Source organism: Equus asinus, chromosome 22, assembly GCF_041296235.1.
Source record: "Equus asinus isolate D_3611 breed Donkey chromosome 22, EquAss-T2T_v2, whole genome shotgun sequence".
Lineage (NCBI taxonomy): Eukaryota > Metazoa > Chordata > Mammalia > Perissodactyla > Equidae > Equus > Equus asinus.
Window position 1 is genome coordinate 16,669,920 of NC_091811.1, and position 253,059 is coordinate 16,922,978.

The window sequence follows — 253,059 nt, forward strand, 5'->3', positions numbered from 1 at the left end:
GTCTGTAGTTAAAAAAAGAGAGAAGTTACCATCAGTGGAGCAGGAGTTTTGCATTATTTAGCCCCAGCTATTTCATTTCATCAGCAAAGCAGAAGAACTAGAACATTAAAATCACACTCTTTGATCCTCAGAAAGGGAAGCAGCATCTTGAAGGCCCAAATACATACGACTTAGATTCACTCAGCAAAGGAGAGCCGCCGTCTCCCCGGGGTGCTGGGGGCAGATCGATGCTTTGATGGGGCCAGGCCAGTCCGCAGCCCAGCCTCACCTTACTGTGCCCATCTACTTGCATCAAAGGGTGAAAGGGGAGTGAGTGATCCTGGTGGAGTCACCTCTTTCTGCTAGGACCCTCCCTAACTTACCCCTCCTCCTCTCCTGAAGCAACCCTCCATTCCCCAAGGCTGGAAGAGGAATTGGAGCCCAGAAGAGAAAACAGACTACAAATGGACACTACACATGCCCGGTCCAGTCTCTGCCTCCCAACTGGCACCCTGCCTTACAGGGAACGACTCTGAGACCCTGTCTTCCCACTCTATTCTGGGGACCTCTCCTTCCCAACAGAGATCTTCTCTAATTTCTCTTTTACAGCTATAGGTTTCCCCAAATTCTTGACCGTGAGGGAAAGCGGAAAATCATTTTACTTTTGTTTTGTCGCAAAGCAATTTAACTTCCTTTGCCTTAAACTCTCCATCCCAAACCATATCCTGGGCTTTGTCATTCTTAACCGTAAAGCTCTTTAATTTGTTTTCAGAGCTAAAAGGACTTTCTGTCCCATTGACTCTACCTTTAGCAAAATCAACAATAGACGTAAACTTTAAAACTGCAGTTTCTTTAACTCTACCAAAGGTTCCAGATCAATCTATTTGTGGTCATATTTGAAGAACTTGTCCTTCACTCCAGTGTTGGAAGAGGCAGGAGCGTATTCTCTCCGTCTTTCCAGAACATACTCTGAAAGTCACGGCTCTTCGTGTTCTTCTGTTACTGGGCTGGCTTTGGTACCCTCACCCTCATGCCCATCATTTGGGGCAATGTCTACAGTTAGATACGGCTTTCTGTGTCTTGCCCGGCTCTCCTTCCTTCTACCACCCATGGCCTCCCTCCTGCACACACATACACACACGCTGGTGTTCACATATGCAGCCATCAGAATTTGCTTTTACTCCATTAGTGCCTTGAGAAGGACGGTGTTATTGTAGGTGAAGGGAGAGCCTTCTGGACCCGTGGCATTCCTCCAGTTACCCGCTTAGTAACCAGTTCTCTCTGCAAAGGCCACGTGCTCTCTTCATCTATTCTTCCCGGTTACTTTATCCTCCTTCTGTTCCTCACTGTTGAGCAACTAACAAGATGAGCAATTGTTATGTGAAGGATATTGCGCCAGTCAGGTGAAAAAGATATAAGAGACAGCGTCCTTGTCCTCATAATGCTTGGGATCTATGGGAGCTTGTGCTTCTCTCTGATCTGCCACATCGTCCTAGAAGAGTTTGCTATCTATAATCCATGGGGTAGAGAAATCCTACTTAACAGGGAATTAAGTGATCTGGATTCTAATCATTGCAGCCATAAGACCATGGAAAAACCATTTACTCACTCTACAGCCCTGTTCTGGCCTCAGCAAAATAATGCAGTTGAGTGGGGTGATGTTCACTGTCTTTCCTAATTCTTGGTTTCCATGCTTTAATTTTTTCAAATTATGTTTGACAGTATGCAAATCTCTCAAGATGTAATGTTTGGTGAAAAATAGGTTTCCATGGTTAAATCCATTTGGGAAACGTTGGGTTAAATAATGTTCAAGAATGTATCAGAACCTTTAATATTCTAATGTCTATAGTGAACTTTTCTGAGATAGTTAAAGTATCAGATTCCCAAACTCTTTAAATTGGGGAGTGTGTGTGTGTAAACATCTATTAACATGATGCAAAACTAGAATTGTGTAGAATACAGTTAGGGGATGACGAGCAGAGTACCCCTCACAAGAGCTCTGGAATCAGGACTGCTTGCGTTTGGTCCCACTAGTTCCACAACCTGTGAAATTGTTTAACTTTTTTGTGCTTCAGTTTTCTCATTTTTGAAGGAGGTAGAGAAAGCTCCTACCTCACAGCTCTTAGCAAATTGCTTTGAATACAGTAAGCATTCACTAAATGCTTATAATTAACTTTCATTATGTTTAGTAAATATTCATTAAAAAGTTAACGAACAAAAGGTACATATAACCTTTTATCATAAGACTTAGCTTTAATCTGTGATCCCACTGGAGATGTCAGCTAGGACACGAGAATTAGACAACAGGTTGTTGCTACCTCAGTAGTCTAGAGTTAGGTCAGAAAATGGACAAGGAAGAGGGAAAATTCAGACTAATTCAATATGAACGCATGTGGAGATCTCTACAGAACAATATAGTAGGGGGAGAAGTAAGCAACAACAAGAGGAAACAAGTTGGCCAAAGTTAAGCTTTCTAAGTGAATTTCACTATTCATGCTCAATTTTTTTTCTTGTAGTCATAGAAAATAGAACATTAATTACCTCTGTTGGATGTATCTGCCAAGCAGATAGGCAAGTAGGTATGTAGGTCAGAAGAGGCGAGGTCATGCTGTAGTGACAAACATCCCATAAATCTCAGCGGGATATGCTAAAGGATTGTTTATTGCTCGGACTGCATATCCCTCACTGGTGTTCTTGGTCCTCTGCTCTGTGTCCTTCAGTCTGCGTCACAGGCTGACGGAGCAGCTACCTTCTCAAGTGCTTTGGACCGTTATGGCAGAGAACAAAAGCTCTGGTAATTAAGTGCTACAGATTCCTAGGACACACGTCAGAACTCATGAGCTGGAACTAGTCACATGACCCCACCCCACCATACATGGACCAGGAAGGACACGATTGTACCGTGTGCCCAGAAGGTGGAGAGCTGGAAATATTTGGTAAATGGCAGTAATGACTATATCAACTGCCCTTCTGATCACGAAATGTTTGGCTCCCATGGGCAAAATATACCTACTCACTCCTGAAGGGCACAACCCAAAAGCCCTATCCAGCCCTGGCACCCAACTGAAGTTCTAGGATCTCTAATGGTGTGTCTTTACATTAGGGAGTGACATGTTCTGGTCTCTACATCAGTTATGAATGTGGCTTCTCCTAATTCAGGGACTTAGGGAACCAAACAGACAAGTTATCTTCCCCTCTCCCACAACACAACAGACAATGGTTGATTCGGGCTAGGAAAACTTTAACAAATATTCCCATTCAGAAAGGGGACAACTGGAAGAAGCAGAGCATCACTGGTCCACAGGGATTCTTAAAGCTCGCTAAGCAGAACGAGGCCCTCATTTAACTGCTTGAGAGGGTCTCCCAGCCCACTGTTCTCTGCCTCTTAGCTTCCCCCTCTGGAACATTCCTTTTTCTCTATCTTCCTTGGTCACACCTGAGATAAGCATTGCAGCCGACAACCTCTGTGGGGACTAAGCAGCTTCTCCACCTGCTTCTTGACCATAAAAATTCAGGGGCCCAAAGGTTGTTTCAAGTCTTGAACACTAATGAATGGTTTCGCCCAGTCCATGATTCCTTGAGTGTGACTGTCTTAAAATCTTCTTAGGCTTTTTTCTACCTATCGGTTCCAGGTGGCTCTATGTGCCAATAGCCAATGGCCACACCCATGGTTCTTCTTGAGATGAACCTAGAAGTGGACGATTTGAGTCTATCAGCTTTCTGTGGGAGGTTGCACTCTAGCCTCTTTTTTTTTTTCCTAAGCCACTTTGTCCAATTCAAATGATTTTTCCTTGAGGAGGGGGGAGCCACAACTTTGATTAGATTTTTACTCTAAAACCCCTTATTGCATTCAGAAGTATTAACAATGGGCACGACTGCCCTTGCTTGATGGAGTGCGTGATGCAAGCCTGAGTCGTAATCAGCCCTGTCACAGAGAGGTCTTTTAAGTTTTGCTCACTTTTTATTGGGGATGAGAAGCAGTTGCCTCTGTGAACCCTGGAAATTCCCACATTTCTGGACTCTCTCTTGTTCTTTTCATCTCCACTTGCTAAGTGACCAATTCTTTCCTGAGCTCATCAATGTCCTGTACCACACTGTCAGATGCAGCCAATAGTAGCCACCATACAATACTAATGATCTGTTTTCAAATCTTGCTAAACATGCAAGTTTTTAGGTACATTATCCGCCTTCTAAGCTATCACGGGGAGTAATTTTCACAAATTTGTGATACAAACAAGCTCTCTTGGGATCCTCCCTGAAAGATAAGCAGTTCTTTATAGATTTATTTCTTGCTGTGGTTAGTCATTTCCTAAGGCTGTTGATTTGCATGGCACAGATGTCTAATGCATTCCTTTTCCAATATACAGCTTCACTCTAGCAAAAGCCGTTAGATTTTTCTCTAGTGAATTGTGGAGCCTCATCACCATTACCACTTTGTAGTTGATATCATCATTATCATCATTAAAAACTTTGACGAAGCAGCTAATTATAAATGATGCTTATCTACGGAATATGTGTTTGCATTTGTCCTTCTCCTTGTCTACTTTAGTCCCAGGGAAAGCCCAGGAGGGAAATAGTCATGTGCTTCTGAAGACTAAATTAAAAGAAGGGGACTTTTGGTCTAAGAGTTATGCTACCAAGTGTGGGCAGGGGACATCAATTAGTTTGTAGAGCCAGCAGGTGTCACTGGCAGGAAATTAACCCTCGAAGTTCAAGACATTGATTTCTTTTTAATGTAACTCTTAGATGACCAAACTGTGTGTATGTGTGTGTGTAGGCGGGGAGAACAGAAGGAATATAACAAAAGTTGTCTGCAAAGTGGAGTATAGACTCACCCAATCATCCATTACTCTCCTCATTGACCCCAAGATTTAAAACTTCCCTCCCTCACCTCCCCAGCAGAGAAAATGGGGGAGGGTTAAGAGAAGGAGTAAAAATGACGCAGGAATAAGGGGGCTGGGTCACGTGGGACGCTGTCTTCTGTAGGAGGAACTTACGAGTTGGCCGTCCTGAAGAACGGAAGGACCAGGCCAGTGAGCCTTGCCCAGAGGTGAGACAGTCAGACGAGGGACACAGGGTCTGACTCACCACACCTACCCACAACCGCCTCTGTGTAGTTTGCCTTCTACAGCGAAAGCTAAAGAGAGGGCTGACTCTTCTCAGGGAGGGGGTGTGCACGCGTGTGCACAGGTGTTTACTCGGTGGGAACTGAGGGAGTTGACCACTCACCACTCTTTTCTGTCACAGGGGCCTGTGGGTGAGAGGGCCGTGAAAAGAACCATTCCCAGAGATTATTCAGAGAAACAAGGCTAAGTTTATGACCACCACTCTCTCTCCCCAGAGGAAAACTACAAGGATCCTGTGCGGGGTAATGACAAGTGCACAGCGTACACGTGTGCGCATGTGCATACACACACACACGGAGCGAAATAAAAAATGTTATAAAAGAAACGTGGGAAATAGAATAGAATGATCATGTACATACCTGGGATAAGTACATTTGAGGTCCAGGGCAGAGATAAGAATATAAAATGGTTATCAACTCGTGTCCCCTTTTACGTGCTCATCTCAGTTGGTATGTATGTCCACTTGTAGGTGGTTCCTCCCTACTGGCCCCTTTTTTCCCACCATGCACTCCTGATCTGACGGAGATATTGTGTTCAGGTGGCAGGTCAGCACGGGCCTGAGGGGTGGGAACCCTGGGGTCTGCTCCCAGTTGTTGGTTTCCAGGACAACGCCTCCTGTTGGTTTCCTTCTAGCTCACTGACAGCCCCTTGGTCTCGTTTGCTGGTTCCTCTTTCTCCTGAACTTGAATGTAAATTGCAGAGTACTGTGAAGGACGTGATCTTGGTCATGCTTCCCTTCATAGTCCACATTCTGTCTCTCTAGGAGACTTTAGTGCCACGGGTTTAAATATGTCTAAATATTTTTAATTCATAAATCATAAATTTCCCTACCACGCTCCAGACCTGAATAAACAATCGCCTCCTTGACTTCTTCATCTGCATGTCTAAGTTTGCTTCTCCAGTTTAATATGTCTAAAAACAGGGCTTCATTGATCCCAACTAGTGAACCCCTCATCTCCCTTGTCTCAATAAATGGCGTTGCCAACCCACCTAGTTGCTCAAACCCCAAACCTGGTATCCATTGTTTATTTTGTGTGTCCTTTTCACCACCAATTCTGGCTGACTCCATCTCGCAAACACCCCTCCTCAATCTCCTACCTCCCCCCCGACTCTCTCTAGTCACCCCCCAATCCCTACCTCCCCCCACTCTCTCTAGTCACCCCCCCATCCCCTGCCTCCCCCACTCTCTCTAGTCACCCCCCCATCCCCTACCTCCCCCCACTCTCTCTAGTCACCCCCCCAATCCCCTGCCTCCCCCCACTCTCTCTAGTCACCCCCCCATCCCCTACCTCCCCCCACTCTCTCTAGCCACCCCCCAATCCCCTGCCTCCTCCCCACTCTCTCTAGTCACTCCACTTTTCCTCTAGTCCAAGTCACCATCATCCTTTCCCCAGACTACTGCAATTTCCTTGTCTTTCTACTTTTTCTTTTGCCCCTTTGTAATTCATTTTCCTCACAGCCTCTATGGAAATCAGCAAGTCCCTCCTTTTCTGGAGAACCATCATTGGCTTCACATCCATCGCCCTGAAGATAAAACCTGAACACCTCACCTTGCAAGATCTTACCCCTTTTCCTTCTTCAACCTCATCTTGTACATCTCTCCCGATTGCCCATTCTCCTCCCAGCTCATAGCCTTCTTTTCCTCCTTGAACACTTAGGACCTGTCTAGCTCAGGGCTTTTGCCCCTGTCTGCCCAGAATTCTCTTCTCTTGCTTTTAGCATGACTGGTCATTCTCATCTTTGAATTCTCAGTTGACATAATACTTCTTTATAGGGAACTTTCTCAACCAGCCTCTTCAAAGTCGAATCTCAGGGTTCATTTCTGACATAGCATCCTACTTATTTTTTGCGAAGCATTTACTACAATATGTAAATATCTTCTTTATTGTTTACCGTTAAAATTTTCTATCCAGAATGTAATGTATTTTTTTTTAAGATTTTATTTTTCCTTTTTCTCCCCAAAGCCTCCCGGTACATAGTTGTGTATTTTTAGTTGTGGGTCCTTCTAGTTGTGGCATATGGGGCACTGCCTCAGCATGGCCTGATGAGTGGTGCCATGTCCGCGCCCACGCTCCAAACTGGCGAAACCCTGGGCAGCTGAAGAGGAGTGCACGAACTTAACCACTCGGCCACGGGGCCGGCCCCTAGAATGTAATGCATTTATTGCATGAAAATGTGAGCTCCTAGGAGCAGATACTTTGTCTAGGTCACTTTTAAATCCTCAGCACCTGGCACCATGATCGGCACCAAATAAATAATTGTTTCTCAATAAATGTTTGTTAAATAAATGAATGACCCCTATCATCACTGCAAATATCTGAATTTAGATGCAACAAGAAAAATCTATGCTGGCATGAAATTGGTGCTCAGCGAGTGTTGGGGAAGTGTTCACCTGTCACTGGAAGCAGGGTTCCAGTCTATGGATGGCATTGTTCCTCTTGTCGTCCTTCACCTGGGAGCTGGCACTTCTAAAGGTGTGATTCAGTCACCCTTAATATATACTTGAGAAGAATGATCCAGGCGTAGGGCTTTTCTAAAGTTAAGAAATGTCTCTTTCACAAAAGAACTAAAAACAGAACTCTGATTCATGAATTTGCTAACGGCTTTTTCCCCCAGGGGAACCTCCCCATGCACAATGAAAGCTCTCTTGGGTCACAGCCTTATGTCTGATGTGAGGGTAGCCATGGAACATCAGCTCTGCCAGTAGCTTGGCAGGCTGAACCCAGGGGTACTCAAATGGTGGTTCCCCCCACCATATGAGACTGCACCTTTCCAGCAGAATATAGCTTCCTTCCCATCCTTCTCCAAGGCTTGTTTTGAGGAGTTACTGACCTCGTTGACAACCTCATGGATAAAAATGGCAACGATGAAAACAAACATGCAAATGAATAATTCATTATAAATTCTGAAAACAAAGACAAAAAAAAAAATCACCAGTAAATCAATTTACAGCCCAGAAAATAATTGCAGATAATTGAACAAGGGTAAAGAGTGTCATCTATATTGTATTTGTTGTTGCTTTCCTTTAAAAATTTTTTTGAATGGAGCAATTTGCTAGCAGGAAGTCTAAATCACTTAATTACATAGCCTGTAAATAGGAAAACTATCAACTGGGTGACTTGGTACACTTACTCTCTCGCCTTTCACTGAAACATGCAAGGCGAGAAGAGGGAGTGGAAACTAACAGTACAAGCATGGAAAGGAAGCAGAAACCATTGCCTGGCAGGCCTGGTGAGGGGCAAGTCTAGAGAATGAAGATGCAGTGAGATGCGAGCCTCTCCAACCCACTCACCACCTGACCTCTTCTCTACAGGTCCAGGAGCCTTAGCTCCCTACTTGCCTCATCCCTCTGGGAGCCAACCAGTGTGGTTTTAAAACACTGTGCAATACAAAGAACTCTAACATGTGTCTTGTGGTTTGAGAGTAGTTTTATGTATCATTCCCATCACTATCATCAATGAACTCTTACTAATGATCTAGCATGCACAAGAAGCTACACAAAAACACCTTGTAGTTGTCAGCCAATTAATTTTGGCTATAGCCACCCAAAAAGGGGGAAACTGAGGCACAAAGAAGCAAATGCCAATTCTACCTGGAAGTGGCAGTCCGAAAAGATGAGACCAATCTCCCTCACCAGACCCCAGCCTGTCTGATCTAGAGACAAAAGATGACATGGTCTCTGGCAGAAATGGATGGAAAACCAGTCTTCCCTTCTCCCTCCTGGAGAGGCCCTAACAACAAAGTGTGGTCTCCACCCAAATACTGCGGGGCGGGTCTTCATTGTAAGGTCACCTAGTTGCAGAGGCCATCTCATTCCCAGGTTTGTGAGGCCTGAATGAGATAGCACAGGTGGGACACACCTGATGCTCACTAAATGCAGCTGTTACTTTTGTCAACACTCTTACATACCTTTTCCGCTAGCTCCCTCCTCCCTTTTCTTGGCTGTGCAATAAACATTGTAGATTTGTTGCCAGGGAGTTTGGGAGCAAATAGGTTTGGGGGTGTACTTTCCTGGACTATGATACCTCTGAGATGCCACGATCTTCTGGTTCTTTCTTCACTGGGGCTGCTGCGTCTGTTCCTAGCACTCCCCTGGAAAACTTCTGATGGGAAGGGCTAGGAGAGACTTCCCACCCTTTCTCTACCGTCACTTTGCAATCCTAGGAGAGTTGCAGCCCCGCCCTCCCAGGTTTGCAAAGGGAGGTAGGGGATTCTCCGGGGACTTACGTTGGAGTACGATTTAAACTGGAAGCTCTCAAGACATCTCAAAAACGCTGCTTCTGTATTTTTTTTTCTTTAAGTAGAGATTGGAGAAGCTGGCAGTGGGTCAAAATATGGAACCAAATATGATTTGATTTTCTCACTAAATTTCTGGATGGGTGGAGGCACAGCGCTCCGTGTTGTGCGGTGGGGCGGGCTGTGTTTTCTTATTGATGAAATGCACTGCGCAGGTCAACTCCCTAAACCGAAAAGAGAAAAGCTGATTGCTAGCGTGGAGGGGGTGTGGTATTAGGGTACTGGTGCTTGTTTAGGGGGGCCGTGAGTGAACGTGCGAAAGGGAGAAGCGTGCCAGAAGAGCGCGGGAAAGATTCCTGGGGAGGCAAGCGTGTGTCTATTTCCACAGCGCCCTGGCTCGCTGCAGCCCCCGGCTGGGCGAGGGGTGTGATGAGGGAGTGGGTGGGAGGGGGCAGCAGGCGGGGCCTGCCACGTCACTTGGAGAGTGTGTGTTGGGAAGGAAGGGCAGCGCCGAGAGCCCAGCCGCTGCAGCTGCGGCGGCTGCAGCCCAGGCTCCAGCGGTGGGGAGGTGGGTGCCTGCGCCCCGGCGCCCGGGCAGCCCCAGGGCCCTCTCCGAGGCCTGCGGCGCGACTCCCTGGGAGGCGGTGGCGGCGGTGGCGGCGGGAACGGCGACCTTGGCCAGACCGAGCCCGCGGTGGACGTAGGGCGGAGGCCGAGCCCCGCCAGGAGTCTTTGCCGAGCCAGAGGGAGGCGCATCTGGCGCTTTGGCACCAGCGGCAGCCGGGGGTCTTGAGCTGTTGGAGGAGCGCAGTGGGAGCCGGGAAGATCTAACCCGTCTGGAGGGCGGACCCCTGCGTCCCGGAGCCCAGGCTCAGGCACGGCGAGGGGCGAAGCCACACGTCTTTTCGGGGATCCAGTTCACACGCGCCAGTTTGCGGTTCCAGGTATCCCAGTGATCTCTAGCACCCAGACGCGGATAAGTGGAGGCGCGGAGCTAAATCCTCCGCGTCCGGGTCACCTCCCCAGACCTAGAGTTGCAGGTACCAGGGCTTCAGGGCTCACGGACCCAGTCTCCAGGTCAGACCGCGAGTTCAGAGGAGCGTGAGCCCCACCCTAAAAAGAGGGCGCAGCCGGCAGCTGAGAAGCGGTGCGGACTCCAGTGGTTGTGTGGTGGGCGCCGTCCCGGTGGCGGGGAGCGCACAGCGGAGGGGGCATGAGATCGGAGAAATCTCTGACGCTGGCGGCGCCGGGGGAGGTCCGCGGGCCGGAGGGGGAGCAACAGGATGCGGGAGACTTCCCGGAGGCCGGCGGGGGCGGGGGCTTGTGTAGTAGCGAGCGGCTGGTGATCAATATCTCCGGGCTGCGCTTTGAGACCCAACTGCGCACCCTGTCGCTCTTTCCCGACACGCTGCTGGGAGACCCGGGCCGCCGCGTCCGCTTCTTCGACCCCCTGAGGAACGAGTATTTCTTCGACCGCAACCGGCCCAGCTTCGACGCCATCCTCTACTACTACCAGTCGGGGGGCCGCCTGCGGAGGCCGGTCAACGTGCCCCTGGACATCTTCCTGGAGGAGATCCGCTTCTACCAACTGGGAGATGAGGCCCTGGCGGCCTTCCGGGAGGACGAGGGCTGCCTGCCCGAGGGTGGTGAGGACGAGAAGCCGCTGCCCCCCCAGCCCTTCCAGCGTCAGGTCTGGCTTCTCTTCGAGTACCCAGAGAGCTCGGGGCCCGCCAGGGGCATCGCCATCGTCTCCGTGTTGGTCATTCTCATCTCCATCGTCATCTTTTGCCTGGAGACCCTGCCCCAGTTCCGTGCAGATGGTCGAGGTGGAAGCAATGGTGGTGGTGTGAGCAGAGTCTCCCCGGTCTCCAGGGGGAGTCAGGAGGAAGAGGAGGAAGAAGACGATTCCTACGCCTTTCATCCTGGCATCACCCCTGGGGGAATGGTGCCAGGGGGCTCATCCTCACTAAGTACTTTTGGGGGCTCCTTCTTTACTGACCCCTTCTTTCTCGTGGAGACCCTGTGCATCGTTTGGTTCACTTTTGAGCTCCTGGTGCGCTTCTCTGCCTGCCCCAGCAAGCCAGCCTTCTTCCGCAACATCATGAACATCATTGACTTGGTGGCCATCTTCCCCTACTTCATCACGCTGGGCACTGAGCTGGTGCAGCAGCAGGAACAGCAGTCAGCCAGTGGAGGGGGTGGCCAGAATGGGCAGCAGGCCATGTCCCTGGCCATCCTCAGAGTGATCCGCCTGGTTCGGGTGTTCCGCATCTTCAAGCTCTCCCGCCACTCCAAGGGGCTGCAGATCCTGGGCAAGACCTTGCAGGCTTCCATGCGGGAGCTGGGCCTGCTCATCTTCTTCCTCTTCATCGGCGTCATCCTCTTCTCCAGTGCCGTCTACTTCGCAGAGGCTGATGATGATGATTCGCTCTTTCCCAGCATCCCGGATGCCTTCTGGTGGGCAGTAGTAACAATGACCACGGTGGGTTATGGGGACATGTACCCCATGACAGTGGGGGGCAAGATTGTGGGCTCGCTGTGTGCCATCGCTGGGGTCCTCACCATCGCCCTGCCTGTGCCCGTCATCGTCTCCAACTTCAACTACTTCTACCACCGGGAGACGGAGCAGGAGGAGCAGGGCCAGTATACCCATGTCACTTGTGGGCAGCCCACACCAGACCTGAAGGCAGCTGACAATGGACTTGGCAAGCCTGAATTCTCTGAGGGCCCCCGGGAACGGAGACCCAGCTACCTTCCCACTCCACATCGGGTATATGCAGAGAAAAGGATGCTCACTGAGGTTTGACCAATGCATAGGCAGGGCCTGCACGAGAAGGATGGCACTGAGCAAACGATCTCTTAGGCTTCCTTCTCATTCTCCACTACTCTCACCCTAGCTCCAGCTGACTTCCTACTCCCTCTCCAACACCCAGTGGATGGCAGCCTGGACTGTCAACCTTGTTGCTTGTTCCCTGCAGCATTCAAGGTTTATCCATCTAAGTGACATTTTTGAAATTCTAACGGTGCCGCCCATCCATGCCCATCTTCTATTACATGGATGAGAGTTCCATCTGACCTTCCCTCAAGACTCTGATTTTTCATGTCTGGGACTTGTAGTATCTCTAGGAACAGAGATGTCAACAGGATAGAAACCAAGTTTACCTGGGTTCTGTTTCCCTCCTTAGCTTTGGGGCATGCACCTGTCTTACCTTCCAGCCGTGTGGTAACTAGCAGAAGCCAGAGGACAGAAATAATACTCGTCCTGCCATTTTCCTCCAGTGCCCTGTAACACCTGCTGGTCATTTGGCAGAGGACCCTTTGTAGAGCCTTTAGCTGTGCAGCCTCAAAACACATTATTCATCTCTAATCTTGGATGGAATTAGAGAAACTACTAGTAAACTTGGCCATTTGGCGGACATTAGAGTCAGCCCTGGACCAGAGGGGCCAGTGGGTTTTTCCAGGTGTGTTCTGGCACAGTAGACATCACTTTTTGGTCTGTGTTTAGTCCTCCCCACTATGATCCCCTGATCTCTAGCTTCCAGGAAGGTTCCTCCTCAGAACCAAATACTCTCTTTGTGCAGGTGCCTTCTTGTGCAGAGGAACTGGAAAAGGGGAACCACAGAGCCCATAGAAATGGCTGAATAGAGTCAAACAGTTGGCTTGGCTGCATTTGTGAAGAGAGGTACCACTTAGACATTGTCATCTCGAAGGGGCAGAGGAATTTTGTTGCAGAAGGCAAATCTCTCTCCCTCGCTCCCCTCACCCTCTCCAGCCCTCCATGCTGCTTCCTGGGAGTTTGACTTAGGCCTGCAGTTGAAGGCTTTCCAAAGCAAACTCCAGCTGAAGCCCGCAGACAAGCAAGAGCACACACTGGATGCAGTGTGGGTCTCTGCCCACTTTATGGTCAATGAGGTAGGTGGTTAGAGTGGGGAAGAAGCATTACTCCTGTGCTCCCAGCCTCGCTATGAGAGGTGTTTGTGCTGAGTCAAACAAACATTGGCCTGCTCTGTCCCTTGGAGCTGCAGCCAACCTGCTCTCTCTGGTAAAATAATGTGGTGGTACCAGCGGGACGAAGCCATCCTCTTCCCTTGTGAAGCCGCTGCCTTCCATCCACCTGCCCGCTTCCCCTCATTTCTCTCCTAGTACCGTTGTCGTTAGTTTGTTGCCTTGATAAACCGTGCTGTACTGTTCTGAGCTCTTCCGGGTGCAGTTCAGAAACCGAAAGGACTGTTAACATGTTTTTCATTTTATATCTATGCTTCAAGACTCTTTGATGAGAATTCTTTTTAAAAAATTATTTTCTCGAGCAACTTATGAGGGATGGCCTTTTGAGAGTTTTCTTGAGAGACTCTGTGGCTCCTGTGAGTGCCGGATCTAAATCTGGATTTTGCCACAGTTTTACAGGGTAACTTTGGTGCCACGGTTCCTCCTTGTGCCTCAGTTTTCTCGCCCATTAAATGGGAACATTATTGTCTTCCCCTCCCTACTTCATGGGGAATGTCAAATTCACCTGGGAAGCTGGGAATGATACTATGCAAATGTGTGAATTTTAGTAACGGACTTGACTTTGAGTTCATTATCCTTTTTCCCCTTCTCCCATAGGCAAGGCCTCTCCCAGAGTTCCTTCTCTGGCTCCAAAGTCCAAGAATAGGCCATTAGCTCCTTAAATCCCTCCTTAGCCTCTTGAACTGGGCCTCACTCTTTCTTCTTACCCTTCAGCAAGGAGGATACACTTTAGACCGGTTTAGTGGGTCCTTCCAGGGCCAGAGGCCACCTTGATTAGGAGCTTGGCTTCTCCGTGCCCAACCTGAAATACAGTAGGAGATAGAAGAGTTCATAATTCCCAACCTGCTCTGAGGCCATAAAGTGCTGGTTTTCCAAATCTCTTCGATTACTTCTGGCTATTTGGGGAAAGGATGGGCCCGCTCCAGAGGCAAGGGGATGCTCCCCGCTGAGGTAACTGTTGGAACATGTATCTCTGCGTATGTGTGTGCGCTCATCCTCCTCAGCATCCCGAATCAAACATTGCCTTTTCAAGTCAGAGCACGCCTGAGAGGAAAGGGTTTGTGGAAAGCGGAGCTCTCCAGGGACTCTGGTTGCCGTAGCAACCTTCCAGACTGTTCTCTCTTTCTTCTGATTTGGGCAGCAAGGGAGAACAGGAGACTACATAGCCCCAGCTTCTGAAATGGGAACACCTCCCGCATATTGGTTTAGGGACTGGTAGTGACAGGACAGGGATGTGTGACCTTTGGAAAATGACAGGGTAGCAGGTCCCCAAAACTTCCTCCCTGCACTTTTCTTCCTGGTTTCCCCACCCACTCATTGAAGCTGCCTCATCTCACCCCTGATTCTTCAGAAACTTGAATGCTAAGCAACTGCCAGTTAAACCAATGTCAATATTACCCTTTTCAAAATGACAAGGGGAGCCTTGGAGGGGACACGCTCCTGGAGAGGCAGCCGGCTGGGCCTCGCCGAGAATCATAATAGTTTCAGTCCATAGTGTCATGTTGTTCTCAACTCTTCAGAGACAGTCTCCACCCAGCTCTAAGAGAGACGGAGACAAATGATGCTCCTTTCTCCAGAGAGTCCAGCTCTGTTCCTAGGAATCTCATAGGTGGCTCTTCTTAAGATGTTGAAGAAAAACTGAGAGGCTGTGACCTGACCTAGTTTCTGGCAAGGATTTTTCCAAGTGATCCTCCTCCGACTCTGAGCCTCTTCATGTGGATTTTGTGTCCTGAGCACCAAAAGCATGTTCAGCCTCTGTGCCGTGACAGCTGAAGCGGTGATTTCACAGCTGCCAGCGCAGGCGGGCCGCAGGCCATCGCTGCACCTGACTCCAGCCGGCAGGAGCTCCCAAAGGTCTTCCTAGATCTGTCAGCTTGGCTGAGATGGGGGATAGTCCTCCTGCCTGATCGTCCCCAAAGAGAGAGAGGGACAGCTGGCCATCTTTGCATCTGAGGTAGGTCCTGCTGTTGGGGAATTTCTCTCCAAACTCAGTCCTTGGAGCCAAATTAGCACTCGGGGTGGGGAGGGGTGGAGAGACGGTGGGCGAGCGTGCGCCCCGGGAAAGCAAGGTTTTGATTTCTCTCCGCAGCAGCCACCTCGCTCTCTTCCTGTGAAGTTTTTTGACTCCATCTACTTTTGTCTCCTCCTTCTCCAGGTCTGTGCGCTCACTGCTGCCTCCTCCCACCCTTTCTAATCGGCTCCTTTTCTCTGCATTTTCCTCGTTCTTTCTATTCATTCTCACTTTCTCTGCATTTTTTCTTCTTCTCACATTCCTGTTTTTTGCCCTTCTGTTGTTTTAACTTCTTCTTCCTTCTACGTGTCTCTTTCTATCCTTCGCCCTCTCTCCTCCTTCTAGCAGCTGGGAGCACCTGCAGCGTTTCCATTGCGATTACACTCTGAGCTCTAGGATGGCTGGGATCTGGGGAGTTTGCTAGGAAGGCTGTTCCCTGGCTAGAGATCTCCCTTTGCCCCCCTGCCAGCTCAGCAGAGCATCCTTTCCTACCATGCTCACCTCGGGGGATGTCCTGAACTCATGAGGCAAGATGAGATTGCTGTGTGTTTAGAAAAATGTCTTCTGGAAATCTCCTGAACCTGCAAGGATAGGAGGGAGAGAGAGAGAGGACCCCATAATCAGATCAATACTCTGCTGTACAGCACTGGAATGTGTCCACCTCGGGGTCCGCCAACCTCAGGAAGCTTGCAGAGAGGTTCAAGACAAAGGATCAGTAGAAATAGTAGGATAAACACAGAAAAGAGGACTTAGGAGGAAGGCATAAGAGTGGAATTAGTCTGGAAAATGCCTTAACTCAGAAGTGGCCTTCTGGTGGCCCTTAATTCACTGGAAGGTTCTCGTAGCATCCAGCTGTTGTGCCCTGATGGCAGGACAAAAGCAAAGGACATCAATCCCAGTGGTACAAGGTGCAGGGGACACTGCTTGACAAGTAAGATTCACCATCTGGTCCATAAGAAGAGCTCTGCACTCTCCTTGCTGGAGGTCGCAGAGCATAGGGTGGGTCCCCCTGCATTAGGACATCGGGATGGCCCAGGGAGCCCTGGTGGGGGGAGGTGGAAGGGGAGTGGGGGCTGGGGGGGGTGGGGAGAAGATTGTGCTATTAGAACAGGCACTAGGGGCTTTTGGAGGGTGTGGAGGTTTTCTAGAATGGGATTGTGGTGATAATTGTACAATTCTATAAATTAACCAAAAAAAGTCATTGAATTGTGAAAGAAAGGTGACACGAGGCTAATAACCAGGGAGTTTCACATCTTGGCCAGGAGAATGGTTTGGTTTTATAAATCTAAAAGTTTAGCATCTCTAAAGATGGCTTGCCTGAACATCAGGATGGAATGACAGTGTTCTTCTTCTGCCACATGGGGACACTTTTGAGCTTCCATTTAGCTCCTCCTTGCTACTCATGTACAGTGCCAAGAGCTGTTTTTCTTTTTTGTTTTAATTTTGACAATCAGACCATTGTGGGATGTACATGCTTGTTTCTTGTTGCTCTAAAGATAGGTCACGCCGTTTTTGGTAAGCACAGAGCGTGACTGGCGCGTGCTGAACTAGGACGAGTGTGTTAGACGTTAGTCATTACATAGGACTAGGGCAGTGAACTTGCCCGAGAAACAAAAACAAAAACCCCACAAACAAACCAAAACCACCCTCTAATCTCCACACCTCTAAACTCACAATTCCGTCAGAAATTGCCCAGGAGTCCCTGTTTTGTTCTCCTGAGCTTCCCCCCACCCGCTCCCTGCAGTGGTCATTAACCCTCTACGGCCGCTGATGGTGCCCAGCGGTCTTCGGCGCTTTGGTCAACAGAGGGGGTGACATCACATCACCGTCGCTCCAAAGGAGACTGTGTTCTCTTCCTGCTCTTGCTCACCTTTCTCTCACTGATCCCTTCCTTCTTTCCCTCTGGTGCATTTCCTCACATGACATCTTCTGGTCCTGCTACTCGTTGTTCCTGCTCTGCACTGGCTGAGCCCTTGCCTTTGGCAGTATTTCTGTCCCCGGCGTCTCTCTGCAAATGCCACGATAGATTCCTAGAGAATATTACCCTCCTGGGACAAGCTGGCTGGAACTGGCGTCCCGGCTCTGAGTGGTTTTGACTGTGCATTATTGCCCTGGGAAGCAAAGTGGGGTCTAATTCCAGCTCGTTAAGGTGACTTAGGGAAGGAAAAGAAATCCGTTCTTTAAACTGTAGGATTTCCTCTCTCCATCCCACTTTCTACCGGCTGCCTTGGGTTGTGCAGATAGCCCATGGCGGAATAAGGCCTGGAGCTTGGGGCTTTAGATGGAGAGGGAGCTTCCTAGATGCAGGCCACTGGGAATGATGACAGATGGTCCCTTAGTTCTCACGTTACTGTGTCTCCTGTGAACCACTTTCCTGTTCTGGCTTGAGGTCCCTGTGGGGTTGGAGATTGCCGTGTCTTTCATGTCCCTTTGCTCTGAACTCCTGGAGAAAGGAGTTGACCCTGCCTCTTTGTCCCTTCTTGGTCCCCATCCCCTTGGTACCCTAAAAAGGGAGTGGAAACCTATTGGTGACCCCTTCTGAAGGGTTATCCAAGCATGAGAGTGACTCCCTCCTTCCCAGAACAAAAAAGAAAAGGGGCTGACACTACAGTAAGTGTCGTTAATACTGGTCTCACCTTGGCTATCACTTAACCTTTTTGGGGCTTAGCCCTGGTTGAATTTATGACAATTTTTTTTAAACACAACTCTGACCTCATCACTGTTACTGTGAAGAGGATTTTTCCTTCGTCTGTCATGGGCCCAGCAGATACTCTTTGCCTGCCCCTAGCAAACATCTTGGAACCTTAAGCAACCTTCGCAGCAGGCTGCAGGGAGCACAGACAGACCCCGGCTCTTTGGCGAGAGCAAAGCCGACATTTCAAAAGGAAATTGCAGCCACGCAGTCTGCTGGCGCTGCTATTTTTGACATGCTTGCTATTCTCTCAGGGCTTGACAACCGCTGTCTCCAGGAGACAGACAAACCCGCTCTTGGCAGCAGAGACACTGTGCTTTTGCAAAGGAGCATAGGAAGACAGCCCTGCGGCTGGGAAGGGCCGGGAGGACGTGCCATTGCCTCCCTCTCCTCCACAAAGCCCTGCACCTGGCCAGTGGGGACCGTAGACCCAAGGCTGGAGGCGCCGTCCTTGCTGGGTGAATCCTTCTGTGCTTTCGTCCTCCCAGTGGGCGTAGTCCCAACAGGAATGAGAATGGCACCATTCATTTAAAATGCATTCAAAACGCATTCGGTGCTTTCAGACATCATGTCATAAAATAAAGAGGTCAGGAGCATGGACTCTGGTGCCAGATTTTCTGGATTCAAATCCCACCTCTGCCACTTACCTGTTGGGTGACATTGAACAAGTTCTGAAACCACCCTTTGCCTCAGTTTCCTTCCCTGTCAAGTGAGAGAGTAATAATAGTACCAATCTCATAGAGCTTTTTTGAGGATTAAATGAGTTAATACATGTATGATGTGGATGGAGCGTGTAACACTATGTATTAAATGTGAGCACTATACAAAGATCAGCTGTCATCATCAGTATCATCCTACAGCACCCAGATAAGGCAGGCGGGCTCGGCATTGCTTTCCTCTTTGGCAGATAAGACAGTTGAGGCTCAGAGGGGATGTGATATGTTCAAGGACACACAGCTAATGTGTGTCCTGTCGTCCTCAGGGGAGATGGAACAGAACAGAACACAGTGAGGGTCTGATTGGTACTAAGCAAGGAGAGAGAAGGAATTTATGGCTCCTAAATGTGTATATAGGCTTTTATTTACATGCCAGTTTCTCTCTTTGATGGAAAACCAGCACGCGCCCTGCACTTTTTTCTCTCTGGGGCTCTGAATGCACTCAGCTCTGTGTATATATCTTTCTACACAGCTCTTCCTTACTCCATCACTATTCTCCTCCCTTCACATTCTAAGGGTCTCGGGCTTGGCATCCACTAGAGCCTTCCTCACACACTCCCTTGTATCTTTCTCCTTGGGACAAATGCAGGGTCTCACAGTTAGCCCTGGGGACAGAACCCATAAGCTGGACCCCGGCTCAGACTTTTTGCACACTGTTACAGCGGCTTCAAAATCTCACCTCCCCTGGTCCTCGTCTTCAGCATCCACTTCTTTCCCTGGCGCCTTCAGGTCCGCCGCACCCACCCCTCACTTTCCAGGTGGGCGTACCCTGTAACACTCCTTGGGTGTGTCCCAGCTTCCCTTTCCTCCTTTCAGGTGAAGACGGAGACCTGGAGTCGGAAGAAGCCGGCTCCCACTACTGTTGGTATCCTTTTGCTTCCATGTGACTAGGGAGCAGCTACCCCAGCTCTCACTGGGTCCCCACTCAGGCCTGGATGCTCTGTGCACCCTCAGCTCATTCGCATAGCTGCTGTGGCTTCCCAGAGACCTCGCCCGATCCTCGCCCTCGCGATGGCACTGCCCTCCCCGTCTGAACGCAGAGCTGTCGCTCACCTTAGGAGTTAGAGAGCTTGGGCCCGAATGGCTGTGTACCAGCCGCACCTCATTTAACCTCTCCAAGCTTCAGCTTTCTCATCTGCGGAATAAGGAAGCTGAGTCCACTGGCCTCATGTGGGTGTCCTGAGGCTCAGCCGAGGCTGCAAGTTAGTGTTTAGCAGGAAATAAACTCTTTGCAGGTAGCCAGCTGGGGGCCTCAGTGACAGTGAACAGCCAGTTGGGGGGGCGGGGGCGGTGGACCACCTGCACTCTCAAACAGAGGCAGGGTCCCTGCAGACTTCAGTTTTCTTCTCTGAAAAAAACATTTAAATGAATACAACATAAAAAATAGACTCAGAGTAGCTGCTGTTTTACCAGAAGCCCCTTTGCCTAAAGGATTCTCAGCAGAATCTCCTTAAATAATTACACTTGAGATGTGATTTAATATATGGAAATGTAATCTGAATATATCTTGTAAGCATAGGATGGAGATACCGGTGATATGTTTTTCAATAATTGGTTTCCAACCAAAGCAGAGTGAGGATTCTCACTCTGCTCTTCCCACGAGCACCAGAGCACTGCGAAGGGGAGTTTTAAGGTCACCGGCAGACAGAACGTGAGCACTGGAAGGGGCCTTAAATGCCTCCCCTGCTGAAGGAGGAGACTGATGCAGAGGTGGAGTAGCTAACCACCCCCCCACCCCCCCCTCCCCCGTCACACAGGCCAGCAGGGGCAGAGCTGAGTCTAGACTCCAACACCAGTATTGTTTTCCATGGAAAATGGAAACCTAAGGATTATTTAAACAGTTTTTTAAACCAACTGTATTCGTTTCCTACTCAACCAAACTCCTCAGCAGAGCGGCCCGTAGGGAATGGGTTTAAGTGCTTTTACGGTTCATCTCTCTCCCCCTGACCTTGCAGGGGATGGAGGCAGCAGGCCCAGCCAGAGGCATCCTAATCAGGTAACCAGCGCCTGGATTCTTCGGGAGGGACTAATCACTAATCATTGTTACTCCAGTGAGTGCCAAAGACATTTTCGCACCGGGCACAGACAGGCTCATGTACCGGCTCCGGCAGCCAAGACCTGGGGTTCTAATGTCGCTGAGGAAGAGGTTCTTTAACCTTTTCAGGCTTTACTTTTTCTGTTAAACTTAGTGGCTGGACAGCAGGAGATTGTCATAGATTGGAAATCCCGAAAGCAGGAGGTTCCTTGAGACATGTATTTTATGGAGGAAGGAAGGAATGGAGAAGGTTATCATCTTATGCGTGAGCTCCGACTCCGATGCCCTGGGAAATAGAAACCAGCTTCTAGATTCTTCCCTGCACTTCGTTGCCCTGGTAGAGCAAGAGAAATTGCTGTTTGTTACAGATCTCTTCTATAAATCACAGGACTAGAGTCAGGAAGAACAAAGTTTCCAGAAGCCATGGTAGCTGAGGCGTAAATCACACAGGCGCTCCCCAGCTGCTCCGAGGCAGTGTGGCACGGCTGGAAGGAGAGAAGGGCCTGGCACACTGGAAGAAGAGCCTGTGCCCCTGCAGGATTGCTCTCGGTGCTTCAAGGGCGGGGGCACACTTGCCCGGGGGCAGCACACGTGTGTGCACACTGGGAGCCCAGGTCCTCACTCACACCCAGCCAGACTCCACTTCTGGTAGTTGCTCTTGACTCTGCTGGAAGTGTGTTTGGTTTTTGTTATATTTATTTATGTATTTTGTGCATCTGCAGCCCTCTGGTACCTGGTTTTACACGCCCGCAGAATTCCAGAGAGCAGTCACAGAGCCCCTAACCTAAAACTGCAGGATGCTCCTGATGACAGGTCCTCATTCGGCGACTCATGGGTCAAATATGACACTGCGTTAAGAAATACCAGATATGACAATCGTATCTCAATAAAACTGGAAAAAAATAAAAATACAAGAAGTATAAAAAGATTTCACATGCAGACCTGGACTTTTGGTTTCTTTTGGAAAACAAGAGGCCTGGTCTCATCGAACCTGCATTTCTGCTTTCTACATCAGTCAGCAGAGCGGAGCCCAGCTGCTCCCTTCAGAAGGGGAGCCGGGCCTTTTTTGCCCGGTGCCCACGGAGGCTGGGGCCTCCTGTTGTTTTCCTTGTGCCCACGGCACTGTCGTTGTTGTAGGTGGGACACATTTCCCTATGTGTGCATTTCTACCAAAGGCTAGAAAACCGAACACTGAAGGTGAACATGTAGGAAAACTCCACCAAGCCTACTTCATCTGGTGGCTCTGGGGACACTGGTGCATGTGGCTGCTCTCGAAAGCCTTCCTGGATGATCGCATTTGTGATGAGTCATGGTGGACTGTAAGGTGGGGATGGGAGTAGGTGTGGTTGTTAGAAACTGAGAGGGAGAGCAGAAGCCCAGGCTGGCAGCCTGTGGAGGAGACAGTCACAACTCCAGACAAGAGACCAAATTGTGCGGCTGCAAGGAGAGAAGGGACCTTGCAGCAATCAGGGACTTGCTAAGTTATGTTCTCTGTCCAATTAAGCAGGCAGGGGAATGTGTGATGCAATTAAGGGTTTCCATCTAAAATGATTAAAATGAAAAAAAGGCAAACTTCAGTGTTTGGATAGTTCCGGATTTGAGGACAACCTCCTGCTTCTGTGACGTCAGATAATGAGACATCACGCCGTTCCTGCTGGCTGGGACTGAGAGGGAGTGAAGAGCGGGATTCATACGTGGGGTCGTGGGGCTTTGCTGGGTCAGGATGGCCCCCAGGCACGGGCTCTGCATCTGTCTTGTCGTCTGTGCAATATCATGAGCCCCGTGGTCATCTCCAGGTCCTTTCTTGCCGCCTTTCTGGATTCTTCCCAGTCCCTTTCAGCTCTCAGTGGACTCGCCTGTCTGTGAAATTTACTGGCCCAAGGTTAAATGACTGAAGAGATGGAACCATGCCAAACATTATTGCCTTGGGAGAGAGATAAGAAAGGCTCTCCTCTTCTTGCTTTATCTGTAATTGTATTAAAATACTCCAGGGCCAGAATTCACGAGGAGAGTCTCCACAGCAGTGTGGGCTAGAGTCAGCACAGAATCCTTAGGATTCCAGGAGAGGAGGAGATTTCACACTGCTCATCCCTCACTGGGGACAGATTTCGCTTCTGAAAACCCAAATTTAAAAGGATTCTAAAACCCACCCTCCCCCCAGATTGCCCTTTCCAGGAGTGCAGAAAAAATTCAGTCAGGTTGGGCGTAAAGAAAATCCACCATGGGCCTTATATCTTAATGGCCGTCTGCCTCCCTTTTCCCAGTAGATGCACTGCTGAAAAGTTGCTGTCGTGTTTGACATGAGTGTGTGTGTATACATGCATGTGCATATAAAAATAATAGAATCATTTTCCTATCAGAGGTGCTTTTTAATAGAAGGGGCTCTTTCATGTTTAAAACTCATACATAGCTAACCTTAAAAGAGAGTATGTAGTCTACAGAAAAATGAATGTAAACTAATTGATAGCATACTTTACATAATCATAATTCCTTCCTCCAAGGGAAGGAAAAAGAATGCTACGGTATTAGAAATGGGCAGTGGGGGCTGGCCCAGTGGCCTAGTGGTTAAGTTCGCATGCTCTGCTTTGGCAGCCCAGGGTTTGTGGGTTCGGATCCTGGGTGTGGACCTACACACTGTTTATCAAGCCATGCTGTGGGATGTGCTGTGGTGGCATCCCACGTACAAAAAATGGAGGAGGATTGGCACAGATGTTAGCTCAGGGCCAATCTTTCTCCAGCAAAAAGAGAGAAGGATTGCCAACAGATGTTAGCTCAGGGCCAATCTTCCTCACAAAAAAAAAAAAGAAAAGAAAAGAAATGGGGGGGATTGCTGACCAGATTTGAGAAAGCAAGACCCTTTTTATTCATTGAGGAATTAGGGGATATTTTTCAAAATATATGTTCAAAAGTGGCTACTCCGGGAAACTCTATCACCATGCTCTCTTTTTCTTACTGCATTTTGCTTCTCTAGATACTGAATTTGCACGTATGCAGCATTGCACATGCCACACCTGTAGCCGCGTCAGCTGAGGCAGGATGGGAGAACTGAAGACACAATTCTGAGCCCCTGGTCTCTCTGTTAACCGTGTAGGAAGGGGTGATGTCAGCCAACCGGGGAGTCAGTGCCCGGTGCTGCCGCCCCTGCCGTGTAACTGTGTGGCCTCAGGAATCTTGCAGCGTCCCTGAGCCTTGGTTTTCTCCTCTGTACCATCAGGTGGTTATAGTGTCCCTCATGGTGGCTGGTGATTAAATGAGATAATGCCAACCCGGTGCATCACAGGGCCTGGCTTGTAGTAAGCATGCAATAAAAGTGGGTTATTATTTCCATGTCTCTTTCTTCGTTGCCCGCTTCAGTGGGGCACCAAGGCACAGGCAAGCCTCTGAAAACTGCCCAGCCATTAGGGACCAGTGAACCCACTCAAAGCTCTCATAAATCGTCTTCAGGGAAACATGCATGTAATAGTTTCTCTCACTTAGTCGATTTAGATTTCCTGACTGGACACTGACCGTGCTTCAGCCCTTCAGTCATCAGAGACGTGGCCACAACGGAGGTGACTCATGTAAAGGGGCTTCATAAACGCTGTGAGACTTTAGCTTCTAGCCTAAAAAGCCAGCAGATGAGAATACCAGAGATCCTGATAAACTCCTTTAAAAAGAACACAGGCAATGCGGCAGCTTATCCATTCACAATTCCCGGGAGCAGCGAGAACGTCCAGCACACTTAGGAGTTAACTGAGAGTAACCAGTGCGGACAGGTCACACGGCCCATGTTCACTCGCCTGGTTTCAGGGCTGGCCTTGGGTGGGAGAACGAGCTGGGAGGAGATGCGCAAGGATCCGGGAGGAGCCTTCCTCGAGTGCCGAGCAGGCTCGTGAACGTGCCTTTCGTGATGTTTGGGGTTGGCGTTCTTTGGAATTATAACACAAGCCAGTGGAAAATATGACTCGATTTACAGATGCTGTGTTTCTTTCCGTACATTTCAGGAATGTATTTAATTTGCAAGGAAGTCAGCTGAACCTGACATCACTTAATGATGTGTAAGTAGAGAATGAGACAAAATGACGTGGAATTATGGAGCAGGAGGAGACTTCCAAAAGTCACGGAATCCATTACTCTACCCCGAGTTAGAACAAGGTCCCGGTGACCCCAGACCTGTTCTGGAACATCCCCAGAGAAAGAGCACCCGTAACCTCGACTCCTTCAAGCTAGTTGCGTTTGAGCCTCCCGACCTTTGCTGTCCGGATGTTTTCCTGCTGTCTCAGTCCCACACTCCTGCTGCGCTTTAGACTTCCCTCCCTCTGTTTTGTCCTTTACTGAAATGGATACTCCACTGACCATATTCCCTGAAATAACTCCTCATGCCGGACTGCCGCAAAGGTGGTCTGCAGAGCACTGGTCTCACACGACATTCTCATGGAAAAAAATCCCCAGGGCCCACATTTCAGAAACACTGCCTCTTGGAGATGCACAGCATATGCACACAAGATTAAAGACTCTGAGAAGTCCTGCAGCAAATAAACCTATTCACTTCTTTAACTCCGTGTTGTTCAAGTTATTTTTACCACAGAGTCTCCACCCCCTTTTGGGGGGTAACTTCCATTCCCATCTCACAGACACTGTAATCCGAGGAGTACACTTGAGAGACTCAAAGAGAGCTGAGCTGCCTGTAATGGGTTTGAGTCCGTGGAACCTCAGCCCTTAAAGGTTCCTCAGGTGGACGGTTTTGTGGCTTCTTATCAACCCTCTTAAGTTCTCTGCACTCCTCTTGAGTGGTGTGGAGACATCTAGAATCAGTAGTTTAAGGTCCTGAATAACGTGAAAGAAGATGTCCTCTCTCCATTGACCTTCACAGCCTTCTGAAATAGAAGTCTTTGAGAAAAATCACTGCAGGAGCTGGTCTAATTTGTTAGATTTAGACGAGATTCTACTTTGCCAGCAAACGTCCACACTTCGGATATGGTTCTCCAGAGAGATGACTGACTTAGGGTGTTGTCTGTGGTGTAACAGTGCAATTCCTATGGGTGTTGTTAACCAAATCAATGATTATCATGTGAGTTTCTATTCACAAGTACTTTTCTAACTCAATTGGACCTTTTTTTTTGGTGAGGAAGATTGGCCCTGAGCTAACATCCATTGCCAATTCTTTCTCTTTTTGCTTGAGGAAGATTGTCGCTGAGCTAATATCTGTGCCAGTCTTTCTCTGTTTAAGTGTGGCTCAGTGAGCTGTGTGAGGTCCACACCCGGGATCTGAACCTGTGAACCAGGGGCCACCGAAGCAGAGTGCACGAACTTAACCACTGTGCCACTGGCCAGCCCCTGAACTGGACCTTTTAATGAAAACATTCAAGTATACCTTTACTAATTATCATACTTATAAAATTCACAATCTGAGCAAGACACCAAGAAATACTAGCAGTGGTCTCTAAGTAACCAGGGTTCAGTCTGCTTTCCCATTTTTCTAAACCCTGTTTCCAAGTGCAACGCACCCTTTCTCTCTCCCGAGGAACTTCAGGCGCTGGTCCCTCCGGGAGCTCTTCTGCTGGCTGTGCTTTGTGCCGTGAAGGCTTGTGCCTTTGACTCTTCTCTGCTCATCCCAGGAGAGGCTGGACGCTCTTGCCCGCTCCTCCACAGCTGTCCCAGGACTGAATTCTGCCATGGTTTCCCTTCTGGGCTCAGATGGAAAAGGCGAAGGCTGTGGGTGGCCCCTGACCTCTCGTGCCTTTGTACCTGCTTCTTTTCCGGACGTCGCGGGCTGCGGGGAGTGTCTGATATCCGGTTGTTTCTTTCATCTCTAGACCCACCAAGAGTCAGAACAAGTTGACTGAGGGGCAGGTGGGAATCGCATCTGATTCTGGCTCTGTCGTTGACCTGCTGTGTGACCCTGAGCAAGTCACCTGCCCAGCACCCAGCAGATGTTAGCTGTTAGCGTTATTCTCGGGGCCAGTGTCTTCATCTGTAGAGTGAGGTGTCTGGATCAGACAATTTCTGAGGTTTTTCTTAGCAATTCTACGGATGCTCAGGCTTGTTCGTTAAATGTACAGCTGGTCCCTTGATAACTTGGCAAACTTTATTGCTTGGCTTTTGCACCGGAACAATCTTTTAAAAAGAGAGTTGGATTTACTAAAACTTCAACTTTATATAGAATCATTGAATTTTAAACATCATCTACTCCACCTTCTTAGTTTACAGGCAAAGATTAGCACTTAACACTTAAAAATATAATGAGCATGTTATAGCAAAGTTTTAAGAGAGACGTAATCATTTTTATATAATTCCAAGTGTGATAAATCGCTTCCCTCTGCTTTTCTCCTCCCCCCCTCCCTCCTTCCATTCCTTCCTATTTTTCTTAGATGAGCTCTATCTTGGTTATTAAGTGATTCTAGTTCTTTTTTATTTCAAAGTTGCAAAATAAACATCCCTGGGTCTTGGCTGTGTTAAGCACCTTGGCATTATGATTGGAAAAATGTTGGGCATGGAAAGCGCTTCTATATTAAGGAGAAGCAGGGGAATGCAGCCCGGAGCGGGTGCTAGGCAGGATTCTCTGGGTCTCAGGTTCCCCACTTGCAGACGGAGCCTGTAAAAGGAACAAAGGAAAGCAAAGTTGGTACAAGTCTTTGATATCCGTGGAGAAAGCCGAGGTTGGCTCTTTCCATTTCTGGGAGAGGGCAGTGACCCCAAGGGCAGGTTGTGGACTGTGTGCTGGAGTGGCCCCATGGTGCCACACAGTGGCTCTGGACAGAAGCTCTTGGCTGGCTAGAAAGCGTGTAGCTCTGTCCTTCCAGCTCAGCCCTGGGAGCTGGAGCTGCACGTCCAGACAGACCAGGGTCCTCACTGAGCCAGGCCCAGCCTGCAGGCTCCACCAGGCCTCAGTGCTTTTTGCTGTTTGTTCCTTTGCCTCCTGCTCCATGTCGCTTCCCTGCCCCCTGCTAGTGCAGTCTGGGGAAGTGGCAGGACCACTGTGTGGGCCCCCAATGTGCTCTTTGACCTTGAGCAAATTGCTTAAAAGAAGCATTATATTTTCTGACTTTAAAAGTAATCTCTGCTCATTGTGGAAAATTAGTATAGTTCGGAAAAGTTTAAGGAAGAAAATAAAAGCCCCTATCATCCCATAACTAGAGACATTCATGAATTGTTGGCATTTTGTCGTGTTTTCCTTCCAGACCACTCTGTCTCTGCTTGTCTCTGTATCTCTGCAGAGATCACCCTGTATTTCATGTTAAAAACGTCATCCTGTATCTCTGTTTGTCTCATGCAGTTATTACATAACCACCATATAATGCACTATTATTTTGGTGATCTATCCCCTATCGTTGGGCATATAGGTTGTTCTAGCTTTTCGTTCTTCTAAATGATACTGCGGTGAACGTTTTCAGTACAGATATCTGTTCATGTTTATGACTATTTTCTTAGTTGGATTCCTATAAGAATCAAGAAGTATGAATGAATAATTTTCTAGACGTCAGCTTCCTCATCTAAAATAAAATGACCCAAGCAACAGCAACCACTTTTCTAGCGTACTGTGTGCCAGGCACGTTTCTAAGAGCTTTGCATGTGCTAACGCGTTTACTCTTCCTAGCAGCCCTGTCAGTATTTCCGTTCCACACGAGGGGCTTGCCCATGGTGGCACAGCCGGGAGGAGGTGGGTGGGATTTCAGCCCAGGCCATCTGGCTCCGGAGCCCTTGCTCTTCCCTGCTGTGTGGACACTCTCCCTGCGAGATGAAGAACGAAATCCAGCAATCCCGAGGGTGCCTTTCGGTCCCAACATTGTCTGCATCGTTCAATTCTGCCCTGGCCGTCCATGTTCCCAAGTAACGCAGTTGCCTGATGGAGTTCACCGGCTCCTTTAATCTCTTCATCCCTCTATTTGCGTGATGAGCTTGGGTCTCTGTGTGAGTATGTGTATGCGTGTGTGTGTTTAGATAATCTTACAAGTGGAACAGTCAGCAGAGAGAGTGTGAAACAAGATGGCCTGGGCAATCCACTGACGAATCAATAACACCCTGGTCACCTGTGCTGTTAGTTTAGATAACGCATCATGGTTTCCTTTTTATCTTAAGGTTCTCAGGCTCTTTGGCTGGGAGGTTTGTCATTTTATGATTGGACTGTCACCCCAGTGGAGTGGGAATGGGATTGGCTGTGGCTGTCTAGCACAGCCCGTCCCCGAAGCACCTGTCTGCGCGCATTCTCCGAGGAGGACGCCTCCCCCGAATCTGCTTTTTTTAAGACAAGCGCTACAGGTGATTATCTTCAGCAAGTTTGGGGAGTCTTAGGTCCTGGGTCTCCACCTCCAGGGCATCAGAATCACCTGAGACACTTTTGAAAAAGTACCACTTCCTGCCTCCTCCGCCGTCTCAGCCCCTCCCGTCTCCCCGCTCCATTGGAAGACTTGATCTAGGGTTGAGGCCAGGTGCAGCATTTTTTAAAAAGCTTCTCAAGAGATTTTAGTGTGCAGCCAGATTCTAAGAAATCCTGGTGGTAATAATTTTATACCTTTTCGTTGAAGTGTGCTTCACATTTTACAAATCTCTTTCACAACTGAACATCATAACAATCCACTAAGGTGAGTAGAGCAGGCATTATGATGAGCGCCCTTGGCCCAGAGAGGCTGACCGAGTTCCCCAAGGTTGCACAGCTTTTCCATCCGTCAGTGGCAGCAGCCATTCTCTGCCCAGCCCAGGCCAGTCCTGCCAGGCCCTTTGGGGAAGGGCAGCCTCCTCTCCCTTCCCCTCCCCTGGAAGTCCTCCAGGATGGACCTGTCTTAGCCTAGTGTAGACGCTTGAGATGCTCCTTCTCTTCATTCTCACCTCATCTCTTCCCCTGCAGTCACTCTCCCTCCTCAGGGAGCCTCCCTGTGAAATGTGCAGTCAAGGTTTTCTCCCAGGCTCCATCCCCTTTCCCAGTTAAGTAACGCACTGAGGGACAGAGGCCCGGGGCCTGGACAGCGCACGTCACCCACAGCCTTCTGACCCTCAGCCCCAGATCTCGCCTTCACTGCTGACTCCCCAGAAAACACAGTGCATGGCAGGAGCAAGGAGAGCCCCATCCCACAGCAGCTGCCCCAGCGCTGCATCCCGTCCCCCCAGCTGTTACCTCCCGTCCTGAATTCTCACACTCACCACCAAAGCCTCCGTCCCTTCCCTGCCCCCCCCCCCAGCACCCCAAGAGCCTTAAAGCCCACCTGAGTCCTCCTGTGAGGCTGCCCTGAGAGCTGGAGCCCTTGCAGTGGTCAGGCCCCACTCTGGACATCTGGCATGGATTTGAGCTTAACGAGGTGGAGCAGGGACAGAAGAACACAACCAGGTGCCCGTGTGCACCCTCCACCATCCTCCCCTAGCAGCCAAGCTTTGGCTCTGACTCCCTCCCCATTCAGACCTTTTCCCTTGCACAGGCCGTTTCCTGGAGAGGCTCCCGGGGACTGCAGCTCTCTATGTCAGGATCCCGCAGCTCTGTCCAGCGATGTGGGGAGGAGGCGCGGGGGGAGGCGGGGTTTGCCTCCTGGGCAGTGCAGGCTGCAGAGCTGCCCGTGGAGGGAAGAGGACAAATGCTGATTCCCCGAATTCCCCTTACCAGACCTGGTCACTAGCCTTGTGGCCGAGACGAAGCCAGCACCTAGCAGATTCCTGCGGCAGTATCATTCTTTCTCCCTCCCAGGACCTGCTCATCGTGTGTTGTTCACTGATTTGGTGGCTTGTTGTGGAGGGTCAATCAATGTCCTCCATGACTTTTGATCCGCCAGGACTGACTCTCAGGAAAGGCGCCTTCTCGGCTAGCAAGGTCGGCCCCACTCTGCCCTACTCCTGTTATACAACAATCCTGTGTGGCTTTTCAGCCCGGTGAGAGGGTGTTTGGGGGGGGGGGGCTGGGTTTAAAGAGCTCTCCTCTCCGCAAGCAAAGGAAGCAGGGTGCCAGGGCCCAGGGCCCAGATGGCCAGCTTGGTGAGTCTTCAGTTCTCTGTTCTCTGGCTGGATGTCATCAGATAGAGTGGTGGTCAGAGGGTCCAAGGGTCCTTCCCAGCTGCCCCCTTAACTGCGCCATCACCCACCAGGCTGTGCCTCCAGTTGCCAAGCTGGTGCCATCCGACTTGTTCCTGATGCCGTGGATCGGAGGAGGGCAGAGCCTGAGCCAGCCAGAGCCTCCTGCCTAGAAACTGTTCACTGGGACAGGAGGTTCTGGTTCAGTCTGGGCCAGTCTCTATGGAGGAGAGGGAAAGCCTCCCAGCCACGGGACCTGGAAGAGGTCTGGCCCATCATCCAGCTTCACTCTCTCCGCTTATAAATGAAAAACCACTGAGGTCGGTCCTGAGAGACCACTTCATTGGCTCAAGGCTGCATGGCTGCTTTATGACAGAGCTGGGGCTGGGTCCGGGGTATTAACTCACTCAGTGTCTTGGCTAAGATGCGATGCCTCTTCAAATGAGCTCCTGTGAAAGCTTGCCTTCAGCTCAGACTCGGAAGAAATTGCAGTAGCCAGGTACCACACGGGCTGCGTGGAGAGATCACGGGCTGCAGCCCCAGCCCATCCAGGCTGGCTACTGGGACTCCTCAGCACGTTTCCCTCTCTCGGGGCCTGTGCTCCCCACCTATATGCGGGGATTGTTATCCTCATCTCACAGGAATGTGATGAGGGTTTTCTATTGAGGATAAGACATGCTTAGCACACAGTCCTTGCTCAATAAAGAAAGAAGTCTTCTTGGCCCCCTTTGCTGTGCTCTGATTCTGAAGCTGGTTTGGTTTGGGAATTATTTAGTGCCTTCATGTTTGCAGTTGGAACCAGAGAACAGAGCACTTTCTTTTGCCTCCTCTCCAGGCTCCCAAGGGGACGCCCCTACACTGAGCTGGCTGTCTTCCTGCTGGCCCATGACCATCCTCTCAGGCTTAGGCAACTCGGGTATGGAGAGAGACGTGGCCGACCCTGGCAAATTTGAAAGAATGAGGTAGTTCTCTGGTGCTTTTCTTCCAGCTTGTGACATCTGTTCAGCCCACCCTTCAACCTTTATTAAAGGCCTGCTCTGTGACCTCCCAGCCCCCTGGCTGGCAGTAAGCCCACCAGGTGAGAGAAGGTGAAGGGTACAGGGACACAGGCGGAAAGGGATTCTTCAGGCCTGGTCACTGCAGAGGTCATGGGCACTGACCTGATGACCTCTGAGAGGATGTGCTTTTTGAAACTCTTTTGAGGGTGGCTACGGAGGGAGGACCCTGCCTTGTGCCTCCAGCAGCTCTGCCTGTGACCTCATAGGACGAATGTTTGCTGGGCCTGCACTGAGAATGCTATTCTTTCTCGTTGTGTCCTTCACACCCTAAATCATCACATCTGAGCTCCACTCCTCGCCATTCACCTCCTCGCAGAACAAATCCCTGTGGATTGTCCATCGCTCCAGGCCCAGGTCGGAGCCCGCCCCTCTCCACCGCCCCTCTATCCCCGTCTCCCTACATCCTGCACCTCCTTCAAAGCCGGCCCAGCTCTCCCCAGGCTCCTCCGGGAGGACGGGCGCGCCCATTTTTACTTAGCGGAGGTTACCTTGTGTTGCTGGGCACAGGTCTGGCTCTAATCCTTTCTGCAGACACACAAAGCACGAGTGCCTCCCTCAAAGGATTGACAGCCCAGTTGAAAAATATGTCTTAAGTCCAATTGGACTGTAATCCTTGAAGGCGGGCCCCAGCCCGTCTTTTCGTTCCTCGTCAGGGACTATTGTCTGCATTTGACTGTGGCATTTAAAAACAAAAACCCAAAGAACAAGAGAACATTTATTATCTCACATAACATGGAGTCTCGGGGAGGGACCGCTCCCGGGCTGGTGATCAGTGCCCGGGCCTGCGCTCCAGGCCTCTGCCGTGGGCTATGGGCGATCGGGTGCCGCCGTCTCTGGGCTTTCGCTGGCCCTGGGCCGGGAGCCGGCTCTCCCGTGCGTCGTGCCCGTCCCTCTCGCAGGCGGCCTGGGCTGTTTCTCACGGCGGATGCAGGGGCCCAAGAGCAAGAGCAGGAGCGTGAAAGCCCCTTGGGACCAAGGTTTGGCACTGGTGCAGTCACCTCTGCCGCGCACTCTTGGCTAAAGCCAGTCACCCGCCAGCCGGAGGACTGGACTCAAGTCCTGGGGAAACAGGCTCCGCCTCTGGGTGGGAGGAGCTTCGAAGTCCCATTGCAAAGGGAGGCGGGGCGTTTGAACCATTTTTGACAAGGGTCTGCCGCTGGCCGTGATGTCAGGCTCAGAGGATTCCGCCCTCTGGGCCTCACCCGCTGCCCCCTTATGCTCACACATGGCGGCAGCAGTTCCGGGCAGCACGTCCTCACACCAGTGTCCGAAGGCAGGAGGGGATGAGCCTGTCTAAGAATGAGGAAACCTTCCCCAGCGTTTCCCACCAGCCTCCCTTAGGCCACGGTTGGGGTGCAGGCCCATCCTGACCGGCTTCGGCCGAGGTGGGTGGGATTACCACCGTCGGTTTAGACTCAGCTGGAGGCCTCCGCAGGGCTGGGGAGGGACCCAGCCTCTGTGGAGCATTTGGCTTCTAGAAACCTGGACAAAATGGGGATTCTGGGAGCAAAGAAGCGGGGGCAGGGGATGGCAGCTGGGCTGGGAGTCAGTAGGGTGTGGAGGAAGCACCTTACTTGGTGTCTTGTACCCTCTTTTATTTTCAACGTTTATATTAAGCCTGCTTGTGCCTGGCCCTGGAGAGAGTGAGCAAACCTTGACCTCTTGAGGAAGGCCATCACAGCGGACAGCAGCCCCAAGTGAACAACTGACGGTGGTACAGCGGGGCAGGTGGCAGAGGGCAGGGGGGAGCAGGCTTTCGGGGCTCACAGGAGGGCCCAGACCCTGCCATGCTGTTCCCCCTCCTTGCTACCAGGTTCTGACTGAGGGGGTGACAGGCACAGATGGATGCAGGAATCAAGGGACAAGTTTATCAGCATTCAAGCAGCCCCCAGGTACTTGCAGCTCAGGGCTCAGGAGTAAAGGCTGAGCTGACACACAGCTGCGACCGAAGGCGAGCGGAGGGGGTGTCTTTTATTCCTGGACCTTGGAACCAAAATCTGTGACCAGCTCCCTTTGGGGTGACTTGCAGGAGGCAGAGAGAGAGCAAAGGTCCACTTTCCTGGCTGCTTTCACGGAGGCTGGAATTAGGAATGAGTCTTGGAGGCCACATGGGGAACTGCTCAATGGCAGTGGTGGTGGGGGCGACGGCAGTAAGTGACTGAGTGGGGCAGGTAGCAGGCGCTCCGGGTAAGGGAAGAAGAGTGGTGAATTCTTCCAGGGCTGGAGGGAGTCAGGCAAGGTTTCCCAGAGGAGTTGACACATCAGCTGAGTCTTGCAAGATGACTCGGAGTCTTCAAGATTGAAAAGAAAATTCTTAATAGAAACAATGGCTTGAACAAAGGCAAGGGGGCCCAAAGATGGGATAAAGTGTTCAAGAACTGGGAGCCTAGGACACATGGCATGGGAGAAAGGGTGCAGGGGAGGCTGGAAAAAGAGGTTGGACTCAAGACTGTGAAGAGCCACGAAGCTGCTAGAAGCTGGATTCGTTCCGAAGGCCCTCGGAGCAAGCAAGCATTTTAAATCAGAGGCATGACACGCTCAGGTGCCATTTTGGAGTGATCCCTGTGGCTGAAGTGAGGAAGGAGTGAGAAAGAGACGAGAGGGTGGGGTCCGGGTGGGAGCAGCGGCTGGCGCAGCCAGTCGTGGGGGCAGGTGGTCCACCCTAGTTGGGAGGAGTATTTTATCACTGGCACTGTTTATAACTGCTGGCACGTGTGAAAATAACTTTTGGTCAGTTTCGTTACTGTTTTTAAATCCTCTGCGGAGAATGCACCCCTTTATTGCGTGCGCGGGGGACCTTTCTCAAGGCGCTGCCCTTGGGGTGCCACCGCCGGATGGCTCTTGCAGGAAGCGGGTAGAAGAGGTTGCAGTCGCTTCCTGAACATCTGCGAGGCGCTCCTGGATGGACGCATTGAGTGGGGGCCCTGCGGCTCAGAGGTGCGTTTGAAAAGGACCTTTGTATCGGGCTGCTGCCGCGCCAGGCTGCAGAAACTGTTCTCCCAGAGTTTCTCAGGGGTGGGAAATGCGCAGGCGCACTCCAAGGGCATGCCGCGCCGTGGAGGTGGGGCGTGGGTGGTTGTCATCATCCTACCGACCTCAGGAGCCTAGTGTCACAAATTCCATCTCCTGCGGCTACACTGGTCTCCCCTTGACCCTCCCCAGGGCCTGAGAAGCCGTCCCTCAGCCTGCTTGGAGGGGGACAACTTCTCTTTTATTTCTGGAACTTCCTCCTTAAAATATTCAGGGCTGCCAGGAAATGGTCAAGTGGAGATGTTGGAGAAGTAGATTGATTCAGAAAGAAACGGAAAACTTTGCCAGCCAGCCTCCATTCCTCCAGGCTTCCACAGGAGCCCCTGCTGCTGCCTCGGTGCCCCGGGAAGCAGTAGCCTCGTGCCATCCACCCGGAGGCTGCCCGTGAGCCCTGTGGGCAGAGACCCGGGGCAGCCCCAGCGCTTTCCTTGACGCCGGCTGCTTCTCAGGTGCAGCCTAAAGAAAACGTGATGTGATGGCCCAGGACACTCACTCGCCTCTGGAAAGTGAGAAACTGTTTTATCCGTTTGCTGTTGACATGCTGCCTGACTTTGAAAGGAGCCTGTCACCTCTCTGCTCTACCTCAGTTTCTTGAGAGGGATATGGGGTTACTGTGAGAAATAATAAACATGAGATGAATTGCACATAAACTGTCATGTCACAGGTAAATGTGCAGGAAACATTTTATATATATATATATATATTTATTTTTTTTTGCTGAGGAAGATTCGCTTTAAGCTAACATCCACTGCCAATCTTCCTCTTTTTTAATGTGAGTTGCTGCCACAGCATGGCCAGTGACAGATGAGTGGTGTAGGTCTGCGCCTAGGAACCAAACCTGAGTTGCAGAAGTGGAGCTCAGCAAACTTAACCACTAGGCCCCCGGGACTGGCCCCTTACATATTTTTATATTTTTGTGAGAAACCGAAATGATTTATTGGAAATCTGGTGGTTCCTTTGTCTCAGGTCTGCATGTATATGCAGTTCATGGCCAACTTACACAGCTTTAGGCAGTGTCCACATGAAGTGGGAAACTTGCAGTTATCCGGTTAATTTCAATGATGGAGTCAGCTTTGAACACTGCTTTGGAGATTGCGTGGTGCTGGCTGGCATTTGACGCTACTCAAGTGAGCCACAAACTGGCTTTCAGATTTTGGCCCTTGCTTGGAACCCAGAGAAAATGGCTGTACCGAGGGGACTCCTTCTCCCACTTTAACTGAGGCTCTGTTTGCATACTTTTCATGCGCTTGGCCCCAAATCCGAGCTCTTCGTGGGAAGTTAAGCTTCCTGGTGGTTATTTTAGCGCCAGCGCTAGTGACCCCAAGCCCGATAAAAGCCTTCTCTCTGTGGCGTGGGAGCAGAGTTCAGATCTCTAAGTCTGGACTAGAAGAGAGTATGGTGCAGTGGAAGAACGTGGAGCTGGTGTCTGGGGTCCTGCTTCCATCCAGCCAGCCGTGTGACTCAGGGTGAATTCTTTAACCTCGTGGAACCCCAGATTCCTCATCTGTGAAACAGAGAAAATAATGCGTATCTCAAAGGACGAGTAGGCTGATTCATGAGACAAGGTTTCTAAAGTATATTAAACACAGTAAGTGATTTAAAAAACACAGTTATTATTGTAATTAGCTATAGAGGTTAGTGTTGGTGGTTCTGTAATTAATTAGGTCCAATTAGCCTTCTTTTGGTTACAAGAGACTAAAATTCTGGCTCAAACCAACTTAATCAAAAAAGGGAAATTTATTAAGTCCTATAAGTTCATCTAACATTGGGCTTCAGTCGGCAGAGATGCTATAGAGCAGGGAGAGGCATGGTAGGTCGCAGGGGTTGAATGACTCCTTGGTAGGGTTACCAAACTTAGCAAATGACAGTACAGGATGCCCAGATGAATTTGATAAAAAGCCCTAACTGCTGTATTTTGTAATTTATTGGAAAAAAGCTGAATGCAGGACATTTAGGGTGACCCAAGAAACTAATACAAGAAGAAGGACAAAACCATTAAATATAGGACATGTCCTGTATATACAGGATACCTGGCAAGCCTGCTCCTTAGGGTATTTCCACCCCTGAAATTCTACCATACCTATAAGTAGTGTTTTCAGCTAATGCTAGTAGACTCAATTAATTTCATTCTCATGCCAATTAAATTAACTGGAGCCTTTACTGGAAAATTGATGATAAGTCTAAGGTCCATACTATGTACTTGAAAATAATAAAATTAAACAAAATAAATTTGGGCTTCAGGTACAGTATGATCCAGGAGGTAAAAAAGTTTTTCATCTTTTTTAATGCACTTCTGCTGTCCATGTTGGCTTCAGATAGCAGTAAGATGGCTAGTAACTCCAGGCATATATCCTCCCAGTTTCTAATCCAATTAAAAAAAGAATGCTTCTACTCAACTGAAAAAATACATGATCTAATTTTCATTGGTCAGAATTCCACTTCATCCTCTTATCTGGGCAAATTATTAGGTCAGGGGAATCATGTGTTCTGATTGGACATATCTGGGTCATGTGTACACCCTTGGAGCCAAGGTTGGAGTCAGTTTTACCCAAAGCATGTGGACTGAGCATGGGGTGTGGAGATGTTTCTCCAGAGGAAAATTTGTGCTCTGTAATGAAAAGAAGGGATAAAATGGATGTTGGGTAGCCAAAGAAAAACCCTCCCCCTCAACAAGCAAGTAAACAAAAACAGCAAATATAGACTGCATTCAGGGTCTTTTAGCAAGAGAAAGATGTCGCAGCTTGGAGAAATCAGCACCAAAATAGGACGAGGAACACGTCCATGACTTCCGATAAAGAATTCCTGAATCCAAGCGTGGACTCATTGCTTCAGATTTTAAGATTACAGAATTGTCAAAGAATCATGCTTTTGCATAAAGTTTTTAAAGTTGCTAGTACTTTTTTTTCAAAATCATAATAGCTTTCTTGTTTTATTCTGATAATTAAGATAATATATGCATAAAGCGTTATAGGGCAAAATAAAACTCACCAACAGTCCCACCGTCCAGAGATAACTCTTGTCAGCGTCTTGCTATAATTATCCGGATATTTTTCGTATGTGTGTGGGGGCTACAGGTAAAATATTTAGTTAAAAATAAAATCGAACTTAAAGTTACATTATTACCTTTTTAAATTTGATGATACATTCTGAACGTCTTATCATATTAGTAAATATGAGTTTAAAAAATTATCATTTTAAGGCTGCATACATTTGAACAAAATTACCATAATTGTTTAACCACAGTTCCAGTAATTCAATTGCTCATGATTATAAGCAATACACTGATCAATATCCTTACCTGTACATATTTCTCTATTATCTAATGGTTTCTTGTGACTAGATTCCTAGAAGTGGAATTGATGTGCTAACAATTAGGTACGCCTTAACTGTTTCGACATGTGTTACTGAAATGTCCTCCAGAAGGTCGTGCCTGTGCTGGGCAAGGTTGCCAGACACAATACAGGAGGCTCGGCTAATTTGAATTCCAGGTAAGCAGTCAATAATTTTTTGTATAAGAATGTCCCAAATATTGCAAAACCATCTGACATTCAAATTTAACTGTGGATCCTGTATTTTTATTTGCTCAACCTGCAACTCTCAGACTAGGTCTAAACCTCAGTTCATGAACCCAGTAGTGGCCCTGCAGCTTCGCTGCTGGGCTGGGAGCCCTGTGCCTCAGGTCTGGCCACCTTTGAGCATCAACAGCCATTCCCTCCGAAATCTGGCCGTCTCCAGGGATGCTCCCATCTGGTGGTGAGTGGGTCCCTGTTCTTCCCCTGCTGCTGACCTCTGAACTTCTCTCTGTGCCCTCACATGACCCTTCCTCCATCTGCTCAGAGGGCAAGCCAGCGAGCTCTAGTGTCTCTCCCTCTTGTATAAGGACACCAATCCCATAGGACCAGGCCCACCGCTATGGCCTCATTTAAGCTTAATTACTTCTGTAAAGGCCAATCTCCAAGTATAGCCACACTGGGGGTTGGGGCTTCAGCACGTGAATTTTGAGGAGACGTGAACATTGAGTCTATAACACAGATCCTTAAAGTTGTTCTTTTCTTGTTCCTTTCAAAGACCCTCAAGGAGTTCAGGCTTCTGGAAAACAAAACAGGCAAGCTCGGCTTGTGAATAGAGTAATAAAATTTGTCAGTTGAACTCAAAAGCTTCAGGAAAAACTCAATGTGAAGATTTATAACCTTAACAAATTGAGTATTTATTTATCAAAGCAATATGTCTTCTAAATAATCTTTTCAACACACAAAAGCCACTTGTAGGAACATAAAAAAGTGCACACTGACATATATGTAAATATGCGTAAGAAAAGACTGGAAGTGTATCAGTAATAGTAACAGCCACAGCTTCCAGTCACTGAACACTGTGCCGTATACAAACCTTGCCTTCAGTCCTCACTCTGTGAGCCCACTTCAATTATTATTTCCTTTTGTCAAGTGAGAAGTAACCAAGTGAGTGACGGGCTGAGAGCAGCTCCCGGTGACCCCAAAGGCGATGCGTTTTTCTCTGGGTTGAAGGGAAATGTGTGATTTTCAGTTTCTTTTTGATAGTTTTCTGCAGTGCCTGAATTGTTTACAATGAATGTGTATGTTTTAGGATCAGAAAAAATTATTTCCATCTTGAAAAGTGATAATGAATGGTTATAGAAAGTGAGAGGCAAACAGACAGAAGAAGCCGCCTGCTCTGAGTGAGTGTTTATGGCACCCTACCAGCTCTGGATTAGGTTGGGAGGGGCCACTGTTAATGTGATGGGAATTAAATACTATCTTGTTTAATTTGAATTTTATCGATGATTGTAATTTACTTGCTCTTAAAGATCATGGTGGAATATTTTCAGCCATAAAAAGAAGGAAATTCTGCCATTTGTGACAATATGGATGGACTTGAAGGCATTAAGTAAAATAAGTCAGACAGAGGAAGACAAATACTGTATGATCTTATTCATACGAGGAATTTAAAAAAAACAAGAACAAAAAAATACTGAACTCATGGAAAAAGAGATCAGATTTGTGGTCAGCACCCGTGGGGGGCGGGCGCAGGGGATGGACGCAGGCGATCAAAGGTCCACACTTGCGGTTATAAGATACATCAGTGCTGGGGATGCGACGCACAGCGTGATGACTCCGGCGAACACTGCTGGACGGGGTATTTGGAAGTTGTTAGGAGGGTAAATCCTAAGAGATCTCATCACAAGGAAAAATGAATCTTTTTTCTCTTTTTGTGTCTGTATGAGATGATATCTGAACTCATTGTGGTAATCACTTACAATACGTGTAAGTCAAATCACCATGCTCTACGCCTTAAACTTGCACAGTGCTGTATGTCAGTTATGGCTCAACAAAACTGGACAAAAGAGACTGTGCGGAACACTGAGCCTTGAGAGAGCCCTGGCGCTTTTCCCGTGGCGTCTGCAGGCCCAGCTGCAGCCCTACACTTGTGGAGGCCGCTACTCCACCTCTCGGGGAATGCACAGGGCTTGGTGACATACCCCGGAGGAGCCGAAAATTCTCCCAAGTTCAAGGTTTCCGGGAATGCCAAATTCCACATCACTCACGGAAATGGCAAGAATGGTTGGGAAACAATTGTTGAGCCTAACTCCGACAACGGTGACAAGAGCAGTGAGTGTAGACGAGATTGAGTGGTCAGTGGTTAACAGTGGGTGCAGCAAGAGGCAGGATCGCCCAGATTCTGGTGCCAGCCTTTCCCTGCTGATGTGGCACGGCCCAGCTCTGGGCAGTGACCCCCAATAGTTATTGACAGAGACCGGTTTGGGGGGCAAAGGAAGGGATGTTTTAAAAATATACACAGGGGATTCTCCAATTTAGTTGTTCACTTGTGTTATATTACAGACATAAAAAATTCGGGCTCCCCATGACTCCTGCAGCTTGTGTCTGAAGGGGAGTTAATGCAAAGGAAGGCAACCCAATAGCCTTATTTTTTAGAAGGAACTTTAATGAATATTTGGTGTGTTATAAAATTCTGAATAAGTAGAAAGAAGAAAATGGATGAATTTAAACTTGTTTTACCAAGCAAAGGGTTGATTTAATATTGGATTATTAGGTGCTCCCTAATTGCACAAGAAGTGTAAACAAGTGGTGCTCAGTATTAGATGTTCCAATTTAGAAGCCCCTCGTGCCCTATCTTATGCTGGACTTGGAATTTTGTGCATTAACTGACAAATGGTCCATCTCATGGTGGCTCTGTGAGCTGGCTAGTGTCCCATCTTTTCTGCTCAGTATGTATGTGCAATAATTTGGCCACTTTTGTTGCCTTTTTTGCCCTTATTTTATAAAAATCAAGGGAAAACAGAGAAATCTACAGCACAAAGCTTAAGTGTTAAACTGAATAGAGTTGGGACAAGATAAAAATCATTAGGTTTGCCTAAAGTGCTAATCTTTAGCTTCAATCAGATGTTCACTGGAATTCAGCCAATTAAATCTGTGTTGAATCGTGAAAGAAGATAACATATTTAAAGATCATATGTGAAGTGCTAGCAATACATCGGGGATGACTGTGTCTAAAAAGCAAAGTGTAAGGAAGGATTTTGTAATGCTAGCTCTCCAGGATAGAAACCCCCTTCAACACATGATCTCCTGCACACTTTGCGTCAATACGCAATTTCAGAAATTATATGTGAAAATGGGAACTGGAAGTGTAGAGAGGAGTGAGTGGCAGGGCTTTAAAAAAAGCATGCAGTCTCCGAGCCTGAGAATTTTAGAGTAGTGGCGAGACAGATGAATAAATGTTATTCACACCCAGGTAGTACAGAGTGCTTATTGTGGTAGCAAATGTAGTGTTTCAACAAATTATTCAATAGACATTTACTGAGCTCCTACTATGTATAATGATAAGTGAAACAAATGATTTCCTCCTTGAATGGAGCTTGAGTGTGTGTGCGTGTGCCTGTGCGTGTGTGTGTGTGTGTGTGTGTGGTGTGTGATGATGGTGGGGGTGGAGACACATGTTAATCCAATAAGGCCAGATGTAAAACTGCAACTGTGACCAGTGTTACAAGGTACAGATATGCACATACCTGTGTTGTGAGAGCCGAAAATAGGGGACTTGACTGAATGACTTTTTAGCTGGTATTTGAATGATCAGCAGGAGGTAAATAGACAAAGGCTCTGGAAACAGTATTCCAAGCAGAGGGAACAGCATGTCCAAAGGCCCTGTGGTGGGGTTAACATGGTGAGAACAAGAGACTGGGGTGGCAAGGGAAAGGGCAAGCATGGAGTGAGGTTGGAGGCTTAAGAGCTTTATCTTTAGCCCAGGAGCAATGGGATGCCATGGGCCTGTTTTAAGCAAGTGGCAGTGGTGCGATAGGATCAAATTTGTGTTTGAAAATATCAGGCTGACCACAGTGTAATGGATTGGATGGACTGAATGGATGCAGGTGGACATTACAAAACTTTTGCCAACGTCCAGGTGAAAGATGGCACTAGGGTGATAGTGACGGGGATAGAAAGAGGTGAATGGGCTGGAGAGCTGTGGGGAGGCGAGAGCCTCAGGCCTCGGGGATGGGTTGGAGGTGGTGGGTTAGAGAAAAGGCGGTGGATGAGAGGGAGAGGAAGGCTTCTCAGATTAATAACACAAAAGAACAGGAAGTCCAGCCATCACTTCCTTTTGATATGGGGATGACATGTGATTTGGGTGGGGGGGGTGGAAACAGTGAGCATATTTTAAAAATCATTTGAATTTTTGTTAAAGTAATACATACGCACGGTTTGAAAAGCTGAATAGTCCAAGGCTTTTATGGAAGACCAACAGCCCCAGCCCGGCTCGTTACCAGGTCCGTGGAGCCCACCACCCTCACTTATCTGAGCAGTTTGTTTCTCGTGTCTACCTTTGTTTTCCTCAGGAAAGGCTTACATTGCTATTTCTTGATTTCTCTTTTCATTTAACAAATATTTATAAAGCTCCTGCTTCGTGCTGGTCACTCAGCACGGGTACATTAGTGGACAAACGATGGATACAGGTAGGGGACAATATTCCCTGCCTTAAACAGAGCTTTCCCTGCAGTGGGGGAATAAGCGAACGTTTAAATAAAATGTCACCGTCACCATCTCGTTATATAGAGGTGGTGCTCCATGGAGAGATGGCTAAGAACAATATGGAGAAAAATGAGCATCCATGGGGATGATGGACGGAATGTGGGGGAAGAAATGCAATATTAAATACAGGAGTGGAGGAAGGGAATGACCTTACTGAGAAGGTGGCATCTGAGCACAGACCTGAGGGATGGCAGAGGGAGCCCTGTGGGTGGGTGGAGAAGGGCATTCTAAGCAAGGAAACAGCAAGTGCAAAGGCCCTGAGGTGGGAGAACATGTGGTGTAACTGAGGAGCAGAACAGCAAAGAGGCCCTTATTGCTGGGGCAAGGTGGATGAGGGGGAGCCGTAAGGGATAAAATCAGAGCACTGAGGTGGGGCAACGTGATTGTGTGGGGCCTTGTGGGCTGCTGTGGGGACTTTGACTTTGCCCTGGGTGATGGGACATTACCGCTCATCTTTGTCTGAAGCACTTTCTCTGCTTCAACATAATTTTTCAGTTAAATCAGCGTTCGGTGGTTATGTCATCACTATCAAATGTTATTTTCTGCATTGCCAAGCAGTATATTATGGTAAAGTTCATTTAATCTCCTTTAAACATTTTGTTAAAAATTGCCTCATTTTCTTCACCTGCTTAATTTTCTGTGTACCTTGTTTGAAATTCTTTCCAACCTCTCCCACAGAGTTGGAAAACCCATCCAAACACCATTTTCCATGTGGTCAAATACATCAGGCTCTCTATTAGTTCCTTTTTTTCCCCTCTGGTGCCTTCCCTTCTGGAGCCTTCCACTCTCCCACTCCAGTCTTATCTGCTGCCTCTCTGCCTCCTTGCAGCTTGTGTCCTGGGCATTCATTTCCCTTCTCTCCCACATTGGGTCTCTGTTTTCCTGCACCACACGTTCTCTTCTTTGTTGGTTTGTTTCTTCTTTTGGTGGGGCAAATCCTCCAGTAGTTTTCTGAGAAAGGGTAAAGGGGAGGTACATTTTTGAAGCTTTGCGTGCCTAAAAATGCCTTTAGGCACGTTTAATGGAGTTCAGTTCTCCAACTCCGTTAATGATTGGGTGGATGTTAAGATGCCGGGATGGACATCATTTTTCTTCAGACTTCTGAAGGCTTTGCTCCACTCTGTCCAAGCTTCCAATTGTTCTGCGAGAAGTCGATGCTTTTCTGATTTCTTTGTGACATTTGGCATTTTTTTCCTTCTGGAAGTTGTTGACATCTTCTCTCTGTCCCCGGTGCTTTGCAACATCACAGCTATGTATCTTAGGATGCGTGTGTTGGGTATGGAGTTGCTAGATGAAACAGAGGACCCCCCCGTTAAATTTGAATTTCAGATAAACTGCAAGTAATTTTTGCAATATTTAGGACATACTTTTACTAAAAGATTATTCATTGTTTATGAAATTCAAATTTAACTGGGTGTCCTCTTTTGTTTTTGTTTGTTTTTGCTAAATCTGGAAACCCTAGAACTTGGGCTTTTCAATTTGGAGACTCCTGTCTTCCAGTTTAGGGAAATTTTCACATATTATTCCATTTCCTTTAAGCTAAAATATTAGTCAAAGCTTAAAAAAGATAAAATATTTCAACAGGGCTTATAACCAAAAATGAGAGTCCCCAGCTTCCTCCCTTTCCATCCCCATCTTGCACCTTCCAGAAATAATCTCTTTCAACTCTCTAGCTCTTTCTTCTAGACTTGCCACTGTATTTCTCAATAATGCACTTACATTGCTTTTTTGTCTTATTTCTTAAGTCTTAGAAAATTCAGCCTCCTCCTCTGGAAGATCAGGGTTTAGCTTTCTTACACCATCCCCCATGGCTCTCCACAGTAGAGACGCACGTGCTTCTCAACCCATGCCAGTGTAAGTGTCACAATACTTATTCACTCATATTCAGTCCTACTTTATTAAGACTGTAAATATTATTCCTCATTGAGCCATGTAGTGTGCTGTGCTGTGATTAAATTTCCCTCCTTGCGCTATTTTTCATTTTCCTCTGGAGTTACTCAATACCTTCTTTTTCACTGCTTAATTTTCTTTGTACCTGTCACTGTTTGATACCCAAAAGGAGAATGGGGCTCAGTAGACGTCTCACTGGACGTGTAAATCTCTTTCTACTATCTGCTGACACACCAGGCTGTCTTTCCCATCATCCCGACTGCCTGGGCCCCTCCATCCTCTGCTCCAGTGTGGTCTGGGCGCATTGCACACCTACCGTCCTGGCACAGCCCTTCACTGGTACCCAGGGATTCCCCTCACGGCTCTGTGACAGGTAGTTTCCAGCTTGAATGAGTATAGCATTTTGGGTTGAAAACCCCCTCATTGGCTTCCAGCTTTTTATGTTTTGCTTTTGGTAAAATCTGCTGCCATCCTAATTCCCAAGTTTCAGGCGGCGGCTGTGCCTTCATGTAGGTCTATTTTTATCCATTTTCACGGGCATTCAGTGGGCACTCTGGGTCTGGAAATGCTTGTTTTTCAGTTCTTGAACATTTTCTTGAATTATCTCTTTAGTGGTTTTCTTCCATTCTTTTTTGGTCCGTTCTCTTTTTCTAGAACTCCTGTTAGTCAACTTTGGATCTCCTGGACTGGTTCTCAAATTTCTGTATTCTAAGGACAAACCCTCCTCTGTGTGTCTCGTCCACACTTACACTATATTCACAGCACTACTGGTCACTAAACGTGTGTGTGGGAAGTTTCCCAAACCAAGCAGTTCTCAAGATTTCCAAATACCAGCTGGGTGTCCTACAATCTACCTCAATTCTGACAGCATCTACCTAGACATAGCATCAGATCCCACGAGTTAAGGGCTCAGTCCCACGAGACTGCTCCTCTCCCCACTTCAGACGCCAGTCAAAAGTCCAGGTGGTTACCTGGGCTTCTGACCTGCCTGCTATTGATCTGAGGTTTCCATAATCCTCTCCTCAGGTTCAATTAATTTGTTAGAGCAGCTCACAGAACTCAGGAAAAGTTTGCTTACCAGATTATGGATTTATTATGAAAGAATATAGTTCAGGAACAGCCAGATGGAGGAGATATATGGGGCAAGGTATGTGGGAAGGGGCCTGGAGCTCCCATGCCTTCCCCAAGGTGCATCATTCTCCCAGCAACTCTACATGGTCACCAACTCAGAAGCTCTCCGAACCCCGTCCTTTGAGTTTTTAGGGAGGCTGCATTTCATAGGCATGGCTGATTAAATCATTGGCCATTAGCAGTTGATTCAACCTCCAGCTCCTCTCCCCTCCCTGGAGGTGGGGGAAGGTAGGGTGAGTCCTTGGGTGGGACTGACGGTTCCAACGCTCTAATCCTGGTTTGTTCCCCTGGTAACTAGGCCCCATTCTTAGGGGCTTTCCAAAAGTCACCTCATTAACATAAATCTAGGTGTGATTGAAAGGGGCTTGTTATGAGTAACAAAAGGCACTCATTTCACCTTTATGGCTCTGAAGCCACTTTAGGAACTTAGGACAGAAACCAAATATTATAACAAAACATGCCCCTGTTGCTCTAATGCTCAGGAAACGACTTGGGATTTGGGAGCTGTTAGTCAGGACCCACGGAGGAAGATCAAATATCTATTTCTTATTGTAATTCACAATATCACATTTACCTTTACTCTTTTTCATTATATTTTGTCATACTTTCTGGGACATTTCCTCAACTGTATCTTCTAAAACTTCTGTTTAAGTTTCGTTTTGGCTATCATACTTTTAATTTCCAAAAATTCTTTTCTTCTCCTTGGATGGTTGCTTTTTTATAGCAGCCTGTTCTTGTTTCATGGATAAAGTATTCCATCTGATTCAACCAAGGATTTTTAATATTTTTGAAGATTTTTTCCCCGTCTCTGGCATTTTGTTTCCTCTGAGTTTCTGTCTTCGGTCTGTTTTGACCTATTGGAACCTTTCCCAGATGTTTGTGGTTTGAGGATAGCAGTTCATTTTCAAGAGTGAAGAGCTAAAAGGCTGACTGGAAGCTCTGGTCTGTGGGGCTTAACGAGTGGAGAGTTCACCGGAGGGCGATGAGGCGAGACCAGGACATCTGGCTGGGGACCTCTAGATGTCAGTGTCTCTAGGCATTTTCGCTTGGAAGCCTTTGGTTTCTCCAAGGAAGAATTCAATTGCCTGCCTGATTGTGTTCGAGGAGCAGAGCAGGGGAGGTGTCAGACCTTGCTGTTCAGGATGCAGTCACTCCGTCATTACGAATAACCCCCTATTTTCAGTATGGTGCCACATCCCTGTCGTACACAATGATCCATGACCTTGAGTCCAGCCCTGTCTGTCAAGCTTATTCTTAAAGTTCCCCTCTTTTGCTGGGATGGCAGATGGCTGGGTGTTTGGCTTTATGGGATTGGGAAGGAGACCTGGAAGGTATATCTAACTGCCACCACTTTTTAGCCCTGCCCCTAGACCCTGCTTCTGTGGTACCTGGTGCCTCCAGCTCCTGAGCTCCAAGGGTTCCCTGGGGGTAAATCATCATATCCCCTTGGCCCCTCATCTGCAGGCACTCAGGTTTCAAATCTTCCCCTCTTCTAAGCAGATGTTGTGTCCCCGATGGTGTTCTGTCATCTACAAATTGGCTTTTAGTTATATTTCATCCACTAGTGTGATGTTTTTGTCTTTGTAACTTTATCTCCCTTGCCCCTTTTAAAAATTTCCCTTACTGTTATTTTAGTAGGGTTTCAGGAGGGAGCAAAAAAACAAAAAAACCCCATGCTTTTAATCTGCCACTTTTAACTCTAGGTCAGATGGGCTTCCCTCATGCTGTTTCTTTGGGCTGACGTGAAAAGCATCATGAATTCCCTGAGAACACAGAGGAGCTGTGGGTGGGACGTGTGGGCGGCCCTGGGATAGAGCGCACGGGGTGTGGTTGCATTCGTATGCTGAGCACTGAGCCTCATGCAGACCTTGGCCTTTGGGAGTTGTGTCCAGACGCCTGACACGGCCCATATTTGGATGCGGCAGTGCTTGGACGGGGTCCTCCCCAGTCATGAGTGTATGAGGAGAGCAATCAGTTTTCTGCTCCCTGCTCTTTGAAACAACAAGAACTCCACTTTGACCCTTTGCTAAAGTATCATCTTCCACTTGATGACCGTTGGGATTTCACAGGGAAACAAAGGTTTTTGTTTTGTTTCACTTCGTTTTTCAGTACTTTGCGGAAGTTATTGCAAATGGACGAAGGCCATGGAAAGCCCTTGTGTGATGTCCTGTGAGCCTGAAGCTAGATGGTCAGTGACACCTGGCTGCGAGGCAAACGCTGGTGCCGGGACTCCAGGCTTTCCGTATGCTTTTGGGTCTTAGTAAAATACAAGCTACTCCACGTTATGGACCCTGGGGCTTGCTCCCAAATAATTGAAATTACCCATATTAAATTTTTTTGTTACACAGGAGCTTACTGCAGAGGCACAATAATATCTACTGGTGTTTCTGTAAGTCTTTACCTTTTCCAAAGCAGCTTCACAAACATCTGGTCCTCGTGGCAGCCCTAGGAAGCCTGGAACACACCTCATCATGCTCATCCCTGTTTCACATTCGTGGAGACAGAATTGCAGGCAGTTACTGGCTTTGTTTATTTTCAGCCCAACCCTGGCCTGCTCTTGGAGTGGTTTTTGGTAGCGACAGACACGCAGCACACGGGGATGGCTCAGGGGCCTGACTTTCTTTGCTCAGGGCATAGGAGAGCAGACGTTGAACACTGGACTTTGGGCCCCAAATCTCACATACTTTCCAGTAGAAAAAAATTATGTATAGTATCTCGTGGGACACACTGTAAAGGAGCAGGAAATCAGGAGAGAGATCAGTCATGGTGCGATGGCCAGAGAGGCCCGTGCAGGTGTGGGGCTGGGCTGGGCCTAGAGGATGGTGGGACCGAGGAATGTGGGAGGGAGAACAAGAACATTCTGGAGGTGCATAAGGAAGGAGGCCGGCCGTGGCAGGAGCTCTTTCCCGGAGGGAGGATATGCCTGGCGTGTGCTGAGGGTCCGAGACGGGCCTCTGGGACCACGGTGGACAGTGCCGGGTATGAGACGGCAGTGAGCCCAGCTGTGTAGACTGTATGAGGGGCCTGGAGGTTGAGTAAATTGCTTGGACTTGATTCTTGGGGGACTAATGGGCCACCAAAGATAGAGAATTAAGGCAGTATATAAAGACAACCTCTGCAGGAGTGGCTTCAGGTTGCTTGTGCTTGACAGAGGCTGACGCGTTTGAGGGGCCCATGTAGGGCCTGTGTCATGCAGGTTTGGCTTGAGCAAACCGGACAGCCCAGAAGTAGAGGCTGGGTGGGGACCACTAGGCAAATACCAGAGGAGCTGGGCGCAGAAGCCAGAGGGCATTCCTGTTTCTTGGTCCATTCCTCGCGCAGCTCACCCTCGTATCACTAACTACACTTCCTTTTGTTCTGATTCCTCCCTGGCAGGGAAAGGCTGGCACAGAGGTCCAAGCAAGGAGACCTACACATACATTTCTGATAGCGGCTGGACAGAGAGGGCCCGGACCCTCAGCTTCTCCAGAAGACGAATGAGACCCCTCCTTGGGCCTGACACCCCTGCGGTGACCTCCCAGAAGCAGTGGCCAGGCTAGAAAAAGCTGAGATCTGACCCACCGGCGTTAAAGATGGGGCCCAGGATGTTGGGGTGAGGCTGTAGGGGGAAAGGGAAAGCTGGTGATGTGGGCAAAAGAGAGCAGGTCTGGGAGGTCAGGGGTCAAGGGATGCCAGAAAGTGCATGGCTGTGCTACAGACCCACCCAGGAAAAGGATTGTTGTGGAAGACTAACGAATAAACATATGGAAAGTCTCAGAGGCTGTGTGTTTCACTGTGTGAAAGCATCAACAGCTAAGTTAAGCAGACAAGTCAAGTAGTTGTGACAAAAGCAGGCTCATCCAGGATGCCAGAGCACCAATCGCTTCCCAGGCGCCACCCACGGATCATCAGAAAAAGCGCTTGATTACCCTCTGCAGTGACCGCACCCTGGACAGGGGACGTTCTCCAAGAAGCAAGATGTGTAACCCACGGTCTAGGAGTTGTCTGCCTCTTACATATACACGCCTGTGGGCAAATGTGAAGGTCAGAACGGCATTTCCCAAGGCCCACCCAGGGCCTGGGTGATGCTGTGTGTGGGCCTCCCAGGAGAGGGAAGGGCTTCTTTCTTGTGTGTAACCCACATGGCTCTTCTTGTTGTTGACAGCTCTTGGCTCCTGGCCTGTCCTCAGGGGGAGGAGAGCAAGGGCACTTCTGCAGAGGGGAGCCCCTCCTTCTCACCGCTTCCCTCCCTCCAGCATCCTTCCAGGTGTTCTGCAGGGGCCAGCTCCCACTAGAAGCCGCTCTCATCCAAGTATCTTTTCCTCTTGGTGGCAAAGCACATCAGGCTGATTTTCTTGTCCAGAATTTACTTTCCTAATGAGATGTTGCTGGGGTTACAATCTGCTTTCATGCCCAGACCCTCCCAGAAATGTTCTGAGTGCCTGGGCTTCGCTGCCACACTGCAGAAGTCTCAGCAGCAGGGACCATATTCTTAGCCACGTGCCCACCTGTGTCCAGCAGAGCACCTGACAGAACTTCACTCATAAAACGTCTGGTGAGCGAGTGAGTGAGGACGTGGATGAAGGAGGGTTGGCTCTGGTTAATACACGCAGTTAGAACACTTACAGCGAATCAGCAAGGACTCACACATTGTTCACACCAAGTGAAGGTGGTTGTCAAGGATCCCTGCAACACACACACATGTGCACACACATACACCCTTTTCTCTCCCAAGCTTCTCTTCTTACTTAAGAAATCCCATAACTCTGACATCCCCCGTGAAGGTCTGTTTCCCAAGCTGTGTCTATCATTCGTTTGTTCTTTCATGCAACAAGTGTTCACTGAGTGCCTACTGTGCGCCAGGCCAGTGAATAAACCAGCGAGAACCCGTGCCCTGTGAAGGTTAGGTGCTGGTCAGGGAGACAGGCGATCGGTACTATAAATAACTAAAATATATTGTTTTCTAGATGAGTATAAATACAAGAGGAAATCAAGAAAGGGGGCTATGAAATACAGCAGCGGGTTGTGGAGATCAGCTTAAAGTGGGGAGACAGGGAAAGCCTGACCTTGAAGGTGATGTCTGAGTAAAGGACAGAGGTCAGGAGGGATCCAGGGAGGCACCTGGAGGGAAAGCTTCCAGGCAGAGGGAACAGCAAGTATGAGTGCCCTGAGGTGGGTGCACCGCAGGCACATTCCAGGAACAAGAAGGAGCAGGGTGGCTGGAGGGCGATTGAACAAGCAGGAGAGGAGCAGGAGATGAGGCCGGAGACCAGCTGGGTGGCAGAAGGCGGGGCTGACCAGTCAGGGTCTGAAAAGACTTTGCTGCTTGTGCTCGGAGTTGGAGGGGAAGCCGTTCCTCCATGGTTCTGAGCAGAGAAATGATACGAGTGGTCTTAAATTTTAACAGGATTACCAGTTAGGAGGTTGTTTGAATAACCTAGGTGACAGCAGATGGTGGTTGGGTCAGGCTGTCAACAGCGGGAGTGGGGAGAAGTGGACAGATTCTGGATAATTTTAAAGGGAGAGCCAACAGGAGAAACTGGAGTGGCGTGTGAAAGGAAGAGTGAAGGCAAGGGAAACTTCCAGGCTGTGGGTCTGAGGCCACCCTTTCTGGTGGCTGCTGGAGGCCTGGTACCCCCAGCCCAGAGGCTGACCTGTGGGACACCCCTCACCCAGCTAAGCCAGCTGTGCCGCCCAGCTCCTCCTCCAACTCAGCAGGCCCAGAGGAGTGAGACCCTGCCCCCCGGCCCCACGTCCTTCTCTGGCCAAAGCCAGTGGGAGGGCGACAGCTGTGGTCGCCTCTGCCCGGGCTGTCGTCCTGACCCCCAGTCTAGGAGGGACTGTGTCTGAGTTTCCATGATTCATTCTCAGTCTCTCACTCTTCTCCCCTCCATGCATCCACCCCCTGATTCTATCCACCAGCCTCTGCAAGTTCCTCACCCTCCCCGCTCAAACTAGAGCAGAGAAGCCTGCTTGCCAGCCAAGTGACAGAGCACCAACAGCAAAGTGCCCGGGGAACTTTCCAGCACCCTCCGACCAGGAGACTGCCGTCCGAGTCACAGAGCAGTAAAAAGAGATCTTCTGGAAGATTCTCTTTCCACTCAGCCTGTTCCTGGGAAAGTTGGGAACATGATTGAAACTGACTACAGCTGGAAATGACAGGGGAGGTATAGTCACATCCCAGTGGAAACCAAACCGAAATGGGAAGCAGAAGACCAAAATACCCCAAGGCAGGGACAATGGGGAGGGCAAAGGTGGGGTGCATGGAGTGCACCAGCAGCAGAACCCCAGACCAGTCTGGGAGAAGAAGAAAAACCAGGCGGAGGTGGAGAATGCATCTGTCATGGCTCCTAGGGAGGGACCATGGAGGCCTTGGCCAGAGTGGATGGATAAAGGACAGCAGGAGGCCTGATGTCACAGGCTGCCCTCAGACTGTCCCTGCTCTCTGCCATCTGTCTAGCTGTGGAAGGCACCATTCCAGGGGTGACTGTTGTCTTTGTTTGTAGGTGACGCAGCAGAGGACCTATTTGCCGGGCCACCCTCAGGTGCCTCAGGCTGGTGTTAGGAGGATTCTGCTTCCTGAGCTCGGTTTGGCTGGCTGATGACTGGGGAGCTCCCTGGGCCATGGAACGGGAGAGAGATCTCAGTGCTGTCTATTGGCCCAGGTGTGTGGCAGCCATGATATGGTAGAGTGGGAAGAGTTTTGGGCTGAGAGTCTGGAGACCTGGGGGCCAGCCCCGGCCCTGCCGCTAGACTCACTATGTGCCGCACGTCAAGACGCTTCACCTCTGTACTCGCTAGTCGTCCATTTCATCCGGGACATGGAGAATTGGACCAATGATCTCTAACGTCTCTTCCCACTTGGTAATTCTGAGCTTTATCTCCATCAGGTGTGGGATTCTGATTCCCATTACGATGTATGTGGGGTTTTCCCACATCACCAAGCAAGCAAGGCGTCCTACAATTCAACTCAATTCTGACACTATCTACCTGGGGATAGCCTCAGGTCCCTCGGGTTAAAGGTCACACCAGTCTCCCCAAATCTCCACGTGTTCGCCAACCTGGAAACTCTCCAAACCCCGTCCTTTTGGAGTTTTATGGAGGCTTCATTCCAGAGGCGTGGCTGATGAAATCATTGGCCATTGGCGGCTGATTCAACCTCCAGTCCCTCTCCCGCCCCCAGAGGTCGGGGGTGGCACTGCAAGCTCCAATCCTCTAATCACTCGCTGGGTTCTCCTGGCAACCAGCCCCATCCTTAGGCGCAGTGCAAATGTCACCTCAATAACATAACAAAAGACACATTTATCACTCTCATCACTTAGGAAATTCCAAGCTTTTAGGAGCTCTGTGTCAGAAACAGGATGAAGACTAAATATATATTCCTTATTATTAATCACAATATCACAACCTGGGTATCCGAGGGTAGACTGACTTCCAGGTACACAATGATGGAGAATGAAACCCTCTCCTCTGGCCTGGGGAAATCCATGTTGATTCAGTTCTTACAACGCATCTACACTTAGTGGCAAGCAGTTATAATAGCCAAGTGACTTTGGCTCATTAGAATTATCTTGGTATCTGTGCAAGAATGGCCAGTTTATGGATTACCTGTGACACAGGTTGTCGTGATGATTACAAGAGTTAATATATAAGCAGAGTGTGTTGAACTGGGCCTGGCCGGTAGCGAGCATGTTTAAGTGCTAACCACCGTTACTATTATCATAACTCTTATGGGGTGGGTCATAGACATTCTTCTCCTGCTAACATAGAGTGGAATTCCTCAGCCTCATTTTCACGGGGCTCCACACTGAAGCCAACAGCCCCGATTGGAATCTTGGCCTGGCATCTTTGGCTCTGTGGGCCACAGAAGAGGATCCTTTCATCTCTCAGCTCAGTCTCAGGACACAAAGCCCACCTGGTGGTTGGGGCGGAATGGGAGAGGTCAGGACAAGGAGCGTCACGTGGTCGTGGTGAGAGCAAGGTGCAGTGATGTTCGGGAAAGTGTGTGGTGACTGTCAGGCTCCCTCCAAGCGTGGGAGGTTATGAGCAATGCTGTGGCTTGCTCCTGGATGAGCAATCGACTGTGAGACGGTGAGCTCATTTGAGAGCATCTTGGAGATGGTTGACCTGCACACCCCCTATCCCCACCCCCAACATATAGAAGGAAACAAGCCCCAGAGAAGAGAGAGGGGTTTGTACACAGTGTGACAGTGAGGCCTGCAGCCAGACATCAGAGTGCTTGTCTCCACAGCCGCAGCCTCCTGTGCTGGAGGTGATAGAGACAAAACAAGACAAACGCCTTCCTCCAAACTCTGTACATACTACTTGAGATGACATGTGTGAGAACCTTTGGGCCACACTCATCAGCTCCGTATCTTCCAGCAGGGGCCTCCTCCATGTAAGATTCAGAACCACCTTCCATTTCTGACAGCTCCACTAGAGGGAGCCACCATCACTTATATTTCTCCCACAGGCCCGATGGGAAACAAGGACCCTCAGAGCAGGCCTTGGGTGCCCAAGGCACCTCCTAGTTGGAAGAGTTCTTGACACAGCACGCAGGTTATTCCACAGGGTCCTTGCTTGACCAGAGAAACTTGCCATGTGAATCCATTCAGAGCTGCAGTCTGCACTGCCCCTCCTCTGGGGAGGTCAGTCTTCCCCAGAGGTCCTGATGTGGCTGGATGTCCAGTGAATTGGGTTATGACCTGCCCCCGTTGTCTGTGCATGAGCACGAGGAGGTGCTATTGCAGCTGTAAACGCAGCTGCTCAGAGATCCTGGGAAGGCAGAGGAGAGTCGGGGTCTCAAAGGCCCCTGATGCCCTGGCCTGGGAAGTCAAGTGGGCAGCTTGAGGGGCCATTGCCTGTGGGGTGTCCCCAACCTCCTGGAGGAGGCAACGGAGCAGAGGGAAGCAACAGGGCACTGCCCTAAAAACTCCACACAGAGGCCTGCATCCTGGGGGCTTTTGCTAATTTGTTCTCTGTGGAGGGAAGTTATCTGTAGGGGCTAAGAGATGACACGGCAAAGAGATCAGGTGTCTTTTGGCGAAATGATTTTCCAGTTCAAATACTACTCAGTCACAGAGATTTTCTGGAATCTCACCAGGCTAAGAATGAGGCCGAATTATCTTGAACTCCTACCTGGAAATGGTACCTGGAGTTAAGGGGATGGAAGGATAGATGGCCATGCGCACAACCCTTCTCCTCCTGGGCAAGTCTTCAACTCTGGGCCTCGGTTTCCTCCTCTGTTAGGCAGGGAGTGGATTTCAATGATCTCCAAGATCCGTCCTGCAAGAGACAGTGTATGTTCAGTTTGTCCTTCTGCATTGCCGCTCATTTGTCACCAACTTTCTGCTTTCTGCAGTTTGATGCTTGTTAAAAGTGGTTTCCCTCCCCCATGTAAGCATCTTTAAAAAATACCAGTAAAAATAAAATTAGATTGACCTCTTAGAACCAGTCAGCTCATCAAAATGATTCCGAGCCCTCTGCGTTTAACAGTGTCAACAGTAATTGGTGCATTCACGGCAATAGGCTGGAAAGCTCCAAAAAGTAGGGCTAAGCTCTACACTTTCTACGTCAACAATCACTCATCTCCTGTCTAGTTTCTATTCTGGTTCTGCTTACCTTTGATGGGCTAGTGCCAGCTCCTGGGGGCTCTGTGAGGTTGCTTCCCATCCTGATGACAGCGTCCTCATTACTCGAAATTTCCAAGCACTGCTTAGTCTCTCAAAGATGCATCAGTGACTTAGACTCCATTCCAAACTGGATTTTGATGAAAAAGAAAGTGGATGACAGCGGGAGGGCGTGGGGGAGTTTCCTTAGAGGCAAACCTGGGAGAGGGTGTTCCTTATTCTAATCAATATGTTATTCCAATCAATACACTATTGATTAGAATAAGGAAGACGTGTCTTTTAGTTTTCTTTTTGTCCAATGCTTTAATAGTCAAGAAAGTTTTCTGGGCAAAATAGGAGTGAAATACCAGGGCATGTGTGATCTAAATCAGTCCTCATTCTTCATGTGGATCAGAATCACCCAGAGGACTTGTTAAAATGCAGATTCCTAGGCTCCGACTTACTCAGAGTTGCTGATTCAGTAGGTCTGAGAAGAAGCCCAAGAATGTGCATTTCTGTCCAGCTCCCAGGCAAGGCTGACACTGCAGGTCAGGACGCCACTTTGAATAGCACTGGCTGGAACGCAGTGATGACACCAGGTTGTCGTCTACATCCAGGGCAGCAAGCACTGTGCAGGTAATAACCCGGGGATTTTCGAGCATATAGGGAACAGTCAACACAATAGACGTGTGCACAGCTAAATCTCCAAGGAAACAGGGATGGTCCCTTTTCCCACTGTTATTAACAAGAATGTGGTAGTAACTAAAGCAGTGGCTAATTACCACCTTTGCAGGAAGCATCCCAGGCTAGTGCTAGGGAGCTTCTGGCCACTAGGCGGAGCCAGGACTGTTTTTTTCACAGGCCTGCGGGTCTAAGAGGAAAAGTACTGAGGAGAAGGTGAGCAAGCCTTTCGGAAGACGCTGCGCTGCTCCGTGCCAGAGGCGCCGCACCCCGCTGCAGTCCTGGTGTGCAGAGACACCACGGAGCACTCGGGTCTGCCGGGGAGAGGGCATTGTTTGGTCTTCCTCCATTGTCTCAAAGTGTGTTCATGTTAACCCGTTGTGCAATGGGTGACTTGAGGTATGAGATGAGACCAAGAAGATGGCTATCCCTGATCTGTAGATGGAGCAAGAGAAGAAGAGGGAGAAAGGAGCTTGTGGAAGGTGACAGAAGGGGAGGGCTAGGCTGGCTGGACCCAGGTGTGCTGTGGAGGGGACACAAGCCTGGGGGTGGGCTGGCCAGTGCCAAAGTCTCTGTCCACCCCACGTGTGGTGGTGCTGATCAAGCTGTGCTCCTTTGGGGTGAGGAAGGTGAAGGAAACGACCCAATAGGGCAGTCCTTATGGCTGAGAAGACAAGATGACCGAGAGCATCTTTTACCTGCCCTGTGCTTGCAAAGAAGTGTGGCCCAGGAGCTAGTGTGTCCCCTCCTTATACCCTGGTGGCCGATCTCACCTGGGACGTGTGTGTTCTGAGCACCACAGCAGGCAGCGAGGCCGACACAGCACCTGCTGACCAGGATCTGGCCATTGACATTTCCCTGTCATCCCTGCCTTCCTCACTCGTGTGGCCCTTTTCTCCCCATCGCATGGACAAGCTTTGGAAATAGCTTTATCTCCTATAAATTGTTTGGAAGAGATTTACATTTCAGCTACCAAAACCCCCTTTCTTTCCTTTCCTGGCATAAAAGTGGCCACCTACTGGTTTTGGAGAAAAGATACGAGTCCAGGTAACAATGGGACGTGTGGGATCATTGGTGGGCTAGGTGTGTATTTTGAACTCTAATTGATTTAAGGGACAAATTTCTATGATGTGTGTGTGTGAGTGTGTGTGTGTGTCTGTGTGCATGTGGGTGTACAGCCTCTACAGCAAATGATGGTAACAAAACATCAGCTCTGAAAATTTAGTCTGGGGACTTGGCGCATATTTCCTGGATCCCCCCATACCTCTCCTAAGGGGTCCTCCCCCAAGCCCCAGTAATCCTCTGGTCAGCTTATTAACGTTGTCCCGTCTCCGTGACCAACACACGCAAATCCCATATTCCGAGAGAACCCCGTTACAACTAAGTGGAGGGACCAGAAGCTCTCCTCCTCAGGCTGCAGCCTGATTTTTCTCCAGCTCACTGCGATAGCTTTTTGGCATGAGAAAATGAGCAGACACCTTCTTTTATAGAGCTACATGAAAAGGGGTGTGTGTGTGTGTATGTGTGTGTGTCTGCTTAGACCCTATCAGCTCCCACCCCAAACATGCTCCTTAAAGCATGTTTAGTGAGCAAAACCCCGTCTCCGTGCTGCTCTGCTGTTTCCCACGCAGCTCTCCTTCCTTCCAGCCACAGGAAGGATCTGAAATAAAAGACCGCGGGGTTTCCCTTCTCTGGCGCTGATGTCCTGGATATAAATCCTGACTTTCCCAGTGACAGTTCTCACAGGGGCTTCTTTGTCGCTGTGGAGAGCAGAGCAGCCGCCCTTCCAGACGGCGCCGGCCACTTCGAGGGAGGGAGGGACTTTCAGCGTCAGAGCTTAGCCTGGCCTGCTGCTCCCCCTGAACTCACATCTTTGGGGACACTGCAGAGCCAACCCCCAGGCCCCCTGGCACTCTGCACAGCTCCCATTGCCGACTCCGGCCTCTGCGGCTCCCTGCTGCTGGCTTGAGTGCTGCCCAGCTGCTGGTCCAGGAAGGGTCCAGTGCCCAAAAGTCAGGGAGAAGAGAGCAGCATTTGCTGTGGATTGAGATTCTGATCCTTCCTCTGTCCTTGAAGGACCCCTGTCCTCCCTCCCAGCCTTCCCCCGTGCTGCCACTGACCCGGAACGGCAGAGGCAGGAAAGTCATTGCTCCAGCTGAATTTTGCTGCAGTTTCTTATTTTCCTCCCTTGGATGCTGAGGCTATTTTTAGCGATGGTGTTTTTTTGGGGTTTTTTTTGCAGGGGATCCACAGTCTATTTTTAAAGCCCTCACAGAGGCCGAATCACCCAGTGTTCCTCGTAGGCACTGTGGAGTTACATGGAGAGGTCAGGCCAATTGGGGTCGGGGGAAGCTTCCTGAAGACCAGACTGGGGTCAGAGAAGGCCTAGGAAATGTTGGGAGGAGCTGGACTCCAGGCATGGGAGAGGGGAGCCCGTGAAGACCCGTGATGCTCCTCCCTCCAATCTCCCAGGGCTTCGGGTCGGGCAGCCCCGACTGTCATCCCGGCAGCTGCGATGACATTGCCTTCAAAGGCAGCGGTTGGTTTAACTTACTGCGTTTTCCTTTCCTCCTCCTGAATTTCTGCACTCGTTTCTCTCCTACCTTCCCTCCCACGGCACCACCTTTTGGAGGCAGCTGAGTCGTGGAAGGTTTTGGACAATGGCTTGGGCGCGAAGCCGGCCTTGGGAGAGGCGAGCGGCCCGGGTGCGGCACAGACAGTGGCCGGGGGGTGGGTTCTGCAGGTGGCAGGGAGAAGGCAGCCAGGCAGGGATCCAGTGGCGGCAGGCTCCACAGGAGGAGAGAAGGAGGAGGAAACTGAGGGCTCAGAGGGCAGGGTAGCTTCTGGGAAAGCGCAGGTGTCTGTTCCGAGTGACTTGCGCAGAGACACCAAGGGGCGGGGACATCATGCATCCTTCGGGGCCTCCCTGGGTTCTGCCTGTCCCCTCTCCAGTCCCTGCCCCTTAGCTTTCATTCTGAGCCCTGTGAGACGAGGCGGGCATCCACAAGACAGGACGGAGCAGGTGAGAGAGCAGCTGAGTGGAAGATTCCAGACAGAGTTGGCGAACACGCTTCCAAACTGAACCAAAGACCTCCCTTTTCTCTCCTTTCCCTACAGGGAATAGAAGAGGCTGTCCCCATGAGCAGTCCGGAGCCTCCCGGCCTGGTCAACGGTCCCCCCCCCTCCCTCTCTCCCCCCATAGATCTTGGTCCACCAGGCCTGGTACTGCCCTGAAAATGACCGGGGACCTGGCCCCAGTCCCCCTTGCCCACCATCTCCAGCTGCACCTGAGGAGGAAGGAGGCAGGGAAGGAGGGGGTCCTTAATTCCAGTTCATCAGGCCCTTAGGACAGGTGCAGGCTGGATGTGGTTGCGTGGTCCGTGTGGGGTTGGCAGGCCCCCTGTGTAAGGCCACCCTCCTTGGGCAGGAGCTGGGACCTTGCCTGGTTCTCTCAGCACTCTGAACAGTCCAGGACAACCCTTTCTCCCTGACTCCATCAGCAGGTAGAGGAAAGGACCAGAGCCCTGCATGCCCCTAAGAAGCCCCGCACGCTCCCTGCACTCTGAGCCAGCCTCCCCACCATCACCACCCGACCTCAGGCAGCCTAACCACGTCCTCTCTGTTACATCACAAGCCCGGGGCTCCGGGACTGCCCTCTCCTCTCCGTGACACTCTGACTTTATCAGTGGGGACTTCCCTGCCCCCTATTTAGAATTGCCATCCCCCTCCCCGGCGGCACTTCCTAGATCCCCTCCTTGCTTAATTTTTCATTCATGAGAACCTGATATACCATGTATTCTGGCCGTCTCTTGCTGGTGACCCGTCCCCTAACGTCAGTGCCACAGGACAGGGATTTTGTCTCTTTTGGTCACAACACATCCCTCAGGGCTTAGACAGGGCTGGCGTATTTTAAGCACTGAATATACATTTGTTGAATGAATTAATAAAAAGAGTAAAGCGAGCTGTGGTTGCAGCAGCGCTGGGAGGCGCTCTCTGGCCCTCTCTGTCTCTCTCCAGGACAGCAGAGTGTTCAGGGAGGTAATATGGAGAAAATAGTGACCCCTCCCCTACCAGTGTGCACACACGCACACACACACGCAGATCAGTTTAGGCCCCAGAAAAATAAGGAATTCAGAACCTCAGCAGGAAGGGGCCAAAGAGATCATCAGCTCTAACTCCGCATTTCTGCAGAAGAGGGAACTAAAGTCCAGAGAGGTGAAGTAACTTGCCCAGGGTCACACAGCCAATGAGTGACGGGGAGTAGAACCTGGTATCCTTGCTTCCAGGGTGGAATTCCAGCAGTTCCAGCAGCCGCGGACCCTCCCTGCCTAGAAATGTGGGAAAGCACTACCTTCCTTCCCAGGCCAAAGAGGCATGTGACTTCCTAACCCACAGAGTAGGATTTCCCTCAAACTTGGGTGAACAAATCAGCAAACCAGGGTCCCCAGGCCCTCAGCCCACGGGCGGGTCTGGGAGTCCATGGAGAAATCCGCCTGTGAGGATGTCTGCTCTCAGCAGGACCCACGCCCTGAGCAGCAAAGAAGCCACATCAGCAAAGGCACAGACGCTGTGCTCCCAGGAGGCCCTCACGGGCTGTGTCCCCCTTCTTCCCAGTGAAGGCAGAGTCCTCACCACGGGTAGTTTGCTGGCAGGGGTGCAGGGGGCTGCAATCTCCCGGCTTTCATTACACTTGGAGCGGCCCAGTGGAAGTCACTGTGCTGTCAGCAGGAGCAGCTGTGTGAGGAGAGGCACTGAAGCCCCCCTCATTCTGGGGACAACAGTCCGTCAGCCAGCCATCCCAACAGTGACACTGACTCTCACCCCATACTGCTGCCCTTTACCTGGAAGAAACAGAGGGTCCATCCCTGAGCTCAGGGACTCTGCATCGTGTGGGGAGCCAGGAGAGATCCCTTCCCACCCAACCCAAGGACCCAGGGACCATCACAACATATGTGAATCCACAATTGAAAGCAGGGCAGCCATGCAACTAGGAAATGAGGAAGCCAGGTAACAGCATGGTCACGTTAATAATGAAAGTGCTTGTGAGTGTATGCAAATGGTGAATGTGTGAGCGTGTATGAGCATGCAAGAGTGAGTGTGTGTGTGTGTATGTGTTATATGTTTGCACGTATGACTTGTACTGAACAGACTTAGGGTGAATTAATCCATTATGTCATCATGCTTACAACGTGCGAGTGTGCTGCACGCCCCATTATGCTGCACACCCTCACAGTACGCCTGCAGGCCAACAGGTCAAAGATTTGTTGTCTGTGTTTTTGGTTAAGGAAGCAGGTTCAGAGACATTGAGTCCCAGGTGTGAAGTCTTCTCACCGGTAAGTGGCAGAGCTGGAACGTGAAGCCAAAATGACCTGATTCCCGATGCCCACTGCTGGCCAGGTGGGGCTGGTCAGGGCTGGCTGCAGGGAGGCGGCTTTGAGCCCAGTTTCAAGGGACGGAAGGAAACTGCCTTTCTGATCATGAAACGTGTCAGCCTGGGCAGGGCCAGCCTCAGGGGCTAGAGTAACCTTGTCAAGCCAGAGTGTCCACCTAGTCCAAGAGGGCTGGTCTATCCAAGATTTCCCCTCAAGGCCCACTGCCTACGGGCTCTCCTGGCCTGGTCTGTCCCCATCACCTGACTGCTCCTCCCCATCAGCATGTGTGTTTTGGGGGGAATTGTGGAGAACAGCAGTGCTTAGGGGAAAGGGAAGACAGGAAGGACCGTGGAAGGTTGGCCAGCACGAAGTGAGTGGTGAGTTGAAGGATGCTGAGGAGGCCAAAAGGCTTCACAGTCCATGCTGGGCTCTGGTGAGCCTGCAGGGGATGCCCGGCCAGCATCCCCTTACTCATGCAGCCCCACTGTCTGTGCGGTGGTTGAATGGTAGCCTCCAAAGAGACAGGTCCACTTCCTGACCCATAGAACCTAGGAATGTGGTCTTATTTGGAAAAAGGGTCTTGGCAGGGGTTAAAGATCTTGAGATGCAATCATCCTGGGTTATCTGGGTGGGCCCTAGATCCAATGACAATTATCCTTACCCGAGACACACACAGGAGAGACAAGAGGGGGAGAAAGCCATGGGAAGACGGAGGCAGAGATCACAGCCACCAGAAGCTGGAGGAGGCAAGGAAGGATTCTCCCCTGGAGCCTTTGTAGGAAGCACGGCCCTACTGACACGTTGAGTTCAGACTTCTGGCCTCCAGAAATGGGAGAGAATAAATTTCTGTTGGTTAGCCACTGGCTTCATGGTATTTTTACAGTATACCTTGGAAACCAGTATGGCCTGGAGCACGCTTCTCTCTCATCCCTGTCCCTCAGCCACCACTTCTCCCCTGCAGGACTCGGCGCTGGGGTCTGATTCTCCGGGAAGCGTCTCCTGGGTCGGATACCCCTCTCTGCATCCCGTCAGTGTCTGAGCTTATCCGTGGAGTAACACTGACTCATCGTTTGTCTGTCTCCCCCTCAATCCGAGCCTGAAGGCAGGGTCTTTTCCAGGAGATGACCCTGTCTCCCGTGTCCTCGTGGGCCCGGGAGTGAGTAGGTGCTCAGCAGCAGGTGCCTGGGCAGACAGCACCCACGCACCTCCGTGTGTGGGAACACGTTTGGTCAGAGGTCAGAGGAGGGAGAGGTCACTGTGCGGGAGGGAGACTTCCTGGAGGAGGTGGAACCTGAATCAGGTCTGAAAACATGGAAGAGAAGAGGAGAATATTTCACACGGGGGCGGCACAGGCTCATGCACTGCAGTGGGGCGGGCGTTGTCCTGTGGGCATGCTGGGCTGGGAGGCGGGGAGACCTGCAAGAGCAGGAGACGCTGAATCAAAGCTGTTCATTCAGACACTGCTGTCGTCTGCCCAGTGCTCCCTGCACCAGATCCAGGCCCTTGGCGGGAGCCCTCGAGTCCCTGGGACAACCCTAAGGGACGGGCATTAGAATTGTCCTCACTTAGAGCAGAAAGAACAGGGCCACAGGCAGGTTAAATGAGCTCCCCAGCATCTCACAGTTAATAAGAGGGAGGAGTGGGAATTCCAGCCCTGGCACTCTGGGTCCAGGACGTCGGACAGTGCTTTTCCTCTCTGGATGATGGTGGTGGTGGAGATGCAGCTAACAGAGAGCCCTCGGCGTGCGCCAGCCACTACTTGGAGCCATTTGCATCCATTAATCAGTTCAATCCTCACAGGTGCCCTAGAGGTGGGTGCTACTGTAACTGAGACGCAGAGACATGAGAACGCTGGCAGGGGGCTCAGGCACTGCGCTCGCTGTCAGCAAGTGGCGGAGCGGGATCTGAATGATGGGGTGCTGTGGGGTTTAGCATGGTCTGACTTCCCTAGGACAGGGGACCGACCTGGAGACACGTCAGATCACAGTCAGAGTCAAAGCCCGTGTAACTTGGGCCCGGCCTCCACGCGTTCTGCCCACCAAGACTTCTCCCATGGGGTTTGGATTGTCCCCAAAGCATCTCATGTGCTCTAAGCATTTGTCCTGGCAGTGAATGCTCGGTTCCCACCGATGTTTTCCTCTCATGCTCCCAATGCCCACATCCTGATTATTCCCTCGTCCTCCTCCAGCTTCTGGTGCAGCTTCTATCCCTTGCCTTAAAATGTCCCCAAAATGTCCCCGAAGGGGCAAGCAGATGTCCCCAGGCCAAGCTGCCGTGAGCCGCCTGGGCCTCACGGAGATTCCAGTGGAGCAGCTTTCGCTCCTCCCTGCTTCCCAGTTCTCTTCCTCTCCCCAGCCCCACCAGCCGGGTTCAGGCGCAGGTCCCAGGCTGGGCCATCTGAGTGACATGCACAGGACCATGCTCTTCCCTCTCTTCCCCACCAGGGTGCACCATGGCTCCTACGCGGACAGCGGGTCCAGTCTCTGGGATCCGTTCATTCCCAGCAGGCGTCGGCCCCTCACGCCAGTCGCCCGCTCTGTTAGATTCTCCTCGATGGTCCTTCAGGCATGTACAGAGTGTCTGAACACATGGTGAGCGAATTTCTGTTCTCCAGCTGATGTCTGGAGGTAAGTCAGATGGGGAGGGATCAGCAAGCTGCGGAGTTGGAACCCACGTGCGGGCCACGGGGGCCATCCAGGGCTGCAGTGCTGCTGCGTTAGAAGGGGTAGTGTTTTCTCATTTTCACAGCGCACTGGCTCTTACTGGGTCATCCTCTCCCCCTTCAAGTCTCCTGTGACAAACCACCAGATCTCCAGGGTGCTTCTGCTGCCTCGGCAAGTTCTGGAGCAGGACCGCCCAGCGCTGAGCTCTGGTTGGAAGATGCACAGCTTTCAGTGGAACGTGCTTCCAGCAAAGCGCCCTGGCTGAGCTCACCCCGGGCTCGGCTGCACAGGGCGGCAGATCCCCAGGCCAAACCGCCTTCGTAGGAAGCTCCGCCTGTCTCTGTATGTTTCAAACATAGTTTCCTTATTTGTCTACCAGGTTATTTATCTGACCATGGTGTGGGGTTTTACAAGGGACTTAGAAAGTCAGGGCTGTTAACTCGGTCCTGGGAGTCTTCAAAGTCTTTCCTTACCAGCATGGCAGGCATGGCGTGGAGGGCACAGACTTGTTTCTGGAGATTTTCTGGGTCCAAAGAGATTCCAACTAAGGACAGAAGAACACAGAGGACTGCATGGGCAGAAGCTTACTAGAGTCCAAGATGCTGCTTATGGGAATAATAATGGTGATGCTGATGATCGGAGGCTAATAAAATGATGATGTCGATGCTGCTGCTGATGTCAGCTAATGTTTATTGAATGCTAACTCTGTACCTGGCACTGGGCTAAGCCCTTGACATGCAAGAGCTCATTTAATCATTGCAGCAGCCCCATGAGAGAGGCACTACTATTATCCCCATTTTCCAGATAAGGAAATTAAAGCCCAAAGAGGTTAAGTAACTTGCTCGAGGTTACACAGCTAGTAAGTGGTGGAATGAGCCTCACATGTAGGAAGCTCTCCAGAGCCACAGCCTGAAGCTGTGCCTTCTGTGATGTTTTCAGTCCCTGCTCACCCCTCATGCCTTCCAGATGACAGGCTCAACTATCTCCCCAAAGGTGAAGGTGCTCTTGCCCAATACAAGTGGGGGCCTTGTGAGCAGACAGTAACTGGAACTGTCCCTATGGCGTCCGTGGAAACAGCCAGAGCTTGTGACTGGGGAGCAGAGGTTATGGGAAGGAGTGGACCCTAGAGAAGCAGATCGGGTAAGATAACGCAGACATTACGTCCTGCCTGTCTCCTGGAGGCCATAGGAAGGCATCCAAGGTTTCTGAGCAGAGAAATGGCAAGACCTAATTTGTATTTACGAAGGCACCTGCAGTGATTAGTGTCTGGTGGGGCCATGCTGTCTATGTTCCTACAAGCCTTACCACCGGGAAGCCCCTCTCTTCCACCCCCGATGAGGCTGTGCCTGCCGGTGAGGTAGGAAACAAGGGCAAGTCCCCCATCTTGCAGAGGAGCGAGTTGAGGCTCAGAGGTCCCATGCCATCGTGGCATCCCTCAGGGCTCAGAGGGGAGGGAAGATGCCCATGCAAGCAGTGGGTGCTGGTAAATGTTAAACAAACAACCCTCTAGGGAGAAAAAGCTCTAATTTGGAGCATTTGCAACTTTTCTTGGTATAAATATCCCCCCTGTGGCCAATTTCAAGCTACCAGTGGGTTATCGATTGGGTTGCAGAATTCTCGAAAATTTAACAATCGGTCCTAACAAGCCAGCAGGAGCTGGCTCCCACATACCTTGGCATGCAACCCAGCGCCCTCCTCTGGCCTGTAATCCTGCGGACGCTGAGGCAGCTCCCGGCCAGTGCTGATAAGAGAGGCAATACGACTTGCCAGGGCTACAGCTGGCCAACCTGGAGACTCGGGAATGGAGTGAGGGGTACAGACTGGCATCTTAGCTACCCGGCCACAAGCCTGTGTGGGCTTCTGCTTAGGGGGATGAAATTTGATCTCTGCTTGGATCCCCCTCAGAAGAGATTTTACGTTCAGTGGTAGCAAAATTTTCCTCTGGCTTCTAAGACATACGTGTCACAACCTCCAACCAGAACTAGAAAAGTAATGTCATGGTGTATTTTTAATAGTGAGAACGAATCTCCTACGGTGATAGATGGAGTCTGAGGACTCAGGTCTACTGAGAGTGCTAGAAGATTCTATGTCATTTTTCAGTTTCCATAGTGCTTATATTGCCCCGGCATTCATTTGATCATTCACTCATTCTTTCATTCATTCATTGGACATAACTGGGAACCCAGGCTTGGAGATTATGGGCAACAGAAGAGAAGGGTCACCAGGTGGGTTCTGAAAAGACAGAGATCAGAGGTCAGAGGTGGCAGCAGGCAGCAGACCATGAGTCCCGGCCTGCGGGATGACAGCTAAGAGGTGAGCAGTCCCTGGAGTTTTGGAACCAGCAGGTGAGGCGCTCAGGCAGGAGCGAGGTGCTCGGCACCAGTGAGCAGAGAACACGGCTCACGACGGCCTCGCCTGGAGAGACTGGCCCAGGCATGGGCTTCTTTCCCACTTCTTGCTGGGACAAGAGATAATGCCGGGTACGGGATTGCTCTAAGGTGGACCAGGGAAGAGGAAAGGGATCAACAGTTGGAGAGGGACCGTGGGCCACATCAGGCACTGTCTGCATTTTTTACATACATTTCCTCAAGTCCTAGTGGCAAAGAGAGATGCCTGTCAGATAAGTGGCATTATTCCGTTATTTGTTCAAGAAAACAGATGCTCAGAGAGGTTAAGTGACTTGCCTATGGTCACACAGCTGGTAAGTGGCAGAGGCAGGGGGAATGGGAAGGTGGCAGCTGAATACAGGTTCATAAAAATTGGCAGGCAGTTGGAATTTGACAGAGATGGAATCAGTTGCGTGTCTCCCTGTGTTTGGGGGGCAGTATGGGTGCTGATGGGCCGGGGCGGCTGGGTAGAGGGCTGGGGTAAGGAGAGTGATATTTCTGTTCTCCCCATGCTGCTGGGAGCAAGATGTCCACTGCCCTGTGTCCTCCGTGGAGGAAGTGCTCTGCGTGTTTACACAAGGGCACATTTCTGGCACGCTGAGGAGGGCCTAACTGTAAACGGAGATCATACCCCCAGCCTGGCAGATGCCCGAGCGTGAGGTGCTCGCTGACACGCTGACGGAGAACAGGGACTTCTTGTTTACCCGTCTCACCATCTGGGCAAGCAAAGCAATGTCCAAGGAAATAGCTGGAACCAGGATACCGGAGCTTCCTGCCTGGCTCCCTGCACGCCCGCTCCCAAGGGCTTCAGCTGCTTCTTGGTCAGGTGCACGGGGCGGAGGGTGGGGAGCGGAGGGCAGGGCTCAGGACTGCGGGCAGACACAGGGCCAGCATGGGGACTCTGCCATGGGGTCCGCAGGGGAGGAGGGTGACTGCAAACGTTTGGAGGTGGGAGGCTGAGTGCCATTCTCCCTGAGGATATAAGAGTGAAAGGGCTTTTTCTGTCGAAATTTAGATCAGACTAGTGGGAAAACTTCCTAACTAGAATTGCTGAGAAACAGTGCAATATATTAAACAGATCATTGGTGAAATTCTTCTGGTATGAGAGGGAGGAAAGGTTGGGAGTCGAGCTACTGCCAGCTCAGGGGATATGGAACAAATGAGGATGACTCCCTCCGGCCTGGATCCCACGGTTTGGGAAGCATCAATCTATTCCGCTTGACAGAGCTAGGGAAACTGGGGAAGATTTGAATCCTTGAATCCTTTGAGGGGACGTGGGTATAGAAACCAGTCAAAAATTCCCTTGACCGGGGGCTGGCCCCGTGGCCGAGTGGTTAAGTTCGCGCGCTCCGCTGCAGGCGGCCCAGTGTTTCGTTGGTTCGAATCCTGGGCGCGGACATGGCACTGCTCATCAAACCACGCCGGGGCAGCATCCCACATGCCACAACTAGAAGGACCCACAATGAAGAATATACAACTATGTACCGGGGGGCTTTGGGGAGAAAAAGGGAAAAAAAAATCTTTAAAAAAAAAAAATTCCCTTGACAAGTGCCATTCCTGCTCATGAAGGAGCACAGAAAATCTAGTACCCCCCCACGTTGTTTTCATCTGCCAATTGGATGCCCTCCTCCTTCTTCAGTACAGGCTAATTTGAAAACTTGCTTGCATTGGTCAGGAGAGAGCTGTACCAAACAACAAGCACAAAAATCTCAGCAGCTTAACACAGTAAAGTGTATTTCTCACTTACCCAGGCTTTGAATGTGAGTTGGTGAAAGAGGAAGGCGTGGTGGAAGCTGTTTCAGGCAGCCAGAGAGGGTCTCAGGACCCGCCATTCCCCAGGCCTCATGGGTCTCCACTGCTTGTGGCTGGAAGGTGAGGGAGGAGGGAGCGGGGAGAGAGTAGGATTTTTAGAAGCTAGTCCTAGAGGCAGCATACATCACTCTTGACAAGACTCCGTTGGCCAGAAGCAGTCACATGCCCCTTTTGAATATAAGCAAGACTGGGAAATGAAGTGCCCAGGAGAGAAAGGAAACGGGGTTGGGACGTGGTGAGCTCATGGAGTGTCTTGGGCGCACGTTCCCTGAGGATTCTGGGAGTGTACTGTATGTCTGCGGAGTCGCTTGTCCTCGGAGGTCCTCTCTGATTCCCTTACAGACACGGGCTGGAATCAGCACCTGATGGATAACTCAGAGCTGCCTTAATGGGGTGGTGATGCACCGGGGCGTTCTTGAGCCTCGAAGCTGGACTCTCAGCCCTGCATTGTAGAGACACCTGATACTGCCGGCAGCTCTGTCCCCATCACTGGGAAATGTCGTGACTCTGGGACTTCATAGGAACGGAGCCTTTGGAGGGTGGCTCCATTGTGGTTCTTGTACATTTTGCTCATCCAAGTGACGCGGGCACCAGAACTGGAGCCGTTCAGGACCTGAGCTCCAGACGTTTACGAGGCTTTGCTGGCTTCCTAGGACCTCGGAGTTGGTTGGCATTTTGTAAGGCATTAGTTCTGAGCCTGAGGAGTACAGTTGAGGCAGCAGCTCACTATGGACTCTGAGTCCCAATGCTCTCATTTATCCAGAACATTCTGGCCTGTCCAAAGTGGATTTTCTAACACTTTTACTGAATTCCATATAGAGAAGTTCATAGATGTGAAGGGAAAATGCCTTCAACCATCTTTAACTTATGGGTAGGAGGACCATCCATCTAGTCCTGACCACGCAGTTTAGGACAGCTTTGGTTTATACCTATTGTCCAAGCTTAATTATGAATAGTGTCTGCCTCTGCTCTCAAAAATGTCCCAGTTTGGGCAGTAAGTTATATGGTCACCCTACTTAGAGGAGACTCAACCCTGGGCTCCATTTGATGCTGATCAGATACACCCCTGCCAACCAGCCTGACACATCCTGATGTCTCTGTGACGATGCAGTTGGGCCTGTGTTACTAATACACTTACCATTGTCTTTCTTCAATTTATTAACCCAGTGACTTCCAGATTCTATAGGATCCTGATCTCCTTTCTTTCAGGCCTCAGAATCATAGGCCTGTGCTTAAGCAGTATTCAATAAGCAGACAATAAAACAAAAAAAACAACGTGCCTATGAGGTTAATAAATCATGGACTATAATTCTAGCTTATAGATGTGCAGTTTAGCACTGTGAAGATAAGTGACATTTCTAAAGTCACATGGAAGCCAAACTCTTGCTCTAACCCAGTCATCCTGATTCTAGGTCACTCCTCTTTCCTCCATGCCAGACACAAGGTCTCTGATGCCCCTCACCTATGGAAGGTCCAACTAGTCCACACCAAGCGATATTCCGCAGGAAGACCCAAAATCAAACTAACAACCAAAAATGGATCTGTGCCATGGTTAATCTGTAGATATCCTCATAGATTTCTGAATGCTCTCTCCAGGTGATTCACTGTTGTTTGCGTGGATATACCTGGCCCTCTAAGGCACGTGTGTTCCCAGCTCTGAAAGCCCCCAGTCAGTGAAAGGCTCACAGAGCCCTCCTCTGAAGGTGAGGAATGACACCTGTGCTGCCTGAAGGAAGCATAAGGTACGGACTCTTACCTAGTTGTGTACCAACATCAGATAGAGTCTGCGATTAGTGCCATTGGCTGTAGGGAGGGAGACGTCAGTGGTGTGTAATCTGGAAGGTGCCTCCAAACCTGCATGTTAACCAAACTGAACTCTCCAAACGGGCACGTGTCTAGGCTATGGCTGTCTGTTTAGCTCGGACGAGCCATCCGTAAACCTGACTGGGAACTGCAGACGGGAGCTACCATCTCTCAGCCTGTGCTTTGGGCAGTGGGAGATTTCTCCTCACAGCGTCTCCTAGGAAACAAACAAAAAGGATGAATTGGAGATGTAAAGAACAATCTAGACCCCCGAGTCCCCCACTCGATATGACTGGCTCTCCTGCCTGATTTCTTTGGGGCCTTAGAGATATGGTCAAAGCTTATTTCACCGAAATATAGATTCTTTGGAACAGAAAGAGACTTTAGAGATCATTCAGCAGTTTCTGACTGTATGTAGTCAACAATTGCATAGCTGGTGGTATACAAGGTGAGGTCAGGGGCTACAGGGACTTCAAAAATGTTTGTGACTTGTGTATTTAATTAAACGTGTCTTAGAAAAAATATATAGCCATCACATCAAATCAATCAGTCCACAAATGGTATTGATTAAGACAAGGTAAGTAGTGAGTAAAACAAAGTTAGTTAATTTAAAGAGAAATGCCAATAATAAGGTTTGCACATGAATATGTCAAAAAATGTCAAAGTGCTACTAAATCAATGAAGCCTGGGAAACTCTGATCTGGTACACTCCTCTCGTTTTACAGATGAAGAAACTGGGGCCCCAGTAGAAGAAATGGTTGATGCAGGACTAGAACCGTGGTGTCCACCGTTTCCTCCACTGCCACCACCTCCCTCGGAATGCTTTCCAGGCCATTTTCCCCTAAACCGCACACTAGAGACTGATGCGCAGTCAGCATCCCTGGTCCCTAATTGGCAGAGCTCTTCCTCAGATGCTGAGCGGCTCTTCTCTCCGCCCACTGAACGCCAGGTGCTCCCCGACTTTATTCCTCCAGACTCGCATTTCCCATGCTGTAGAGTACGGCTTTTCTCTGTTGTGGATCTGAGACAGGAATGTAAGAGTTCATTTGGAGCCTCGGGACCCTCAATGTTTCCTGGACGTTTGGGAAAAAACAAAGCAATGATTTCTGCCTGCTCACTTAATGAAGAGGAAGGTGTGCAGGCAGAGCTCATGGGTCATTTTAAGATAAATTGCCCTCTTCAGCAGGGCTTGGGGGCAGGCCCCTTGTTGCCTGAGATCCTCGCCTTAATCCCACTCGTCAGAACGAAGGCCTGGGCGACAGTCTCTCAAGCGTCCTCTGGAGGAAGGTGCTTGATCCGCCAGCCACCCAGTGGCTTACATTGTTCCCCTGGGGCTCTGACCTTCTCCCTTTGTTCGAAGGAGCAGGATCCCCACCTACATGGAGCTATAAATATCAGGAGGCAGAAGAACTGTGTGTTCCCCAGTTTCACAACCAGGATCTTCCTGGGGCGAGGTTGGCCACTAGATGTTAGCTATACGTGGTCTACCTAGGCTGGCAACAGTCTGCAAAGGTCATGCTGTCTACTCTCCATCTCCAGATGCAAACCAGGGGGCTCTAACTTGCTTTCATGAGCATCCAAACTTCTCTGAAAGACTTCTTGTTGTCATCTGGATATTTGGATATATGTATCATGTGGATACACTAGCATCACAGAACTCAAGACCATGAAAGATTTTGGTGGAGGAGAACGAACCAGGAAAAGAATAGCCTGATGTGATGGAAAGAATAATAAAACTTGATGACACACCAAGGTTGAAAATGAAGGGATGGAAAAATGCATACCAAGCAAATAATAGCTAAGAGAAAGCCAGGGTGGCCATATTAATGGCAGCCAAAAAAAGACCTAAGAGAAAGATATTTTTGGAGATAAAGAGTCACTCTTTAATTACTAAAGGAATAATTCATGAGGAATATATAATAATTCTGAGCTGACTTACACCTGACAATTCAAAATCAAACTATATAATTCAACTATGATAAGCCAGAATTACAAGGAGGGATTGGCAAAGACATTTATAATGGCTATTTTAACATAGGATTTTCAAAAATGAATAGATCAAGCAGGTAAAAAAATTATAGTGAATAGAAGATTTGAACATGTTTAACAACCTTTGCCCAATGTATTTGTCTAGAATCTTGTGCTCAACAATGAAAGAATTCACAGTCTTTTCAATCAAACATGAAACAATGGCCAACTTTACTATTATTTTGATTTTTATTTAAATTGATTGACTTTTGTCTCTTAACTTACCACTGAAAACCTACAGTAAAATCTTATTTAATGGTCCAATCTAAGAAGCATTACCTTAAAAGTCAAAGACAAGACGGGAAGCCTGATATTGCCACTTCTATTCAAAACGATATTCATAAGAAAAAGAAATAAAAGGAATAAGAGTTGGAAAGGAAGAAAAATTCTGTCATTATCACAGAGGAAATAATTGCCAACATAGAAAATCAAAATAATCCATAGACAAACTATTAAAACAATGAATCATTGAGGTTTTTGGATATAAGATCAGTATGTATCAACCACTAGCATTTATATGTAACCAACAACAAATGAGGAATAAACTATGGTTTATTCATGAAATGGAATACTACAGAGCAGGTGAAAAATATGAACTGAATCAGCCTGTCTCAATATGGGTAAATCTCAATAAAAAAAAAACTTTGAGTTCAGAAAAGCAAGCTGCAAATTGATATGTACAGTATGATACCATAAACGAAGCAAAAGCGTAAAAACACACTTAGGAATAACACACACCTTTCAGATTAGTACTCCCTCTGGGGGCAGAGAGACAAGAAGGAGATGAAGGGTGGAAATTCAGCAGAGCTCTAGTGTTCTTCTTTTGAAAGCAGGATTTGAAGTGAATGTGGCAAAATATTTGCATCTGTTTAATCTCAGCGTCTATCATATTATTTCTTTACCTTTTTGCACATTTTAAACATGCCATGATTAAATTTTAAGAAGGAAGAAATCCCTATGGACGAGACTTGAGACATCGTGGCAAGTGTGTTTGGAAACAGGCTGGCTGTCAAGTCCTTGCGCTGACATGCCTTAAGCGGCTCATTTCTTGGATATTTCCTGGAAGGAGTAGGGCCTTATGGGAGACATCACTTGGACTTCCTGGCAATCTTCTGCCCCACAGTATGAGTGCTATGAGGTTTCCCTAATGGAAGCAGCATTGCTCCCCAATACTACCCCCAGCCCCAAACCCCAGCCGTGCTGGTGCTTGTATTTAAGAGGTGAAGCTGCTGCAACCCATATTCTGTAGCTGGGGGATATTTAGACTAAGGTGCTGTAAAGCCTAGTTCAAGGGGACCAATTCTGGAACTGAGGCCACTGAGGAAAGAGAACGGAAAACTCTCACCAAGGGAAAACTGGAGTAAAAAGCAAAGAAAAGAATTTTACACCCAGTTTCATTTTCACGTTTTCAGTTTTGGATTGAACAGGGTATGATTAGAATAACCAGAATGGGAGACGGAGAGGAGAGAGTGATTTGGAGGAATGCCTTTTGGATTCCTTACTTGTGCGCATATCTCCCTTAAGATGTCCTTCCCATGATAAAATACAACGGGAAGAAGATAAATGAGCTCTTGTCTCCTGGGTGGTGCAGCGAGCCTTTCTGAAGACAAGAACAGCATGAAGGAACCGCCCAGCACTGCCGTCCGGGCAGTCTGACGAGGCGGCACTGCTCGTCCGCTGGGTTCTCCACGAGGTTTGTTCATTCGGGAGAGCTTTTCCTTTTTTCTTACAAAGTGATGAATTTTCCTCTCTTTCTGCTTTGTTGGAATATCACACTCTAAATGGTGATTGTTTGATGCAAGCTTAGAGTGTTTGGAGTGGAGGGAACGGCCACAGGTCACCTGAGCCAGCCGCACATCCGCTGGCAGAACTACCCACATCGCTGTGGACTGAGGTAGACCCATCTTCTTTGTAAAAGCTGTAGAAAGAAGGAACACTACTAGCTGAACACGCATTCCGGGCCTGAACTCTTTCAGACCTGAACATCCTTCCTTCTGTCTAACTTAATTTCTTCACATTGCAGTCCCATTGATGCCAAAACGGAACTGAATGGAATGGAAATTTCACGAAGAGTTGGTCTTTCTATAACACAAACCTGACGTCACGCAGAGTCACTTTGAAGCTTTAGCTGTTCTGAAGTAACTTGGTTATGGAAATGGAGAAGAGTCCCACTGCTAAATAGTTCATCTCTGGAGTACTGTGTGTCTGGATCTGTACAAGACACCTTGAAATGGATACTCAAAATGAAAGTGTGCAGAGACCAACCACAGTTAGGATGGATGGCGGATACCATAAAACTAGAGGGGTGGCTGATGAATTGGAACGATTTGGCCCAGAGCAGAAGAGACTCAAGGGGTTATGAGATTTATTGATAGGATTGATGGTTGGGTTAATGGATGGCAGGGAGGACTGACGTATGGACGAGAAGCAGAGCTGAAGAGGACAGAGGAGGTTCAACAGGCCATGCACACTTTCTCCTCTTCAGCTCCCTGGAGTCTGGCCTCAGAGGTGAGTCTAGGCTGCGTGGTTAGCAAACCTACTCTGCATCAGTGGAACTTCCCATTCGTTCAGAAGGATCCTCCTTCCTCGCTGTCCTGTGTCTAACGGCGATCTTTTCTTACTGTCCTATCGTACATTGTCCTAGACTGCTGGGAGAGGAAGGAATGAGGTGGAGGGTAGGATGGTGCAGTGCGCTGAGCGGGGAGCTGGGCTCCAGTGGGAGACAGGCTCAGACCTCGCCCTGCCTCTGGCTCCTGAGTAACTCTGCAGGCCTCCTGAGGATCAAAAGAAGAACGAAATGCAAATGTAGGGCCTAACGAGATCTTTAAGCCTTCCTTGGCTCTGGATTTCACTGTTTTTCCTTTTTTCTCTTGTGGTCTGGGGGCTTTTGCACTCTGAGCTCCCGCAATCCAGGTGCATTCTTTACTTTTAAAATACCCTGGCTCTCAACAGACGGACCATGTGAATGCCTCTGTATGTCAAAGCACAAGATTTCTCTTCTGAGCATTTCCACAAAACTTATCAGCACCGGTACATACCCTTAGAGCATTAGGATACAGGTCCCCGGGACTGTGAGATCCTTTATGACATAATGTACATCCTGACTAGCTTTGCATCCCCAAGGCCAAGCACTGGGCCTGGCACGTAAGTTTTCAGTAGAGGTTTTATAGCAGTGAATGAAGAAGTAGACGGTATTGATTTGAAATGCTCTGTGTTGTGCCCTGAAGACACTTTCTGATGGCGTTGCCAGAGCAGTTCACTTTGTATGGACAAGAGAACTGTCTTAGTGCTGAGAGCTTTTCATGTATGGTCATAAATTTATCCGTGGTCCTTGATTGTGTATTTGGACTTTAAATCCTTTCTACTCTGGAATTAGGGCAATTCCTAGGGAAGCAGGTAAATAAATATTCTTTTATCACCAATGCTAGGGCCTTTCACGAAGTGGACTCAGGGTATTTTAATCATGTCTGTCACTGTCTACATTCTGATGCTTTGACATCTGGGGCCTTGCTGACCCTGGAGGGACTGCCCCTCCCAAAGTTAGCTAAGTCCTAGAGATAGTGAACAACTCACCCATCCACAAGTGCGCCTTTCAAATGCAAATCAGCCGATCCACCCCAATGGCTTCCTTTATCGGCCGAGCTAAGATCCAGGTAGCAGACAGCTAGGGACAGCCCCTGTGTCCCAGAGCCCACTGGAACTGCTCCAACTGGCCAGTCCTAAGCCTGTGTATTCTGACTTCTCACCAGTTTCCTTCCTGCAGAGACCGCAGTGAAGGCTCTCGCGCCATGGTCCGCGTCATGCAGGAGTGATGACGTTTGATAGGAAGGTGTTCCACAGTAGGGGTTTTTAGGCATATACAAGGCAATGTGAATATATATTCATACAGAGGTAGGAATCTCTGTACAGTGGTTTTCATCTTGCTTCTTTTCCCTTAAACAATTTATCGTAGGTTTCTTTGTTTCTGACCAAATTTTTTTTCTCCTAAAATGGGAAAGGGTACATTGGTAGTGTACATTGTTTCCAGTTCTACTGTTCACCAAGTAAACCCTGTTGACATCAGGAGAAATGTAATTTGCATGTTCCTCTGGTGAAGACTCTTGTCATAATAACAACAATAATAATAGCTTCACTTATAGAGACCTACTATGTGCCAGGCACCATGCTGAGCACTGCGTGTACATTTTCTCGTTTACCTCTTCAACAGTGCTGTGAGGGAGATGCCTTTGTTATTCCCATTTTGCAGGTGAGGAAACTGAGGGAGCTGCCCTGGGTCACAGGTGAGAAAGTGGTGGAGTCCAGGACCCACCTCCCGTGCTCTGATGCCAAACTGCGTGTACCAGGCCAGTGCTTCTCAAGCTAACACGTATGTGACCCACCTGGAGATCTTTCTAAAATGCAGATTCTGATTTCCCAGGTCTGAGGTCGAGCCTGAGGTTCTGCCTTTCCCACAAGCTCCCAGGGGCTGCTCCCGCTGCTGGTCCACAGACCACACTTCTCTAGCGAGGCTTCCATCGCGGTGTGGTCTTGCCTAACATGAGGGGCTGTGGGCAGCAGTCTATTTCTCTGCCTTTTAAATAATGCACATTTGAGCTCCTTAGTTGCTCATTTTCAAACTTCAACAGTTCTCCAGCTGCTGCGCTAAAGCACAGCTAGCGCACGGCAGCTAGTAGAGGACGTGGGGTTTGGGCGGAAAAACACATCTCATCTTTACTCATGTGATTGGCAGCGACGGGAGAGAGATGAGAAGTGAAGGAGGAAAATGTTTGAATAAAGAAGGCAGAGTTTCTTTATTCCAACAGGGAGCAGACTCTCTCTATTTCAACAACCGAAACTTCAATAAAATGAGGTTTCACCAGAGCATATTTGAGCCCCACTTGTTTTGATGGAGGATTTGATAAAGAATATTTCAAGAAAACATGGAAAAAAAAGTTATCCTCAAGCAAATTTCCTGGTGATCCTTGTGGGAGAGAGGATGCTGCTCTGCTCTCGTGCAGTGTGCAAGTTGCTTTATCAACTGCCAAAAGAATTCTTAAGGTGGATCAATGGTTTGCAAAGTATTTTTTCCCTTGTGTACCATCCCATGCTACTTCGCAAGTAGTTAGAGGTACAAGGCTATATTTTATTTCCTCTCCTCAAAGAAGGCGAAGTGTATGTGTAAGAAACACAAAAATTCATGGCTTCTATCTCAAGGCAAAAGCTTTGTATCTCAATGACATGAGCCCGTCTTCCTAATTTGTAGCTGGACTTCAAGCTCTTTAGAGAAAGTGCCATGAAGAGACAAAGGCTGGGATTATGGCAAGAGTTTTATTGATCAAATGCCCATCTTCATAGCTTTGGGACTGCAATGTCACCAGGTCCCCCTGGGCCCTCCTGCACAGAGCAAATCTCCCCAGCTCCTTCTCCCTGGTTCTACTGGGGAAACCATCCACAGCAAACCTGGAGAACTTTCCCTTCTTTCCTTCTCCAGGCATCTGGGGAAATTTATTCATTCATTCAGTAAAAAAGAATGAGTGCCACCTATTATGTACCAAGTACTTGGGTAAGGGTTTAGGAAAATGAAGATCTTTGCTTTCAAGGGAAGCATAATCATGTGTGTGTGTTTCCACGTATGCATATGTGTACACGTGTGTGTGGGCAGGTGGGTGGGACAGAAAAGTAAACAGATTATTATCATACGATGAGGTCTGTTAAAATAGAGGAGCGAACAAGGAGCTGGAAGAACATATAGGAGGGACACTGAGCCTAGATTGAGAATACTGGTTGGGGAAGGTTTTTCGAAGGAAACTGTGAAAGACCAGTGAGACAGGTGCGAACAGAGGAAGAGAGAACCCATGCAGAGGACGGGCATGCATACTGCATGCACTTGCAGAGGTGAAAGGCAAGAAGGACTGTGCTCGACACGGAGAAGAAGTGGAGTTAAAATACTGTGTGTGTGTGTGTGTGTGTGTGTGTGTGTGGTGTGTGGAGGGGAAGTGTCGGCAGTGAATGCATACGGTGTTTCATATCCTGATTTACTCACTTAAAATTATGTAACGGGTATTTCATAAAGTCATCAAATATTCTCCATAAACATGACTTTCGGTGGCTGTATGGAATATACAAAGAGGCTACACAGTAATGATTTAATTATTCTCTGATTGTTAGGTGTTTAGGTCATCGGTAATTTTTTATTATTATAAACAATGCTGCAATGAACATCTTTGCACTGGATCAAAGCATACAAACAACTTAAAGATTTCTGGTACATACTGAATTAATTACTTCCACAGAGGTTTAATTTACTTTTCCTCCGACTGCACGTAAGAATGCCTATTTTATCACATTTCCGTCAAGGGCTGCTATCATTATTTTTAAAAATATTTTTAAATTAAAAGATTAAAAATGCTATCTCGTTGCTATTTTAATGCTGCTTCTTAAATTTTAAAAAATTATACGTCCTATACTTGAATACATTCCCTCGTAAAAAAAAAAAGAAAAAAAAAGTAAAAATTCAGAAGTTTGGTACCAATAGTACTTATGCACTTCTAGCACCTAAGAGGCTCCATCTGTCCCCTGGGCCCTGGCTGCTGGCCCTGCTTCCTAGCCAAGGGGCCCCAGTCATGGCTCCCAGCTCTCCTGCAGCCGCTAAATCCTGGTCGCCACTGTAGGCACTTCATCTTCTGACAGCATTGGTGTCTTGTCTCTTCTGGGCTGAGGCCCAGGCTTCCTCAAGCCTCCATTGCACTTGCCAAAGTGAGAGTCACAGCCGCTCCAGCCCCGGGGTCTAACCACCCAAACTCACAGACGTCCTGATTCCCTAGAGCCTGCCTGGAAAGTGGGTAACCTTACATCGAGGTTTGGGGGGTAATGCCCCGTGGGACCAAGCTTGGGGAGGGAGTTAGAGGAGAGCAGAGGAGCCAGAATAAACTTGCTTGCCCTTCCTACCCAGACACGGTGTTCTCAGAGAACAATGGGAGCACAGGGGTTTCATATGGCTTCTCTGGGGTGTTTGATTTACTGTGAAACCAGATACGGTGTGTGCGTGTGTGTGTGCGCGTGTGTGTGTGGCTTTGTCTTGCTTGGTGCTGCACCATCTTGTATTTTCTTTGCATCCCTCTTCCTTTCCCTCTCCTTGTCTTTTGCTCTCCTGAGCCTGCACCTGCCATTAAACATTAGCGTGTACACTCTGCCTCGGGCTCTGTTTGCTAAGGGAGCCAAGCCATACGAGTAGCTAAAATGAAAAATCAAAGTCTCCCCTTCACCACGTCTCCTTAGGCCCACCGCCCCGCCTAGAGACACGCCTGGGAACAGGCTGGTGTGTGTACCTTCATCCTCTCACTATGCATTTGTTGCATATATTTACATAAAAATGCATCCTTTCTAGGTATATGTAAGTGGTGATGGATTGTAATTAGTCTTTGGGTGGTGAACATGATGTAATCTACACAGAAATGGAAATATATAATGATGCACACCTGAAATTTTTATAATGTTATAAAGCAATTTTACCACAATAAAAAAAAAATACGTCTTTTCTAAAAACAGCTATGGGGTGAGATCTTTCTGCGTCAGCACATGTGGAGACATCTCATTCTTTTTCACAGCGATGTAATATTCAACAGTACAGATGCGCCATCAGGGGCTTAGTCTTCTCCTGTTAGGTTTATGTTATTTCACGTTGTTAGCCACTATATATATTGTCCTACAACTTTGTGCACAGGTACGATAATTACGCTAGAATGGTAACTAAAGCAAAATTATTTCTTAGCAGCATATGCATATTTTGGATTTTAATAGATACTGCCAGTTTACTCTGCAAAAAGGCTTTCAAATTTAGCATCCTCCGATTGTATGTAGGAATATCTAATTCCCTATGCCTTCACCAACACTAAATATTTTCAGTGTTGTAAAATTTTTGTAACTCGGATGGAAAAAAAAACCCATTTTAATATTTTAATTTCCATTTTCCTGATTACTGGTGAATTGGGCCTTTATTCATGTTATTATTAGTCATTCAGTTTCCTTCTTGGGAAATTGCCTCTTCATAGCTTTTTGTACATTTTAGTTGGCTTATTTGTATCTTTTCTGAGTTTTGAGCTCTTTAATAGTAGTGCTTTGTCTATTATGTGCGTTGTAAATATTCTCTATCTTTATTTATAATGGAGTTTTTGCATATAGAAGTTTCAGATACTTAATCTTTTCTCTTATGACTCCTTGACTTTGTGTCTTGCTTAGAAAGGCCTTCCTACCTCAAGATTATAAAAATGTCCACTCATAGTTTCTCTAAGACTTTCGAGTTGGGTTTTTAAAAATATTTAACTCTCTAATTATTTCGTGTATGATGTGAGGCAACATCATTTTCTGTATAGTCCATGCTTTCCCTGCTGACCGAAATTCCATCCTTATCATGCACAGGAGTATATTCCTTAGCAGGAAAAGACTACTTAAAGTAAGTCCACCGCAAATGGGGATCAAACTTCCAGAGAAAATAACGGGGGAAACGGTGGAACTATGACTTCATTTTAAAAGTTGAACCTAATAATTATAAAGACACACTTATTTGATCTTGTATTTAATAATACCCAAGTAATAAAGGCTTTGACCTCAGATGGAGCAAGAAGTGCCTTTTGTCCAAGCTGGACTTCAACAAGGGAGAAGCACACGAGGCCTGACTGTGGTTACTCCTTGGCTGCTGGAGCGCTCCAAAGGATTTCAGAAGGTTAGTCCATGCTTCACAGACGACAGGAAAGCCCTTGACTGCGTGGATCATGAAAAGCTCTGGGCTGCTCTGAAAGGAAGGGGAGTGCCTCAGCACTTGACTGTCCTGATGCCTAACCTGTACTGTGGACAAGAAGCCACTGTCAGGACAGGCTATGGAGAGACAGATGGATTCCTAGAGGCAAAGGCATCAGACAAGGGTGCATTTTATTCCCCTATCTGTTTAATCTCTACGCAGAACATAGCATACGAAAAACGGGGCTAGACTCAGATGAAGGAGCAGTGGAAATTGGCGGAAGAAACATCAACAATCTGAGGTACGCAAATGACACCATCTTACTGGCAGAAAGCAGCAATGACCTGAAACGACTTCTGACGAAAGAAGAAAGAGCCAAAGCAGGTCTGCATTTGAACATCAAGAAGATGAAGATCACGACCACAGAACTACACAGCTTAACGTAGACGAGGAAGACACGGAAACTGTTAAAGACCTTGGTTCAGTCATGAATTTAAATGGAGACCACAGCCAAAAAATCAAGAGAAGATTGAGACTTGGAAGGGCAGCAGTAAAGAATTAGGAAAGATCATCGAGTGTAAGGAAGGGTCATTAGAGACCAAGGCCAAGGTTGTCCACACCTCGTATTCCCAATCACTGTCTACGGGTGTGAAAACTGGACAGTGAAGAAGGCTGAGAGGAAAACAGTGTATCCATTTGAAATGTGGTGCTGGAGGAGAGCTCTGCAGATGCCCTGGACTGCCAGGAAGATGAATTACGCCTCAACTACCACTGGAGGCAAAAATGATAACACTGAGGCTGTCTACTTTGGACACAACATGAGACGGCAGGATTCTCCGGAAAAGACAATAATGCTGGGCAAAGTAGAGGCAGCAGGAAAAGAGGAAGAGCAAATGTGAGATGGACTGACTCCACAGAGGAAGCCACGGGCATGAGTCCCCAGGAGCTGAGCAGGGCTGCTGACAACAGGGCACTGTGGACATCACTCGTTCATAGGGTTAGCAGGAGTCAGAGCCGACTTGATGGCATGTGACAACAACAAGTAAATAATTACTAGGATACATCCACTCTGAGAATAAATTAAAAATAAATCAAGTGTTCAGTTTTTTCGTTTGTTTTTGGTATACATCGAATCTTCCCACTAAAACTGGCTGATAGCAAAATATTCCATCCTTTGCTTTATATTTGACTTTCTTAGCAGGACATAATAAAAGACATAATTTTTACAAAAATAATAAAAGGTTTTCTTAATTTCCTCAACAGCCCCTCTTAAGCTCTTGAGAATTATATCTTTTTGTGTTTGACTATCATCCTTTTAGTGTCCTTGTAAAGTTTAAATTTTTCTGTTGTTAGCTGGTCTTACACTGAGGTTATCAATGGTCAGTGCAGATTATTACAGATTGGGTCTTCTTACTTATATTTAATCACACGCCTTACGTTTTTTATCTCCACATGTGGTCAAAATCTCAGGTGCTTTCCACTCTTGCCCATTCCCTGCTGCATCCATGTCCCCCTCAGGCCGCTTTCAGGGGCTCGTCATTGCCACATGGAAGAAGTCCTGCCCATCACTTCCTCAGCCATGGACTAGAGGGTCTGCGTGAATGTTCCCTCTAGCAAGCTGGAAGTATGGGTCCTGGACTCAACTCTTTTGATCCTGGTAGTAGGTTCTGAACACACAGTTGATTGATTTTTAAAATCACAATCGTCAGGAACTCACTGGGATGCGGAGGGTGTATCTCTCCTAGCTCTGGCACAATATATCTTGCCTTTAATCTAATTCAATATTAAATTTAGCCCTGACTCTATCACTCGCTAATTATAAACATTACACAGGTTACTTAACACTTCTAAAGTTGAGTTTACTGTCTGCAAAGTAGGGCTGATGACACCTAATAATTCACCTAGATAGCACACATGCCTGGTGCATGGAAACTTCTCAGTACATCTTACTTCTCCTTGCATCTCATTTCCTGAATCCTCTCCTTTTTTATGGGGATATGGTTCATAGCATGTGAAAGAAGTTCGTAAATATAAATACTGCAGAAATGTTACTGCTCCTATTATATGATACTTATGGTATAATTTCTCCCTTTAACACACATTTTCTAGTGTAATATTACTTGGAACGGTGACCAAGCGCCCTAAGCCTTAGTTGGCCTGTCTTTAAAATGGGAATAGAAATATATAATGAATGTTAGAAATATTAAATAAAGTCACATTTGTTAAATATCTAACAGAGTACTTGACACATGGTAGGGGTCAATAAGTGGTTGCTATTTTTATTATTTTATAATAGTTCATACACCTATGTGCTCGCTCTACTTCTTAGTTACCTGTACTCCCTCCCCTCCCCCTTCCAGTCAATAATGTGATCAGAAAATGAGGAAACCCAGGATACTTGGATGCACTGGAGAGAGTTCGGAGCCTCGTACTCTGTCCTAATGTAAGGGCTGGGAAAAGGCTCTATGGTTTCTGGGTCCAGCACACAGAGCAGGCGGTTGGTGTGTGTAACCATGCATTGATAGTGGACTCCCGTGTCCACAGGCACTACGTCCTTTCCCCAGAGCAAGAAGCACACAACGAGCTGTTGCTCTGTGCCTGCTCCTGTTTTCCGAGGCTTGTAGCTGAGCTCTTCATTCCTTGCCAGTGAAACGCTCCAACATTCCTGATCTGTGATCTCGTATGTAAACCAGACAGTTTTTGTCATTCCCATCTTACAATGAGTCCAGCAGATCCTTTTATTAACGAGTTGGGGAACGCTCAGCATCCCAGGGCTCAGATGCCAGTCAGGGTCTCAGGCTTCATATCCCCCTGGTAGGAACATTTGCTCAGAGCCCTGCCAGATGTTCTCTCCAGCAGCTGTCTTTACCACCTCCTCTTATAAGTGACTGTGAAGCTGCAAGGCTCTGTGAGTCAAACCCGAACAGAAATGGTGGAAGGGGGAGAGATGCACACCATTCTTCAGCTTAGAGGTACTTGGTCCCCTCTCCTGGTCCTTTGCCCACACCTTGCACAACAACTGCACTGGGCTTCAGTGGATAAACACAGAACTGGGAGTCAGCCATCAACCAGTCAGGACCAACGGCTCCCCACCTATGCCAAGGTGAGTACATGGGACCTGTGGGATGACACAGAGAAAGGAGACCCATTTGCAAGAAGACACAGATATTAATACAGCTTAATTGGAGCAAATTACTATCACTGCGTATTATCACTTGCACCTGTTTGGCATCATCTCAGGCCGTCTTCTACTTTGCTGCTAGAGGAATCTTCCAAAAGCATCTCCTTGTATTTGAGCACTTCCTTATTCAAATAGCTTCAATGGGTCGAGACGGCTTCCCAAATAAAGTCTAAAGTCTGAAATCTAGCATTTAACGATCTGTTGCAAATCCACATTTCTGGACTTATCTTGGATGACTCTCCTTTACGCACCCTTACACTTCAGCCAAACTAAACCACATGCCACTCGGGGTCTTGCACAACATCCCCTCCCCAAGCCCAGTCATTTGTTTGTGATGTTCCTTCTACAAATGTGTCTTTCCATCTCCTCCCACCACCCCACATGTCTCAGTCACGCTCGTCTTTCATCGTCCAGCTCAGATGCCACCTATTTCATGATACCGTCTCTGAGTTCCCAGTCAGAATTTATTTCCATCTCCTCGAAGCTCCTATAACATCTTTCATGGCCTCATATTGGTGTTTTCTCCCAAACTACATTCTAACTCTTTGACAGTACAGTTTTATATGCTATCTAGTGGCTAGATTAGCGATTTACATTGAATTGAAACACCATAAATATTAAACAAATGAATGTGTACTGTTCTCTGTACTCTTCCATTAGCTTCACTATCCATGATCTTTTATGTATTTTAGGCAGATTTTGTCATTCCCATTTTACATTAGATAAAACTGAGACTTAGAAAGTTTGTGACTTGCCTAAGGCTACACAGATAGATAGTAATGGAATTAAGAAAACAACTTGAAAGAACCCCTTGTCTAAGTTCTCTTACTTAGCATCAAAATGAAAATTGTGCCAGGGCTGGCCCAGGGGTGTAGTGGTTAATTTTGCATGCTCCACTTCAGCGGCCCGGGGTTCACGGGTTTACTTGTGTAGTCCGGGTGTGGACCTACACACTGCTCATCAAGCCATGCTGTGGGGCATCCCACATACAAAATAGAGGAAGATTGGCATAGATGTTAGCTCAGGGACAATCTTCCTCAAGCAAAAAGAGGAAGATTGGCAACGGATGTTAGCTCGGGGTCAATCTTCCTGACCAAAAAAATAAATAAAAGAAGAAAATTGTGCCACCTGTAATCAAAAGTAACAGAGCTCTACTGGGGAATGAGTGACCTGAATTGTTAGGAGAGGCAGACAGGAAAAAGCTTCAAAGAGAAGGCTACTTTGGAGCAGTATTATAAAAGAATGGAAGGAGTGCATTCACAGGAAGGAGGGAAGTGGGCATTCCAGGTAGGAAATAGGGACAAAGGTGGAAGTGAGTATACTGGTACACAGATGGAAAATGGTGTTCACTGCTGCATCCTCACGGTCCAGCCTAGTGCCTGGCACAGAGTAGGTACTCAACATACGTAAACTGAAGAAAGGAAGGGAGAAAGGAAAATTAGAGGACAGTTTGGAGCGGAAACCTTACATCTAGATTAATGAGAAAGCTCAGTTACTGCTGGCCCAGCGCTAGAGACACACCAGGCTGTCATTGGATCTTTGTGGCATCGAATGCTTGTCGCTCTCTGGCAGGGAGGGAGGTACGCCCTCCCTTCAGCACTGCACAGGGGACAGAGTTATCTAGGGCCATTATCATCATTGTTCTCATCTTCGTCCGGTAGTATGAGTATCAGTGGTCAGTGTTACCCGGATTTTGTCAGGTAAGAGAGCTGGCGGTGGAGCCTAATAGAAGTCTACTTTGTCTGCTTCTGAGCCACTCTCCCGAGACCATTTCCTTGAAGACCCTGACAGCTTTGAGCATAATAACACTGTGCTAGTTTTGATGTGGGAAGAAAAGCACGGAAGAGAGGGCAAGAGCCTCGGGTTCCTGTGCCAGCTGCACCACGGAGACTGTGTGGCCTTGGGCAAGTCATATCGTCACCGTGTCTTTTAGCCTTAGTTTCCCAAGCTGCCCAATAGGGATAATAGTACCGGCCTTACCTCCCAGCACATGAAGCTCAGACGGGAGAAGAGATTTGAAGGACTGTGAAAGTATGAAGTGACATATGATGTTGGAAGCAAAGGTGGATCCCGGCCTGGAAAGAATAATTGGAAAGCCTATTCTCCAAGTCTTGCATCTTGAAAGCATCATTATAGAGTGAATGAAATTGGGATTTTGTCTTGTGACCTGAGGAGTAAACCACAGCCCAATGCGAAGGTCTTTGTTCCCAATGCACCCTATAAACTTGTGACACCATAGAAAATACCCGCGTGCCCTCAAGGGCTCACTCATAAGCACCATCCGAGAACCGCCTGCTGAGGTCACTGGGCCAGCCCCCTACACCGACCTGGTCTGACCTACCCTGCTGATATCTTCTTGTGTTTGTGCCTTATGAAACCACCAAGACTGGGATACTCAGCCCTTCTTCTTACTTCAATTAAACTGGAGTCTGATGTACATTTAACCTAAAGGGTCCATACAGTGTGACCAACAGCAGAGTATATAAACCCCATGTGTGCTTGCTCTTTGCTTTTCTTCCTGCCCTCATGCCAGCTTCCCAATGAAATGCAACCCATAAAACTGCTTATTTGCACGAGCTTTTCCATTAATAATCAGTAATATTAGTATGTCGTTTGCCCTAACGGCTCTCCATCCCTCAGGAACACTCTGGCCAGAAGTCTAAAAGCATGCACTGCAGTCTGGGAAGTTCTTACTCGGCTGTTATTTCGGAGCTTTTGGAAGCAGAATGCTCAGATGGCTGACAGCGTCAGAATGGGAACTACCTGCTCCAGAGGGGGCCGGCCAAATAATCCCGGTTGGTTTTATTGCTGCCACGTCCAAGAATCAGGTGCCTGGAAAAAATATGCTGACAGGATCAGACTGAGGAAGCTGTGATGCCATCTGGGGTCAGGAAGAGATTCTTGTCCAATCGCCAGCTGTGGGGGCTGAGGCAGTGCGGCACTCCACTGGCACAGAGTCTGGAACAACGCAGAAAGTACTGGGAAAAGCAAGGAGAAAAGCTGCCCAGAATGTCATTGGGGAGAACTGGGGACTTTGGTGAACATGAGGAAGATACTGAGGATTGAACTTTCTCTTGGACATTTTAGAAAATGTTTTATTTTGGAAATTTTCAAGCATACACAAAAGTAGAGACTGATAGTAAAATGAATCCCTGTGTACCTACTGCTCAATCTAGCCAATCTTGTTTCGTCCATATCTCTACTCACTCTTGTCCCTCAACCCCTAACTTCACTGGGTTTTACTGAAGCAAGTCCTAGACATCATATCAAAGCATCCATAAGGCATAAAGCATCCATCCACCTAAGCATGTATCTCTGAAAAAAAGAACTCTTTCTAAAACATAATTATAGTACAACGACCATACCTAAAAAAATCACATTTTATCATACCAATAAGTATCTAGTATTTAAATTTTCCTAGTTGTCCCCTAATATTCCTGGATATTTTGATCAATCTGAGACAGAATCAAAGACAATAATGAGAAAGAGGGAATGAGAGAAAGAAGAGAAAAATAATAAGGGAAAGAGAGAGGAGAAAAATGAATCAGTATATATTTACTGAATGTCTATGACATACCAAGCCATGGGTTGGGTTCTAGGGCATTGTGACCTCACTTTGGAAGATGAGAAAATCAAAATCTACAGATGTTAAGTCATTTTCCCAAAGCCAGTCCACTAATAAGTCCAGAAGACGTAATTCCGACTCAGGTCTGCGTGGTTCCAAAGCCCGCCTCTTTCCTCTATACCACATTACATCTTAAATAACGAAATCATCTACTAGGGACCCTTGGAAAGAAGAAAAAGAAAACAGGGAGGGGAGTGAAATTCTCCTGTCATCAAAAAGTCATAAAGTGTAATTGTTTCGGAGCCAGAGGTTTCTGGATTCTAATCTCGACTGCAGCTGAATGACCGAGGGGAAGCTAAATTCCCTGATTCTGGCTTTCTTCATCAGTGTCACAGATGTGGCGAGAATTAAAAGAAATCATTCAAACACTTAACAGTTGCTGCTATTATTATTGTAATCGAGGAATGAGGACTGGAAAGCGAAGGCAGGAGGTGGTACATATGTGCCCCATTCTTCTGCAGTCTGATGTTTTCAAGGCAGTGATCAGGATAATAATTAAGAATCAGAGGGCAACTCTGTTCTGATGAAGGGAGCAGCGGAGGTCAGTGCAGGAGGTAGAGGGGGGAGGTGGAGAGATGGAGAGGAAGAAGGAAGTCCTGAGTCAGCGCCTACGCTTTTCTAAACAAACGAGCAAAGGTGGAAAGTGAAGATGAATGCGGTGTGAGAGTGAGGTGGCGGGTGGGGGCCAAGCAGCAAAACTCAGAAATAGCATTGGACGGACGGAACCTCAAAAAGTTAGAGATAATCAAGAGATATTCCCAATTTAAAGAAAGGCTTGCTTGTTGGGGCTGGTCCGGTGGTGCAGTGGTTAAGTTTGCGAACTCCGCTTTGGCAGCCCAGGGTTTGCAGGTTCAGATCCTGGGCATGGATCTAGCGCTGCTTATCAAGCCATGCTGTGGCGGCATCCCACATAAAATAGAAGAAGATCGGCACAGATGTTAGCTCAGTGACAATCTTCCTCAAGCAAAAAGAGGAAGATTGGCAACAGATGTTAGCTCAGAGCCAATCTTCCTCACACACACACACACACACACACAAAAGGCTTGCTCAGAACTTCTTCAGAAATATTAATTTGACTGTGGTATGCCAGACAGATTGGATAACAGAGAGATGGGAGGCAGGGACACCTATATAGTAGATGCTAGCAATCCTACAGAAGGTCTCAAGGTCTTGGGGTGAAAGCACATTTTAGAGTTTTGTGCAAAGTCTCTCAGGCCCAAATGATTTTTGAAGCCTACTTATAACACTGAAATTCTAACGTGCTGGTGGTAAAGTCTTCTGGTTTCCAGAGAAAGGATATGTTCCTGGTGTCTAAAAAGACTTTTACCAGCCACGGCCCTTTTGCAGAGAAAACCCATTGATCAAAGCCAGAACTCTTCCCACCAACAACTGCACACCCAAGCAGTTATGGACTAAGAAGACGTTGCCAAAGGAGATTCTAGCAAAATTTCTCATGCAAAAGAGACACCATGTTATTATACTAAAGTAAACTCAGAAACTCAAGGAGCTCAGAGGATCTCAGAATGTAGGCTGAATTTGGTTACTTGTTCAAATAGGCACTTATTTTAAGACTCTTTAAAATGCCATTTCAGTGCAGCAGCCTTAGTGACAATGAAATTTGAGCTGATGACAATGTCAGGGGTTTCCTCTATTTCCCATAGCTATTAAAAACAATCTCATAGCCTCTTAGGAAGATTTCCTTTTGACCCAAATTGAGGTTCAGCCATTGATTTCCAAAGCGTTAGGTTACTAGAACCATTAGCTTGCAATGAAACTCAGGGGCATCCTGCCCATCCCCATTCTTCCCGCAGGAGAACGCTGATTTTATCATATATAGAGAGAGACTCATAGAATCATGGAAAAGCTAAAACACCATCTGTGAAGGAGATTCCACCAAATGCTTGTGTGTCCTGGTTTCACAATACCCACTTCCAGGAAATTCTTCCATCTACCTTGCCTGCATACCACAGTTGTAATTTAAGTCAATATCCTAGGTTTGCAAGCACATTTAATAAGCTTTACGTAAGCACTTTACAAACACTTAGTCAGAGTACCAGGAGAGAACTGTCACATGATATGGTCCATTTATTGAGACACGGTGATTCACCTTCGGCACTAAATAATGGCTTGAGGCCACTGATAGCTTTGGTTGTAGTGCACAATGTCTATCAGACTTTACAGTGGGAAATGAACACATCCACTTATACCTATGTTCCTTTCTTCTTTTGTTCTCTCACTCCTTCCTTCCTTTGTTCATTCCTTCCTTTCTTCTTTCCTGTCGCCTCTTCTACTGACACCTGCTAACCACACAGATATTATTAGGCTACATTCAGAATCAGAGACTTTCTATCTCTCTCCTATTTATTTGCCTTCCTTCCTCTTTTGAGAGATATCTTCTCTACAGAATCTATTTTCAGGAGCAATAACCTTTCTGAAGGGACATTTAAGAATGCACTTACTCTGTTCTTTGGCAGTAGTGAAAAAAGAGATGTGATTAATTTCAATTCGTGTGGCATGTTATGTTATTTGAACCAACGCTTCCATTATATACAACTAACAATTTGGCTACAGTATAAAAAAAGTGTCCTTAAAAGCAAAAATGACTGACAATATGGTAATCAACATCAGGAAAAATCTAAAGGAGAGTGAGAAACAGAGAGAGAAGCAGAGCCCCAAAGTCGCTTTGAGAGTATTCTTGAATCCGACAAACCTGGGCTTCAGCTTTGGCAGACGTAACGCTGAAGGGTGAAGTCAAGAATTGAGCCTCAATCCGGGTGGGGAGTCTAACAGCGAACTCTTCCTTCCGTTAAGCTAGGATCCAAAGGGACACAACAGCAGAGTAAGAAGAACAAGAAGTAAGCCCAGCTGAAGTCCAACCCCAGGGAAAGGTGCACAGATGCTAAAGGAGGAAGGGGGACAAAAATTCCTGGGAAGCTGTGGATCCAAGATGGCCTTACTACGGATTTGCAGTGGGGATTGGTTATAATTTATGGTAAACAAGCTCCCTTCTACTCATCTCTCTCTAAATGTATAGCAAAGATTGTACTTTATAGAGTAATGTTAAAATCAATTCCAATCACCAGTTGTAGTCAACGTCATACTGGAAAGTTAGCACAATAAGGAAAGACAAAGAAATAAGAGATGAAAGAATTTCAAAGGGAGAAACGAAATTGTTGTCACTTGCAGATGATATATTTCCAACCTGGAAAACTCAAATGAGAATTTAGCAAGTTTGCTGAGTACAAATCAACATAAAAAATCAATTGTATTTCTCTATTGCAGCAACAGTTAGAAATCGTATATTTAAAAATTGTATCATTTGCAATAGCACAAAAGGATAAGGTGACTATAAATAAATCTAGGAAAGTTAGTGAAGACCTTTACGGTGAAAAATTATACAACTTTTATTGAAGGATATTAGTGAAGATCTAAGTAAGTGGAGATATTTACGTGTGTGTGGGTGAGATGATCATCAAAATGTCCATTTTCCCAAAATTGATGTTTAGATTCAAAGCAAAAAAAGTCTCAGGTTTTTTTTGTTGGATGGAATTTGACATAATGTATATGAATGGGCAAAAGGTCAAGAAAAGCCAGGACGTTGCTGAAGAAGAAAAGATGTTAAGAATGGATAAGAAGCTATAGTAATTAAATAATTATGGTGTAGGTTTGGCAAAAGGACAGAAAAAATAAACCAGTCCTGCATAAAAGGAAGCCATAAACAAACCCACACATATAGTTACACGTGAGGCATAACAGAGTTTCACAGTAGCTCAATGGGGGAAAATAAAGTCTTTTCAAAAATGACTACTTGGACAATACGATATCCATATGCATAAAAAATGACATTGGATCTCTGTCTCATATTAGAAACAAAATTCATCACAGATAGATCAAAGACTTAGATGTGAAAGTTAAAACTGTAAAACTTTTAGAAAATAATTTAAGATACTTTTTTTCCCCTTGGATAGGGAAGCTTTTCTTAAACAATTCCTAAGAACTACAAATTGTAAGGAAAATCTTCATTAATTAAAAATTTCTATTTACAAATAATACATGTAAAGAAAGTGAAATTAAGCCACAACCAAGAAGAAGAAATTTATAGCAGTAGAATTGGATTGATACCCAGCATATATAAAGAACTCTTACAAATCAATATGGATGGGACAACTGAAAATATAAATGGGCAAAGACTTTCAGATATTCACTAAGAGAATGGTCAATATGAGAAGATTTTCAACCTCATTAATAATCAGAAAAATAAAAATTAAAATACAATGAGTTATCCCACCTCACATCCAGTAGGATGGCTACTATAAAAACAGAACAAAACAAAACCTAATCAAAACAGAAAATAACAAGTGTTAGCAAGAATGTGGAAAAATTAGAAAAATTGTGTGCTGTTGGTGGGAATGTAAAATGGTGCAGCCACTATGGAAAACAGTATGAGGTTTATCAAAAAATTAAAAATAGAATTACCCTATGATCCAGCAATTCCACTTCTGGGTGTATCCCCAAAAAGAATTGAAAGCAGGATCTCAAAGAGCTATCTGCACACCCATGTTCATAGCAGCATTATTCACAACAGCCAAAAGGTAGAACAACCCAAGTGCCATCAACAGATGAATAAACAAACTGTGGTCCATAGACACATGGAATTTTATTTAGCTTTAAAAAGAAGGGAAATTCTGACACATGCCACAACATGGATGGACCTTGAGGACATTATGCTAAGTGACATAAGCCAGTCACAAAAAGACAAATACTGTATGATTCCACTTCTCTGAGGTCCTAGAGTGGTCATATTCATAGAGACAGAAAGGACAGTGGTTGTCAGGGGCCGGGGGAAGGGGAGAGTGGGGAGTTATTGCTTAATGGGTATGGAGTTTCAGCTTTGCAAGATGAAAAGAGTTCTGGAGATGGGCGGTGGGGACAGTGTACAACAATGCAAATGTGCTCAATGCCACTGAGCTGTATACTTAACAATGATTAAGATGGTAAATTTTATGTTATGTGTATTTCATGTCAATTTTAAAAACTTTTAAAAATAAAAAGAAATAGAATGATAATTTCATACCCTTCAGAATGGCAAAATTTAAAATTTGGACAATAGCAAATGATGGTGAGAATGTGGAACAACATACTTATACGCTGCTTGCGGGAGTGTAATTGGTTCAATAACTTTGGGAAAATAATTTGGCGATACTTTGTAAAACTAGAAAATATGTATGTATATATGAACCTGATGATCCTGCTCTTCCATTCCTCGGTATAGACCTCAAAGCAACTCGTGTATATTGTACATTAGTACATACCAGCGCTGTTTATAAGGGCAACACCAACAAACACATTGAAAATAACCTACATATGCCTAAAATGGAGTGGATAAATACAGTGTTATGTATACACTGTTATATATTCATGAAATGAAATACTACACAACAGTGAAAGCTGGTTGAATTCCAGGAACATAATGTTGACTAAAAAAAAGTAAGCGACAGAACAATTCTTATTCTGTGAGGAGATTCTATTACATAAATTCAAAAGCCCATAAAATTATATAATATACTGTATAAGGATAGAAAAAATGCAGTAAAGTTATACTGGAAAGCAAGAGAATGAAACAAGAAACTCAAAGTTTGGAAGAGCATTTTACCTCTGGGCAGGGGGCAGGGGTAGGGGCAGGCAGTCAGCTGACACAGAGGCCCTGGGGGTCCAAAGATAGTGGTATGTTTTATTGATTGAACCTAAAGGCAGGTACATGGTTGTTTACTGAATGTTTCTATGCCTTAAACCTGTTTTATAAATATTAATTAGTATCTTTTTCAATATTTAATAAAGACAGGTTTTTCAACACCAGCCCCCAGGTGTGCTGGAGGATTTGTTAGGAGATAATCAACTACAGGCGTGAGTGGATGTCTACATAACCCACGTCCATGTCTACAGACGTGTGAATACAGAGACAAGTTCTTTTCTTTTCAAGGCTGGCATTTTCGCAAAAAGGATTTATAGAGGGAAAGTCTTCCAGAAGAACCTACTTAAGAGGGAACTTGAAAGTATCAGAGAGAGAAGGTGGTAACGCCTGGTGAAGTTCCCTGAGAGGGTGAGGAGTTGGGGATGCGAAGCCCAGGTGGAGGCGTTGATGGAGAGAGGAGGAGGCGCAGCTTGGCCGGTGTGGGAGCTGCCCTCCAGGAGACCCCGTTCTTCTCTGTAAAGCAAAAGGCGAGGGCGTCTTCTGAGATGGAGGGATTGGGTAGGAGGTCGAGTCAGAAATGACTACAGACTTGGAAGCAAGAAAAGTGTAATTGGGAAAGAATGCAGAAAGGAGACTGGGAAGCCTAGAGAAGAGGCCACAATACAGGACGGTTCTCAGTCTTTTTTTTTTTTCTTTTTCCAGCTTTATTGAGATATAATTGACGTATAACATTGTGTAAGTTTAAGGTGTACAACGTGATAATATGATACATGTATATATTGCAAAATGATGACCATAATAAGGTTAGTAACCACATCCATCACCTCACATAGTTACCTTTGTGTGTGTGTGGTAAGAACTTTTAAGATCTACTCTTTCAAGTGTCCAATACAGTATTGTTAACTACAGTCACCGGTTGTATATTACATCCCAGGACTTATTCATCTTATAACTGGAAGCTTGCTCCCCTCGACCACATCTCCCTATCCGCCCCCATCCCCTCAGCTCCTGGTAACCATCCCTCTACTCTGTTTCTGAGCTTGTTTTTTTTAGGTTCCCCACATAAGTGAGATTATAGAGTATCTTTCTTTCTCTGACTTATTTCACTTAGCATAATGCCCTCAGGTTTTATCCATGTAGTCACAAACATCAGGGTTTCCTTCTTTCTCATGGCTGAATACTGTGTGTGTATTATATATATACATCTTAGATTTTTAAATTGAGGTAACATTGGTTTATATTATACCGTATTTCCTTTATCCATTCATCCATTGATGGACACTTAGGTTGTTTCCATGTCTTGGCTGTTGTGAATAATGCTGCAATGAATAAGGGCATGCAGATATCGCTTCCAGATAGTGATTTTATTTCCTTCACATACATACCCAGAAGTGGGATGGCTGGGTCATATGGTAATTCTATTTTTAATTTTTTCAAGAACGTCCACATTATTTTCCACAGTGGCTGCACCAATTTATATTCCCACCAACAGCGCACCAGGTTCCCTTTTCTCTACATCCTTGCCAGCACTTGCTATCTCTTGATTTTTAATTTTTGATAATAACCATTCTAACAGGCGTGGGGTGATATCTCATGGTGATTTTGATTTGCATTTCTCTGACGATTAGTGATGTTGAGTGCTTTTTCATGTACTTGTTGACCATTCGTATGTCTTCTTTGGAAAAATTTCTGTTCAGATCCTTTGCTCATTTTTAAACTGGATTATTTATTTTTTTGCTATTGAGTTGTATGAGTTCCTTATATATTTTGGATATTAACTCCTTATCAGATATGTGTTTGCAAATATTTTCTCCCATTACATAGTCTGCCTTTTCATTTTGTTGATTATTTCTTTTGCTGTGCAGAAGCTTTTGAGTTTGATGTAGTCCCACTCGTCTACATTTTTGCTTTTGTTGCTTGTTATCATGGTGCCATATCCAAAAAATTACTGCCAAGACCAATGTCAAGCAGCTTATGTTTTCTTCTAGGAGATTCATGGTTTCAGGTCTTACATTTAAGTCTTTAATCCTTGTCTAGTTAATTTTTGTGAGTGGTGCAAGATAGGGGTCCAGTTCCATTCTTTTGCATGTGGTGCCCAGTCTTCCAGCAACATTTATTGAAAAGACTGTCTTTCCCCCGTTAAATATTCTTGGCTCCCTTATCAAATATCAGCTGATTATACATGTGTGGGTTTCTTTCTGGGTTCTTGATTCTGTTCCATTGGTTTATGTGTTTCTTTTTGTGCCAGTACCATACATTTTTTTTTTTTTGAATAGTATACCTTTGTACTATAGTTTGAAATCAGGAAGTATGATGGCTCTAGGTTTGTTCTTTCTCCCGATTGCTTTGACTATCTGGGGGCTTTTGTAATTACACATGAACTTTAAGATTGTTTTTCTATCTCTGTAAAAAATGCCATTGGAATTTTTATAGGGCTTGCATTGAATCTATAGATGGCTTTGGGTAGGATGGACATTTGAACAATATTAATTCTTCCAATCTACGATCACAGGATATCTTTCCATTTGTTTGTGTCTTCTTCAGTTTCTTTTATCAAAGTCTTATAGTTTTCAGTATACAGATCTTTCACCTACTTGGTTAAATTTATTCCTAAGTATTTTATTGTTTTTGATGCTATTGTGTAAGGGATTGTTTTCTTTATTTCTTTTTCAGGTAGTTTGTTGTTAGTGTATAGAAACACAACTGGCTTTTTGTATGTTGATTTTGTATCCTGCAACTTTACTGAATTTGTTTATTAGTTTAACAGTTTTTTGGTAGAGTCTTTAGGGTTTTCTATATACACGATCGTGTCATCTACAAGCAGAGACAATTTTACTTCTTTCTTTCGGATTTGGATACCTTTTATTTCTTTTTCTTGCCCGATTGCTCTGGCTAGGACTTTCAGTACTATGTTGAACAGGAGTGGTGAGCGTGGATGCAGAGTGGTCAGTCTTAACTTCCTGCTCGTTCCTGGTCTATAAAACACTTCTGACATCTGAGATCTGAGAGCACCATGGATCAAAGTCTGCAGTGAGGGCCGGAAAATGAACTCTAAGTGGTGTTGACATTGGTCAGAGGGAGAGTATTGATGAGGGCACCTGTGGGAACTGGGTCATAGGCAAACGGGTCATTGCTCTGAGTTAGGGAAGTAGCCGGATACTGCTCAGAGAGCAAAGGCAGGATGGAAGCTTAGCAGCTCGGAAGGAACAAACACACATGACTCAATTAGTTAATTACTGAAATAGAAGACTTGCATTATCTATCAGGCAACCAGGAGAAAAGATTTCTTCCTAGGAATAATAGGTAAGTCTACTCCCAACAGTGCTGAGAAGGTGCTAAGATTTTGGAGAAATGCAGAGTTATGTGAACACCACAATGTGTTCAGTTATTAGTAAAATTATTGTGCCGAATACGGAAGCTCCTTTGCGGTGGCCTTGAAGATGGAATTCATTTGTCCAAGCAAAAGTATTTAATTCTGTTGTGCTGCAGTCTATAAAATATTTACATTGTTATTCCACGTATACACAATGCTTACATCCAGCTGTATCTCTCTCTGATGCACTTTAAATAAGAGATTTGGACTCCTGACAATGTCATCCAAGCCAAGCGTTAGAGGAAAGAATTACAGAATCACTGCAGATCACGAAGCCCCCAAACACCAGACAGTCCATCCTCGTTTCTTCAGGCAGGATGGAATCCAAACCAGCCCGAATAAAGGGGCAGGTCTCCTAAACCTGAAACACCCAGCAAGACAGAATGACCAACCTTTCTTAATTATCGTGTATTGCCCTCTAAGTCAGAAAGTTCTGAGTGACTCACTCTCCCCCTACTGTAATTAGTATGTTTCTTAGAATGTGGTCCTTAAAGAGAAAATCCCAAAGTCAGTGACAATGAACTCTGAGCTCCAAATGTATGCAAGTGAAGTAGAAGCAATTTAAGGCAGCGTGGGGTAAAGGAAAATATTGAACTGGGAGGCAGAGGCCCATGTTTGCTGCCTTGGTCCTTCATTGCCCATGTAAACGGAGATGAGTCAAGGCCATGTCAATTCTTCCTACTCAGGGTCCTTATCATATTAGGATAAATAAATGCTTGCTTGCCCTACTCCAAGAGTTTGTCTGAGGATTAAAAATTATGCATAGGAAAGAGCTTTAAAAAGTATAAAATAAGGTAATAAAGACAAAGATTTGAAACAATTCATTACTGCGTGTTGGATGATAACTGCCGTCATGAACCCAGCTTCTTTTACGATGTCACTGAAAACTAGCTGCAAATTGGTTCTTATTCCTCCTCCTAAGGCTAAAAACAACTGGTATAGTATTGATGATGTCTGTCTGTTCAAGAGTGAATTACTGAGCGTGCAGGGTTTTCACAGCCCCCTCCTCAGTCTTCCATCTCCCTCCTGCCAGTGTTTGTCCCTCCACCACTCATTAGTCTCTCCACTTGAGTGTGCTTCCCCCAGATTGACCTGTCCGTTGTCCTCTGGAAGGTCCTGTGCATTCCCATGTCCGCGTCTTTGCTCTTGCCTTCCCTCCCTCATGAGCTGCCCCCTTCTCTTCCCCTCTGCGGAGCCTTTGAAGACCAGGGCTCCTGCAGAGCGGCCCAGGTGGCTGTGCTCCCAGGTGGCTGTGCTTCTGGGCTCGTGTCCTACCCCGTCCCACATGCCTACTAGCATAGGGTAGATTGTGCCGCTCAATTGGCTGCCTTTGGAAGCTGTCATTTTACATTCATATGTCTTGTCTCCTTGGTAAAGATTATAAATTTATTGAGGGTATGGACAATGCTTTTTTTTTTGCCTTCTCCATAGTAAAAAGAGGTGCACCTAGTAAATATTCAGTACTGTAAAGAGTTAATTGACTTGGAGAATAAAAGAAAGAAAAGTGCAAAGCATTCAGAATGTTATTTTTTTCTTGTGAGAAGGAACAAAATTGATTTGAAAATTCTGAATTCAATTTTTCTGTGCCATCTCTATGGCTATGCTGGAAAATTAAGCATAGTATTTATTTGTGGCTTAACATAGTGTGTGAGTGAAATGTATGTCATGTAGTCAGTGAGAGCAGCACGTCAGAAGGTTCCATTGTATGGAGTCAGAGCAGCAGCATTTCGCTTTGATATGACTGGGATTTTAAAAAATATATAATCATAAAGACACACTGGAAATCCTTCTAGTTACCACAACATAGCCCAGACCTTTGCTCTGTCTGTTACTGCCAACAACAGCTACACACGAAATAGGATGAGCCTTTGGAAGCCTAATACTCTAATGTAGATTTGATATTTGTCACATGACACTGACACCTCAGTTCTGACTCATCTGTTGTGTACAGCAAAGCGATGGTTTAGGGTACTGTGCTGGGGTGGCTGAGAAGACACCAGAAGGGGTGAATTAGAATGCTTAGAGGCTGTGTTGAAGAGACTGTGTTTTCACTCATGTTCTCACCCAAGGACACATATCTGAGTGTGAATGAGAGATAATTGTGCTCATGCAAGTGTATATGCCTGCACATAATGGATCTGTGGACTTATATTTTACTTCTATGATTGGAGGGATTTAGATGGATTAAAAAAATTCATGCAAACCAAAAGCATAAAATAGATTACGAAGGAAAATGAAGACAGGAAACACATACACACACACACACACACACACACACACAGAAATGCCTGTGGGGTGGTCATATTTGGCTGCTGGAGGAAGACTGAAAATGTGGCTCTAAGTTTACCTAAAGACAATAAGGCAATCGAGTCAGCTTTAAGAGTCGCAGAAATTGCAAGATGAAACAATCCAATGTTTAAGAGAACCTTAGCTTGTCCTGACACTGAGATTAAGATTTTTTTCTGGGGACCCTCATAAAAGAAGACACAGTATAACGTGCTGGATGCTGTCCTACACAAAGTTCTCACAATAGTTACCACCATCAACTTCTAGGGCTTTTTCTAACAGTGTCCCTTACTGCAAGCTGAAGGCATAAAAACAATTGTATGAAGGAGCCAAACCACACCGCCCATGTACAGAGCTCACTGAGGACCCAGACCCACCCCTTGGTAGCAGCTGTAAAACAGCATCTCCCAAGAGAACTTTCTGCGATGGTGGAAATGTTCTGTATCTGCACTGTCCATTATGGTAATCATTGGCCCCATGTGGCATTAAGCACTTAACCTGTGGCCAGTGGACTGAGGAACTGAAGTTTAATTCTCATTTTAATTCATTTTAATGTAAATAGCTACATGTGGCTAGTGGCTATCGTGTTGGACAGTGCAGCTCTAGAAAACGTCTGTATTGTATGTCTCTCCAACAATCTTTCATGAATAGTATCTCTTGTGACTGAGATTTGGCAAGTTACAGGGTTAAGGGAATTCTCAGAGCATGGGGAAATTTACCTCTGGAAGCCTTTCTGAGTCTGCTGCAACCTGGAAGAAATTAGGCAATCGAGACCTCCAAGCTCTGTGCCATCAGGCAGACGTACTCTTGTAACAGAATGTTTTGAAATGTAAACACTCCCAGTACGCGTCCGTATGTGTATTTTTGGTTAGAAATTATAATCTGTGTTCTGATGCTCTCATCTGTTTGTACCTTACAGACAAACACATCATTTTAGCAACTTTTAAAAAAAAATAATACTCCCAACCTCCTTTTCTATTCAACATCTGAGATGCCGAAACATTTTGGAGAAAAATCACAAGTTGGCATTTCTTTAAATTCCTGGTTTCTGATCTCAACTGGGACTTTGACGCTTCCTGGAGGTCCTTCTCCATGGCCCTTTTCATCCCTTCATTCCCCCCATTCTCATCTCTTGGGAGAGGGGGCCTTTTCTGAAATCACACGTCTGGGTGACTATGAGAGGTGATCAACATTAGCAAGAGAGTGGTTGCCTTCTCTTTACGCGATCCTTTCTGAAGGCCCCTGCTAGGATAGGCTTAAGCAAGGTCTTCCCAGGCTCAGACACAAGGGGCAAAATCCTTTCTCAAGTCTGCCATAGAGGAAAGGCAGGATGGAGGTGGGACACTAAAAGGAGGGCAGAGGAATGGACCAAGAGAGAGATGACCAGGGGAGAAAGGACTTTTGAGTTTCCATCCGAGGTGGAGTCTGACTGGATTGGAAAGTGATCTAATGAGCAACAGTGAGGAAATATATTATCCCAGTCACTGGATTTCATTGTATTTATGATCGACTATGAGCGAGATTGGGTCTTTACGGTAACAGGCTACATACGTTTTAGATGATGTGGGAGAAAATGGCAAGATTATATATGTTTTCCTAATCCACTCTCTCTCCTATTTTTCCTGGGGACTACCTTTGGCCTTTCATGGTCTCCTTTCATATGCCCATCAGTAGGTAACACCTTTGCCTCAGTGAGAAACTTAGAAACCTTCAAATGGAATCACCCTCAGTTTCCCGAATTCACTCTGCCATGACAGCTGCAGCAATGCATTCCCATCAGTCCTTCCCTCTTTCCATTCTACGACAGTGAAAGAAAGTTCCTTACTCTTCTTTAAGATGAATTATTCCAGCTGTACTCTGCATCCCTCCACTGATTATTCCTAGGATCTGGCTCCATTAATTATCCCATTTCTGTCCTCTATCTTTAATATTGTTCTTTCTCTTATTTTTTTTTCACTTATCTTTAGCATTTAAGCATGCTCAAATCTCTCCTATATTGAAAAAAACAAAAAGTTCCTTTGACTTCACAGCCTCCTTTAGCTGTTACCTCTATCTCTCTCCTGCCCTCTAGTCCCAAGATTCTTCAAAGAATGCCTACGTGCTCTAACCTCACTTGCTCACTCCATTCATTCCTTGACTACTGCAATCTGGCATCTGTTCCCGCTGCTCCATTGAAACCGCTGTTTTCAAGACACCAGTGACCAGTTGGTTAATACATCTCACTATGTTGCTTATGTTAACTGAGCTTCCTGAAGTGCTACCTTCTCTGTGCATTTATCTCCAAGATGCCCAAGCCAGAGATCTGGGAGCCATTCTTAACTCTATCACCTCCTGTTCTGGACATTTGTTGATCACCTCCCTAGTCTGTAGCCCTCTCTTATTGTTTTTACCAGTACTCTGAAATTTCATGCCACATGGTTTGAGTGAGATTGACTCCATTTCATCTCCAGGAAAGGGCCCTGATTTCTTTAATCCAGTCAGCACATCTCATCTTCCTGGCTGCAGTAATGGCTCAAAGATGGGTAAATGACAAAATTCAGGCCAATCAGGGGTCACTAGGAGTTAATTCCCAAACTCTTATTTGAGCTGTCAGAGAATAGGACTTATTTCCTACCATTGCAGAAGGAAAATAGAGGAGTGGAGAAGGAAAAAACAGGTCCTGGTCATAAACCTTGAGTGCTGGATAAAGCCTTTCCTGAAGCTCCAGATCTATTCGCAAAGTGCTCAGTTTTCTTAGCCAGTGAATTTCCTTTTTTTGTTTAAGCCATTTTGGGTCAAGTTTTTACTTCGATAATCAGAAAGAGTTCTAATTGACACCAGCCCCTATGTCTAAGTCACTGCTCCAAATATTATCCATAATATTGCACAAGTCTGTTTAAAATCCTTAATGAGAAATCTAATGAGATTTAATGAGCAAGTTCAGCTCAAACTAACATAACAATGAGAAAATTATTGAACTTCGTAGCAGGAATTTCCATGGTAGGAAGATTTCAAGGCTGATTGATTCAGCAGCTCCATGATGTCATCAGGATTTAGGGTTTTTTCCTCTTTCTGCTATGACATCTTTGGTGTTGGCTTAATCATTGGGGCTGGTAACAGGATGGATATAACAATGACTCATCCAGACATGACATCTAGAGGATGAGGAAGAAAGTCTTTCTACGGTTCTTTCTTACCCGTGAGGAAGCCTTTCCCTGAAGCCCTCCAGCAGACTTCCCCTTGCATCTCCTTGGCTGGGATTGGGTCCCAGGCCAATTCCTGATGAGATGCCCTGGAACAGTGGGCTTCTCTTCAGGCCCCTGGCTGTGAATGAGGGAGTCCTGTTAGGGAGAAAAGAGAGAGGGTTGGAAGCTCAGAGGAAACCAGAGGAGTCCACTACAGTGACTAACAAGGTGCACCAACCCGGCTCCTGCCAACTTCTCTGGCTTCATCTTTCACCACTCACCTCCTTATACTCGACCCTCCAGCTCTACTGACCTAAGTTTTGTTTTCCTGAGTATGTTATAGACTCACTTGCACATCCAGGGACTTAAAGTATGCTGCTGTCTCTTTGTCCCGAAGGCTCTCCCATGTCCGTACCTTCTTTTAGGATTCATCTTACTTGTCACCTGTTATTTCTCCCGAGAATTCTTCCCTCACTCCCAAGGGTGTGTTAGGGGCCACTGTTCTCTACTGTTGATGCCCCTCTGCCTGTCCCTTTAAAGCGTTTGTCATATTGCATTGTAATTACCTGTTTACTTCTTTGTCTCTGCAACTGGAATGTGACTTCCTAAAGGGCAAGGATTCGGTCTTGGTCTCTGACGCATCACACAATGATGGAAGCATAGTAGGAGCTCAATAATTATTTTTTACTGAATTTCTAAATGCTGTCGTTCTCTTCTCCAAGTTGTGACCTTGCCCAAATAGTCCTACTAAGGCAGGATATACCTGTAGCCCTTCATACCAGATATACTTGTCCTTTCAAGAACAAATGAGAGCAGTTTAAGAAAACTGCTAATGTCAAGTTCTTGAAAAATACTAAGGTTTCTAAACTTCTTCTGTCAGCTTAATGTACATCAATATTATCTATTTGACAAGCGGTTTTAAAAATAAATTTTATTTTTCTATAATTTACAAGAAAATGTATCCATTTAAATGTACAGTTCTATGAGTTTTGATAATACACCTGTGTAACCACCACTAAAATCAAGATACAGAACATTTCTGTCGCCCTAGACGTGCCCTCATGCCCCTTTGCATTGAGTCCCTTCAGCTCTGGTACCAGGACACCGCCGATCTGGGTCCACTAGTTCCAGAATTTCATATAAATGGAATCATGCAGTGTGTGTTCTTGTGTATGTGAAGCGTCCATTCAAATCTCTCGCCCATTTTCTATTATGTTGTATGTCTTCTTATTATTGAGTTGGGAGAGTTATTGATATGTCGGAATACGAGTCCTTTGTCAGATAGATATATTGAGAATATTTTCTCCCAGTCTATGATTTGCCCTTTCATTTTCTTAACAGTGTCTTTTGAAGAGCAGAAGTTTTCAATTTTTATGAACTTCAATGTCTCAACTTTTTCTTTCATGGTTTATGTGTTTGTGTTCTAAGTTGTGAAGATTTTCTTCTGCATTTTCTTTTAGAAGTTAAATAGTTTTAGCTTTTACATTTAGGTCTGTGAGCAATTTTGAGTAATTTTTGTGTAAATGTGAGAGAAGTGTGAAGACTTATCGATATCCAGTTGTTACAGCTCCATTTGTTGACAAGACTGTCTTTCCCCTGTTTAGTTACCTTGGCACCTTTGTTGAAAATCAATTGGCCATGTAAGCGTGGGTCTATTTCTTCACTCTCTGTTCTGTTCTATGGATCTATAACGTCTGTCTTTACCCCAGTACTGCACTGTCTTGACTATTGTAGCTTTCTAGTGTCTTAAAATGAGGTAGTGTAAGTCCTACAACATAGTCCTTTTTTAGAGTTCTTTTATTCTAGGTCTTTTGTCTTTTCATGTAAGTTTAAAAATCAGCTTTATTTTAGAATCAATTTTTGTGAATAAGCCTGTTGGCATTTTGATTGAGATTATGTTTAGGGAGAATTGATATCATAACAATAATTGAGTCTTCCAAACCATGATCTTGATTTATCTTTTCATTTATTTAGACCTTCTTTATTTTCTCTGAGCAATATTTTGTAATTTTCCATGTACATATCTTGTGTGTAACATATTTTGTTACATTAATCTCTAAGTATTTCATGGTTTTTGATGTTATTGTAAATGGTAGAGATATCTTCACTTTGTATCCTTCAGTCTTACTAAATTCACTCAATATTTCTAGTAATTTTTTTGTAGAATCTTTAGGATTTTCTACAAACACAATCATGCCGTCTATGAATCAGAACCGCTTTCCTTCTTCCTTTCCAATCTGTGTGCCTTTTATTTCTTTTTACTGCTTTATCGCACTGGCTAGGACCTCTGTCCCAGGCTAGGATACTGTCAAACAGAAGTGACAAGGCCTATCATCACCTTGTTCCTGATCCCAGAGGAAAGGCGTTCAATCTTTTTACTGTTAAGTATGATGGTTGCTGTAGGATTTTTGTAGATGGCCTTTATCATGTTGGGGAAGTTCCTTCTATTTCTAGTGGGCTAAAAGGTTTGTTTGGTTTTAATCATGAGTGGGGATTGAATTTTGTCAGATGGCCTTTCTCCTTCTGTTGAGGATCTCCTCATTCTTCCAACAGAGCGCGCTGCGCTGACGCCATTTTGCATATTCAAGCAGCCCAGCCTCCTGGAGTCCTACCCTACCTACCCACTTGCAGTTCTGTGTTTAGCAACAGACTCGGGGAACCCCGTGCAGATTTCCGGTGCTTTTTTTGATGAAGCTCCTTCCTCTCCAGTACTTCGCCCCATAACTTTCAGCCACCTCAGCCTCACCAGACTCCTGTCTCTGTCTCCTTGACTCAGTGAGATCATCAGACTCTGCTTGGGTTACATCTCTCTGCATAGCTTCTGGAAAGTACCTCCAGGCAAAAAGCCAAGGTGGTCTTAGAGCTCATCTCACTTTTCTAAGAGATGTCAGTTCTGCCCTGCTATTGCCCAGTGCTGCCTCGTGCCTGTTGTCCAGTTTTCTAGTTGTTTACGTGGGAGGGAAGTCCAGTATGAGTTATTCTGCCAGGGTTGAATGCTGAAGTTGGCTGCAAGGATTCTTGATGGTACGCATCACATGCGTTCTTTTCTCTGACGCTTGCGTAACTAGGGATTGCTTTGCCCTTGGTGAACGTTTATCAAAGTCTTGTCTATTGCAGTGGTTCTTGACCTTTTTGGTCACTTTTTTCTGAAGCTGGCATTTCTTTGAGCTTTAACTCTATGCCAGGCACTGATCAGTACTCTGCCTATGATACAGATATTATATTTTACAAATGAAGAGATGAAGATGTAAAATGATGGAGTGACTTGTCCAAAATCAGACTAATTGAATTCAAACTCACCTTTGATTTAAAAGCCTAGGTCTCTAACCGTTTTAGTGTATCTCCCTTTGAGATTTTGATAACAATCACTTGCAGACTTGGTCCTCAGAGATAAGATTATTGACATGTACAAAAAATGTGTGTACAATTTCAGAGGGTTTACACACTTGTGGAGCCCATCCTCAGATAAGCCCAATCACAAACACCAGCAAGAGGACCCCTGGCTAACGTAGCCATCCATACCCCTCAGCGCCACCTTAAACCCTCGGTGAACTTCTGAACTTTCCTTCCTGCCTCTCGTGGTTCTATATTACCTCTTACAATTATACCTCACACCTTGTAAGACCACCATTGCCCTGCTTGTGAACTGCCTTCAGCAAGATCTAAGATGAGTCCACATGGGCCTATCCTTGCTGGGTAAGATCACTTCTTTTCATGCTGTATCTTGCCTTACCACTACATAACACTTAAGAAACCGATCCTAAGAGAGAGGCTATATTTAAAACTAGTTTCACATTTTTCCCTAAAAGATCATCAGCACTAATATATCCATCATGAGTCACTCTTATCTCAAGCACTCAGGGCCTGACCACTGAAATGCACGGTCCCTCACCGCAGGTGAGCCCATGGTGTTGCCAGGCAATCCTGCCTCCTCCCCTAAACCTTTCACTTTCCTCTTCTCCTCAGTGATTAGTTCACATTTTTTCCTGCCAACTTCTAAGAACTGCTTCCCATCCTCACTTTCAGCTGGTCACTTTGCTTCCCTTTTCACTGAGAAAATTGCTTCTGACTGCAAAAGCGAATGTCTACAATCTCCCACAACCACATCTACTGAACTACGGGCATCCGAACTCTGCTCTTTCTCTCCCATTTCTGCAGACTAGCTGTCTTTTTCCAAGGCCAACCCCTTCCTTTGGATCTGAGATCCCATTCTCCTTTTGCCTTCTCAAGAACATCGCTCCAATTATTCTCTTTCTACTGCATCAACAATTTTTCCTTTTCTATTGACTCATCCCCATCAGCATGCAAACATACTGTAATAGCTCTCATCTTTAAAGAAAAAGTCTTGTCACCCTTCATCTTCCTTCAGCTACTGCTCCATTTTTCTTTTCCCTATTGATCGATCCCCATACTCCAAGAGTTTTGATTTTACCCACTGAAATCAATTTTTCTCTCTCCATCTCTTTCAACTCAATTTTCCTAAATCCAGTAGTCAGTTCTAAGTTCCTCATTCTACTCATCCTATTAGCAGTATTCAACAAAATTGATCTTTCTCTCCTTTTTAAAACACTGTACTCAGTGGCTTTCACACTCCCCACTCTCTTGGTTTGCTTATCTTGCCAGTTATTCTTTCTCAGTCTCCTTTGGTGCCTCTTCCTTCTTTTATTGGCCTCTAAGAATTTCACATCCTGAGGTGTAGTCTCTGAACATCTCCTCTTCTCTCTCTACCTTCACGTCCAAGTGCTCTGGCTTTAACTACCATCTACCCCAGTGGTTCCCAATGGGAGTGATTTTGCCACCCCGGGGACATTTGGCAATGTCTGGAGATATTTTTGGTTGTCACAACTGGGAGCAGGTGCTCCTGGTAGCTAGTGGGTAGAGGCCAGGGATGCTGCTGGACATCCAAAAATGCACAGGACAACAAAACAAAAAAAGCCCTTCACAACCAAAAAGTATCCAACCCAAATGCCATCAGGGGTATGGCTGAGAAACCCACAGTTGATCACCCAGATCTCTCCTCTGGACTTTAGACTCGTACATCCAACTTCCTCCTCAACATCTTCATCTGGATGTTTAACAGACAGCTCAAAGTTAACAGGTCTCAAAGTGAAGTTTGGATTCCCTCGGCCTCAGCTCAGGTTCCCCAGAGCACAGAACCTGAGACAGGACTTACGCTTCAACCAAAGGTATGACCCCCGGGCAGTGAGAGTAAAAGAAAAGGGAAGCAAGATGGGGAAGGAGAGGGTGCACATACAAGGTGGTGAGGTACCAAGCTGGCCCCACTTCATGAGCCACAAAGAGATGCAGCCTTGTCTCTAGACCATGTGATTGCTTGTCCCTGAAAAGAATCAAGGGAGAGGGAATTTATCTACAGGCTCCATCCTATCTCGTATCTCCTCCTGGGCAAGCTCTCACTGGTCCATTGAGTTCATGCCTCCACAAGGCTGTATTGCTCACCTGGACCTTTTGGTAGTCTTGAGGAATCCCAACTCCACTCATTGCAGTGTGGTCAACCTCAGGAGGCAGAGCTCTGCCGCCCACACTGAGCTGGCTGATCCAGCAGCGGCTGAGGCAGGGCAAGTGGCCACAGGACAAGAGGAATGGAGAGGTGGAGAGAATCTGAGGAGAGGCCTCAACTGCTCAATACAGTAATAATTAAGACACACAACAACCCAGACTTTGTGTAGCTCTCATCCTGGTGGGAGAGAAGCTGTCCAATCCTCTCCTCCAATAAATGGCATCACCTACTTACTAAGGCTACAAATCTAGGAAACAAACGTTTCTTTCTGCCACATCCCAAATCCTGCCATCTCTATTTTCAAAATGTAATCGTATTCCAACCGCTCCTCACAAGCCTACCACTATCTCCCTAGTCTAAGTCATCATTGCCTGTGCTCCTTAATAACCTCCAAATTCGCACCTTGTTTCCAGTAGCTGGAATAATCTTTAAAAATGGCAAATCACGTTATATTAGTATGCGGATCCAAGTCCTCCAATATCTTCCCACTGCACTGAGAATAAACTGAAATATTCTTATAGTGGTTTAAGAGGCTCTGAGTGACCTGGCCTCTGCCTGCTTTCCTGACCTGCTTTCCACACTGCTCTTCCGGGGGCACTTTTTTCTAGCCATGCCGGCCCTCTTTTGTTTCCCAAATATGCTAAGCTTGTCCTTGCCAGGAGGGGGGCTTGCATTTGCTACGACATCTGTCCTTCCAATGTCCTCATTCCTTGCTTTCTCTCTTCTTGAAGTTCTTTGTTCACATGTTACCTCTGCACAGAGGCCCTTCTTGTCCATGCAAACCTATATTCGTCACTCTCTACCCCTTTTCTTAATTTTCTTTACCTAACATTATGAACTGTATGGTTTCTTTGTTTATTGTCCATCTCTCCCCTCAGAATGTGAGCTCTGTGAGGGCTGGGACCTCACATGTCCTAGTTGTCCTAGTTATCACTGTGTCTCCAGTGCTAGAACATGTCTGACACACAGCGGGGCTCAGCAAATATTTGTTGAATGAATAAACACCTTCAGACCCTTACCAATGGCGGGCTTACATCAAGAATGATGAATGACCATGTCCTAGCTCAACAACTTTCTTTCAATTCCTTGGGAGTCCTGTTGTGCTCTAAACACACCTGCCCGGGATGTTGATCTTATTATGCCCCCTAATCCAACTCCAGATCTTACTGTGCCCCCTAATACAACTCTACTTTAGGAAGCTGGGATCCCGCGGTGCAGTCTGGGAGTCTCTGCTAGTAAGGCAATCTTCAAACGCTGAATCAGGGCGATGGAGATGACACAAGGCTGGGGAGATGACAGTCTTAGAGGCGTTTAAAAGAAGGAAGGGGGCCACAGGCAGAGGGAGGGCCAAGAGCATGGCAGGGGAGCCCAGTATTGCTAGGACATGGTCAGAAAATGTTTATCGAGCCGAGTGGGGTTATCTCCCTAGGGCTGTAACAGCAGCAACAACAAAAATAAGGGACTTGACCAGCTCAGAACTTCATGTTTTAGTTTTTATGTTTTTGGCCATAAAGCAGTAGTGCAGAAAGGTAGGGAACCACGGAGTTAGTGGGATGCAGGAATATGTGTGTGGAAGGTGGGGAAAGGCGGCGTTTGATGTGGGAAGGAGGAGTTTAACAGAATTCATTGTTCGTAAAAGAAAAGCCGGGGAATGGATCCGGCAGAGCAGAGCGGAGGGAACAGATACTTTTATTTTTCTGAAAGGAACGCTGGAGTCTCACTCTGGAGGAGGGACTTAACTAGTTGCACACCCAGGACTCTTGCACTGCCTGGGCGACCCCGCAGAGGCCCCTGCTTTCCACCAGCCGGTACAGAATGCCGGGCGGGTGGGGGTCGGGGACATGCAATCGTTGGCTTTGATTAAAGAGGTGGGTCCTGTGGGCGGGAGGCGGCGAGATCCGCGGCGGTGCGAAGGCGTGGTTCCGAGGCAGCGGCGTAAACCAATCAGCGGCGCCCCGGTTCTCGCAGCCTCCTCAGAGACTCCGCAGCAGTTCGAGTACCGAGCTGCTGGCTGGCTCTCCGGCGCTGCAGGCGCGGAGGCGCAGCGCCTCTGGGGGCGCAGCGGGAGCCGCCCTCCCAGTGCACCGCGCACTTCCCCGGCTCGTGCTGCCCTGCGCCTCTGTTGCCGACCCGTGCAAGCCGTGCAAATGGCCCTGTGGAGGCACTAGGCCGGGAAAAGAGGCTGCTGGAGGAAGAACGTAGGTGGGAGGTGGGCGGGCGACTTGCTTCTCAGATTCGTCCCAATTAGCGCCAAGTTGGCAGACAACCCTACAAACCCAGGAAGCCTTTGGTTGCCCAAAGTCACATTCTCCGTATTTTAAAATAATCTGATAGTGAAACTTCAACTCCCCTCGTAAGTCAAAGAGGGACAGACTTTTAGCACCTCTGCCTCGCAGTAACACGACACAGAACAGACCCAGGTGATCCTTAACTGCAGAGCTCTTCCCCGAGTCGGCATCTCTCTGAGTCCGGCGGAGAGAAGCTGGGATGGCCCCGCAGAGAGCCCCCTGCCGGAGGGGCGGAGGGCGTGCAGAGCGTGGCGACCGAAGCGGATTATTGTGGGACTGCACAAACGCAGACCCATCCGAGGAGTTTTGCCAGGAACACCACCGCCTGCATTGCGTCGGACCTGACCATTTACAATGTGAAATTCCCGGGGAAGGTCGTGGCTAGGGACTGTGCGTGTGCGTGGCTGTGGACCATAAGGGAGGTAGAATTGGTGGTCGGCTTTTCTAGCAAGAGAAGGAAAAAGCTGTGCTGGCAAGGGTGGGAACTGAATGACAACCCCCCTCTGCCAAGCCACCCCCTCATATTTTCCATCTACCTCCTCGCTCCTGCCCTCCTCCGCCCTCCCCAACCCACGCCCGGGTGGGCCAATCGCTGCTCCGCATTCCAGGCGCTTTCTCAGGTTTCTGCTGATCTTGCAGCGCCCAGAAATGGACCGAGCGGACCCGCCGCCGCACGCACCCTGCCCCACTCGGAGCTCCTAACGGCTCCGGACGCGCAGCGGAGCCTCGGCGAGGTCCACGCTGGGCTACGGAATCCGAGGGGACCCGAGAGCCATGTAGACCCAGGCTCTTGCTCGCCCGCCTCTTTCGGGATCGAATCAAGGGCTCCCGTAGTGTTAGGAGGGGGCGAGAGTGCTGTTTATCGTCATTTGCTTCAGAGCTTCGGGAGAGGGTGGCATTTTGCTTTTCCGCCCCGCATCCTCCGGAACTCCCTGCACCAGAGAGAGGACAGCGTCTCTAGGTTGCTGGCAACCGGTGAGAATGGGGGTAGGGAATGGATATTTCCGCCGTAGCTGCTCAGTAAAGCGACTGTCCACCTGAACGGCCGCAGGACGAGGGGGTGAGGGCGGCGAGTTTGCCCCGGCGCCTCTCGGATGCGGCTGCGGCGGCGGTCGCGGCTCCCGCCCCGGTACTGCAAAGGCGACCTGCCGCATTCCGACTCGGGCTCTCCGCCGACTCAGCACCGCCCCTGCGCCAAGCCGACCGGCCAGGTAGGGGGCTCCCCAGTTGGGTCTGCAGAAGCGGGGGCTGGGGCGACCGGGTGGGGAAAGCCGGGGATGTGGGGATGCTGCCTGGGACCTGGAGCTCCCCTAGCGTCTCTCGGCGCTTTCCGATCTCTAGTTTAACGAAGTTGTAAACAGATCGGCTGTTGGGCATTGGGGAAAGTGGGATGGAAGAGCCCCAAACTTGGATTTCCGGGTGTCTGCGTGTGTCTGTCTATGTGTATGTGATAACCCTAGCAAAAGTCCAGTGCTGTCTAAAAAAGCTAGAGGTCTGTGCTCTTCGGTGTCTGTAGATCCGTCCCATCTGAATGCTTCTGATTTTCTACCCCCATATCACTTTCTATTTCTCTGCAGCGTCCATCGATCGCCCCGGTGGGAGCTTAGAAGGCGGCAGGCGAAGAGGGGTAGGAGGGGGGAGAGCCGAGGAGAAGCAGAGAGGGTGGCAGGCGAGGGGATCTGCTGAGCTGGCTCTGCACCCGGTCCTAGGAGGGCTCACGGAGGGGAGGGGAGGCCAGGGTGACCCCCGAAGCCCTGGCCCGGTCCGCCAGAACGGCACTGCGTTAAGGCACCTCGGAGCAGGAAGAAATACCAACCCTCCCCCCACCCCAACCCTCGGCAAAAAGCTGCCCCCGGGGCCGCAGGCAAGGGGGATTCCCAACTGAGTAAAAGGCAGGGTGGAGGGGAAGGTAACAAGAAGCGAAGTCGCAGATCTCTGGACCTGCTCGCTTTGAAGCCCCTCCCCCTGAGCGTGGGGGAGACGCGCACTCCGGTGGGGGGGGCGCTCGGGTCCCCCCCACCCCTCCTCCCTCGTTCTTCCACCCCGGGCCGTCTCCTGGGCTCTCACCCCTACCCCCGGCTTCCACCATGACGGTGATGTCTGGAGAGAACGTGGACGAGGCTTCGGCCGCCCCCGGCCACCCCCAGGATGGCATCTACCCCCGGCCGGCCGACCACGACGACCACGAGTGCTGCGAGCGCGTGGTGATCAACATCTCCGGGCTGCGCTTCGAGACGCAGCTCAAGACCCTGGCGCAGTTCCCCAACACGCTGCTGGGCAACCCTAAGAAACGCATGCGCTACTTCGACCCCCTGAGGAACGAGTACTTCTTCGACCGCAACCGGCCCAGCTTCGACGCCATCCTCTACTACTACCAGTCGGGGGGCCGCCTGCGGAGGCCGGTCAACGTGCCCCTGGACATGTTCTCCGAGGAGATCAAGTTTTACGAGTTGGGCGAGGAGGCCATGGAGAAGTTCCGGGAAGACGAGGGCTTCATCAAGGAGGAGGAGCGCCCTCTGCCCGAGAAGGAGTACCAGCGCCAGGTGTGGCTGCTTTTTGAGTACCCCGAGAGCTCCGGACCCGCCAGGGTCATCGCCATCGTCTCCGTCATGGTCATCCTCATCTCCATCGTCATCTTTTGTCTGGAGACTCTACCCGAGCTGAAGGATGAGAAGGACTTCACAGGCACCGTCCGTCGCATCGACAACACCACGGTTATCTACAGTTCCAACATCTTCACGGACCCCTTCTTCATCGTGGAAACCCTGTGCATCATCTGGTTCTCCTTCGAGCTGGTGGTGCGCTTCTTCGCCTGCCCCAGCAAGACGGACTTTTTCAAAAACATCATGAACTTCATCGACATTGTGGCCATCATCCCCTATTTTATCACTCTAGGCACCGAGATAGCTGAGCAGGAGGGAAACCAGAAGGGCGAGCAGGCCACTTCTCTGGCCATCCTCAGGGTCATCCGGTTGGTAAGGGTTTTCAGAATCTTCAAACTCTCCCGCCACTCTAAGGGCCTCCAGATCCTGGGCCAGACCCTCAAAGCTAGTATGAGGGAGCTAGGGCTGCTTATCTTTTTCCTCTTCATCGGGGTCATACTGTTCTCTAGTGCAGTGTACTTTGCCGAGGCGGAAGAAGCTGAGTCGCACTTCTCCAGTATCCCCGATGCTTTCTGGTGGGCGGTGGTGTCCATGACCACTGTAGGATACGGTGACATGTACCCTGTGACAATTGGAGGCAAGATCGTGGGCTCCTTGTGTGCCATCGCTGGTGTGCTGACAATTGCCCTGCCCGTACCTGTCATTGTGTCCAATTTCAACTATTTCTACCACCGAGAAACTGAGGGGGAAGAGCAGGCTCAGTTGCTCCACGTTAGCTCCCCTAATTTAGCGTCTGACAGCGACCTCAGTCGGCGCAGTTCCTCTACTGTCAGCAAGTCTGAGTACATGGAGATCGAAGAGGATCTGAATAATAGCATAGCGCATTATAGACAGGCCAATATCAGAACTGCCAATTGCACCGCAGCTAACCAAAACTGCGTTAATAAGAGCAAGCTACTGACCGATGTTTAAAAAGCCGAGCAAACAAACAAAAAAACCCGCTTAGCAGCTTGAAAGACTTAAAACACAAAACAAAACAAAAACCCTAGTGACCCATGTCACTCTTTGTAGATACTTTACTCAGTAGTCTTTGAACACTCTGTTTAACTGTCAATGCATTGTTGCATTGCGGACTTTGGGGGTGATGAACCAGAAGCTTTCCAGATGCATAAAAAAAGAGACTATTTTCATTTTATCAACAAATGGGAAAAGAAAGTGTCTTTTCTAAGACTGGTTTAAAAAAATTGAGTCCATGAGCTAGCCTAGGTAAAATAAGATTCATACGCTTCCCCATACCGAAACATTTTTAATCCTTTGGCTTTGATTTTTTTCTTGTAACTAAAAACCAGATGATCACTTAGAAATAGAAAATTAAAATTTGCATGGGACTCCCATATAAAGTCTTTACAAACTGCACAGTACATTGAAGACAGTGCATCTGATGTATTATATGTAACATGATATGCCAGCCAAACGGGCAATGAACAAATGTTGTTTTTATTTTGATCAACTGAACTGCATATTACAAGGGGAAAAAATTACTTGAGACTGGTTCACAAAGCACCTTATACATCTGATCCTGGTCCTGATTTGTAGGGGTTTTCCCTCTGCCCCATTCCCCTTCTAACCCAAATTGTTCTCTAAGAAAAAGAGAACTGAGTTAAATTAATTGATTCATCTGCCCTGCTGCTAAGTTTCTCAACTGCAGATGAGCCAAACACAGGTTGTTTCTCACCAGTCCCGCCCCCTGCCCCCTGGCCTCTAGAACTGGATATAAAACCTTAGCCTCCTTATTGCAAGACAGCACAAACGGAGTTAAATGTAAGCATGTTTGAACCTGATAATATTTATTTTATAATCGCATGCTGAGAACGCTAACTCAGACAATAGGGGATAAGCTTACGTTGGAATCAACTCTTCTAAAAATAGATCCTTTTTCATTTGCATTCACCAAAAGTGCACTCCTTCATTTATTAACTATTAGTAAATAAAGTACTGTATTTAAGTGCATATGTTAGTCAGATGGGAACAATAAGTTTTTGGAGCTCACAGCATGTTCTCTTATGCAGCATTATGGCCTGTTTGATTAAGGTGTAACTTGAATTTAATTAATGCATGATTTCAGTAAAAAAAAAGAAAAAATAATAAAAATTACAAGATTGTGGGGTGAAAGGCCCAAAGAAATAATGGGGGAGTGGGTGTGGGGGGCACTTAGTCAATTTTCCTGCCTTTGCTCAGGGAAATGTCAGGTTTCTTGCAGGTATAGGCAGAGAGGACCAAGATGCCCATCCCTTAAAGGGAAGCCCTGTGGAAAACTAAATAAGTCATCAAGGTATATATAACAACACCTAAGAACAAGTATTCTTTCTAGCTGAAGATAAACACAAGCAAAACAAACAAACCAACAAAAAAAGGTGCAGTACTGCATGTTTTTGGTGCATTCTTAAGATGTAAATGAAAATGTTTATCTATCGTATGCATCCAGAGCAGAGCTGATTTCTTTTTGCAGTCATGATGAGAAGTCTCTAGAGACTTTGGCCATCCCCCTGAGGCTCCCTGAAGAAACCAACCAGTTGATTTAATAGTTGCTTAGTGCCTTTATCCTGTACCCACAGTGAACTGCAGAAAGTGCCTCCGTTCACACAGCTGAGAAGTGATGTAAAAAAAGGGAGGAAGGTTGGGGCACAGAATCTTTTGCTTTTTCTTTTTCCACCCTTGCTGTCTCACTTCACTACTGTGCGAAGACCACACCATCCTAAACCCTGGAAAGGAGAGATCCAGGAGGGTGCCGTCTCTCTGGCCAGCCACTGGACTTGGTCCCTTTGGCAACGTGATACGGGATGTAAACGGGGGCCTGAGACCCATCTTCGAACTGGACATGAACTGTGAACTTGTTTTTATCCTCTTCTCCACCAGAAGCCAAGACAAACTCTTTGGGACTTTGTTTCCTATCCAGGGCCACTCTGGGCGTGCGAGGCTTTCTCAGGTCCAGTGTTGTGTTCCTTGCCAAGTTCCTTATCCCTCCTCTGTTAGCAGCAGCACTTTGCAAATCTCTGATAGTCTGATCTGGTCAGGCATCACCGGGGATGGGGGAACACTCAGTTCATAATAACCTTTCCTAGGCCTTCCTTCCTGGCCCACTCCTTTCAGATATTTCCTGTGATGCTCTTATGGTCTTCCCACCTGGCAGTCACTTCACAGGCTGAGCATCTAACTTCTGCTGCCCCAGGCACCCAGCCCAGAGAGCGGTGGGGACCCTGTGCCTAGCTGAAAGAGAGCCACACAGCGCAGGCTTCTGGGGCCCAGCAGCTGTCCACCAATGGAGAGGCACTCACAGCCTTTTTAAGGACCCCAAGGTGGGGAATCTTCACCTTGCACTTAGCATGTGGCTGCCTGCTGCTGACCACCTTACATTCCTGCCCTGCTTCTTCTGGAAATCTTCCCTGTTACTTCCATCCCTTCCCCTACCCTATCCTAGAACTAGCAGTGAGCCAGTGAAGAAGCTAGAGTAACACCCAGGCTGGCTGACTCAGTTGAAAGAACGAACATGGACATTGTACCTTCCTGTGCGGTTTCTGTGAATCTGTAAGACGAACTTAACATCGTGGAAGACGAGGGGCCAAGGACTGCACAGCATCTGACCACAGGGCGTTAGACCCTCCCTTGTGAGGTTTCCTTCTCTTTTGAACCTTGACTCATCCTGGCTGTTCCTCTCCTACCTGCTGAAAAGTCCCCCATTGGGAAAAAATGCCAACCTCCCCTAAATTTCTGGGGATCTTGATCTTTTATTTAGACTTTGAGATCTAGGACACAGAACTTGAACCGCTGCACTCTGTCAACAGCAATAATCCACTCAGTACTGTGGGATGGATGGGTCAGAGGAGGAGAAAATGGGACAAGACTGATGAGATTGTCTTTGGCTGCCTGGTTTACCTCTCGTGGTTACGCGCTGGACTCCTGAGTCATCTGCATGTGTTACAGGAAAAAGTACTACATGCGGTGAACCTATCGGCCTGGGATCGGAGAGGAGTTGTTATGAATTTGGGTGGTATGGGGAAAATGAATGCTGCTTATCCATCTGTAGATCACTACAACCAAGTCCGTAGGAATGGAGTACGGGGATTATCTGTGTAGCATAGGCATGCGAAGTCTGACAAAGCTCTTACCCCTTGCACTATAATGTGCTGAAATGTTTTTGTAGACCTGAAGGTGCACTTATCAAAACTGCCTATTAAGGAATGACTTTCTTTTGGTTTACCTTCACGGATTTATTTTATCGGGCTTTTTACCTTTTCGTCCCCTTCCTGGTCTTGAGCTTTAATGGCTCCTGTCCCGAATCCTTGTTTTCTCCAGAAGGAGAAGACATCTGACGTGCTGATAGCCATAGCTCAGCTCTTCCAGTGTATCGGGGCCCTCGTTCCACAGGGTGGCAGTGGAAGGGCCGGGTCACACCAGGGCTGTTAGCCATCCCAGAATCTCTGACGTGGTTAGCTCACCTCAAGGGATCTGAATTAGAGACCAAAGACACTGACTTCCTCTGTCCTCAGATTTATAGAATACAGACTGTAGCCAGGAGAGATTTTTGTTTTGCATTTCTTCTTCCCCATCTGTGCACAGCCCTCCCTCGCTCCCCCTTGAGAATTGAGTTCTGATTATCAGTTAAAACAGCTCCTTGAGAGTGTGTTAGTGCGTTAGCCCAGCAAAATCAAATGAACCGATAACAAATTCTTCTCCTGAAATATGGCCAGTGGACAGTCACTTCCCTAAAATGAAATCGTGCAGCAGGTTTAGATCCCACTGTGGTGGGACTAAAGCACAAGTGACGTCACAATCTTGATTCACTTGAGAATTAAAAAAAAAAAAAACCTGTAAATGATAAGTGAGGAATAGATTTCTTTAAGTAGAAATTTGGTTGAGTCTATAAAGAGCCTTCTTCACGTTGTGTAGAGTTACAGATTTTCCAAAATGGTTAACATCTGAAGAGTCAGTAAAAATAGTTTCCTAACCCTCCCATTTAATATAGGAGACCTCGGAACACATGCTTTTTAACAGTTTTACAATTGAGTTCGTCGTTTGGTAGGTTAGATCGAACAGAAAGGAGAAAGAGGACATCAGCAGAAGGCAATGCCCCATTTTCTTCCAGGAATGACTGATTCCTGGGAGTGGTGAGAATTGGTGGGTGGTAACCATCCATAGCATAAAATGGTTGGAAGGAATATAAACTGCCAAACTGCCGTTTTATCTTCCCACTTTTTCAAGAAAAGATGAAGTCTTTCACTTTTTATGTTCATTGCAGGAGGACAGATAGACAGACACACGAAAATTTTTAAACCAGACACAACCCAAGTTGAATTATGATCTCAGGACGTGGCTCTCATCCACCACGTGGCGTATTAGTATACACATTTATATCATGGGTTTCAGGGTATATGTGAACATGTTCAGCATGACTCAGGTAAACCTTAGAAGAATGTATATCACTTATCATTTTTGTAAAGAAGCGATCAGGAGCTGACTTGTTAACCAAAACTGTTCCATTACCTTGGGTCACTGTGCGAACTCATTCAGGGTATAAGTGTAAGGTTTAGAAGTCTTGGGATCAAATGCTAGTCTCTTTGCTCAGGCGAAATGACCCTGGGCTTCCTTGGGAAGTCCAGGGTGGTTGTCAGGAGTGAGGCCCTGCTGACCTCAGGACTGTTAGCTTTAAGATTAGCCCTAGTCACAGTGATTTTCATTTAGGAGTTAACTAGGAGTTCACTTTTTATGACATGAGACTTCAAAGAGTAGAGAAAAGTTTTGTACCATAATCAGAGAAGAAGAAGACATGGTGTAAGGAAAGAAAACAAAACACAAAATCCCTTGTAAAATATTCCAGGTCTGAAGTGTCCTGTCCACACCTTCCAGAAGCAGCCTTCTTCTCTGCAGGCAGGGAACCGTTCATACAGCAGCTGTATAGACAGCAGGGACTCTGTAGACATACCTCGAACATTCAACTTAAAGTATTACCAAGGTTCGATGTGAAAATTGAGTAGTAGTAATTTAAAGTGCACCATCAGGACAACAAACCATTTAAGCTGAACAAGCGCTCTTCCATTTCTTGAGTTTGCCGGTTGCTTACACCTTGAGTTAAGGACACGTCTCGTTTTCACCTACTGTGCATTTCCCCCGCCCAGCTGTTTACCATGTCGGGTAGAGGACATTGAATGTTATGAATTGAGAACCTAATTGAAGCGCATAGGTTTCATCTATGCAATTTTACTTGCTTCTGTCACTTTATGATCTGTTCATATTTGGCATCAATTAAAGATAATTTTTAAGGATCTTATCAAGGAATATCTTGACTGGTTATTTGTGTCTCCTTTAACTGGTCTTTTGGGAGCCCTTTCTTGTGAGGTCTCTCTAACATGGTGAATACAAGATAAAATCCTGAAGCAGCCTTGTTTTCTTTGACACTCATGGACTATTTCTTCTGTACAAGGAAATACACTGGGGTTGAAGTTTGACAATAAGTTAACAGTCTGGTCTCAAGTGGGGAGGATCCCAAGTGAAGGCTGTTGGAATTTGGCCCATGAAAACAGTGGGGATCAAGCTTTGAAAAGAGAGAAAAAAATGAGGTGCAAGGGAATCAAGTAGTTGATTATATTCGCTCAAATTGTTTTTGATTTGAAACTGTATCTTTCATTCACAGTCTAAGCTTTTCAGGAAGGATAGCATGTGTGTGTGTGTGTGTGTGTGTGTGTGTGAGTGTGTGAGTGTGTGTCATAGCTCTGTGGTCTGGCATCAAATAGCTTGATAGTTATAATATGGTGTTAAAAGCGACTTTGATGTAGAAAAACAAAGTAATTCCTAGCTCTTCTTTACATGGACTTTTTCCAGGTAGCTCTGCGTGTGGTTAACATTTCTTTCTTCCTGTTGTTTTTTTTTAATGACTTGTTGGTACGTTTCCTTTTGATTCTTCCTGAGATTTACAGGTTCTCTTTTCTTCCTAGCGAATATCATATTTTATACCAGCTCTTTTATGTCAAAGCAAACAGGGTTCCATGCTTTATGACAGAGTCTGTTATAAGCCAAATGCATTGGGTGGCTGGTGCATCTTCATGGAATTGTATTGCATTGTGATGAGTTCAAATTGTAAGATTTGGGGATGAATCTTGCTTTTACTCTGTGAGTTACTACTGAAAGTAGATTATGAGGCTAGGCAGGCTGCCCACGATTTTTCTGTTGTGGTCGGAAAACAGGCAAAGCGGAGTTCCAACAGACAAGGGTACGAGAGAGCTAGAACTACATCAGTGGCAGTGGCTAAATGAGCTGGGACATTCACAGCCCTGAGTGTGTTTCTTAGAGCTCAGCCTTGGAATGTCCTTCTAGTAGCAGAGGCAGGCAGATGCAGACAGAATGCAGGGGCAGGGCTATAACTGGAAGCTTTCTTGTTTACAGAGCTTCAAAAGGAAGTCAAGTCAGTTTTATGGGAGGCCAACCAGAGGAGTCAAGAACAGAAAGCGGCTGCGACGTGATCCTAGCCACTCTGCCACTGGGTGGGAAGCTGGCTGTTGCTTCCTGCAGTTAGTGTGGACTTGTGAGCCCCAGCAGGCTCGAGTGTGGAGGGAAGGCTAGCCTTGAGGCTGAGCAGAGTGTGTCCCATTGCAAAGTCCCATGCAGATAAGACAGCATGGTCACGCGCACAACTGGAAAGCAGCCCTTTGAACCAGCTTAAGTAGGATAATTGAAAATATCCTATTTAATTAATTGAATCCAATATACCATCGATTTTAAGATGTGCTGTTGTTTGACATATTCATAAGAAAGAAAGACCATTAGCAATTATGACCTGCCTTTGCATTGATTCATCTCAATTTTAGAGACGTAAAAAAGTCAAAACAGGGGCCGGCTCCATGGCGTAGTGGTTAAGTTCGCACGCTCCACTTCAGCAGCCCGGGTTCACAGGTTTGGATTTCAGGCGCAGACCTACACCAGTCGTCAGCCATGCTGTGGCAGCGACCCATGTATCAAGTGGAGGAAGATTGGCACAGATGTTAGTTCAGGGCTAATCTTCCTCAGGAAAAAAAAAAAGTAAAAACAAAATGAAAAGGATCTTAGAACTGATGAACTACATTGATGAACAATGACTCTAATGTATGTCCCCCTTTGTTTCCTGGTGTGATAGTAGGTTTGAATTCTAAGCCCCTTAAATTTGGCAGTTTCTTGAACCCTGGCTGGAACCTTCAGGTCTTGTTTAACTATCGTTTTACCCAACACTATGTTCGCTCAGCCCTGCCCTTCACCTTGGCTGTGTGCTGGTAGGTTTTGGCTCTCCCTGCCTTCATACTCTTTAGCATCCAGAGATCACTTCTTTACCCAGCGAGGCCCTTAGATTTAACTATGTCTGGAAAGAGGTTTGCTCTTGCTGCTCCTCCCTCCGAGGTTTCCCCTTATGGGCAGTCCCTCTGTTACTGGGTGTTCAGAGCCTTCCCCAGCCCTTGGCTTTTGTCAAGTTAAAAGCAATCTGACACCGATTCCCACTAAGGTGCTAATAGCAACACCTCCAGTTTGTGGAGCTCTCTTTACAGTTTGCAAATCACTTCCACGTTAATTATGTTGCTTTATTCTACGGTGAATTAGGTAGGGCTGATACTGCAAACCTTGTTTTATAGGCTGAGGGACTTGCCAAGAGGCACTGGGTGGAGGGAACAGCCTAGGTTTATCAATGATTCTATGGCCCAGTGTCTGGCACATCGTGGGGACTTGGAATGTTTATTAGCTGGTGGAATGCTGGATGGTGCAATGGCATGTGTTAACCCTGGCACAGGCTTAGGCTCTTTGAGTCTTTAAATTGCTCATTTCTAAAATGCTAATATAATACCACTGTAGGGTTGTGTGAATTAAATGAGATGATATGGGTTGACTTGTTTGGTAGATTCTAACGTGTTCTATAAATGTGAGCTGTTAATAGATAAGTTGTTAATTATAATGAGGAAAGAAGGAGTGGGTGGGAGGAGGGAGAGGAGGAGGCTGCTGGATTCCTCCTCCCAGAGGAGGGGCTGCACCTTAAAGGAAGCCTCCAGGGAGGTCACCTGCCTAATTCAAAGATGAGCTGTGTGATGGTGGAATTGCAGACGGGCAGAGATGCTTTCAGGAGGCGTCTTCAGGACGTCCTGTAGGGAATACGGGGCATGCGGCAGCCCCGCAGGACTCTCAGCCTCTATTTCTCGTTTTGTTTCTCCCTCGCTCTGCAGCATAATACTATTTTACATCTTTAGACCCCAAATATCAAGGGTAAACTCTGCAGTGCGGTAAGTTGAGGACCCCGAAGTTATCTTTTTTTAAATAATTTTTTTTGTTGTGGTCTAAATAGTTTATAACATTGTGACATTTCAGTTGTACAGTAATATTTGTCAAACACCGTATAAATGTGCCCCTGCACCCCTTGTGCCCACCCTCCCCCTCCTTCCCCCTGGTAACCGCTAAATTATTCTCTTGGTCCATAAGTTTGTTTATATTTCACATATGAGTGAAATCATATAGTGTTTGTCTTTCTCTATCTAACTTGTTTCTCTTAACCTGATGCCCTCAAAGACCATCCATGTGGTTGCGAATGGGACGATTATGTCTTTTTTATGGCTGAGCAGTATTCCATTGTATATATGTACCACATCTTCTTTATCCAGTCATCAGTCGTTGGGCACTTGGGTTGCTTCCACGTCTTGGCTGTTGCAAGTAATGCTGCCATGAACATAGGGGTGCATAAGTCTCTTTGTATCGTTGATTTCAAGGTCTTTGGACAAATACCCAGTAGAGAGGAAGCTGGGTTGTATGGTAGTTCTATTTTAAGTTTTTTAAGAAATCTCCATACTATTTTCCAAAGTGGCCACGCCAGTTTGCATTCCCACCAGCAGTGGATGAGCGTTCCCTTTTCTCCACAACCTCTCTGACATTTCTTATTTTTTGTCTTGGTGATTATAGCCATTCTAACGGATGTAAGATGATATCTAAGTGTAGTTTTGATTTGCGTCTCCCTGATGATTAGTGATGTTGAGAATCTTTTCATGTGCCTATTGGCCATCGTATTTCTTATTTGGAAAAATGTCTGTTCATATCCTCTGCCCACTTTTTGATTGGGTTGTTTATTTTTTTGTAGTTCAGTTGTGTGAGTTCTTTATGTATTATGGAGATTAACCTCTTGTCAGATATAGGATTTGCAAATATTTTCTCCCAGTTGGGGGGTTGTTTTTTCATTTTGACCTTGGTTTCCTTTGCCTTCCAGAAGCTCTTTAGTCTGAAGAAGTCCCACTTGTTTATTCTTTCTTTTGTTTCTCTTGTCTGAGTGGACTTCGTATTTGTAAAGATCCTTTTAAGGCTGATGTCAAAGAGTGTATTGCCTATATTTTCTTCCGTAAGTTTGATGGTTTCCAGTCTTATCTTCAAGTCTTTGATCCATTTTGAGTCTATTTTTGTGTATGGAGAAAGATAATGATCTACTTTCATTCTTTTGCATGTGGCTGTCCAATTTTCCTGGCACAATTTATTGAAGAGGCTTTCCTTTCTTCATTGTATGTTCTTGGCTCCTTTGTCGAAGATTATCTGTCTGTCCGTATATGTGTGATTTTATTTCTGGGCTTTCAATTCTCTTCCATTGACATGTGTGCCTGTTTTTGTACCAGTACCAGGCTGTTTTGATTACTGTAGCTTTGTAATATGTTTTGAAGTCAAGGATTGTGTTGCCTCCAGCTTTGTTATTGTTTCTCAGGATTGCTTTGGCTATTTGGGGTCTTTTGTTGCCCCATATGAATTCTGAGATTCTTTGTTCTATTTCTGTGAAGAATGTCCTTGGGATTCTGATTGGGATTGCATTGAATCTGTAGATTGCTTTAAGTAGTATGGCCATTTTAACTATGTTTATTTTTCCAATCCGTGTGCATGGAATCTCTTTCCATTTCTTTATGTCATTATCGATTTCTTTCAGTAATGTCCTATAGTTTTCCTTGTATAGGCCTTTCACCTCCTTGGTTAAATTTATTCCTAGATATTTTATTCTTTTTGTTGCTATTGTAAATGGGGTTGTATTCTTGAGTTCTTGTTCTGTCAGCTCATTATTACAGTATAGAAATGCCACTGATTTTTGTACTTAGACTTTGTATCCTGCCACTTTGCTGTAGTTGTCAATTATTTCTAATAGTTTTATGATGGATTCTTTAGGGTTTTCTATATAGAAAATCATGTCATGTGCAAAGAGTGAGAGTTTCACTTCTTCACTCCATATTTGGATTCCTTTTTCTTGTCTAATTTCTCTGGTCAAAACCCCCAGTATTGTGTTGAATAAGCGTGGTAAGAGTGGGCATCCTTGTCTTGTTCCTGTTCTCATGGGGGTGGCATTCAGTTTTTCCCCGTTGAGCATGATGTTGGTAGTGGGTTTGTCATATATGGCTTTTATTATGTTGAGGTATTTTCCTTCTATGTCCATTTTTTGAGAGTTTTTATCATGAACAGATATTGGATCTTGTCAAATGCTTTCTCTGCATCTATGGAGATGATCATGTGGTTTTTGTTTCTCCTTTTGTTAATGTGGTGTATCACATTGACTGATTTGCAGATGTTGAACCATCCCTGAGTTCCTGGTATGAATCCCACTTGATCATGGTGTATATCTTTTTAATGTATTGCTGTATTCAGTTTGTCAATATTTTGTTGAGGATTTTTTCATCTATGTTCATCAGTGATATTGGCCTGTAATTTTCCTTCTTTGTGTTGTCCTTGTCTGGTTTTGGGATCAGGGTGATGTTGGCCTTGTAGAATGTGTTAAGGATATTTCCATCTTCCTCAATTTTTTGGAATAGTTTGAGAAGAATAGGCAATGTATTATCTTTAGATGTTTGGTAGCATTCTCCCGAGAAGCTGTCTGGTCCTGGACTTTTATTTTTGCGGAGGTTTTTGATCACTGTTTCAATCTCTTTACTTGTGATTGGTCTATTCAGATTCTCTATTTCTTCTTGATTCAGTTTTGGGAAGTTGTAAGATCCAAGAACTTATCCGTTTTTTCTAGATTGTCCAGCTTGTTGGTGTATAGTTTTTCATAATATTTTCTTATAATCTTTTGTATTTCTGTGGTATCCATTGTAATTTCTCCTGTTTCATTTCTAATTTTATTTATTTGAGACTCCTTTCTTTTTTTCTTAGTGAGTCTGGCTAAGGGTTTATCCATTTTGTTTATCCTCTCAAAGAACCAGCTTCTTGTTTCATTGATCCTTTTTGCGGTCTTTTTTGTTTCAATTTCATTTATTTCTGCTCTAATTTTTATTATTTCCTTCCTTTTGCTGAGTTTGGGCTTTGTTTGTTCTCCTTTTTCTAATTCTGCTAGGTGTAGTTTAAGATTATTTATTTGAGCTTTTTCTTGTTTGTTAATGTGGGCCTGTATTGCTATACATTTCCCTCTTAGGACCACTTTTGCTGCATCCCATATCAGTTGGTATGGTGTGTTTTCATTCTCATTTGTCTTCAAATATTTTTTGATTTCTCCCTTTATTTCCTCAATGACCCATTGGTTGTTCAGCAGCATGTTGTTTAGTCTCCACATTTTTGTTCCCTTTCCAGCTTTTTTCTTGTAGTTGATTTCTAGTTTCACGGCATTATGGTCGGAAAAGATAGTAGATATGATTTCAATTTTCTTAAATTTATTGAGCTTTGCCTTGTTTCCCAATATATGGTCTATCCTTGAGAATGTTCCGTGTGCACTTGAGAAGAATGTATATTCTGCTGTTTTGGGATGGAGTGCTCTATATATGTCTAAGTTCATCTGGTCTAGTTTTTTGTTTAAGTCCACTATGTCCTTGTTAACTTTTTGCCCAGATGATCTATCCATTGATGTAAGTGGGGTGGTGAGGTCCCCTCCTATTACTGTGTTGTTGTTAATATCTCCTTCTAGGTTGGTTAATAGTTGCTTTATGTACTTCTGTGCTCCTGTGTTGGGTGCATGCATGTTTATAAGTGTTATGTCTTCTTGGTGGAGAGTCCCTTTGATCATTATATACTGCCCCTCTATGTCTTTCATTGCCAGTTTTACCTTGAAGTCTACTTTGTCTAATGTAAGTATGGTAACACCTGCTTTCTTTTGTTTGCCATTAGCTTGGAGTATTGTCTTCTATCCCAGAAGGTATCTTTAATAATTTACATCACTTCTGACTGCCTCATTTCCCCCAGGTGCAAAATATTGTACAATTTGATTTTTTTCTTTCCACCTGTGAATATTGAGAAATAAAGCAAGATGTTGTTTGGGAAGTTTTCTCATATGCTTGTCTGAGAGACATTGTATAAATATAAAAAAAACCCTATTCTTAACTTCCCTTGCTAAAAATAAAATAATCCTCATAAGCATACATGAGTCAATACAGGCTTTTCTTGAATAACACATACTACAAAGGTGCTTACACAAATTTGTAAGTTATGATATCTCTACACTGGTCCAGCCCTTCCTTCTTAAAAATGATTGGATAAATCAGCTGTGGGTTAAGTAGCAGTAAGACTTTTATCTGGTTTTCTTGAGGAATTTCATTGTAATTAAGTAAAGAGTTGAGTATCTATTGATTCTAATAGTTTAGTTCCCAAAACATTTTTCTGGAGAATAACATTCAGGAGCTAAATTGAGTTCTCTAACCTATTAATGACTTTTTGAAATAGATTTAACGCGGCGTGTTCATGTGTGCTGTAACAGAGAACATGTTCTCAGTGTTGTTGCAAGTGCTGAGCATTAAATGCATTTTAGGAACATTTTCAGACAAACTAATTCTAGTTGAAATTTATTTTTTCAGAATTGATATCAGAGGATGATGAAAGAGTAAAGGCTTAAACTTTGGATAATTATGTTTTGAGCTCAGAGCCAAATCCGACTTTTATTAAAAATGCTTATTTCTCAATATATTGAGTTGAGTGTTTAGAAATCCAAGATATTTTATTTATCTCCACAGTGATGATTGCTTTTTTTCTTCATTCCATACGATATCATTATTTCACTGTTTTAGAGAGGAAGTAATTTTGTTTTATGTGGATTTCAAAGGGAATCTCTCTCAGACTAAGATTCACCCCACCAAATGTTCCCTCTTCATCAATAGGCAAAAGGCTTTTAATCTTACAGAAAGGAGTGTGTATGGCAGTCCTAAAAGATGGGATGCCCAGCTCAGTTTTTGAACCATCACAGGATGTTGGTTTATTATTAAAGGACATTTCTAGTTTAGATGGAATGGCTTTCTTTTAAGTTTCCAGAGGATGAAGATCACATTTGTTGGCATTTTAAAAATAATACTTATCCTTAATGGATAAAGATGAGTCCTCTAAACATCATTTAGTCACAATTTTGTTAATTCAAAAAACAAAATAATTTGACTTTACACCATATAATTCTTAGCATGTTGGTATAAAAATGTTTGTCCACTGCAAATATTTCCAAGCAATGCATTAGAGCAGTGTTCAAGCCAGTGACATCCAGTGGATGGGGGAAAGGAGGTAGTTCAGCATGAAAAAGCCAAATACTTGACTTTAATTATAATTCGCAAGAGTTTGCTGCAAGAGTGTGATGGGTAAAATGAGAAGGATAATGTTTTACTAGCCTGAAGGTGGGAAGTTTGGCCAGGACAACTTTCAAGTCTCTGGTTTTAAACTGAGTGATTAGGAAATAGGCTGACGTTGGGGAGACTTGAGACTCTGGCCCATGTGTTGCGCAATAAGCAGGGTATTAAGTCACTCGTTAATTAGCTGCGGTTAATATGGTGACTAAAATAATGTTGCATCAGATAATGCTATTATTAATGCTATTATTATTAATGTTAAGTGATGGACTATTATGCTGTTTTAAAAAAGCCATATACATCGTCTTGTAGGTCAATTTAATGCGCTCAGTGGTCAGCCAGGTTGTGACGGAAATGGTTGTTGGACTGCACTAAATTATCCGGAAGTTTGCTGGTGTTGAGTAAGACAGGCTGTTTGTTATCACAGGTTATGTAGACAGAGTCCTCCAGGGAGGAGGAGGAGGAGGAATCCCTCGGATGGTTTGCAGTTAGGCTCTGGGGAAACCTTGGAACTCTCGTGTTCGGAACTAAAGAACATTTCTGTAGCTTCCAAACCTACACACTGACCTACAGGGAAAATTATTAAAGATGATTTTAAAAGACAAAGTCTTGTAAAGTGAATAAGGGTAACCGTGTTTCATTTCAATGCCTTCCTTTATACCTGATGATTTTATATCGTGTGCAGTTTCCACCATTTGCATAAATTATTTAATTACTCTGTGAATGAAAATTCTGAACTTAGCCTGTTGCCGCCATTCCCGACTTCTCTGGCTGGGCTGACATTTAACCCTCGTTGTACTGAGTTCAATTCCCAAATTCATTAAACAAAGTAGTTGAGATTCTCAACAAAACCTTTTGTTCTTGTGTTCTCTCCTTCGGGGAAGAAGCTCTATTGTGGTTTACTTTGACAGGGGTTGTAATTTCAACCAAAATAGTTCATTGATAATTGAATTCCCTCCCAGGATCTCAAGCTTGAACATTTCCAGAAAATGCGTTTCTTCATCCATTCTCTTTGAGACTGGATTGGTGCATTTTTCACTTACATCCCTGCTTCCTTCAGAAGTCAGATGCTGGCAGTTAATTTTGCTGGAAAATTGTTGTTCACATTCTGAGACCATCTGGGGTTTGATGTGTTAGAGCATCGTCTTTTGGATCGGTGGTTGTAGACATTCTAATATTTCTTGAGAGCCTTAAAAGTTGTTTTACTGGCCCTTGGGCATATGTACCTTTCAAGGGTAAAAGTGGGACCGGGCACTTAACTTGAAGGTGGGGCAATGAGACTCTGTAAAAATAAGTGCTGGCGGAGAGGCCTCTAGACTCGGAATTAAATGCCAGATGCATTTTATCCCTTGCTTGTGCTATTAAATGCCCAGGCATTACTTATTTTTGGGCCCTGACATCTGTATCACCAGGAAAACGTCTGTCCTCAGCCCCAGCTCCTGTATACATGCATGCACACACGTACACACACGCCTCTGCACTCTGACCTCTACTCATCTACCCGCCCGTGAACCTGTAGATATCACCTGGGCTGTGAGGCAGGTATGTGTTAGCCCAAATAGGGTAACACTTTCAATTGATACTAAAGATTTGTCACCGCTCTCTTTTAATTGAGCAAAAAATATCGTAAAGATCTCAGGATAAAGTTTTCCATTTTGTACTTGGAGAAACTGCCATTCAAATGAAAGGAAAAAATAAAAACAAAAACCAAACTGAGAGGTTGAGGGTCCTGGGGTGTTTTCCTTTGGGCTCTGGGGGATCCCTGCAGTGAGAGTGGCAACAGTGGCTCTGGGTCCCTGCTGCCTGGGTTTCCGCTCCGTTGCTCCTGGACGGCTCAGGCACACAGGATGGACAGTGGCCTGGGCTGGGTGATCTGTATGTATATGGATCCCTGATAGGCCAAGAGGACATTGGTCTCTTCCTGCTCGGGCCATTTGCTTTTATTTTGTTGAACTCAAAAAGTGTGTGTTTTCCATTGTCTGGTCTGCTGAGAAAGTGACATTCCTGAGTGGCACACTAGGTCAAAAACTTGAGGTGGTCACCTTGGATTTGTAGAATTTGGGTTTGTGGGCCCGTGGCACGTTTCTTTACTACCCAGGACAGCAACATCTGTCTCAACACTGCTATTTGGCTGACGTGCAAATGCCAAACTATTTTGATACTTTTTGAAGAAAGGTGCTTTAGCATCCCCCCCACCCCCACCCCCAACCTGGCAATGTTCCTCAAATTTGGATGAATGGAAGACTCGTCATAAATGAATGAAAATTTAAGTGATATAATACACGGAAAGTATACACTTTTTGGTATTATTTAAATTCACACCTCAGTAAACTTGAACCCTCTAGCTTTATTTAAACTCTAAATTTGCGGTCCACAGGAAAGGTGCATTTTTGTTTGTTTCTTGTGCAAATACCACATAATTTAAAAGTGTCTTCAGTTAAAGGACAAGTGTCATGTGTTCCTTGTTTATCCTGTACAATTTATAAGTCACTCACATACATGATCTTATTTGACACTTACAGCAGCTTCTTGAGATGGCAGGTAAGGTATAGATGTTTCTTTCCAGCTGCAGGATGAGTCCCTGGGAGACAGAGTCCGAGACGGAGATGATGTGCAGGAAGGTTGCTAGGTGGTGCTCCACTATTACACCTGAAGGGGAAGAGAAAGCAGGATCGACAGAGAATGAAGTTGGGCTGCCACGCAGCTGCAGCAGAGGCCCGGCTGTTTCTGTAGGGAGCTCTGAAGCTGCGCTGTCCTGACTTGTTCAGACTTGTCCTGAGTTGAGGCAGGGGGCCAGGCCTTTAGACATTCTCCTTGACCTGTCTTTGGATGCGGCTGCCCTGGGAATTTCCAACCTCAGGTGAGGCGACTCTCTTCATCAGAGGCAGTTCCTAAAGAAGGCTGATGACCAAGGGTACTCCCGGCAGCTGGGGGGATGAATTCTCCAGTCACGAAGGAGTCTGGGTGGTGCCTTAGAGCAGCCAACATGGAAGGAGTAAGAAGCTCATATGTGGCCAGAGGAGGGAAGGCACCAAGACGGAGAAAGATGAGCAGTAAAGCAGAGGAACGTTCAGAGGTGGGATCATCAGTTGCTAATAATCCAGAGTCGACTGTAGGTTATAGATTGATTTGTTAAATGGACAAAGTGCTCTGAGGCCCCTGGAGATGCTCCTTTCTAATGCATGCTAGAAGGCATCTTCCAGACTAACGTGAGCTCTTCTATATGGATCGAATTCAATTATTAATCAGAAGCAATGGGTGATGCTGGCTAATGCTGCCTGATGGCACAGGCTGGGTAATTGTGCTCCTTTGTAATGTGTGCTCAGAGCAGGGGTTCCGACGGTATTGACATGGCCTGCTCCTCGCTTCGTCTGGGCACCTCTGTGGTGTAATGCTTTGTGGTCCCAGTGAAATGTACCAAACCATTTGTGTGACTTAATGCATCTGTGTTACATTAGCACTTCCTCTTAATGCGTCACATGGATGATAAAGAAGTGCCTGGAAGGGAGTTGGTGGGAAGGGGGCTTTTAAAAGCAAACTCTCAGCCCCTGTGGCGCTATCACCATGCCCCAAGTGTTTTTGTGGCCAATTTAGAGCTACTCGGCACGGAGTTCATCCACCTGCATCCTCATTAAGACAGTCAGTTTGGCATTGGGTCTAGAAATGACAAGATTATTTAGATTTTTCATCTGAAAACAGATCTCAGGGGAACTAATTGTTTGGGCAGCTTTGCACTTGGATCTGAAAAAAAAACCTCTAGGCAATGTGATTAATGGTAATTCCTACTACTCTGTGTCTCTGACCTGCTAGCAGGAAATTTGCATTTGCTTAGAAGCCCAGCTTGTTGCACCAGAGACAGATCTGGTCCAAAGTAGATTTGAAACTGTTCAGAGAACAAGTATGATTCCCTAGACTTCCGTTATTCGGTAGTATTGAACCACAGTTGTGTTGGAAACCTATTATATTTGAATCCCAAACCTTAGCATTTTAACATTGCTAGTTTAGAATAAAATGCTAACTTCTTTTGGCTTATGTAGTAAATCATACAAACCCACAGATCGCTGTGGTTTGTAAACTCACCATTTAAAGAGTAATATTGGATTAGCTGTGTTTAAGGCAAGCCAGTTTCAGAGGCGTCAAAGACCCTAGGATATTAGGATTTGCACTGGAGCCGTACTTTTGCCTGAAGCCTGCAGGTCTCGGAACAAAAGCAGAAGGAAGCTAGAGATGCTTGTCACCTCAAAGCTTTGGCTCCCACGTCCCCGCTGGAAATTCTGTCTGTGTGTGTGCCTTTCCGGGGTCTTGGCTTTCTTACTTACTTTTCCTTCTTGCCTTTAATTAAATTTTTCTAAGCACCAGTGAAAAATAGCTGTGCGTGACCCTATTTCAGATCAGACTCTTCTAGAAGAGTGACCTGCTGGGAAAAGCTGAGTTGGAACAGAAAAGTACATTTCTATCTGGCAGTCTAGAATATCATAGCTGTCATCTGATTCTTCTAGAAAAATGAGCAAGTCTCCCAAGACGGGTTCCCTTCTTTCAGAGCTGGATAACAAAATCAAAAGGATGCTAAGCGAATGAGATCATTCACATCTCAGTGTCTGCTAATGAAAGAAAGAGTTATTTCTATGGAGTAAAGTCAATAGACATGAGGAATTATACGGATAGATTCGATTTTGCCAATAAAAATGTTTGCTTCTACCCAAGACTCTATTGATCCACTCTCAGAAAGATATCTGCAAGTTTATGGGGCTCTGAATTACCTGCTGTTTTGCTGAATTTCCTTGTGACTAATGCCATGTATGTGTAACGGGGCCTTAGAGGCACAGTCGATGATCATTTTCCTTCTTGCAAAGTGTACAGGTTATCGTAGGGAGCAAACTCTGCCCCGGGCTTCCTCATTACCAAGGCCTACTCATCTGAGATGACTATTTTGAACAGCACAGCTTCATTTAGATGGAATCTCTATTCGTCCACATTTAAGAATGGAATGAGAGGGAGGCTGTTAGGTACATGACTGCATAAGTTATAGGTCTCAGGTCACACGGAAACTGGAATGCTGAACACGGGCTGCCAGGTGAGACCCTAAATACGACAGTGGATCTGGACCTGTATCAGGTGGAATCAAGTTACATTTTATTGGGAAATTGTGTGCGATAGTATGAGATGGCGAGATCTAGACTGACCAAGACTGTAATAGACTAGCAAATCTAGACAACATCCAAGACCTGGAGTATTTTCAGTTACTGTGAAAACAGAATGTCTTGGGTGCTAGCTACTTAAGAGGGAGGATAAGGAAGTTCAAGCTGGCTGAGGTTTTCTTTTGGTAGTCTTTGCAGCCACAGGACAGTGGCACCCCTGGGCTTCCTGGGAGCATCTTGGGTAATGTTTCCATGAGAGTATTCTTATCTCAGAGGTAGCATCACAGAGGTGCTGGCACTGTCAGAAAGATGGGTTTGGTTTTGATTTTGGTTTTGGTTTTGACTCAGAAGCCAAATCTGGACTCAGAAGCCGTTTACTGTGTTGCTGTGTCAGTGTGCCCTGTTGCTTTCAAGCTGGCCTTCTTTTATGAAGTGTTAAAGGACAAGTCTCCGTTACCATTGCAGCACAGAGATCTGTATATCAAGAGAAACCGACATTGTTATTCAGATTTTGCGCGTAAGCTGATGATAACAAGATCTGGTACTGACAATGCCTTGGAACCATAGAATCTCAGAGTTGACCTGAACCTTTAAAGCCATCAATTTGTTTCACCTCTTTTGTATTTGAATCACCTCAATAGCCTCCTTGCCAGATCTCCATCTTTTCTGTGTTGTGGGACTTGAAGAGCTTGACAGTTATCAATTTGAAAATTCAATTCTTTATCATTATATCAGTTTCTCACGAACTTGATTCTACTGATGAGGAACGGCAGAGCAATGGAAAATGTCCAACTTCTCAAGGTCATAAAGCTGGGTCGTAGAAGAGACAGAAGTCAGAAATCCTGACTCTCCAGCTAGGATTTTGTTCACAGGTCTCATACTGCTATGAATATAAGTGACCTGCTGTGAGCTTAGAAAAATGGTATAAATGACAGTCCATATACTTTATCCTCGTGCCCACTGTAAGTCATCTTATCTGGACACGTTGGTTGTTTAGCATGGGGTTAGGAACATTTATTTAAGCCCAGTCCAAAATGAATTTGTTTTTATAAACAGAGACGTTGGTAATTTGTAAAAATCTATCTTTTTTGTAAATTTATTGAGGTCTTCCTAGTACAAGATGTACATGATTGTATATTTTACTGATGCTATGTATTGTAACATTAAATATTAGAAATTCTTTTTTCAGCAGTTCACAAATTATTATATCAGCCCAAGCATGTAGGCATGAAGGAAATGAAATTAGGCTTTGGCTCAATGAAAATTTTAGCAAACATAGAAGATTGGTCCACTTTTTTAGATGTTTGGCATCATTATTCTCTGCTTTAAAAATATTAACGCTTCCCTATTATAGAAAGCTCAAATTCCTTAGCGTGGTACAGAAGGATCTTCAACATCTAACCCAGCAAAACGTCCACGGGCAGGATGTACTTCCTCTCTCCTCTCTCCAGCGGCCAGCATTTCATTTCGTAGTGTCATCTTACACCACTCCACTTAGCGCACCATTTCAAAAAATTATATTAATGTCGTATTTATTTATGTCATTATACTTTTGCATGCATTGTTCTTTGCTTGATAATGCCTTGCCCTCCCACTTTTATTTTTACTAGACAACTGCTCAGTCCATAAAGATCCAGCTCAGACGTCACCACTGCTGTACCACTATAAAGCCTTGAAAAATATTTTCTAAACTAATTCTTATTTTTATCTGTCTCTGCTATTACACTGAACTCCTCAGGGATGGGAATCGTGTTTGGTACTTCGTAGGTGTTCGATAAGTGCTGAATGAACGAGGAAAGAATAATATTTTGCTATGTTGGATGCCATGGGGAGGACTCAAGAAAATTTTGCAAGCAGGTACGATTTTTAAGTACTTATAATATATTATTTATGCAACAGCTTTCTTCAGGGAGCTTAATGTTCTAAAGTCTTTAGCCTTATTTTATGCTTCCAAATTTACCATTTGACTTTTGAAAATAGGGTAAATACTTCTCCATCTGTTATGCCTGTGGGCAGGAAACAGACTTTTATCCTTCACGTACTCTGCAGGGGTCTTCCTTATGAATTTTTTGCCTCAATACATTAAATTAAAAATTACATCATGGAGTTGATAACCACACTCCTATAAACATCCCCGGGGGAGGGAAAGAGACAAGGAGATCTTTCTGGAAAAGATAGTGAAACAAGCCCAGAAAAGGAAGAGAACCTTCTGAAAATGACACTAAATTAATGGCAGCCCTAAGGCTAGAGACCAGAAGGCCCCGCAGGGTTGAAATATTCCGTCTCTCAGAAGTCAGACTATTACTATTCATAGAGCAGTGGGGACTGCTTTTTGTCTCTCTGTTCTCCCTCGAGTCCAGGAGTTGTGTGGGGTTTTCCATTTAGGTCTTTGATCTCCGTGGCTCATGAGAGCAGATCGACTCTTTTAATGCTCCCAGGATTAAATCAGCCCGGTGCTCCTCCTCCCGCTCCCGGAGAAAAGGATCATACTATAGCAACATTGGAGTTGTAAAAAAATCAGTTATTTTTTCTAAATAAATGACCTCAGGTGAAAGCTGTGCCGTATGCTTTCTCTGTTGAGGATCAGGTGGTCTCTCCTGGGTGAACTGGGTCCCTTCGTCACCCAGTTGAATCCTGCTCTTTTCTCCTTTGCTGAGATTGCCTCCGCCATCCCCATCTTGTACTGTTTCTTTGTCCTTTGTGGTGTTTGCAACACCTCCCGATTTAGCATCCTCCTGCCTTTAATGAACGTGCTGTGAGTGTTTCCCCTCCTACCTCATCATTAATAAAGATGCTGAGAGAAACTGGGCCCATCACCAACCCATGGAACACCCCGCTAAACACTTCCCACCCACTTGCAAAATAACCGTTTATCATTGCCCTTTGTTTACAATCCTTTCTGTTTCTAATCCATGTGGCAGTGCTTGCATCCCAGCCAGCTCTCACTTCTTCTACCAGAGCGACAGAGGGTCCCACACTTTTCAGCTGTATTGTAATGAGCGGGAGAGCCTTTGTTCGGTGGAAGTATAATTTGGTGAGAAGTAAGGGATTTGATGAAGAAAGAATACAAATGCTTGAGGTCTGACTTTTTTTTAAGTGATTATTTCTAAGGCAAGAAATAGACAGTACACAGAGCGTTGACATAGGAGCCACATGCCAAGAAAGTGGCAAGTGTAGCCAGTTAATCTGCCAAAGAGATGCCAACAGCTTTTGTCAACCCAGGATGCATGGAGAGACACTTACAGAGGCACAGACACCCCCTCATTTTCTCGTGGCTTAAAAATAGGCTCACAGTCACCCTTGACTCCTAAGCGTTGGATGAGGAGCAGATTCTCCAGGTCCTTTCTTGGGACTGGATTTTTATTTGACTTTGATATTCTAGACTCTGAGAATTGAAAAACAAGTAAGACAGGTTCTCTGTCTGCAGGGAGCTCAGTGTAGTGAGACAGACTCCATCACTGACGAGAGGATAGGTTAAGCTCACCATGAGCCGAGTAGGCCGAGAGGAAGCAGTTGGTTCCGACAGGAGGGTCTAGAGAGCTGCCCTCTGGGCATTTAAACGGGGGCCTTAAAGCATCCTTACTATTTTGGGGAAGGGAGCTTTAAAGCAACAAAAATTTATTCCCTCACAGTTCTGCAGGCTCAAAGTCTGAAATCCAGATGTTGTCAAGGCTGTGCTCTCTGCCGGCTCTAGGGACCATCTTCTTTGCCTCTCCTAGCTTCTGGTGGTTGCTGGCAATCCTGCCATCTCTGCTTCCGTCTTCATGTGCTGTCTTCCCTCTGTGTATCTGTGTCTAAATTTCCCTTGTCTTGTAAGGATACTGGTTGTTGGACCAGGGCCACCGACTAATGCAGGAAGCATCATTATGTTTTGTCATTCAGATCATCCTTCGTACCTGTGGACGTTGAGCTAATGTTAGTGTGTCTGTCCATATTCTGCTTCTCTTGAGTTATGGTCACCCACACGGCACACGGTATCCAGGCATGAAAGACCATAAAAGGTGAAGAAGCATTTTTTTTTTATCCTTTCTTTATAATACCTGTTTAGGTGAAGCAAATCTTTGGATTAATTACAGCCAAGTATCTTTTCTCTGTTTTCTGAACTGCCAAAGCTCTGTATTTACCTGTTTTATGGTACTTCACCCTTAATAATGATTTGTTTGTATCTTTCTCTGTCACAACATTGTAAGGCCCCTAATGGAAGGAGTTACATTGTGCATACATGTGTGGCCCCCGCAGAACTGATAGCATGCCTTACCTGGTGCTGGCTGCTTAACACTGCATGAATGAAAGGATGCACATACGAATGAGCAAATGAATGAGTGAAGGCGTCGATATCTTAATATTCTCCCAGCTAAAAATCAAGGAAACTGTTTTCCCTCCCACTTTTCTACTTTAAAATTACAGCAGATAAACTCAATCAAAAGGTAATATGGGCTTAAACAGTATCAATCAGTTTCACTTAAAAAGATCAAATGTATTTTGTCCTTCTCTTTGCACGGGCGCTGTTTATCTGAGCTCTCCACGCGTCCTTTTTATCGGCCTCGGCGCTCCTGTGGGCCGCCAGCTCCTGCACCTCAGATGGAGATGCCAGGGAGATTGCTGGAGTTAGAACAGGATTTTGGTGTGCCTTTTCCTCTGGACTTATAGAGAGCTTGACACACTCATCGAAAACTTGAAAGATATTTAAAATACAAATTGAACTTCTTAATCTTTCTCCAAATCACTCTGTACTCTAGTTCTCTCCATTCCTCCCTCAGTCATTATTACGTGTTATCATATTCACGTCACTTGCATCCTATAAGAGCTGTTTAAATCCCATTTTAGTGCTTTCAACTGAGGATAACGGTAGACAAGGGTGTAAATATGAATATAATTCTATCTCTTCTTTTTGCTTGGGAATGAAAATACCAAGGAAAAAGTAGAAAATTATGTGCCTAAGTATGATATTTGTGGAGTGAGCAGGGTCAGCAGAACAAAATCAGGTCAGACTCTGCACATCTGTGTTCTAGTGCTGGCTTTACCCTAGGCTGATTCCTTCCTCTCCCTGAGCCTCAGTTTCCTATCCCTTCTCAGTCCTGATGCCCTGCGGATGCTATGCAGGGTCAACAGAGCGGAGTGAGATCATTCTTGTGAGGGGTCTCAGGAGAGCTGTATGGGCTCAAAGTGTCATTGGCTTTGTATTTTCAAGGGCAGAGTCTTCACTTTGTGGTTATTCAGGCCTCTTGCTTCTCGTCTCTGCCCATGCTTCCTCCTCATGACTGCGAGAGAGGGAGGAGAGGGGGCAGATTGAATCAAATGTTACTTCTAGGCACTTCTTTTAACATTTTGGGGAGGAAGATTGAAATTATTTTTTCAACTAAACCTTTTCAGTTCTTTGTGGATTTGATTTTAAGGTTTTATCTTCATTTTCCCGTTAGTCCGAGAAAGTAGAAATTGACAGTTTCTTTTAATGGTGATAATATGGACATTTAGTGGTGCTTAATAGGGTGAGTTTCACTGGTACTTACAAAGACATAGTGATGATGCAGTAGCGAGCTGACTAAGCTGAACCCAGTAAGCTACAGTTATTCATTCATTCATTTTTCATACTTGGACTTCTTCCAAAAATAATACAGAGATGTATACAATAAAAATTACATTTGCAGTAGGACTGTAAAACCAAAAGTAGAAGAGCCATGTAATGAAGGGAGGAGAAATAATTGGACCAGAAAGCCAGAATTAAAGGTCTTTATTTCAGCTGAGCACAAACTTTACCTCTGAGATTCCTGGCAGCCAAGGAGATAAAGGAAACAGAATGAGTCACATGGGTGTCAGCATCTATTAAAATACAGGTGCTATGCTTCAAGGTAATGCTATGCCTTGATCTAATCGTTTCTCTTATACTAAACTCTAAGAGCAATCTAATTTTATGCCAGTAGGCGTTTTCCATCCTTCATTAGTGCTTTTACAACAGCTGTAGAATTTCTATTTTATAAAACCATATTTTTGTATCAACCTTCAAATAAAGCTGAAGGCATGCTAAATTGTAATTACGAAAGAATTTCTATTGGGGTAAAAGAACATATTCCAAGTTCATGAGTTTTTGTTTTTGTTTTGTGATTTTGACAGTTTAACTAGGCACGGTGATAGAGCTCGGAGAATCAGAAGATCGAATTATCCCATTCCTTATATTATCTGGATCAAAGATGAATGGTCTCCTGCAGGCTTTTGACAGGATCTTAAGAGTTTACTCTCTGAGTGCCAAACATATAGGAAATTCAGCTTTTTGTAGAAAAGGTAACCTCATGCTTTAGCTACACGGCGGATTGGGAGCAAAGTCAACATTTTGCTGTGCAATTAAAAGTTTCCCATGTGTTCTTACCCTCTGGCCATCCACTCTGTGTGAGAGGAAAGTGGGCTACTCAATATTTGAGACAGGGATAGATTTTGACGTTTAAAACAAGGGCAATTATAAAGGTGGATAGACCCTCTACATGGCATGGCTTTCCCATTCAGGGATGTGGCCCTGAGTAGACAAGTTAGTTCTTGAAGCCCGTGGAGACAGCTATGATGCAGTATTTCCCAAACTCGTTGAACCGTGAAACTCGATTTTACTTATAGCATAATGATAGAACTTCAGTAGGAGCTTATGAAATATAGTATGTGCTGAAAAATGTGATCTCTCAGATGAATTAATCATTGTAAGAAATGATCAAACTTGATTCATATGTTTAATATACAGCAAACATTGACTAATACCATAAAGATGTGTTAAAATAATAAGACATGATGGATAACATAGGCCAGCACTCTCCAAGGGGATGATGTGCTGTCTGACGCCGGTTTGCAATTGTCTGGGCCGAGGTCTGAGTTTCCACACCCTTCGCTTTTCCAGAGCGCTTTGGTAGGTGAGGTATAAACACGAAGCACTGAGCCAAACAGGGACCATAATGTCAGCTTCTTATCCGAGGTCCTGCCAAACTGTATGAGAGGGCATTTTTCACTTAAACTTGAAGCCCAAATGGAGCATCCTTCTCTTCTGTGTCACAGTGAGCTGAACCTATCACCCAGGCCCGGGAAGGGAAGCGAGGAGTTGTGAGCTGTCCCTTCACCTTCCCCACACTCCCGACCCAGGGGTTTGCTGGAGCCACGAATGCCGACTTAAGAAATCCAACTGTTAAATTTTCAGGAATTTGGCAAGCCTGCTGTAAAACCTAGCGATTATTAAAAATTAAATTTTATAAACTTGAAAACAAGGAAATTACATTACAAACAACAACAGTATTCACAACTCATCACTTCCCACCTGTTTACGTTTTATTATTGTCGTTTATGTCCGTTATCTCCATATGATGGAAAGCTCCGTAATGAGTGATGTCAGGTAGGTAGCTTGAAATTGGCCAGGGTGGGGGTATTGGCACCATGGAAACTGGCGAACACTACAGGCCCTTTTTTATTTCTTGAAGAGCCAGTGGTTGAACATTTATCAGCACTATTGTGCACACCCCTCGCCATGACACTATCATCATCTCTATTTTGTTAAAAGGAAACTGAGGCAAAGGAAACTTACGTAACTGGCCCAAGGTCACATAGCTGGTCAGCCAGGCAGGCTGGGCTAGATCTTCCACTCTGTGACTTTGCTATGTTGTCTCTTCATCGTGTACGAGAGTAACGTTTCTGCTCACGGGAAGACTGCTTCCTGTGTAAACAGATGACCGGGCGATGGTAGACCGTGGGAACTGACTGATGGAGGCACCAAGATAATTAGCTAATTTATTCAAAAACACTGAGGCCTCTTCTGTGCCAGACCCTGAGTTCAGAGCTCCTTGCTCCTGAGGGCCTGATAGCCTGGACGAAGACACAGACAAGTCTTCAGGGGGTTTCACCAGTGCCTGGTAAGTGCTGGGCTAGGGTAATACAAGGTCCTCTAATGGTACATAGTGGAGGCAGCTAGCTAAGACTCAAGATCCAGGAAGCCTTCCTGGAAGAAGTGACTTCTAGATTGAGATCTGAAGGATACGTACGCCTTAGCTAGGCAAAGGCAAGGAAGGGCACTGGGGCAGCAAGACAGGAGTGTGCTGAGAGCCAGCAGACAGGCAGCAACGGGGAGTCCAGGCACTACGGGTGGGCCAGTGTGCACGGAGGACAGAGAGCAGCAAAGGGAGGCAGGAGGCAGCCCATGGCAGGACTGTGGCAAGCTTTGCCAGCCAAGCCTCAGGTATTACATTTGATCCCAAAGGCAATGGGGAAAGAAGGTTTTGAACAAGCACGTGGTGGAGTCAGCTTCACATTTTACAGTTTATGTGATTGCTGTTTGAAAACAGACTGGAGGGGACTAAGACTACCACTAGAGAAACCAGGTCAGGCTCTGGAACGTGGAAATCCAGGCAAGGTGGTGGTTTGTAAGATACAGATTTCTCCCAGTGGATTTCACCTGGGAGGCTGATAGTGACCGAGTTGAGCGCAGAGTCAGCACGGTGGTTGGGAGGCCTGATAGCTGTGGGCTGGAGATTGAATAGGTGGCGAGGAAGTCTTGAGAATGTTTAGAAGAACCTTAGTGGGGAGAAGCGGGTGGAGAAAGAGAGGAAGTCACATGAGGTTGGAGAAAAGCGTTTGCCTTCACCACCCGCCTGGAAGTGGCTTTGTTCTTTTAGTTCTTCTTATGATGTTCCTCGTGTCCTTGGTGTTCAGATCTCAGGCTGAGACTGGTAGCAGACAACCACAGCGTCCCCCCAACCAGACACACCTGGCTTCTAGAGAGTCCTCTCCTTCCTCTGGCCTCCTTTGACAGAATGTTGATTTCCTCAGCTCTCGATTTCATTCATTCTTGGCTTTCTGAGGACAGGGCCCATGTCCTATTCATCACTGTATCCCCAAGGTCTGGTTCGTGGTCCATACTAAATCTTTGTGGAATGGTAAGTTGATTGATTGATTAAGTCACAGTTAGATGACAATGACTTTTAGATTTAAAGTGATTAGAGGGTACTTTCAAATTGAGAGGTGTTTGTTAATCCAAATGAACCTCTGATGTGAGAATGTGTATTTGAACATGTACCTCTGAGGAGAACAGGTATTTGGAGAGTGGAAGTGTTTCTGATTTCATCCACTCTTGCCCACCCCGTCCCGTCTCTACAGGTTTCCCGGAGCTGGATATTGAGATGGGAAGGGGACATTTCTATCCACCCTTCTGCTCTGGCCCCTATTTCAAAATGGAGGAATTCAGAGTGTAACTCATTCCTTGTCCTTAAGACCTGCTATTCTTCCATTGCTGAAGTGGCGTTTCTCAAGCGCAGATCACTGAACTCATAAACTAAAACTTCAGTGTGTGCCCAGCAGCTCTTTCTACATCTTGGGCAGTGACTTCCGTCTGGGTTCTTGCCACACTGAGCTTCTCACACTGGTCCAGACTCCAGCTCTTGCACAAGCCCCTGTGTTACACATGTTGTTGCCTTTGCCCAGAATGCCCTTCTTTACCTGGAAAATTCTTAGGTGTCCTTCAAGACCCTTCTCAAGTCACTGTTTTTTTTGTTTTGTTTTTTTTTTTTTTTACGAAAATTAGCCCTGAGCTAACATCCAGTGCCAATCCTCCTCTTTTTGCTGGGGAAGATTAGCCCTGAGCTAACATCTGTGCCCATCTTCCTCTATTTTATATGTGGGACGCCTGCCACATCATGGCTTGCTAAGTGGTGCTCACATCCTTTCTGGGATCCCAACCAGTGAACCTTGGCTGCTGAAGCAGAGTGCACGAACTTAACCACCAGGGCAGCCTCTCAAGCCACTTTCTTGATGAAAGCTTTTGACTCACCAGGGCAGACTTAGTTGCTTCCCATACTTCTGCAGTAGCCCTTAGCATATTATGGGTAATTTATCTGTTTACAAACCCCTCTTCTTCTAAATCATCTTTGCACAGCTCACCACAGTGCCCATCACATAAAAGATGTTAATAATATCTACGGAATGAATAAATTAATAAATGAATGAGGACCCACCTCCTGGTGGGTCCCTGGAAAATGCCTCTGCATTTTAGGAAGAAATTCTGCTCGCCCTCCTCGCAACTGAAGCGGGTTGATTACCTCCTCAGTTCAATTTGGTGATGCTCAGTTGAAACCCACTGTCTCCTGCATATCCTGTGATATCCCTAGTCTGCTATCTAAGTTTGAATACCTCTCTGGAGGGCTCACGTGAATGCTATTTCAACATGAAACTGCTTTTGTTACACTCCCGTATAATTAGACTCTATATAATGGGACGTGCTAAATTGGGAAGAGTTAGAGCATGTGTGGGGGCAGGAAATAAGACTGATAGATTATATTCAGCTCAAACTTTCAATCACTCATGAAATCTGTTGCAGACATGGCAGATGGTGGAATATCCTAAGAAGACTTGTAGAAAGAATCCATGAATGCTCTAGAACCAAGGCAAAACACACTCAGATGTGACACACACTGGTCAGACAGGAACATGAGAAGAATCATTCATTCCACTGATGTCTGTTTACTCCGTGGTTGTTCTAAATGTTGGGGATTCTGCAGTGAACAGTACAGGCAAGAACGTCTCTGCTCTCAGGAAGCTTATATGCTAGTGGGAGGATATAGACAGTTAATAGTAAATAAGTAAAATGTATAGACAGTGTGAAGTGTATGGAAAACAATAAGGCAGAGAAGGGCAAAAAGGAATGTCAGGGGGTTCTAACTTTAAAGGAAAAGCGACAGTGAGATGGTGATATTTAGATGAAGACCTGACAATGAGGCAGTGAGCCACAAAGGTATCTGGGGGGTGAGCAATCTAGACAGAAGGAGTAGCAAGTACAAAGGGCCTGAGGTGGATGTGTATCTCTCTTGTCCAGACAACAGCAAGAAGGCCAGTCTAATAGGAGCAGGCCAGATTATGTTGCGTCTGTAGGTCATTTTAAGGACTTTGGCTTTTACTTCGAGTAAGATAGAAAATCACCGGAAAGTTGCAAGCCAAAGAGTAACATCTGACTTTGTTTTACAAAAACAGAATGAATCTACTCTATTGGGTGACATATTGAAATGAACTGGATTTCCTAGGTGAAGACAAGCCTGAGCAAGATAGCGTAGCTCAGATTCTGTGTTCATTCTCCTTCCAGTCTACCTATGTACTACCTTCCCCCTTTCATTCACTCAACAGATCTTTAAGCACCTTTTCTGTGCCAGTCACTGAGGATACAGTGATGAGCAAGGTGGGTGGAGTCCTCACTTTTACAGAACTTGTGGTGTGATGAGAAGACAGATATGAAATAAAACATGTGTACTGACTTGGTCTGGGAGCCTGGAGGAAGGGGCATCTAAGCTGAAATCTGATGGCTGGGTGGAAACAGCCAGGCAAGGGGATGGAGGAGAGCATCTCAGGCCGAAGAAGCCACGTGTGTGAAGGTTCTGAGGCTGGGGCAGCACTGTACCTTCTCAACCCGAGATGTGAGGTGGGCACTCAGTGTGACTAGGGTATAGAGAACAAGGGGCATGGGGCGTGGGCATGCTGGCATGCAATGAAGCTGGAGAGGTGAAGGGAGCAGATCATGAAGGCCTTTGTAGGATTTATCCTGAAGGCAACAGGAAGCCAACAGATAACCATGATAAGATTTATGTTCTGAAAAGGTCATTCCTTCTGGCTGCAGTGTGGTGGGTGGATTACCAGATGGAGACTAGTAAGGACGTTGTTGAGGTCATCTAGGCAAAAAGTGATGGAGGTTTGGGCCAGCCATGTGGCAAGGGGTGTGAAGAGGAGTGGATGGATTGAGGACGTATTAGGAGGTGAAATGAGCAGAATTTTGTGGTTGAGTGAATATTGTAGGGGTAGGGGATTGGGAAATATCAGGGATGATGCCCAGCTTTCTTTCTTGAGTCGTTAGAAGAGAATAGTACTGAATTTTGACATATAGGATACAGGAAGATGAACAGGTTTGGTGGGGAGAAGCAGGAGCTGACTTTTGGTAACTGAAGCATCCACAAGAGATGTGGAACAAGTGAATACATGGGTGTGGATGTGTAGTAGGGTGATGTGCAGTGGAGATACAAGTTTGGAAATCCTCAGCGCCTAGAAGTGAAGCCTTGGGCATGATGTGATCACTAAGGAGAGGCAAGCAAAGAGGGCCGTGGAGGGCTCTGAGGGACACCATGTGTCCTGGCTGCACTGAGCTTGAGGCCAGAGCAGTCCAAGAAAGCCAGGAGAGTGTGATATCTTTGAAATCTAGGGTAGAAAGGGGTGACTTTGATATGCTGCTGTCGCTCCCAGCTCTGGGTCGGATGTTCGTGAAGTCCTTGAGGTTGCTGCATCAACTAGATTTGATCCTTGAGACTTTCTCCTCTTCAGAGGTCCAGACAAAGTGTTTTGCTCCCTCATTATGGAGACAAGCTTCTTTGTCTGCTTCCTCCCCTCCTGCCTCACCAAGATCAGACTGACTTTAGTCCTGTCTTTCCAGGTGTTTTCAGTTTAGAGGTCTCTGACCTGCTGAAGGCACCACAGAGACTAAAGTGGAGAATTGATAGTTTTCCTTTCAATGGATTAACTGTTCACATACTAAGAGTATTTCTTGGATCTAGTGTTCTTCTCTCGCCTTCTACCTTGTACCTTCATTTTACAGTGAAGGCTGGAGTTCAGAGATGGCTCTCTAAAGGACTAACAGTGAGAAAATGTCAGTCAGGACTCGAACTTGAACCCCTAGTCTAGTGCTTGCATAGTTCTTTGCTCACACACACCCAAAGTACACCCACAGACACACCCTCTTAGACACAGCCCCTCAGGGCACCTACCTCTTGAGCCACCACAGGGGTATTTTCTCCAGATGGTATTAATGGAAGAGATTGAGAGAAATACAAACTTGTCCAAGGACAGTTCTGGAGAGACCATTGCATGCCGTTTGCTCACACGGGCCTTTCACGTCCTGGTTCTCTACTGATGGGCTTTGCAGAAACATAAAGGCAGACAAGACCCTGGCATTAACTTACCGAAGTCAGCTGAAGAAGCTCAACAGAACGAGTAAGCCAACACTTAACTGACATTGCACTTTATTTTCACAACCCAAAGGGTCAAAACCTATGGCAGCCGGCTTCTGAGACGTCCTTGTTTTCCTTACCACATCAGTAGTAACAGGCAGGCCTGGTTATGGGGAAAACGAAAGATCAAAAGGAAGAATTTCTGTTCAATGAAGGGCACTGTGGACTAGTTACAGACGACAGACATGGGGTGATATTTCCACCCTCTAAAATCAGGAAGGGAATTGGTACAGAAAAAGTTAAGTCAATAGAAAGAAGCAGAAAGTGGAAAACAGGTGAATGACTAACAAATATTTGGAGAAATGCCCTGTCTCATCAGTAACCAAAGAAACGCTAATTTAAAAAAATTAAGATGTTGTTTTAGACCTATAATATTGGCAAAAATTTTAAAATGGGATAATAATTAGTGTTTCTGAGGATGTAAGGAAACAGGAGCCCTCGTGCTCCATTGGTGGAAGTGAAGATGGGCACAGCCCACTTGGAGCGGGAATTTGAGTGTGCACCCATGACCCTGCAGCCCCGTTCCTGTGTACTGAGCTCGGAACAGCTCTTGCTCACGTCTGTCTGGAGACATGTGAGGATGTCCATTGCAGCATTGTTGGTGAGAGTTGGCAGTTGGACACTGCCTAGTTTTCATCGCCATGGGAACGGACAAGTTGCATGTGGTGTGTGCACATTGGGGAATCCTCCACATCGAGAGATGGGTGGATCTTAAAATCACTAGGCTGAATTAAGCATGAGTTCTATAATGCACATTTATTAATGTGAAGTATACACACCAGAGTCAGCATACTGTCTATTCCTCAGGATACCTTTTTATCCAAGGACATATATCCAGCGCATTAGAGTGGGTGCTTGTCAGGGGACTAAGAAAGGGGACTGGGGCGTCAGGATCAGATATGAAGGGGCAAAAATAAAAAGTAGCAGCACAAAAGAAGTGCCTTGCAATGACTCTCAGGACTTGAGGTCCGAAAACAAAGCAAAAGAAAAGTCAAGTCATGAGATTTGGAGTCAGAAGGTTGAAATTTTCCCTTTGAGTCTGGTCTCTAATCCTTATGCACATGACTTGACTGTCAGGTCTCAGCTTTCTGTCTGTAGAATGAGAATAATAAACAACCTCCCTGAGGGATGTGGTTAGTTCTTACTGAGAAAATGAATGCACCTTGCTTAGCACATAGTCGATGTAGAGTAGAGTGTTAGATTCCTCTTCCTGTCCTCCAGCATCTCCTGGGGAGGTCAGGGCTTTGCCCTCCAAATCTCTCCCCTTGATCAGGTCCTCAGACTTTAGCAGCTGCTAATCTGTGACCATTCTCTCCAGTGGCCACTGCTGCCCAACACACAGAGTCAGACTGTCGAAAGGACACGAGCTGTCCTGTGGCCAGGCATACAGAGGAGCCACCTTCAAGGTCAGTCTCCCATGACCCTCCAGCTCAGGGTGGGCAAAGCGGTGCCGGTCTTCCCACGTCATTCCTGGCTTTTCTGCAACCTGATATTCTGGATTTCCGTGCCCTTTTTCACACACTCGTGAAAGGCTGGACTGCTCCTCTCAGAGACCTTAATGACTTCTCGCTTACTTTATCCAGCCCGCCTGGAATTGCTCCTAAACCCACACAGGCTTTATCTTCTTTGATTATATCTAGTTCTACAGAAAGACCCCACCTCTCTCTCACTAGAAGTGAGTAGCCAAAACCCTTCAGTGGCTCCCCGTTGTCCTTAGGATGAAGTCTAAACTCCTTATAATAGGCTTACCCACCTTCATTTTACCTGAGAAGCTTCATCTCTCCCCACTTCCCTAAATCCTTAACTTGTCTGCTTCAGCCAGAGGAACTTTCTTTTGGCTTCTCTTGTGTGTTCTGCTCTCCCTTCAGGGTGTTTGCCCAGGATGTGCATTCTTTCACTCAATAGGTTTTCGTGACCTATGACTTACCAGGCACCATGGGAGGCTCCACTCCGGCTGCATGGAGTCTTCCTTCCCCTGTCTCTGGCTGTTCCCTCTTACTCCTCCTTCTGGATGCAGGTGAAGCATCACTTGTACCCAGAGCCTTGCCTGACCCTCTTCCCCAGACAGGTTAGATGTCCTTGCCCTGCGTCCCTATAGCACCTAATATGTCTCTTCTCATCGCTCTCTTGTATAGTTTCTCTTGCCTTTATCCTCAGACTCCAAGTGCCGAGAGCATAGGGACCCCCTCTACTTTGTCACCTCTATGTCCCCAGCTCCTAGCTTGGCACCAGCAGGCACTCGTCGAATGGCTACTGAGGACACGAGAATGATCTCACAGCACATTCTAGTGTCGCATTGCATTGCTTTTTTAGTTTAGGAAGGGACCCTGGAGGTACCTCAAGCTCAAGCCGCCCTTTTTTCTTACTTTTTACTCAAAAAATGTTTTATCGAGATATAATTTACATACTGTAAAATTTACCCTTTTAATGTGTACAATTGGGTGGTTTTTAGTATATCCACAGGGTTTTCCAACCATCCCACTAATTCTAAAATATTTTCGTCATTCTGAAAAAGATACCTGTGGCTGTCAGCAGTCACTCCTCATTGCCCCCCCTCCCAGCCCGAAGCAACTGCTGGTCTGCCCTCTGTCTCTGTGGATCTGCCCATTCTGGACATTTCATGTACATAGAATCACATAATATGTGGATTTTTGTGTCTGGCGTCTTTCACTTAGCATAATGTTTTCAAGGTTCATACCTGTAGCATGTACCAACATTTCATTCCTTTTTATGGCTGAATCATATTACGTTGTGAGGGAGATCATATTTGGTCTATCCATTCATCAGTCGAGGACTGACATTTGGGTTGTTTCCACCTCTTGGTTATTATGAATAACGCGACTCTGAGCACTTGTGTACACACTTTTGTGTGAACAGATGTTTTCAGTTCTTTGGGTGTACACCTCAGCGTGGAATTGCTAGGTCCTGTGGGAACTCCACAGTGAACTTTTTGAGCTACTGGCGAGCTGTTTTCCAAAGTGGCTGCACCGCTGGTGATACACAAGAGTTCAGATTTCCCCACATCCTCACCAACCCTGATTTTCCTTTTATTAAATTAAAAAAATTTTAAAGCCGTCTTAGTGGATGAAGCCCTTCTTTCTCACTGACATCTTGTGCCCCTTTATGGAAAAGGAATTCGGGTTTTTTGCATTTGACCATGGAGATGTTTTCAAGCCTTGGTGAACCTCTGTTTCCTATGAGGGCTAGTAATTTCTGTCTCATAGTGTTGTTGTGGGGATGGAGTGAGTTGAGGGATACAAAGCACTTAGCGTGGTGCCAGCCCGTGGTCAGTGTTCGTGGACGTGAGCCATTGTGATTGTGGCTCCTGATGAACTTTTGTCTGCACCCAGGGTTCTCCATAGAGAGAGAGGAGAATGGTTCAGCTCTGGCTGGCTTGGCAGTGGTCCCTTGGATGGGAGCAGTCGCCTGCAGCAGTGAGCTGAGTGAAGGGCTAAGGATTCGAGTTGGGGGAGGGGGAGAACGTCAAGAAGCCCTGGAAGTTTGGAGTCTCCCTGACCTCATGTGCTCTGTCCACACTAGGGAGTGTTGGGGGTGAGGAAGTCACACCCACAGAGTGACGTGCCCCGCACATGGGCGTAAGTGTAGGATCCGAACATAGAACGGACAAGGCCTGAACACAGGCACCGTGGTCAGTGGCGTGTGAATATTCCAAAGGTGGAAAACAGAGCCAGGTGCTTTGGCTGTCCGCCTTCAGACGCTGTGGTAGGTCAGTGTGGAAACACTTTGCAAGCTGAGAGGAGTTTTTGCCGGCCGGTCGATTTTTTTTCGGTACTTTCTCTGCCCTGCAGAGTCACTCAGCTCAGAGTATTTCATCATCAGTTGATAATAAGAGCATCTCTTCTTCCTCGTTCCTGCTTGCCAGGCCTTTGGCTGTTCCGCCTGCAAAGGCAGCAGAAAGAAGCATGGCCACGCGACCCTTCTGCAGCTCCGTGGTCATCACTTGGGACTGCCGAGTTCGTGTTTCATCAGGGATCAATAATGTGGCCTCTGGAACCAGAGGACCAACCTGCAAATGATACTTCCTTCCCCAGGCCCCTGGGTTTCCCTGATCTCTGAGCGCTCAGAGGGACGGGGTTCATTAACTCAGCCAATATGTGTTCTTCCAGTAGTCAGCCGCTTCAGATTCCTGATAAAAACACCCAATGTGCCTGCCAGGAGACAGTTAAAGTTGACTGACCCAGCTTCCTACTTCCCGTGAGGCCTGCGCACAGTGAGAGCTGCTGCAGATCTGCCCCGACTCCCGCCGCAGTGCCCCTTCCAGCTCGGGTGCCGGGACCAGCAGGAGCGTCTCAGAACGTGTCAGGCTGGCGGAGCCTCCTGTCCAAAGCCTCCTGGGACTTGCACAAGTGCAGGCGGGGCCACTTGAGCAGCTCTGCTGTCAGGTGGGGGTTAACCGACGAAGGTGAGGGTGCTCTGTGACTGTGGGAAAGCAGGAGTTAGGGGCGAGGTGAAAAGAATCCTGGAGCCCAGAAACGGGACATGACAGTGACCGTGGGTGGTCGGCGTGCTGCTCTGTAAATTGTTTCCTCATCTGAAAAGTGAGGAGTTGGACTAGAGTCTCTAGAACAGTGCTTATGGCCTTTGAGTAGCCGCAAGACTAGAAGGAACAATAATAAAAAGTGGTCTAAAACTCAAGAAGGTTTTTAGAGGGAGTAAGGGGAGGAGGAGAGAATGGGGCTTCCTACCCTCCTTCTCTTCCTCCCTCCCTCTTTCCCTTCCTCTCTCCCTCCTTTCCTTCCTCCCTTTCTTCCTTCCATCCTTCCTTCCTTCCTTCTCCACTCTCTTTCTTCCATCTTTCCTCCCTGGCCATGTGAAAAATATTGTGATGGAATGATTTGTCGGGAACCAGCAGATGACTGATGTCTCTTGGGTGTCTTGGAGAATGTAGGATCTGTTGTATTTTCAGAGGAAGGGCATACAGATAGAAATGTACCCAGAGATGCCAATTGGAAACACGGGAAGTATGTCTGATAGCATTTTTTGAAGAAATAAAACCATGGAAAGCTCAATCAAATATGATATCCTTTTCCAACTTCAGAGAGCTGAGTTGTGGTATTTCATTGATTGGACTCTTATCAGGTTATTTGATTGTTGTTTATTTCAGTCCGCAAGTATTTTTAGGCATGCATTGTACTTACACATTGGCATTCCCACTTTCTGTTTTCAGAGTAAAAAGTCAGATGGTATTTTGGTTGAGAGAGAGACAGAGGGAGAAAGAGAGAGAGAATAAAATACATTTGTTCCATGTAGGCATGCAGCCTGAAACAATCATCCCAAACATATTTGGGGTATGACATCATTCCTAGCAGGGGCTGGGGCACTGGGTCACTGCCTGTGTGTGTAACGACACACCCACCCATCCCAAACACCTCTTAGGTGGGTCTCATTATTCTAAATTTCCCCCATTGCATGTTCTCCTTTTGAATGTGTGGAGTAGAGCGTGGTGGACAGAGGACCCTGGGATGAAGGGGGGCAGAAGAAAGAAGAAAATGTGGCCATGCGAGATGAGGTTTTTTGCTAAGGCTGAGAATGGTTGGGCATAGGGGGTACTTCTTTTCCTCCATTTATCTAAGTTCAGCTCATCTAGTTCATCTGTATTCAGGACTGAATGAAGAAAGACTGGGAAACACCAATCTTGACACTGTGCAAAAAGATGTTTTTGGATTAAAGTATCAGATTTGGCCGTCTTAGTGGATTTAATGAACTACAGAACCCTCAACTCTCTCCTCTCACTATCCTTTGTGTTGAACTCTCAAGGATTCAGTTTTTCTGGAAAAGTTGTTATAATGACCTAAATAGCCCAAAGGTAGCCAAATCCCCCTGGTGTGCTGTGCGGAGACTTCTGCCAGGTGCTCTTTTGCATCCTGCCGGTGGGAAGGCTAAACTGTCAGCAGGGCTGTTCTGCAAACAGGGATTCTGGGGTCCACGCTGAGGTTTGTGCCTTCTCAGCAGCAGCGGCAGGTGGCAGAGTGGAAGGCCCGCTCTCGAGGGGCAGGGTGCTGTGGCAGCAGACGGCCTTAACGAGACGGGGTGGGGGAGGAAGAACAAAAGACTTGCATCAGAGAAGAGATCAGAGAAGAGAGAGGAGGGCAACGAGAGTGTGGAGCAGAGGTGGGAGAAACTTTCTTACCATGCTACCCCTAAACAGATAGGATGACAGTGAGTTTTTCCTAAACTCCTTTAACATGCTGCTTCTGAATCGGGCAATTTTTGCTTTAATTTTCTCAGGCCACCTAAGCCCCGAGCTCTTCTCCTAGAACCCTGATTGGATCAGCATCCTTCAGCCGCTGAGCCTCTCATTAAAATGCCCATTCTCCTGGGCAGGGAGGTTTTGTTCTTCCAAAGGTTTTGTTCTGGTGGTGAGATTATGGGTGATTTTTCTCTTTTCTAAACCTTATGTACTGTTGGTATATTACTTTAAAATAGAAATTACTATGTCAAAAAACCTTCAGTTTTCCCAAAGCTCATTAAGACTAAACGGGCTCAGCATCACTAAATGAGCATGGAAAACTGTTTGGTGATTAAATTGTAAACAAAGCCAAAACACATGGATTAATATTTCCCACCTGGGATGTGATTGCAAATTTACTTTATATTTTGTGGAAAATAATATATTTGTAAAAATTATTTTGTAAAAAATAACAGCTTCTTCAAAGCAAAGCTGCAGGATGTGGAGCTTGGGGAGGGATGGACGTAAAGCTGGGGTTTGCACTTGGGTTTGCTACGTGTTTGGACTCTGCACTTATTTTTCCCTGGAAAATGGGGAGGGGTGGCTATGATTGACGGTGCATGAACACGGACATCAAATGGTAAGACTTTGTGGAGGTAGCAGAGTTGATGCGTTAAGACACAGAATGGGAAGACGTGTAGACCACTGATTCCCTGTGATCCCAAACTGGTAACAGCCCTCCTTCCTGACCGTCTCCTGAGGCCATTTGCAGTAGCCCCAGGCTGCAAAATGAGAATTGTTCCAGCTCTTGCCTGCTCTCTGTGGATGCGCAACCTGAGCGTGGAATTTCTAAGAGTTATTTCGGGTAAAACACAGCTTACTAATCACGATTAATAATGATTAACAACAACAATAAAAAGTGTAGTATCTTAGCATTGGATGGGGGAGCTGGGCTTGGTTGACTTCACTTGAGTGTTAAGTCTTGGTGTCTGCTGAGCTGCGGAGTTCCTGGCTGGCTGTCTTGGGTGACTGGGTGGTGAGATGGGAGGCCAGGACACCCCTCCACTCTCGCCGTCCAGGGAGAGTGCGGTGACTCCAGGCATGTTGTGGTTTTGCACGGTGCATGATTGAGTTATCTTCGTTCTTTTTCCTGGTGGGCCACCTAACAAGACTGCAGGCATCTCCAGAGCGGGGACCTGATCCTTCGACTGCTCTGCGAAGTCACCGGCACCTGAGCTTTTTTCCAGAGTTTAGTGCTGTGCAGCCTCTGGGGACTGATGGGAGCTGATGGAGGGCACGGAAAACGCTCCAAAGACTGTTTTAAACCATGTAATTGTAGTAGATGCTGGGCACCTGGCACCTTCGGAGCTGAGAGCAGGGGGCTCTGGGGGGCTGATGCAGCTGGGGATAAGAGCTTCACTGGTGGCTTTCCTTCCCCCCACATTCCCCAGGGATCTGGTGCTCCTTGTCTCTTGTTTCCAGAGAACATGGGCCCCCCTTCAGAGAGTGGTAATCTGGCCCAGTACTGCTGCTGGGGAGGAAAAAGAAAAGCTTCGTGTGGTTCTCTCTTTAGCACTTAGCGTAGTGTTAGCTGGCTGGTCAGTCTCCAGCAGGTTTGCTGGAAAAAGAGGCAAAGCCAAGTGCGGCAGCTCGTGCGCCATCAGGAGGACATTGAGCTGGCACGGAGGATGAGTCCTGGGTGAACTTAGCCCTGGTGGTTCTGACTCTGGAGTATACCTGGAGGGTCCACAGTCCAAGGAAAGAGATGGGTTCCACTAGAAACAGTCTCAGCTGGGCTTGTTTTACCCCCAAATATTTGGCATACCTGGAGACATTTTTGGTTGTAACGCCTGGGGTGGTGCGACTGGTGTCTCATGGGTAGAGGCCAGGAATGCTGTTAAACATTGTACAGTGCATACGGTGTCCTACAGTGAATACAGGACAGCCTCCTGCCACAAAGAATTGTCTGGGCCAAAATGTCAGTCATGCTGAGGTTGAGAAACCTTGCTCCTGAAGGGTGGGGCTGGGCCATTGGTTGGACATGAGTTTCAGTCCTTTATAGCAGAGCTGTAAACTAGGTTAGTTTTAAGCTCCTTCCTAACTCTTTGATTTTTTTTCCTTAAAAAACAAAAATGGGCAGAGAGTTGGAAAATGGGAGGGGTAAAAGGAAGTTAAGAAATTAGGATTGTTTAGTTTGCAAAAGAAAAGCTGAGTGGTCACTTACTAGCCTTCAAGTATGGAATTGTTTTTTACATGAAATATGCTAAGAAATTATTGTTCTCCTTTGAAGGCAGTAGAAAAAGAAATGGTTTAGGTTGAGGAAGAAAGATTTGTGTTCAATCCGAAAAGGCATTTCTCTGTGTGTAATAATGATAAGAAATTAGTCTACATTACTGAAAAAAGTTACAGAATCACCTTTCATGGAAAATCTTTAATGAAGTGAAGTGGTATCCATCAGTCTAGGGTGACGAGGACAACCTTGAACCCAGAGCAGGGTTCCTTTGAGTCTTGGCAGCCTACAGCTCTCTCGTCTTATCCTTTACATATTCAGCAGGATAAACAATTTCACTATTACTATTTTTTCCTTAGCATTCGGCCTCCACTTTTTATCTGCTCACCTTATCCACTGTCTCTCTGTACCTGTCTGTAGACATTTAAATAGTTGCTGAGCCTCCCTTTGTTTATTTCGCTATCCCCAGTTCCATCTCTTTTCCTCCTAGGATCATTGACTGTTGGCTGAGAACTTTCCAGGCCTGAGGCTGCCCTGTGATTGTGACCCACTAGGGCTATAAACAAGGAGCTCATCACTCTGCTGACCCCCAGTGTGACTGATGCCTTGGCTCAGGAAACCTTGCAAGTCACATTAGCGTTGAATTTTGCTGCCTTATTGAATTGCAATGCTATGTCTAGTTTGCTGACCAATATCATTATCCTTAGATCTTTCTTGATGTTCCTCCAAATCTCTCCTGCCTGCCAAAGTTCTGTGATTGGGATGATTATTCCCCTTGGAAAGTATTTTCCAGAAGGATTTGATTTTTCTGGTCTCTGCCCCGTGTTACAGAGGAGGGAGAAAATGATTTGATGTAATTTCTCTGCAAACTTTTCATGAAAAAGGAAAGAGAATATAGGATCCTTTTCTCTTTCCTCCCCCCCCCCCCCAACCTTATGCCTTCCACTCCTAGCCAAGGGTTCATTTCCAAACATCTTAGGCGCACAGTACTTGAGTCCCTATGTAGACTGGTTATCTTTACTTAGACAAAAATTCTGTTTCATGATCACAGACTGTACCCTTCCCCAGGCCAACCATCTTGCTCGGCAAAAGTTAGAGAATCTGGATACTTCTGTGTAAGTGTGTCCCTTAGAGTATGTCTTCCTGTTGGTGGCTCATTGGTACTGTCTTTCCTGATGGGCTGTTTTTCCCTAGTCCTACTGGTTAAGGGTGCAGGCTTTGAAGTCAGTCCCACCTGTATCTAATCCTTACTCTAATACTCACTCTATGACCTTAAGTGAGTTACCTGACTAACCTTCCTATGCATCAGTTTCTGCATCTGTAAAATGAGTTTATTTCATGATAATATTGACTGTAGAAGGTTCTTATGAGGATCCAATGAGATAAATTACTTAACAGAGTGCCTAGCATGAGTAATCACTTGGTAAGTGTTAACTATGCATGATAGTTACTCAACGGGTCTGAAGCAAAGAGAAACACATTAGAAGCTGAGATGTCATGAAACCTCCAGAATTCCAAGATAGTATTACTGTGTTACCAACTTCTCACCCATTTCTCCATCCAAACAAGCCCAATTGTGAGCTCAGTTGTGATGGGGGATGGATGCCCATGCGTGGAGACTGTGCATATACAGTGCGGGTCCCAGCCCCGGGAGAAGTGTGCCATTCCTGACCACACTGTAACTCTCTTTGCTGTGGTTCTTTGCCCTCACTTGATACCTGCTGCTAGGGCTCATTGCTAGGGCTCATAGCCAGTGTTCTGCTAGTGTGTCATTCTTGCCTCCAAGTCACAATTGATTTATCAAATCCATTTTGGTGAGCCCTGGTTTCAAATGTGGTCTAGAAACTGTCTATTCACCCCTTTTCAGACCAAAGCAGTTGGTGTTGCCTGGCCTCTTATCCTTTAGGAGAAAGAACTTGTCTCAACCTCAGGCTCCCCCAGGCAGAGAGACGGAGACCTCTGTTCCCTGGCTCTCAGATGCAGCTGTTTAACATTGGCCAGCCTGGAAGCCAGTGCCCGAAGTGACATCAGCAGTTTCTTAGGATTCCGTCGTGGAGGTGATCTGTGCCCTTCACTCCTTCCTTACTTCCCAGGCCCTTTTCTTGTCTAGATGATTTATGGGACGGGGCTCTCTAAGTAGCATATCTAAGGAAATTTGCAAGATTTGGGAACATTTACTATTTTTTTTTCATTTTGTTTGGATATATGTGTATGAGAGCTTGGCTCTGTATGAGGTCAGGTTCTTGATACTCCGAGAGGCTCGTTTGGTTCACGACCAATGTTATACTTGTTGTCCTTTAATCTTAACAGGGGGACTTCTTGGGTATCAGGGCCCCAAGAAAGAACTAGGATGCAGAAGGAAGGCTGAGAGGCTTCCACAGCTCCCGTTTTTGTATCAGGCTAGAGAGCAAAAGCCCAATAAAGAAGAGGAGCGGAGGGACAAAGCCATGGAATTGGGGACAGTTTGCAGACCATGAGTGGACTCTCCTATGCACCCTCTTCTGTTGCACAGCATCCAAAACCCTTGATTTTAACCCAAACTTGCAGATGAGCCCAGAACTTCTACTGGCCCACGAAAGGTTATACAAGCCTAATAATGTCCAGGATATGTCAAATATGAGTTGAAACTGGCATTTAATCTTCTCCTTAACTCTATCTACATGTGCTCATCCATAGCAGGTAATGCTTAGCAGAGTTGAGCCCAGTTCAGCGTCTCAGCCTCTGTAGCTCACAGGCCACCAGGGAGCAAAAATGCACCGCAGGGTTGAGGGTCAGGTGTGGGATGTTCCTGTCGGGAGCTGCTGACTCCCGCTTCTTCGGAGTTTGCTCTGCCTAAGGTGTTTCTGTCGTAGTTCTTAGGCCCCAGAAAAACCCAGCTCTGTTTATAACTCAGTTCCATTTTAACTCAAGGCAGGACTTTCTTCAGTGATTGTCAGTGACTGTGGAGGACGCTGGGACATTAGAGATGGAAAAGACAGTCTCTACTCTCAGAAAGCTCTGAGTAGAGGAGAGAATACAAATGACTCCAGTTTAGTGTAGTATATGCCAGAGCAGAGGCACACGGGGGTGCTAAGGGAAGACAGAGGAGCTGCCTGCCTGGGCTGGTGTGAGGTGGGCTGGGTGGGGCAGGATGAAAAGAGGACCAAGAAGGCTTCTTAGAGGAGGTGAAAAGCCGAAACGCAGTAGGAGTTACTTTGGCAGACATCCCGGGAAGAAGGAAGAGCATGTGTGAAGGCCGGAAGTGTACAAGACCCCGTACATTTGCAGAGCTGCTGATAATTCTGTAGGAGTGAAGCGTAGGGTTGGAGAAGGGAGTCAGGCAGGAGAGGAGGGGATGGTGGGGATGAGGTGGGAAGGCAGGCACCAGGCAAATCTGGAAGGACCTCATGGGCTGCAGGGTTTTAAGATGTAGATGGTGGGGGTTCGTTATGATTTTACAAAACTCCCTCTGGCCACGGTGTAAAGGAGGGATTGGAAGCTGGGAGAAAAGCCAGATCCATTGGGAGCCTTCACCCTAAGGTGGTCAGAGTTGTTCAGCAAGAAGAACTAAGGGCCCCCAATTCCCACAGGGACACAAACACACTTTGCTTTGTCAAACAGGACAGTTAATGATGGCCTGGCCAAGCCGAGCCAAGCTCACTCCATACCCAAGGCTGGGAGCTGACTGTTCCTATATTCTTTCTCTAGGATGGATCCTTGGAAGGGTTAACAGAACAAAAAAGGAAACAGAGCTTCAGCTATGGGGTATGTGAAAAGATCTTGTGAAAGAAAGCAGCCAGAAAATCTCAGGCAGAGAGCGGAGGAAGGAGAAATATGCAGAGTAACAATGGGTTTTAACAAAATTGTGAAACCTTGTCAGAGAGGATGTGTCTGACTCACTCTTCAGTAGGGAAGCAAGCAGAGGGGAGCGTGGTGGCTGCCTGCTGACAAAAAAGGGACAGGGGCATTTCAATAATCTGCATTTAATTCATTTCCCTTTGTGTGTGGACCTTGGCGAAATGTTAAAGACAATATGCAGAGTCTAACCACGGAAGAGAATGGACATCGGTGGATCATTTGCTACCATTAGCGGTGGTTCAAGTGGAAGCTTTCTTATAATACGAAGTTGAGGTTAGGAAATAACATCTTTGATGGTGTTGTCTTAGGATACAAAGGGTGTCAGAATTTATTACTGAGGGCTGACATTTATTTAGCACTTAGAATGTGACAGGCACAGTTTCTAGAGCCTTACTTGTCACTCTAATCCTCACAGCAGCCCTAGGAGGTCGGTCTTATTATTAGCACCCCCATTTTACAGATGAAGAAACCAAGACATGGAGCTTATGTAACTCGCCCAAAGTTACACAACTAGTGAAGGGGAGACCTAAGACTGAAATCCAGGCAGGCTGGCTGGACTCTTAGCCTTCCTTCTAAGCCTTCTCTGAGAACGGTCTAGTTAAGTGAGGTAAACCTGTTAGATGACATGGAAATGGATGTGCCTGCTGATCAGGGCTGTTCACGGGCAGCATTTGAAAATTTTCAGTGCATTTGGGCTAACAGAGTCGTAGGAAAAAGCCACAAAGAGAAAACCAAAACCAAGAAATCCCAAAGCAAAACTAACACATGACACACTGCAGTCTTGCTGGAGGCAGGGACACTGAGCATCCTGGTGAGGACACATAGGCAGGAGGGGCTGGACCAAGAGGCAGAGGTCATCGCAGGAAGAGAACTCTCCAAGGAGAGTGTGTGTCAGCACGGCAGGGGACACACAGCAAGGAGCCATGCCGCAGCACTGACTGCTGTGCGCTCTCCCCAAAGCCCCGTCTCCAGGCCTTTGCCCTGACAGCTGGAGCCTGACTGTGCAGGACCAGTTCAGCCCTGGCCCGGGAGAGTCGGGGGAGATGTGGTCCAGAGCCTGGGACCAGTAGAGCCCTCCCGAGGTCATCTGCTTCACTCCCTGTCCGGTTTGCTGCACTTACCCAACTCAGAACATGTGAGGTTTCTGTTCACCTGAACCCGGGAGAGCTTGGAGAAGATGCCACTGCTTCCTTTGCTGGGATCAGGATTTTGTGAAATGATCCATGGTTTCTTTAATGCTTGGGTGTCTGGTCTTCTCGTTGGTTCATAGTCTCCCAGACAGTGAGAACTGGAAAGAAACTTCCACTTCTGCTGGCCCAACTCCCTTACTTTACAGACATAGAAACAGTCGTAGGATGAGAGGTGCTTGACAGGGGCCCCCGGCAGGTTGGTGGCAGGGGAGAAGGGGACCCAGTTCTCCTGAGTCCCACCCAGCACCTTCTCAGGAGCTACTTTTCCTGAAGGTCTGCTTCTCTGAAGGGCTCGATTCTGATAACCCATCAAGTGCTTAGTTACTGAAGCAGCATCAGTGAGTTCCTGTATTAACAAGCCTCTTGTTGTTTGTGTCTCACTCTGTTTCCTGGTTTTCTTTTTCTCCTTTCCTCTCTCCACCCACCCCATGTCTGACCTCTCCCATGTTGGCCTCCTGTCCTCGCATTCCTTACATTCTCTGCTGACTTGCTGCTGCTTCTTTTTCTCACCTTCGTGGCCCTCCTTCCTCTTTCCTCCTCTCCCTCGCTCCTCCCCTCTCATTCACACACACACACACACACACACACACACACACGTGCGCACGCGCACGCTCCCTCTCATGCTGGCTCACGTTCACTCTCTCTCTCTCTCAATTTAGAGAGAGACGGAGACGGGCTGGCTCCATCCTCTCCCCCTCAGGAGTGCTAAAAACCAGTCCATCTGCTGTGGATCTGGTATTATTTGAAATTTGCCTTATGGAGAAAGACGGAGGCTAGGATTCCTATATTTCCTTACTCTTCTTAAACACAGGGAAGTAGGTATTTCTCACCTAATAAGGACATTAATAACAATTTGGCAGGGACTAGGCAGCTATATTGACATTCCCTTTTTAGGGGAAATGAGTGTAGTGCCTTTTGCAGAGGGGCATTTAACAAATTTTGCTGACTGGAGCGATGTGTTCTAGTTGTGGCTTAATCCCGAGCCCACTGAATCTCCGTGGATGTGTTCTCCTTCTTTGACTTATTGCCCAGGTCGGACTGTAGAGATTATGTCATTAGGAGGACTGAGGATAGAGCAGCCAGTAAGTAACCTCGGGGCTAGTCTGTGTGTGCGGGAGGCCCCGGGCTGGAACCCCAGACTTTCAGATCAGAGTGGCCGTAACTACCAAGGCCTGTGGTGGGGATGGGGAGGGAGTGACCTCCAGAGCACTGAGAGGGGAGGGTCCATCTACCAGCTCCTCCTCAGAATTCATGCTCTCCGAATGGCCTCAGAGTGGAGTCCCTCTCGCGCGGGCTTCTTGGTGGCGTTTCTCTTCCTACCTTGACGCATCAAGAGTGACTGAACACAGTTCCGGCACTGTCCTTCTTCCTTCCCAGCCCCCCTCGTGCAGATCTGATCTTGCTCAGGATCCTCCACCTCTCGGGGAGCCTCCTCACACAGCTCAGCTGACTTTGCTGTCTGCTTCACCAGCACGTACTTACTCACGTCTTCTCAAGTCGGACTTTGCTGAGGCACTGGCCCTCCTTTACTAGGGTACTACCTAAGGTTAGGCCCTCGGCAGTCCGGTTTTCTCCCCATCCCACCTAGTACATCCCATATAGGTCAGAGATTCAGGAGAGTTCCATTTTATCTCAATTTCAGTTATAGGGCATACTCCCCAGCTTCCCTCTGCCATGCCTGTTGCTGCTCTCCTTCTGAACGATGGACGTAAACTAGGACTGAGAGGACTAAGGCTCTGGTAGGACCTTGTTCAAGTGCCTTAATGGCCAAGGAGGCTGTTACGACCACTTCACAGCAAGGCTCCATTTTGAAAATGTGTAGGAATGAAGTCATTTTGAAAAATACGGGATGCTACGGGAGGGAAGCATCTCCTCGGAGTCAGTCTCCTAGGTGTGTGAGTGAGTGCTTTTACAGTTGGGTTGGTGAGTAATGTTCTACATCCACCTTCCTTGGGAGCCACAGCCCATATTTTGTTGACTATTCTTAGCAATGGTGTTGGCTGCTGTGGAATCAAATTCTTCTTTCCACAAGAATTGAATCCAAAATATAGACCTCATTACCCCACTCACTCTAACTTCCTGAGGTAAGCTGCCTACATAGGACTGAATTATTTGGACGTTTTCCTGGAGCTACGTAAAGGCATCCTTACTTTTCTTGAAGGAGGAGCCATGAGGTTGTAGAGAAAAGTGACACTTCCTCCTGAACCTGTTTGCCCTTTCTAGACAAAATCTTATCTAGGGCAGAATAGCCCTCCTAGGGGGCATTTGGATATGAGTAAAAAGGTTGGGGTTGTCATTGTGACATTTGGTGCCGGGAGCCAGGGATGCTAAACATTCTGCTATGCTGCATCCAGTCTGCACTGGGAAAAACTGTCACACCCAAAATGCTCAGGAACACAGCCAGAAGTCAGGAGAGCACAGAGAGCTGGAGCTGAAGCCCCTCAGAGGCCAGGCTTCCCACCCTCCTTTTCCAGAGGAGAAAACCTTGGCCTAGAAAAGGGAAAGTAGTTTGCTTCAGGTCCCACAGCTAGCAGTGGTAGAGCTGGGACAGGAGCCCAGGCCTCGGGCTCTCGGCCCAGCGAACCTTCTGCGGCGTCGGTGCAGCAGAGGGGCCGGGAGAGCCGTGGCTGCAGGAGCAGGCCTTGCTGAGCACGCACTGCAGGCCGACTGTGTCTGTGATGCCGGACTTGAGCCAGCGTGCCACCCGCCCGGCTCGCTGTTGCCCAGGGCTGGTTTGGGACCACTGCTTTCCTTTCAAGGAATAGGTTTGCGCGGTCTGTTCATATTTTCCTCCTCCTTCCGGAAACACCCCCAAACAACCCCTGTGTCTAGGAGCAACATTAGATGGTTTAATGAAGTGTAGTGACTTCCTTGGGCTAGAAGGGGGGGCTCTCTCAGTGAGTGCCGCATGTTGTATGCACTCATGGAAGGATGCAGGAGAGGCTCTGGGTGGGTGGGTAGCAGGAGGCCAGAGGTCTATTCTTAGCTCCGTTGCTGTGTGATGCTGGGCAGGCCATTGAGGCTTCTTGCTCTTCTCGGCCCGGCCAGCTCTCGGTGTTCTACTTCCTGCCTTGGGCACTGTCAGTCACCTCTCTTCAAAGTGAGGTGCTGGAGCTGGGTTAGGTTGGGGGAGGGAACCCAGAGAATGTCTAGATGAATCAGTGAGTGTCAGGCAGGAAACAAACAGCACACTCAAATGAGGTAATTGAAGAGACTATAATAAAAGAAACATTTTCTATGGAGGCGATCAGGTTAAGGGCACCCAATGGTATCAGAGCCCCTCCCTCTCCCCCTTGTCGACTCTCTTATCCCTTCCAGGGGGGAAGCTCGAAGTGGCTGGGTATTTTCATTTTCCTTTCTACATTCACTCTCCATGCTTCTCTACTTGCTCTGTAACCTCACAGTGGTCAGGAATACATGGCCTGGGTCACATGCCTCATGGGAGGGCTTCAGGAGAGTGGGACTGCGTGCTTGTCCCCTGCCGGGTCATTTTTCTTGGCCATATTCCTCCCCTGAGGCCACAGCTCCTGTTAGGGGTCCTCTCCACACAGCCGTCCCTCTGGGTTCTGGGAACTCTTCTTTCCCCTCATCTTTTCAGGATGTGAGAAACCAAACCCTGTCTCCCTAGGAAGCACAGAGTCTAGTGGCTGAGGCCCCTGCCCTCGCCGGCGATCGCTGCAGAGTGAGAGGGGCCTGCAGTGACCTGGGAGCTCAGTGGTGAGGTCTCCCAGCTGGCTGTGTAGATGGCGGGGAAGGCTTCCCGGAAGCAGAGACACCTGGCTTGAGTCTTGACTGGATCAGTGGACGAGGTTGGTATGGAAACTGTAGGCAGAAGGAGCAGCACGTGCAGAGGCACCACTGTGGATGGAAATGACAAGGCACATTTAAGAACTGCAAGTTCTTTTTTGATTGCAAATAGTGGAAACCAAACTCAAAGTAGTTAACGAGAGAAAAAAAGTGTCAGTTCCAGCAACTAAAAAGTCCAGGGGCTGTGAGCATGACTAGCCTCATGCTAGGCAGTCGGATGTGCTCGTCAGGTCTCTGTCCTCTCCAGCTGGGCTCGGTTCTGCTGTCTTCTGGGTGAGCCCAGTTCCTGGGCAGGATTTCTCAACTGTGGAAGGTGGGGAGAGAGGGGAGCGGGGTGACAGTTCCTGTAGACTCATGTGTTTCTTTTAACTTGTGAATCTGGAGAAAGACAGATGCTTCTTTCCCAGCCTCCATATAGCACATATGAGAAGTTAGTCCTTCCCGGGTCATAGGCCCTCCCAGCTGGGATGGGAAGGATAAACTTTGGCAAGGTCCGGGCCTACGCCTATCCTTGCGCAGGTTGCAGGCACAGTCAACACACCTGGACCACATAGAGAAGGTTTCCACAGGAAAGAGAACTTTTATTACCTGAATAAGAGGAGAAGGCAAAGCATTCTGGGGAGACTGAAAATATAGCTCCCGCAGTCCCTGTATTTCACTGGGGATAGTGGAGGGCGGGGCGTGGGGATGGTGGAGGGTGGGGCGTGGGGGATGGTGGAGGGTGGGGCATGGGGGATGGTGGAGGGCGGGGCGTGGGGATGGTGGAGGGTGGGGCGTAGGGGGATGGTGGAGGGCGGGGCCTGTGTGGGGATGGTGGAGGTCCGAGCATGTGTCGGGGAAGAAAAGGCATTGGTCGTTGGTCTGAGTGTTAGGAGATAAAGAGACAGCAGGGTTCGAGTAATGCCAGCCTCCCTGTGGGTGATGGGGAGACCCTGAAGGATTTTAAACAGAGGAAAGACTTACTCAGACTTGTATTTTTGAGGCATAATCTGAAAAGCAAAGCTACTCTCCACTAAAAAAAAAAATCGTAAAAAACCGTATACTACTTCCGAAAGCCGAAAAGAAACGTTTGGGATTATCTGCTATTTAAATCTCTGCTTCGCTCCTTTCCCAGCATCCATCCGGGGATCTGGCTGCATCATCTAAGACAGCCGGTGGTCTGACAGTGCATGTTTTCAGGTTGCATTGGAATTCCTACTTGTGCAGGGGTCTGAACCTTTTAAGTCTGGGGCTTGAGGGCCAGAGCTAATGTGCCCGATTGCCGGGCCGGGCTCCAGTTCAGCCGTCTCTGTGGAGCCAGAAGCGTTTGCTGGCAGATCCTGGCTGGGCCGCTGACAGGCAGCCTCCCCGAGCTGCTGCCTTCAGCCCCTGCCCTGGCCTGTGAGTCATACCAAGGCCCTGTCACACACAGAGCAGGCGCTCCACCACACGCTCTGCTTTCCCCGTGGCAGGCGATGGTTATTGACACTGTCTAATTGCACAATCGTGTTTCATTTGTCAAGACCCACCTGTCTCCTTGCAAAATGGAGACTGACAGTTGGGTGGGGTGGATGTTTATCAGCGCGGAGGAGGCAGAGACATTTTGCTAAGAGTGACTGTTGGAGTATCAGTAGCCGCAGCTTCTAGAAGAGTGATGGCAGGGAGAATGGCTGAAGACTCGGACTCTGGAATGGGGTTTGGCTCTGGACGCTGGCCCTTCCTGCCCATGCGGCCTTGGGCAGGTGGCTTTAACTTTCTCATCTGTGAGCTGTGAGATGAGAGTCCCTTCTTCAAGGAGTGTGTGGTGCAATGAGAGGTTGCTGATACAGTCCTCGGCACAGAGCCCGGGTCAGTTAGGGTCAACTGCTATCAGCGTCACATTTTTCTGGCCTTTTGGTTAGGTAGGTCCCTGCTGGTGATTGGCTCTATCCATGTTGCTTGTTCTTCTCAGGTGCTGGGCTGTCAGTGGCTGGTTGGGTTAGGTGGGCCGAGCCTGGACGGAGGAGGCCAGAAGCTTCCACAGTGGCCTTGGCCCCCAGGGCCTCATCCTCCTGGCCTTCTCAGAAAAGACTTCCTCCTCACCTCAAATTCCCTGCCCATCTGGAAGGAGCAGGGATAATTACAGAGCCGGAGGGACATGTGGTTGACTGAGTTTGCAGAAATACTTGGTGTGCAAATATTTTCACAGGTTCCGTATTTATTAACTCAGGCTACGGATTGGAAACCTCACATTTTAATATATCACCTCTCCTGGGGTCATATGCGTTGAAAATGAATAGCTTATTTATCCAACGGTGGACTTTCAGGACTTTTTTTTTTTAATTTTAGGCTTGAGACTTTAGGGACTGATAAATGATCTTTCCCTCCTCATTTGAACCAATTGAGAGACAGAACCTCAGCGTTGGAAAGATGGGGGTCAAACGATTAGCCTTTTTTGGTGATAGAGCAGAACTGGGGAACGAGACGTGATGGTGGTCCCGATGGGGCTCCTCGATGGCCCCCCTGGTATCAGCATGGCCCTGGGGTCCCAGGCGGGGCTGGAGGCACCAGCCTCTCCTTCGGGTCAGGTCTCCCACCCATGGAGGAGGAGGAGGGGGAGGAGAGGACCGGCGTCCGTGCCCTCATCTCATGTCAACACGTCCAGAACCAAACCTGTTCCTTCTTGGGCTCTCCCCTCAGTCAGCGGCACAGCTGAGCACACACTTACCTGGGCCGAAAGCCTCGAGTCTCCCAGACTCCACTTCGCCCGTGTCACCTACGTCCAATTCAACAAGAAATTAGGTTGAATATAAGTCGACAAAACATGTCTCACTTCCAGCCACACCTCAGCTCCACTGCCACCTGCGCCTGATCTCACCCCCTCAGGTCTTGCTTGATCACCTAGACATCTTCCCACTGCTCTCCTTCGCTTCTCGTCTTGCAACCGTAGCTTCCCCACGCAGTGGCCAGACTGACGGTTTGAAACTATAAATCAGACCGTGTTATGCCTCTGCTCCAAACTCATAGTTTCCCATTAGAAGCAAAATCTAAGCTCTTCTTTTACTTTTGCCTCTAAGTCTCTTCCTGAGGGTCCCTGCCTCCTTCCCTGACCTTACGTCCTCCCATTGTCTCCTGCTCACACTGCTTCAGGCTCTTTGCCCTTCTAAGGGTTTCTCGAGCCCTCCAAACTCACTCTTGCCTAAGGACCTTTGCACATGCTGCTCCCTCTCTGGTGTATTCTTCCCCCTGATCTTTGCTCATCATTTTATTCAGGTCACTGCTCAGCAGTTGCCTTCTCAGAGAGGCCTCCTCTCACTACTCTTTCTGAAATAGCTGCCTCCTCCATTACTCTCTTTTCCTTTAACTCAATTTTTTAAAGCTGCTCATTACTCCTTGACATTGCATTATGCACTTTGAAAGTTTATTTGTGTAGAACTATGTTTTATTTACTGTAGTTTCCTGGAGCCTAGCACAGGGCCTGACATAGAGTGGGAGCTCAGTAGGTGTGCACTGAGTAATCCGTCCTGTAGCCGGGCGAGTCTGAGAGAGAAATCCCGGAAGGCGCAGAGGCACACCTGCCCAGGTCCTTCCTCCAGGCTCCCTCATCAGTGCAGCCATTCCTCCCTTGTAGTACAAAGACAGGAGGAGGCTTCTCATCCTCATGTCTCAGAGAGGCAGGTTAGCATCATGAGCATTGCTGTTGGTCCCATTTTACAGATGAGAAAACTGAGGCTTAGGTTAATGCCTTGCCCAAGGGTGTATGGCAAGAATGTGGCAATGCCCCGATTCCAACTGTGTCTCTGTGCTCTTAACCTCTCTGCTCTGTTGCCTTTTGACTCATGTACTTCCCACAGCTTTTGTCTTCTAACCCTCATCACATGAGGTGCCCATTTCACAGATGAGAAAGTAGATGAAACAGGCGTCGGGGGGCGTTTAAGTGACTTTCCTGCTGTCACACAGCCTGAAGTAGCAGAGCAGAATTTGGATCTAGGTAGCACGACTCAAAGCCTTTGCTCTCCGCCGCTGCTCCTCATCTCCTGCCTCTCCTTGGGGAGCAGAGGCCACCAAGGGCACATGGTGCCTGGTGCTGTCATCAGGACCAGTGGGTAGACACAGGTTTGGCTCTTCCTGCAGGCTCTGTGTGAATGGTTGGCATTTATTGGGCACCTGCTGTGGGCCAGCACTGTGCTGGTTCCCGAGGGTACAGTGTCAAAGATGACTGAGTCTGTGCCCTGGAGAAAGTCAGTCTGGAGGGGAAGCGGAGGGGGGACCCAGCAATATCACCACAGTGTGGTGAGGTCTGCCGTGTGGGGAGCAGGGGGCAACAGCACACGGAGCGACACCTCATCTAGTCTTGGGAGGTTAAGGAAGGCTTTCTGAGGCCGGCAGCGGCCCGGAGGCCTGGGCGCTCGGTGGAAGTCGGCAGTTGCAAGGGAGAAGGGTGAGTGTACGTGGCAGGCCTGCTCAGAGAGACGTATGCAGTTCACCGGCTTTGGACTGGATTGTTGAGCGAAGGAGTGGGTGCAGGTGAGCTAGAGAGAGAGACAAGAGTCCCTATCTTGAAGGGCCCTGAGTGGCAAGTGAAAGAGCTGAGACTATGTCCTGCAGGCAACGAGAAGTCTCTGAATGCCTTAAAGAAAGCAGGCAGTGTGATCAGACGTACCTGTGTGCCTGATCGCTTTAGTTTTAGTGTGGAAAGTACATCTGAGAGGGGACTGGAAAGGAGGCAAGACAACCGACCAGCCACGGGACCAGTGCCATAGATGAGGCCTGAGCTGAGATGCTAGCTGTGGGGATGGAGAAAGGAGGACAGAGTCAAGAAATACGACAGAGGTAGGAGTGTCAGCCACCATGTTAGATAATTCTGTGCCTGATAATTTCCAGGCAAGAGGCACTAGACACAGTAAGGAGAAAACAGGACACAGGCCTAGCACAAGCCATGTGTCTTCACTAGAGAAGGATGCAAGCCCGTCCCAGGTGCTTCACAGGTGTGAAGACTTCGCTTCCCCAGAGGAGGGCCGCTGAGGGGGAGCTGCCCGCTGAGCCGCGCCCCATTGCTGCATGCCACAGCCTCCCTTGGCAGCGGCAGCGAGGCTGCCCTGCGGCCAGGGTGCTTCCCTCACCGCCTCCTGCCGTGACTCGGCAGACTCAGGGTGCTGACTCTTTCTCTAACTGCCCCCAGCATTGCCCCTGCTCCCGTGCCACGGGCATTCAAGAGCCCTCAGACCCGTCACGACCAGAGTTGACCGCTCCACCTTCCCTTTAGCTTTCGATTGATGCTCTCAGGAATCCAGGAAATTCAGACTTCTGCACATAGATGGGTAGGGAGAATCTACAGGGACTCCGGAGATACGACAAGAGAGAAGTGAAAGAACTACGAAGGCAGTTCAGATTTTTCTCTTGGCTGCAGCAGACTCCCTCGGGAAGGCCTGGACGGCTGAGCTCTTCTTCAGACTGTTTGAACTGTCCTCGAGTAGTGAGGTTGTATAGATGACCTAATTAATGATTGCAAACCCTTTAGAAATGCGGGTCTTCAGTGTTCACAGGTGTGACACTGAATGTGTTCATTTTGCCTAATTGGATTGAACCACCCAAAAGCTTTTTCTTTTTTTTTCAGAGATATAGTATGAAACATAATCTAGAAGAAGCAATCAAAAATTTGGTTAATTTATTCACTTCCTCAGCTGAATGAGAATGGACTTTCTCAAAACCCCTGTTATAAAGCACCCACTGGGAAGGGAGAGAGCGGGCGGTGGGTGTGCCGCCCCCACCCCCGCCCCGCACCACCGCGTGGACTGCGCCTGCTCTGGTCGGTTTCCCCGCTGCTTAAGGAAAAGCTGAACTGTAAATGCGTATTGTCGTTCATTTCTTTTGAGAGAAGCAGCTCATTCTCCACACTGCAAAGGCGACCTCGATCCTGTAGCACTTTTTGCGGAAGAGACAATAGATGCACAAGCGTTAAGGACCTGAATGTGAGTCCTGGCTCTTGATTAAGACTCTACCAGCCACTTAATCTCTCTGAACCTCAGTTATCCATCCGTAGCAGGGAATTCTAAGAGTGCCCACTCAAAGTGTTGTAAAGATAGCAGAAAATACCGTAGATAAAACTGTCCTGCCTGGCACATGGTACAGGCATAAAATGTAATGAATCATGATAATGATGATAATAGTGGTGATAGTCATAGTGCTAATAAAATGTAATAAAGACCTGAAAGCATTTTACTCTGAGGTTAAGGCATAAGTGGTTCGTTCTATTTTAGAGCTTGGAACATCAAGACTTCTGGGCGGCAAGTCAGAGTGACTCTCAGAATGAGAAATGAGACCCAGAAAGCCTGGGAAGGAAGTGCTGCCCCACCAGCTCGTGTGCCTCTGTCCTCTTACCCTGGGCTCAGTCACACGACCAGAGCTTTGAGGAAAGTCTGTGGATTTGCCCTTGTCGGGAGAGGCAGAGAACGTGGCTATTCTCTAGACTGAAATCTGAGAAGAACTCTAATGGGGCTGTAGCAAATTGAGAAGCTATCGATACCTCCAATGGGGTGTGTGGCATCTGGAATCCACACGAAACAAAACAAGGTTGTATCCTCTCCCCACTGAAGTCTCCAGGTCTGTCCTGAGTGAGCAGAATCACAAGGAACTTTTGTCAACCCTTTTGACCTGTGACCCTGCTGCCATGGTCTTCTGAGGGAGGGTTTTCCATCACCTGGCTATCATCGGGGCTCCCTCTTCAGCTAGTCAGTGCCTTTCTGATTGTATAAATCGCTTGGAAGAAAAAGGAAATCCACGGAACAAATCCTAAAGATTCCAAGACATGTGCTGGATGTCCCCACCCTCCCTCCAGCAAAAAATTCCCCTATCAGTTGGCTCAATAAAAGAAGATTTAAAAAAAAAACCGCAGTTTTCATATGACAGAAATCTTGAATTGTTTCCATCTAATTAAAGAACTTGAAAAGTACAGCGTGAATGGAATGTCCATAGAATTATATTTATCACTGAATTTAAAAAATCTGTTTCAAGCCGTTTTATCAATTACTAAGTGCTTCCGTATATATTCTTAATTGACTTTTATAATAGTTGTGTAATAATCAAAGTAGGTGTTATTATGACAGTTTTACATTTTACGAAATCTAAATTTTACGGTTTTAGATGAGGAGACTGAAACTCCAAGTGTGAAGGGATTTAGCGAAAATTTGACATTCATAGAAAAACTAGGACCAGATCTTGCCCTTTGACTCCACGTCCAGCGTCCTTGCCAGGATAGCCCGCTGCCTCGTGCTGTAGAAAAGTACACTTGCTCAAGGTCGTGAGTGGCCACCTCACAGTCCATTCCTCCTCCTATCATATCATTCAACTTCCACATTCAATTTATTTAGAATCATTTTCTGAAAAAGTCAATTGTTTTTTACACTTGGCCTCAGTTTAAAGGTTTATTTCCCAAATCTCAGAGGAGAAAGGAACCTACAGAAGGCTATCACCTTGTCTACATGTGGTCAACCTTCAGTAACCTTCAGATGGAAGCCTGTGGATGGAAAACACTGCTGCCAGCTTTCTGTAACTGACTCTTCTGTTTAGCGGCCCTGGAATACCAGCCCAATCCACTTGAGCCTCACGTTATATCCACAGCCCCCTGCAGGGTCCTCATGAGAACAGTGACTATCAGATTCCTTGTGAAAATTCTGGGGCTGTGAGGGAGGGGTTCAGCAGGAACCTCCATAACCGTCTCTTCTCCAGGCATCACAATCCCCGTTCTTTCCACTCGTCCGCCTAGAGATCACTTCACAACCTCTTGCTCATTTCCTTTCTCTTCTTCAGCCACTGGGTGAGTGGTCTCCTCAGTTATGTGTGATGGCAGATACAGTTTTAGAGTGACATGGCCACTGTAAGCTCTCTGGTCAAGAGCCTTAGTTCTTAAACTTGGACGTGCTTGAGACTCATCAAAGGAGCTTGTTAAAACAGATTTATAGGCTCCAGTCCTCGAGACTCCGACTCGGGAGTTCGGGAGCCAAGGCCGGGAGGCTGCATTTTGGACCAGCTCCCTCAGGGATTCTGGTGCAGGGATAGCTTGGAAGCTAGCTCGTGGTATGAGCAGTAATTTGACAGGACTGCTGAGGGAGGCCTGGGCTCTGCCACGTGGTGGGACTCAATAAACACTTGTTGACTGAGTATGTTGTTCACGTCCGAGTGGATTGTTGCTGAGAGATTTGTCAACCGTGACTTTTTTATCCCAACAAGGCACAGAGATTCACTTTCACATGCTTCCGGAAGAGAGTGGGCAGAGGGGTCTTCCTGCAGATCCACGATGGGGAAGCTGAGATTGGGTCCCCCACAGCATGTTAAATTCTGTAGAGCGGCATATGACATGGTCTCAGCTTCCACGGAATAAAAGGCTATGCAACTCACTCCAAAATGGAGCACCAAGGTGCCTAAAACTAACTGCCGTTCTCAAGAATGTTTTCACGCACATCGGGAAGATCACTAGCAATCTTGCTATGGCATTTCAGAAAAAGGAGCGGTCACATTCAGCTGAGGGGTCTTAGAGGCCTTTGCAGAGATGGAAGATGTGAGCTGAGATTTATGAGATGGGTCTAATTTGGATAGATGGGAGAGGGGGAGCGTGTTCCAGGGGATGGTAAATGGTGGAGCGAAGCATGCATGTGGGAAAGTAACTGTCGTAACTACAGTAAGTCCTCTGGCTCGGCTAGCACTGAGGAGGCTAGGCAGAGGGAAAATGGCTAATATAGAGAAGTTACATGTATATATGTAGACGGTAAATATATGTATGTGTATGTATATAATCTTATTTAATTCTTATGACAGTTCTACAGGGAAGATAATAATGTTCCCATTGAATGGAAAGAAGTTCAGAAGAGTAAATAAAATAGTTCAAGATCACACAGCTAGCACAAGGCAGACCTAGGATTTGAACCCAGCTCATGTGAATGCCCAGCCTAATGCCAGGGTGCTCACTCCCTTCCCTAATAACTGCTAGAGAGCCCTGAATGTTGAGCTTGTGGTTTGGTGTTCAACCTCCAGACGAGTGCCTGTCAAGAAGGGTCTAGAGGCCAAATTTCATCCCAGAAGTCTGTCCAGGTCTCTCTGCATCTCCAGTATTTCTTCTGGAACTGCTACCCTGGAGAAAGCTACAGCCGTACCATTTTGACCTGTCAGACCCTGTTGACTGTTTGTTGTATGCAAACAGAGTATCATGGGAAAGCAGGTGGAGAGTTTCACAGATTCCTTTTTCAGCAGCAATTGTCTAATTAATATTGTCACCACATGGCCCAGTTATCTTGTCAAGAGCAGGCAAGTGTCAGCAGTGCGTGCTTGGGTGCGTGTGTGTATAAAAGTTGTTGATAAATCAGCAGCTTTTCCATGTGAACAAAGCCTGCATCTCCAGCTGACATCTTAATTCTAGGGCTCAGACAACCGAGGGCAGGGATGACGAAACTTCCTGCTTTAGCTTAGTAGACTAAGAAACTCATTGGCTCCATGTGGCAAGAATGGCCATGGTTATCACTTTTCAGGAGGAATTTTGTTACTCCTCTCCCGCATAGGAATTACTGATGAGGGCACATTTCCTCCCAGTCGTGGATTTGGTGGGACGGTTCCCAAATAGGACAAATAAGACCAGATGCCGTAAGGGTGACTTTCCGGTTCCCCAATAAAATGTGTTCCTTCGTTGTGTAAATGAGATACCAATTTAGAAAGGACTTTTTTTTAGTGTTTCCCAAGTTTACAAAGTATTTTCCCACATCATTTAATCCTTGCAAGAGTCCTGGGAGGCCACTAAAATCATCTCCATTTTGCAGATGAGGAAACAAGGGCTCAGAGATGTGAAATGTCTTGACCAAAAGTGAAATGACTATTAGTGAGTGTGGGTGGGACCACTAGGACCTGCATTATACGCCCTTACACGTGTTCACACATTTGCGTGTTCATTCGTGCTCTCATTTATTCATTCATTCATGTCTATGGAACACGCACTGTGTTGCTAGCATTGAGTTAGGTTGTGGGGATTGAAGACAAAAATGTGAAATACTTTTAGCTCCTTGAATAGAGGGCTGATAAAAGAGGGAGGAAGCCCTTTATTGGCTCATTCTGTGGAACTCTAATTGGTGTTACTTCTACTCACATTTAAATACAGATGAACAGTATTAGGAACCCATGAGTCTCCCCGCCAGTTCTCCAGTCCCTACAGATGTTTTACTCTGCCTTATCCACCTGCACACTTTTGGGTGTTCTGTTACCTGCCCTGGGTAATCCTTGCCTCAGTTCAATATTAATTACTTCCTGGATGCATGCATTTCCTTTCTCTTGGTTCCTAAAAAGAAAAAATTAAAATATATCTGCATGTTGCATCTACATCAGGTTATTTTTCCGCCTGAGTCGTCTCCACAAAGGTTGCCTCCCGCTTCCTTTTTCCTAGCCTTCTAGGAAAAGATGACTTACTTCCAAATGGCCATAATCTCGGCTTTGCAGAATAAAACCAGCTTTTCCCTCCTTTGGGCCCCATCTGTAATTAGTCTGTACCCCTCACACCACACACCGTGCGGGGCCTTGGATTACAGGATATGCCTGCGTGTCCTGTCTTCTTTGCTGAGTGAGAGAATCATGGCGTATGCATCATTACACCCTCCACAAAGCCTAGCACATTCCATGATACATTTAATGGTCTCAATAAATATCTGTAAATTGAGATCCCCGAGTACCAAAGCTCGTCTCTCCAAAGACTCCTTCTCAGGGGCACAGTGAGGGGTCCCCCACGTTCCCCCTTCCCTAAGGCGTGCTGTTTTCATGGTGAGCCCACCCACCACACGGAGTTTCTTTTCAGCAGCCCACAACCCTTCTGCTGAGTGTTTACTTTTCTCGTTCCCATTTTACTTAAGCATTCGTGAGTTCCTCGGACCCTTTGGTGACCAGAATTTCTCCTACATGGAGTGAAGTTGGAATCTCTGGGCACAGCATCAGGATGCTCCTCCAGCCACATCCGAGGGCTCGTGCTGGCCTAGCTGTGCTGTTCTGTATCTCGCAGAGACGGTTTGTGTGGGAGTTGAGTGCTTCCTCAAGAGAACGCTCAGAAATGTGGTCACTGTAGGGAAGAGCAGTGATGCCGCATGGAAGGAAAGGGGACTCAGGGAGTAAGTGGATGTGAACTTCTCTGTTCAGATCAAAGGCATGGATGAGATCGGGGATCTAGGGTGGGTGCTGCTAGGAATAGGGGGTGGGGAGGTACTTGATTTGGTTGGAGGGGGTCAGGATTTTTCTTACTGAAGGCTTGGGCTGCTCTGAAGGCAAAATTACAGAGTTACTCAGATTTCTCAAAATGGTTTACTTTGGAATACGGACGTGTCGAGTCAGCCCCTTATCTCCCATGAGCAGGCCAAAGCAGACAGTGGGTACCCATTAGTTCTGCAAAGACTTTTCCCCTTTGGGAGAGGCTGCCACTGAGGTTATCGGAGGTTACCAGGTACCACGAATCCATGTGCATCTTGGCCTGTGTGGAGTGAAGCTGCTCTGGGGAGGCCAAGTTTGTTAAAATCTTTGGAAAATGTTGGCCTGTAGCTGGATCCCTCAGAGCAGTTTCCCAATGCTAGAGAAGGAGACCAGGACATGGGCTAGGCTCTTCCAAGGACTTCTTGGAAGAATGTTGTGTTGGAACAAGCCACTTAAGCCCTCCATCCTTCTCTTTCCCCATCTGCAAGGAGGCGACACTGGTTTCTAAATACTCATATACCTTCGGGGACGAGGTGGGTAATGTCATTGACAGAAGTGGACTAGGTGTAGGCCAGTAGGAAGTGAGAAGAACTGGAGGGTGCAGGACCTGCATAAAGGCTCTCAAATTAAAAATGTGTCAAGCCACTGATTTGCAACCTCTGTTCTAAAGTGCTTGAGCTTCTCCTCGGAAGAAAGGTAACATACAAGCCCAAGTTACTACTATCATCAATCATTTACTCCGTCAATCGCATTACTTAAATGCTCCCTATGGATAGGGTCCCATACCATGTGCTGAAGAAGAATACAAAAATTTTTATGATGTGATCCCTAGTTTTGAGGATTTAAGTATTTGGCCAAATTGTGTAGACAGATGTTCATCTATCCATCCATCCATCCATCTATCCATTCATTTATCCATTCACTCATTCATTCATTCAAGAAATATTTATCAAGTATCCATTATGTGCCTACCGCAGGGCTGTGTGGGGGAGACAGTGAAGGCTGAGATGTGGGTCTTGCCCTCAAGTCGCTCACGTGTTGGTGGGAGAGACAGAGACCCATGTAACTCCCATTCCAGGCATGAGATGATAGTTGCTAGAATGGAGGCAGGTACCCAATTCTGTGGCAGCAAAGAGAACGGGATATTCTTTCCCTGGGAGGGATCAAGATGGACTTTCTAGCTGAGGTGAAGTTTTGTGAGTGTGAATTTTGAAAGGTAGTGCATTTCAGGGATGAGCGGATGTTGGTGGGTTTTGAGAGAAGAAAAATATATGAGGGAACCAGAGGTGGAAGATGCAGGGCAGAGACTGTAGCACCAGGTGACTGAAACCTTAAGGGATGAAATATGCAAAATAGCGCCAGCTAGAAAGGGCAGGTCATGGACATGCCTCCGCATCAAGGAGTTTGGGTTTATTCCCTTGTCATCGGGGAGTGGTGGAAGATTTTTGGCAGGGAATGACATGATCAGACTCTGGCAGCAGCTCCTCCTCTCCCACCTTAAACGGTCTCTCCATCCCCATCCCCTTTCGCTCTCCTGCCTCAAGGATCACATGTCCCTGCTTCTTACCCACATAGCCTGAGGCTGACTTCTCCATAGGAACTCTTGACTCTCTGTTTAGGATTCTTCTATCATATTTCTTCATCAGATTCTCTCTCACCTGCATTTTCCAAATTTTCCTGCTTGATGGGACCCTTCTCCCCTTCCTATAAACATGCTCAGTTCACCCTCCTAAAATCAAAAGGGGAGATCTTCCCTTATCCAGGCACATAGTAGGTACGTAATGATCACAACTATAGCTATTGTAACTGCTCTTTGAAGCTATTCCCTTATCTTTTTTGTGTGTGAGGAAGATTGGCCCTGAGCTAACATCTGTGTCAATCTTCATCTACTTTATGTGGGATGCCAGCGCAGCATGGCTTGATGAGCTGTGCTAAGGCCGCGCCCGGAATCTCGGCCTGTAAATCACCGGCCACCTAAGTGGAACCCACAAACTTAACCACTACGCCACCAGGCCAGCCCGTGCCTTATCTTTTTCCTTTGGCTATGCGACTGACTCTCTAGTCTACCTCACAGCCACCTGCTTCCACGTTCTCCCCACTCACTGGTCCTGAATGCCTTGCAGTGCAGCGTGTGCTTGGCCGCCAGCAGGAGCTGGCCACTCCCCTGATTGCCACGTGCCGTGGCCTATTCTTAGCAGATGTCTCCCCTGGTCCCTCTGATCTTTGAATGTGCTTGATCCAGGAGCTTTCCTGAGCCCCATGGTGGGCTGCGTTAGTTGCCCCTCCTGTGTGCCCAGAGCGCCCGTGGGTACCTCGGTGTCACACCTCTTCCTGCATTTGGTTGGGACTGTCTGTGTGGCTGTCCTTTGCTCCTCAAAGGCCAGGACCATACTACACTCATTTTGCGTCCCGAGTACCCAGAATGACCAATAGCTAGGGCTGCCCAGTATGGGAGCCACTAGCCACGTGTGGCTACTGAGCACTTGCCATATGGCTTGTCTGAATTGAGATGTGCTAGAAATAGAAAAGACACATGAATTTGAAAGATTTAGGACAAAAAAGGTAAAGTATCTTATTAATAATTTTATATTGAGTACATGTCAAACTGCCCAGTATGGGAGCCACTAGCCACGTGTGGCTACTGAGCACTTGCCATATGGCTTGTCTGAATTGAGATGTGCTAGAAATAGAAAAGACACATGAATTTGAAAGATTTAGGACAAAAAGGTAAAGTATCTTATTAATAATTTTATATTGAGTACATGTCAAAGTGATTATATTTTGGATATATTGGGTTAACTAAAGTATATTCTTTAAATTAATTCTACGTGTTTCTTTTGACTTTTTCTGTGACTGTGAAGACATTTGAAATTGTGTGTTTGGCTCCCGTTCTATTTCTTTTGGCTGGTGCTGACCTAGAACGTGGGCCGGAAGCACAGGCCCTCAAACCACGGTTGTAAACTGAAAGGAACGGAGTTGGACAGCTGTCTTCTGAACCTCCTTCCCTGACTTCAGTGGCGAGCCTGTTCGTGGTGCTCCTCCCCACCTCTGACCTGTTCCTCCAGCTGTTTCTTCTACCCCTCTCTGAGTGTTGGTCATGCCCGGGTCTGAGCCATTGTCCGGCCTCTGTGTACTCGGCATGTGGAGGCTGACCGGAGAGGATGAGCACATGATTTTTTTTTTTAAAGCAAATGGATGAAATAAAATGAGGGAGCGTCTAGGACATGGTGCAAGTCAGCCAGTGAAGGCCTGCATGGCGGATAGGCTTCCGGGTGGCTTCTGAGGCCAGACAAGGGCAAGGCAGGCCAGCAGGCACAGCCTTTCTCCGCTCGCTTCCAGGAGGCTGCTGTGAACCGCAGAGCAGTATTCTAGGTGCATCAGAGGACGTGGGTTGAAAACTGAGAGACCTGGAAATAGAGCAGTGTTTGCTGTCGTAACCGCGGGTGTTGCCTCTCGGGTGGGAAGGGCAGTGCGCGGGGAGGCAGGAGGCCCAGGCGACAGTGCAGGCTCTCCGTGTGCCAAGTGCCCCGAGCCTCTGCAGTCCTCTTCCAGGAGGAGGCAATGCCAGAGGTCAGTTCAGCTCAGGGCTGGGCAAGGGGCCTCCCTCTGCTGGAGCACCGTCTCTGTATGGAGCCTGAGCCAGGTTTAAGGAACTCGGGCTCTCTGACTCTGTCTCCACTTGTTCTGGAACCTTGGTTAGGCCCCCTAACCTCTCTGTGCTGTGACTGAAAGCCCTTTCCTCCGCCCACTAGAGCTCGGGAGGATGAGCAGTGCTAGACTGAAGAGGAGTCTGAGCTCCTCTAAGTGAATGTGGGGACCCAGGTAGAGCCTGCTTATCGGGCAAGTTGCAAAATACCTAACCAGCATGGGACAGGCCCCAGCTCTGCTCCCCGCTCAGTGACAGGGCCTAGATGAGCTCAGTGATGACATTAGTAACTGTTGCTTATTGGGTGCACCCTATGTCCCCGTCCCCTTGCTGGCCAGTGAGCTGGATGTTCATATGGGCACCATGCAGATGAGAAGGCTGATGCTCCAAAGGTCCCACAGGTGAGGAGCAGAGCTGGAATCTGAACCTGTGTGTGTCCCATGCTTCTTTCACTGTCAGTAGAGACGACCCTCAGAAAAGCCAGGAGCCCTGAGGCTGTGCTGTGCACTCAGTTCTCATTCAGCAATTGTCTTTTCCAGCCTAATGTTATTTGGCTCAAGAACTACTGTGATTTGATAGGCGGATGATAAGTGGTAATCCCTAACATTTAACGGTTAAATTGTATTCCTAACTTTCTGGAAAAGTGAACTGGCCAGGGATTTTTTTGGCATTTCACAAATGGCTAACCTGAGGCTCGGCACAGTCAAATGGTATGTTCAAGGTCACGCAAAGAGTGACTGGCCAGCCTGGGTGTCCGGATTCTGAGCAGTGACCATTAGAAGGAGCCGTCCCTTCCCTCTGCAGAGGTTTGAAATTCAGAGAGGCACCAGAGCCAAGTTCCCAGAACAGAGGATCTGGCCCCTCCCAGGCCGCCCTTGAGGCTGAGGGAAGGGAGAGGGCTGCTGTCTGTACTCTGGCGCGCCTCCCTCTCTAACGAGTGCCATCTGTGCCTGCAAGCGTCTTGTGTGGTGGCGGCATCCTGTTCTCCCTCGCTTGTATCCTCAGCATGGGTCTCTCCACGGTCTGAGGACCATCACGCAGGATTGCGGCGGCTTAGAGGAAAACACACGAGAGCCCTCACAGGGCGGCAATGCCTCTTACCTTGAAAATTGCCTGGAAACAGATGATTCATCATGCCCTCCGCTTCCAAGCAAGAGGACCCCACACACCCCGACAGTGTGTGGGGAGAGACAGTGTGTTACTGTTCCTAATGGTCTGTGTGAGGATGACATAACCCAGTACCTCGTGGGTAGGCAGTTCTTCTCTATATCAAGCCCAAAATTAAGGAGACAGAGAGAAACTAGAACTCCTTACTCAGGATCTTTAAGAAAATGGAGGACAGCGCCTGCCTCCCGTGGCTGACAGGCAGGCACTGTCCAGTACTGAGCAAGCACCATGGGCCTGTGGTTGAGACCAGAGACATGTCTCCTGGGCTGAGGGAGCTGGTCAAGGTCAAGGGCTGCTCTAGAAGCCTTTGGTGAACGTCTTTCAATTTGTAGATGGAGCAGCTGGGCACCCCAGGCAGTGGTTCCCCTTGAGCAACACCAGGTCGGAGGCCAGATCAGAATGCCTGGTGATGGCCCCTTCTCCCTTCTTGGAGAGGGCATGATCAGCTAGTCAGAGGAGCTCTACCCAGGCTGCCACTGGGATCCTTGCAGACACACCCCTCCCAGAGAGTCTGAGTCAGTTAGTCTGTGGTGGAGCTTGAGATGTTTGTTTTCAATCTTCAGAGGTGATTCTAATGTGTGGCCAGGGTTGAGAACCAGGGCTGAGAACCACTGACCTGGGTGAAAACTGAAAGGCTAGCAAGTGAAATCAAACGAGTGCACCAATGTTTACTGAATATCTGCTGTAGACACAGTACGGTCTTCAGTATCTCGGTGCGTCCTGGGGATGGACAGATGATAAGCCATAGTTCTTGTTTTCAGGAAGCTTGAAGCTTACTGTTTATCTGCGGGGGAAAGAAGGCAAACGTGAAAAACAGGAGTCACACAAGAACTGTGCTGCTGTTAAATCAGTAATTTGCCTGTTTATCCTTGACAGAGCTCAGGATACCATGAACTAAGATAAGGCAGGATCCTGACACAGCGTAACCATATCCTGGTCTCGAGGTCTTCACATATGCTGTTCCCTCCTTCTAGAATGCTCTTTGCTTAGTCTTGGTGTGACAGACTCCTTGTCATTCAGGTCTCAACTCAGATGTCACCTCCTCAGAGAGGCATTCTAGAGCTGCCCCTCCCCTGTCGGTCACTCTCTGGCACACCACACTGGCTGATTCTCTTTATGGTACTTGTCTCTGACTGGAATCTTTTCTTTGCTGCCATTTTCTGTCTAGTCCCACTGGAGTGTAAGCGCCCTAAGAACAGGGATCCAGTCTCTTTCATTCCCCCCTGTATTCCAGCACCCCAAACAGTACCTGGCACATAGGTGCTTTATAAACATCAGTTGAGTGAACTGTCAGGGAGGGAAGCCTGTGATGAAGGAAGTATCTGAGCCGGATCTTCAGGCATGGGTAAGACTTCAAAGGAAAGGCAACAACGTGGAGGCATGTCAGCTCGGGAGTAGGGCCTGAGTAAAATCGTCCCGTGGAACAAACAAAGGGTGTGTGTGAGTGTGTTTGGGGAAGGGTAGGGAGCTGACGAGTAAGTCAGATGGGCTGACATAAAGGGATTCCCCAAAGGGAGCAGCCATAAATGTGGCTGGGAAAGCACGTCTCAGCCTATTCACGGAAGACATGTAACCACCATGAACCTCGGCCAGGCCGCTAAGTGTGGCCTCTGCCCTGTGGACCGTGGGACCCATCGAAGGCAAGTGAGGAGGGGAGGTGCCTGGTCATTTGGCCCCAGCATACAGGTGTTGGAGGTTGAGAGAGTAGCCAGGGACCCCTGCATCACAAGCTGATGGCTTAAGGAAAGGAAGTCTTGTCCCTATGTGCCCCCAAGTGCCAGGTGGCCTAAAGCCTAGGTGTGGCACTCTGCTTGGGTGCTGTAGTGTCAGTTCTTGTGCTGAGTGAAGTGACCCCTTGGGAGGTGGTGGTGGTGAGGCGACGGGGAGGGGCAGGAGGCCGTGCGCATGGGCTGGCACTGTGCCCTTCCACTGCTGTCAGAGAGTGACTCAGATCCCCTCCTGGCACCAGCCTGCTCCGGCAGTGCAAGCTGTTCCTTTGGCTCCTGGAGACTGGGCTGGCTCTTCACTTCTCCCCTAGGACTGAGGCAGGGAGGAGGGGTGCCGCTGTCTCTGTTCCCACCCCCTCCCCTTCCTCAGCACAGAGGTGGGAGAGGCAGAGGTGGAGGTTGGGGTTCTGGGCTCTGGATACACTCCCTGTAATAGCTCCGGGCTGTCCTGAGCTCTGCTTGACACCTGCACCGCAGGATGCCAGGCGTGCTGGACAGATGACCAGGTGACGTGGTATTTGCATAGAAGGCTTTCCTGAAAAGTTACCATCAGAATCTGGGTCAGGTGGACAAATGTGATGGAACATCAGCGGTGCTGCCTATGGGTACTGACGTGATCTATGATTGTTCAGCACAGAGCGTTTGTACGGCACTTTATAGCTTGCAGAATCTTTTGACATCCTCAATGTCAATGTCCTCACACTGCCCTGGAAACAAAGTGGTGTTCCTATTTTTTTTATCTGAACCTCGGAGAGGTTAAATCACATGAGGAAGGTCACATAGATGTTGAAAGGCAGAGCTGAGAGCCCTAACATGGGTCTTTGGCTTATAAGGATCTTAATAAACTGTACACTGTTACCAGTTTTCCTGGACTCAGACATAAGCACTCGTCATATTTTAACCCTTCCTGGGAATGTTGCCTGCTCACAAGGAGAACCCCAGTAACCACTGCTGCCTGAGGAGCCATCAACACTTTGAAGGGATAATCCACAGGTGAGTAACACTGCGAGTCCCTAAGGTTGAGGGGGACCAGTCACTCATTGAGCAAATATTTCCTATTTGTGCTGTTCATCAGTTATTCCTATTTATCCTTAGCGTGACATATTATATTAGATTGAATCACATGAAATTGCCATTTTTGTTGGTCAAGTATCAGCACTATTTTGAGGTTCAGCCTAATATGTCAAAAGTGCTGGATAATCATGTGTTACTTGATTTGAGAGGCTCTAGGTCATTTGACGGTTCATATTTTCAAAGCAGACTGGGCTTCCTCCGTCTGTATGAGGGCATACCCCCTCAGTGTTGTTGGAAGATGACTCAGATATCCCATATAAAGAGCTTGTTTAGTTCAGGCTTTATCTGAATGACCATAACCTTGCACCCCGTCTGGCAGAGACAGTTCAGACTTACCCATCCAGGAAGACTCAAGGCACCTTGGAGTCTAGTGGTTGGAAAAGTAGTGTTAAGAGCAAGGCCCCAGAGTCAACGTGCTCTGGCTAGAATCTTGAGTCTGCCATATGCCTGCTTTGTGACCTTGGGCAAGTTGCTAATCTCTCTGCTGCCCAGTTTTCTCATCAGTAGAACAGGAATAATGACATACCCACCTCACAAAGTTGCGAAGGTTAAGATAATGAATGCAAAGGACTTAGATTTGTTCCCAATATATAGAAAGTGCTCAGTCAATTTTAGCTGCTACTGCTGCTTTTATAGTTATTCTTGATCTTCTCGTCCCTGGATGAGAGGAAGCACTGGCGCACTCTTGGCACGAGATGGAAGATTCCGCTGCCTACAACCTCAGGGTTAGGTTCACAGCTTTGGAGAATGCTATTTGTGGTCTCTGAGTTTCCTTTGGCTGGGCTCTGTGACTAGGTTTCCCCTCCGTGGGAGAGATCTTGATAAGAATCTATGGGGTGAAAGCCAGCAGAGTTATCCTTGAAGCCACCCACAGCATCTGTTGTCCAACTTTCCTGGGGGATGAGTGAAACTTGTCTTATCTTTGATTATATGAAGGCTCTGAAACATTTGAGGGCTCACGATCCACATAAGACCACCCTCACTTCTGACACCAGCTGTAAGTTCAGGGGTCCCCATGACTACATTTAACTTTGACAATTTGCTAAAAGGCTTTGCAGAACTCATTGAGAGCTGTATGGTTATGGTTTATCACAGGGAGAGGATAAAGCTTGAAATCAACTAAGGGAAGAAGCATATAAGGCAGAGTCTGAGAAAAGTTCCACATGTGGAGTTTCTAGTTGTCCTCTCCCATGGAGTCAGGACAGCGTTACTTTCCAGACATCGATGTGTGATAGTACACATGGAGTATTGCCAAATAGAAAACTCCTTCTAGCCTTGATGTCCAGAGTTTTTATTGGAGCCTCATCATCTAGGCATAGGTGGCTTCCCATGTGTCTAATCTCAGTCTCCAGCCCCTCAGGAGGTTGAGCTGATACCTCATGACCCAAAGCCTCTACCCTGTATCATGTTGTTGCTGTGGCTCCAACCTGCACCTGAATCACACTGTTACTACCTGGCTGGCCCAAGGTCCCTAGGCAAACAGACACTCCTGTCAGCCAGGACATGCCAAGGGCTTAAAGATTACCTCCCAGAAGCCAAGGGTAAAGGCAGATCTCTTTTTGGGCAAGGTTAAATTCTTTACTACACAGGTTCTATGTAGGCTCTGGGGACACCAAGACATTGGGGCATAGCCCCTATCCCAAGGAGCTCATGGTTTACTGGGAGAGACAAGGTAGATAAGAGTACAAATCAGCCAGTGTGTGGTTGTATGACAACCCGTGACCATTGGAGGGAAATGCAGTGAGGTTCCTCCCTGAAGAGCTGGCATGGCCTGGTAACATGGGAATGAAGCTGGCCTGATTAGCAAGGTTTGTGTTCCAAGGTGAGACTCACGAAGCATTTCTAGATGAGAAGTTTTGGTTGATTTTGACATGCTGATCAGTTTCCCCCGGGCCGAAGATCTTCACATCAGGCCTACCTCACTCGCTCACTGACTTTGGGGGCTGGAGGGTAGGGGAGGGATGAACCTCGTGGAACAAATGGGAAGCTCAGCATCTCAGTAATGGTCGAGACAGCCTGGAGGCTAAGCGGAAGTGCATGAGTGACTGGGGACAAAAGCTTGTAGACATGATTATGTAAACTATCAGAGACCTGTCCACAAACCACCCATCAGTGCCAGCCTTCACTTGGAAACTGTTCTCTCTAATGACTGTAGGGACAACACAGGATGCCCCTGGGATCAGCGAGAGGGCACGGCCATTCTTCCTTCACCTCAGTCTTTTCAGCAGCTGTCCTGGCTCCCTCCGGGTGGGGGGAACCCACGGATGCTCCTTGGCACAGTTTGCCTACTGGCTGGTGCTATGGCCTCCATCATGCTCATTCCCGTCTCTCACCACTCCCAGGAATTTGCTTATCCTGCCATTGACCTTACCATCAACACTTGGATGGAAAGCTAAGCTCACCATCCCTTCCCCCGCTACCCACAGGCATTTCATGTTCTATTTCTGGCCCTCACATTCATTCTCTGGGTCCCTGGGGATCAGCAACTCCATCAGACCAGTTCAGAGGGATGGTCACACCTGTCAGCCTGAAGAGAAGTGGCCTCACCAGGAGGATTGCCAAGTGTCAACGGGGACCAAAGAGACCACATCTGGACATGACCCTCAGCAGTGGGGCCCCATGATCTTATGTCCTAGGAAGTCTTGCCACCTGACTTAGTTTAGGCCTCTTTTAGGGGGACTGGGCAGCACATTGCTTGCTATAATCCTTTATTTGTTCAAGAAAAGCAGCAGACTCCTGCTCGCATCTCAGAACACCAGTATCAGCAGCCACTTTTTCATAGCTCAATAATCGATGATGCTTTTATGGGGGAGGGTGTTTCTCAGTAAAAGGACCGCAAATCCTTTTGGGGCAGCAAGTAAAAGGAAACTTGGTTCACTCAATTCATGAATATTCATTGAAAATTTACCATAAGCCTGGCACTGTTGGGGTGCTGGGAAGTCAAAGATGACAAAGACAGGGTCATGGTGCTTGAGGAATACACAGTCCCGTAGGGGAGACAGGCGTGTAAATAATGAAGCAACAGCAAAGTGACTGATGCTATCAAGGGGGAATAAACAATTAATTCTTCTGCAAGGAGTGACCATCAGGGGAGGTTCCCAGAGGAGAGGGTGTTCCAAGCTGACCTTGAAAGAACACGAGAGTTCCCCAGTTAGAGAAGAGAGAGAAGTTATTCCAGGCAAAGGGAGACACACAGACAAAAGCAAGGAGGTGTGAGGTTTGCTGAGGACACAGAAGAGCCAAGGCCACCTCCCACAGCTGCAGCAGCTGTACACCATACAGCTCCAGGGGAGGCCAGTTATCCAGACTGTGATATGAATGGTGAAGCCTGGAGTTCTGCAATATCGCGGCCGGAGAGATGGTCCGTGGGAGAGGTGGGGAAGGCATGGTGAAGAGTCATGGGAGATTTCACTTTCATTTCATCTGTTGCCTTGGCCATCAATGAGGAATTGCTCAGCAGACATTGGCTGAGCAACTACTGAGCACTTGGGGTTTTACTGTATCTCTGCCATCCTTGTCTACTCCACAAGTGGGGCTAATGAGGACTATCTTGAATAATACTTAGCATTTTTGTCTAGTAAGTCAGCAATCTTCAGACGTAGGACACATCATTAGCCCACATTTCAGTGACAGGTGGGACTGAGCCCCTCTTGCCTAGTATCATAGCTGTCTTAGAACAATAGGGGATGGCAGTGGCCATCTGGTTCAATACCCTCATCATGTAAATGAGGAACTGAGGGCCAGAGGACTTCTTTAAAATCACACAGCTTGATGGTTTTAGACCTAGGCTAAAGCTAGGTCTCCTACTTTCTATCTCAGTCATATTTTCACCAAATATGTACAGAATTGTAATTGAGTACCATGTATTTCTTCTCCCTAGAATGGTGGATTGTGCCTGTGTCAGAGTAAGTAACCCCAGCTGCAAGGATTGGTGACCCTTGAAATCTCAGGGACCCGACACAATAAAAGTTCGTGTCTTATTCTCATTACAACCCAGTGTGGGCCGGGTGGCTCTCCCAGCAGTTACACAGAAGTGTAGGGGGTTCCAGCCCGTGGCAGGAAGAGTGGAGAAAACACATCCACTCTTCACTGCCTTGGCTGGGGGAGTGACACATGTCCCATTGGTGAGAACAATCTCAGACTGCATCTAGAGGCAAGGGGTTGGGAGCTACAGCGCAGCTGTGTGCCGAGGTATACAAAATGGGTTTAGTGAGCACCCACCCAGCATATGCCACAGGTATAGTGTGGAAAGTCCGCATCAGGGCTGTTATGCCTAGTGCTAGCAACAAAATGGCCGTCGACTAAGTGGATATCTGGTCTTTACCCTAGAGCCATCACCTCCTTCTTCTGTGCCTCTCCCCATGTTCCATCCTGTGAGGTGGAAACTGTGACCCAGAGAATACGTGACCTGTGGGGTCCTACTCAACTTCAAAGGCCCAGGACTCCCACCCAGGATTCTAGATTTCAGGGAGCACTCCTTCGCTCTTCAGACATTTGTGAAGTTCTCATCAGGTGCAAGGTGGCAGGCGCAGAGTCCCCTGGAGAAAGAGAGGAGAAAGGAGAGTGAGGAGCAGCTGCCTTCTCTGGGGGCTGTTGTTCCCCTGTCTGCCACCACGCTTTCCTTCTACCCTGTGGTGGAATTGTTTGCTTTCCTCAACAGCGAGCACCGTGGCTCGGAATACCATCTGCGGGAGAGGGCAGCAGGGACTGCTTCCCAGGCAGGGTGTGGGGAGGCGTGTGCGGGCTCACGTGGCCGTCGGCGGCTTCAGTTTCATCTCAGCTCTCCTGAGGGACAGAGGGGAGAGCTGCCTTCCTTCCCACCTCCAGGCACCACAGACAGCACCACCTGGGGAAGGTCATTCTGGGGAAGGCACTGGGTTGGAAAGAGACGTGGGCATCCAATTTCTTCCCCATGCCGTCTCCTGGGGCCCTTAAATCACATTCAGAGCCCCGACATGTGGCGCTCAGGGGCTCTTTCTGGGGACTCCATCACACGCCTTCTGAAGGCTATTCATGCCGCTGCTCTTCCGTCTAACCCATCCTCCCCACGGCACGTCAGAGTCACCGTTTATCCCCCTCTGGTGCTCCTGCAGGCGGTGCGAGGGCAGGAGCAGGGCGTGGAAGATCTGACCTGAATCCGTTGTGAAGACACACAGCTGCTGGACTGTTTACAGCTACAAAGCGTGACCTCTTTAGAAATCACTTTTCAGTTCCTGGGGTCCCCACCCGCTCATCGTTAAGCCCTTTTTATTAGCAGTGGCCTTAATTCAGGCTGTTGAGGCTTCAGTACAGCAAACATTTTGTTCTTTGAGAGAAGATACTAAAATGTCTGGGGGTCCTTGCCGACTTGGTGAAAGCTAATTGCTTTCATTTACTTTATTGACTCATTTTATCCTCAAAGCAAGATGTGGTCAGTTACTGTGCGAAGGGCAGTTGATTAGACACTGCAAGGGGCGAGGGGGATTTTAAAGTGGCTCCTCCCCTCCATGAGCTCAGTCCAGTGGCCATGATGGTTTCTTGCCATTGTCATCTCCACCGTCACCAGCGGATACAGCACAAGGCCCCGTTACTGGGTGAGCTCACATTCTGTGCCAGGCGGGGCACAGAGCACTGGACCTGCATCCCTCGCTGTCCCTCACAGCACGCCCAGGAGGTTATTACTGTACCCATTTTACAGCTGGGTAACCTGGGTCTCATAGAGGTGAAGCCACCTGCCAAAGGCACTGAACTAGAATATGATGGAGCCGGTATTTAACCTGTGTCTGGCTCACTCTGGAGTCAAAATACTGGCTGTCTGTCACAAATAATGTGAATAGAAACCGGAACCGTGAAGACGACTACACCAGTTACAAATGGAGTGCTAAGGAAAGGCAGAGGTTAGTTAATTCTCACTGGCAAGCCAGGGAAGGTGACCTAGATGAGTTTGAATTTGCGCTGGTCCTCAAAACCTTGGCAGGACTCCCACAGGCAGAGTTCCGTGGGAGGAGGTCCAGGGGAGACAACCTCACTTCCCAGAGGCAGAGGTTCTGCTGAGACAGGTCCTGAGGAGGCACCGCAGCGAGGGAGGGAGCCTGTTCAGGTTTTTCCCCATTGACCTCCCAGCTCCCTCAGGGAGGATTATCACACAGGTGTTTAGATGCGGATAAAAATGAGTCCTTTATTATAAAGAGCAGGCGTATTCCCTCCCATTTTGCAGGTGGGGGTCAGGAAAGCTCTGCCCAGAATTGTGAAGGCACAGGGAAAGCTTCCAGGCCTGTAGCACTGGGCCTGCTGGGCTCAGCCACGTGTCTCCAGGGAACTCTGGCCTGCCGGGAGCTGGGATGCCCTGGAGCAGCCCGTGGCCCGCTCTGGCCCTGGGAGAGTGGGGCCCTGCAGAGGCTCCAGGAAGCAGCTGCAGAGGGTTCTCCTGCCTCTTGCCTGCTGTCCGCCCTCCGTTTGTCCCTGAGCTCTGGGCTTCCCAACACAACAAAACGGAGTCTGTCTATTGTCATCTCAGGCACAGCTGGAGCCATTGTTCCTGGAGGTTTCCAGGCCCTTTCTCTGGACCAAACGTGGGGAGGCAAGGGCCACCCACTCCACTCAGTTGACTTTTATTCCCTCCCTGCTCTGTGCCCGGCTCTGTGCCCGGGGCCAGTACACACTGCTGCCCCTACATATAGAGGCCTCAGGTCTCTTCTCTGAAAACAACCAGAAGTGAGCCAGAAAACAGCCAGTGACTCACTGTCATCAAGCAAATGAAGTGTTATTGAAGAAGTGATGCTGAGGATAAATCAGCTGCAATTTTAGTGGGAGAGAAGGAGGGTGAGCAAGGGAGAGATCTTCCTGGCTGTTGGGATGGTGCGCTGTTTGAACAGGCTGGCAGGGCTGGGTGGCGTCTTCCTCTAGATGTTTACAATTAGGATGGACATGTCGGATTACGGGAGGAGGGGATACCTGAAGGGGATGTTCGCCACGGTCGGCAGTCCTGGGAAGAGTGTGCTCTACTTCTGGGGTGAAGCGGTGCTCCTCAGATTTTACTGTGCCGCACATCACCTGGGGATCTTGTTAAAATGTGGACTGGGATTCAGATGCTCTGGGTGGGACCCAAGAATCTGCATTTCTAACCAGGTGCTGGGGATGGCTGCTGCTGCTGGAGGACCACACACTGAGAGCAAGGTGGCAGAGAATGAGGCAGTAGGGTTTTCTCCAAAGCAAGTGGGGTTTAAGACTCAGGTGTGACTTTTCAAAATTGATTTTGCTTTTGAAAAATCCTGAGGTATCTCTCTGAGGGTGGAAGAGATGAGGGCCAGGCATGGGAAAAGCAAGATGAGTGAGGGGTAGATAAGAGCTTGATTCAGCACATGAGCCCAAAGACCCACCCAGGACCCACCCCTAGCACACCCCAGTGTGCCCTGGCCTCGCTGGGTGGAGGCACATGATTCCAGCTTTTCTCCATCAGGAGTACCTCCCCACCTCTTGTTAAGGCCAACACCTTCTGGGGAGAGCAGGATGTTCTGAATTCATGAGAAATTCAGATTACTGAGATCGTCAAGAGCTCTCCTTCAGGGATGTCTGAAACGTGTGCCCCGAGACGTCTTGGGGGTCTGCTCTCCTGATGCCAGCCTCACTTGAGCCAGCACCGCAAGTGCTCTTGGGAAGTGGATGCCGCTCAGGAATTAAACAGCGGGTTCCTCGGAGGGGGCAGAACTCGCCCCCTTGCTGTCTTGTCTACGCTGCTCATCAGCTCAGTCAATGCTCTCTTCAGCTGAGGAAAAAGGCGAACTTTAGCTGGGGTTACCTATGTGTCACAAATTCCAGATCATGAGGATCCGAACTGTAGACCACCCAGAAAACTGAAAGGGTCCACGCCGTTTATTTACCTCCCGTTTCTGCAGCCTCAGGGCAGGGGCCCAGGGGTTCCCAGAGTGACGGCGCACAGGCTGCGGGGCCAGGGCATGGTCAGTGATGTAGCTTCTTGAAACCCCCTTTCAGTCTGGGGCTTCCCTTGGCCAGATTACTCCACCCTTTACAGCCCCTGCTTCTTAGCAGCCCCGCCCTGCAGCAGTTGCCCTGGGGTCCTAGACTGCTGGTTCTCAGCCTGGTGCCATTTTGCTCCCAGGGGCGTTTGGCGATGTCTGGAGATGTTTTTAGTTGTTGCAGCTAAGGGCAGGTCCTACTATCGTCTAGTAGGCAGAGGCCAGGGATGCTACTAAACATCCTATGATGCGCAGGACAGCCTCCCACAGGAAAGAATTATCTGGTCTAAAGCATCAATAGTGCTGAGGTTGAGAAACCTTGCCCAAAACAGGTGCCCGGGGGCCCGGGCTGACCCGGGACAGCTAGATACACAAAAGGATGTAGGATGGATCCCCAGCTGAGACTTTGCCAGAACACTCGCCTTAGAGTGAGGTGTTAGGGCTTATTTTCTCCCCTTACAATGAAGATTCCTGTAACGTGCTCTCTCAGCCACCTGCCTTTGTCATCTGGTCTTTGTGTGCCCAGTATGGAGGAGGTTTTCATAGGAGGCTGTGATCTAGCAGGCGAACAGGTGGGCAGCCAGTGTCTTCCCTCATGTTACGTCCCATCCTAGTCATCCTTAGCGTCCCGCTGGAGTTAGAACGGGTAGGGAAAAGGAACAGGCTGTGGAATCAGACAGTCCTGGGTCTTGGCTATGTGCCTTTGTGAGTTGACCCTTCTGTCCCCAGTTTCCCCTCCTGCAAGATGCGTGTAGCCATGCATCTAACCATGCAACGGTTAGAACGTGAGTATTCAGAAATGAGAGCTAGCGTAGTTACAAGCCCCAACACTTATGAAATGCCTGTTTGCTTTTCCCTCTTCACACTGGGTGACCGGGAAGAGCAATCAAGTCCCTGATGTCCAGCGGTAAACATACGGAAGATGGCAATAATCACAGGCAGAGAGAGTCGGATTCATGCTAAAACACTTACATTGTCACTGTGCAAGCAAGCGACCTGCTCATCTGTCTGCGTGCTCAGAGTTGGCTTCCTCAGGGCCGAGGCGGATCTGTAGGATTGGGGCAGTAGTGCAGGTTAGTGAGTTTGTGCGCGTGTGTCTCTGTGGGTACTCTAGGGTGCCGTGATGGGTGTACATAGTTGTGGCTGGTGTGTAAGACTGTGGTCAAATGAATTTGATTCCCAGGCCATAGGTAAGTCCTTTGGGATTAGTCCTGTTTTGTGATATTGGTTCTTCCCGGCCTCTGTTAGAGGGAAACATGCTGGCATTACATAAATCCTATGCTTTTATTCATTTACTTATCTTCTGCCTCTTTCCCAAAAAGGATCTGAGATAATTCACAACCAAGGATATAGATGTCATGGATAAAGGTATGGTAAGCTTTCTAAAGCAGCAGAATGTTTGTGCATCATGATTAAGAAGTTTGCTAATTCTGTAGGCCAATCTAGTCACTGAGTTTGCTCATCATGTTTGTCTCTGAGCTTCTTGCCAGCCAAAGTAAAAAGGGAAAGAGGATAAAATACATAACTACATTTTTATGTGTGACCTTGAATGAAAAAGTGGACAACTCCCCCAACCACAATTTTCTAACAAATGCGGAAGTGGTTTTCACAACAAATCTTAAAGAAAGCTGAGGACATAATTTTAAACTGCAGATTAGTGAAAACAGCTCCATAAAGCTCCTGAGGGGCCAGTGCTCTCAGTGTTTAGCTTGATGTGGGATAGAACTTAGAATGCCCAACAGAGTGGATGAGTCACCATTCCGCATATTCTCTTCCCTAAATATCATTTCAGGAGTTGTTTATAGATAATTTGAGGTGTCACTTCCTTCTGAGCACCCGGATACTGGTCTTATGTATCATAAACAGATAGATAACTTGTATAAAAGTGCCCATCCTTGTTCCTAGCATGGGGTAGGTACTCTGTACTCACCTCTTTGTTTATTTGTTCATTTTTAACATTTGTTCTTCCATCCATCCATCCATCCATCTGTCCACCTTCCCCTAATTTTGGAAAACAGAGCAGAAAGGTATAGTGGTTGACATGTTACTGATTTAGATGAGCTTAGATGTCTGTGAGGTGGAGGCTGCCATCCTCCATCCCTCATACATGCCTTGGTCCTCATTTACAGTTGTAAAGCCCTGTGGGGCAGAGCGGAGATGAACAGGCCTGGTTGTGTAGCATGGAAGCTGTTGGTGAGCATGGACTGGCCAAGCTGTGGGAGAGAGGTCTGAAATGCCATCCACAGAGCGCCCAACTAATGGAATGGGTCCACCAGCTGACAGCCGTGCTGCACAAAAGGCCTCATGGATGCCTGTCATAAAGGGAACACAACCCATTGCCTGTTCCATTGTTAGCTGTATATTTGTAATTGAGGCCCATGCTTGTTTGTCCAATCAATTCTACGGGTACAAGTCAATTTATTTTTGTTTTCAGAACTATGCTATTTGGTTGCCAAGAAACACATCAATTGCTTGATGCTTTATTTAATTCATCCTGTTGATCCTCTGCAATATGATCCATTTCTTTGTTTTTGGTTAAACCAATCATGTGAATAGATTATGCCTGAAATTCACCACCACCCTCCCTCTCCTGGGCAGGTGAACACACATTCATGCACACGCATGTGTGTATATCTTCAAGGGCCCAAAACATTAGAAAGATAGAAAACAGCTTAGCAGGTACAAGCATCCTCTGACCCTCTGAAATCTGCCTTGTGACAACCTACATAGCTGTCACGCACGTCTTGAGGAACTGAATTTGCATTCTTCAGGAGCTGTGCTGTTCTGGCTGATGAACTTTCCTGGTTTTCTGAAAGTTAACCAGAATATCTTTTGTTAGTTGCACCATGATACTAAAAATATTTCCATAATGCTTTAGCCCCTTTTGTCACCTTGGTGAATATCACAGGTACTTGAACTGACCTTTGAATGATTAAGGCTCTTTATAGTTGAGGATAGAGGCTCATGAAGGTGTAATGGAAATGGATTTTGGAACGAGACAAATCTGGGGTTGAATTTTGGCTTAGAACGCCATTTACAGGCCACTTGATTTTAGACAAACTGTCTTAACTTTTCTTAACCTCGGTTCTACTTATTGGTCTGCAGAAATAGAGATGATCATATTTACCTTGTAGGACAATTACAAAAGTTAGAAATAATGTAGGTAAATTGCCTGGAGCTTAGTAGTATTTTGCATCTGGTAGCAATTGTCTTTCGGCTTTTATTATTCCAGAGAGTTCCAGAGAAACGTGTAGTTATGAAAGGCAGGAAATTGAAGTTGAGTCAAATGTGGACTGTCCTCGGGACAGCCTTCTCAAAAGCTGAATTCTGATGCCAAAAACGACATCCTCATTATTGATAAAATTGGAGTATAGTGGAAAAAGATCTCCATCTGACCTGTCTATTCGGTTTCTCTCTGAGCAGCCGTTGGTGTAAGTGGTATATGCAGGTCTCTGGAGCCCATAAGGGTGAGGGGTCCGTCCAGCTGTCACCTGGCTCCGCTGGACTTGGGAGAAATGCAAGGACAGAGGACTGGGGCTTTAGCCCCAGCCACAAAGGAGAGCGGTTGGGGAGAATCGAACTTCCTGCACCAGATCTTGCCGCCGCTGGTTCTATCCTTCACTCGGTGCGTTGGAGGTTGCTTATGTCAGGCAGAATGCCCTGCTGCTGAGCAGAGAGAAACCTGGAGAAGCAAACAGAAAAATGCTCCTTGGGCGTCTTGGGTCTCTAGTAGCTTTTAAGGCAAAGAACATTTTGATGAATTACTAGCGAGTCATAAACATGTGGACCGCAGTTCTTGGCCTCGAAGATGTGTAGAGACAAACTTCAGGAGGAAGGGGATGGCAGAACATGTTGTTGGGGAGCCACCTCCTCAAGCCCAGGCAGGAAGACCCACGAGAGGAAGAGCCAGATGATGGTGGCAAGACGGACAGTGGCTCCCAGCATCACGGCCCTCCCACATTTCTAAGAACAGAACTGTGTTCAGTCGGCTCTGTATTTGCCAAGCCACAAGGTGCAGTGAAACCTTCCAAGAGTCCACTTGATAAAAAAGAGCAGAGGCCACCTGAATGCCTTTCCCTCCCCGTCCCCCATTCAGAACCCCATGAAAGCGAGCGGTGACATCTTCAGCTAACAAGGCATATGAGGGACAAAACTGAGAAAATAGAGAACTAAGAAATCCCCAGCCTGCTCCCAGTCTCCAAGGCCTATTCTGTTTTCCAAGGCTGGATTTTCAATTATTAATTAATCACAAATTAGTAAATAACAAACAATAAATGATAGGAAAGTGTTGTGGTGTCTTCCAGTGCTTCTAGAAATGCTAAATGGCAATCCCCATAATAGACTCTCAATAAGTATAATTAAATGCCTACTACATGCCAAGGGCTCTGCTGGGCACAGTGGAAATCATGGAGGAGCACTGTGGCCCAGTTCCTCTGGGGAGCTCAGTGTGAGAAATGCGGGGGGGCGCCATGAAAGGGCCCCTGGTCACACCAGGCAGTAAGTGCCAAGTGTCAGGTGATCATCCGGCTGGCTCCAGGAGGCCAGTGGACCAGCAAACAAGCTAGTTAGGAATCTGTTTCTCCATGTGCGGCTCATAGCGTCAATTTCAGTGGGAGAAATCCCAGTTGGATGTGCTATGTATGCCAGACAGCCACGGTTTTTAAACCCCAAGGAAAGTATTTTTAAGGGGGTCAGGAGAGATGTGGGGGAGAAGGGATCATTCTTTCCCTGAAATCTTTGATCCAAGGGACCTGTACATGTAAGGGGAGAGGACCAGGATGCCTTTGTCCCAAGACTTCACATTTGTGACATTAAGTAGCTACGTGAACTGGGAGTGCACACCTCACACTCGCATGTGCACTCGAAGCTGGACCACCGTCCCCTCCTGCTTCCCCCGGGACCCTCTGCCCTGCCGAGTCTCCTGGCCCGTGGAGTGTTTGAGCCAGGGGGCCTTCCTGGGCACACAGTCCTCATTACTGCTGGAGTCTTTCCTGCTCACTGGCCAGCAGCACTCGGCCTGGACGTGGCCTCTGCGTTTCTTGCGCTTGGCCCCCTCTCTGGGGTGAAGCCACCTGTTCTCAAAGGGGTGCCCCAAGCCTGCCTTGTAGCCCTCCCCTCCTTCCCTCGCTTAGCCTCCCACCACCTTCTTCAAAACCCTATCTGAAAAGAGAACTTCCTCCTCTAAAGTCCCCAAGGGTTTGAAGCACTGTTGTTTAAAGGAATGAGCTCCAATTTGGGGGATAGATAAGCCTCTACTCAAAGCAGGACTTAGGACTTGGCCACTTGCTACCTGTGTGACTTTGGGTAGATAAATTAACCTCTCTGAGCCTCAGTTTCTTCTTCTGTAAAATAAAGGTGCTGTGAGCATCATAGGCGACATGGGCAAAGCATCTGTTGTGGTGGCTGGCACATAAGAGGTGGCCATTACTATTAGTGCACGCCCCACCCAACCTTCGTTTCTTTTTACATGCAGAGCTTGCACTAGCATAAAGTTAATTTAGTTCATGAACTGCCAGTTTATGAATGTGTTTTATGAGCCGGCACTTGGCTGACACTTTCATAGGCACTGTCCCACCTGTTTTTGTGACGTACGTGCTATTTTCGCCATTTTCTAGATAGAGTCGCAGAGGCCAGAGGTCAGGAATGTGAAAGTGGTTCTCCGAGGACTTCTCTAGCACCCTTTCCGTCCTCTCTCACATCTGCTTATCTCCTTACACCTGGGTGCACAGATCCTACACATGTTCTCAGCACCAGCCCGGGGGGGACAGATACAAGGGAAGCCCGTGGCCATCCTCCAGGAGCTCACCGTCTGGTGGGAGAGAGGTGAACTATTCAGAGAGAGAGAGAGGAGACTGCGCACACTCGCCGAGGGCCCGGGCTGTGCTTGTCTCTTCCTGTTGGAGCCTCGTCCTGTGGCACCCAGCCCAGGGCTCTGCTCAGCCGAGGCCCCTCGTCGGGGAGCGGAAGGTGGCCGACTGACAAGGATGGAGCCAGGCCCAGGACAGAGCTGGCCTCCTGCATCTCAAGGTAGGATGTGCAGCCTGTGCTGGGGCGCTTCCAGAAGGCTCCTCTCATGACTGACCTACCTGAGAACAGGGCTTATTTCCTTAGGCACGAGGCTTTAAACTAAGTTATGAGGGAGGCAGAAAGGTGAAAAGACACAATCCTGGCCCTCAGGGAGCCCAGAGCCCTGCAAAACCAAGGATGCCAGAAAGTAGCCTTAGCAAGCTTCGGAGAAACAGGCTCCAACAATCGGGTGTGGCCGTGCAGAGTGGGCAATGGGGTGATGAGGAAGGGGTGGGCCTGGGGGTCTCACAGAGGAGCTTTATGTGACCTTAGCAAAGACATGGTCACTAGAATTGAGATAATGCCTGGAGAATCAAGGGGAAGAGACTGACCTATTGAGAACCAAGGGGAGCCTTTTTAAAATTCCGGCCACAATGGATGGAAGGGAGAGGGGATGGTGCGAGGGAGAGATGGATACCCTGACTGTATTGGCAAGGACCCGGCAGGTCGCTTAAGTGACCCAAAGGATCCTGGTAACAAAGCGAAGCAGCAGTTGGGTGAAGTGAAAACAAATGTGGCTCGGGGCTGAGCTCACGTCCTGACTTTGGTGCTGCCCACCTCCCCCCGCCCAGGCGTGGTGGGTCCTTCATCTCAGCCCCAGGCTCCTCCTTTGCCGTGGGTGTGGGGCCCACTCCCAGGGCCGGCTGAGTCAGGGGCCAGCTGCAGCAGCCCTCCCATGAGGGCGCTCCATGCCTTTCCTGCCCCCTCCTGGCTGCCCACCTGCCTTGTGCTGTCAGCCCTGTTTCACTTCTCCCCAGAGCGCTGGGGACGTCGCCCCACATGTCATGAGAGAGGTGTGGAGGAGCCAGTCTTCTCACCTTCTGGGTGGAAGCACCCTTCCCCCTGGTGGAGAAATGGCCCCGACTAGCTGGGCCTATGAGCCAAGGTGGACAGAGGAAGGGGTGGCCCCAAATCCCAGCCTTCTGGTCCCAAACCCGCCGCCATCAACTATGGCACCCCGGCCCCTTAGGGTTTGCTTCGGGATGACCTTTGCCATTTCTGGAGCTGTGGGATCCAGCCAGGCACAGTTCTCCTCTCCTGCGGCCTGACCAAGTTCTAGTCAAGAAGGATCTAGATTTCTCATGGAGAAGAAAAGCAGCGAACCAACTCTATATTCCTTTCTTGCATTTTTATTTTAATATTAAAACAATCCTTAAGTGGGCTCCTCCTTTGTCAAATGGTAAACTGAGGCACAGAGGAGAGTACAAATAGGCTTTGTCCCACGGTGAGTCAGAATCAGACTCCTGGGGTGCTGAGCTCCAGCTCCTGACCGGAGGTGCAGGACCTTAATGTGCACACACATCACCGGGGTGGGTTACAGGCAGACCCCCTGGACTCACCCAGGGGAGTCAGGATTAGGGGGCCTGGAGTGAGCCCTGGCGCTTCAATGATCACAAATTCCCAGGATCCGTGACATGGGTGGCCTGGGGACCACACTTGACCTTTGTCCTAGACCTGATGTGCTCCTGCTTCCTCTGTATTTCCCCTTTCATGACACAGAGTGTCTTTCTCAGTCACGCTTTCTCTGCTCTGCTCAGGCTCCTGGCCCAGGCGTGGTCTGGTGGCACTCTCTGAAAACCTCTGCTCCGGCCGTCTGTCACTGCCATGGGCAGCCCACGGATGGGGCCCAGGATGGTGAGCTGCCCAGTGGCCCTGAGGGGACCGCTTGGAGGGTTCCTGGATGTGTGAGCCAGCCCGCAGGTGTGGCATCTGAGCCAGGTGCTCTGGTCTCTTCCTCCCCGGTGGCGGCTAGGTGCTTGGGACAGGCCTGAGCCAGAGGGTCCTGCCGCCCTGGAACTTCTGTGCTGGGCAGACTCGGCTGCCCTCTTTCTCCAGGCCTCCTGCTTCGGGGCCCTAATCTCCCCTCCTCTAGGATTAGTCTCCCCGACGTCTCTTAGCTCCCTGAGCTCTCTTGCTCCCAATCTCCTGTCTGATCTCACCCCTCTGAGATCCCCAGCATCCAGCCTGCCAGAACGGAGCTGGGAGGCTGTGACTAATGTGCCTGAAGGTGAGTCATCTGCTAAATATAAAGACCCACTCACTCTCTGGATGCAAACGATGCCGAGGCTCGGCATCCTTCCCACTCAAATCCTTCCTTCCTCAGGGGCCTGCTTAGTCCCCCCGAAGTTTATTCGTGAACAGCAAACAAACACCAAAGAGCAGCATGGGCAGCAGCATCTCATTGCCCTCTGGCTCTCTCCTGCTGATCTCTGTGGGTGGCAAATCTCCCTGTCTCTCCAGCTGCTCTGGGAGGAAGGGGTCCAGCTAGGAAGACCTGGCCCTGGCCCTCCATGGAATTATGAAGGAGGCGAGATTTCTCTTCAGGACTTCCCCTCTCCTCTTTCTGCCCCGTCCTTATTCAGGAGATGTCAAACTGCTGGTCCACTTGCAAAGGTGAAGATGAGCCTTGTAAACACATGTGCGGGACTGAATAGCTGACAGCGGGTTCAGGCGCCGGGCCCTGCTGTTGGACAGCTGCCCCCCAGTGTCACTCAATCTCTCCACATGGATTGCTTTCTACTTGCCCTGACTGCCGGGGGTCTTTGTCGCCCTTGCAATATGAGTCCTTGTAATACCTGTGCACCATTATATATACGCAATGTCAAATGTATATTTGATACTTGACATTTACTTTGTGTCTGCTACTGAATTCGACATCTTACATTGATTATTTCAATTAATTTTCTCAGTCCTGTGAGACAGCTCTCTCATTATTCTCAGTTTACACATGAGGAAACTAAAGTGCAGAAAGATGAAAGCAATTGTCCAAAAGCACAATGCTAGGAGTATTAGAACCATTATTTAAACTAGTACTTTATACTTTAACTCTAAGCTAGACCAGGAACTTTCAAACTTTTTTGGATGCCAATCCATTGGAAGAAAAATATTTTATGTCATGATGTGGTGAAAAACACATGTACACACGTGTGTGTATATATGTACATGTGTGCATATCCACACACACGCGTGTGAAACAAATGTTTGAGGAGACACACTTACTCTTACTGCCTTCGAGTTCTATTCTATTCTATTCGATCCCTTTCTGTTCTGTTCTAATTTTATTTTAAAAATTATGTAGCTCACCAAGTTGTTTTCATGACCCTCTGTAAGGCATTATCTGCAGTTTGAAAACACTGGGCTAAACCGTACTTCAACTCTACTAATTGTTGCCCTGACGGTGTCTGGAGAGCTGAGTTCTAGTCCCCGGACAGGAACTAACTTCTGTGACTTCAGACAAGTGTCTTCATCTCCTGGGTCTCATCTCCCTACAGCCTGTTGTGTGATGAGTTTTGCTAAATGATCCTGGAGGCCCAGCTTGTGCCTTTCTTTACTCATCACAAACCCTGCGCTTACATCTCTCTCTGGGGAAGCGGAGCGGGCGCCTCCCCCAGCCATGTGTCTCACGTGTGTGTGCGTGTGTACATGTGTGATGCAGGGAGAAGACTGGCTGAGGGCCTGGCGAACCTTCACTCTCACTTTGTGAGCTCAATCGTGGCAGCACGGAATGTGGAGAAAGCACAGTTTCCACCTGTCTGGGATTTGTGATCTGGAACGAAACGGTACATTTTCTCACGGAAGATGTTAATTTGATTCCTCTCCTTTTATTTGTCTGCTTCTTTATCTTTCATTTCTCAGGCTTTCTGAAAGGCGAGGAAAGACCATTTCAATGGAGAGTAGGAGGTATGAGTGGCAGGAGGGAGAGAGAGAAGTGTGATAAATGAGAATGGTGTGTCTGACTCAGCCGTGCTGGGTTCTGGCCTCCCCTTGGCCACTAACTGTCTGTGTCACCCTGGGCATGACCTGCCCCCTGTGGGCCTGTACTGGACACGAGAGACTTGGATGAGGTCTCACCTAGCCTAGGCATTCTAGAATTATGAGCTTCCACAATCGAGGCAGAAGAAGAGGGAGCAAACCCTTGGGTGCTGCTTACTATGAATGACCAATCTAAGAAATCCTGAGGATAAGAATCGCTTTGATATAATAACTAAAACGCCCTGTCATTCTCCTCTTGGCCTCGCTCAAAGTGTGTTTTTCTAGTTCCAATGACTTTCAACCTTCCATACTGGCCTGTGGTGGGTGGCTCCTCTGTGGACAGGCTGCATGTCCGTGCTAAATGCCAGAGTTTCCAGAGCTATCGGCACGCAGGCGTTTCCTGTCGCGTGGATGAAGCTGCAGAGGAGAAGTGATCTGCTCAGGTCCCAAGCTAGTTGGTGGCCTGGCCCTGTGGGTGACGGTCACTGCATCCATCACTGAGTCCAAGCCAGGCCTGGCCGGCTGGTGTGCGTGCAGGCCCTCGTGCACTTTGATTTTGGGAGGAGGGCTGAGCAGAGCTGGTATGCCTCCCAGGTGGTCCCATGGCCAGGCAAACGTGCTCGCCCCTGGGAGCTGGCTCTCCAGAACACAGCTCCCAGGTGGCAGTGTTGCTGAGGGCATCCCCACCGCTCTCCATGCCGAGCCACACTGCCCCGAGGCCTTGCTCCAAGGGCACCAGAGGCATGTGTCTTGTCTGGAGGCTGGCCCTCACTCACCCTTCACCTCTAGTGAGGACACTCAGGCCATTAGGCCGGTACCTGTGGCCCTCCCCACCATTCTGGGAGAAGGAGCATCCTGGCGGTGGTCTGAAGGCCAAGGGCCCCTAGGAAACAGAATTCCTTCTACCTGCATCTAGCTCCTCCTTCCTCTCTTGCTGGTAGCCCCACCAGAAGCCACCTGGAACTCGGCTCAGCTCTCTAACTGGCTACAGAATGCACAGACTGAAAGAGACTTTGAAGGTCATCTTAATTCCTTACCCAAGAGAAGACGCAGACCCTTCAATGACTACAGCCTCTGAGGGCAGAGGAGGACAAGCTGTCGCCCTTGAGTGGCTGGACTCCTGTCCCTGTGGCTGCGGCTGCGCCTGCCTCTTCAGTCCTCTCCCATTTGCATTCTCTTCCTCTCTTCCCTCCATCCAGGCAGAGAGTCCTCTGGCTCCCCTTGAAGAGGCAGGAGGAGGAGGGTCACAGCCTTGTCACACTCCAGAGCAAGAATGGCTCGTGTTTCCAGGTGCCCCTGACAACTACTTGTCAAAAATGAGCCAGCATACCTCCAGCTCCTCCATCCAGCCAACATTTATCAAGCACCTACTACGTGCTGGGCACTTCCCGCTCCTGAAAATGCACCTGCTCACAGCAGGCCTCTGATTCTTGTCCACGCGGGAGTGAGGTGCAGCCCCGGAAGGCAGGGCACATGCGTGCCCCTGCCCCTCCGAGTGACGGTGCCGTGCCGGGCAAAGCTCGTGGGTGCGCCCTCCCATGCTTCCTCCTTGGCCCCAGCTAATTAGGCAGAATAGTGCTGTGGCGTGCTTGCAAGTGTGAGCAGGAGAACATTTCGGGAACTTCAAGTGCCTTGGAAAAAGGCGCATCCGCCTGCAGAACGCTTCCTGCAATTGCAGCAGAGGGAGGCGAATTGTGTCGGCTTGAGCTGGTTCAGAGCAGACGCTGCTGGTAAAGAAGCGCGGTGCCTTCTCCGGGAGAGAGAGGGCTGTCGCTCAGCTGGTGGAGAGAACTGGGGTCGCTGCACTCTGGCTCCGCCCACTGTGAGCCCCTAGTAGGGAGGGCGAGGTGGAGACACGGAGCGCCTTCTCCACGTGCCTCCTGGGGACACGAACCTGGCTGCCAGCACCAGAGACAGCGGCAGAGGAGTGACCGCGCTGTGGGTTCAGGCGCCCTGCTGTCCTCTCCTCCAAGGATCCACAGCTTTATGGCCACGGGGCCTTCGCCTTGCAGAGCCTCACCCTAACCTAGAGGTCATCTCCAGCTATCAAGGGAAGACACGTACCGACAGGAGCCTCCGTAGGACTTGGCGCCTGCATTCTGCGCATGCGCCGATCTCCCATCCATCGGGGGCTGGCTGCTCCGACCAAGGGACACACCTTACTGGTGGTCCCCCCACGGGCCGAGGACCCGGCCTCCGCTGAGCCCCCCTTAGCTCCTGTTGGCTGGAATCAAAATGAGTAAGGGGCTGAGGAGGAAAGAAAACGGGAAAAGGGTTAGGATTTATCCCGTAGAAAACTACGTTAGTCCTTACAGAAAACTTTGAAAAGGAGCAGAGTTTACATCATCTTTTTCGGCCTGCAGTCTTATTTTTTTCCCATGCCCTGCCCTTTCCCAGGCCCGAGGGGAGCAGGCTAACTCATCCCTTGGAGAGCTGGGTGGAGGGTGGTGGAGTCGCTGCCCCACTGCTGGTGTTCGTCAACCCTGGAGTTCCATTGCCGCCTCCACTCCGCCAGAGTTTGCTCCTTCTCCAAAGCCCTGGGCTCCTCATGATGGGCTTCCTCATGATGGGCGGTCTCAGGGGTAGGGGTGGGAATGGCCGAAACGTTGAAGCCAGGCCGGCCTGTGTTTGAGTCTCGGCTCAGTCACATACCAGCCATGTGACTTTGGGCAAGCTAACCACTCAGTCCCCTCATCTGCAAACTTGGAATAATAGGACCCACCTCCCGGAAGTACCTTGAGGATCAACTGAGATGAGGCGCATTTACAAGCACCCAGGACCACAATCGGCCTTCACCCCAAACACACCCATGCGCTCACGGAAGACACTCCTCCTCTCTCTCAGCCCCTCTGAGCGGCTTCTACTCATCAGCAGTCTTCCGGTTTGCAACATCTGCCTTCTTTACTTTGGGGAGTGGGGTGCAGGAAGCGGGCGCCACGCCTGTCTCCCCAAAGGTGACATTGCTTGGGATCAGAACATAGAGGTGCTCCGAGCCCTCAGTTTGGGGCTCCCCACCACAGGGGCAGCGGAGGAAGGGAAGCCGACTCCAGTTCCACTCCTTGCACCCCGGGTGAGGCCACAGGGCTTGCGTTTTCTGCCCTTCTCCGCCTGGTTCCTCTGTCGCGCTCTCTGAAGTAGACCATCTGGGCAGAGCCATTCACTGTCCTGCTCCGCGGGGAAGCCCGAGGTGCCTCTGCGGCCGGACAGTGGGCTCACAGCCCGGGCTGAATCCTCGGGACGCGGCAGCCCTCTAGTGGCCCGATGGGGAAAGGCATGCGCAGCCCGGGGCTAAACTGGCCGGTCAAGGAAACATGAGTTGCTGCGGTGACGGGGTGTGTGGTCACCTGGAGACTCAGCAGCACCACGCGGCAGAAACCCAAACAGGCCAAGACGTGAAGGTCATCCCTTGGACACACTCCAGACCTCAGATTTGGGGTTTCACTCACCCATTCGTTTGTTCATTCATTCCACAAATATCTATGGGGTGGCCACTGTGAGGGGTGGGGTGTGGAGACACAACGGTGATCAGGACAGGCAAGTCTACCCGGTCATGGAGTGTTTATTCTCGCGCGTGTGGTGTTTGTTGGGCGTGGGTGGGGGTCTTCTCAACCCTCCCCTTGCCTCAGAGTCAAAATTCAGCAGACACCAACCAGGCACCTAATTCATGCCAGGATCTCTGAAATCTGTTCCTTTGTGAAAAGGTCTCAGCAATTAAATGACACAATATAATAGAAGGAGCTCTGAGCAGATAGTCAGTTGGACTGGGTTTGGATCCTGGTTCCTCCACTTACTAGCCGTGTGACCTTGGACCCATCGTGTGAACACCCAGCAGGGCCTGTTACTGTCCAGCAGTGTGCCGGGAGCTCGTGAACCAGCGATGGACTGGAGCACACTGTCCTCGGGCTCTCCAGGAGTGATGTGGGCACAGGAACATCCACCTGAGCTGTGGCCACACATGCTGATGTGCCTTTCATCTGGCGTGTGGAAGGAGCGGTCAGACTCTTGCTGCTTTATCATTAAAAGGAGGAAATCAACTGATGAAAATGAATTTCATACAATTTATTCAGCTTCACTGTGTGCCAGTGTTTCAGTTATCTGTTGCTGTGTAACAAACCAGCCCAAAATTTAGGAGCTTAAGACAACAGTTTTTTTATTTCTCATGATTTCTGTGGCTTGACTGGGCTCCAGTGGGTGGGCAGCTTTTCTGCTGGGGCTGGAATGTCCAAAATGGCTTCTTCACATACACGTCTGGCACCTCCTCTGGGATGGCGGGACCAGTTTTTGGGGAGACGAGTGCTGACCAGGTGTCTCTCTGCAAAAGGTGTCTCCAACAGGGCACCTAGTTCTCTTCTAGGGTGGCTCAGGGCTCCAAGAGCTCCAAGAGTCTATGAAAGGCTAAGCCCCAACACGCAAGCACTTATCGAAACTCTGGTCACATTGCTTTTGACAAAGGAAGTCACATGGCCAAGCGCAGGGTCAATGCAGCAGGGAACCGCATGAGGGTGTGAATTACGAGAGGCGTGTTCACTGGGACCTCCCGTGTAAGTGTCTTCAACAGCCAGCCAGGGTCCTGAGGTGAGGAGCCCTTGCTAACGCTGTGTGGCTGTGTCCCCAGTAGATTTGGGAATCAGGATGCTTGTTGCTGCTGCTCTCCTACCCAGGAATGACTTTTAATTGGGAAATTCTAACGCTCCTGTAGCCTGGCATGGCAGGGGATGATAGACAAGAGGTCTATGAAGTCTTTCTTGGTCTTGAGTACAGGCTCTAAAGGCTGACCAAACACCCCTCCCCACCAGCTTGAGGACTGGCGACTCCTCAGTAGTTCTCTGCTACATTTCTCTGAGTGGGAGCCATCCCAGCAGAGGCTGTCCGCACATAAAAGGAGCACCGTAAACTTCCGCCGTTATTTCTCCTTTCCTACATGTCATCGGTGAGAGAACGATGGCATCGCAGGAGTAAGGCATAATGGCGCTAGGGTGTGATGGTGAACACATCGAATTTTGGAGCTGGGCTGCAGACACAAGGTCCAAAAAACAATTTCCAGCTGTCAAGTCTTAGCTGTTTGTTCCATTTTTATCTCCAGCATAGAGGTTTGGGTCAATCATACTCCTCAGGTCATTAAACTGGTCTGTCCTCTTTTATTATTTATGTGTGTATGTATTTATTTATTCATTCTCTTTGATTGCCATCCCCACGCCTCACCCCCACTGGCAAGCAGTCCACTGTGCTTCATGACTATCCTCCTGTTTGCGTGCATTCTTCTGAGCAGTGCATTCCTCTCTTGTGCACATACATGTTTAATGTACATAAAGGGGTTTGGTTATAAATCTAATTTTGCGTTTCACTGTTTCCCTAGTACGTGGTCTTTAGGTCCATCCGTGTCGCTGCATATTCTTCTCGATTGCTGTTCCGTGCGGGCCCTCCCCCAGCGCCTTTCTCCGTTCTGCTGTTTTACCGGGCCTTCTCCCAGGGGTGGGCTCCTGCACTGCCTCAGCTCCCGCCCCGCAAATATCACAGCTGGGGGCCTCCTCAGCAGACTTTGTGAGAATTTCTTTGGGCTGTCTGTGCAGGAGCAGAAGTGATGGTGTGCGGGGGATGTGTGTAACACAGCGACTTGGTAGTGTTTTTGTCACCTCACCGGACGCTGTGACTCTCCTCCCAGGGACAGTGCCCCAGGGCAGACCCTGACTTCCCAGGCCAGCCCAGCGTTAGCCGTAGGTAGAAGATGCAGACACAGCCCCTGCTCGCCAAGTTCCTGTGACATGTTCCTCCCTGCATCCCTGGGACAGGGCCTCTGCGGACTTGGGTTTTCTGACCACCCTCACGCGGTCTGACTGAGCCCCTGGAGCCCCAGGCCGCATCTGCCCCCCTTGGCCCCAGTGCCCCGTCCACCTGCCCTCCTCAGCTATGTGTCAACAAGTCCATGTCATGGCAAATGCACCAAAACTATTGGGAAGTGGATCTTCTCACAGAGAGGAGCTCGATGAAGATGAGGATCCGACCTGCCCTGGTTACACGGCGCCCTCAGGTGAGCCAGGCCGACGCCTGAGATCACCTGTTTTAGACACTTCCCTTCACAGGAAAAGATGCCGAAACCCAGAAAAATGATCTCAAGACTGTTGGGTAAATGAGAGGCAAAGTCGAGGCCGGAACCCAGGGGCCTGGTCGTCCAGTCCCAGCCCCCCTCCCTCCACACCACTGCCTAGTTCCTCCTCCACTGTGGGGACCCCAGACCCACAGACAGCCCCCGACTCTGTCCCATGAGGTTGAACCCCTTCCTTTCCCGGCTCAGTCTTAAGAAAGATGCAGAAATACTAAACGGGCTTTGTTGGTGTCTCTCCTTCCCTTTCCAATTCAATCAAAACAAACAAGAATAAATAAAATAGAGAAGGAGGAGAGAATAGCAATCCGAACTGTTTCTCAAAAGTGAAAAGTCAGCAGTGGAATGAGCGAATAATGTCCTGTAAGAATTCTAGGCCAGTGGGTGTTTCCCCTGCTTTCCAGATGGAGAAACAGAATCAGAGAAGCACCAACGAGGGACAGGGAAGAAATCTGGCCATTCTTTAGCCAATAGGTCTCAAACTGCCTGTCCGTATGGTTCCATGTTGTCCTGTCCATAAGTCACCAAAGTGGGTTTGGACCCTTTGTCTCCTCCTTGTGGCTCAAAGCATCATTCTTAATACCCTCATATTATGCCTTTATTCTTTCGTCCAACGTTCCCTGAGAATCATAATAATAGTGGTAGCTCCAGAAACATTCAAATAACGTGTATATAACACTGTCAATGTGACAAAGTCGAACATAAAGATTGATGAGAAATGTTAAATGTTAATTCTGGACAAGTGATTACTTGGGTGGAATGACAGGATTTGAAGATGAGGGAGAGAGTTGTGCTAATAAAGAAACAAGGATCTCATTGGACCAGTTGAAGGTCCTCCTCCCCAGACGGCCTCCTGCTCCACGTGGCAGCATGCTTGGGTGCCCCAGAACCTTCCCTCATGAGTTCCATGAGGCTAGGGGAGAAGGGCCCGCACAGCTGCCAGCTGACTTGGTTACCCACTCAATGGGAGAAGTGTCAGAGAGGGTGAGTGCTTTCTTTGTGCCAGTTTTGTGAACGGTCCAAAGAACCCTTTGAAGGGAATATGACACATACACACCCAGGAGTCTGTCTGCTTCTGTTCCCAGGGCTGTGCCAGGAACCGACAGGATCCCCGGCCCTGCAAGTCTGGCACTTGGCAGCTCCCAGCCCACCCCGTGCTTTGAGCTCAGGGAACGTTTTCTTATTTTTGAATTCACATACTGTAAAATTCACCCTTTTAAAAATGTGCAATTCAGTAGTTTTTAGCTTATTCGTAGAGTTACATGACCATCGTCACAATCCAATGCCAGAAAAATTTTCATTGCCTCAAAAAGAAACCTCATGCCCATTACCAGTCATTCTCAGTTTCCTCCCTTCTTCTGCCCCCAGCCCCTGGCAGCCACTGATGCGTCTGCCTGTGCTGGGCACTCATGTGAACGGGTCAGACAACGTGTGGCCTTTTGTGACTGTCTGTTTTCACTTAGCATAATGTTTTCAGGGTTCATCTGTGTTGTAGGATGAATGAGTACTTCATTTTTATAGCTGAATAATATTCCACTGTGTGGATGTGGCATGTTTTATGTATCCGTGCATCAGTTGATACAGTCAGGGTGGAGGTTAGTACTAATCTGAGCTGAACTTGAAACCTAAAAACAGTCTGCAGCTTTTTCCATTTCCTGATCGGGTGGCTGATGTGACAAAATTAGAGATTTAGGACGATGACCGGGCGCACCTGTGAAGATAAGATCTGCTGTGAGGCAGAAAGAGGTGGCGATGGAATTGGGAGCTTCCTTCTCCTAAAGAGGAGGAAAAGTCAAGGTCACCCAGGGAATCTTTGTGCCAGAAGCAAACCTGAACTCCCTCTGTCTCCAGCTCTGACCATAAAGCCATAAAGCCACGGGTTTAACCGCGAGGCTTATTCTGGGGGTGAGAGCCCTGTGGTGGTTTCAGCTTTGTCTCATATTTCTCCTGGAGCTCCGTTGCACACCAGCCTGCCACACGCCTTCCTGGAGTGCGCATGACTGATAACGGCCTCTTGCACCATTATCTGCCAAACCCTGTTAATGAAATGAGTGATTTAGTTATCCTTGTTAGCAATGGCCCCCACTGTACAACGACCGTGAGTGCATGCGCAAGGCTGGCAGGGATGCCCTCCTGGGGCACCTGGGAGCCATCCTTACCACGAGCTCTCTCGGCTCAGCTGGATTGGGAGAGGGGGGCTGCCCAAGGTCATGGGGGTGCAGCCTGTGCCCTGCACACCCTGCGATGCATCAGAGCTAGGAGCATCTGGGGAAACAAGAAACGAGGCCAGAGCATGGCTCCATTTGTCAACTCTGACCTGCAAAGCTGGATGCTGCCTTCTCTCAGCACAAGGAAGGGACACACCGAAGGATCATGGTGACACGTGAGGGTCACTCAGGCCCAGGCAGACCGTTTGTCTGTGATGTTGGGTTTCTGGGCTGGTGCCTCCTCTCTCTTCCAGTGGTGGCTGTCCAGCCCTGAGTCCCTATTTCCTCTGGTCCAGTCTTCCTGCATTTCTCACACTCGCTGTTTCTCAAGGAAAGCAGGGAGGACAGGAGAAAGAAGATAGAAAGGGGTGTGGTTGGGGCAGGTAGGGCTGATCAAGGCCAATACAGGCAGAGATATGGAAAGTTACTTGGAGCACATCGTGTTCAGTGCACACACGTGTGGACACCTGCACACACACGCATGTACACATTTTCTCCTCATCTTGTCTTCAGGAATGTTCTATTCAGGAGTGAGGTCCTCAGGTTCGGAACTAGTTGCCCAGAGTTGCGACTGAGAAATGTGCCTCAACATAAAGGGACAAGACTCACGTATTGTTAAGGGGCTCTTGTGAAACGAGCAGAACCAAGTGGTCAGCCCCCTGTTCACCAGGGAGCCAGGTGTCGGACGCGTGCAGGTGACAGTGGGTGTACACTGGCCTGACTCCGGCCCCCACTTAATCCTCAGCTGTGTCTGACAGAGGCTCTAGAAATGCTTGCAGATGTAGAGATTGATTTTGACAGCCCCCTGCATGCCCCTCTCTAAAAACTTTGAGGCAGCTTACAGCACTGATAATGAAACAGAAGGGTGAACTAATTTCTGTGAGAGCAGCGTAATGTGTGCAGAGCAGAATGAAATAGAGGGAGGATCAGTGCCTGCCGGGGTCTCCCTTGGGGCTGGAGTAGCTGCACACCAGACCCTGAGGGGTACAGCCCTTCCCACTCCCCAGAGGGGAAAGGGATGCCTGGGTCCTGGGAAGGAGGTGACGAGGTGCCTTTGATAGCACCCTGCAGGGGAGAAGGAAAAGTCCTGGGCCTGCTTCTCGGGGATCCCTCCCAGAAGATGGGGCAATGCCAGCACGCCCATCAGTGTAAGATCCAGACCAAGTTCTGTGGCCTGTCATCCAGCCTGAGCTGGGGAGAGAATTCTGTTATCTACTGCAGTCATTTTCAAAGTTCCGTAAAAGGCAGTGGTGCTCTTCTCTTCCCGTAAAATCTTGTGCAAGCTCCCCTGAGGGGCAGGGGGAAGAGAGAGAAGGAGGAGGAGGGAGGGAGGGAGGGGGGGAGAGAGAGAGAGAAAGGAGAGAACCTTCCTCGGTTCAAATGACAGTGGGACCTGGCCATTTCCCCATGGCCTCTCTCTCTCCACACACATGCGGCCGAGCACCTCTGCTCTGAATCCCAAGGGTCGGAAAAGCCCCATCTGATCTAAGAGAATGGATCGATACCAGGAGGGAAAGAGGGCAGGAAGGGGAGAGGGAGAGAGGAAGAAAGAGGGGAGGGAGGGAGGGAGGTTTTTAGTTGCTATTTGTACAGGATCATTGTGAGAACCAATAGGAAAATTTATATCCTGAGTCTGATAAATTGGGCTTCCTCTTCTTGTGAGGCAAGGTCACACTTCGGTTCTTTCCATCCTGGTGAAACAAACGTGGTACACCGGGAGACTGAAGAGCCAGTGTTGTGTACTTGCTGAGTGTGTGGGCTCTGGAGCCAGATGCCTGGGTTTGAATCCTGGCCATGCTGCCTAGGAGCTGTGTGATACTGGACAACTTACTTAACCTCTCTGTGCCTCAGTTTCCTCATCAGTAAAAGGGGCTGTCTATAGCACCTACCTGAAGAGGATTAGATGTGTTGGCGTGTATGTGGTGTTTAGAACAGTGTTTGGCACACAGCAATGACTTAAAAACGTTAGCTGTCATTATGTTATAGGTATCTAAGTGTACCATTTCTTGCAATGCCATGTTTTGCCCACACAACTTCCAGCCCCCTGCCCTCAGGTAGGTGCCCTGTCTCACCTCGAGGTTGCAGAGGTGGCTGAGCTGGCTCAGCATGGGGGCAGCCAGGGCTCTGTGAGCACGGTGGACAGCTGGTTAAGGAGGGTGACGTTTGTTGGGGTGGAAGGAATCCACGGTGACATCCAGTCATGGTATTATTTTGCAGTTGCATGATGTTGAAAGACGAGCTTTTCTCTAATCTTTATGATCTACGAACCCGAGGGTCCTTTTAGGAGGGGGTGTGTCGCAGATGACCAGCAGACTTCTCCCTCACAGCAGGTGTGTGCCAAGCTCAGAGAAAGGGCAATAGACTGGGGTGGGTCTTGCCTAAAATTCGTAGTCCCATTCTCTTGATCCCACGTGCTCCCTGGGGATAAGGTGGGGTGGCAACATCTCAGGTCCTGTTGAGATTTTCCAGCGTCTTCCATAACAAGCGTGAGGCTGTCCACACGGAGGGGGTTGGTGTTATGGAGACACAGGTGACAGCTGCCAGCAGAGTGGTGACGTCAGCCTTTAGTGCTGTGTGTAGCTCTTCCTGACATCACCTAGGTTTCCATCAGCCTGTCAAACGCAGCATGGAGTCAGTCCCCACAGGCAGGTTCCCATGTACAGTCGGCCATCCGCTTCCACAGTTCCACATCCGCGGACTCAACCACTGCAGCTCTAACACTGTGTTTACCAAGCACGGTCGGTTGAATCCACAAACATGGAACCTGCGGGTACAGAGGGCTGCCTAAGGGATGTGAGCATCCTGGGATTCTGGTACCTGCGGTGGGTCCTGGAACCAACTCCTCATGGATACCAAGGGACAACTGCATACTCTGGATGATCAAACTCGCAAGCCAGCCTCTGTGGTACCGACAGTGCCTCTCATGGGGTGAGGACGGAAGGGTGTGTGGGAGGCTTTGTGGCAGGAGGGGCTCGCGTGAAACAAGAAAGACGACGGTGGAGAAGGAAGCGTGACCCCCTCAGAGAAGTGCAAGTTGGTGTGGATGCGTCAGGGAGGGTGAGGCGTCCGGAGGGAGGAGGCTCCGGCTGGGATGAGGGCAACCTTGGAGTCCCAGCCAAATCATTTTGACTTGATTCCGTAGGAAATGGCGTGTGATGTGTGTAGGAGGCCACAGGGGTCTGTCTTCCAGCTGGAGCCCAGAGAGGAAACTTTCTCAGACAGAGAAGTCGGGGCGCCGGGAGGGCTGCAGCAGCCCATGCGAATGCATAAGGCGTACAACCAGGCGTGTGCAGCCGGCCGTGTCTCTAAACCAGATTCTCGAAGTGGGGGATTATCCGTTACTTTTTCTAGTTCTTCAAATCTCTTAATCCTCTAGGCCCTGAGCACGGATAATCCAGGGCTTATGCTGACGTGATTTTTCTCAAGCCTTCATAAGACCACAGTGTATTGTCTTGTCAGAAGGAGAAACTGAGGCACTATGTTCTAAACAGCCTGGGTCCAGGAACGGCCCCCAATCCCTGTGGAGTGAGACTGACATGGTGGGCTGCCCGGCCCCTTCCTACAGCAACCTGCCATCTAAACTTGGTTCTTTTTCCCAAATCTCATAACGAGAGGAGGAAAAGCTTGTACCTAAGGGATCTTATTTGGACCAACGGCCAGTTCAACTGCTCCTGTTCAGCACAGGGTGACAACCTGGGTTGGGAATTCCAGGGGTCCAGCATCCTTACCCTGTTGGTGAGCCGAGAACCAGAGGAAGCACAAGGATTCGGCAGGTTCAGAAAGATGTCCTGTATGCCTGATCCTTATCCGTGTGGGAAAGAGGCAGAGTGAGGAGGAAGACTTGAGCCTGAGAGGAGAGGAGGCGTGCAGTGTGTGATGTCCCCAAGCACGCCTGCTTCTCTGGTGGGACGGCCTTTGCAAAGAATGAAGAGTGCGGGACGCTGGTCACATAGACCTAAGAGTAGGGAGTGGGCAGTCCGCCTCCCGTGGGTGCTGGCCATCCCTCCATCCCTGACTTTCTCCCCACCCTCTCTGGAGCCTCTGCCATCGACCTTTGCCCTCTGAGTTTCCTCCTCTGACCTGGGCTTCCTCTTGTTCTCATTCTCCCTGGGGCAGTGGGAACAGCAGGTGGCCCAGCCAAAGCATGGACATCAGCCTCAGTTCCCCATTCCCAGTAAGTGTGTGAGTATATGTATGAGAGAGGGCGTGTATGTGTGTGTGTGTAGAGGTTGGGGATCATCCACAGATCAGAGCACGGGGGCAGAGAGCTTCTAAAGGGTTGGGCCCCCCCATGGGTCACACCCTTCACCCTGGAGCCTGGAGGGCCTGTCTCTTGGACCCACCACCAGCTTCAACACCTCGAGCAGCCAGAGCCATGCCCGTCACTGACCGGAGGAAGGTGGAAGAAGACACGGGAGTAAGTCAAGCCCTTGGAGGGACTGGGTGCCGCTGGGCTCGGTGAGAGGCTGGAGAAGCCAGAGATGCTCAGAAAGAGCAGGCAGCACAAGGCTGGAGAGGAGAGGGAAACTGGGGCACTTTGTGCCTCTGCCCCTCCCCCTTGCTTGCTGCACAACAGCCATGCCCCCTTCCCTCGGGCCCTGCAATCTGGGGGCGCTGCAGAGGTGGGAGGTCCTACGTGGAGCAGCAAAGGGTGTGAGGATGGGAGGAGAGTGGTGGCCGATGGGGTCTCTCCAGAGGTGCACAGTGCTTGTCCAATGTCCAAAGGCAGGGACGATGGGGAGCCCCCAGCCAGTGGTCATGTTGTGAGGGAGGGAGAGAGTAAATGAGGGAGTGGTTTAGACAAGACAGAAACCCTGCTTTTACTCACAGGTCCTCACAGTGGCCAGTAAGTACCCTGGAAAAGCTTTGGAATAAATACTCCTGGGCCTTAGAAAACGGAGGTAGGAGATGGTATCATCTGGCGGGAGCTCTGGTTTGTTTATTCCCCCCAGACTGAGGTCAGACACTTTGAGGAACGGGAGACAGTGATGAGCAAGGCCTTGGAGCCAGCCGAGGGGAGGGCTCGGGGCAGGTGGGCAGGAGGCCAGCTCGGCCGTCCCCCTTCCCCTTTGCTTTTGTGGATCCGAGGACCAATTCCTGGTTCCTGGGACACTGGCCACTCCCTGCCACCCTCCTTTTTGTCTTCTAGCTTCTCCTGGTGGTGGCAGGCCCTCACGTCAGGTCCCAACAGGAGCCTCTGAGGCTGGCTGGACGCCTGCCACCAACAGCCTGGCCGGGTGGCTCTCTCAGGGTGCGTATCCTGTAAGGTGAGGCTGTGGGGGCCCTGCAGAGTTCTCGGGTCTCCTCTATGTTGGGTGCCTGCGGGATAAATAGCGCCATGATCTTCCTGTGCAGAAGGCTGACCAGCCTTGGTGGGAACAGACACAGGAACCGGGGTCTGTTCCTTCTTCGGCTGCACCGTCTTCCTGTGGAGACACAGATTCCCATCGCGGGCTCCCATTTTCCTGTTCCTTAAATAAAAAAGCAGAGGTCAGTGGCAAGCAAGAAGGAAATTCGTTATCTCCCTCACACCTAAAAGAAACGCCTGCCGCCTCCTGTCTCTCCCTGGGCTCTGTCACCTCCGCCCAGTTTTCTGAGCCCCAAACCCAGTGTTCCTTCAAGACGCCTTGCTCTCAGCAAATTGTCAGTCGGCAAGTGCGCCCCGGGCACGTGCTTTGTGCCAGGCTGTGCCAAGAGCTGCAGAGTCAGCGCTGGGTGAGACACACCTGCCGTCCAGGTGCTCACGGTCCGGGAGAGGGAACAGATGCGGAAACAGGTGATTACAAGTCAGTGTGAGCTGGACAGCGGAAGTGTGCACCCAGGACGGGCAGGAGGGCAGAGACCCCCTTGGGGTGTGGGGAGAAGCTTTTCAGAGAAAGTGGTCACACTCGCTGACGTTTGAGAGGGGTTATTACGGGGAGGCCCTGCAGTAAGCAGTTGATGAGGATCCGCTCATCCAAGTATCGTGACGGCACTGCCTGCACTGCCCTGCACGGAGGGGGTAGGTAACAGCAGGTGGCAAGGCGCCCTGGCCCCAGAGCCCGCACCCACCTTCCTCCCCTCCTGCCCCAGTGCGCCAGCCGGGAAGAGGCCAGGGGTCCCCCTGAAGAAGCAGCCGCTGACAGCCATACCTCTTCTTCCTTCTCTCCTTTACGGGTGGGCCATCCGTCCTTCATTACGCTCATCTTCAGTCCATTCTACCCTGCTGACAGAACGACCCCTCCGAAACACCAAAGGGATACTGTCACTGCCCTAGGTGGCCCTCCCATGGCTTCCCGGCCAGCAGAGGCTAAGGTGAGACTCCTCCACTGGCATACAAAGGCTCCCTTAGTCCTCTCCAGCCTCAGCTTTCCTGTCCGGTCTCACCTCCCCCTCTCCCCCAGCAGCCCTGCACACGGCCTCATTGCACACACCCTGCTCAGTGGCCTCACAGCCCACAGCCCTGCTGGGTCAGGCCTGGGCCCTGGCACATGACTATTTTTCTGCCAGAAATGCTTTTCTCCCTGGGTGCCCTGACGAGTTCCTGCACTTCCTGTAGACTCAGGCCATTGTCATCTCTTATGAAACTTCCCTGACTGCCGAAGGCCCGGTTACTCGTGCCCTTCCTCAGCTCTTTGCCTGCACCCTCCGTGGTGGATGGGCAGCCTCTCCTGACGAGCTCTGACGGTGCGTGGCTTCCCAAGCCCATGTTCAGTGACTTCCTGGTGGTGGTCAGTAGCTTGCAGCCAGCAGTAGGCGGTGGGAGTACTGGCACTGTAGGAATCTGCACACTGCAGACAGGCCCTGTGTCCCTCCCCCAGAGCCGAGTAGGCATTTACCAAGATCGCCACCCCCGTGGGCTTCCTCCCCCGAGTCAGGGTCATGATGTGCGTATTTGTGTCTCCCCTCCAAACTGCAGGTGCTTCCAAGGCGGGCTGTGTCTTACTTATCCTTTCACAGACAGGCCCAGCATAACTTCGGGTACCGTGTGGAAGATGCACAGAGATGAGACAGGCGCTAGAGAGCTTGTCATTTAACTGTGGTGACAAAGGCCTCTGCTGCCACCATGGTCCTTTGAAAATCTGCCATGCCCATGTCAGCTTCCTGCTTGAAGCCCTCTGTAGCTCCTTTCACCTATGTGACCAGAATGCAAAGTCCCTCGAGGTAGGGGTTTTTATCTGTTTTGTGTAACAGAGGCAGCTCGGTGCTCAGACAGTGCCCAGCGTGGAGAAGAGCTTCGTACCATTCGACACATCGTTGTCGAATGGATAAATAAATGGTATAGGTCACGCGCCTCAAGACAGCTTCAAGACCTCCCATTAACCGATTCTGCCTTCTCGCAGCTTCTGTGGCTGCTCCTCCTCTGTTGGGAGCCCCCTCACAGTCGCACTGCTCCCTCACCAGCCCCCTGAGTTAGGAGAGGTCCAGGCCAGGGCGCTCTTCTCGAGGCGTGAGCTCTCCTGCTCTTCATCTGGCCCCAACCTTAAGTCAGGATTGTTTTCTACACCCTCAATGTGGCTCTGAGCTCCCTGTGGGCGGGGCTGATGTGTGGACAGCTTCGTGTCCCCTCCAAGACTGCAGCACCTAACATAGTAGGTGCCCAGTGTGGGTTTGTGGTACATATTTGCCTACATTTAAAAAAAAAAAAAAAGAGAGACCAGCAAGCTGTATGCAAGTGCCGGCCTCTGACCTAGCCACTCCACGGAGTTTCTCTGGTTGTCAGTCATCCACCTAGTGTCAGTGAGGGCTGGGAGGGATGGAGTCCGGAACATGGCTGGAGAAGGTATTAGCCTCGGTGGCCTGAGCCAGTCAAGTCTCAGGGCGGAGGGAGCAGGCTTTGTGACTTGGTCTGTTCCTTCTCCATCCCTCCCAGGTCATGCCACTTCACTCCTGGCTAACTACAGCTGCTTCTGCTAGCCAGCGGACCACCGTGGGGCAGCTCGGGATGAGGGGTGGCAGCGAGTGGGAGTGGCAAGCCTGGAAAGCGGGTTGATAGGATGCACTTCCTGATAACTGGAGCTTGGTCAAGGTGGCGTCAGTCACCCGAGACTCTGATGGAGAGAATGAAGCGATTGGTTCGGTGCAGGCTCAGAAGACCTCAGTTTGAATCTCAGCTTTGCCAGTAACTTGCCATGTGACTATGGGTAACATACTTGCCTTTCATTGACCTCAATTTCCTTATCTACAAAATGGGCATAGTGATACCTACTTTATACAAGGAAACAATTGAAAGAAGAGTGAGCTAGATGAAGTATGAAAGTGATTAACCCTGGGCCTGGCACACACTGTGTGGTAGATATTTCATTATTTTTAGCTGTTCTGTGTTTCAACTGGAAGCAGAACAAAGGCTTCCTTGTAGGGAACAATCTGGCTGAGGCTCGACAAGTCACCAGGCAGTGATTTGGATGTAGGATCAAGGGATGTTGAAGGATGGGCTAAAGTCTTGCTACTCAAAGTACGGTCCACGGGCCAGCAGCATCAGCATCACCTGGGAGCTTGCTGAAAATGCAGAATCTCATGTCCCACCCCAGGTGCACTGATTAAGAATCTGCTTTTTAACAAACAAGATCCCAGTGTGATCCATGTGCTCCCTAAGATTGCGTGGCTCCAGGCTGGGGCACGGTTGCAGAGTCCTGCTGTTATCACTCCATGCAGCTTCTCCTCCTCTTTCCTGTGCTAACGCATCTTCCTGCAGACAGGTGGGCCCTGTGGGAGCAGGATGTGCAGAGGAACAATGAGGCCTGAGCTGAACCCAGCCCTGCCGGGCCAGCTGAGCCACCAGCGGGACAGCAGTCTGACTGAACTTCCCCGTCCTGCCCAGGAGATGGCGAGCGTGTGCTGTTGGTGCTTCTCAAAGGCCGCTGAATTGCTTGATACGGTAAGAGCCACATCCATATGCCCTTGCACACTTGCATGGAGTCATCTCTGTCACCCAGGTCTGGTGTGGTTTTCAAGGTGCCTTGTGCGCACGCTTCCCTCCAGCATCCCTATCAGATGTTCTCAGGGTTTGCCCAGGCGGCCGTGCCTGAGGCTGATGTCTGAGCAGAACTTTGGTCCCACTAACCTGGCAGAAGAGAGATGCTCACTGATGTAACATCTCACCGCCATAGGCTCCCACGGGCCCCTGCTCTTCATCCATGCACCACGTCAAAGTAGGCATTAGCAAGTGGGTTCCAGGTTAAATGAAAATGGAAAGATAAACAAATAAAAAAGCTGATATTATGTGGCAGGAATTATCAGACAGAAAAAGCCATCCTTAAGTATTAATGAAGGTTTGAAGTAACAAACCCTGCTTGTGGATCCAGGAGCTTGCAGGATTGAGTGGGGTGGAGCAAGGTCAGAATTTGGGGGTAATGATGAAAGGGAGGGGGCTCTTTCTTATCGATTTCTTGCCAAAACGGAGTCTGAACAGAGCATCTTTGGGAATGTGTCTGTGGTTCTCTGGGTCCTGGGCTGGGTGTTCAATACCTGAGCTCTCTCCCCAGTGCCCTATGGGGGTGGGGTAGAACGTTGGAAAGAACCCAGTCTCTGAAGCCAGACTGTGTTCCAATCCCAGCTTGGCTACCTGTTAATTGTATGACCTTGGGCAAGTTACTTCACCTTTCTGTGCCTCAGTTTTCCCATTTGTAAAATGGAAGTAAATATAAATTGCATACTATTCTAAGTGTTTATATGATTTTTTTTATACTTACAAAGTACCCGGCACATAGTGGGTGCTATACAGGTGTTTGACTACTGTTATTTCCCTTGAGTTTTAGTCTCTCCCTCAGTAAAACAGGCAGAATCACCCTGTCCTTGGTAGTCAAGGCCCCAGGAGAGGAGTCCAGAGAAAGGAGGCCCGCAGAATTGATATCATCTTCTCTTCCTCTCCAGATCTTCTTTATGTTATGAAAGAAGCCAGAGCAGGTCACCTTCCTGGACGTCTACACCATGGCACCATGCTCTTCAACTGGTAGGCTGGAGTCAAATATATGTCAGGTGGTCAGAGTAAGTGATGCACCTGCGGCAGCTGCCCCAGGCCCTTGTGAGGCAGACCTGCCTCTGCTAGGTGAGACCCCAGCTCGAGACGTGTGCCCTCCTGTAATATCACGGTTTGGCTCTAAGTTGCCCTTCCCTGTGGCCGTGAGACCAGGCCTCTGCTCCCATTTTATCCCTGTTGCTCCTCAGGACTTCCGAGCCACCCTTTCCTGTCGTGGGGGTGGAGGGGGGAGGCTGCTGGGAGGTGCTCATAGCCATCAGCCCAGAGAGTGCAGGTGGAGTTAGTTCTACGCACTCTCATTCAGCATCCTGTTAACTCCAAGCCAGCGTCAGGACTTCAGATGTCTCGCACTGGACCTCCTCGTGACAGGCCCTTCCCAAAGATTTTCTCTAGAGGATGTGCAGAGGTGCTCTCTGCAGCTCGGAGGATTGAAGTATGAACGAGAAAACCCAAACAACAGCCCCACTCATTTTTGCTTATCTCCCCGCCCCACACTGCAGCCTTCTTCATTGTGATACTGAATTCTTTAGCCTATGTCTTCATGTACCTGTACTATGGACTGGCCAGTCTGGGACCCCACATGCAGCCCTACCTGTGGTGGAGGCGACATCTTACCATCCTACAGCTGGTCAGAAAGACCCTTTGGCTTCAGGGGCCTCGGCTGACCCCTTGGTTTGATTCTTGGCTCCGCCGGTGACTTGGTGTCTGACCAGGAACAAGCCCTTCTGATCACTGGGTCTTCCTTAGTTTCTCAACTTGCAAGAGTCTCAGTAACCAGCTCATCAGATCTTAGAACCAACCCCAACCTCCTGACGTGATGTGGGACCTGGAGCAAGTGACTTCCATGCTTGGCCCTCAGTCTCATCATCTGTGAAGTGAGGATGCTGGGCTGGATGACCTCGAAGTGCTAATGTCCTGTGAGCCTGTGATTACTGATTGGCCCTCCCGCTGCCTTTTGGTTTGGGGAGCATCACTGCCAAATGGTCAAGACAGCCTGAGGTGTCCCTCATGGGGCTCAGGATGGATTGAGTTCATCATCAGTGTCGACACGACATGGCTGGATTGGGGCAAATGGGGGGCCAGAACCAGGAGAGGGGTCAGGAGGATTCTTAGGATCATGGGTTAGGAAAAAATGGGAGCGGTGTTCTACCATGTTGCATTGTTTTCCTCTTCCTGAGCTATGGGAGGCCTGCCCCCTGCTGGTAGACAGAGGGGTGACCACAAGAGGAGTCAAGGGGAGAGTCTCTCTCGTTCCTCAGCCCGGCTTCTCACTGTTCCCCATCTCTTTCCTCTCGTGTGTTCTTTCACCCAGGGTCAGTTTGTGGTCATTGCTGCCCACTCCTTCTACAATCTCTTTGCTGACTACTCTTGCCCGACGAGTTAGCTTGGCTGTCCTCCTGTACACCTTCAGCCTCATCGCCATTTTCCTCAACTTCAACCAGCAGACATACCTGAGAGGCAATGGGACAAGCTGACTTAAGGGGAAGGACCCCAGGGCTGAAATTAGCAGAACAGTGCCCACAGAGACTTGGGCAGAAGACGGCGTGGCTCAGCCCACCTGTGCTGAGCACATACCTCTGGGCCTGCATTTTGTCCTCTGAAGGAAGGAGACTTTCCTCCTTTCCAAAATTCAGGGGGGCAGAAACAGACCCAGCTTCCCGTACTCACTTCCGTTACAGCACTTCCCACATGGGTTTGTAACTGTTTGTACATCTCCTTCCTCTACTGGACGTGAGCACCTCGCAGGAGGGACTGTCTTGTTCTCGATGTTCCCCACACCTGGCACAGCGCCTCCATAAATGTGCATTTGGATCTTGTATTCCATGCCTGGCAGTCAGGACCTCTGGGGAAGTTTGGGGCTGGGAGCATGGAAGAAGTCAAGGCTGGCTTGATATCGAAACTTGTGTGGGAAACGATGACCAAGAAAACCCAAGAGTGAGTGTGGGTTTGTCTGATTTCCAGCATGGCTGTGTAAATGGTTACCCCCGTGTATCTTCCCATCTGTTCACCACTGCCTGCATGTGTATTTGTGTAGCTGTCTGATTCTGTGTGTGTGTGAAGGGGTGACCCAGAGGGCTAGGTACGTATGTCTGAATACTTGTTTTCAAATAGATGCACGTTTCCATTTCTGTTTCTCTCTGTTTGTGATGTTTGCTTGTGTCTTCCGTAAATCTCTGAACATGCCACACTGGCAAATAAACACGCTGGGATCAAGAGCTCTCCTGTCCCAATGGGGGACATGGAAGTCCACTGAGAAATCTCCGAATATGTGTTCCACTGAGAGCCTCCAAGAGGGATGTGAGAAAAGGAGAAATGTGGCAAAACAAATACAGCATCCACTTCACAAGGAGAGGAACTGAGGCCCAGCAAAAGAGAATATACCCTCAGGGTCACAGGGTTCGGCAGAAGCCAAGGTCTGCTGAGCCGTGCAAACCAGAAGTGGATGGGTCTGGAAAGCAGCTCGCCTCAGAGCTGTCCCTGTGCCTCCAGGGTGCTTATCCTTCTTTGCAATCTCTCTCCCAATTCTTTCCCTCCTTTTAGTGAGTTCTTACTTTGCGATGCCTCAACAGTCAAGAACATTATAGAACTGTTGAAGTTTATGCAATGCTATTTGCGGACCGTTTATCCATCAGGTACTCTAGTTAATTAACTCAAGGCCAGGCGGGGCTGCATCCTGTGGACAGAATACTCAGAGAAAATTTCCTCTGAGTTATGCAGGATGTGAACACATCCCACACACTTTTCCATACGCAGGTTGAGTGCCTTCGGAGGTGGGTGCCTATTTTAAGGCAAACTGGTTTTTTTTAAACACATAGGAGTGAAGTCTGTTCATTTGCTTAGCAGCCAGGATAAAGGAAAAATTAGTCACTCCAGAGTTCGGAGCTAATATGTGTCCAGTTCTTTGTGGCTGCCTCTGCCTGATTAAGCAGCACGGGAGGAAGCGACAGGTCCCTAGTCACGTCTGAATGAAATGAGATTCTGGTTGGGGAAGGCCTGGGGGGAGGCAGTGTGCTCGAGAAGGTTTGGGGAAAAATCCTCAGTGAGTGAAGATGCGCTTCCTTTTTTAACCTGCACTGTGCTGCAAGGACTCTGCCTGTTCAGGAGTGCTGTGCAGGTACTGTTTATCAGTTTGGAAAGATTCTGTGCATATTATAAAGCACAAAGTTATTTGTATTTGTCAAAACATAACCAAATTCTTAAGTAATGTTGTAGAAGTTCACTCTATGAACTTTTTAAGATAATGATAAGCAAGGGTGCTGGAGAGCTTTTTAAATATGCAGCAGGGCTGAGCTGTCGTCCAGAGAGTATCCATGTGCCAAGACAGGGAGGCCCAAAGTACCCGGTGGGAAGGTCCCATAGACAGAGTGAGGGCATAGCCTCCTCACCCCCCACATCCATTTCCCGTGGGTTCCTGGCTATCACCTCATAAATCAGAGTATATCTATTGAGGAATAAAAACCACCCCAAATGGACAGCTTCGTGGTCCTCTTCCAGCTCAGAATACAGTGAAGGCCCCTCTCTCTGCCCGCCCCAAGGACTGCTGGGCCTGAGTGGGTGTCTGGAGGCAGAAATCAGAAGAAAAAGCCACTTTCCCCTTTTGTCACCCTCCCTCTCTCTTTCCTGCAGTCCTCTGCAAAAATGGAGGAGCCCCTCTATAAAGAAGACAACCTCTGTCTTTTGTCCTTTGTCCCTGGGTCTTCCAGCAAAATGTCTGTTACAAAGGAGGACTTTAATTAGTGCATTTGAAATTCAAACCCTCGCAATCAGGATCTAGGATCTTAGGGACCCCGCGAGCTTCAGCAAGCCAGCAAGGTGCTGCGGCAGGGCTGTGTGGTGGGAAGGGGAAGGAACAGGCTAGCAAAGAAATAAGGGACCTTGACCTCAAGGATCTGCATTTTAGAGGGGTAGGAGGACAAGGACTTGTGACTAAAATAAGGGAGGATTCCTTTAAAACAGACCATACACAGCTGTTACCAAGCTGGAGGCGCATGCTGGACAGCACTCACTGGGGAGGCGGCCCTGAATTCTCAGGAGCAACAACTGAGTTCAGAGGCTGCCTTTGCCCTCTGCTGCCTGGATGGGGGTCGTGGGGTGGGGTGTGTGGGGGGCAGTTCTCACCACCTTTTGGTGCCTTTTTTATGCATAGAATTCAGGATAGGAGGTGCATTCAGCTCTAAAAATTTTACTCTCAGACAGCTGGAATAATAATATGTGGTCATTAAAAACCGTTCTTTTAAAAATATTTAATTTAACAATGCAATATAAAATAAAAGCGTAGGAGAATCCCAATTTTGCAGAGAATTACACATAAAACCTAAGCACAAAAATGTTAACAGTAATCATTTCTAAATGGTGAGATTATGAATGTTTTCAATTACTTTGCATTTTCCTGTTTTCTGTAATGCTTATTTGTTTTTTAATCATAAAAAATGTGTTATTATACTGCGATGAATTCAGGGTACCTAGGTTGTTCTTTTTTCCGAGAATTATTAAAGCCTTTATTTGATCTGCTCATCAGATCTGCATTATGACACGGATGGCACACTGATCCCACTGTTGACCTCTTGGTCGTTCAACATACAAATATTGAGGACTGGCTGCCTTCTAGGCGCTGAGCTCAATGTGAGGAATTCGACCCAAACCAGACTTGATTTGTACTGGAGGAGCCATGTAAATGCTCAGAAGGCCAGACCTTTAGCCATTCCCACTGCTCCAGGGAAAGTCAGGAAGGACGCCAGTCTCGTCCCAGTGTGGCAGTGAAAGAGGATTTTGAACAAAGACTTAATCTCAGTGTCAAATGTGAAAATGGGGCTGCACCACATCCACGAGAATCCAGTCTTGCTGTTGACTCCATTCCTCGGCTTGCAGTGGGCTCCCAGAACTTGCTAGTGTGGCACCCAGACGCAAGTCTGAAACCTTCTTAAAAACGGAGAAATGTTACACACTTAAAAAAGTATCCACATCTAAGAACCAACTTTTGCCCAGATCTTGGACTCATTTTGGGTTCCTAGGAAGGGTTTCTGGGAGTGAGAATCTAAGGGGGAGGCTTGGTGATAGTATTCATGTCTATAACCACAGTCAGTTGATAGTTGTGAATGATAGCGATGCTCGAACTCCAGCCCCATCGAGTTTGAAAGGACCATAGTATCTACAAACTTTTCCTTGAGAAGTGAAGAAAATGCCTTCCATAGATGAAAAGAGACATGCCCGAATCAGTCTAGTGATGGAGCTGCACTTGGCACCTCGCCTTCTTGACTCCTATCCAGGGCTCAGCATCCTCCAGGGCTGCGTCAGGAGGAAAGGAATTTACTCCCATCATTAGGGTGGGTTAGACATCCGAGATTCCTGAATCCTAGCTTGTAGCTTATCCTAATGGAACCATCGCTATCAGGCTTCTCTACGCCACCCTCCATACTGCCCTGTGACTCCTTCCTTCTCCTGACCTTCATGTATAAAGCGCCTCTGTGGTGACTGAGTTTACCACTTAGCTCACTGCTTACAAAATGTCAAATGGGGTCAGGATGAAAAGAGGGGAAGAAGAAAGAGATACAGGGGAAAAAAATGTTAAAAACAGCCTCCTTTGAAAAGAAAGAAGGGAAAATGGTACCTGTCAGCCTTCAGATTCTCTAGGAGCAGAAACGGGAGACACAGGTATGGCTCTCAGCACTCCAGCATCAGATCTGAAGACAACAAGTTTATTAAGAGACTGTCTCACCAGCTCCCACAGCTGCGGAGGGTCAGATCCCTGTGACTAATTCCTTATCACCTCACATCCCCGTCCTTCTGCTTCTCTGATGCCTCGTTTCCAGACCTGGCCACACGTCATCGATGGCATCCATGGCTTCCTCCTCCACCACAACTGCAAGCGACTGTGCGTTTCAGGCTGGGCGTCAGCACTGACTCCCAGGCCCCATGGAGAAACGCACTTCCTGCTTGTTCCCTAAAAAACAAATCACCGTCACACTTGAACTGAACCCCTCAGCGTGTCTGAATAGTACCTGGTACACGGTATGGCTGATGTCTTCCAGGACCCCTTGCAGGGATGCAATGTGGCGTAAAACAGAAGAAACATTTAGTTATAAAAATTTATGTTTTCATATTTGAGTTTGTGAACCTTGTGGCTTGCGAAAATGAATTCACCTAAGGGGCTCATCTAGGGTTTCAAACACTTGCTGTGGCGTTTTTGTAACGAGTCAAGTTGGCGAGGCTGACTTATTTTCCCAGAACTCACCTCCCTGTATGTTTTGGGTTAGAGAGGGGAACAACAGACCATTTTGCACAAGATTTGAAGGACAGGAGAGAAGCAGCAGTCATATTAACTTTTCTCTCAGAAGCTTGGGCCATGTGCTCTTGTAGCTCACATGCTGTCACTTATCTGCCAACTCGGGTCCTTGCGAGGGCTGCACACCAGCCTGCAAGCGTTCCACCTTCCCCTAGGGCCTTCGGCTTCTCTGATTCTGGGGCCAGGTGTGTGCTTAGTGCCATGACAGAAGTGCCAGCTTCTCCTGCAGAACAAGCCCATCTCCAAGGCTGGAGGCAGTGACAACTGTCCTGTGGGTCGCTGGTTGTCCTTGCTCTCTCCCACTTTACCTCTATCTTCTCTTCCTGGCTGTCTGCCCTGGGGACATGAACTCCAGCATCAGACAGGAGGCACCAGCCTTACAGAGACTGTCTCACCAGCTCCCACATTTGTGGAGGGTCAAGTTCCAGTGACTAATTCCTTATCACACATACCTCCTAGTGGCTCTGCTTCTCTGATGGGACCCTGGCTGATGGGAGCTCCTTGCAGTGTCTACCAGCTCCACAAACTCATAGAAAACCCCGAATTACAAATGAAGAGAAGTCTTGAGGTGGTAGCTGTACCCTGTGTGGGAATGAGCAAGCAGAGGAGGTGGAGGGAGCAGCTATTGCAGAGCGAGAGGCTCCTGGGAGAACCCAGAGCAGCCTCCAGCACAGGGCTGTGGACTCCCAGAGGCCAGGTTTGCTGCCCGACCCGGACAACCTTGGGGCTGTTCTTAAGACGCAGATCCAGGTCAGGGTTACCTTCCCTCATTAGGGCACCTACATAAGAGGACATTCATTGCTTTAAGATCATCAACGAAGAAATCTGAGAGCAGAGAACTGAAATTCTTGGCTTTTAAAGTGAAAAGTCTCAATTCACATGTAAGGAAAAATTAGAAAATATATATGTAATGAAGCAAGGATTTTTTTTTTTTGAGGGAGATTAGCCCTGAGCTAACATCTGCCACCAATCCTCCTCTTTTTGCTGAGGAAGACTGGCCCTGAGCTAACATCCGTGCCCATCTTCCTCTACTTTATATGTGGGACGCCTGCCACAGCATGGCATGCCATGTCCACACCCGGGATCTGAACTGGTGAACCCCGGGCCACCAAAAGTGGAACGTGTGAAGTTACCTGCTGCACCACTGGGTCAGCCCCCAAGCAGGGATGTCTTTCTTTCTTTCTTTCTTTCGTTCTTTCTTTCTTCCTTCCTTCCTTCCTCCCTCCCTCCCTCTCTCTCTTTCTTTCTTTCTACCTTCCTTCCTTCCTTTCTTTCTTTCCTTTTCCTCCTCTCCCTTACCCCCTCCACTCAATAAAACAAAAGAAAGAGAGAATAGTTGTAGATTACGTGACAGAGTTAGATGCAAGTGTGTGGCCCTGTGCCAGGCTCCCCTCATTCAGTCTGGAGATCTGAGAGAGGAGAGGTCTTGGTGAGGTCCAGGGAAATGACAATTCTTGTAGATGAGATGCTGGATGTACAAATGGACAACGGCCAGACCACGTATATAAATAGAACTCTGACCCACACTCTGCAGAGCCAGGCCAGGAAACCAACCCATCCTCTATAGTACTCAGCCCAGGAAGTCAGTGTGCTATCTACAAGTCATACTTGCAGGAAGTAAGACCACCATCTCTAGCAATCAGTCCAGGAAGCCAAACAGTAACCCCTGTAACAATCGGGCCCCAACACCAGGACTGAATGACTGACAGCTTCCCTAACTTTTGTCCCTGCTTCCAACTTAAGACCAACCAGAGAAAGCTAACCATGCGCTCCTAGCCAGTCACATAGGATGCCCTGCTTCTAGTAAGCCCACCTCTGGCCCCCCCACGCCAACAGCCTCCAATCGGGGCACACCTGAAGCCTTTCCTTTTTCCACTATCAAGCTTTCCCACCTCTCTCTGTATCTGCCAAAATGCAAGTGATGATGGCTGACCCCCCCACCATAGCAAGCTCTGAATAGATAGCCTTTGCTTGTTTCCATTTGGTCGGGCTTCGTTTATTTCTGCACAGAGAAGTCTCCTGTGCTTGCACAATGCAGCAGACTCAGGTCGGATGGTGGTATGGCCTGCCTACGGTGGGGAGGGAGGGTGGAGACAGTGCCCTGAGTTCCCAGTGGCTTTGCACTAGCCCAGGAGGTCGGGTTGCCAGATAAAATGCAGAATGCCCAGCTACCCTTGAATTTCAGAAAAACAACAAATAATTTTTAGTATAGTTTAGCATAAAAACAACTAAAAGTTCTCAGGCCCCACCCCTACTACTAGAAACAGAAATTTAAGAAGGAGAAGGAGTGAGAGCCCTGATAAAGCCGGAAGGAGTCTCAGAGCTAAAAGGAGGGGAACACGTCAGCGGTGACATGGGTGACCATCCCCAGGACTGGATGAGGATGCAGTTTTATCTCAATGGATTTCCGGGGGAGGTGGCACGGCCGAGAACTAGAAGAGAAATAATTATTCTAGAGCAGGCGAATGAGATCAAGATAGAAGGATGCCCACTTCTTACTGGTGCTTCAGCTATAGGTGTGTAAGCACCGCCCCCTGCCCCGGCCAGTTGAACATCAACCCCAGGAAGAAGGAAAGGGGAGGGGAGAAATACCCTGAAAGGGCTTGGCTGTCAACCTAAAATGACATTTTGGCACTTCTAGGGGAGCATGTCGAGATTGCTGAATTTGACTGGTTTACCTGGAATTGATGTGATCAATTTTCTGCATCAGTCAGAATGGAGCCTCAATATGAAGAAGCAAATCCAGTCATCAGAAATCTTTAAGAAATTAACATGTTGCACGTATCAGCTCACTGCCAGTGAACCTTTCGAAAATTTATCCCCACCACGTGTACGAGCTTCTGGTCTTTTTAAGTATCGGCTGGAGGGGCACAGGACGTGTTGTGAGAAATAAAACCTCCCCATTTCCTCCCCAACCCTCACTCTCCAACCTGGCAGTTCCCCCAGGGGCCATTTTCTCCAGAGAGATATGTTGGCTCTCACTCTATTTGGTCTGTAGTGTGAAAACAATAGTGTTATTTTTCATTTTTGAAATATCAATTGACATTATTTCATTGAATATACTTTTCAACCTTCATATTCACCACCCACCTTTCACGTCGATGTGCTTCCCCAGACTCTTCATGCTTAGAATCACTGCCTGAAAGGCGACTGTCTCTTCCTACACAGCAAACTGATGATGGTGACGTTGTGGATGGCCATAATGACGATGGAGCCACCTTGATTGAGTGCATGCTGGATCCCACTTGTTTCCGCAGTTCATCAGTCCAAGTGACGGCCCTGCAAGTAGATATCATCATCCCCATTTTGCAAATAAGAGAATGAGGCTCAGAGAGGTTCAGTGCCTCGCTCAACGTAACACAGAGAGTAAGTGGTGGAGTAGGATTTAGATTCGGATTTGTCTAATTCCAAAGCCTGTGATTTTCCCACACTGCCTCACTGCCTGGCCACTCCAGTTCCCTAATTTGCAGGAAATTCCTGCATCCTTTGGTTGGCTCTAATTATAGTCTTTCTAAAGAAGAATGTGCTGGGCCCTCTTCCTGGCTTTGACTGTGCCTCACCGGGAATGCAGGGCATCTTTAAAATTTCATTTATTAATAAACACTTACATAATGCCTGCTGTGTGCCAGACACTGCGCTGAGCAGCTTACAAATATTAACTCATTTAATCTTATAAAAACCCCATGAGGTTAAGCACCATTATTATTATTGCTCTCATTTTACAGATAAGGAAACTAAGGCACAGAGGAGTTAAGTCACTGGCCCAAGCTCACACAGCCAGTAAGTTTTGCAGAGCCGGGTTCCACATCTATTACCATGCAAGAGGACCCGCTTCCTTTATAGATTTGGACTTCTCAGCCTAACCTATCTCCTAACTATTTCCTGTGAGTGCTGAGAGGATGACGGGGTCAAGGGCTCAGAGCTCCCCAAAAGAAAGGTCCTGGATGAGCCCAAGTCTTTAAAAATATCCATCATAAGGTGACAGCTGGCACAGGCCCGCTGTAGCTCCCGGTAGCCATAAGCTCTGTTTCCAACAACAGGCCCTTCTTTATTTCCACTGTTTGCTAAGTGCTAATGGCCTCCAAGAAGCCTGTGTCTTTTGAGGCTGAAAACCACATTTCTGGTCTTGGTGGTCCTAACTTTCCTCTCCACCCTGCCTCCCTCCAACCTCAGCCAGCCTGCATGGTTTTGGCTGGTGCAGGGAGAGGGAGGAGCCGACAGGGGGTGCTGTCTCCTCTCAGTAAGCAGTCAGACTGCTGGCCCCAACCTGGGAAGTCCGGCCGGGCCAGGTCGAAAATCTGTGCCTCGTGGAGTTGCTTCATTTTGGCAAGATGCCAGATAGCCACATTTTAGAGATTCTTGTGTGCTAACAGGCGTGACCTGGGAATACTTTGGGGCTATCAGTCATTCACACCTTCGTCACTGGCTTCCCCCCAACAGAAGTGACTAAGGGCAGGGCGGGTAGTGTATCGAAAGTTAGGATGCGAACCCGGTGGAAGACCTCCCCGTGCCCCTCACCTGTTCAGAGGAGCTGCCCTAGTTTGGCACAATCGACTTCTCAATAAACCTTTGACGGTTTGCCTCACTGCATTAACTCTCGGTTTCCACGTCGATAAACCGGAATTAATAATAGCAGCTGGCTCTTAGGGTTATTGAGGATCCAATGCCATATGTATATAAAAAGCATAGTTCAAGGGGGAGCACACACCAAGAGCTCAAGAAATAACTGTCATGCTTGCACAGTAGACGCCAGCTGAAACGCAGCTTGCTGTTTCACGTGAACCCCATTATAACCCACGAAGTCGATGTTTTCTTTCCCACTTTACAGATCAAAAGCTAAAACAAGATTTAGAGAGGCTAAAGGACTTGCCCAGGCCATGTAGCTAATAGTCAGAGGAGAAGAGTGGGACCCACAGTCTTGGTTTACTGCCTCCCAATGTCATGCTTATTACATTAGATGCTTATCACATGCTTAGAGACAGTGTTAGCAGCTGTGTCCTTCCCCCACCTCAGCCAACACACTCACACACTCACTCATGCACACTCACACACACTCACTGTGACTTCAGCTTGTTCCTGAGCTCTAGGAGAGCAGCCTGCACAACTGGTGACGGGTTTTCAGTATCATCCAGTCTAGCAGAATCATACTGGGGAGCTGAGAGTAGCCAGGCAGCTCACGAGCCGTGGGGGCGTTTGCCAGCCATTTCTTTGTTGGCAGAGACAAAGGCCCTGAGGCTTAGTTGAAAACTCCAATGGGTGGTGACTGAGCCCCAGCTGAAAGTGTGCAAGTCCTTATTATGATCCTCACTATCATATTCCTCCTAGTGGTGTCAGCCTGCTAAAAATAAGGAAGTTATCTCCCAAGATTAATAAAAAGAAAAGAAGAGGATCGGAGGGTGGGAGTTTCGGCATTGGGCTGGGGAAGGGGAAATAGAAGACGACAGACATTACAATAGCAGCAAATGAATACCGTGTAATTTCAAACAGTCGATAACGTCATGCTGCAAGGTTGGTAATTCTGCTGAGATAATTGCCCTTCCCCGGATTACTGTGTTTACCAGAGAAATAAATGATTGTTGTGTGTGAGAAGTCATGCTGCCTCTCGCTTCACGAGACGTGGCAGCGAATAAGAGAGCGAATAAGAGCTTTCAATTCTCAGATGTTTTCTCCATGCACGGGGATTTCAGGAGCAGAGAGACAGCTCTTGGGGAAGAAGCTAATGTGAGAAAAGCCTCTCTTCCTCCACAGAGAGAGGGAGATGCTCATGGATGACTCAGTCTTAGAGTTGCGCTCCATCTTCCAGCAAGTCTGGGTCTGAGAAATTGTGACTCGCTACTTTCGGCCACTTGTGGGCTTTTCCCCTGCTGCAGAGAGCTGTCTGCTGGTGAAAGCACTGAGCCTGGACTCTGCAGATCTGGGCTGGAAACCAGGGTCTTGGGATGCTCAGCCTCTGCTCCTTCTCTCAGGCAAACCTCCAAATGTTTGTGGGCCGTAAAATCAAAAGATTTCACTAGCTAACCACTTAGATTCCTTTCAGCTCTCAAAGTCCCATCCTAGGAGTCTCCCTGTGTGTCTGGGAGGGGCAGGAACAGTGTGGCAGGCAGAATAACGGTCCCTCAAAGATGTCCAGGTTCTCATCCCTGGAAATTTGGACCTTACATGGCAGATGGGACTTTGCAGATGTGATGAAATTAAGGACCACAGAAGAGGAAAAGTACCTTGGATTAAATGGGTGAAACCAGAGTAATCACAAGGGTCCTTAAAAGATGGAAGAGGGAGAGAGAAGAGTCAGAGGAGATGTGGCAAAGGAAGCACAGGCGGGAGTCATAGGATTGCTGGCTTCGATGATGAAGGAAAGGGCCATGAGCTGAGGAATGCAGGTGGCCTCTGGGAGCTGGACCAGGCAGGGGAATAATTCTCCCCCAGAGGCTCCAGAAGGAAGCAGCCCTGCTGATCCCTTGATTTTAGCTCAGAGAGACCCATTTTGGACTTTCAACCTTCAGAATTGTAAGATAATAAATTTGCGTTGTTTTAAGCCAGTAAGACTGGGTAGTTTGTTAGAGCAGCAATAGGTAACTAACATTAACAGGAAGGCCAGAGGCCAGATGCTGGGGTTGCTTCCCCCACACCCACCACTTAGGGCATCTGCAATGCTGAGGCTAATGCCCAGGCATCCAGTTTCACTTTCCACCAAACTGGGAGACCATGACTACCTCATGGGGTCAACAAAGAGAAAAGCCACGAATACAGTGACCCCACTGGTCACCACAGCCAATTAATACAGATTATTTAGGGCCTGTGCATGCATTCGTCAGCTGTCAGATGAGACAGGCTAGCTAGCATAACAATACTAACTAGCATTTATTGAGCTCTATGGTTTTCCAGACATTTAGTACCTAGAACAACTACAGGAGATAAATGCCATGGGTGTCTTTATTTGACAGAAGAAGCGGAGGCTGAGAGAGGCTGAGTGTCACAATGAGTAAGGGGTGCTTCTGGCATTCTTCCCAGATCTACCTCAGTCCAGAGTCCAAGCTCTTATTTGGGAGAATTTACTTCCCAGCCCGGAATTCCATAGGCACCACAACATCCAATAAAAGGACCAGACGACTAAGTAGGACAGGCCCTCTATGACAGTGGTTTTCAAACTTTGGTGGCAGCAGAATCACCTGGAGATCTTGGAAAAATGCAGATTCTTGGGCTTCATCTCCAGATACTCTGATTCAGTAGGTCTGGCGAGGGGCTTGGGAAATTACATTTCTAATCAGCTTCCACATAATCTTGACACTGCTGGTCCATGGACCGCACTTTAAGTAGCAAGCCATTGCAAGCCATCCCATCTCAGCTCCACCTCCAGGTCCAGTCCCATTGAAACTGCAGCTGAACCCTAATTCTGTTCTATAACTAAACCATTTTTTGTCAAATCAGAATAAAGAGGATTTGTTTTGATAGGGACATTGAGAAAAATGGGTGCCGTCTAGCCTGCATAAATTTCGTAGTGACCACATGTTTTTTCCAGACTTAGAAGAGATGATCCTTACAGAATAATAAAACTGTCTTACATTTGCTCATTCTTTTTAAAATAAAGTACCTTTTTCAAATATCTTGATATATAACCTAAATTCATAAATATATCTTTATGCAATGTGGGCAATAATCTAGCTAGAAAAGCAATTGCATATAAGATACTCAGCTACTGCCTTCCTTGATCTGGATGCCTAAGCAGAGAGTTAGGAAGTAAAGGTTGCAATTGTCATTGAGAAAGTAAAATGCAAGTTAAATATCTCTAACTCTAACCCAAATGAAGCTATTGATTCACGATTTCGAGTTTGAAGGATTTCATGTTATGTGAGTGAATATACAGTGAGATGTGTTGAGGGAGGAAAAGATGGACATGAAAAAAAGAGAAACTGAGGAACATAGTGCTGATGCCCCTGTAAGCCACCAGCTTGTCAGTGGAGGAGGGAGGGGGCGGAGGGCCAGGAACCATCTCTCCCCGGAGCTAGCCATCCCTGGAGCCTCCTGGCCCCTGTATATCTAGGTCACTTTCCTTTCTATGTTTGGGCTCTGAAAATGCACTGGACTCATTAATGAACTTATTCCCGGATTATGTCTAGGGAAGGAGGGAGGGAGGGAGAGAAAAAGCCAAGCTCCAGATGTGAGCCTTGATTTGTGAACGGCCTCTCATCTTAATCCCTCTAAACAGGACATCATAACAGTTGGCCTGAGTCTCTCTCAGGATCGGGTCAATTTAAACCTCATCTCTCCCTCGCCTCTAACCCTCAGCCTCTTCTCCTGCTTCCGTCTCTCAGCACAGTAAATAAACTCGCCCTCCGCCACGCCCCACCAACACCCGCACATTTGTTTTGTGTGTGTTTTGCTTCACTCCACCTTTGCTGCTTCTATCAAACAGGAAAGGAAGGTCATTTCCAGGGCTTCCTTCCCAAGGTGTTGGATTGAGGGGCAAGTGAGAAGGGAAGGGGTGGGAAGGGAGGACAGCTGCTCCCCTCATTAAAATGTTTTCTACTCCAGACCTAAAGGGGAATGCATCTGGGAGAGAGGATTAGCTGAGAGACAGCTTGGACCTCACGCTGATTGATACTCTATTACCAATTAGTGCCTGATACTCTGTGCAATATATTCTTTCATGGTAATGTACCAGAGGATTATACTCTTTGTAACATTCAACAGGAAGACCCAGCTTATCAAGGACCTATTAAGCAAGTTTTCCTCTAAAAAAATTTTTTTCCCAAAAAAAGTATTTTGGTTTATTCTAGCTATGCCACCATCTCTTCAGCCATCCCCGGTCCCGCCTAAGAAGCCCTGAGACTCTCCCTCCACTGCCAACACCTCCGTGTGTCCCGAAAGATGTGGCCAGGGAGTTGTGGGGAGGCTGGAGAAAACAAGTCCTCCCCAGTCTGGGGGTGACAGCTTTCCTCCTGGAAGAGAGACAATGGTGGTTTTATTCGATTTCCTATGTTAATGGAAAGGAGATTCAGGGTGATGGGGATAATTCAAAATAATTGGTTGACCAGAGAGATAGCAAAGGGCCTGGGAAAACAGCTCGGAGCACTCCTCTCTTCCTTGAGAAGAGCCAAGATCTCCCCAAGATCTCTTCCAAAATCTCTCAGCCGTGCCTGGGTTTGCCTGGTGGAACCCTGCCAGAGTTGCTGAGGTGCTTCAGAGACGTGGGCCCCTCAGCAGAGCCTTTCTGTCCCTCGGAAGGAAGGAGCAGATAGCCTGAGCCGGGAGCCTGGACTGACGGGTTAGTACCTGTCCTGGTTTGCACAGTGTGTCAGCCTAGGCTATGGCTGGGACCCTCTTGTCACATTCCTGACTAGGTTCCCATGTCCATAATCCCCTCCAGGGTGAAGGAGCAAACTGATATTTGACGAGAAAGACTAGTGGTATAATTAGAACAGAATTTAATTTTTGCCCCCCCGTCCCTTTAAATTTTGTCCAATGGCAGAAGCTTTTTCCTTGACCTAGATGAAAATTCAGCAGCTCTCCACGTGGTTTTGGTTTATTTCTTTATAATAAAAAGAGCTACGGTAACTTTAGGTATCAAACACCACCTCCATTTAGGAATTAAATTGCACAGTCCAACATGTTAAATTGTTTTTACCCACAAAGTTGTTTTCATCCACAAAGTTGAGCAGCTCTGTAGTGAAAGGTGATGCACGTACCCTGGACAAAGGGCCAACGCAGAGTTTATTGACCGCTCCCCCTGCTGGACCATCCAAACGAGTCTTAACGTTTTCTGGTCAGGTTCCATCTCCACACCTGCTTCAAGTATTTAGCTAACCCCAGTTCAGTTCCTATCCCTCAGTTTGCCCTCCGTCCCTGTTCCACAGTGGAATTTCCTTCCCTTTGTCCAAGTGCATTCAATACATATTTATTGCAGTTCATAACATGGACATGGCGCCATGTTTGGTGTTGTAAGGCAAATCAGAGGTGAGTAAAGTGTGGTCCTTGATCTCAAGATATCTCCACTTCTCTATTTTACCTATCTATCTATCCATCTACCTACCTACCTTCCTACCTATCATTATAGATAGATAAATGCTGTGATAGATACGATTCATAGATGGGATAGAGAGACAGACAGTCAGACAGACAGATAGATACACATACATACACAAGGAGAGATAAAGATATATTCTAGTGGGGATGGAGGGGAGAAGAGGCTAAAACAAGTAATGGAGAGCTAAAATAGAGGCATATTGGCACATTCGCTTTACAGAGACACAAGCAAAGTATCCGAGGGTGGAAGAAAGGAGGTGTTATTACATCTTTCTGGGGGATCATGAAACACGACCTCAAAAGCTCTCCGTGATCTGACTTTCCCCCACCTCTCTAGTCTGATCTCAGACAACTCTTCCCCAGTCCTCTGTGTCAACCCTGTTAACTTTCTTTCAGTTCCTCGAACCACCCCATCCCTCCCTCCCTCGGCCTTGGCACAGATGTTTCCTTCCACCTGGAATAGTCTGTTTTCTCCATCATCACCTCAGGAGAGCTTTCCTGGTCCTAGATGGGGTCAGGCTCCCCACTATTCTCAGAGCACCCTATATTCTAGACGGTACCCCTTAATATTGTAATTAAACAACCAATATAAAATTAGATGCTCAGTGTCTTTTGCCTTCCCCAGGATGTAACTCCACAGAGGTTAGGAATTACGTCTGTTTTGATCATCAATATAATCCTGAACTTGGAACAATGCCTTGCACACAGTAGATACTCAATAAACATTTTGAGCAGATTAATAAAGATGTATTTAAGATTCTTTATCCTCCTCCTCTTCTCCTTCTCCTTTCTCTTCAAGCCCAGCCGTCCTTCCCTTCAATGTGTTACTTCTAATAATATTCTTTTCTCCGTGGTTCTGCACACCTTACAAGACCTCCTGTGGTCTGCTAGGACCAGTCCTGTAAATTGAGAAAAGACCTCCCGTTTGTTCTCCTCTGTATATCTCATTCTGGGCAACATAATCTAGATGTTGCCAATAATTCCTTCAAAACATCATTTGGGGTGTGTCTGAGAGAAGAGTGCAACTCAAAGCGTGATCTTTGGACAGAAGCATCAGCATCACTGGGGAGCTTGTTTGCAATGCAGTCTAGGTTCCCCTGGGTCAGGTTTAACAAGCTCCTCAGGTGATGGTGTACGTTCAACATTGCTATAAGAGAGCTCACCTTCTGGGATCAGATGGCTGGAGAAGAAAGCAGGTTCAGTTATGTGATGTATCAGCAGTGTGCTCTGCAAAGAAGACACTGGGATGGAGTTAGGGGTGCAACAGGTTTATTGGGAGGCAATGAAAGAACATGGAGAGCTCAGCAAGGAAAGCCTTCAGACCATGATGCTGATCTGACACCTGTAAAAGGAAAGACAGGAGGACGGCTGGGTAGGGAGAGTCTCCGACTGCAATGTATTTCTTACAAAGTCTTGGCCGACCCAGTGGGGAACTCCAGAGCACAGACTGCACATTAGCAGAGTTCTGCATTGGGCAGAAATGGCCAGGTCCTCGTAACCCTGTTGTGCTCAGTTATTGGCAGAGGGCTCCCCAGGAAGAGCATGGCCTCTGCATGAAAGCGAGGCAGGGCCAGAAGATGCTAACAGCTGGAGGCTGTCAGCTAACTGCACTCTTTTTTTTTGAGGAAGGTTGGCCCCAAGCTAACATCTGTTGCCAATCTTCCTTTTTTCTCCTTTTCTCCCCAAAGCCCCAGTATATAGTTGTATATCCTAGTTGTAGGTCCTTCTAGTTCTATGTGGGATGCTGCCACAGCATGGCTTGATGAGCCATGCATAGGTCCATGCCCAGGATCCGAACTGGCAAACCCCTGGCTGCCAAAGCGCAGCACGTAACCACTCGACCACGGGGCTGGCCCCTAGTTAACTGCACTCCTCGAAGCTGAAAAGCAAATTCCTTCTTTAAGGAAGATCCCAGCAATACACCCCCATGGCTGCCACATGTGACATCTGAAGGTAATTTTGCAAGAAACTTATAAAAACTAGTAAATGTATGGAAAGCAGATGGAAGAAATACCACATTAAAGGAGGCTGGCTTGTGTGCCTTTCCACGAGTGTTTCTGCTGTGCTCTTATTCTTCAGGGAGTTGCCTCCCAAGAGCTCCTGGAAGACAAGGGCCAGAGAATTCTTTCCCTTAAGGAGCCCCAGGGAGAGCCCCTGTCAACCAACATGGCATCCCTGTATTTACAAGATGCATGAGTCAGTAAACAAGACACAGGGGCCACAGGTCTCTGAGCTCACTTGCTACAAGCTCAGTCAGCCCCAGGCTCCCCAGGGGCAGACCTGATCCTGATTGGCAACCTCAGAGCCGGAGAAGAATAAAAACCTGGGGGAGATGGAGCAGAAAGGTCAGAGGTCTGGGGAGGTGAGTGCAAGGACCTGAGGGTAACAAGTGATGGACTGATTCTCACCTTCATGGCCCTTCCTCCCTCATGCACGTCTGCAAGGGCAGCTAACCACAGAGTCACAAATGATGAAAACATTTGCATATACCAAATTCACATCCATCCTCAGGGACAATTTAAAAAGCCAAATGCACTGTACTTCTCCAACCGTGACGCAGGCTCGTATATCGGGACCCTGCTACTCCAGCAAACACTTGTGCACCAGGTACCAAGTTTCCACAACATCCCCTTTGTGTAGATACACTCACAGACAAGAAGTGCAACAGCCACATCTATAAACTCCAAACAACACAGAGGAACACAAATAGACATTCAGAAACACAGTGACTTTATGGTAACTTGAAACCAACAAACATCTGGAGGGTGTGTCTGCACCTTCCAGACGTGCCTCGACAGAGATTTCCCTTGGCCATAGATAGATGCCCATTCAAAGCCTGCAGCGGCTGGGCAGGGGCAGGTAGCTGGGTTCCCTAACCCAGAAGGGCTTAGCAGTTATCTTAGCCATTGTCCTGCCCCCTGCAGGAGGGAACTAAAGCTCTAGGCCCCACGTGGGTGGGGGTGCTTGTACCGGGAAAGGGGGCTACACATTTCCGTAGAGGAGCAGAGTGCAGGGAGGCCCAGGGCCCAAGCCCTACTTGCTGGGGTTTGAATCCCTGCTTCACTGCTTTCTACCTATATGACCTTGGGCAAGTTAGTCATCTCTCTGTGTCTCACTTTTCCTCGTCTATAAAATGGGGATAATAATGGAACTTAGAGGATAGGTTGCTGTAGGAACACCCCAGTCAATATTCGTAAAGTGCTGAGAATGGGCCTGGCACATCCTAAGAGCGAAGCAAGTGTTGGTTCTTATTCTGCCCCTGGGAATTCTCCAGCCCTGGGGATTCCACAGCCTCCCTGGCTCCCTCTCATAAACCAGGGCTAGCCCCCACCCCCCGCACAGACCTGCTGCTGCTGCCAGCTCTGAGCTTCACCAAGCAGGAACAGCTCTCGTGGGATCCTTTTCTCTCTCCTTCCGTCCCTGTTAATGGTTTCTGCAAAGGGAGTTGCGGAGGCAGGGTTGGGTGTCAGCAGGGACATGAGACCAGGCGTGGAATCTTCAGAGCAGCTGCCTGCCTGGGGCTGTCGCGCTGGGCCTGTCCCGCTGACCACCCCTGTCTGGACTGGGAAGCAGGGGCAGTGCTTTGCTGCAAGGTTTCAGGCGTTACCTTTTGGTGGATTTGTAGGAAGATGGGAAGGGAGACGCTGCTCCAGTAGTCTGGAGATAGATACAGAGACAGAAATAGATATATCTTTATTTGTTTTGGGGAAGAATTACGGAAGTCACGGGGCGTGGCCGAGCTATGGGTCTTGAATTGTAATTCTTCCCAGAGACGAGAGAACCCTTATCCCTCCAAAGGGGAAATGTAGAGAGGACTGTTGTCTCCAGTCTCTCCTATTCCACCTTAGCTCAACGCCTCTTCCCTCCAACCCAAGGCAGTTCATTTCCCTTGAGTCCACTCTCCGTTCCGCAGGTTCCCAGGTGAACCGAAATCCAGAGCTATTCTCATCTGGTTGCCCTTGGAGTTTCAGCGCTCGCGGTACAACCTGTTCCTCCATCCTCTCCCCTCCTCCCTCTCTCCCTCCGTCCCTCCGCCTGGCTGCGCCCTTCTCAGCCCCCCCTCCCTCCCCTTGCCCTCGGCCCCAGCTGCGCCCTCCGGGGAGAAGGCCGCGGCCACCGTCCCGCTGAGGGGAGGAGGGCGGGGGAGGAGGGGAGGGGAGGGGGCGGGGAAGCCGCGCAGGGTGGAGGCCAAGCGCCGCCCGCCGCCGGAGAGGGGCGGCTGAAGGTTGCATCTGCTGGAAGGAGGCTTTTGGCTGCTTGGTAACGGGCTGCCAGAACGGAGAAAGAGGCAGAGAGCAGGGCAGCGGCTTCTTGACGTCAGGACCAAGCGAAGGGATCGCGCCAGCAACCGCAGCCCGACGTCCGGTAGGGCCGCCGAAAACGAGAGCAGAGCCCGACGCAGGGCGTCCCCCGGGGCGGGAGTGGGGGCGCGGGAGCCAGTTGACAGGGGCGCAGCATGCCCCCTGTCCCTGGGCCATGGAGATTGCCCTGGTGCCCTTGGAGAACGGCAGTGCCATGACCGTCAGAGGAGGAGGTGAGGCTCGGGGGGGAGAGCTCCAGCGCCCCTCGACGGCTGGGCTCAGCGATGGACCCAAAGAGCCGGCGCCAAGGGGGCGCGGCACGCAGAGGAGCGCGGACCCGGGAGGGCGGCCTCTGCCACCGCTGCCCCAGGAGCCGCCGCAGCCTAGACAGCCTCCGGAGGACGAGGAGGGAGAAGGCGACCCCACCCTGGGCATGGCGGAAGACCACGCGCCGGGCGCAGGGTCCCTTCACCACCAACGCGTCCTCATAAACATCTCCGGGCTGCGCTTCGAGACACAGCTGGGCACCCTGGCGCAGTTCCCCAACACCCTCCTGGGGGACCCAGCCAAGCGCCTGCGCTACTTCGACCCCCTGAGGAACGAGTACTTCTTCGACCGCAACCGGCCCAGCTTCGACGGCATCCTCTACTACTACCAGTCGGGGGGCCGCCTGCGGAGGCCGGTCAACGTCTCCTTGGACGTGTTCGCAGATGAGATCCGCTTCTATCAGCTCGGGGACGAGGCCATGGAGCGCTTCCGGGAGGACGAGGGCTTCATCAAAGAAGAGGAGAAGCCCCTGCCCCGCAACGAGTTCCAGCGCCAGGTGTGGCTTATCTTCGAATACCCGGAAAGCTCGGGGTCCGCGCGGGCCATTGCCATTGTCTCGGTCTTGGTCATTCTCATCTCTATCATCACCTTCTGCTTGGAGACCTTGCCTGAGTTCAGGGATGAACGCGAGCTGCTCCGCCATCCCCCGGTGCCCCACCAGCCTCCTGGGGCCGCCCGGGGGGCCAATGGCAGCGGGGCCATGGCGCCTCCCTCTGGCCCAACGGTGGCGCCTCTCCTGCCCAGGACCTTGGCTGACCCCTTCTTCATTGTGGAGACCACGTGTGTCGTCTGGTTCACCTTCGAGCTGCTTGTACGCTTCTTCGCCTGCCCCAGCAAGGCAGAGTTCTCTCGGAACATCATGAATATCATCGATGTGGTGGCCATCTTCCCCTACTTCATCACCTTGGGCACCGAGCTGGCAGAGCAACAGCCAGGGGGCGGAGGAGGGGGTGGCCAGAATGGGCAGCAGGCCATGTCCCTGGCCATCCTCAGAGTGATCCGCCTGGTCCGGGTGTTCCGCATCTTTAAGCTCTCCCGCCACTCCAAGGGGCTGCAGATCCTGGGCAAGACCTTGCAGGCTTCCATGCGGGAGCTGGGCCTGCTCATCTTCTTCCTCTTCATCGGCGTCATCCTTTTCTCCAGTGCCGTCTACTTTGCAGAGGCTGACAACCAGGAGACCCACTTTTCCAGCATCCCGGATGCCTTCTGGTGGGCAGTAGTCACCATGACTACCGTGGGCTATGGGGACATGAGGCCTGTCACTGTGGGGGGCAAGATCGTCGGCTCGCTGTGTGCCATCGCTGGTGTCCTCACCATCGCCCTGCCTGTGCCAGTTATTGTCTCCAACTTCAACTACTTCTACCACCGGGAGACGGACCATGAGGAGCAGGCAGTCCTTAAGGAAGAGCAGGGTAGCCAGAGCCAGGGGGCAGGGCTGGACAGCAGAGGCCAGCGGAAGGCCAGCTGGAGCAAGGGGTCCCTCTGCAAGGCTAGGGGATCCCTGGAGAATGCGGATGGAGCCCGAAGGGGCAGCTGCCCCCTAGAGAAGTGTAACCTCAAGGCCAAGAGCAATGTGGACTTGCGGAGGTCCCTGTATGCCCTCTGCCTGGACAGCAGCCGGGAAACAGATCTGTAAGGGGAAATCCAGGCGACTGGTAGCGGGGTTGGGGGACGATGGAGGCGTCCTGAACCTGCATATCTACTTTATACCACAGAGTATTTCAATGCCACCCTGTAACCTACATCTGTCCCTCTTTTACTCCTTCCCTCTCGTTCTCCCTCTCTGGATTCCCCCATTTTTCCTCTTCTTGCCATGACACCAAGGGTCGCCTATTTTTAAAAAGCACCACATTCCATGACGCAGGAGCTGTTGAAATGGTGAGCGCTGTGAGATGGATGTATTTGTAGCCAGTTTCCTATACCCAAAAGGGGGATAACCCAAACAAAAATAACTTTAAATAGCCCAGATCCCAAGAGATTTTGTAATCCCCCCCCACAATGTGTTCCAAATTTGCTTTACGTATGATTATATTTATTATAGGGGGAATATTATTTTTATGGCCAGTAAGTGGATTTTTGTACTATAGTTTCAGATGAAGATATTTTGGATATATTTTCAAGACATATGTTGTATTTATGGAAGAGAGAGTTACTGTGATGCTTTTCTATGATGCTTATATTAGAGCCAGAGAGCCTGGTTACGGCTTTTCTGGTTCCTGTGTCTGCAAGCCTCTCTCTTTTCTGGGATGTGGTATCGGTGCTTTGCGTCTAGGGCAGGGAATATTCTGGAAGAAAGACAAGTCTGACTTTTTCTGTGCGCCTTAAACAATTCTTGTAACATTCTTTGAAAAGCATTTTAATGATGTTGGAGGGAGACTTCTGATCATTCATTCTTTTTTTTTATCCCAGGAAATAAAATGTTACTTGGTTGAGGCAAGTGTTAGTTTTTCTACAGCTGTTGTATTTTTTGGAAATTTTTAAAAATAGTCTGTCATTTGCCATTTCTGGTTTTGGAGTGAGAGCAAATGCCACCTTAACTGGCATAGAAAGTATAGAAAGCTAATGAATTGCTCATCAACATGTTTTTCCCGGACCCCTCTGTGCCTCAGAGACGGCGGGGGGAATTCTGTTTGTCTCAGGCTGTCTGTGACATGGATACCCTGCAAGGCGCTGTCTGCTGGCGTGGTCATAGACCCAGCCGTTAGCACGGAGTGTGGATGCAACTAAAAGGCAGAGGATGATCACACTCCACGCCCGCTGCGGTCTCCTGGGGCTGGATTTCTGGACTCTCCTTTGCTGGCATGTTTTTTTTTTTTGTTTTGTTTTGTTTTGTTTTGTTTTTTTAAGATTTTATTTTTTTCCCCTTTTTCTCCCCAAAGCCCCCCAGTACATAGTTGTATATTCTTTGTTGTGGGTCCTTCTAGTTGTGGCATGTGGGACGCTGCCTCAGAGTGGCTTCATGAGCAGTGCCATGTCCGCGCCCAGGATTCGAACCAACGAAACACTGGGCCGCCTGTAGCGGAGCGCGCGAACTTAACCACTCGGCCACGGGGCCAGCCCCTGCTGGCATGTTTTAAGTGCTACATATCATGGCTCTCAACAGCTCTGAGAAACAAGCCTGATTCGCACAGACATGAAGGCTCTTCACAAAAGTGCAAAGTCCTGGAGGGAGGGAATGGCGCTTTGTTGTTATACTTTCCGTGCCAACGGTGGCTGAGCAGGAAGCGCTGCCTTTATGGTGGACAGAGGCCACGAGAAACCAAAAGGAAGGGTGAGCTTGTCCACATTACAGGCCAGTTTCTACAGATTATAGCCTTGCCCTGAATAATCCCTAAACTCAGAATGAAGCTTTTAGTCCCCTCTTCATTGATGGTTATGGCACGCATCATAGCAGGTGTAACATTGGCTGCAGCTTCTCTCTGGGATTAGCTGTCTGCATGGAGCTTGGGGTTCCTGCTGTCGCTCTTTCTGCTGAATAATCCAAAGACTGGTTGTTCCACATCCTTGCCAGGGTGGGCTGGTGGTCCACAATCGCACCTCCTCTGTGACGACGCTGAGCTGATGGCTGGTTCTGAGGGTGCATCCCGGTCTCCGTGGGGGCGAGGGAGGACCTACTGAATTGATGTCTAGGAATTGTGGATTTAAATAAGATGCCAAAAGAATTGTAAAAGCCGGTGTCTGTACTGCCTGGAGTCCTTTCCAGTGAGCAACTGCTAACAGCAGATCTGAGGAGGAAACAGAAGGGTTGTGCAGGCCGGCACTGTTGTTTTTCATTACATGCTGAAGCTGATTTGTTTATAATTTACAATCTGCCTGAAAGCAGGGCCTCTTTCTGAAGCTCAGCTCCACAGTCTCACCTCCAGTTCCCTTGCCTTTAAAGCTGCCGTGTGTAGTTAGGTACACAGCTAGTGATGGGGCCTGGGTCACTCCTCAGCTCTACCATGATTAATGACAAAGGGGGAGTCACCACCTTTGACCTGAAGACCAGCTTCTTTAGGCTTAAGCAGCAAAGAGAGAGCTGCCAGATCTTAGATGTGTCCATGTACCCAACAGATGTTGGTCCAAATAGAACAAATTGCATCTTAAATGTCTGGTAAATAGGTGCAAGCTTATGCAAGTCTTCAGGGACAGAGTAGAGGAAATTAGAGAGCGAGGCTCCCTATTTTGTGTACGGAGCAGATTTACAAAGGGGATCCAGATGGTTCCAGATGGTTCCAGAGGGACCCCCAGAGTCGGGTACCCCAGTCTCCTGCTGCAGCCTCCCATCCTGGGGACCAGTGACATGGTGTCTGTCCTGGCACACCGAGAGGGACACTCACCAAGGGCACATATTTCAATCTCTCTGTCCTCTCAGTGCACCTGCTGCTGTGGTTCTGGAACAGGCCCAACCATCTCACTTAGACCTCATGGTTTGGCTGTGCACGTGTTTAGCAGGAAGGGAACATGAATGTCAAGGCTCTTACCCAGGCCACCTGAGGTGAGGGGCCCTTCCTGTCCTCTCCTCCCTCCCATTCTCTGCTGTCATTGATTTTCCACAGCCCTTACCTTCCTGAGGAGATTAGATCAAGTGGCCTCAGCCAAGCTTTTTATCCAGATGCTGCTTCTTGGCTCCTGCAGCAGGAAACCATCCCTGGGTTTATAATCCAGCAGCTTTGGCAGCCACGGCATGCAGAGCAGGCCTGGGCTTTGTGTTGCACACCTGGGTGAGCGCAGCTTCTCTCCTGCAGAGCCTCTGGCCCCACTTCTTCACTCCTTATTTTTTTCCTGTCCTGCCCGTATGCTCACTGAACCCTGAACAATGACAGGTTTAGAAAAAAAATCTTTGCCATGCTTTCAGAGCCCCAGCTCCTTGGCTCACCCTGCCTGGGCCACTCCCTGGAGGGGAAAATGAAACAGAGCACCAGCTTGAAGAATCTTTCTGTAGAGATGGGCTTTGAGTGATTCTAGTGTTAATGATGCGAGCACTTCCAGTCTCGGAGTGGAGGGAGCAAAGTGTTTCTCTCGGTGCAGGGACACATTGCTCTAAGTCCCCTCCAGAAATGGAGGCTTGTGCACAGCGGCGTGCAGCCCTGGGTGATGTTCAAGTCCTCTTCTCTGGAGTTGGACCCAGCTGTGCATGTCTACTCAACAGCTCCCTGGCGACCATTGCTAGGTGTGCTGGGGATACAGAAGCAACATTAGGATGTGCTCCCTGCCTTCCTATGGCTTCCAGTCACACTGGGGAAGCAATCAGTGCAAACCAAAAACAAATCATGCAAGACAGTATGTGACAAGTGCCTGTAGGTGCTTCTGAAATGAAGCATTATCTATCGGGAGTGGGGGGGGGGGGTGGTGAGGAGGAAGGGAGTAGAAAAGAGAAGCTTCTGGATACTTTGAAGGGTGGCTAGGAAGAGCGAGGGCATTTGGGATGAGGGAAATGGGAGTAGTGGGCTAGAGGGGAACAGTTGCCCTGTCCCCATCGCCATCGTTCGGAGGTGGAGTCCAGAGTCAAGGGCTGGGACCGCCCGGGGCCTCAGTGGGAGTTCGGAGTTTACTGATGGCGGTGGCGGGGGTAGGACAACATGGGACTTGGCAATTGTTTAGGGCAGCGGTCAGCAAAAGTTCCGAAAGGAGTCGGATAGTAAATATTTTAGGCTTTATAGGCCGAAAGGCAAAGTTGAAGCTATTATTGTAGGTTCTTAAATAACCTGTTAAAATGTAATCATTTAAAATGTCAAAACCAGCCATAGCTCGAGAGCTGTACCTCCCTGTCCTAGTGCTGGCAGTTGATCTGTCACACAGAGGGTGCCTCCTGGGCATCAGTCACACCTGGGAAGCCCAGATCTGGCTCCCTGATTTAATTTTACTCCACTCAACTTACATTTCCTGCAAATGCCAACCCCTGGTTTGGGGAGGGGATGTCATGCTGGGATTTCCCCGACCAGGGAAGGCCTTATAAGGAAGGTGTAGCTTACTTCTACCTCCTCATGAAAATTAGATTACTCTAGTGGCCATGGGACAGGCTGCTCTATTTCTAGGCAGGAGGAAGGAAATACCAACCTGGAACTTCTGCCTAAGACTCTGGGAGATGGGTTTTCCCTGAGCTGTTGGTGGAAGAGGGCGCAGACTGCCGGAGCATGGCCTCATTCCCCTCTGGCCCTGAGTCTTTTTCTGGACATGACCTCATCCAGGGAGCCTTGACCATGCACTTCCTCTGCTGCTCTTCACTGGTCTCTTCTCTGGCTATAGAGATGGGCCCTGGGCTGGCGTGGCCTCTGTCTGCACACGGTGTGCACGTATAGGAATGTGCCTGGTGGGGCGCGGTGGGGCCCAGCCTGGCGTAAACCAAATTCAGACCACAGACCTCCAGACAGAGCACAGTGCTTGCTACCTTCCCTTTTAATTGGCATTATTTTCTAATGTCAGACTTTGCACCATGCAATGTTTCAGCTGGAAGGAACCTTACAAAGAGTCTGGTCTGTCCCACTCATCTTACAGATAAGCAAACTGAGGCCCATAGAGAAGAGGTGATTTACCCAAGGTCACACCCCACTTACAGGAAACTGGGACTAGAATTGGCTGGAATCCTAGGCTGGATTTCTCTCTGTATCCCACTCTGCTCCTTCTGCATGGAAGTCTGCAAGTTCTCGTGAAGCTGCCCTCTGCCCCATCTCCTGAGACACATCCTGCCACATCAGCTTATCTGTGTCCAGTCTGCCTGTGAGGGCTGCCTCCTGGGTATCCAGTCTGCCTGTAAAGTCCTGATCTGTCTCCTCTGATTTGATTGTTCTCAATTCAACTTGCGCTTACTGCAAGTGTCAAGCCTGTATAGGCAATAGAGATGTAGCGCCATGATCAACAGTGTCCTGCATACAAGCCTCTCTCTGTCTAGAGGGGGAAACTAAAACGTTTATAATCCAGGGTACTTAGTACTATCATTCGTTTGTTCATTCATCCATTCATTCACTCATTCCTCCATTCATTTAACAAATATTTATTCAATAAGTATTTACTAAGAGGCAGGCAGCGTGCTAGTCTCTGGGAGTAGCTGGCAAGGGATCTTCCCTGATTCATTTTTCAGTCAAGTGGGGAGAATCAACAATCAAGTAAGCAAACAAATATTTTGTTAGATCATTTTTAAATTGATGAAAGAGGCACAGAGGAAGTGAGCAACATTGTAACTGGGGAGAGATGCATGGTTGGAGAGGAGTGACTTGGAGCGAAGCATGAGAAGGCCTGAAATGAGGCGAAGAGTGGGGAACGACAGGGATGTGGGGACCTGGGTCCCTAGGAGGGAGCGCATGTTTGCTTGCAGAGGCAGAGGGGCGGAGACCTCAGGCAGCCGGGGGCCAGGGAAAGCCCAGGCCCACTGCATGCTCCAGGCAGGCTTTGCCATCCCAGCACCACCCACCCCGGCCACTCGCTACTGAGGAGCAGAACTGTGGCCCTGCCAACCCAGGCAGCACACCCAAAAGAGACGCAGCGGGACCCGCCACAAAAGAAAGCAGAACACGAGTTTCTACTGGGAGGCAAGCGATGGGTTCAAATCCGATTTTTTTTTATTTGCAGGAGCAGGCAAAGGCCTTCAAAGGTCCCTTGATTGCTTGGCCAACTAATAGGAGAGCACAGCAGATTCTTGATTCTGTGCCAAAAAGTAAGCACGGACAACCTAGGGCTGCAGACTGAGGCTGGCCCCAAGTTGGGAGGTGGGGTCTGGGGGGCAAGAAGCCCAGGGGACCTATAGTTCCTCCCAGAACAGGAACTGAAAAATCTAAGAGGGGCTGTGGTGGAGTCAAGAAGAGGGCATGGTGGGAAAGCCGAACTTCTGTGTGCAAAGCGTGTTGCCTAGAAATCAGAACAAAGCCTCCACTTGCACCCGGCCGTGACCTGGCTTGGGCACTGACATGCGTGCTCCTTTGTGGTTCTTTGAGGACCGAAGGACTCTGGAGGAGCAGAGCGGGGCTTCCCCTTCAGCCTGCCCACACTCCCCCTTGCTTCCTGTAACTCACTGGTGGACATTGGGTCTTTTTTCCATGTGAGGGAGCCCTTCTTTGGGAGAAGTAGAGCCGTGGGGACCGTGTAGGAGCTGGAGATGTGCGCTGACCATCCAGGAGGCTTGCTCAGTGTCTCCCTCCTCTCACTGTGTTCTCAGTACCCTCTCTCAAGCGTGACAGCCTGTGCCCAGAAGCCACTTCTGCCTCCTACAGGTGTCTCGCATCTGCTGGCACAACCCCATCAGTGCCAGGTACTGTGGCGAGGACGGAAACGAGACCGATTCTGCCCTCAGGAAACTCCGAGACTGATGTGGGCAGGCTGCACCTGCCTGTATACGAGGAGACACATGCAAAAATCATAACAAATAAACTAAAAATACAACCAAAGAAACTTCTGTGAATGTCCCTGAGAAATATCATTGTGCTTAAAGGTTTTGGCAATTGATCTAAGTCCAATGGGGTTATTGAGCCAGGCTTCCTGGGAGAAGTGGTCCTCAGAAGCAGTGTGAAGGGAAGAGAGCATAGATCTAGTTCTTATCGATAGAAGTCTTCCCCATCCTTCCGCCCGCGTGAACCCTCCTGTCAACTCCCACAGCCCTCTCTTGTCATTGGTCGCTCTATCCCCTGCATTGGTTATTTGTGCCGTGTCTTCTCTCTCAGGTTGTGCTGGCCTGCTCACAGCACATGGCGTCTTGTGCCTCGCTGTGGCTCTGTCAGCTCCTAGCACATGGCCTTTGTGCGCCAATATGGTGAGAGCTCAGTGGTGATCCACTGAACCCCAAGTTTTACATGGAAAGAATGAGCTTTGCCTTTTCTTTCCTTAAATCTTCAATTTTATAGTGACTGGTGTCCTGAAACATCTGAAGGCTATGGTTAGGAGTCTTTGACTTCAGTTTTTGGTAATCCTGCAAACTTGTGTTTCAACACAGGACTTGTTCTTTGGGAACTTCTGAGTGCTTATAATGCGACCTCACTGCAATGTAATGTTTACTATAAATTTCCAAATTACTGCAATAATAAAACTGAAGATTTGCACAGCAGCTTTGCTCTAGAGAGTGCAAAGAGCTGTCCCTCTGGCGTGTATGATTAACAACTGAGATCACTACAGCCTGCATGGGTACCTCAGTAATCCATGCCAATTACAAGAAATGTACAGAAGATGTCCATGCATGTTTCCTCCCCAGCCAATGGAACTTTTTATTTCTGCAATAATTTGCATTTTTAAAATAGATGTCATCTTGGAAATTGAGACAACTCATCCCGATTGTGCTTAGGTGGCCAAGGCATCCAGTTTCAAGGAACTGTTTCTCACAAAATATTCAACTTGAACAACTACCGGTGGTGTTTACTTCTGCTCCTCTGTTGTATGCTCTTAATAGTGCATGTTATGTTATTGTTATTTATTGTTCTTCTTTGGTTGTGGTGAAGTCATCTATAAATGCCACATCATTTGGATAGAGTTGTAAAGTGGAGTCTGGGATGGCCATGGTCACCTCCTCATGGTCTTTCTGCTTCCCTTTCACTGTTTGCTCCAGGCCGCCCTACACACGACTTCCAAATCAGTCACTCCAGAGGACAACTCACATCACCACGTCTGTCCAGGGCTCCTAAACAGAATAATTCCAGTCCCTTTAGCCCGACTTAAAGTCCTCCATAAGGGCCGGCCGGGTGGCGCAGTGGTACCACTTCTCGGGGGCCCGGGGATCGCCGGTTCGGATCCCAGGTATGGACATGGCTCTGCTTGGCAAAAGACATGCTGTGGCAGGCGTCCCACATATAAAGTAGAGGAAGATGGGCATGGCTGTTAGCTCAGGGCCAGTCTTCCTCAGCAAAAAGAGGAGGATTGGCAGCAGTTAGCTCAGGGCTAATCTTCCTCCAAAAAAAAAAAAAGTCCTCCATAATGTGGTGCTAAATCTTCCTTTTCAGCCTTCTCTTTCTCTACAGTACCCACCCCCAAAGACACCCATACTTTGTAGTTATGCTGGACAAAGTCATGGCCCAAGTTGACACCTATCAGCATACCATCTCATCCGTCAGTCTCTTGGTTGGCATACCTGACTCTTATTTCCATCTACCGAAATCCTACTCGTCCTTCAATGCACAGCTCAAGTATCTTCTCCTCAAAGGAGCTGTCCTCAGGCCCTCCAGTCCAAAGCCACTTCCCCTTCCTCAGTGCTCCCATCATCAACACCTTCTGCTCCAACCGTAGTCAGCTGTCTAGCTATCTCTCTCCTACCCAAGCTAGAACAAGCTCTTCCTTGAGAACAGGAATTGGCTCATCATCTTCCTGTTCACCTCAGGGCCTAGAATTGGGCCCAGGATACAGCAGGTACTTAATAATAAGGCTTCGTGGACTAAATGGACTCTTCTTTGGACTTCTTGCCTGTACCGTAGAATTAGGTCCCAGACCTCTCAAACCACGAGACATCTAAAGTAGCTTCCTCATTATCTCCATACGTGATGTGTTGATGAGGAAACTGCGATGGGTAAGGAGCTGGGTTAAGCCCTTGACAAGCTGTTTTGTAATACAATAAAATATAATCTCTCTGGGCCTCCCATGTTGAACATTGTAGAACAATCATTGATACCGTCATTCCTTGGCATCTAGGCAGCTGTGGAACAATGGCCTTCGTTTAACAGTTGTCGTTGCTCTGCCTCCTCTCACCGTGTGTAGACCAGGTGGATGATAGCATTTAACATGAGCAGGGACTTCTAGAATTAGAAGTGTGGAGCACTCTCTGGGTGAGGATTCAGGGGAGTGCTTCTGGGACCAAGGAAGAGCCATAGAGTGGGGATGGAAGAGAGAATGGGCTGAGGGATAGAGGTGGAAGACTGGAGAAATTCTCACTCTGGGTAAAAAAAATGTTGGCAAGGGTAGGGTGACTGTGCATCAGAGGTGCCAAGCTCAACCAGTGTACATCTGTTGTTGATCGATGAAGTCTTATTAATTACTTCTAACACTCCATCCTCCTGGCTCCCTAAATGTCGCAGTTTGGAAGATGAATTGAATGGTCACCCAGGCAGAGGTGGTGGTAGTGGTGGTGACAGCCTCTCTTTCCATCATTCTCTGCTGTTGTTTTCACGGGGAGCCCTGTCTCCCCAGGTTGGTTGGCTGTAATACTAGCAGCAGGTGGCGTCTGCAGGGCCGAGCATAGTCAGGCTATCACGCATTTCCTGTGCCAGGTGTTGTGCTAGATGCTGGGATTTAGGCAGACATAAGACATTAGAGGGCCCTGTGTGCCATGAATCCGTGTTGTCAACCCAAGTCCAATGTCACATATTTCTCCAATCCTGGCCTAGGACTGGGTAAAATCTGCAGAAGTCTCAAGAATTGAAAAGACAGTAAGGCTCCCCCATATGTAATTCAAAATAAAAACAATACTAACCAAAACATAAATTTAAGAAAATACCAAAAAGTTCTAATATTTTCCTTGATGCTTTTACTGAAATATCAAGTTATTTAAAAAGAAAATTTCGATGCCCCCTGTTGAGCTGGTGTCCTCAGCTCAGCTTGCCTCTTCTTTTTGCATAGTCCAGCACTGACCCAATCCCCTCCCAGCTGGCAGGGTCCCTCCCCATCCTCCCTTGGTCACATCACTGGGCCCAATCATGGTTGCATGCAGTTCTGTCAGGGTGGCTTTTCAGAGTGGGAAATGGATTCCAGATGTTGACAGCTGGTAGCCACCAAAGTAGACCTCAGTCTGAGTGGAGCATGGAATTTCTCAGACCCACACAGAGGCCTTTGTCCTGCAGCGCTAGAGGGGCCGCCTTGATGCCACCTCCAGCGAGGCATGGCTCCTTGTGTCTTTTCTGGGAAAACACTGAGAGGGCAAAGTTGAGGATCAAGTCTCTGCTGTGAATTATTGATGGCCCCTTTCTGACACTGGGCCTGGACTATCTTCGTGCTGTGGGAAACAGAGGGGATGTGTGGTGTGGACACTGAGTTTCAGAGACTAACTTGAAACAAAGGAACAATGATAGGATTATAATGAAAACTGTACATTAATAAGACAATTGAATTCTACGATAAAGGGTATGTCAATGAGGTCTGACCGTGAACTCATTAGACTTTTTTTAAAAGATGTATAATTCTTTCTTTATTCAACTATTTTATTGAGGTCATAATGGTTTATAATACTGTGTAACTTCAGGTGTATATTATTATTTATCAGTTTCGGTATAGACTACATCGTGCTCACCACCAATAGTCTAATTTTTATCCATCATTGTATGTATATGCCCCCTTATCCCTTTAGCACACCTCCCAACCCCCTTCCCCTCTGGGAACCACTAACCTGTTCTTTTTATACATGTTTGTTTATCTTCCACATATGAGTGAAATCATGCAGTGTTTGTCTGTCTCTGTCTGATTTATTTCTCTTAACAGAATACCCTCAAGGTCCATCCATGTTGTTGCAAATGGGATGATTTTGTCTTTTTTATGGCTGAATAGTATACCATTGTGTATATGTACCACAGCTTCTTTATCCATTCATCAGTTGATGGGCTTGGTTGCTTCTATGTCTTGGCTGTTGTGAATAATGCTGCAATGAACATCTGGGTGCAGAAGTCTCCTTGGATTGTTTAGTTCAAGTTCTTTGAATAAATACCCAATAGAGAGATACCTGGGTTGCATGGTATTTCTATTTTTAATCTTTTGAGAAATTACCCTACTGTTTTCCATAGTGACTGCACTGGTTTGCATTCCCACCCATGTATGAGGGTTCCTTTTTCTCCACATCCTCTCAAACACGTTATTTTTTTTCTTGGTAATTATGGCCATTCTAACAGGTTTAAGATGATATTTCACTGTAGTTTCGATTTGCATTTCCCTAATAATTAGTGATGTTGAACATCTTTTCATATGCCTTTATCCATTTGTATACCTTCTTTGGAAAAATGTATGTTCATATCCTCTGCCCATTTTTTGATCTGGTTGTTTTTTTGTTGTTGAGTTGTATGAGATCTTTATATGTGTTTGAAATTAATCCCTCATTGGATACATGATTAGCAAATATTTTCTCCCAGTTTGTTGGTTGTCTTTTCATTTTGTTCATGGTTTCCTTTGCATTTCAGAAGCTCTTTAGTCTGATGTAGTCCCATTTGTTTATTTTTTCTTTTGTTTCCCTTGCTTGAGTAGACATGGTATTCAAAATGAAGCTGCTAAGACCCATGTCAAAGAGTGTACTGCCTATATTTTCTTCTAGGAGTTTTATACTTTCAGGTCTTACATTCAAGTCTTTAATCAATTTTGAGTTAATTTTTGTGTATGGTGTAAGAGAATGGTCTATTTTCATTCTTTTGCATGTGGCTGTCCAGTTTTCCCAACACCATTTATTGAAGAGACTTTCCTTTCTACATTGTATGTTCTTGGCTCCTTTGTCAAAGATTAGCTGTCTGTAGATGTGTGATTTTATTTCTGGGCTCTCAATTCTGTTCCATTGATATGGTGTATCTGTTTTGTGCCAGTACCATACTGTTTTGATCACTATAGCTTTGTAGTATATTTTGAAGTCAGGGATTGTGATGCCTCCAGCTTTGTTCTTTTTTCTCAGGGTGGCTTTAGCTTTTCAGGGTCTTTTGTGGTTCCATATAAATTTTAGGATTCTTTGTTCTATTTCTGTGAAGAATGTCATTGGGATTCTGATTGGGATTGCATTGAATCTGTAGATTGCTTTAGATAATATGGACATTTTAGTTATGTTCATTCTTCTAATCCATGTGCATGGAATATCTTTCTATTTCCTTACGTCACTTTTTATTTATTTCAATAATGTCTTACAGTTTTCAGTGTATAGGTTTTTCACCTCCTTGGTTAATTTATTCTTTGATATTTTATTCTTTTATTGTGATTGTAAATGGGATTGTATTTGTGAGTTCTCTTTCTGCCAGTTCATTATTAGTGTATAAAAATGCAACTGATTTTTGTAAGTTGACTTTGTACCCTGCAACTTTGCTGTAGTTGATTATTTCTGATAGCTTTCTGATAAATTTATAGGGTTTTCTATGTATAGGATCATGTTGTCCGCAAACAGTGAGATTTTCACTTATTTCTTTCCAATTTGGATACTTTTTATTTCTTTTTCTTGCCTAATTGCTCTGGCCAAAACATCCAGTGCTACATTGAATAGGAGTGGCAAGAGTGGGCACCCTTGTTGTGTTCCTGTTCTCAGAGGGATGGCTTTCATTTTTTCCACCAGTGAGTATGATGTTGGCTGTGGGTTTGTCATATATGGCCTCTATTATGTTGAGGTACTTTCCTTCTAGATCCGTTTCATTGAGAGTTTTTATCATAAATAGATGTTGGATCTTGTCAAATGCTTTCTCTGCATCTATTGAGATGATCATGTGATTTTTAGTCTTCATTTTGTTAATGTGGTGCATCACGTTGATTCATTTGTGAATGTTGAACCATCCCTGCGTCCCTGGTATAAATCCCACTTGATCATGGTGTATGATCCTTGTTATGTATTGCTGTATTCAGTTTGCCAATATTTCGTTGAGGATTTTTGCATCTATGTTTGTCAGTGATATTGGCCTATCATTTTTTTTCCTTGTGTTGTCCTTGTTCAGTTTTGGTATCGGAGTGATGTTGGCCTCATAGTACAAGTTAGGAAGGATTTTATCTTCTTCAATTTTTTGGAATAGTCTGAGAAGGATAGGTATTAAAT

General features: G+C 47.9%; 3 protein-coding genes and 4 long non-coding RNA genes across 30 annotated transcripts; 4 read left to right on the forward strand and 3 right to left on the reverse strand.

Annotated features, from left to right (window-relative positions):
• The first annotated feature begins 9,802 nt into the window (after positions 1 to 9,802).
• On the forward strand, positions 9,803 to 49,708 carry KCNA6 (potassium voltage-gated channel subfamily A member 6). Of its 10 annotated transcripts, none has more exons than XM_044756172.2 (4): positions 9,803 to 15,300; positions 19,582 to 19,630; positions 20,654 to 20,761; positions 49,314 to 49,708. In XM_044756172.2, exon 1 carries the CDS (start codon positions 10,555 to 10,557, stop codon positions 12,145 to 12,147), a length of 1,593 nt encoding a protein of 530 aa, XP_044612107.1. In that variant the 5' UTR covers positions 9,803 to 10,554; the 3' UTR covers positions 12,148 to 15,300; positions 19,582 to 19,630; positions 20,654 to 20,761; positions 49,314 to 49,708. The 10 variants fall into 10 exon arrangements, with proteins under 10 accessions (XP_044612107.1, XP_044612105.1, XP_044612106.1 ...); XM_044756170.2 differs by having other exon boundaries at positions 20,657 to 20,761; XM_044756171.2 differs by lacking the exon at positions 49,314 to 49,708 and adding an exon at positions 24,784 to 28,662 and having other exon boundaries at positions 20,657 to 20,761.
• LOC139041550 (uncharacterized) lies at positions 27,239 to 38,347 on the reverse strand. The gene is made up of 3 exons (XR_011496889.1): positions 37,849 to 38,347; positions 29,980 to 36,364; positions 27,239 to 27,374 (listed from the first exon to the last, which is right to left on the reverse strand). It is a non-coding gene; the product is annotated as an uncharacterized lncRNA (long non-coding RNA).
• A 233-nt stretch (positions 49,709 to 49,941) lies between the features above and the next one.
• Positions 49,942 to 68,500, reverse strand: LOC139041551 (uncharacterized). Its single transcript, XR_011496890.1, has 3 exons — positions 68,376 to 68,500; positions 55,539 to 55,676; positions 49,942 to 55,202 (listed from the first exon to the last, which is right to left on the reverse strand). It is a non-coding gene; the product is annotated as an uncharacterized lncRNA (long non-coding RNA).
• On the forward strand, positions 62,177 to 64,905 carry LOC139041552 (uncharacterized). The gene is made up of 2 exons (XR_011496891.1): positions 62,177 to 64,205; positions 64,366 to 64,905. It is a non-coding gene; the product is annotated as an uncharacterized lncRNA (long non-coding RNA).
• A 41,520-nt stretch (positions 68,501 to 110,020) lies between the features above and the next one.
• On the forward strand, positions 110,021 to 219,610 carry KCNA1 (potassium voltage-gated channel subfamily A member 1). 15 transcript variants are annotated; one of them, XR_011496865.1, is made up of 7 exons: positions 209,113 to 211,940; positions 212,354 to 212,424; positions 212,673 to 212,774; positions 212,879 to 213,817; positions 216,198 to 216,380; positions 217,376 to 217,454; positions 218,794 to 219,610. XR_011496865.1 is itself a non-coding variant. In XM_014841738.3 (2 exons), exon 2 carries the CDS (start codon positions 112,202 to 112,204, stop codon positions 113,687 to 113,689), a length of 1,488 nt encoding a protein of 495 aa, XP_014697224.1. In that variant the 5' UTR covers positions 110,140 to 111,325; positions 111,692 to 112,201; the 3' UTR covers positions 113,690 to 119,042. The 15 variants fall into 15 exon arrangements, 1 of the variants encoding a protein (XP_014697224.1); XR_011496863.1 differs by having other exon boundaries at positions 209,113 to 212,424; XR_011496867.1 differs by having other exon boundaries at positions 209,113 to 212,424; positions 213,715 to 213,817.
• A 142-nt stretch (positions 219,611 to 219,752) lies between these two features.
• LOC106831534 (uncharacterized) lies at positions 219,753 to 234,587 on the reverse strand. Its single transcript, XR_011496872.1, has 3 exons — positions 228,823 to 234,587; positions 226,855 to 227,043; positions 219,753 to 223,422 (listed from the first exon to the last, which is right to left on the reverse strand). It is a non-coding gene; the product is annotated as an uncharacterized lncRNA (long non-coding RNA).
• A 2,863-nt stretch (positions 234,588 to 237,450) lies between these two features.
• On the forward strand, positions 237,451 to 241,319 carry KCNA5 (potassium voltage-gated channel subfamily A member 5). The gene has a single exon (XM_014841736.3). The coding sequence runs from the start codon at positions 238,264 to 238,266 to the stop codon at positions 240,049 to 240,051; it is 1,788 nt and encodes a 595-aa protein (XP_014697222.1). The 5' UTR covers positions 237,451 to 238,263; the 3' UTR covers positions 240,052 to 241,319.
• The last annotated feature ends 11,740 nt before the right edge of the window (positions 241,320 to 253,059 follow it).

What these genes read in the sequence shown, in the direction of transcription:
- KCNA6 (XM_044756172.2), top strand. Translation starts at nt 10,555, where the DNA reads ATGAGATCGGAGAAATCTCTGACGCTGGCGGCGCCGGGGGAGGTCCGC.
- KCNA1 (XM_014841738.3), top strand. Translation starts at nt 112,202, where the DNA reads ATGACGGTGATGTCTGGAGAGAACGTGGACGAGGCTTCGGCCGCCCCC.
- KCNA5 (XM_014841736.3), top strand. Translation starts at nt 238,264, where the DNA reads ATGGAGATTGCCCTGGTGCCCTTGGAGAACGGCAGTGCCATGACCGTC.